Source organism: Corythoichthys intestinalis, chromosome 16 (assembly GCF_030265065.1).
Source record: "Corythoichthys intestinalis isolate RoL2023-P3 chromosome 16, ASM3026506v1, whole genome shotgun sequence".
NCBI lineage: Eukaryota > Metazoa > Chordata > Actinopteri > Syngnathiformes > Syngnathidae > Corythoichthys > Corythoichthys intestinalis.
Window position 1 is genome coordinate 5,659,399 of NC_080410.1, and position 288,358 is coordinate 5,947,756.

At 40.1% G+C, this 288,358-nt stretch overlaps 5 protein-coding genes across 6 annotated transcripts; all 5 read right to left on the reverse strand.

Annotated features, from left to right (window-relative positions):
* Window positions 1-368: 368 nt before the first annotated feature.
* On the reverse strand, window positions 369-78,078 carry trip10a (thyroid hormone receptor interactor 10a). Its single transcript, XM_057860990.1, has 15 exons — window positions 77,723-78,078; window positions 46,821-46,936; window positions 42,385-42,441; window positions 39,511-39,658; window positions 37,641-37,703; window positions 35,284-35,388; window positions 34,920-35,048; window positions 32,570-32,716; window positions 32,300-32,488; window positions 23,853-24,017; window positions 16,511-16,620; window positions 16,248-16,380; window positions 7,605-7,690; window positions 7,393-7,529; window positions 369-5,676 (listed from the first exon to the last, which is right to left on the reverse strand). The coding sequence occupies exons 1-15, from the start codon at window positions 77,744-77,746 to the stop codon at window positions 5,525-5,527; spliced, it is 1,761 nt and encodes a 586-aa protein (XP_057716973.1). The 5' UTR covers window positions 77,747-78,078; the 3' UTR covers window positions 369-5,524.
* A 12,072-nt stretch (window positions 78,079-90,150) lies between these two features.
* Window positions 90,151-123,422, reverse strand: icam5 (intercellular adhesion molecule 5). Of its 2 annotated transcripts, XM_057817678.1 has the most exons (12): window positions 123,295-123,422; window positions 117,365-117,655; window positions 112,930-113,223; window positions 112,634-112,843; window positions 104,922-105,149; window positions 104,535-104,852; window positions 104,246-104,449; window positions 99,547-99,783; window positions 99,134-99,454; window positions 93,184-93,411; window positions 92,836-93,096; window positions 90,151-90,380 (listed from the first exon to the last, which is right to left on the reverse strand). In XM_057817678.1, exons 1-12 carry the CDS (start codon window positions 123,341-123,343, stop codon window positions 90,163-90,165), a joined length of 2,859 nt encoding a protein of 952 aa, XP_057673661.1. In that variant the 5' UTR covers window positions 123,344-123,422; the 3' UTR covers window positions 90,151-90,162. The 2 variants fall into 2 exon arrangements, with proteins under 2 accessions (XP_057673661.1, XP_057673662.1); XM_057817679.1 differs by lacking the exon at window positions 104,246-104,449 and having other exon boundaries at window positions 104,721-104,852.
* Window positions 123,423-155,386: 31,964 nt separating this feature from the next.
* Window positions 155,387-189,983, reverse strand: LOC130904364 (uncharacterized). Its single transcript, XM_057817085.1, has 12 exons — window positions 189,876-189,983; window positions 184,349-184,642; window positions 183,973-184,266; window positions 183,687-183,896; window positions 174,676-174,906; window positions 174,290-174,607; window positions 173,996-174,199; window positions 173,583-173,816; window positions 171,900-172,220; window positions 169,960-170,187; window positions 169,610-169,870; window positions 155,387-155,604 (listed from the first exon to the last, which is right to left on the reverse strand). The coding sequence occupies exons 1-12, from the start codon at window positions 189,922-189,924 to the stop codon at window positions 155,387-155,389; spliced, it is 2,862 nt and encodes a 953-aa protein (XP_057673068.1). The 5' UTR covers window positions 189,925-189,983.
* Window positions 178,309-179,731, reverse strand: LOC130904729 (uncharacterized). The gene is made up of 2 exons (XM_057817680.1): window positions 179,376-179,731; window positions 178,309-179,181 (listed from the first exon to the last, which is right to left on the reverse strand). The coding sequence occupies exon 2, from the start codon at window positions 179,143-179,145 to the stop codon at window positions 178,369-178,371; it is 777 nt and encodes a 258-aa protein (XP_057673663.1). The 5' UTR covers window positions 179,146-179,181; window positions 179,376-179,731; the 3' UTR covers window positions 178,309-178,368.
* Window positions 189,984-190,230: 247 nt separating the features above from the next.
* angptl6 (angiopoietin-like 6) lies at window positions 190,231-211,826 on the reverse strand. Its single transcript, XM_057817111.1, has 7 exons — window positions 211,655-211,826; window positions 204,441-204,902; window positions 200,766-200,903; window positions 200,481-200,673; window positions 194,000-194,193; window positions 191,181-191,451; window positions 190,231-190,512 (listed from the first exon to the last, which is right to left on the reverse strand). The coding sequence occupies exons 1-7, from the start codon at window positions 211,679-211,681 to the stop codon at window positions 190,328-190,330; spliced, it is 1,470 nt and encodes a 489-aa protein (XP_057673094.1). The 5' UTR covers window positions 211,682-211,826; the 3' UTR covers window positions 190,231-190,327.
* Between the last annotated feature and the right edge of the window lie 76,532 nt (window positions 211,827-288,358).

The window sequence follows — 288,358 nt, forward strand, 5'->3', positions numbered from 1 at the left end:
AAAAATTAAAGAACACACATGAAGGCTCGTCTTTTGCAGGATAAAATTATCTAAATCAATGGTGTTAAACTTACGGCCCGCGGGCCAGATCCAGCCCACGACGTCATTTTATCTGGCTCACAAAAGTAAATCACGTTCAACAACTTACGGTCTGTCTCTAAAATAAAGTTGAGACAATTTCTGTAGTCCTCAATGAATGATTGTCGACTACAGAAATCAGAGTACTTGAACTGCATATTTTCAACAAAAAGAACATTTTCTGAAAAAAAAAAAAAAAAAATACTTGACCATTTTAATATAATATACATATATATATATATATATATATATATATATACACACACACACATATAATATATCAGAGGTTGCGCTAGACTTTTTCGTTGTATGTCATTTTGACTGACAGGGTCATAAAAATCCGGTCATAATCTATTTTTACCCGTCACTTAAATTTTTAAAATGATAATGATGACATATTCAATAGTATTTAGTTTTCATTAATTTTGATTTAATATTGTAACGCTTGCTTGGCGGTGAAAAATTAGACACGAAAGTCGTGGTATTTTTCTCCCTCTTTTTACTCTGCTTACTTACTTAGTGTGTGGTTGAGGTTATTGCTGCCAAAGGGGGGGGGGCTACAAAATATTAAATGTGATGGTTCTCAAGACTTATTTTTGCCCCTTCTGTCATTGTTTGCATAATATCCTCATTAAAATATTAGGGTTTTTTTTTTTTTTTTTTTTATCTATGAGATTTTAACAAATATTTTTTCACATTCACATTTGAAGGTAACTTTATGCAGAAGTGGGAGAAATTCCAAAAGGTTCAGATACTTTTTCTACGATTTATTGAAACCGGAATTCTGTTCATTTCCAGAAAATGCATATAGCATAGGAATTAAAGCAGCAACAACTAATCGATTAAACCGATTAAAATCACTTTATAAATAAGTTGTCAACGAATTTGCTAATCGCTTTTTGCGGACAGGGACAGCTATGAGTTTGGGTCCTTATTCGTGTGCAATGCGAGGATACACGCGCTCGAGTGAGCAACAGAGAGTTCACTGCTACACTCAGGTCGGGTTGCTGAATCAATCATTGTACAAAGTGTCAAGAGTTAGATTGTCTTTTGTGTTGTTAGATCCAGTGTGCCTCCGTCAGAGGCAAGTTAATGAAGCCAATAGTATTGTCAGCATTCTTTGTTGATGAGACGTTACTATTTAGAATGATGCACTAAGCTAGTTAACGGTTTTGCTAATCAGTGTCTTAAGTGTGTTTGTGTTTTGGAGAAGCATATTAGCACTTGAGACTACTTTACTATCTAACAAACAATAACTCATTTTTAATATATAAAACACGTATAACATGCATAAATCCATTCATATACCAGCAGTGTTATTTTTTTCAACAATGTCGATTGCGAAAATATTTCATCAACGAACACTTTTTTTTATGACGAGACGATAACGAGCTAAAAACGTGATTTTGGAGATTAAAGCATAACTAGATGAATGCCAAATGCGCAATAGTTTCTGTCACAATGTGTGACATTTAATGTGTAGTTGGGTAAATGGGTTGAGGATAAGCCTGAGAATGATCGGTTTTCTCTCTGCTCTATACGAGCAATATTTGAACATTGCTAACACGGCCGAGAGTCGAGGCAAACTGCCCATATGTGTGTGTGACATGCATGGACAGTGCGTGCATGCTATCAATCCATATAAACTTTGAATATAAGCCTAAACGGGGATTATCGATGTCTGTTATTTGTGTCCTCTTTTTGAAAAGCAAAATATATCCCTGGAATGACAGATGACAGCCAGCATGTGTGGCCATTTGTTTGATGTTTCTGCGCATGCGGGTCTTCTTGCTCAGCGTGTGTCGGACTGCGAATTAGTGCGCATGAGTAATACTGGAATGGTCTCAATGGACAAAGGCAGTCTGAACAAGCACACCAAAAAAACATGACAAAAAATCGAATTTGTGCATTAAGACCTGTAGTATGAACCTAGCCTAATTGTAACTCGTAGCATTAGCATAGCATTCGCATTAGGCTAATGCTAACCGCAAGCGTCCTCTTAAACTCTGAAAACATTTTTTAACTGCAGCTCGTGTCATCCAGCTGGGTATACTTCATCAAAAATAATGTAATGCTGAGTGTGTATTATCACCAAGTTGGCGTTGTCTTGTAGATGCTACAATATGTGCTCGTCTGCCAATGTTCATTCAAAATAGCTGGAAACCTTTATTTATTTATGGAGTAAATTTATGTAGTTTTACAGACGAAAATATTTTTAGAAACGTCGACTAAAACTAGACTATTAAAAAGTTTTACAGATCTACACAGAAATGATTCACCAGACACAAAATCAAGCTTATGAAACATTATAGAAGATTAGGTGCTGTTTTGTTGGCAAAAGGGGGTTGTACAAAGTATTAACACCAGGGGTGCTAATAATTGTGACACACATTATTTGATGTCAAATAATTATTTCTTTATGTGGGATTTTTTTCCACTGAATAAATGCACTTGTATTGAAGGTTGGATTTTTCTCTTTTTTTCCATTAAGGTCCCATATTGTTTGAATTAAAAAAATATATTAGAAGCTAAAAAAAACACATCTTAACCAGGGGTGCCAATAATTATGGAGGGCACTGTATATACTTAGAACAGTTGTAGACTACAGTTAAGCCAGGATGCTGTAATAAAATATTTTTGACGGAAATGGTCATCCGTTTTGTCATCATTGTTACTTACAACATGCTTACAACAACTTCACGTTAAATTATGAAGGTAAAAGTGACATTTATCCAATTAATCGTTTAATTCCAATGCACTTATCTTGCCGCATCTTAATTATTGTTCGGAAATCTGGGGACACACACATAAGGTTCACCTCCATCCTCTTTTGATCTTTCAAAAGAAAGCAATTTGGATCATTCACAACGCACCGTTCAGAGCACACACAAATGAGCTCTACATCAAATTCAAGCTATTAAAATTTTATGACCCGATAAACTTCAAAACTGTTCAAATGATGAACAAGGCCCACTCAAACGGTCTCCCGTCTAACCTACAAGTTCGATTCCAACTGAGGGAATCCAATTACGACCTGATAGGAACCAGATTGTTTTCTTATCGGAAAGTCATAACAACCTTAAAATCATTTTTGGTTACAAACATTGGCGCTCGCCTATGGAATACCAGTGACCCAGCACTTACGAGCATATAATCATTTGGTTACTTCAAAAAGACTTGTAAGGAAAGCATTTTGAGTCGCTACTTGAACACCAGTTATAACACATAACACTACTGCCATACACACAGCCACAACAAAATGTTCCCACAACAAATAGATGATGGAATGTCAGGGACAGAGACAAAGTCACAACATTGTACGCCCGGAAAATATGCCCTGTAGCAAACTCAGATCGCTAATCTGCTCGTGTACGTGCCTGCCGTGTGATCTCAACAACCGTATATAATGGAGCTGCTTGACTGGACGCGGAGTTCACTGGACAGAATTTTTTCAACAATGCAACCACACCTAACCAACGGCCATGTCCGGCCAACACCTTCACGTCTGGATATGCGGAGGATGCCTGGGGGAAATGGAGGCCCATATGCTTGACGGCTCTCCAGATTGAGGACGTGGAGGACCTCTTTATCTTCGGCTCGCTGCTGGCACTCGCCCTCCCGCTGCTTATTGGTGCCCTCTGGATACACCGATTCTCGGTGAGAGTGATGCGGCACACAAAGAGGCAATGGAGATTGCTCGTAACATCGGCGACGCTGTCAACAAGGCCGGTGATGAATTGTCCCAGGTGAAGAAGGAACAAGCAGCGTTTAGTGATGCCGCAGCTCAATTGGTGACGAAAATCATTACGGAGATCTGGGATCAAGAAAGGCTCGCTCGCGGGAACCGGGCCAGGGCGGATGACGACTAACCCACCTGAGCGGATTGCAGCGGATGTGGGCCTCCATGACTCCCTCGGGTATCCCTCCCTATACAAACTTGATGATCACCCTAATCAATAAACTCACGCTAATCGACAACATTGCTAAAGTGCCATGGCAATTAATAACTTTTGGGAAGATAATTCATGTGAAAAATTTAAAAAATTAAAAAAATGTTTTAAAAAAGCTCATGTAATGTGATGTATGCAACTCTACCGTTTGATTGTGCGTCCTTGGCTGTAGGGGGACAGGTATTGATAAGCATATGCTTCTCCCGTCTGCCCTTGTCTTTCCTTGGTTCTTTCTTTCTTCGGGCTAATCATATCACATTTGTAATTGTCAATGATACCGATGATGATGACAATAAACATTTCATTTCATTTGTCAGATTAATAGATTATGAGAATAATTGTTAGTTGCAGCCCTAACAGAAAATGAAGCACGTGTCCAGTACTTGATTTATCTAGGCGTATAAATGACACTTAACTTTGAAATGTGCTCCAGATTTATTTAGTTTTGGACCAAGAAAAATATTTTAATGCAAAAATGGTGAATATTCACACACATACACACACACAAAGTTGAATCTAACCTTAAAGGCACCGAATGATTCCTGGGAAACGCAGCTTAAAATAAACTTCAGAATTAAGACAAAGTAAGAGCAACACAGTAAGATGAATTAGCGTTTTTTTACTTCTCTATCACACTGTAAAAATCCGAACTCAGTGCCAATGACGATGATAGAAGTCCGATCATCCTTCTGCTGCGAGTTTGTCACTAGTAGATGTCCAATTTGTTTGAAGTGGGAGGAATGACCATTCGCTGCCAGCCCCCTTCAAAAGGATCGGACACCTATTGCCGTCATTGGCAGCCAACGAGTTAATTTTAAAAGTTTAATAAGACAATAGTGGTCTGGTGGTGTCTAAAGCGTATCTTACATAAATACAATAGTCACTACTTGCACAATTGATGTGCATTCATCTGCTCCCTTTTGTGACTACATTGTCCGCTACGTGTGCAAGGTCATTTAAAAAAAAAAAAAAACTACTAAATTCATAGCGCGACATCTGACAAATAAAAAAAAAAGTACATACACATTTGTAATAAATTACATGGAGTAGAGAATGCAGCAAAAGTAACCACTATGTCCTTGCTTGAGTTAGGACAACAGCGATATGCCTACGATTGTCTGCTGTCGACCAACCGACGAAAACACACTCGAGGTGTCACTCTGTCACGTTCTCACACGATATTATGTTGCGCATTTTAACGCGGAAGCAAAATCGTCACTTTGTGTTCTTGTACCGTGACGGAAAATATTGCTGCGTGTTTTTCGTAAAGTGGGATTACAAGAAGAGCAAACCGTTGTTAGCACCGTGCTTTTGCTAATTTGGGACTACACTTGTATTAGCCAACCTTATCTTCTACTTCCTGGATGCATCTCTGGCCCCGCCCATAGGCACTGTAGCGTCTTCATGATGGCTCCCATAGGGTCGTACTGGATAATAGTTTTTGTTTTTTTTGTTTTGCTTTTTTAAGGGAGTCCTTTTTTGTTCTCGCGTGCATGTCATTTATGGAGCGAAATGGAGACATAGGATGTCGGGATGTAGCCTTCGTCCCCGTTGCTCCTACGGACACGTGTCCAACCGTCGCCTTTGTCTTCCTCCACCACGGCCAGGACTTCTCCTTCTTTCATGGCGATGGTGCCTTCGCTGGCGCCTGCAACATAACCAACAACGGTTTGAATCAGGGGCTGTCAATCTGCTGGCCCGGGGGCCAGACAGGGCGTGTGAAAGTAAATCACGTGTTTTCGCCGAGTTAAAATGTAGGCAGATTTTCCGTAGTCCAAATACCAGAGAATATTTACTGTTACTGGTACTCCCCGGGTCACGACGTACCCGAATTATGTGATTTCGACTTTACGACGCCGGAGTTTCGTCCACCATATTGTCTCCAATTGTTAATTTATAATGTTGATTTTTGTTTTGTGATGCACACTTTTATTTTGGCGCAGGAAGCGTAGAGCAGGTAGTACTTCTGTACGCGAGTAAGAGCTCATGTACACACGAAGAAGACCACACACGCACACACGAGGAAGAGCTCATTTACTCCCAAGAAGAAGTCGCGCAGGCGAGAGAGCGAGAGCATGGACTTCATAATGATATTGACGGGACACATTCCCCATACACAGCGCCACACCTTTAAGTAGGGGGCCGTCCCACACTCTGCTACAGTCAGTCGAAGTCTGTCGCAGCTATTCTCAAACACATGCAGCGATCCAACGCCGGATTTAGGTTGAAAAAATACGAAAGCTGTTCCGCATACAAACAGGAAGGATTGTCTCAGGAGTGATTTGTTCAAGGATTCCAGGTAGTAATTATATTTTTCTTACCTTGCATGCATTTTGAAACGTTGTGAAAAAAATTAAAGGGAGAAATTAGCCGCTACGGCATTGGCGTCATAGTTCGCCATATTAAGTAAAATAAATGGTGACAACACGCTTTTTTTTTTTTGCTTTTAACCAAGACTCGAGACTGTTTTACGTCCATATCTATAAAGAATTCAGGGATTTAAGCATTTATTCACCAGAATTTTCAACGGAAAAAGGTCTTTGTGATAAGGCGGCGCTACAGTGGCTCAAAGACTAGCAGCACATTTGACATATTTACGTAAAATAAATGCTAACTGCCCGTGTTTTGGTTTTTTTGCTTTTAACCAAAAATCGAGACTGTACGTCCATATCTATAAAAATACAAGGATTTAAGCATTTATTCACACAAATTTTCAACGTAAAAAGCTCTTTGTGGTGTAAGGCGGCGCCACAGTGGCTTAAAGACTTAACTCTTTCACTAGCAAACATTTCACAAGACATCGCCTTCTTTCAAGCACCACAGAATATTCTGCTCTATTGTTACATGAACACATATTAACGATTTAATTCCCATCTATCATCATTTAAAAAAAGTTTGTTTCTACTTTTTTTGGTTCTTTAGTTATGAGCAGTTGATCATAAACAACATTGTTTCAAAAGAAATAGATCACATATAGAAACTAAATAAATACATGACTAGATTAAACCTTAATTTTCTTTTCAATGGAAAATATTTTGTTTTTCTTTTACATTTTTTTATTTAAAATAAAAACGAGTGCAGTATATATTTTTTTACTTTTTTTAAATATATTTTTTAACAATCAAAATTATTATCTAAAATTTTTTAATTATCGGATTTCTTTTATGGAGGACAACATACATTTTACTTCAATTTCATTTTTGAGAGAAAGTTGATTTGTATTCGACTTTCGTGGGCAACGCAAAAATTATGTGAATATTGACTTGAGTTTCACACCTGCGGTCTACTGAGTCGAATGGCATGTTTACCTAATCCAAGCATTCACCAGCAATTTATGCAAAATTCTAGTGTGCCAGATGCGTACCGGGAAAGTTATACATGGCGGTGCAGTTCCCGATGGGAGCCGCCAACTCCTCATCCTCGAAGTCGTCGTCAAACTCTGCGTAGATGGCGTGGGAAGAGGTGTCGGGCGTGCCTCCGTCGGAGTGAGCGCCGTCCGGGCTGCGGTGAAAACACACGCAAGTGTGTGAGAAATCGCAATGGATGGAATTGAGGTGTAGCTGATGTGAGCATCACCTGAGCGGTTCGTGAGTGTCATTGTTGTTGAAGTGAGGTTTGTAACGTGGCGTGTCGCCTCGGCCTCCCGCTTCAGCCAGCCAAGTCTGGAAAATTAATGAAGAGCATTTACATACAATGATGATGATAGAGCTCCAATTAAAAACAATTTCAATGAATTTTTTACTAAGTGGGAGGGTAACAGCGCATGAACTTCAAATGGATTGGACATCAAGCGCTGTCAATGGCAGACAGTTAAAAGAAATCTAATTTGCTCTTCCTCTGACCAAGATGCAACCTCCCACGAAATAGTTTATCACTTGTAGACAACTCTAATCTCATAATAATATGTTTTTCTCGTAATATTCCAACTTTTTCCTCACAAGATTATGACTTTTTTTGTCATAAATTTACGACTTAGTCTCTTAAATTTAGCTTTGTCTCGTTATTTTACAACTTAAATCTCGTAATATTATGACATGTATTTTAAATCTCTTAATATTACGAGGATATTCTCATAATATTACGACTATATTCTTAGAATATTACGACTATATTGTCATAATATTATGACTTTATTCTGGTAATATTAAGACTATATACAAAGACTTCCGTTCCTACGCTGGCAAGGTAAGCCAAATTTCCGCGCAAGTCTAAATTAACCCTAAATTTTAAAATAACTATCCAAAAACATGTACTATACGTCATTGTACTGTCGTCGCCAAGACGTTAGACCTAAGTCTTAGCTAGACAACGAGCTAAGCTGTAATCTTTCCCCTCTCTTGCGTTCACTTTTCCGTGGGAGCAAATGTGCTCCTTCCTCGTGTGCGCAAATACCTTCTTCTTCGTGTGTACATGCGCTCTTACTCGCGTCCAGTAGTACTACCCGCTCTAAGCTTCCTGCGCCAAAATAAAAGCATGCATCACAAAACAAAAGTCAACATTATAATCAAATAAACATTTCACCAAAAGGCAGAACAGTCATACACTACCGTTCAAAAGTTTGGGGTCTAAGCGACCCCAAACTTTTGAACCGTAGTGTATCATATGGGTTGTTTCATTATTTACACTAATGTATTAATAAAATAAAATAAAGTAAAAATTACTGTGAGGATATTGTGAGGTACAATAAGGTACTGTTTACGCAAAAATATAAATAAACGACTGGAGACAAAATGGCGGACAAGACTACGGCGTCGGAAAGTCGAAATTAGGGAAGGCGGGTACTACCGGGGACTACCTGTATTTTCAATATACAGTGCCTTGCAAAAGTATTCGGCCCCCTTGAATCTTGCAACCTTTCGCCACATTTCAGGCTTCAAACATAAAGATATGAAATTTAATTTTTTTGTCAAGAATCAACAACAAGTGGGACACAATCGTGAAGTGGAACAACATTTATTGGATAATTTAAACTTTTTTAACAAATAAAAAACTGAAAAGTGGGGCGTGCAATATTATTCGGCCCCTTTACTTTCAGTGCAGCAAACTCACTCCAGAAGTTCAGTGAGGATCTCTGAATGATCCAATGTTGTCCTAAATGACCGATGATGATAAATAGAATCCACCTGTGTGTAATCAAGTCTCCGTATAAATGCACCTGCTCTGTGATAGTCTCAGGGTTCTGTTTAAAGTGCAGAGAGCATTATGAAAACCAAGGAACACACCAGGCAGGTCCGAGATACAGTTGTGGAGAAGTTTAAAGCCGGATTTGGATACAAAAAGATTTCCCAAGCTTTTAACATCTCAAGGAGCACTGTGCAAGCCATCATATTGAAATGGAAGGAGCATCAGACCACTGCAAATCTACCAAGACCCGGCCGTCCTTCCAAACTTTCTTCTCAAACAAGGAGAAAACTGATCAGAGATGCAGCCAAGAGGCCCATGATCACTCTGGATGAACTGCAGAGATCTACAGCTGAGGTGGGAGAGTCTGTCCATAGGACAACAATCAGTCGTACACTGCACAAATCTGGCCTTTATGGAAGAGTGGCAAGAAGAAAGCCATTTCTCAAAGATATCCATAAAAAGTCTCATTTAAAGTTTGCCACAAGCCACCTGGGAGACACACCAAACATGTGGAAGAAGGTGCTCTGGTCAGATGAAACCAAAATTGAACTTTTTGGCCACAATGCAAAACGATATGTTTGGCGTAAAAGCAACACAGCTCATCACCCTGAACACACCATCCCCACTGTCAAACATGGTGGTGGCAGCATCATGGTTTGGGCCTGCTTTTCTTCAGCAGGGACAGGGAAGATGGTTAAAATTGACGGGAAGATGGATGCAGCCAAATACAGGAACATTCTGGAAGAAAACCTGTTGGTATCTGCTCAAGACCTGAGACTGGGACGGAGATTTATCTTCCAACAGGACAATGATCCAAAACATAAAGCCAAATCTACAATGGAATGGTTCAAAAATAAACGTATCCAGGTGTTAGAATGGCCAAGTCAAAGTCCAGACCTGAATCCCATCGAGAATCTGCGGAAAGAGCTGAAGACTGCTGTTCACAAACACTCTCCATCCAACCTCACTGAGCTCGAGCTGTTTTGCAAGGAAGAATGGGCAAAAATGTCAGTCTCTCGATGTGCAAAACTGATAGAAACATACCCCAAGCGACTTGCAGCTGTAATTGGAGCAAAAGGTGGCGCTACAAAGTATTAACGCAAGGGGGCCGAATAATATTGCACGCCCCACTTTTCAGTTTTTTATTTGTTACAAAAGTTTAAAATTATCCAATAAATTTTGTTCCACTTCACGATTGTGTCCTACTTGTTGTTGATTCTTGACAAAAAATTAAAATTTTATATCTTTATGTTTGAAGCCTGAAATGTGGCGAAAGGTTGCAAGGTTCAAGGGGGCCGAATACTTTTGCAAGGCACTGTATTCCAACTATATTCCTGCAATACAGGTAGTCCCCGGGTTACGACGTACCTCACCTATGTGATTTCGGCTTTTCGACGGGGGCTCGTCAGCTGTTTTTCCTATATTATATCCTATATTTTTTTTAATTTAAAATGTCGCGTAACAGTGTCTCGTCCACCACCTCTCAGCATTGATGGTAAGTACAGTATATCATTTGTCATTTAATTTTATAATTTATTAGGTTTAATTAATCTAAATGGTTGATCTCTACAGTAATTGTATGCATATCTGGTATTTCATTATACTACAGTCATAAACTTCATAATTGTATTGACAGGTCACATCCATCAGCCACTGCGCAACGCCTTCAAGTAGGGGGCTGTCCTACAGTCCGCTTCAGATATTCGCAGACGGTCGCAATTAGTCAACACATACAGGGATCCAGCGCCAGATTTAGGTTGAAAAAGTATGAAAGCTGTACCGCATACAAACAGGAAGGATTGTCTCAGGAGTGATTTGTTCGAGGATTCAAGGTAACAATTATATTTTTCGTACAATGAATGCATGTTTTTTTTGTGCTTTTAACCAATAATCGAGACCATTTTACGTCCATATCTATAAAGAATTCAGGGAGTTAAGCATTTATTCACAAGAATTTTCAACGGAAATAGCTCTTTGTTTACATATGGCGGCCGCTAGTTTCCTTACTGATTAGCCTCATAGTTCACAATATTTATGTAAAATAAATGCTACCTGTGCATTTTTTGGGGCTTTTAACCAAGAACCGAGACTGTTTTACATCCATATCTATAAAGAATTCAGGGATTTAAGTATTATTCACAAGAATTTTTAACAGAAAAAGCTCTTTGTTTACATATGGCGGCACCAATTTCCTTACTGACTAGCCTCATAGTTCGCAACATTTATGTAAAATAAATGCTACCTGCAGTTTTTTGCTTTTAACCAAGAATCGAGACTGTTGTACAACCATATCTATAAAGAATTCAGGGATTTAAGCATTATTCACAAGAATTTTTAACAGAAAAAGCTCTTTGTTTACATATGGCGGCACCAATTTCCTTACTGACTAGCCTCATAGTTCGCAACATTTATGTAAAATAAATGCTACCTGCACAGTTTTTTGCTTTTAACCAAGAATCAAGACTGTTGTACATCCATATCTATAAAGAATTCAGGGATTTAAGCCTTTATTCACAAGAATTTTCAATGAAAAAAGCTCCTATATAAGTATAACCTCCTCCGTGAGTCATCACCTTATCGTGGTGGAGGGGTTTGCGTGTCTCAATGATCCTAGGAGCTAGGTTGTCTGGGGCTTTAAGCCCCTGGCAGGGTCACCCATGGCAAACAGGTCCTAGGTGAGGGGCCAGACTAAGCGTGGCTCAAAATGACTCCTTATGATGAAAAAAATACATGAACTCCAGTTTCCCTGTCCCGGACGCGGGTTACCGGGCCCCCCCTCTGGAGCCAGGCCTGGAGGTGGGGCTCGAAGGCAAGCGTCTGGTGGCCGGGCCTGTCCCCATGGGGCCCGGCCAGGCACAGCCCGAAAAGGCAACATGGGTTCCCCTTCCCATGGGCTCACCACCTGTGGGAGGGGCCAAAGGGGTCGGGTGCGCAGAGAGTTGGGCGGCAGCCAAAGGCGGGGGCCTTGGCGGTCCAACCCCCAGCTGCAGAAGCTAACTCTTGGGACATGGAATGTCACCTCTCTGGCAGGGAAGGAGCCTGAGCTGGTGGGTGAGGCAGAGAAATTCCGACTAGATATAGTCGGACTCTCCTCCACACACAGCTTGGGTTCTGGTACCAATCCTCTCGAGAGGGGTTGGACTCTCTTCCACTCTGGAGTTGCCCACGGTGAGAGGCGCCGAGCAGGTGTGGGCATTCTTATTGCCCCCCGGCTTGGTGCCTGTACGTTGGGGTTTACCCCGGTAGACGAGAGGGTAGCCTCCCTCCGCCTTCGGGTGGGGGGACGGGTTTTTACTGTTGTTTGCGCTTATGCACCGAACAGCAGCTCAGAATACCCACCCTTTTTGGAGTCGTTGGAGGGTGTGCTGGAGAGCGCCCCCTCTGGGGACTCCCTCGTTCTGCTGGGGGACTTCAACGCTCACGTGGGCAATGACAGTGAGACCTGGAGGGGCGTGATTGGGAGGAACGCCCCCCCCGATCAGAACCCGAGTGGTGTTCTGTTATTGGACTTCTGTGCTCGTCACGGTTTGTCCATAACGAACACCATGTTCAAACATAGGGGTGTCCATATGTGCACTTGGCACCAGGACACCCTAGGCCGCAGTTCAATGATCGACTTTGTAATCGTGTCATCGGACTTGCGGCCACATGTTTTGGACACTCGGGTGAAGAGAGGGGCGGAGCTGTCAACTGATCACCACCTGGTGGTGTGTTGGCTCCGATGGCGGGGGAAGTTGCTGGCCAGACCCGGCAGGCCCAAACGTATTGTGAGGGTCTGCTGGGAACGTCTGGCGGAATCCCCTGTCAGAAAGAGTTTCAACACCCACCTCCGGCAGAACTTCTCCCTTGTTCCGGGGGAGGTGGGGGACATTGAGTCCGAGTGGGCCATGTTCCGCACCTCCATTGTTGAGGCGGCCGATCAGAGCTGTGGCCGTAAGGTGGTTGGTGCCTGTCGTGGCGGCAATCCCCGAACCCGCTGGTGGACACCAGTGGTAAGGGATGCTGTCAAGCTGAAGAAGGAGGCCTATCAGGCCTTTTTGGCCTGTGGGACTCCGGAGGCAGCTGACAGGTACCGGCTGGCCAAGCGGACTGCGGCTTCGGCGGTCGCTGAGGCAAAAACTCGGACATGGGAGGAGTTCGGCGAGGCCATGGAAAACGACTTCCGGACGGCTTCGAGGAAATTCTGGTCCACCATCCGGCGTCTGAGGAGAGGAAAGCAGTGCACCATTAACACTGTGTATAGTGAAGATGGTGTACTGCTGACCTCGACTCGGGACGTCGTGAGTCGGTGGGGTGAATACTTCAAAGCCCTCCTCAATTCCACCGACACGCCTTCCTTTGAGGAAGCAGGGTCTGGGGACTCTGAGGTGGGCTCTTCCATCTCTGGGGTTGAAGTCACTGAGGCGGTTGGTAAGCTCCTCGGTGGCAAGGCCCCGGGGGTAGATGAGATCCGCCCGGAGTTCCTAAAGGCTCTGGATGTTGTAGGGCTGTCATGGCTGACACGCCTCTACAACATCGCGTGGACATCGGGGACAGTGCCTCTGGATTGGCAGACCGGGGTGGTGGTCCCTCTTTTCAAAAAGGGGGACCGGAGGGTGTGTTCCAATTATAGAGGGATCACACTCCTCAGCCTCCTCGGTAAAGTCTATTCAGGGGTTCTGGAGAGGAGCGTCCGTCGGGAAGTCTAATCTCGGATTCAGGAGGAGCAGTGTGGTTTTCGTCCCAGCCGTGGAACAGTGGACCAGCTCTACACCCTCGGCAGGGTCCTTGAGGGTGCATGGGAGTTCGCCCAACCAGTCTACATGTGTTTTGTGGATTTGGAGAAGGCGTTCGACCGTGTGCCTAGGGGAGTCCTGTGGAGGGTGCTCCGGGAGTACGGGGTACCGAGCCCCTTGGTAAGGGCTGTTCGGTCCCTGTACGACCGGTGTCAGAGTCTGGTCCGCATTGCCGGCAGTAAGTCGAATTCGTTCCCAGTGAGGATTGGACTCCGCCAAGGCTGCCCTTTGTCACCGATTCTGTTCATAATTTTTATGGACAGAATTTCTAGGCGCAGCCGAAGCGTTGAGGGTGTCCGGTTTGGTGGCCTCAGCATTTCATCTCTGCTTTTTGCAGATGATGTGGTGCTGTTGGCTTCATCAAGCCGTGACCTCCAACTCTCATTGGGGCGGTTCGCAGCCGAGTGTGAAGCGGTTGGGATGAAGATCAGCACCTCCAAATCCGAGATCATGGTCCTCAGCCGGAAAAGGGTGGCATGCCCTCTCCGGGTCGGGGAGGAGATCCTGCCCCAAGTGGAGGAGTTCAAGTATCTTGGGGTCTTGTTCACGAGTGAGGGTAGGAGGGAGCGGGAGATTGACAGGCGGATTGGTGCAGCGTCTGCAGTGATGCGGACTCTGCACCGTTGTGGTGAAGAAGGAGCTGAGCCAAAAGGCGAAGCTCTCGATTTACCGGTCGATCTACGTTCCTACCCTCACCTATGGTCACGAGCTGTGGGTCATGACCGAAAGAACAAGATCCCGGATACAAGCGGCCGAAATGAGTTTCCTCCGCGGGTTGTCCGGGCTCTCCCTTAGAGATAGGGTGAGAAGCTCGGTCATCCGGGAGGGGCTTGGTGTCGAGCCGCTACTCCTCCGCGTTGAGAGAAGCCAGTTGAGGTGGCTCGGGCATCTGGTTCGAATGCCTCCTGGACGCCTCCCTGGAGAGGTGTTCCGGGCATGTCCCACCGGCGGGAGGCCCCGGGGCCGACCCAGGACACGCTGGAGAGACTATGTCGCTCGGCTGGCCTGGGAACGCCTTGGAATCCCGCCGGAAGAGCTGGCTGAAGTGGCTTGGGAGAGGGAAGTCTGGGCTTCCCTGCTAAAGCTGCTGCCCCCGCGACCCGACCCCGGACTAAGCGGAAGATAATGGATGGATGGATGGATATAAGTATAACACCATTTACCATTTACCATTTGTGTTTCCACTCGGTCAGCTTTGATGGAAATAGGCCCCCTGTTAATCGGCGGCGCGCCCCTTGATCCATCAATACATTATGAAGTCTATTCTACAGTATATGTATGTGCGGTCTGCTTTCCTTTGTTGCACTAGGACTTCTTTGACTCCACACCAGTGCTATTTTCTGTTCATTTCGAGCGTTGTTTTCACGTTGGAAAACAGGTGTCTTTCAAGAAGGCAGCGAAACTAGAAATGGTAACCCCCCTGTTAGCTAGCTATTGGCCTGCTGGCTTATTGAACAGCACTAGACCGGTGCCACTCTTTAGCTGTCATTTTACTTGTTGAATTGCCCATGATTTGGACCTTATTTCCCTCTGAATTATTGTGCAGCCATTGAGTTTTTGTAAGTAAATATGTCTGTATTGATTTACTTTACGCATTGTTGTCCGCTCTTTGTCATTATTGTATTTTATTTTCTTATAGTGTGTTCATAGTTTGACGGTGACCAATTCATAAATGTCAGTTTTAATAAGAACTATGTTGTGATGAGTGTTACCAGAGGGAAGTAATATCTATCTATGGAATTTTTTACTATAATTTAACCATATGACTCATAATACATGTTACATGTATTTAGAGTTACTTAAGGGGTTCATTTCGACTTACGCAGAAATTCGGGTTACGTCGCCAGCGTGGGAACGGAATTTGCTCGTAAGAAGGGAACAACCTGTATTACGACTCTATTCTAGTAACATTACAACTTTATTCTCATAGGCATTTGCCATGGCCCTAATGCTCTGCCATAGGAAACAGATCACCAACCTATTGAAAACGTATGTCAGTTTCATTTCCTCAGCAAAAAATAAAGTGATCTTGTTAGTGAAAAACGAACCATCTTGAGGCCCTTTAACTAACAGAAGCAGTGGTGTTAAGTTGATTTGTAAGCTAACCATGAACATAGAAAGGTAGTGCTCCCAGGCTCCTGTGGGTGAACTTAATTCAGAGATTGTAATACCTTGTACCTGCTCCCATCAAACTAAAAGGCTTAATTGCCTCTCTCAGTAGGGTGCTCCCAATGCTTCATGTTCAAATTAATAATTCAGAGGGCAGCTAGTCTACCTATTACAGAGCAAGGTAAATAATAAACCCTGAAGTGCACATTACCTCATACTTGTTTTGCTCCCCCTTGAGGCGTTCTATGTTCAGATTCGTCTGATTGATTTGAGGTGCCAGACTGGCGGCGTCTCCCAGATCTGGATTTTTCTCGTAAACATCCTTCATCTTCCCCAGGGCCTCACTGACAGCCAGAAACACAGAGAAATTTAGGACTTTGTCTCACACACGCCGTTGTATCAATACTACCTGAATTGAATATACTACAGCCATCGGAGAGGCTCTAATGGAGATGAATGGACGCACAGACCAACCTCTGATCTATTTCCTTCTGCAACTTTCGACCAGTTTCCTCCAGTTTCTCTTGCAGCCTCTTCCTGCGCTGCTCCGGAGGGAGGTGGGTGAAGTCCTCGGTGACTGGGGGCTGCGAAAAGGTCAAAGGAAGTCAATTTCTACTCTGTGGAATTTACACAAAGAAACTAGCACACCTCCTTCAGGAAAAAGACCAAGGCTAAAGATATAGTTCCCATCCAGATATAAATCATATTGTTCACTTTCCTAAAAAGATCTTAATTTAGTCATAGTTGGTCACTCGATTAAAAAGGAGTATTGAGGCCCCACTGAACAGAGGAAAGAAACATCACGATATGAGATTTGACTGATACCCGACTTTACATTTAACACATAAACTTCAAAAAGCATTGGTGGAATACATTAAGTACATGAAAATAATCATAAAATTAAATTGAAAAAGGCAACAAAAAATTGGGAGGAACCTAGACAAAATTAAGATTCGAGAAATGAATAAGAAGGAATCAAGAAAATATAAAAAAATCAATTGAAAATACAAAACATTTTTTTAATAAAATAAAATATTTTGGGGGGGGGGGGGGAATATGAAAAAAATCAAATTAAAACAGGTTTGTTAACACATTTCCTCTTTTTGCAGGGGGGGGGGGATTTTATTTTGTTAGTATTTTTAAAATGAAATTGCTTTTTCTCTTAGCTGTATTTTTTCAATTTTCTTTATTATCAAGACTTTTTCTTATTGTACTTATGTGTCCCTCAAATGCTTTAAGTATATTTGTTAAATGTAAATTGAGGCAGCAAGGGGTTACAATAATAATTTCAAGATTAAGTTTTTGGCTGCCAACCCTCCTACTTCCAATGGATTTGAGATCTAGCGATAAACTCACAGCAAAAGGATGATTTGACGCCACATGATAGGATGTCTATCATCGTCAAGTTTTCCCATGTATATATATTTTTTAAGGAAAAACCTATTATATTGATGATAGACGTACAATCATGTGGCTCTTAAAAACTGAATCAAAATTCTTGAAATGACTTTTTCACAAGTAGAGTTAATCTTGAAAATATGAGATTTTCCCTCAAAAAATATTTTTTGATCTTTGGGGTGGGAAAAATTCTCACTGAAAAAGTCATAATTACAAAATTGAAATCTTAGTAAATTTTGATTCCATATGAAAAGTTAAAAAAATTATTTAATAATACTCATACTCTGTGTGGGCCTGACACTCCTTTGTTTCTTGATCATGTTAACGTGACCAATCATGTCTCTTCTTTTCCTCCACCAACAAGTTACCACCTTTTCAAAGCAAAACTCAAAACAGTTTTGCCCATTATCATTATAGTCAGATTTGCTTATTCTTTTTTCATCTTTTTAATCGTAATTAACTCCTTCGCTGCCTTTGACGGTGCTAGACGTCCAATCCAATTCGACTGGGGGGTCAGCCCTTCTAGTCAAAATGGATTAAATGTCTTTCACTGTTAATAGCGGTGACTAAGTTGAATAAACATTTGCATTGGAAAGGTGGCAGATTTATGAGTTCCAAACCCACGCCATTAATGCACTCCATATTACCGGAATCTTCTCTGGTGTGAACCTCTGAAGGGGAAAGAAGCAGAATATGCGTTGGAAGTTGGAAATGCATGCTTTGTATTGTTAAGAAGAAGTTATTTCTCATCGCAATAGTGTCACACAGTGATGAGCAGAAGTATTTGCACCTCTTGTGATTTTGCAAGTGCACCCACTTAGAAAATAGGTAGCAGTCTGAAATTTCAATAATAGATGCATTCTTACTTATAGAGACGCAATCTTAAAAAAGAAAAAAAAATCTAAAACTCAAATTGTACGATTTTTCAATAATTTATTTGTAATTTACTGGAGTTCATAAGTATTTGTACCCCTGAGAAAATCAGTGCTAATATTTAGTGCAGAAGCCTTTGTTTGCAATTACAGAGGTCAGACACTTTCTGTAGTTCTTCACCAGGTTTTCACATATGGAAACAGGGATATTGGCCCATTCCTCCACACAAATCTTTTCGAGATCTGTCAGGTTTCGGGGCTGTCGTTGAGAAATACAAAGCTTCACCTCCATCCAAAGATTTTCTATTGGATTGAGGTCTGGGGACTAGCTAGGCCACTCTAGAACCTGCATATGCTTTTTACGCAGCCACCACTTGGTCAGCTTGGCTGTGTGCATCGGATCATTGTCATGTTGGAAGATACAGCCACGACTCATCTTCAAGTCTCTGACTTAGAGAAGGTGGTTGTGGCTCAAAATCTGACGATACATTTAACCATTCATCCTCTGCTTTATACAGTACAGTCGTCCTGTGCCCTTTGCCGAAAAACAGCCCCAAAGCATGAGGTTTCCACCTCCACACTTCAGAGTGGGGATGGTGTTCTTGCGATTGTACTTATCCTTCATTTTCCTCAACGCACGAGGAAAAAAGTTTGCACCAAAAAGTTCTACTTTGGTTTCATCTGACCACATGACTGTCTCCCATAACCCCACTGCATCATTCAGATGGTCCCTGGCAAACTTCAGACGGGCCATCACATGCTTCAACAGGGGAACCTTCTGAGCAATGCATGATTTTAAACCATTGCACCGTAGTGTTCTACTGACTGTAGCCTTTGAAACTGTGCATACAGCTCTCTTCAGGTCATTGACCAGCTCCTGTCGCGTAGTTCTAGGCTGAGCCCTCACTTTTCTCATGATACAGTAAGTAATGCCCCACGAGGACAGATTTTACATGGAGCCCCAGTCCGAGGTAGATTATCAGTCATGTTGAGCCTTTTGCTTTTTCTAACAACTGCTGCAACTGTTGATGATTTATTAACAGCAAGTTGATTCCCAATTGTCCCATAGCCTTTTCCAGCCTTGTGGAGCGCAACAATTTTTGCTCTGGTGTCTTTTGAAAGCTCTCTGGTCTTGCCCATGGTAGCATTTGGATTATGACTGACTGTGGGGTGCACAGGTAAGAATAAAGACCTCAAACGGGTGGTGGATGGGTGGTTACTCATGGGGTAAAGGTGAACTTTTTTTAAGGTAGACTGACAACTCTTTCAGTGTCATAATATTGCCGATTCTCTGGGGTGCAAATGCTTATGAACCCCAGTAAATTACAAATACATTATTAAAAAATTATATGTGAGTTCAGGATTTTTTTTTTGATGAATATGTCTCTATCAGTTGAAATGCATGTATGATTGAAATTTCAGACCTCTACCTATTTACTAAGTGGGTGAACTTGCAAAATCACAAGGAGTGCAAATACGTCTGCTCATCACTGTATATATATTTTTTAATAGTGGCCATTTTATGTCACATTATTGATATAATTCATTTGTTTTGAATTATTTGGTGAAAAAGTTTGCAACAGTTAGGACAGCTTTTTGCCCACTCGACTTGAATTAACATTAAACCGATGTGCCACAAATGTTAAATGTATCAAGTCATGCTGCAACCTAAAACTTGTGTGAAGCACCACAGTTGAATACTATTGCTCAAATGTAACAATCTTATTGTAAGGGATGTACGGAAAGCAAAATTCTTGGCCGAAATCAAAAAAATATTGGAAACACTTGGCCGAAAAAAACGAGAAAAAAACACATGCATTTCGTTCATCATTTATTTTAAATGATTTTATTTCATTATTTTTTGATTAATGCCCGTTGCCTTGGCATTAGTTGTACAACCCCGGAGACTCAAAATATTTAATTTGAAAGGTGCCGATTCTGAAACTCTATGGGAAGGTGTGTTCCCGGCGGCAGTGAGCATTTTTTGGCAAACTCTAAATGCAACCTATAGCAGAGGTGCCGACATCGTCATAGCCTAGCAACGCATCGCGGCCAATGAAACAATGATAATAAATGAGCTTTCTTGGAAGTTTAGGACACTCGAAAAATGGCTCTCGCCTCCAATTGCTGAGATAAATGAGATCTCGATGCACAGTACTGTATATTTTTCTTATATTATGTATATACAGGATATACTGTATGTATATATTTTCCCCAAGTGGAAGCTTCCATGATACTAATAAATTTAATAATTAAAAAAAATATATACAGTACTGTGCAAAGGTTTTAGGCAGGTGTCCTGCCTAAAACTTTTGCACAGTACTGTACATTTGTGTGAAACTGTAGTTCTCAACAACGACAAAAAACTATTCCGTTCTCGCCAAAACTAGAGAAGCTCTTTACAAGGCTATTACAAACTCTCCTACTCTTTAAAATAAGACTGTTTTCTTGTGCAACAAGTGGAATCGATCAAGAGCCAGGCGAATGGGCAGAGTTCTAGCGGCGACGAAGCCGAGCGAAGTCGCTCTCGGACGGATAAAACAGCTACTGGCAGAGGGGGTGTGGAAGTCTCGGGAAAAAAATGTGACAAGAAGAGGAAGTGGTCGTGGTATAAACATATTGTACTAAATCACAGCAAATGCAAATGTATGCATTTAAATACTATTTGTATACTGTTAGGTCGATTAAACTCCAATGCTCAAATGCACTGTACTCGAAGTGGCGTGGGAAATCAGTGGAAAGCCACTTCAGAACATGCGTGTAACAACGATGAAGCAAATACATTATAGTTTCCTCCATTTAATCATTTATATATTTCTTTGATACCTCAAAATACTTCCAAAAGGACGAATGTTGGCTGTGAGCCAGTAGCTATGCTTCTCACTGTGTTTTGATGACGTCACCACTAAAGGACTATGGCTCTTTACACTATTTGGTGGTATACTTTCGGTCTTATAACCAACAACCGAAAATGCCATTTCGGCTATTTTTGGTTCCAAATTTTCGGTCACATCTCTACCAATACTTGTGACGAGTTGTTTTGCAAGACTGCTAAATGTTAAGTCAGCATAATATCGTAATATTGTAACAAATATGGATTACGTGTGTTGCTTTTTTTTTTTTTATTGTTGTGCATGTATTACTCGTGTATTTGGCGGGGGAGCCAATTGGCTAATTATTGAGTTGTGATAGGGACATCTTGTATGGAGGACCAGGAGTGCAAAAATGTAAATAAAGCCACAATTAAATAATGAAAAGTGTCATTAAAATTCTTCTATTTCATTATTTATTCATTTCAATTTAGATTTATTTATTTCAATGCTTATTTTGAATATTTATATTTTTCACTTATTCATATATTACATTTTTTTATTTAATTATTTCAATTTTTATTTCAATTTTTTTTCCATTTTTATTTATTTTAACATCTATTTATTTATTCCAATATATATTTCTATTTTTATTCATTTATTTTAACATTTATTTATTTCATTCTTGCACTCTTGTTCCCCATGTGGCTGCAAGAAATAATTTTATCTCTCATTGGCTCCTCAAACTCGGTGGGCGGGCGTGAACTAGGTGGGGTTTGAGTTGCACGAGTCTAGCTACTTGGCTCTGGAGTCAAGCTAGTGCTCCTTCGATGAGCTCTCGCTCACGATAAACCGCTGTGTTGTGTTAGCCATATGCTGTTCTTCTAGGTTTAACATGTCTGTTATTAAATCCGAGAAAGCTGATGCAGAACCTCAGCAATCGTTGCCATGTTGGGAAGGAGCCATGTAACTTGACTCATCAACTCAAACCCCGCCTAGTTCATGCATGCCCTCTGACTTTGATGAGCCAATGACATAAATTTGTTTCATGTGGCCACACAGGGAACAAGAGTGCAAGAATTAAATGAATAAAAAGTGAAATTAAAAAAATGTTGAAATAATGAAATAAATGAATAAAAAAATGAAATAAATATATAATGGAATAAATAAGTGTTGAAATAAAAATGGAAATAAAAATTGAAATAAATAATGTTGAAATAAATATTGAAATAAAAGCATTTTATCACTTTTAATTATTTATTTGTGTATTTATTTTAGGGCTGTCCCAAACGACTAATTTTCTCCCGATTAGTCAGCCGACTATTTTTACGATTAGTCGACTAATCTAATAATTTTAAAAAAAAAAAAAAAATTGTTTTTGTTTACTAATTTAGCAATGAAATTTTTGTTGACGCTTATCAATTCACAAAAAACATATTGGAACACTTAAATTATTTATTAAAGTACAAATAAACACATAAATAATAATAAATTACAAATAAACAATTAGTTCAAATGCTGATAGAATTTACTAGTGTAGCATCCCTGATTGAAAAGGTGGTCTCTTAAACTGATGGTTTACAACTTTTATTCCATCCTTGATGTAATCACACTGTAAGAGCTATGGTGCACACAAATAAAACAACACAATAAGAAATTAACAAAAACTTTTCACCTTTTTCCTTTTAAACCTTATTTATATATCAGTGAATTGCCTTTACCTTAATTTATTACCTTATCATTGACAATCTCTCCCTTGAGTGCAATCACTGTATATACTGTATATATTTATGACCTTTTAACCTTATATAATTTTCTATACCATAAAATAAACCATAACATGAAATAAACCTTTCAGTTAGCATTAAGGACAATACTAATAGCACTATGGGCCCATTGTCAATGAAACGTTATTATTCAGTAAGGCGACAGCACCCTCTGGTGTACAAAAAAAAGAAGAAAAAAAAAGAAAAAAATTACAAACGGTGACGGCGCTTGAGGTGTTTATTCACGGCTGACCTGCAGCCAAGCTTGGCATTTAACAGACAGGACAGAAGAGTGTACCCTCCGTTGTTTCTTTGAAATAAGTCAATTTTTTGGACACTCTGGTGCGCTTTTTTTGGGTTTGTGGCGCTTTCCCCGCTTGCATACAGAGCATCCGACATTCTGAACTTTCCACGCATGTATTTTTTTTTAACCCTTCATTAACCGTCGACGGGATGTTGTGCTCGTCGACGGATTTACGTCATCGATGACGTCGACTATGTCGACTAGTCGGGACAGCTCTAATTTATTTATTTCATTTTTGCACCCCTGGTCCTCCATAATCTTGAGGCCGATTGTTGTAATACCTTGGCATGTGGAATACCATCAATCTAGCAAGTCAGCGCAAAATAGGAGCCATTGCTGGCCAAAATGTGCATTGCGGTAACAGGTCTACTAATGGCGATAATGGCAATAGACGTGTATCAAATGTCAACAGAAAGTTTAACATTGTTTTGGTGAAATATATCGTTATATCGTATGGGACCAATTCAATATTGAATTATGCCACTATGATACAACAATTCAAAATCTTCAATACACACACAAAAAACACTGTGTATATATAGAAATGATCTGTTCAGCTTGTGGAAACAACAAGAAAAAAGTGGTGCTTAGGTTAAAAAAAAAAAAAAAAAAAAGGCTTTTGCAGACACCAGCGGGTGAGCGGCTCTCCTCGCGGGAAGGACTCACCGATCTCCTGAGTGTGCGGAAGGACGAGATTCTGGGTTTGACTGTCTTATTGATCTCCTTCAAACAGTACGACAGGGGGTCCCGGCCAAACTTGGGGGACGAGGGTCCGTTAACGGGCGAGGGGGCAGGAGGGGTCGAGAAAGGTGGGAGCGTGGACGGGGAGAGCTGGGAAAGGGCAAGATCGGGGAACAGCAGGAGACAGCCGGGTCGATGTATAACAGGGTGGGTGAGAGATGGAAGAGAAGGGGATGGAGTTGCGGGAAAATAAGGAGACAACACAAGGTGACAAGAGAAAGAAAAAGACACCGTCAACACCTTAAAGCACAACATGAAGCGAGACGACAACATTGACAGCGTGGCAGCAAAAGCATCCCTCTTCTTAGCAGCAACAGTAGCAGCAGCAGCCCAACACCTGCAGTCACACTCATCTACTACAGGAGGCTGGACATAACTGTTCTTGTATTATGTAAAAGGTTCAAATCAGAATTATGTCATACCAAAAACTTGAATGGATATTATAAACTTGCAATCAGCTTGAGGGAAGAAAGCTCTGGGATGTGAGCAACTACATCATTTTGAGTTCCAGAAATTTACTATTATAATCAGGTAAATCTGATCTAATGTTGAAACCAAATAAGTTCATATGTCAATTTGCAAGCACATAAAAAAGATATTGCATTTGACGTTTTAGTGCTTTTTTTTATTGTTTTTTATTCATATGCTTGTTTTCTTCCGATGTACAGATGTCTTAAAGTCTTTTTATATATATATATATTTTTTTTTTTATACCTCTTGCTTTTATGCTGATGTACAGCACTTTGTTTTGGATTGTTATTTCTAAACTACTTTATAGTCGAGCTGAGGTGTTAATTTATAAAGTTTCATGTCATGTAATTATCATTGTTGTGTCTTATTTATTTTCATATGCAAATTCATGATTGTGTAAAAAAAAAAAAAAAATCCATTATTTGCAATAAATTAGCAATAAATTCACTTCGATTCACCAGTTCTTTAGTTTGACATATAGTTCTCCCCTAGGTGGCAGCATTTCTAACATAAATTATCACATTCTGTGAGTGTAAAAAACGTCCTAATTGATACAAGTTTCCAAAACAAGAAATGTCTATTCATTCATTAAATTTAAGTGTGTGTGAGCGGCCTCGATGAGGAAAATCAAACACTCTATTTAACTCCTTGATGCCTGAATTTACATTTAACAAATATACAGAAAACGTCAGAATACTTAAGCTCAAAAATTGGAATTGAAAAGTACAGCTAAAACAATGAAAATCATTAATTAAAATAAATCAAAATAAGACAAAAAAAAAAAGGAAATTTGTTTGAAAAATATTAATTTTAAAAATATATAATAAAAAATGCTTTTATGTGTATAGATTTTTTTTCTCCAAAAACAATTAGATTTTTTTTTTTTTTTTATGAATTTCCTATAGTTTCTATTTATTTTATCCATTTTTTATATTTTTCGGATTTCCAATTTTTAGTTGTATTTTTTCAATTTAATTTTCTTTTCTTTTTTTTCTTCATGTACGTATGTATTTCCCCCAATGCTTTTGGATGTATATTTTTTACTCATTCACTGTCAGCCCAGGCACATATGGTTTGTAAAAGAAGAATTATAAATATATATAATATATATGTATATTAAAAGCATCCATCGACGGCTCTAGACTTCTAATTCATTTTGACTCAGAGGAGCGAATGAATGAATTCAATGTGAATTCAGGCATCAAGGTATTATGGTGAGAGTAACGGCACTCTAAATACAGGAGGGTAATTAAGGGTCCCGCATATTGAATATCTCTTATTATTAGCATAACATATTGTAGTTAGGCTGATCGAACACTCTAAATCAGTGGTCTCAAACCGGTCCTCAAAGGGCCGCAGGGGGGTACTGGATTTCATTCCAACCAAACGAGACAAATACCTTTTCACCAATCTGGTTTCTTACAAGTGTAATCAGTTGATTGCAATCAGGTGCTGCTTATGTTAGTAGAAACCTCATTGGTTGAACTGTTTGTGCTGGATCTGTTGGAACAAAAACCAGGACCCACTGCGGCCCTTTGTGGAGTCGGTTTGAGACCGCTGCTCTAAATTGTCCTGAGGTATGAGTGTGTGCGCGAATGGTTGTTCATCTCCTTGTGACCTGCGATTGGCTTGCTCGGTGTACCTCACCTCCTGCCCGCAGTTAGCTGGGATTGGCACCCCGTGACCCTCGTGAAGATAAGCGGCACGGAAAATGAATGAATGAATGAATGAACATATGATAGTTATATTTTATATAAAAGCACAGAAAGTCCGTGAGCTAGATTAAAATTCAGCTTGTCAGTTGTGTACTTACTTTGGTATGAAAAAAGTATCAACTTTTTGGAATTTCTCCCATTTGTGCATAAAATCACCATCAAATGTGATCTGATCTTTGTCAAAATCACACAGATGAAAATACAGTGCCTGCTTTAACTAAAACCACCCAAACATTTATAGGTTCTCATATTTCAATGAGGATAGCATGCAAACAATGACGGGGGGGGGGGGGATAATTCAGTGAACCCTCTGCCTAAGGAGACTTTAAGAGCAATTGAAATCAATTTTTACCAAACATTTTAAGTCAGGTGTGTGTCCAATCACTGATGAGTGGTTTAAAGCTGACCTGCCCACCATAAAACACACACCTGGTAAGATTTGTCTTGATGAGAAGCATTGTCTGATGTGCATCATGGCTCAGTCAATAGAGCTGTCCAAAGACCTGCGATCAATGATTGTTGATTTGTAAAAAGCTGGGAAAGGATAGAAGAAGAACATCTCGAAAAGTCTGGATGTTCATTAATCGACAGTCAGAGAAGTTGTCTACAAATGGAGAGAGTTTGGCACTCTTGCTTCTCTCCCAAAGAGTGGCCGTCCATCAAAGATGACGCCAAGAGTTCAGTGCAGAATACTCAGAGAGGTAAAAAAAAGTACCCTAGAGTGTCTGCTAAAGACTTACAGAAATCACTGGCACAGTCCAATATCTATGTGCACACATCAACTGTATGTAAAACAATGGCCAAGAAGGTGTTCATGAGAGGACTCCACGGAGGAAGCCACTGCAGTCTAAAAAAATACATTGTTGTTTCAATGTTTGCAAAAAGGCACTTGGACACTCCACAGAAGTTTTGGCAAAATATTTTGTGGACTGATGAAACCAAAGTTGAATTGTTTGGGTGTAACACACAACGAGGAAAAATAGAACAGCTCACCGACATCAACACCTCATCCCCACCGTGAAGCATGGTGGAGGGAGTACCATAATTTGGGGCTGTTTTGCTGCCTCAGGGCCTGGACAACTTGCAATCATTAATGGAATAATAAACTTTTGAATTTATCAGGATGTTTTGCAGGAAAACCTGAGGCCGTCTGTCAGACAGTTGAAGCTTAGAAGAGGATGGATGCTGCAACAAGACAATGATTCAAAACACAGATGTAAATCAACTTCAGAATGGTTTCAGAAGAACAAAATACACGTTCTGGAGTAGCCAAGTCAAATTCCAGATTTGAATCCCATTGAGATGCTGTGGCATGACCTAAAGACAGCGATTCATGCCAAAGATACCAGGAATCTGACTGAACTACAGCAGTTTTGTAGAGAAGAATGGGGCAAGATTAGTCCTGATGGATGTGCCAGACTGATCTGCAGCTGCAGGAGGCATCTGGTTGAAGTTATTGCTGCCAAAGGAGGGGAGGGCACACAAAATATTAAATGTGATGGTTCACTAACTTATTTCTGTCATTGGTTGCATACTATCCTCATTAAAATATGAAAACCTTGAATGTTTGGGTGGTTTTAGTTAAAGCAGACACTGTATTTTCATCTGTGTGATTTTGACAAAGATCAGACCACATTTGATGGTGATTTTATGCACAAATGGGAGAAATTCCAAAAGGTTCACATACTTTTTCATACCACTGTACATATTAAAATTACTGATTAAAAAATACTCAAAACCTACGAGTTACACAAATAAACAACTTAGTTACAGTCTGGAAAGTAAATGTAATGTTGCTACTTTCCACCCCTGCTTATGTATGTACTGTATTTACCACAGACGCTAAAATGTAGCATATAACTACAGTAAAGCTTATTTCTTGATTCAAATTCTGACATCTCACCCGCCCAATATTTTGGACTGACAAAGATCGCTTTGGATATTTCCATTACAAGTGATCTTATAAACACAATAAAAGGGCATTACAGAAAAAAAAAAAAAACTAAAAGAAAATTGGTGTGGCATGGAACCATTAAAGCCAAGGGGGTGAGGCTTATACCCAAAAAGTCCCTTTTGAGTGAGCCTGCTATTCATCGAGCTGCATGCCTAATTGGGAGAGCATGACTGATGACACGCAGCAGCACACACGCACTCAACTCGCGCTCAACACACGCACATGCACGGCCTAGCGCAGCCTGGGAAGACATGCTGAGAGGAGAGAGGCGTTGAATAAGCAAACAGGGAATACAGAGGGGATCTTTTAGTGGTGTGAAAAAAAATGGAGGGGGCGCATGTAGTGGTGACTACTCGTGACCAGCTTAAAAACCTCTTAGTGCGAGTGACTCTTCACGCCCTCATTGATTAATAACTCTTTCAGGGCCAGTGACGATGACCGACGTCCAATCATGTGGTGTCCAGTCATCCTTCTGCTCTGAATTGAAATGAGTGTCATTAGTAGAGATCCAATGCATTTTAAGTGGGAGGGTTAGCAGTGAATGAGCACTCCCACTTCAAATTGATTGGACTTCTACTGCCGCCAATGACTTATCATAAATTATGATTATATTTTTAGGATACTTTTTTTATGAATAATTATATTTGAATACAATGTTAATAAAAAACTAAATTAACTAGAAAATGCCATTTCTCGGGAGTAACTTTAAAACAATTTGAAAAGTAACGCCCACAAACACTTCAGTTTTAACTTGAATTGAATTGATTTAATGTAATCTGTGAAAACATGGGATTGAAACAGCGTAGTCCTAATGGCTAATCCATTGAATGTGTCTCAGAATATGGACCAGGTCAGCATAATGGCAAAGATGGCGTCACTGACTGATGAATGGGGAGGGCTGTACCCTTGCTTGAGCCATTGCATTGACAGTGCCCATCTCAACAGTGAACTGTAGGAGAGACTTCTCTGCAATGAACACTGTAAGACATTAGGTCAACATTTGGTCAACTGTACAATGTACAGAACTGTTCAATGTCAGTTAGAGATGCTTGTATGTCTTCATTTCCTACATCTCTCTCTTCTTTTTTTTCCCTGTGTAGGTAGAGAGAGACATGAGGAACCGGCTACAGGGGGACTGGAAGCATGCCTCACATTGTTTATAAATGTGACCACCGATTGCTGATTTCCCTTATGAGTGACTTCCTGGTTTATTTTGGTTACTTCTTGTTGATTTTGGTCACTTACTGCTGATTTTGAGTCCCTTCATGTAGATTTAAGTGTAATTCCAGGTCATTTCTGTTGATTTTGGGCCATTTATGAGTGACGTCTTGTTCATTAATGGTCACTTTCTGTTGATTTCAGATGATGTCTGGGTGACTTTCTGTTTTTTGGGGTCACTTCCCGTTGATTTCTGGGTCACTTCCTGATGGTTTTGGGGCATATCCATAAGAAATAAACTCTGGCTCCCAATACAACTCTAAAATTTATCCACCCCATCGTATTTAGCTCATTGGCTGCCATTGATACCAATATATGTCCACTCCATTTGAAGGAGGGTTGTCACCATACCTCTTCAAATGGATTGGAGGTCTACTAGTGATACTCATTTAATTTCTTAGGATGAAGAGTCACATGATTGTAAATCTATGCCCTTCCACTCCACTGCTGTAGACAGTGATGATGCATGGTAAACACAATGCAAACTTACTGGTAACAAATTAAAAAATATATATATATATATATATATATATATATATATGGCGGAAAACACAAAGCTGAAAAAGTAGTTTCTGCTCTTGCACCGCTCTTTAAAATAAACTGCTGTATTTTAAGCCAAAAGAACTGTGGTGTTTGAAAGAACAATATGTCTATATGCTGCCATAGCAGATTCATGGCGCATTAAGCCCCCAAATTATTTTTAATTTGTCCGTTTTACCCTGGAAACCCCCGTTTACAGACGTTGCGTAACTGCTTTTGTTTCAGCCTTGCCATAAAAAGAAGTAATTATATTTCTTGTTTGAAATATCTGTCATTTTTAGCTTAGAATCATTCATTGATGTCTAATATTTAGTTCAGAAAAACAAAAATGACTTAAAAATCATTCACTCGCATATTTTAAAATTTTAAACAAATTACGTCACAATGACAAAATTGGCGTCTGTAAATAAGTCACAATATAACTACAAGTCACCTGAGTGTTTTCCATCTATCTATATATATATATATATATATATATTTTTTTTTTTTTTTTAAATGTTATTGGCAGTCGCAAATTGAGTTCTCAAAGTCCCTGCTAAGGAACGCACCAAACACAGCCAAGCGCTTTTACACTTGGCAAAGGTAACCAAAAGCGCCAGTTGACCCGATTCCAGTTTTCCTGACCCGGCAAATAACATTGCGGCTTGTCCTCACAATGCTTGCGATTGTAGCGCCAAGTATAATGGAAGCAGTGTGTTTGGGGATGCCCGCCGAGGAAAAATTCAATGTTGTTCGGGTCCTGTGCCGCTGAAAGCACAAGCGCAGCACAACGCTTGACTGCCGGTTGACCTGTGCGCAAAGAGGGAGGGGTTAAGGGGGGGGGGGGGGGGGGGTCACTCATGCAAAGAGGGAGGGGGTTCTAGAAACAGTCCATTGGATGCAATAGGCCGTAATAATAAAAGAGATGCGTGCTGTGGCGCTTTAGAGGGCGTGAACGGGAGTCATGTCCGTCCTGGCTCGGCCTGCCATGCAAGGATTAACCCACTAGTTCACAGGTGTCAAACCGACAATTTGGTATGGCAGACCGAAGCTGTTAAAATTTTAAATGAATAAATAAAAGTGAAAATAAAATATAAAAATAAGAAGTAAGATTCAAAAATTAAAATATAAAAACAAATGGGGAAATACAAATTTTATATTATATTTATATTATACGATTTGACTTCCAGGTAGCGGAGCCTCGAATAGTTCCAAACCTCGCTTCAACAAGGTCAGACCCCAATAAGATAATCAAACAAGTACTTAGGCACTTAATTTGATCCATTTTTGACATAAATGCCGCAATTACCGCATTCAGTTCCATCAAAAACCATTACAAAGCTGCTTGTGCTTTGAACTATTCACGCCTACGTGAACCACGTGACCAACTGAAGTGAGATCAGAGAGTGTCGAAACTATTTCCACATGGTTCTGCATTGAACTATTCAATTATTTGCCATTCAAAATACAAGTGCAGTGATCGACTAGGAAATGCCTGCTTGTACATGACCAAGTAAAACAAAAAGTACAGATCGGTTGACTTAATATTATTGTCATCACAAAAACTAATGATAAACCAATGCCAGTTGTTGCAGACAACGTGTAACGTTGCCAGTTAGCATTTGCAGTTAATGTTCACTCGAATTCATAAGAAAATAGCATCCATGCTTGTGTCGTGCTAGCCGTTACCGTCTACATAGCATTAGCATAACACCATAACCAACCAACAGGCAAACAGTTCAACCCAAGGCACACATAGGACGGCGCCTTCATTTAAATAACATTTCTTTCTGAATGTTCACGCTGACAAAAATAAATACAGGAGCAAAGCGCTTTCATTCACTGATTGATATTTAATTCAATTGATATATTTATTTTTATATTTATTTCCAAATGTATTTTTGTATTCACTCATTCATCTTTGTACTTGTATTTATTTACATATTTGTAATGTTTGAATCTTTTTTTTTTTTTTATCTACAGTATTTTTTATTTTCACTTTATTGATTCATTCACTTATGTATTTATTTTGGCAGCTTTGGTCCTCCATAATTTTGAGGTCAACAACGTCTCTAAACAATTCATCGACTACTAAATACCTGTCGAATAATTAGACAGCCGGAGTTGGAACTCCAAATGAAACGGTAACTACCATGTGGCCCGCGACACAGATGTTTGACACCCCTGCACTAGTCGATTGCTTTGCTACTGCATTCATGTTTTATATATACAGGTGTATTTTAATAAATTGGAATATTGAAGAAAAGTTCATATATGACATTTGTTCAAATGAAAAAGTGAAAGAATAAATAATAAAAAGTATATAATCCCTATCCATTTTCTTTCAAACCCTTTATACACAAATTGGACTTACTCAGGTGTTCAATTGAAAGCTATAATTAAAATATGTCACATTATGTATGGTGTCAGAGGATATTCAAATTTATCAAGAGCCACCTGTTTGTAGTAATGAATGTTGACATGCAAAATCCTACCTTGGTCTTTTTGCTGAAAAGCCAAAAGTTTTTGCTTTTGTTCTTGCCCAAAAGGTCAATGGGGCCCTTGGGCGAGCCCAGACTGCTGTCCGAGGACGCCCTATTGATGCCCTGACTGTAGTCCTCAAACTCTACGTCGCCAGGACGTTCAAAGCCCGACTTGTTCTGCTCGATGACCACCAACGTGTCCTGAATGGCAAAGCGCGAGAGAAATACAGCAGTTACGGTCCCGCGCTTGTTTAAAACTGATACAACGCGCAAGTGACTCACATTTTTCTCGTTGACGTTCGTGCCAGCTTTGGTGATGCCCTCCAGGCACTTGCCAATGATGGGCATCACCTGCTTCTCTGTGTCTGAGAACAGGATGTAGCCCTGCGCCAACTTTCGCATTCGACGCTCGTCCAGCTCTTGCATTTTCTGATTCACAAATCAAAATCAGCTTTTACAACTTTTAAAATAATGTTTTTTGTGATGCGAGAATAGACGACTTATGAAAATAAAACAAAAATAACATAGCTTTGCCTTTATACGTTTTACCTTCGGTGGGTTGGCCAAACCCATGTTTATGTATGTATGTATATTACAGTGGTACCTCTATGTGGCGGAAAACACAGACAAGGCTGAAAGAGCAGTTTCTGCTCTCGCACCCCTCTTTAAAATAAACTGTTGTGTTTGATCGAACAATATGTCTATATGCTGCCATAGCAGTTTCATGGCAAATTAAGCCCCCAAACTATTTTTAATTTGTCAGTTTTACCCTGGAGTCCCCAGTTTACAGACACCGAGCAACCGCTTTTGTTTCAACCCAGCCATGAAAAGAAGTAATTATATTTATTATTCGAAATGTCTATCCTTTTTAGCTTAGAATCATTAATTGACGTCTTATTTTTAGTTTTAAAAAAACGACTTAAAAAAAATTATTTTGAACAAATTACGTCACAAAGAAAAAAATAGTGTGTGTAAAGAGGTCACAGATATCTACCTCTTAATTATCGCTTAATTGTATTTTTTTGTTACTGTCACATTTTCGCCAATATTTTAAATGATAATTAATTGATCCAAACAAAGAAAAATTGAAAAAAAAAAAGGTTTAAAAGGGTAAATATTTAAAAAAAGAAAATCACCACCAGTCTTCATGTTTGTGATTTGCGACCCTTGTTATACTACCGTGTTTCACCCATAAAATCCCCCAAAAGTACGGCTGTGGCCTTTCATAGCTGTGTCTTGACACTGTTATTCATGCTAACCGGAGTTTTTGGATCGAAACAAAAAGTACACAATCATATCTCTTTTTGGATCGAAACAAAAAGTACACAATTATATCTCGTTTAAATCATTTAATTATTCTCTCGCTCTCTCTCTCTCTAATTTGCTATGTGTAATTGTATCTCTCTCTCTCTCTCTCTCTCTGTATTTAATTTGCTATGTGTAATTGTACCAGCAGTAATTACAATTTAGTGTAGGTTTTTGTGGAACAAATTAATCAAATTGTGATGTATTCTTATGGGAAAATCCTGCTCGACATTCGACCAGGTCCTGGAACAAATTCGTATGTAGAGGTACTACTGAAATGGTATAGATTTTTTTAGGGAGATATGCTTACCCAGAAATAACCATTTCCATTTGAATTAATACTCATTTTCGCCTAAATTGCTTGGTCTTTAACATTTCGGCCTCATACAACAACTCAAAAACTAACTAATGACACTTTGCTTTTCTTTTTAGTGACCTAAATTTAATAAAGTCTCACTTCTGCTGATGTCTTCTTACGGGGAAAATCCTGCTCGACAAACGACCATTTCGACTTACAAACCAGGTCCTGGAACAAATTCGTATGCAGAGGTACTACTATACTTTAAAAACAGCATTTATGTCAAAGTCTTGCTTATACAATTATATTCTGAAATGGTAGACATTTTTGTCAGCGAGGTATGTTTACCCAGAATTAACCATTTCAATTTCAGTTAATACCCATTTTCGCCTAAATTGCTTGGATTTTCGCATTTCAGCCACATAGTGCAACTCAAAAACTAACCAATTGCCACACTGTCATGTACCAATGTACCAGCATATTGCATCACTCATGCATCACAAAGCTTTCGTCACAAGGACTGTGTACTCTTTAATATGTCACGAAGAACAACTGAGAAGAGTATATAAGGCACGAACACACAGCATTCAGTGTCAGGTCGTCAGCGATTCAGCATACGCATGCCAACTAGCCATTACCGCTTGACCTGATTCTTTTCTTTGCCTGTCAACATCAATAAAATCCTGTGTCTGCGATACGCAACTGCTTCCTCCGTCTTATACCTGACAACTCTGCTTTTCTTTTTAGAGACCCAAATTTAGTAAAGTTTCACTTCTATCCAGGAATCATTTTGCTTATAGATCAGTGTTTCTGTATTATAGCGATTGTATCTAACTTTTATTTTAGCAAAAAGCATGAAGCCGATGCTGATGTGTGCCATGCACATAAAATGATGCGATGGGCCTGATCCCACCCCTCTTCTATTGATATTAATGGTGCATTAAAATACCTCAAAACCGTACATTATCTTTCCTGACAGGTAGAATTATGGCTATGGCTCGCGTACTGGGCAGCAGTGATATAACTTACATTAAAGATGAGTGGCATATCGGTGAAATAAAACTGTTTCTGTTCCTTGTTGAACTTTTGGAGTTGAGCGGCGTAGTCATTTTTACACTCCTCCGCAACATGCGCTCGCATGTGAGCTTGTTGCTTCGCCTTAGAAATGAGAGCAAACAGAAGAGAATCATCAGGTGGTGCACGTTCAACCTCAAATTTCAAATTAACTCATTGAAGACGATACAAACGTCCGACCAATTTGAAGTGGGGGGGTTGGTTCATATGGATCGGACATTTACTAGTGAGAAACTCACTTCAATTCACAGCAGAAGGATGACTGGATGTCTATCAACGTCTTAAAGGGTTAAACAGATGATTTAAAAATAGATTTTACCTTTTCAACATCTGCCTTGGTTGCATTTATGTCCTGGTCCGTCTTATCCGCACTCTGGGCCGCACGTTCCGCTTCTCGCCACTCCCGCTCAAAGCGCTTTTTACTCTGGAAAGAGGACAAGAGAGAAAAAGAATATTTAGAAAACTGGTGACAAACTCGAGGAAAGGGGGGGGCAAACATGGCCCGCTCAATCATTTTTCGTGGCCATTGAAATTAATCTGTGTGTCGATGTCATGTTTCTTACCAAAATAACATTTTTGTAAAATTTCTATTGTCCGCGTAATGAAAGATCGATGACTGCAGAAGTAATATTTACACTTTCCTCCTTTTAAAAAAATAGAAGAAAATAAACATTTTATTTAAATTTTAAACAAGAAATTTTAAAAAATCCAAACTAAAAATGAACATACGAAAATAAAGACATTTACTGTGTTTTCTTTTGTAATCAAATAACAAAAAAAATTAAAAAGGTATTTTTTCCCCCCACTTTTTCAATTTTTTTATTAAAAAAATAAGATACATTTATATGAAAAAAATTGTGTAACAATATTTTTTTTAATCAAAATCAAAATGGAATAAATATACAAAAATAAACAATACTTACAATTTTCTTTTTTCATTGAAGAACTTAGACAATACAATAGATAATTGTTTTTAAAAATAAAAGAAAATTTACTGGTTTTTACACTGCTGGCCAAAAGTGTTGGCAACGCTGCAATTCTGTCAGATAATGCTCCATTTCTCCCAGAAAATGACTGCAATTACAAATACTTTGGGAGGAATATCTTCACTTATTTTTCTTGCAATGAAAAAATACAAACACGAATGGGAAAAAAATTAAATCATTATCATTTTACACAAAATTCCAAAAATGGGCCAGACAAAAGTATTGCCACCCTTTGAAAAACCATGAGATACTTCTGCACCTGTTACTTACTTGTGGCACATAACAGTTGGTGGCAATAACAAAATTGCACTTGCAGCCAGTTAAAATGGATTAAAGTTGACTCAACCTCTGTCCTGTGTACTTGTGTGTACCACATTGAGCATGGACAAAAGAAGACCAAAGAACTGTCTGAGGACTTGAGAAGCAAAATTGTGCGGAAGCATGGGCAATCTCAAGGCTACAAGTCCATCTCCAAAGACTTGAATGTTCCTGTGTCTCATCAATAAGTGTAAAGCCCATGGCACTGTGGCTAACCTCCATGAATGTGGATGGAGAAGAAAAATTGACGAGAGATTTCAACAAAAGATTGTGTGGCTGGTGGATAAAGAACCTTGACTAACATCCAAACAAGTTCAAGCTGTCCTGCAGTCCGAGGGTACAACAGTGTCAGCCCGTACTATCCGTCGGCATCTGAATGAAAAGGGACTTTATGGAAGGATACCCAGGAAGACCCCACTTCTGACCCAGAGACATAAAAAAGCCAGGCTGGAGTTTGCCAAAACTTACCTGAGTAAGCCAAAAATGTTTCGGAAGAATGTTCTCTGGTCAGAAGAGACAAAAGTCCAGCTTTTGGGAAAAGGCTTCAACAGAGTTTATCGGAAAAACAAACAAGGTCTTCAAAGAAAAGAACACTGTATCCACAGTCAAACATGGTGGAGGCTACCTGATGTTTTGGGGTTGCTTTGCTTCCTCTGGCACTGGACTGCTTGACCGTGTGCATGGCATTATGAAATCTGAAGACTGCCAAAAAATTTTGCAGTGATTTGTGTAAAACGATAATGATTTTTAAAAATTTTCATTCTCTTTTGTGTTTTTTCATTGCAAGCAAAATAAATGAATATATTATGAGCAAAGCATTTGTAATTGCAATCATTTTCTGAGAGAAATTGAGCATTATCTGACAGAGTTGCAGAGGTGCCAATACTTTTGGCCAGCACTGTACATATTTAATGTAAATTATTTTTAAATCAAAATAATAGTAAATAATATTACAAATAATGCAAAATTATTTCCCCTTTTTATTGACATTTTTTTACTCAAATGAAAAATAAATGAAAAAACTTTAATTTAAAAACAACTTTTAAAAAATATTTACTGTTTTTCAAATAAATTTTAAAAACGCATAAAATATAACAATATTTTCTATTAACTCGTTTGATGCCATTGACGATGATAGACTCCACATTACTCCTCCTCAGAATGTGGCTCTTATCATCCTTCTGCTGTGAACTGAAATTAGTTTGTCACTAGCAGATGTCCAATCCATTTGAAATGGAATGGTTGGCAGCAAACGAACAGCCGTTCATTTGCTGCCACCCCTCCCACTTCAAATGCATTGGACGTCTATCGCCGTCACTGGCAGCCAATTCATTAAAACCATGTCTAACGTGAAGAACACGGCCACACTTACACTTTCTAGCTGCTTGTTGGTACTCTCCAATGCCTGCTGGGCCTTCTTGGCTTCCATCAGATACTGCAGACATTTGTAAAAATAGAGTTAGCGAGGGGGAAAAGAAGGGTGGCTGCTGGAGGGGGTCATGTGACAGCGGGGGAAAACGTCTGTGTGTAAGCGCAGGGTAAATAGTGACAACACGATGGAACAAAATCAAAATGGAAAGGACAAATGCCAGCGTGTCTGCATGAGACGTCTCGTCTGCAGTCAGTCTGATAATCTAACGAGACGGAGCCAAGGAACGATTCCTCACCAAGAGACGGCACATCATTGCGCATCTAGTTTGGCTTCAATGAACAGAATCTGCACACTACCATAACAATTAGGAGTGGGAACCTCTTGTTACCTCACGATACGATACGATTTGCGATTCAAAGCTCACGATGATACAACGATTATCGATACATTGGTCAGGAAATAATTCTAGGATATTCTACAAACAACTAATAAACAGAAAAACAAGCTTCTGCTGCGAATTGGAATGAGTTTATCACTAGTAGACGTCCAATCCATTTGAACTGGGTGGAATGGCAGCGAATGAACGAATGTTCACCTGCCACCTGCTCTGTCGTTTTTAATGTGTATCATTGCACTATTTTTGACTTCACCCGATGATAACTTTATTTTTAATTGTATTTAGACCTCTTTAGTGTTCCAATTATTATTATTATTATTGTTGTTGATTCGATAGCGTATTAAAGCTTGATTCAGAGGCGACTGAACAGCTGTTGGAATGAAAATTTCCAACTGAGAGACAAGATGGCGAGCTATCTACAGACGACCCGTTGAACTGTGCCTCACTGCAGGAGCGAGACGCACGCGCAACTTCTATTTGGCATCCTTCAACCTGGTAGGATCCACCATATTTTTTGTTACCCAGCGGAGGATTTTTTTTGTTTGTTTCTCTGAACCACCAGAAAACAGTCAGAAAGACTGTAAATAAGGAATTGATACAGCGACCAGATATACTCCTTTCTATTGGAGCCGTTCAGCCTTTTGCTGACTTTGTTTTGAGTTTATACTTCTTGTCATTTTTATTTTTACGCATCTGTCGTTAATACATTGATATTGACTTAAAAAAAAATTTGATCACCAAAAGAAAAGCATTCGATGGGAAAAATTGAACATTAAAACTCAAAATAGAAGCCAAACGTTTTCTATATAATTGGGGAAATTAAAGAGAAACAATTAATTAAAAACAAAAATTTGAAACCTTAAAAAAAATAAACAACCAGGGTCGATAAATAGATCCTTAAAAAAAAAAAAAAAAAAAAAAAAAAACTGATTAAAAGGTTTTAGGATTATTTTTTTTAGGTCAGTTTTGTTTATATATAAAAAAATAGTTTAGGTATTTGTCTGCGATGGATTTGTGTGCAATCAATACGCACGTGTGCCGAGTGCAAGCAGCACACGCTAACACACGAACGTACAGGCACGCACAAATATATGCACGCACGCGGCGATAAATCGCAGCTGGGAAAATTACTACCTAATTTTTATTTACCGAGTGAATAATTGACTTATTGCATACTGCGACAGGCTTCATCGTGAGTTACCCGTACAGTCCCACCCCTATTCTTTGTCATTGTTGATGAAAACAACACTGGTTTAGTAATACGCCAGCTGGAGGGAATAGTGGAGTTGTAGCTAGCCGCAAACCACCAGCGAAACTACATTTTTTATAGCGATGGAGAGGTTTTCGCAAAGGAAAGATGCTCTGGACATAATTCTGACCCAGATGAAGGCCCAAGTATGAGTGGCAGGCACAGGAAAACAAAGACATCCAAATGTGCTTTAACTTAGATTCTGGGGGATCTTGGTAGCTCACCGACTTTCGCTCCTGTTTGAGCTCCTGCAGATACTTGGTGAGATCGGCGCAAATGTTCATAAGCATGTTCTCGGCCACCAGCTCCCTCTGGCCCGCGTAGTCGTTCAACTCATTCAGGATTTCTATAAACGACTGGTAGCTGGTCAGCCTAACCGTTTTGGGGAGGAAAGGAAAAAAGGGCAATATCAGCAATATTGTAATAGAGGATAACAGTCAGAACTTTTGTGCTTTAATTACTCCAGCTTCTTTAGGAGACATTTAAACCAGTTAAAACTTAATAGGGCAAGTGAATATTTTTGGTAAATAATAAAGCTTTCACATACAGTGAAGAAAATAAGTATTTGAACAACCTGCTATTTTGCAAGTTCTCCCACTTAGAAATCATGGCGGGGTCTGAAATTTTCATCGTAGGTGCATGTCCACTGTGAGAGATATTCTAAAAAGAAAAAATCCAGAAATCACAATGTACAATTTTTTAACGATTTATTAGTGTGACAGAGCTGCAAATAAGTATTTGAACACCTGAGAACACAAATGTTAATATTTGGAACAGTAGCCTTTGTTTGCAATTACAGAGGTCAAACGTGTTCTGTTGTTTTTCACCAGGTTTGCACACACTGCAGGAGGGATCTTGGCCCAACCACCAGAGTTTGAGCTCCCTCCAAGGGTTTTCTATTGGGTTTAGGTCTGGAGACCGGCGAGGCCATGCTAGAACCTTGTTATGCTTCTTCCGGAGCCACTGCGTTTTCTTGGCTGTGTGCTTTGGGTCATTGTCATGTTGGAAGACTCAGGCATAACATGTCTTCAATGCTCTGACTTAAGGAAGGATGTTGTTCCCCAAAATCTCAAAATACAATCATCAATACAATACAGTCATCCTCTCTATAATACAGTGCAGTCGTCCTGTCCCATGCGCAGAAAAATACCCCCCAAGGCATGATACTATCACCCCTGCGCTGAACAGTAGGGATGGTGTTCTGGGGATAGTACTCATCATTCTTCTTCCTCCAAACACAGTTACTGGAATTATAACCAAAAAGTTCTATTTCACTCTAATCTGACCACAAAACTCGCTCCCATGACTCTTCTGCATCATCCAAATGGTCATAGGCAAACTTAAGACGGGCCCTTGACATGTGCTGGTTTAAGCAGGGGAACCTTCAGTGCCATGCATGATTTCAAACCATATCGTCTATTGTATTACCAACAGTAACCTTCGAAACGCTGGTTCCAGCTCTTTTCAGGTCATTGATCAACTACTGTCGTGTAGTTCTGGGCTGATTCCTCACCTTTCTTAGGATCATTGAGACCCCACAAGGTGATATTTTACATGGGGTTCCACTCCGATTGAGATTAACCACCAATGTTTTGCTTCTTCCATTTTCTAATGATTATTCCAACAGTCGACGTTTTTTTTTTTTTTTTACCAAGCTGCTTGGCAATTGCTCCGTGGTCCTTTCAAGCCTTGTGGAGGTGAACTATTTTGTCTCTGTTGTCTTTGGACAGCACTTTGGTCTTGACCATGTTAGAAGTTTGAGTTTTACTGATTGAATGGGGTGGGGACAGGTGTCTTTATGCTGCCATCGACCTCAAACAAGTGCATCTGATTCCGGATAATACATTGAGTGGAGGTGGACTTTTAATAGGCGGACTAACAGGTCTTTCGGGGCCAGGATTCTAGCTGATAGACAGGTGTTCAAATACTTATTTAGAGCTGCATAACACAAATTGTTTTAAAAAATCGTGCATTGTGATTTCTGGATTTTTCTTTTTAGATTATCTCTCTCACAGTGGACATGCATCTACAATAAAAATTTCAGACTCCTCCATGATTTCTAAGTAGAAGAACTTGCAAAATAGCAGGGATACTTATTTTCTTCACTGTATGTGGATATCATATTTTGGGTCATGTAAATATTGTGGCCTTAATTTGATGTCCATATATATGGGCAAAATGTCTCAAATTATAATTAGAAAACACTGTATTATTATTATTCGTTATTGTATCTTTTAAATAATATGTTTCATGAATAAATAAAATTACAAATTGATTAAATTGATTGTGAATAAATACAGAAATACATTCTGGTTATGGCCCCTACTTACATGCCTAAAGCTTTTTTTTTTCATTGTATTTAACCCAACAATTATTTAGATCTTAACCCTTTAAATACCCCAAATAAGTACACAAAAAGTCCAAAAGTATTGTATTTTGTTGTAAGTTGTTTCAGCTAATATATGTTTGTGTATACATTTGTAATTAAGTTTACAGCAACAGTTTGTTGAGCTGCGTGTGAGCAACTTGCTATGAGAATCGTAAAAATGTTAGCATTCATAGCATTTAAGCTGGCGGACTTTTGTTCGGCAAACTAGGCTAATTTAATCCTCTAAATTTAAATATTGATCCGACTAGATGGACGTTTGAACAGCAATTGTTTTGTGTCAAGTGTTTTATTGTAATCCGTGTCGTTTTGAACATAACTGCACATAAGGGTGTTCCAGCTTTATAAATTTTCAAAAGTGAAAAGCTTCAAAAAGCACAATTGTTTGATGTCTGTAAAGCTGAACAACTTAACATTTAATGAGGACAGAACACGTCATATTAATAAAGTAAAAAATAAGATACTGTAAGGTGCAATTTTGTACCATATATGCGAATACATTAAAAGAATAAATAGAAAACGACTGGAGAAAATGGCGGACGAGACTCCGTAAAGTTGAAATCGCACAAGTCGAGTACGTCGTAACCCGGGGATGACCTATATTTACTTTATATAATCCGCTCACCGGTATACAATATGAGTATTGTTCCAAACTAGGATTTGGGGAGTTTGGCAACCATGCGGCATGCAAATTGACTGCATCTTTGCTTACCTGCTATCTGGTTCATCTTTGCCCATCCGTTTTATATTAAATTTCTTTGACAGGTTCCTGAGAAAAGACAAAAGTGCATCAAAAACCGAGTGTGTTTTAGTCTTAGAAATAGTGATTGTTTGATTAAATAACTAGCTGACACTGTAGAATCTGTCTTGTTCAGCAGAGCACTAAGCTAGTTCCGTGATGTTACGATGTTGCCACGACAGTCAATGGGTAAATTTTATTATTTTTGAAAAGTAGATTAATGTTATTTTGGAAGACTTTTGAAAATTGGATTAAGACATTTTAATATCAATTCACTCAATGGCTTGCATAGACGATGATAGAGTGAGGTCTAATCGTGTTGCTCTGAAAAACGCAATTAACACTTTAAATGAGGTAATCACTAGGAGACATCCAATTGAACTAGGAGTTCATTTGAACTGGGAGGTTGGCAGCAAAAGGGATTGGACGTCTAGCGGCATCAATGGCCGGCAATGAGTTCAAGTGTAATTTTTAAAATAATGAATTCAATGTCTTTCAAGATTTTTCAAGGATCTGCAGGAACCCTGTTTTTACGCTGATGTTGTTGGAGTGATGCAAACATAATTCCACAATTAATAAAATGCTTCCAATTAACACAAAAATAAATTTACGGATTTTTCATGTATATATGTGTGTATATATATATTACACTCACCGGCCACTTTATTAGGTACACCATGCTAGTAACGGGTTGGACCCCATTTTGCCTTCAGAACTGCCTCAATTCTTCGTGGCATACATTCAACAAGGTGCTGAAAGCATTCCTCAGAGAGTTTGGTCCATATTGACCATCAGTATGGGGAAGAAAGGTGATTTGAGTGACTTTGATCGTGGCATGGTTGTTGGTGCCACAAGGGCTGGTCTGAGTATTTCAGAAACTGCTGATCTACTGGGATTTTCACGCACAACCATCTCTAGGGTTTACGGCGATTGGTCCGAAAAAGAAAAAATATCCAGTGAGCGGCAGTTCTGTGGGCTGAAATGCCTTGTTGATGCCAGAGGTCAGAGGAGAATGGCCAGGCTGGTTCGAGCTGATAGAAAGGCAACAGTGACTCAAATAACCACCCGTTACAACCAAGGTAGGCAGAAGAGCATCTCTGAACGCACAGTACGTCGAACTTTGAGGCATATGGGCTACAGCAGAAGAAGACCACGCCGGGTGCCACTCCTTTCAGCTAAGAACAGGAAACTGAGGGTACAATTTGCATAAGCTCATCGAAATTGGACAATAGAAGATTGGGAAAACATTGCCTGGTCTGATGAGTCTCGATTTCTGCTGCGACATTCGGGTGGTAGGGTCAGAATTTGGCATCAACAACAGGAAAGCATGGATCCATCCTGCCTTGTATCAACGGTTCAGGCTGGTGGTGGTTGTGTAATGGTGTGGGGGATATTTTCTTGGCACTCTTTGGGCCCCTTGGTACCAATTGAGCATCGTTGGAACGCCACAGCCTATCTGAGTATTGTTGCTGATCATGTCCATCCCTTTATGACCACAATGTACCCAACTTCTGATGGATACTTTCAGCAGGATAATGCGCCATGTCATAAAGCTGGAATCATCTCAGACTGGTTTCTTGAACATGACATTGAGTTCACTGCACTCAAATGGCCTCCACAGTCACCAGATCTCAATCCAATAGAGCATCTTTGGGATGTGGTGGAACGGGAGATTCGCATCATGGGTGTGCAGCAGACAAATCTGCACCAACTGTGTGATGCCATCATGTCAATATGGACCAAACTCACTGAGGAATGCTTCCAGCACCTTGTTGAATCTATGCCACGAAGAATTGAGGCAGTTCTGAAGGCAAATTGGGGTCCAACTCGTTACTAGCATGGTGTACCTAATAAAGTGGCCGGTGAGTGTGATATATATATATATATATATATATATATATATATATATATATATATATATTATATATAATATATATCAGAGGTTGCGCTAGACTTTTTCATTGTCTGTCATTTTGCTGACAGGGTCATAAAAATCCGGTCATAATCTATTTTTACCCGTCACTTAAAATTTTAAAATGATGATAATGACATTGTGGTGACCCTTTGTTTGGCATAATTCACCTTACGTACTTGTGTGTCCATTTGGCCGAGCGCATTAGCGGCTACGACACAGTCACGTGACTGACACTTAAGAGCCGCGCGCGTTCCGGCTTGAATAGAGAGTTCACAGAGAGCAGCAGAGCTACAGCGGCTGGACACAGCAATTCGAGCTAACAAGACTCTTAACATTGCATACCGCTTCAACATATTCAATAGTATTTAGTTTTCATTCATTTTAAATTAATATTCTGTCCGAACAAGCTTAACAGAGAATCCACACCGTGCCATCACACATCAACCAGATGAATATGTAACTTTTTCTCCGCAGTGAAAAAAACAGCTGACTGTGGCCCCAGTAGGTAGGCTACATTATGGAACAATGAAATTAACAGTTCACCTGCTGTGGCCTGATCGGAGTCTTACACCTTCCTCCTGGTGCGCATGGACTTGAATTGCGTGCCCGCTTGTGCAGTCCCTGTTTTTTCACCTCTTTTATCAACACCATCGTCGTTTTGGGGCTTTTTGAAGAAACTTCGGACACTCAGTTGCCTTGACATTTTTCAGAGTAAGGCCTCTCTTGACGTCATACATCAAGAGAGACAATAGCTAATTAATATGCTCACTCGCCACCCTGTGGTCTGGGGTGTGAATTGCAACCTGTCAAAATGACAGGTGGACTTCTGTTCTTTCCGTCACCGTTTTAAAAAATCGGTCAACGACGGAAAATATTCGGTTAACGCGACCCCTGATATATATACAGTACTGTGCAAAAGTTTTAGGCAGGACACCTGCCTAAAACTTTTGCACGATACTGTATATATTTATTTTAATTATTAAATTTATTAGGATCATGGAAGCTTCCACTTGGGGAAAATATATACATACAGTACATCCTGTATATACATAATATAATAAAAATATACAGTACTGTGCAAAAGTTTTAGGCAGGTGCTGCCTAAAACTTTTGCACAGTACTGTATATATAAATTATATATCAGGGGTGTCAAACTGGCAGCCCGGAGACGACTTCCATTTTTTTTTTTTTTTTTTGTAGCAGAAATAACATTTACTACAAGTAAAATTTCCATAATCCAGAAAGCGGACATTATGGAGTGGGGATTTTCCCTTTTTTAACAACATTTAAAAATTCAAAATGAAATGTAGAAAAGAATGAAATATTCACTGTTTTTACTTTTGTTGTTTTTTTTAAATTTTATCAAAAAATAAAATAAAGGGATGGGTTTTTTTTGTGTGTGTCTTTATAAGCTAAACAGTTTAATGTGCCACATGGGAGTTTTGTGTAGTTTTTTTCCTTTGTTTTTTTTTTTTTTAATCTATAAATAAGATAAAAATAAAAGAAATAATATATGTATGATTTTCATAATGAAAAAAAATCATTTAACGAATAAGTGAAATAAAACAAGGATGTGTTTTTTTATTGAAAAAAAAAATGTTTGCCGATTTTCCATTTTTTGTTTATTAAAATGGTAAATAAGTAAAAAATAAAAAGTCAAAGCAAACGAATAAATACATATAGAAAAAGAATATTTTGTAAGGTTTTTTAATCAATTTAAAAAAAACAATATTTACCATTTCCATTGTCCCTTTTTCGGAAAACAAATTTTATGCAAAACAAATTTAAATTGACAATTTCAACAATGTCGCTGAATATAAAATATGCAACGATTCATTTAGTAAACATTTAGTGGATTAATCGTGACAGTTCTACTTTCCCTGCCATTGACGGCGCTAGACGTCCAAGCCATTTGGAATGGTAGGGGTGCCATGACGTCATCAATGGTGGCCAAAAGAGTAAAAGATTTATGTGGGTTGGCCAAGATAATAGCCCTTCAGAAGAAACCTTATCTTATGTGGCCCACGACTAACATGACTTTAACACCCCTAATTTATATGAAAACCGAACAGGTCAGTGTAAAACAATCACACCAAAGCTAGAGTATCCAAAATCCAAGGTTTGGTTAAAACATAACCGACTGTTTTCAACTCAGGTTTGTGTCGATGAAAGTAAAAGATGAATGACATCATGCAGAAACTCATAAGCGGTCCACCGCAACCACAGTATCACCCCAACTTCACCCCCCAAAAAGAGCCCCTCCTCTTCCTGAATCTTGTCTTCTTCCTCCGAACATATCCTGTGTGTCATGTGCCCGTCTGCTCCCACTTCCTCAGCGCATGCTCAGCGAGTGGGAGCAAAGGGACTGCAGCTGGAGAATGAGGCCAGTGTGTTCCGATAGAGTCATGAGACTAGACAAACATGCCATAAACAGCCCTTTCAAATACACTCGCACACTTAGCAAAAGACCATGCGGGAGAAGGACAAGGCCCACCTCAGCTGCTTTGCATAGTTCTGCTCGATCTCAGTCCTCTCCTTCACAAATTTCACATACTTCTCCACCAGGTCGATCCCAGAATGCGTGTGCTTCTCGATGACGTCACATCGGTCCTTAAAAAGGAAATATGAAGAATTAAAACGAGCATTATGGACAAATTAGGGCAAAGAGACGCTGCAGGAAGTGAATCATGTTGAGATAATTTTCCACCGGCTGGAACTCGGTCAAGAATGTTTCATCGCAGAAATAAATGAACACTGCATGTTGCAAAGTAGTAACATCTAACATACGTATAAATGTATGTTTTTCCATGAACTGCCTGTTTGATATCTCATTCATAAAATGTGCCTCGTTGTTACAGAGCCTGTTGCAATTATAGGTTCACACCCATGTGTTAAAACTATGCCGGAAACGCAACCCCAACATTTCCTCATGCCTATTTCAACTCCAGCATTCCAAATGTTACAATAGTAAACATTTAAAGAACAAGTAACCATATTTGGTAACTTGAAACTTTCACATGGATACCACACAAGTCGCTATGAAACACTCAGAACCATGTGAAGAAAGTAAGTACACTTCGTTATTTAACTCACTGACTGCCACTGATGGCTATATACACACAATCCATTTGAAAAACAGTAAATACTCTCTTTGTGTAATTTTTATTTATTTATTTTTTTAAATCAAACAAGTAAATATTTTTGTTATTATTATGAATTTTTTGTTTTTTTAAAGCTACTACATCAGGGTTTCTACTGTATCAGCAAATCTGATTTAATGCTATTAGATGCCACTTTAAACTAATTTAATGCCCATGCACAACTACAGAGTTTCACACAAACATAAATTGTAAGTGGAGTTGTCCGATTAAATCTTTTTAACAGATGTCCCAATATTTATTGTCCAACTCCAAAAATCTGATACATACAGTACTGTGCAAAAGTTTTAGGCAGGACACCTGTACTGTGCAAAAGTTTTAGGCAGATGTCCTGCCTAAAACTTTTGCTCAGTGTATATATATACATATATATATATATATATATATATATTTACAGTACTGTGCAAAAGTTTTAGGCAGGTGTCCTGCCTAAAACTTTTGCACAGTACTGTATATCAAACCAATACAGTGGTATGAAAAAGTATCTGAACCTTTTGGAATTTCTCCCATTTCTGCATAAAATCAACATCAAATGTGATCTGATATTTGTCAAAATCACACAGATGAAAAAACAGTGTCTTTCTTAACTAAAACCACCCAAACATTTATATGTTTATATATCTTAATGAGGATAGTATGCAAACAATGACAGAAGGGGGGAAAATAAGTAAGTAAACCATCAAATTTTTGTGGCCCCCCGTTTTGGCCGCAATAACTTCCAACCAGACTATTCCTGTAGCTGCAGATATGTCTGGCACATCGATTAGGACTAATCTTGCTCCATTTCTTTCTACAAAACTGCTGTAAATCAGTTAAATTCCTGGGATGTCTGGCATGAATCGCTGTCTATAGGACATGCCACAGCATCTCAATGGGGTTCAAGTCTGGACTTTGACTTGGCCACTCCAGAACGTGTATTTTGTTCTTCTGAAACCATTCTGAAGTTGATTTGCTTCTGTGTTTTGGATCATTGTCTTGTTGCTGCATCCATCCTCTTTTTGGCTTTAACTGTCTGAAGGCATCAGGTTTTCCTGTAAAATATCCTGATAATCCTTCGAATTCATTCTTAAGTTGTCCAGGCCCTGAGGCAGCAAAACAGCCCCAAATCATAATGCTCCCTCCACCATGCTTCACAGTGGGGTTGACCTGTTGATGTTAGTGAGCTGTTCCATTTTTCCTCCACACATGATGTTTTGTGTTACTCTCAAACAATTCAACTTTGGTTTCATCAGTCCACAAAATATTTTGCTTAAATTTCTGTGGCGTGTCCAAGTGCCTTTTTCCGAGCATTAAACGATCAACAATGTTTTGTTTTAGACAGCAGTGGCTTCCTCCGGGGAGTCCTCCCATGAACACCATTCTTGGCCATAGTTTTCCATATCGTTGATGTGTGCACAGAGATATTGGACTGTGCCAGTGATTTCTGTAACTCTTTAGCAGAGACTAAGGTTTTTTTTACCTCTCTCAGTATTCTGCGCTGAACTCTTGGCGTCATCTTTGGTGGGCGGCCACTCCTTGGTCGAGAAGCAATAGTGCTAAACTCTCTCCATTTGTAGACAGCTTCTCTGACTGTCGATTGATGAACATCCAGACTTTAAGAGATGGTTTTCTAGCCTTTCCCAGCTTTATACAAGTCAACAATCCTTGATCGCAGGTCTTCAGACAGCTCTTTTGACCGAGCCATGATGCACATCAGACAATGCTTCTCATCAAGACAATTCTTACCAGGTGTGTGTTTTATCGTGGACAGGACAGCTTTAAACTGCTCAGTGATTGGGAACACACCTTACCTAAATTGTTGAGTAAAAATTGGTTTCAATTGCTCTTTAAGTCTCCTTAGGCAGAGGGTTTACTTATTTATTTTCCCCCTTCTGTCATTGTTTGCATGCTATCTTCATTAAAATATGAAAACCTATAAATGATTGAGTGGTTTTAGTTTAATCAGACATCTGCGTGATTTTGACAAATATCAGATCACATTTGATTGTGGTTTTATGCAGAAATGTTAGAAATTCCAAAAGGCTCAGATATTTTTTTCATACCCCTGTATAGGCGGTCGTGGACTTAACATATTATGGCTAATTGTATTGAGATGCCCCACTGGATACTTTAATAATGATAAATGTAACAACTTCAAGGTTTTCCAATAAACATTTTGTGAAAAATTAGAGAAAAACTTCAACAGAAGTAATGGAAAAAGTGCCATTGTTGCACCACTAAATTATTTGTTAAAATCAAAACAATTCAAACATCAGGTATTTTTTTAATCAAGTCAAGTGCCATTGCAAAGTGCCAATAAAGCACTGCCATATCACATATGGCTCACACAGTGCTTCTGGCTCAAAATAATAACAAAAACAACAAAGGCACACAGCTTCAGTACAGTGAATGAGGTACAGTGAGGAGTAGAAGTATTTGCACCCCTTGTGATTTTTTGTAAGTTTATCCACTTAGAAAATAGGTGGAGGTCTGAAATTTCAATCATAGATGCTTTTCCACTCAAAAAGACAATCTAAAAAAATCCAAAAATCACATTGCATGATTTTTCAATCATTTATTTGTAATTTACTGGGGTTCATAAGTATTTGTACCCCTGAGAATAAGCAATAATTATGACACTCAAAACAGTTGTCTACTTTAAAAAAAAGTCCACCTCAACCCAATGAATAACCACCCACCCACCACCCGTTTCAGCTCTTTATTGTCCCCTGTGAACCCCACAGTCAGTCATAATATAGTATCTGCTACCTGATATTCGACAACGCTAACAATTATGTTAAAAAAAAAAAGCAAAAAAAGGTTTTTAACCATCAAGTTTGCATAATTGTTGATGCCTCGAACATTTAGTTTAATGCTTTTTAATGCTTTTATAGGCTTGAATTTTGACATGATCCATTTAATGAGTTTTAATGCTTTTTAATGACCTGCATAAACCCTGTATATGGAGTCACTTTTATAACTTCCACGTCCGCCCGAAAGTGTAAATGCCTCCTATGCCTCCTTTGTGAAGCTCGTGCATGGCACGCATGCTTGTACAAGCATGAACATAAAGCAACAAGCGTATGGCCCATAAAATCAGCACAAGAAACAAAAAACCTCAAAGGTGATAGTTTACTATTGGTAGCAAGTCTTAATTCGGTTAGAAAAGTGTTTTTGCCCAGCGTAGACTAGGCAGAGGCTCGGTTAAACAGCGATGCTGCCATGCGGGCGCCCACAGGTATGGTTTCGCCCAAAGTGTGTGACCCGACCACTCCCTGTTGAAGGGAAAAAGAAGGGCTTTTTAGGGCAGTGTCATTTAAAATGTCAGGGCTCTGTGTACTTTTCATGGATTGATGGAGCATACATGCTGTAGAAAAGTTATTTTGATTAACACTAAAAATGACCTATGGTGAATTTAACGAAAAATGGAAAACCATGTTTGTTTTCATCAACGTTGACGATAATAAAAATATTTCATTGACTAACAATTTTTTTCTGTCATGACCATGACGTGACGAGGTAAAAACAAGTCACTGGATGAAACGAAACATACAATACATAACGTACAAAATGATTGCCAGTTTTTGTCTGATGAAAGGACAAAGAGTCGTAAATAAGACATTATTTCAGTCATATGATCACCAAGCGTGACATTTGCTTTTTGTACGTGTAGCAACGTAGCAGAGTTTGGGTCATGCCACTCATGTTGCATATGCTGTGCCTCTCCCTCACTGCTATTTATGTTGTCCTTCAACCTAGGCTACACTCCAGGCTTGTTCGTTTTGAAACACATGGTAAGATTTGAGAGAATATTCAATATTGCTTTACCCTTTAAAAGGTCTGTGCTGAGTGATCAGCACACACTACTGTAACTCGTAGCTTTAACATAGCAATTGCGTTCACATTAGCATTACCATTACCTTTAGCATAGCAAGCATCCTCTTAAGCGATTATTGTGTTTTTGTTTTGTTGACATCGGCTATTGACGGCGATATAGACGCAGGCTAACATATTTTTAAATGAGTTAAATTTGACTAAGCCTAGATTTATACCCGTTAAGACTGCCTTTTTCCATTGAGCCTGTATGTAGCACACATGCGCACTAACTCGCAGGCTGCGCAAACTGACCCACATGTGCAGCAGCATCAAAACAAATGACTTCAGATGCTGGCTCTACATCATTTTAGGGTGATCACATTTTGATTTCCAAAATGAAGACACAAATAACAGACATAAATCCCTGGTTAGTATTTTATTCAAAGCTTATGTGGATTGATAGAACGCATGCATGCACTGTGCATGCATGACGCACACACATACGGGCAGTTTGCCCCGAATCTCGGCCATGTAGGCAACACTAAAATATTGCTCAAATAGGGCACAGAAAGGCTTATCCTTTTATCCCCGCCATTTTTTAATGACTGTCGTCAAGCCCACCTCTTACCTAATAGCAGAGTTCAAGCTAGGCGCTAATGCTAATGCACAGTTCCATCACTTCCGTAGCTCCCTGTCTCTCTTGTTCTTTGCTATTTGTTGCATGAATTCCGATTTGGAAGACTTGAAAGTTCAGACCGCAGCCACATTCCGGGAAAATGTGGCCCAGATTGGATTTTAACCACGTACAAAACTGGCCCAGATCGAATTTGAAATGGTCCACTTTTATGCGCCCTGTCCCAATCAGACCGTCAAGTTAATGCCTCACTCGAGTAGGAAAAACATAAAAAAATCAGATTTGTGCATTAAGACCTGTGGCCTATACTACGAAGCCGGTTTTCTGGCTTAGCAGGGTAACTTCGAGAGTAACTTCATCACGTGCGACCTAAGTTCGCAGCTAAGCGAGACTACGAAAGGTGGATATGTTAGAACTGAGAAGTGTTGCCATGGCAACACACGCCACACGCCAAACCTGGTCGTCTCAGAGTTAGAGCTTGCTTAACCCCAGAATTCTAATTAACCACGCTATATTTAAACAGCACTCCTCCGCGGACGTGTCCTCCTGACAATGACAGCATACCTGGACGACCCAAACGACATTGGCGCGCGGATTGTGAGGGGCTCTCTTCGGAGGGCATGGGTTTTTGGAGACCGCCAGAATCCGCTGGCGTACCCGGAAGATGTTCTCCATGAAAGATATAGATTTTCAGCTTAGGGAATTCTTTACCTGTGACAAATGATCGAGGCGGACGTCACTAATGTAACCCGCCGAGTCAGGCCCTCACAACCGCGCAGCTTGTGTGCCTGTCCGTGCGCTCTTTTGCTAGGGACAATATATGTATTCCATCTGTGATGCTGAATACCTGCGTAAGAACACTGTATGCCGTGCGATTCGGAGTGGGGTATGGAAACGCTTCAAATTGATTGTTAAAATCGCTGAATGTAAACGAATGCGGAGCATTGCTCTCATACAAGAAATATATTTAACGAACTTTCCAGCGTTATTTCGCTGTGTAAATGCAGTTATAATAATCATAGAAAAATGTAGACTATTTAAACATTGAGAAAACTTGCTTTTTTTTCTGCCAACTCGAAGAGATTAAATTGTCAAATCCACTGATAGGACAGACGCACAAATATAAAAGACATAAATGTTTATTGAATATGCATCTTACAGTCTTGTTTAACTGTGAAAATTCGTTATAAAAGACGGGCTTTAATTTACGCAACAACGCATGGCATCCCGCATTTCCTTCTTCTCCTTGAGTCCTCACAAATATAACATTTTTTTTTTTTTTTTTGGGTCGGGCTTGGGCCTGCAAATCAAGTTGATTGATCGGACTCGGGTCGGGCTGGATTTTTTAGCCCCAAACTAAAAAAAGAACATACGTATTCATACAGTCAAGGGGACTAAACATACAATCATCCTGCTTCATGTGGTGATGCGCGATAAATTATTTCTTACTGTTAACGTACCAAATCTTCTTTTATTGTCCTAACAGCAGGCTTTATTTCTTTTGATGGACATAAGTGAACTGGCATATTGACGCATTCACAAATCACACGATCTGTAAATTCGCTGTCAATAGACCCGTCGAACTCTACTCGCCGAATCGGTGTTGGATTTCGCGGTGAGGGTGGATTTTAATCATCGCGCATTCCTCCTCCGTGAAGTAAGGTGCCCGTGCCATCGTCACAAGTAGTGTTTGACTCTGGTCTCCGCCCCCTTTTATGTGAACGCGCAGTAACTCTGACTGGGTTGACACAGGTTCGACTAATCAACCTCATAATCAGCGTCGTAGCACCGATTGACCACAAACTAGACAACCAGGTTTTGTCAACTCCGGTTACCCGCTAGTAAACTGGATTACTTCTGGGGAGGTTGAACTCCGTTCGTAGTATAGGCCACTGCGGTGTGAACCTAGCCTAAGACTAACGTGTATTTGTCCAAAAGACAAATATTAAACGGGCTGTAAAAACAACACTGTAGAAAACGATGTTTTTCTTGTTGAGTCTTTATTTTTAATGTTGTGTTTATTTACTTTAAAAATAAATAAACAAACAAATAAATAAATAAATACTAATAAAAACAGTAAATATTCTCTTTATATTTTTTATTCTTCTTTCTCCTTTTGTCCACTTTCCAGGGTAAAAAAAAAAAAAACGCTGCAAGCCCTTCCAGGACTTCTACCACTGACAAACTCATTTCAATTCGAATGGCATTGAGAGAATTCAGTGTGTATTTATGTATACAATAATGGCACTAATATACTCAACATGGCTTACTCTTTGCGTTCATATCCATGTAATGAGGCTGGTTCTGGGACGCAATGTTATGATGCATGACAACAGCAAATTGACAACAAATGTAGTGTAAAATTATACTTGGAAGATATGGAACATTCTTAGCTTTATTTGCAGTGTGAGTGTGGTTATTGGGTCAGCTGACTGGTTTGCCCCGAAGACATCAGCATGAAACATCAACACGTGCTCTTATTCATACATGATTCAAGTAATTATGTTGTCTGGGACATTTTTGGACAACAGGTCATATGGTTGTCCAATCATCTTTTTGTTGTGAATTTAAATGAGTTTATGACTAGTAGACGTCCAATTTATTTGAAGTGGGAGGGTGGCAGTTGTTCGATGCCAATGAGTTAAAAAATAAAATTTGTTCTTCCCAGAGTTGTTTTCGTCAACAATGACGACAACAAAAATATTTCAAATTTTTCATGACAATGACGTACCGATGACGACCTAAAAACGTGGCTTTGGAGACTAGAAAATAACGAGACAAATGCCAGTTTTCAAGTGTTGAGATGACAACGAGTCTAAAATGCGACATCGTTCCCGTCATATGTTCACAATGGGTGACATTTCCATATTGTACATGGAGTAAGTCGTATTGTAGCAATGTTTGGGTCGTGTCACTCATGTGAGATGTGCTGCGCCTCTCACTCACTCTCCTCAACGGATTTAGGATGTATTTCGCGCTAGGCTGTGCTCCATCTTCTTTGTTTAGAAACCCGGTAAGATTTGTTTTGTTATCTTGACAAGAAAGAATATGCAATGTGGCTTTAGCCTTTAAAGGTCTGTGCTGAGTGATAAATGTAACTCCTAGCGTTAGCGTAGCATTCGCGTTGGCATTAGCGCAAGACTGGCGAGCATCCTCTTAAAACACTGGCCAATCTAAAGCAGAGCCACTTGGCTTTCCTGGTCAGTAAAGAGTAAGCCTGTCGCAATATGCAATAATCGCACGATAAATAAAAATGAAGGCGGTAATTTTCCCGCTGCGATTTATCGCCTCGCGTGCACGTGCGGCAGCCGTGCTGTTAAAAGTTCGGATTCCTTGTTAGCAACTGCGCAAAATGCATCTTCGTTCCAGGTTCGGCAAAAAATAGCCAATCGCTCCCATTATATCCTATTGTTCAACGTATACCAGCCGCGTCAGTGCTCCGGATTGATTTTTGAATTTAAGAGTAAATATTTCTCACGTTTAAATGGGTGTACTTGATCTTTAAATATATACTGTATTCTCACTGTTATTGTAAATTGTTTTTTTTTAAAAATGGGGGGGGGGGGGGGGGGGCGCACAGAAATTATCGCACAGTAAAATTTGTTATCGCGACAGGCCTAGTAAAGACGATGTTAAACGCTCGGACATACAGTTTTACATACAGTTCGTGGCTTCTAGGGAGGTTGAATTGAAAGTTATGTACTGCTTTTCCTGCTGCGCGTATTATCATCACAAAGTTGGCGTTGTCATTGTAGATGCTACAATAAGTGCTCATCTGTCTATGTTCACCTGAAATTGTTGCAAACCTTGATTTATTTTTGGACTAAAACTTTTGAATTTTACAGACGAAAATATTTTGAGTAACTGTCGACTAAAACTAGACGAAATGTGAGATTTCGTTGACTAAAACTAGAGGAAGATGAAAACATTTTGAAATGACTAAAATATGACTAAGACTAATAAGTATTTTTGTCAAGACAAAGACAAGACAAAAACTAAAAGGGCTGCAAAAAACTACACTGGTTGTTCCTCTGGTCAAGATTCACCCTCCCTCCAATTAGTTCATCATTATTAGGTGTCCAATCCATTTGAAGGGGAACGGTTGGCAGCAAATGATAAAGAAAAAAAAAAAAAAAAAAAAAAAGGTTCATTAACTGCCAACCCTCCCACTTCAAATGGATTGAACGTCTCAGGACACCAATGGGTAAGCTGGCACGCCTGAGTGACTGTTCCATATAACCGGTAAGAATATATTCCACATATCAATCTTGAAAAGATCCAATCAAGACCTGTTTCACTGTCAAAAAATTTACGGCTGCTGATTGGACGATGGATCTTCTCGTCACACTCACGTAAACATTGTTGCCTTTCAAAAAAGAAATAAATAAAAAGCTTTTAGTGACGTTCTCTGCTCCTCTTTTGATGAAGAAATTAAGTGTATTTCAGTCTTCAGACCAAAATTGACCTATCTACAAAAACCGCTTTGCATTCCTCTATAGCATTCAAGCAAGGAGGAGACCAATCCACATTAAGCCACAGTATGACGTATTGGTTCGCGGAAAAGCAAAAACATTGTTTCCTATGAAGAAAAGCCGACGTTCTGTCCTCTTCTTTTAATGAGGAAATTAATTGTATTTCCTACAAAACTTCAGAAACCGAAAAACCTACAAGAAGGGCTTTGCACTCAAACATTGTATTCAATCAATCAAATTTATATATATAGCCCTTTACAAAACCCGAAAGGTCATCAAAGTGCTTTACAACAAAGTCAAACATGGCTCATGATAAATAAAAGGCAGGAAAGTATTATAGAAGGACATAAAGAAATGAAACAAAAACAGCGGATCACAATAAAAGTCACACAGCAAATAAAAAAATAAAACAGATAAAATCCGAAAACATTAAAAACCCTTAAGAAATAAAACCAGGCTACCCTAATCTGGGGAAAAGGCGAGTCTAAAAACGTCTTTAACAGAGACTTGCAAATGCCTAGATTCGTAGTGGTATGAATTTCAGGGGGAAGGATATTCCACAACCTGGGGGCAGCAACCGCAAAAGATCGGTCTCCCCACTGTTTAAGTTTCGACCTCGGAACTTGCAAAAGAAGTTGGCCGGTAGAACGAAGAGTCTTGCCAGAGGTACGGAGGGTTAAAATTTCCGATAAATAAGGAGGAGCGTGGCAATTAATAGAATTAAAAACAAACAGTAAAAGTTTGAAAACAATTCTAAAATGGACTGGAAGCCAGTGGAGCGATGATAACATGGGGGTAATATGTTCACGTCTAGGTGTACCTGTTAAAAATCCAGCAGCAGCATTTTGAACAAGTTGCAGATGAGTAATTGAGGACTTGGGAAGACCAATATAAAGTGCATTGCAGTAGTCCTGCCTTGAGCTTATAAAAGCATGAATTGCCTTCTCAAGGTTGTGGCAACAAAGAAAAGGCTTCACTTTGGCCAAGAGACAGAGCTGGAAAAAAACTTGCTCTTACAACAGAACTAATCTGCTTTTCAAAGTTGAGCCTGCTATGGAATATCACTCCGACATTTTTAACGTGTGTCTTAAAAAAGGGAGCCAGTGCACCAGAGTTGGGCTCAAGGGCACTCATCATAGAAGGCGTGCCAAAAGTAATAGATTGTTTAGCTCTGGTTAAGATGTAAGAAGTTTTGTGCTAGCCACTGCTTCACATCGGATATGCACTCCATCAATTTAGTGACAGCAGTTTGTTCATTGTGTCTCAGGGGCAAATACAGGTGCAGGTCATCAGCAGAAAAATGAAAAGAGAGATGTTTTTTTTATAGGTACACGATAATAGGAATTATGACATCATACTAATAATCCAATAACATTATTAACTCATTTGCTCCCGGAACCGTATAAATATGTTTTATTTTTAAATGCTCAACTGTCCCACAACCGTATTTATATGTCTTTTGCGTTTTTTTTATCTTTTTTTATAAGAAGCATATATAGCTTCCGCTGTATCTGAGAAACAAAGAAAAACGCTCCAAACCAATTTTAAAGCAATAAAACTGGCCACTGGAGGGCAGTAGCGCATTTTGGAAGACTAGACAAGCCCATTCAACAGCAGTGAACGGCCGGCCAGCATTGTCAAAGCGCTGGCGGATTGAGCCCAGGCGGCGCTCCGACCGGACAAAACAACGAGAGGACGCCTGGGACACCAGGCGCTGGACGATCGTGCAAAACGAGTGAAACCCCCCGTGGAGCGGCTCGCCTAGCAGACCCCGCAGAAATGCAAAAATAATCCATCTTTGTGAGACAGACAACGATGAGGGAAAAGTTTACACAGCTGACGTGGCGACAACGGCGTCATCTCGGCGACAAACCGTCATCTCTCAGTCGTTGTGTGTGAATAAATTGTTACTATTCTATCTAAAGCTCTATTTGTCTGGTTGTTCATAGTATTTTGTAAAAGGAAAACATTATTCAGATGTTTGGGATGTAACTAATGCAAAAAATAGCTTTGTTAAAGTCAAAGTTATGTTTGAAATATATGCGTTTACAAAAAGCTCATTTTCTCCGTTTTTTCATCAGAAATTGGAAAATTGCTCAAACTAAGCTATTTTCTAATGCTGATTTCTAAAGAATGGAAATAGATACGAACTTACTTTTTTTTCTGCTGAAAGAAGAGAGTACAATCTTTCTTTTGGTGGGTTCAAAGTTTATATAGCAATAGAACAGAATTTTCTGTGGGCCTTGCAAAATCAGCCAAAATCCAGAAAAAACGGCCGGGAGCGAAGGGCCTTGCTCTGGTGAAAATGGCTGGGAGTGAAAGAGTTAATAGGACAGATAATTTACGTATAATATTTATGGCACGGTGTTGGCGGACTGGGATGTGTGCATTTGTTCCCACTCCTGTGTTGCTAGTACAACGTATCAGTAGCCACGTTTACATGCTGACTTTTATTCATACCGATTCAAATCATTCCGAATGGAAATTTCAGATCAGCTGTTTACATGTCACTTCATCTATTCCGATCCAGCGTTTACATGTGTCTGCCTTTATTCCGAAAGGACGTTTGACAACTGCCGTCTGACATGCGCAGATTAATCAAAACAAAGTGTCACGTTGCAAAACATGGAGATCGATCGTCAGAGTGCTGCTGTTTTAACTTTAACCCACTTGTTGTGTTTGTGGGGTCGTATCAGCTTCTGTTGTTTTGCTCTTTTGCCTTGTAGTAGCCGATTGTCAGCGTTTTCCACCGGTTTCTAATCTGGTCAACGCTCCGGTCTATTCCGGCTTCGTGTAACCTCTCGTGAACTTTTTTGAATAGGTCACTGTTCCTCGTTTTACGCCCGTCTAAGCGAGCAATTATATTCAATTCTTTTAAAGTTTGAATTAAATACAATCTTTCCGCCGGACTCCAATTAGGTGCGCTGTGCTTGGAAGCCATGTTGCAAGTGACGTTACTTACCTCACCAAGTGACGTCACCACGTCAGTACGGAGCATACGCAGAAAGAACGCAACCAGACACCATTCCGCTTCCCTGTTTACATGATATAATTTTACTTCTTATCGGTTTGGGAAAAGGAATATTCCACCCCTGTGAATCGGAATGAAATTCCATTCGGTTTGGGCCTGTTCATTCCGAATGAGGTGTTTATATGGAACACATTTATTCGGTTTGAACATCTAAACCGATTGTAATTGGAATATTTGGCTCCATGTAAACGTGGCAAGTGACTGTTTGTGGTTTGGGAAGAGGGAGTTTTACAACAAATCGAGCGCTCCCTTTTTGTGACGTAACGCTTATGTGACGGCAGTGTGCAGCACGGCTGGCTAGTAGACAACAAGCATGGCGTCGGTTGTGTGTTTTTTTTTTTTTTTTGATGGTCGGTGGAGAACGCTTCACTTGCAATTTGTAACACATGCAAAGCCTAAGTTCCACGAGGAGGGGAAAAGTTGTCGAGCTACAACGAATCTTAATAAGCCACTTAAAATATCACAATCGCTTCGATGGTGTTTTAAAAGAGTACAAGGACGTGCGAGCTGCGAATGAAGCTGCCCATCCCAGGTTCATCATTCCAAGCTGCCGCCACTTTTCAGATGAATGTTTACCGGCAAATTATAATGAGATTGCCACAGTCGTCCAACTCTGCAACCATGCACGGCACATAAGTTTCACTACGGACATATGGACGTGGAAATTTAGTTCTGTCAGCTTGCACGGTCTGACGTCGCAGTGGCTGGATAAGGATTTCGTACTGTACAAAGACGAAATCTCATGCTTCATTGAAAATGGGTTCACTCACTGCGGTTTTCATATGGATTATTATAAGGCAAGCCATTAATACTTTTTGTTCTACCATATCTGATAATGAGGAATTTGCTTTCATTAAATTTATAACTTGTTTCAGTGTCATAGTTATTTACTTTTGGATAGTGTGAAGAGTCTTATGCGCTTTTTGTTTCAGTTAAATTTATCAACATTTACCTGTAAGTATTTCTTAACTTGAATCCTAGCCTTGGCTTATGCAAAGTTTTGTTACTGTTCTAGAGGCCTTATTTTTCTATCATTGAGTGATGAACCTTACTACGGCAATTTGCATTTTAAAGTGTTATTTTTACAAGTTATTGAGAGGCCTTTTGATTATTGATAGGCTTGCGGTCCCATAATTGCAAAGTTAAGTTGTTTAATGGACCAAGACCACAAGTTTCCTCTCCTCTAGCGCCAAATGTTTTTATCTGATGACAAAGCTCAGTACCTGTTGGGTTTATGTTTTAGTTCAGTGCTCATTGTTCAGGGAACACCTCTTCAATGACATAGACTCAAATTATATTTATTTGAAAAAATAAATGTTGGCACTTTATTTGAAGTCGCGACTGTTCTTGTCTTTGTTTTGTTCATTATAATAATGCTCATGTCATCATGAAAAATCTGGTTAGGTCAAAGGCAAATCTATGTTGAATCCACCACTAGTTTTTTTTAACCTCCAGGGGTTCAAAAACTGGATTTACATTTAAAAATTATATATTCATTATCGGTTATCGATATCGGCTTTGAGGAGCAGGAAGTTATCGATATCTGTTGTTTCAAAAAATGGATAGCGTGCACCCCTAGTTTTTTTTATAATTGATCCTAATGGTAGAAGATAAAATGCAAAGAGAATAGGCCCTAAAATAAGCCTTGTAGCAACCCACAAGACAGAGAAGTTTGTAAGGAGGAAAATTCCCCAATCATTACGATTATTATTCAACCAGATAGTTGCTTCCTCGTCACGTCTGAATCTTCCGCCTCTTTCTCTTGATTGGCTCGTACATCAGGTGACCAGAGAAGTGGTTGGACAGTTGAGGTTTGCAAGACGGTACTGCATGATGAATCGCGAAGTACTGTCTTGCTTGCAGAGGTAATCTATTGCACCTTCCCATTGAAAGCATTTTTCTATATTTACATTTTTTCTCAGAGATTGTTCAAGATCTACATTTTGTTGTGCTTCAAGCCCAATGAAAATAAAGGAATTATGATTCATATTAAGATTAGGATCTTTCATCTAAAGGGTTCCTCACTCCAGACTTGTTTCTTCCTGTGTTTAGATGACTTGAGCGTGTTTGTTTTATTCAAGTTAGTGTTACTGGTCTTACAAGTTTTGCATTTTTTTTCCCGTATTAAACATTACTCATCCACTTATCTTGTCATGTCATATATTGTTTTTGTCTTTTTTGTCAGTAATTTTTACACCTGGTTTGGGCGCGCATTCTATTGTAGGTCTGGTTTTATTGCATTGCATTGTACGATCAATGTTGTGGCTACAGCACTGGCAAACTGCCCAGAAGAAATTTGTCCCTCTGGAGACAATTAATGTTGAAACACAGAAAAAGCGAACACAATACAGGACTGGATGTAATGTATTGTACTACCTGAGTCTTCTGGTGTTTAGCGAACCTTTTAAAGGCGCACTACCAACAATGGGTTTGCTAACCAGACTTTCACTGCATCATCTTTGGAACTGGGTCCCTGTAGGTTTCAACAAGCCAATTTGCGTCTTTTAAAGACTTTTTTTTAGACCATAATGAATACAATTTAAGACCTCTCACATCAACACTGGAAAAAGTACAAAATACAAAGGAAAATTGGAGTGTGGAGAATTAATTGCAAAGTACATAGATTTAGTGTTAGCTCTTTTACATTGCAACACAAAATGCTTAATCTGACTGAAAACACCAGGAATTTCTCTGCTGTGAATCAAGACTTTCAAATTCTACAGCCAATGGCGATTGGCCACTTAACCATGGATGCAAGTACTGTAATTCGGATCTGTTTAACATTTTCTCCACTGCTATGCTAACGAAGTGCGCTTTCACACGAGACCAAGAGGACCAGGGTCTAGTTGTAGAGCTACCTCGCACAAACTCTCGCAAATGAGTTGTTGAAAAGGTTCAGCATTCACACTGCGACAACTGAGCTTTCCTAGTGTCACGTCGACGAAACGCACACTCATTGATTGGACAAATAGAAGAAGACGTACTGTACCTTCCTCCTGGGAGGGAAGGGAGCATGGAGCCTCACAGCATGGTGCTGTGGCACTGCAAGTAATGTAACATAACATAGCAAGTCGCCGTTCGGCCAGTGGCGAGGTCGCTCCCTCCCGACTAAATGCCGAGTGAACTGGAGTATATAAAAAATGCATAGGGGAAAATTAAACCACGAAAGGGAACTGGTGGTACCCCAAGTTAGAGAGGTGCGCTTTCGCTCACTTTCGCGACATTTTGGACTTTCAAATTGTCGCCACTTCCAGGAGAGCGAGGCGAAACGGCCGCCCCGAGACGCTCCGCCAGTCTATGCCAGTGTCACTCTGACAAGATACGTTCAGCAACACCATGCAAAACACAACTGCAACAAATGCAATTGCTTAGCGAAGCACAGTAACATTTGGCCATGGCTAATCGTCTGTCATCTTGCCATTGTTGATTTTGAATAGCGTGCACGTTGTACTTACGCTTCCAAGGATACCCTGCGTGTATCACAACAGCCCTAATCGAGCACCATAGCATAAAGGGTGACAAAAGGGACAGAGTCGCACTATTTTTGAGCGAACCAGAGTTCGTTTGTTTGGTCCAGATAGAATTCGGATGAACATTCACAGTGGTAGTGTGAAAGTGCCCTAAGCTGTCAACACACAACTGCACATGCACAGCAACAGCTGGTGGTGTTCGATAAATTCTGACCGGGCAGCAGAGGTAGTTCCGCTTTGTAGTTACGTTATAGCGTCCTCATAAATCAAAACATTTAAAGGCGAGACTGAAGTTCATGCATATTCTAATTAAAAGTCAATATTTTTTTAAAGACCTTTCACAATTGTATTTAAGACCTTTTATGATGATTTTAGACATTTTCAGGCTTTAAATTCAAATTATTGGATTTCAGACTTTTTTTCTTTTAAGACTTTTAGGACACCATGGATACCCTGTGGAAGTAAACTAATGGGACATGATTGTGGCCGAAGGGTTTGAGGTTCCCTCGTCTCTGAAGTGTATTTATCTTTCAAATTTCACCAAAAAAGCAGCAGCATTTAGCGCAAAATTGTGAATAATGAGACAACCAGAAAACTATAATACTAATCTTAGTGACAAATTATTCCCATAGGTGGATAGAGTAGCCAAAATTTTTACTCAAGATTAGCGTTACTTCAAAATAATATTACACAAGTAAAAGTAGTCATCCACAAAATGTACACAGGTACGAGTAAAAAAGTATTTGGTGAAAAGAATACTTAAGTAATGAGTAACTTCTCACATTTTTGTTTGATTTTTTTTTTTTTTATTGTATTTTTTTTTTCTCAACACAAAGTTATCTATTCAAACTGTTGTTATAGTGATACTGTACAATAACCCATTACATAACCACATTAAGCCAAAGAAATTGAAAAAAAAAAATCTGAATTCCGCCAAGAGAATACAAAATGACAGAAATTAAGCATTCTTTGTCCAAAGAGCATGAGTGCCCTCTACTTGAGAAAATAGTTCTTAGTTTGAATAATGAATAGTTCTTTCATAGTTACTATTATGAAATTAAAAGGATTTTCCGGTGGTCAATCAGCACCAAATAAAAACTGGAAGAGAGGTTTAAATCCGCACTTTCAAGTCATGTTGAGGACAGCATTCTATGTCAAATATTTCATTTTTACAGTGCTTTAAAGATGCCACGCTACCGTCAGATTGGTATAATGGAGTCATGTGATTATTGTCATTATTGATGTCTCTTTGGTGAAATTGGTATAGCTATTCTTGGCATCGCTAGCAAAATATATATATATATATATGTAGAATAAAGAGGAAAAATGTAATGACACTTGTGTAGCACAAAGTTGCGGAGTAAGAGTCGTGTTTTTTCTTCACAAATCTATTCAAGTTAAACAGTATGGCTTAGTAAAACTACTCTGAGAAGTATATTCTTGTCAAAAAGTTACTCAAGTGAATGCAATGGAGTACATGTAACACGTTACGACCCACCTCTGATTATTTCTGGCTGAGTGCACAAAGTGCAAGAGGTGCCTGTTAAACCTTGACTACATGACTGAAATGGTCCTGTTAGCGCTAACTAAGATGTTAGACGAGCCGACACACTGATCTTTCAACCAGCGACCAGCGATCTCCTTAAAATAGCAGCAGGATTAAACCCCATCAGTGGACAGGAGGGAGAGAAGTGACTGTCGAGGTAACCATTATAAGAGCGAGTGAGAGGGGAACCTCCAATTTGAAACAATTCCCATCATGTTGATTGAATACCTTGTTGTTGTGATTACAAACCATTGTTCAACTCTTCTTCTACCTATTTATTGTGACTAACAGTTGTACTTTCCAAACTAAAAGTAAAACAAAAGATTACACATAGTCTATATGTAACAACCATGCAACTTTTCTTTGGGAATCACAGTTATTTTAACGTTAATACATAATGCAAAACACCAAAGGGTGTTTTTGTATGCGATATTGCTCAAAAAATTAGATTAGATATTTTGAAAAACTTTGCAATAGCAGTATTTTTGACAATTTGGTAGTAAAAAACTGATGAAAACTTTGTCATTTCTGCCTGAGATTAAATTGTACACACTATTTTCGACAACCTCACAGAAAGAACGAGAACTATAACAAGAACATGAGGGGTGACCTCACAGTCTTTCAGCCTGTAATAAAAATTAGCCAAGTAGTGTTTAACCTAAAAGTCAAATATAACATAGCAATTTAATACTTTAACCTTAATTTTTAGATTTCGGCATCGAACAGCAACAGGAAGGAAGAAAGTTGCAGCTTATGAGACATCTGATGTCATCATATCACTGCAGCCTGACTACCGCAATATTTCAAAATACAAATCACCACCAAAAATACACCGGTAATATCGGCAACTGTATGATATGGCACAGCCTTTCACCAAAACTAAGCTAAAGTAATAACTGAGCAACAGATCTTTGAGCAAAGTGAAGCAACATGTAGGAGTCGGGTTGCCTATTGAATTATAGATATGTAAATACTTGATTGCAACAGCATCCATTCTCAGTCATTAAAAAAACTATAAATGTGTTTTCATGATGTAAGTATTAATTTGCATTAGTCCTGAATTAGAGGTGTGACAAAATATCGATATGGGTATATATCGCGATGGTTTGTATCCCAATAGGTTATCGATATGTTCCCACCAAGAATCGATATGTATTGTTTTAAAAAGATGTTGCTGTTTAATAAAGGAAACAAAAAGTTGCTACCGACATTTTCCAAAATACTGTCTATGTTAACTCACTGGCTGTTATTGATGGGGCTAGACACCCAATCAGTTTTGACTGGAAATATTCATTCACCTCTCTCAATGAAAATAATTGGTTGCCTAGCACAGTCAATAGCACTTAAACATTAGCATTCAAAGCCAGCAGTCCCATTTTAAACAAATTGTCAATGGCAGACGATGAGTTAAAAAAAAAAAAAAAAACACTCGTTTGTTGCAATAATGTTGCTGTTTTTACTTAGCGAAATGTTGTACTTGAAATATTCTTATACTTTGTGAGGAAGTTTTTGACAGGATGTCTACAACAGTGCAAAAAATAAATATTTTTCCACCTAGAAATAACTTATTTTCCTCTTTAATAGTATAGTAGATTGATTTCCTGACCCGTGTATCGATAATTGTCGTATCGCCAGATTGTGAGAATCGTTATCCTGAGCATTGTATCGCAAATCGTATCGTATCGGGAGATAGCCAGAGGTTGTTAACTGATTGGCTGCCGTTGATGGTGCTATAGATGTCCAATCCAGGTGAGGGCTGACAGCGAATGACTGGATGTCTATTAGTGATAAACTCTTTTAAATTCACAGCAGAAGTATGACTGGACGCCACACAGGGATAGATATTAGGGGAAATTAGCCACTGGCCCTTAAGTTTACTGGCCCCACTATCAAAACCACTGGCCCAGGTCAACGTGTCAGTTATTGATCCAAATAATCATGAAAAAGAACAATTTGCTTGAATAATTTTTTATTTAGGTAGATTTGACGAAAAGTCCAGCAAAACGGTGCAAAAACATGAATCTAGAGCAAATATTTATACTCCAATTCCATAATCACATCCATAATCACTCCAGTATAGCCAACATTTTTTCTTGGGAGCTCCAGGGGAGGCGGGCTCATAGGAGAGCCCCGTGCCGGGGCAAAGTTTCCTGTCCTCCCCTTGCCGCTCTTTGGAAGTGTCCTCCAGCTAGTCAAAGAGATGACTAAGGCAATTATGGAAAACGTTATGGCCTTAAGTCCATATTACAGTAAATTGAGTAGATTTACCTCGATAATGATAAATGACGATAAATTCGCCCAAACGGACTGTTATATAATTTATAATATAATTATAATTTAATGACTTACTGCTTGAACAGTTCATTTAAGACAACTTACTGTTAATGGCTGCTATGACATAATTACTCAACACAAGTGTTTACTTCAAGGTTTCAGGTTATTTTCTCCAGAGCATTTTCTAATACACGCTCGCACACATGCACCCCCCCACACACACAGACACATTAAAGCACATTTAAGATTTTATGATGGCAGGTAATGACACAGAATAAAGCAAACACATACAGAAAAACGGCTGTGGCTATTAAACGGTCATATTATAGGCTTCACTGTTGGATTATACTTTGCTGAATATACGTCCGGGCCATTTATATTGTCGACCCCTACCACATGATTGGACGTCTATCATCGTCAATGGCACTAAAAGAGGTAGCAAATATTCTCTCATATTTTTCTCAATCTATTGAAAAAAAAAAATCACAAAAAACAGTACATAATTCCTTGATTTTTTTGTTTTGTTTTTATAATAAAATAGAAAACTCAATATTGTCTTCATTTTTTGTTTTTTGATATACATTTGTATATTTTATATATTCTCTTCCTGTTAATTATGGGGCAATTTGAGGCTTTTTTTTTTGTTAAAAAAAAAAAAAAACTATGACCACCAATGGAGCAACTGAAAGAGTTAACATTTAATTTTGGTTTTTTTTATTTTATCAAAAATCATATGGTGTAATTTTTCATTTTTTGATTATAGAGTTGATAATTTTAGTATCGTGACAACAGAAGCACAAATTTTCACCATTTGAGATTTGAGTGTGTTAACAGAACGGGTTTAAACTCTTAAATTAAGGTGCTACTGTATTTACTTTTAAATGGACTAGCATACTTTAACATAACAATCCTGAATCACAATCTCGGTTTCAAACTGGTGTTACCGCGGTCCAATCAAAGTAGGGCAAAACTAATTAGGTGGTTGCATAAGCACACAGAAAGGGACTGGAAACGTGGCCCGAGGGAGGAACGCTATAATGAGCTCCCAGTCTTTATCTCAGCAATGCACTTCTACTTGTCAGAAAAAAGTGCATTCATTACATTGCATACTATCCTCTTAACTCTTTCAGTGCCATTGAGGATGGTAGACATCCAATCATGTGGCTCTTATCATGCTTCTGCTGTAAACTTCAAAGAGTTTATCACTAGTAGAAATCCAATCCATTTGAAGTGTAAGGTTGGCAGCGCTACCAACCCTCCCACTTCAAATAGATTGGACAGCTATCACTGTCAGTGACAACTATAGTTAAATAGGGCTGCAGTTATGGATTATGTAAGTAATCGATTAATCTTTCAATTAGTTTGAATAATCGAGTAATCGGATGGTGGCCTCGTACAACAGAGTAGTCACATGGTGCGTCAATCTGTATAGGATCCACTGCAGAGAAAATAAACATTTAATCATGAAGGCTAATTATGTATTTGTAGCTAACGTAGTCATTTTGACAGTGGGCTAATATAGCTGATATTGATACACACAGTCGATGTTGCTTTCAACATCGCTTATACAAGGCTTTTAATTTTTGCGGCTCCAGACAAACTGTATATGTTTGTTTTTGTCAAATATGGCTCTTTCAACATTTTGGGTTCCCGACCCCTGGGTCACTACGAGATGTACGTTGTACTATTGCTATGAGAAAAAAAATAAAAAAAGAGTTGTATTATTAGATAGGGTAACGTAGCTGTAATCAGCTACGCATTTTACATATATGTACCGTAGCTGGGAGCCACGACATTCGCCTGGCTAATGAAATATTTCAAAATGTATCTGTTATGGTTCTTGGGGGGGGGGGGGGGGGGGGGACAAAAAAAACATTCACCGTGGAACGACATGGTGAGGCTGTCCGACTCCACTGCAGCCACCACAGCTTCAAAAAATTCTAGGGGAAACCCTGACATATTTGTGACTTCGATGGTAGAGCTACCGAAGCTTCTCAGGCCAGATCAAAGTACAAACCTGTCAATCATCGTTAACGTTACAAACAGTTTGGTCACACTGCCTAGCAGGAGGAAGAGGGTGTGGCGCTGTTCAAGCATGAACCAGAAAAACATGATTTTGTTAATTAAAAACCCGATCCTTTGCTACCGATTCTGATCCACTGAAAAATGGTGCGATCGGCCCGATTTCAGATCACGTGATCGGATCGGGGACATCCTTAATTTATATAATGCCGTTTAATCCAGCTTGTTGTATATAAAACAGATCCAAGATCTGCACACTTGCTGCTTTTATCATGTAAAAGAAGAGTTAAAAAAAAAAAAAAAAAAAGTGCACGTCCAGCGATCATAGGCGGAGTTTGACTTTTTGGGCAGGGGGCGCACAACATGTTGATGACCCCGAAACGCAGTGTCAGCAATAAAATTAGCTTACAAGAATATTTATAATAATAAGTTGACAATGATGTTTTTTTGTTTCCCATCATTCTTTAGGGGAATTCTAAATCAGGCTGCTTAGGCAATACTTTTCGCCAAGAACGTCAACCATTGAATTTGGTACGCCCGCCGGTGTCGTGCCAATGTAGTTACCCCAGTCAAAAATTAAATCCCCTAGGCCAGGGGTGTCCAAACTTTTTGCAAAGGGGGCCAGATTTGGTGTGGTAAAAAGGTGGAGGGCCGACCTTGGCCTTTACGTAGAACAATATATTTAAGCAAATTTTAGCAAGCCATTGTGTGTGTCACATTTGCTTTATTTTTTTTTTTTTTTAATTAATTTAGGGCTGTCAAAATTATCGCGTTAACGGGTGGTAATTAATTCTTTTAATCAATCACGTTAAAATATTTGACGCAATTAACACACATGCCCCGCTCAAACAGATTAAAATGACAGCACAGTGTCATGTCCACTTGTTACTTGCGTTTTTATGTGTTTTGTCGCACTCTGCTGGCGCTTGGATGCGACTGATTTTATGGGTTTCAGCACCATGAGCATTGTGTAATTATTGACATCAACAATGGCAAGCTACGAGTTTATTTTTTGATTGAAAATTTTACAAATTTTATTAAAACGAAGACATTAAGAGGGGTTTTAATATAAAATTTCTATAACTTGTACTAACATTTACCTTTTAAGAACTACAGGTCTTTCTATCCATGGATCGCTTTAACATAATGTTAATGTTAATGCCATTTTGTTGATTTATTGTTATAATAAACAAAACAAATACAGTACTTATGTACAGTATGTTGAATGTATACAGTGGGGAGAACAAGTATTTGATACACTGCCAATGGGTTTTCCCATTGACTGTGTATCAAATACTTCTCCCCACTGTATATCCGTCTTGTGTCTTATCTTTCCATTCCAACAATAATTTACAGAAAAATATGGCATATTTTATAGATGGTTTGAATTGCGATTAATTACGATTAATTAATTTTTCAGCTGTGATTAACTCGATCAAAAATTTTAATCGTTTGACAGCCCTAAATTAATTATTTCAACAATCTCTCAACTAGCCTTTGTGGCGTTCTCTTTCCACTCTCAGGCTCTTGCGAAATACTGCTGCTGTAAAATTAAACTAGCTTCAAGTTGCTTCAATTTCTTGCTACATATCTTCCCTGTAATCTTGTCGTACATGTCAACGTGTCTTGTTTGTTAATATCGCCTCACATTGAACTCTTTAAAAACAACGACTGTCTCTTTGCAAATGATGCAGACACAGTTGTTGCATATTTTAGAGAAGAAATACAGTAGTCCAATTTCCACCTATCCTTGAAGCGTCGGCCGTCACAGTCAACTTTTTTTTTTGTTGATGGTCGTCATTTTAGAAATGGGGAATAAAGGGTAAGGTGGGGTAATGTTGCTTAGAGTACTGCTGCCTTTTAGTGGGTCAATGAGGAGCAGCATTTAGTGTGTAAGCCAATTAATATGCTGGTAGCAGTACTGCTGACCAATTTATTAAGTCTGAGTGCGGGCCAGACGTTATTGATTTTATGACGGAGGCTGGGGGCCGGATGAAATTTGACCACGGGCCGCATTTGGCCCCCGGACCGGACTTTGGACATGTCGGCCCTAGGCGGAGCCATATGAAGGTAGATTTGTGTCTTTATTATTCAATCAAAAAAAAAAAAGTTGCTTCAATAAAAAAAAATTTGCTTCAATCAAAATATATATTTTCAACAAAAAAAAAGTCGCTTCAATTAAAATAAAAATTTAAAAAGTGTTTTAATGCAAAAATACATTTGAAACTCAAAAGTGCATGTGAAAGGTATTTTTCTTTGAATTTTTGGGGGGGATTGAAGCAACGTTTTTGATTGAAGTGATGTTGATTTCTGTTTGGGCCACATCTTGGCGAGGACATTTTTGTCTTATTCAATGAAAAAATAAGTTGCTTCAAAATATATATTTTTTCAAAAAGAAAAATCACTTCAATCAAAAAAAGAAAAATTCCAATCATAAAAAACATTTTTGAATGCAAAAAAAATATTTAAGATTGAAAAATTTGGCATTTGAACACTTAATTTTTCATTGAAAAAGTTTTATTTGATTGAAGCAATCCTTTTTGTATTTGGGCCATATTTGGGGGAGGACATTTGTGTCTAAATCATTCAATCCCAAAAAAGTTGCTTCAATCAAAAAAATATATTTTCAATCAAAAATTTATCTATAAATAAATGTATCTGTATTTGTTTTTTTTTCATTTAAAAAATAAAATTGCCCTCCCCTAATTTTTTTTTTTTTGTTGTTGTTGTTGAAAATGACCGCCTAAGGTGCTTTTCCCATAATCTGCTGAAAAAATCATTTTGACGGCATTATAAATTTTTTTTTTTTTTGTTCATTTCATTCATTTTTGTTGCAGTTTTATTGCTTTACAACTTTTATATATTTAGGAAAGTCAATTTCATGCAATGATACTTTTCGGCCACCGGGGGCCTGACCCCCCCTTGCCCCCCCCTGAAAATCCGCTTATGCCTGCGATGTGTCTATTGCGCATGCACACATTGCAATGGCAAAGCTCAAATGATATATTGTGCAGGCCTACAACAAAGGCTTGCTAAGATTGCACTTTCAAAAGACCATTAAATGCGAATATAAAATTCCTGAGTGTTTTTTTAAACCATGCAGAATTTACTTTTATTTCACAAGAGCAATAAATGCATTTAAAACTAAAAATACCTGAGCTTAGCCTCAAACGGTATGAAAAATAAATGAGGATCCAAGTACAACAAAATTACAATTGGCTAACTGACATAGCAAACGTCCGCTATCTTAAATGCTATAAATTGCTAGGTTTTTTTTTTTTTTTTTACAATGCTCCTAACAAATCATTCAAACGCATATTCCCACAAACCTGCAAAATAAAACCCTCAACTAAATTGCAAATGCATAAACAATCATTTTAGCTCAAACATAAAACTTACAACCTCATGTTGGCCTTAACAGCAGCTGCATCCAGCTATGTTAGATATGTCATATTCACTGTTGCCACTAGAGTGCAGTGTTTCCCTCCAAATCAATAAACTAAATGCAAAAACTTTAAAAACAAACCATTACAACGTTAGTCGAATCAAACAAATCGTCAAAGCAGCAAAATTGCATTCGAAACTTTTTTCTAACCGAATGACTCGAGTGAATCGTTGCAGCAATAAAATTAAAAGGAGCCATATGTAAGAATTGCACTTCAAGTATTCGTTAAATGTCCCTAATATTTCAACAGAAATTAAACACTTTTTTTGGAAATACTTCGAACATACTTGTCAAAGGCTAAGTCAAGATTTTCCCATTTTAAAAGTCAATACTCAGCCCGTTTTGTTATTGATTTGATTTTGTGTTTACAACTGATGTCCCTCCTTACACCAATCAGCCAATTACGAATTCAGGGTGCCTATATGTTGTTAAAAATGTACTGTAGTTCCCCCTCCATTATGGCGTTAGAAACCTGTGCTTGCAAATTATGGTTTTATTTTTTGAGAACTTGGCCCTTTGTGTCAACCTACCTTGCTAAAAATGATTATTTATTCATGCACCAACCTAATCCCGGTGCAATTTGAAACCCTTACATTTGAAGACTGTAGCGTGTACTCATTTTAGTTTTAGTATGTAATAGACATCTGTTCTACAGTGTTTGGGATCATTGTCATGCTGAGAGACCCAGCCACGTCTCATCTTCAATGCCCTTGCTGATGGAAGAACATTTTCACTCAAAACCTCTCGATACATGGCCCCATTCATTCTTTCCTTTACACAGATCAGTCGTCCTGGTCTCTTTGCAGAAAAACAGCCCCAAAGCATGATGTTTCCACCCCTATGCTTCACAGTGTACATGGTGTTCTTCGGATGCAATTCAGTATTTTTTCTCCTCCAAACACGAGAACCTGTGTTTCTACCAAAAAGTTCAATTTTGGTTTCATCTGACGGTAACACATTCTCCCAGTCCTCTTCTGGATCATCCAAATGCTCTCTAGCGAACCGCAGACGGGCCTGGACGTGTACTTTCTTCAGCAGGGGGACACGTCAGGCAGTGCAGGATTTGAGTCCCTGGCGGCGCATTTTGTTACTGATAGTAGCCTTTAGGGGTGTCACGGTACACAAAAATCTCGGTTCGGTACGTACCTCGGTTTTGAGGTCACGGTTCGGTTCATTTTCGGTACAGTAAGAAAACAAAATGCAAAATATAAATGCGCTAGTTGTTTATTACACATCTTTCAACAATAGGAACATTAGCCTATACAAAGCTAGAATTCTGCTCAAAAAGTAGCGGGTATTTAAAGATAATCCAACAACAATTTGCCTTTCAGACCCTGCGTATTGGTCAGCTTTCTTTCTGAAAGAAAGAAGAAAAAAGTCCTGTGCTAAAGAGAAAAGCAATCCCAATGACAAAGATTTTAACATGTATTTTACAAATGAAAATGCCTGAATAATTTTTTCTTATGAACGGTTTTCAAAAGCTTTATTGGTGGATTTCCTCAAGTTGAAGCACCACACAAAAATTAATAAATTTCATTGTGTAAACAGGATCTGTGTATTATTCTTATTATTTAATTACAGGAGTTCTGGTTCATTTCAATTTATTTCATTTAAATGGGCTATTATTTATTTTATTATGTGTTTATATTTTACAAATGTGATGTAGCATTCATTTATATTGTATATTTTATGTTGTATAACTTTAGTTCCGATGTGAATATTAGTTCCTACTTGTTTTGTTGAGGTAGGAGGGTTTTGTATTGAACACGGGGCCGTGTTGGTTATTATTATAGCAGAGAAGACAGCAGTAAATCAACAAAGACAAGTCAACTGTGCCCTGATCTACCACTCAAGAGATCTGATGGACTCAAAAAGTGGGTTACGATTGCATATTAGTTTGAAAATCGACCGGATCCACCTTATTTTTACACGACTGACTTCCAGTCTGCCCGATACTAGCTAGTAGTATTGACGCAGGAGGGCCACGTCTCGCGTCAAATAATAAACTCTGCCGTTCTTTTCGCATGCGTCGTGTTGAGCCGCTTCTGGGACGCGTCTAACACACGGCTGCACTGCGACTGGTGTGCATTGGCTGATTGACTTTAATGCCCGCGTTTCACTGCGTTCTCGCGGCGGCCACCTTGTCGCGCCGTTGACGTTTCTGGGTTTTACTGTCCTACCGTGTTGGTCCTCATTATAGTAGAGAAGACGGAGTAAATATAATCTACACAAAGAAACTGTAACCCGATCGACTCACAGCCTCAAAAAGTAAGGGTTACATTACGTCAGAAACTCGTTCGGTACGCCTCCGTTCCGAACTGAGCACCACGTACCGAAACGTTTCAATACAAATACATGTACAGTTACACCAGGGGTGGGCAAACTGGTCCTCAAGGGCCGCAGTGGGTCCTGGTCTTTGTTACAACTGATCAAGCACAGGCAGTTTAACCAATAATAGGTCCGGGGAAACAAGATGCACCTGATTGCAATCAAATGATTGCACTTGTATGACACCAGATTGGTGAAAAGGTTTCCTCTTGATAGGTTATAATGAACACCCGCACCCACTGCGGCCCTTTGTGGAATAGTTTGCCCACTCCTGCGTTACACCCTTAGTAGCTTTTGTTACTGTGGTCCCAGCTCTCTGTAGGTCATTCACTAGGTCCCCCCGTGTGGTTCTGGGATTTTTGCTCACCATTCTTGTTATCATTTTGACGCCACGGGGTGACATCTTGCATGGAGCCCCAGATCGAGGGAGATTATCAGTGGTCTTGTATGTCTTCCATTTTCTAATAATTGCTCCCACAGTTGATTTCTTTACACCAAGCGTTTTACCTATTGCAGATTCAGTCTTCCCAGCCTGGTGCAGGTCTACAATTTTGTCTCTGGTGTCCTACGACAGCTCTTTGGTCTTGGCCATAGTGGAGTTTGGAGTGTGACTGACTGAGTTTGTGGACAGGTGTCTTTTATACCGATAATGAGTTAAAACAGGTGCCCTTAATACAGGTAACGAGTGGAGCCTCGTTAGACCTCGTTAGAAGACGTTAGACCTCTTTGACAGCAAGAAATCTTGCTTGTTTGTAGGTGACCAAAAACTTACTTTCCACTCTAATTTGGAAATAAATCCTTTAAAAATCAAACAATGTGATTTTCTGTTTTTTTCCCCCCACATTCTGTCACTCATGGTTGAGGTTTACCCATGTTCACAATTACAGGCCTCTGTAATCTTTCCAAGTAGGAGAACTTGCACAATTGGTGGTTGACTAAATACTTATTTGCCCCACTGTATTAGCATTTTTTTTTATGTCCCAAAAATGCTTGGAGAAATCCCTCGCTTGCAGCTGTAAGGCTAAACCCTCCCTCACCGGTTGGTGCTTAGTGTCAGTTAGTCAGCTGTGCTACACGATGGCTGGAGGAGGTGAAACTCCTGAACTTTTCCCCATCGAGAAACCGAAATCGCTGGTATGGGAAGACTTTGGCTACAAAAAAGTTACAGACGGCCGCAGCTTAGAGGAGGAAGGCCAACCAACATGTAAAACATGTTTGCGGAGGTCAATGCCTCCAATATGCCTCCGCTTTTAATGTTTTGAATGTTTTGTTTCCAAAATTATTCAAAATGCTCTCAGGCTAAACCATACTACTATTTCAGTATCAAGTTAAATTTAATGTTGTGAATCAACCGATAAAGCTGTTAAAATTGCCGTTATTCAATAATTTCCCTTGTGTCTACTTTCGACATGTCAAAGTTTTTAAACTTTCATTATTTAAAGATAGATTCAAATCAAGATTTTGCCGATTTAGGAGTATTTTAGATAAAAAGTTAATTAGGATCACTACAACAGAGCTTTCTAAAGAAGTCTACTGCTTGAAGATGGCGGCTGTTTACTAACGAAAGCAACATTTTTTTTTTTGTTCTGATGGTCATAATTTGGAGTTTTGGCTGTGGGTTTAAACTCACCTATAGGCCTGCAATTGTTTTAATTTTATTTAGAATATTTTGTTTGCTTTTTTTATTTTTATTTTAACTTAACATAATAATTATGTTCCAATTTGCTAATATATTTTGAAAATATCCTGGTCTATGGAAAGTTTTTTGTTTTGTTTTTTTTTTAACCCAGATATCTCCAAATAACACATTTTAGAGATTTAATTGGATATTTTGTCTTCAAGTTATCATACCGTAAGAATATCATACCGGCCCGCGACTAGTCACGATACTGAATATTGTTGAACTTTCAAAAAAATACAATTTTGACAATACTATTTTTTAAAATAAATTAACTATGTCAGCGTTTCTCCATTATTTTTGACAAAGAAAAAAAAAAAAACTTTACCCAAAGATTAAAGCGTACCCCCGAAAAAACCCCAAAATCAACAGGAAGTGACCCATCAATGTCCTATAATCAACAGGAAGTAACTCAAGTACTGTAAGCGACCCAAAATCCAATCATTTCCTGCACTTAATAGCGATTGACCTTTTATGTTTCTTTGCTCCTCCCAGGCAAAACAAATTGGACGCCTATCACCGTCAATGGCAGCCAACAAGTACACGAGAAAAATCCAAAAATATCCTCTATTAGCATAACGAACCTCCATGAAGTTGGGCATCCCAACAGACAAATTTATAGTAAAATTATTTAATTGTTTTGTGCTTGGTTTGTGCTGCAAAAATGTTCTTGTGTGCTGCTATCATTTTGGAGATATTGAGATATTAATTTCAAGTGAAGGTGACTGTCCCAACAACTAGCACAAACGTAGCACAAACAAATGGCACCTCTTCAGGTCCATTTTGCAGTAAAGGGGGGGGGGCTTGAGATATTAATTTCAAGTAATGACGTGACTCAGCACAGCACAACCCAAGCACAAACGAATGACACAATTTTTCTATAAATTTGCATCTGATGGGGGGGCAACTTCACAGAGGTTCATTACGATCAAGAGGACTGCAACATCAAATTTAACCTGTGAAAACACATATTCGTTGACCTGTGGTCGTGCATAAACAACTAATGTATCGAAAATTTTTACAATCAAATATCGTACACAGATACATTTCAGGGTCGATACTTTTATCTATTCGTGAGGTACGCAGAGGTTCCCACCCCTAGTGTGTGGTGTCATCTCTATGGAAGCCAAGCGTCAACAAGGAAATGCACAGTATTCTCAGACGAGCCATCTATAAATTATAGGAATCAACGGAATGTCCTTTAAATGCAAGAACATAAAAGAGCTGACGTGACAACTTTGATGTTCTTGATTACCATGGTTTTAACGTTCGGACATTGTTATGCACAACTTGTGACGAGCTCTTAACAAAATGGACACAGATTTTTTTTTTTTTTTTTGCATCACGTGTACCTAATGAAGTGACCGGCGAGTGAGTGGATCTGTATGTGTCATTGTGCAAACGTGGACTAACTTTCCAAAACTCGTAGTGACCGTGAACGTAGCATGCCAAGTAATTATAACGTAATTAGCAGCTAGCCAAACGTAACCAAAAAGCTAACACGAGTCCTCCGAACCGCGTTGGTTATTCGGCAGTAACTCACCCAAAGCTCGGTGCCCCAGTCCATGTTCAGCCCGCTGGCCAAGCCCACTCGACCGCCCCGAATACAAAGAACTTCTCCAAAGTTATCCGAGTATAATCCCTGAAAGGCGGGCGGTGGAACACTTTCCACCCGTCGTGGCACAACGCAGCGTCGCTCGCGTCCTTCAACAAGTCGAGTAAACCGGCAACATAATTGTGTAATTAACGCCGTCAGGCAGCTGTTAATCTAGTTTGTCCAAATAGTTTTCATAGCGAAGGAAAGGATAAACTAACTGGGTTTCATATCCGCGTCACTCCCAAATCCTTAAAATCTTAAAGGGCCAGCGCACTCAAATTTGACTGCAAGGCCACGTCCCGCCTGTAACGGCGTGCGCGTCCTCGTACGTGCTGTGCGTTGACGCGCACGTCGTCGGTCACGTGATACCTGCCACGCACGGGTCACACCATTAGGTACACGTCAGTTATGTCAAACATTGCATAGAGTGTATGTTAATTTATTCGCTGCCATTGACAGTGATAGACGTCAAATCGTTTAAACTCGCTTGTCTGGCATTTAATGATCGTGTTTAAGTGCCCGTTGACGGCGATAGACGTCCCATTCATTCGGACTAAAGTGGTCGTAGCGATAGGACGATCGCTGTCAGTCCCTGCCTGTGATGGATGAAGTATTCTTTTTATTGTATAAGTAAAAGTTGTAGGTGTAAGGTAAGGTAAGGTAAGGTGTAAAAATTACTTAAGTAGAAACATGCAAGTATCTAAGAAAAAAATACTCATGTACAAAAGTAAACAGAATATATACACTCACCGGCCACTTTATTAGGCCAATCACATGGCGGAACCTCAGTGCATTTAGGCATGTAGACAAGGTTTAAGACAATCTCCTGCAGTTCAAACCGAGCATCAGTTTGGGGAAGGAAGGTGATTTGAGTGACTTCGAACGTGGCATGGTTGTTGGTACCAGAAGGGCTGGTCTGAGTATTTCAAAAACTGCTGATCTACTGGGATTTTCACGCACAACCATGCCTAGGGTTTACAGAGAATGGTCCAAAAAAGAAAAAATATCCAGTGAGCGGCAGTGCTGTGGGCGGAAATGCCTTGTTGATGCCAGAGGTCAGAGGAGAATGGCCAGAGTGGTTCGAGCTGATAGACAGGCAACAGTAACTCAAATAACCACCCGTTACAACCAAGATAGGCAGAAGAGCATCTCTGAACGTACAGTACGTCGAACTTTGAGGCAGATGGGCTACAGCAGCAGAAGACCACGCTGGGTGCCACTCCTTTCAGCTAAGAACAAGAAACTGAGGCTACAATTTGCACAAGCTCATCGAAATTGGACAATAGAAGGTTGGAAAAACGTTGCCTGGTTTGATGACTCTCGATTTCTGCTGCGACGTTCGGATGATGGGGTCAGAATTTGTCGTCAACAACATGAAACCATGGATCCATTCTGCCTTGGATCAACGGTTCAGGCTGGTGGTGGTGGTGTAATGGTGTGGGGAATGTTTTCTTGGCACTCTTTGTGCCCCTTGGTACCAATTAAGCATCGTTGGAACGCCACAGCCTACCTGGGTATTGTTGCTGACCATGTCCATCCCTTGGTGCTGCGTCACCAGTAGGTGAATAGTGAGATAGTGTAAAGCGCTTTGAGCGCCTTGAAAGGTGGAAAAGCGCTATATAAGTATAACACCATTTACCATTTACCATTTATGACCACAATGTACCCAACTTCTGATGGCTACTTTCAGAAGGATAATGCACCATGTCATAAAGCTGGAATCATCTCAGACTGGTTTCTTGAACATGACAATGAGTTCACTGTACTCAAATGGCCTCCACAGTCACCAGATCTCAATCCAATAGAGCATATTTGGGATGTGGTGGAACGGGAGATTCTCATCATTGATGTGCAGCCGACAAATCTGCACCAACTGTGTGAAGCCATCATGTCAATATGGACCAAACTCTCTGAGGAATATCTATATCTATATAATATATCTATATCTATGCCACGAAGAATAGAGGAAGTTCTGAAGAAGGCAAAAGGAGAGAGACAGAGAGAGTCCTAGGAACAGCGAAGATCAATGACAGTAAAAGAAAACAAAGGAGGTGTGTTTTTTTTAATATGAACATTCTTAGATATTTTGTTTGTTTCAGTGAGACGGTCTTTAACCAACCAGATTATGTCACATGTTACAGCACATTAGCCCTTTTATGCCTTGATCCTTTCTTGAGCTAGTGACTATTTTTGGTTATTTAACAAAATGAACATTACTATTATTTATCATGATAACATAATTACTTTTTACAGTTATTATCAGGGCATTTTTTTGATTGGTAAATACATTTACAAATTAACCCTTTCATTCGGGAATATTTTTATTCCTTAAACATTTTTATTACATTGATATACAGTAGGAGAGTGGACTCAAACCGGCAACCAGGACAAACTTTTGTGGCCCCAATTTAACATCCAATTGTTGTATCAGTGTTGCCCTGCTTTAAGTAATAATATATAATTTTAAATAAAATGAATGAAATGAAGGATCCATTCGGGGGGGAAAAAAACATTTATTGAAATAATAGTCAATTTTAAAAAATAGATTTTAAAAAATGCTAATTTTCAAAAAATGGGTATTAAAATATATAAGAAATAATAAATTAAAGAAAATTGATGATAAAAAATAAAACTTCAAAAAGAGATTGAAACTGGAAATTGTTGTTATTTATTTATTTGGTTTGATTTTATAAATCTCTTGTGAACACAGATAGCTTAAACTCTTTGGCTGCTATTGACACCAATAGACACCTAATCTACTTTAATTGGGCGGGTTTGGAAGTGATCGAATTCCCTCTTATTTGAAATGGTTTGGGGTCTGGGCGTCTATTGCCGTCAATAGTTGTTTTCAATATCAATATCCTACTGTCAAACACATACACGGTGACCTGGACTGGCAGTGAATGAACTAAGCTAATGCATAGACTTCATAATGTATTGACATGACAAATTCCCCAAATAGCTGTGTCACGCCTTCCTGAAGGGGGCCGTCCTACACTCTGCTTCATTTATTAGCAGTCTGTCACAGCGATCTAACGCCGGATTTAGGTTGAAAAAGTACAAAAGCTGTACTGCATACAAACAGGAAGGATTGTATCAGGAGTGATTTGTTCGAGGATTCAATGTAATCATTATATTTCTCGTACCACTCGTGCATTTTGAAACTTGAAAAAAATCAATGGGAGAAATTAGCAGCTACAGCATTGGCATTATACTTCGCAATATTTCCGTAAAATAACTGCTAACTGCCCATTTTTTTGCTTTTAATCAAGAATTGAGAGTGTTTTACATCCATATCAATAAAGAATTTGGGGATTTAAGCATTTATTCACAAGAATTTTCAATGCAAAAAGCTCTTTGCTAAGGGGGCAGCGACAGTGATTTATAGACTCACAGGACATTCGACATATTTACGTCAAATAATTGCTAACTGCCCTTTTTTTTTTTTTGCTTCTGACCAAAAATCGAGACTGTTTTCAGTCCATATCTATAAAGAATTCAGGGATTTAAGCATTTATTCAAGAGAATTTTCAACAGAAAAAGCTCTGTTTACATATGGCAGCTGCCAAATTGCTTACTAACTAGCATCTTAGTTCGCAATATTTACGTAAAATAAATGCTAACTGCACATTTTTTGTTGCTTTTAACCAAAAATCGAGACTGTTTTCCATCAATATCTATAAAGAATTCAGGGATTTAAGCATTTAGTCACAAGAATTTTCAACTGAAAAAAAACTCTTTGTCTGTGATATGGCGGCCGCTAATTTGCTTACTGACTAGCAGCATAGTTCGCAATATTTACGTAAAATAAATGCTAACTGCACGGTTTTTGGCTTTTAACCAAGAATTGAGACTGTTTTACGTCCGTATCTCAAGGTTTGGTCTCAACTTTGGTCGGGACGATATAACAGCATAAACTGCATTTACACTTTTTACTGGGGACGGGACATTATTAAGACCAAACAGATTGGGTGAACGGGGCAAAGGGCTACATTTATCATTAATATGAACCTAATTAATTGATAGGCTAAATGACCAATGCAAAATAAATCCGTATCGACTGATAATAACTTTTACGTGCATTGGTTCAGGTGATACACTGTTCGATTCAAACCTTTGTTCTCAAAAACTCCTTGAGAAACATTTCGAAAACTTCCAGAATAAATGTATGGTTTTTATTAGCAGACATAAACATAATGAAAATAATTCACTTAATAATGGTAGAGTCAATTCTATCCTTACAACATGGGAAGACAATCTAATTTCCCTATATAACTAAACTCGTTATATAATGCAAATAAGCTTGCTTAAAAGTTGGTGGGGACAATTTTAGCATCCTGAAAAGTTGGTAGTGTTATGTCCCTAAAGTCTCTATGCAAACCTACACCCTTGCCATATCTATAAAGAATTTAGGGATTTAAGCATTATACACAAGAATTTTCAATGGAAAAAGCTCTTTGTGTTTCTACTCGGTCAGCTTTGACGCAGATAGGCCCCCTATGAATCCCCCCCGCGTCCCATGTCTCATCAATACATTATGAAGTCTATGGCTAATGATAACTTTTAAATAGATGTCCACGGTAGTGACCACTGTCTCTGATAGGGTTGATAAAATATGAATAAAACTCAAGGTACATGACACTACCAACTTTCCAGGTTGATCAAATTGTCCCCACCTACTTTAAGTAACCTTATTTGCATTATATAATAAGTTCAATTATATAGGTAATTTAGATTGTCTTCCCATATGTTGTAAGCAGGGCAGTAACCGGCCCAGCCTATACGCAGACTATGCAGCTGCTTAGGGCCTCTAACCACTAGGGGGCCCCCAATCTGGCAATTGTTTAATTTATATTGTATTTTGTTTACTGCAGTTTGCTTTATTTGACTTTTGTGAGTTTTGATACTTAATTTCAAGCTTAAAAAAAATAAAAGTTCTTCCTTAACTTCTATCTTTTCCCTCTTTTAGAAAAAGGTTTGGCGCTATCTACTGTAAGTACTGAAAATCATTTGGGGTGAGAAGTTTGAAGTATGCAGTGCAACAAAATCTGATTAATATACAAAATATGGACGTATGGGTTGGATTGCATGTATGGGTTTCACAGTACACTGTGACGAAATGGTGTGCCAAAAATATGGGCCCCTTGGCATTATTTTGCTTAGGGCCCCCAAATGGCCTGGGCCGGCCGTGGTTGTAAGGATAGAATAGACACTACCATTATGAGGTGAATTGTTTTTATGATGTTCAAACTTACATTTATCCCATTTTAACTTGCTGGATGTGCCGGTCCATTTTTTTTTTTCCTGAAACGCACGTTTGATTAGCTGATGACTTCAAGAATCGGGTTCTAATGTGGCAATTGTGTTTTGCATGGTGTTGCTGAACGTACCGTGTGAGAGTGACTGGCTGAGACAGGTGGAGCCTCTCGGGGCGGCCGTTCGTGAGTCTCACTCTCCTGGAAGTGGCGACGATTTGACAGTCCAAAAAGTCACAAAAGTGAGATCGATCGCGCCTGTGTTACTTCGGATACCACCAGGTTCTTTTTCGTGGTTTAATTTTCCCCTATACAGTTTTTAATACTCCAGTTTGTTCAACGTTGAGTCAGGGGGGAGCGACCCCGCCACTGGCTGAACAGCGACTTGCTGTGCTATACTACATTATGTTGTTTTTTTTTTTTCATTATTATTATCCGAACTTACGTGCATACAAACTTATGTTTCACAAACGGTCAGTTGACAAAAAAATGACGCACATACAGATGCATGGTTATATTATCATTGCAAAATAAAAGACAGTAATCAAGCAAAAAGCGCCCTTATTTGAAATGGTTCGGAGTCTGGACATCTATAGACCCTACCCACGTGACGTCACAACTCCTTCCTCCTGACTGGTGCCGCCCAATTGTCCGTCAACACATCATGTTTACCTGTTACGGCTACGTACATTCCTCCTATTTACGACGTGTTTTTCTGCTCGTTAACATTAATAATCAAAATGGTGAAGGCGTGTGTGGCGGTCGGTTGCAATAACAGAGAAGATAGACGGAGAAGACGGAGAGACTTGAAATTCTACCGGATTCCGAGAGACCCGGAGAGAAGAGAGCAAGATGGGCTGCTGCAATTCGACGAGAAAACTGGGCTCCAAACGATTACCACAGATTATGTAGTAGTCATTTTATATCTGGTAAGATGCATTTAATATATATTTAGAGGGTTTTGGGCTGACAACCACAATTAAGATCATTGCTAGGCTAATCGCCAACAACATACACGTATGTATGTAGTGAAAGTGCTATCGCTAAACCATATAAACATTAAAAGCCCTAACTCCATTGACATGAAATACATTAGACTTGACGTTGTTATTGATGTTAGCAATAACAAAAGATTTTGAATTGAAAATTTCGTAACTCACCTTTCCAAGCACAAGATAGATTCCTGCCGAATTTTCGTGGACGAGGACCTGTTTCACCCAACCAGCAACGAAGTATTTATAAGCCTCCAAGCTCTTAAAGTTTTTCAAACTTTCGTGAGAATAGGCTGATTTTGTGTGGACAAGATAGTTGTACATATCAGGGTAGCTAGCAGATGTCAGGCAAATACGGCGGAGACAGCGGGTCGAAAAACATCGATTTAGGCATCAAATATGGATCTGGCGAATGGATAAACTGAAGCTTTTCCACATAACGCCTTTTATGCAACGCATCAAGTGAGTTTACGGCATCCGAAAGCACCGGGTCTTCCATGAAATGCATTATAAATTGCTCGATCAATTGAGACCATTGATAATACAGACACAAAATGACGGACAAGGGGGCGGAACCATACAGCGAGCACGTGATTTTGTGACGTCGGTGGGTAGGGTCTATTGCCGTCAATAGTTGTTTTTTTTTTAATTCCAATATCCTACTGCCAAACACATACCCTGTGACCTGGGTTGTCAGTGAATGAGCTAAAGTAATGATAACTTTTGAATAGATGTCATCGTTCGTGACCACTGTCTCTGAAAGGGTTGATGAAATATTAATAAAACTAAACTAGAAAAAGCAATTTCTTGTGAAATTGCATGGAGACGCTTTGCACTGCTGGTCGGCAAACTATTCAAAATATTTTCCTCGATATATTATAATCTAAATATGACTGTTGCGGACAACAAATGCTTCTTTACTGGTCTGCTTCAGCCTCAAAAATCAGGACACAGGAACGTGTCTTCGCTGCGTTTTATGAGTTACATTAACTTACGACAGTATTTCTCAAATAGTGGGGCGTGCCCCGCCAGGCACATGTGACCTCGGGAAACATACTTTTTTGGCGTACTAGAACGAAGTGTAATTGCATATCCACTCAGTGGGTTGCAGTGGTTCTCCCATTTTCAGAGTGCGCAGTATTTTTTAACCAAACAAGAGCACACAGCAAAGAGCAACGGAGATACGAAGCTCTAAGACAAGGAAATATGACGAAGCGTATGTAGCGTTTGGCTTTGAATTTTAATACAGTGAGAGACAAGGAAAGACCATTCCGTTTACTGTGTGTAAAACGTTTGCAGTGGACAGCAGGAAGCCAAATCAATTAAGACATCACTTAAAGACATTAGACCCATAAGCCACCTGATTTTGTTTTCAGCGAAAATGGGCCAAATATTGCCAACAATCAGGCTAATCGGGACACTTCCCGGTGGGCCGGGCTGACTTTTGGGCTGGTCGTAATATATTTTTTAAATGAAGCTGTCAGTTAAACTCGTTAATAACGGCATTTACGCAACCCCCTTTGCGCGATAAATTATCACAGATATTCGAACTGTGCTTTGGGAGATAGTAATTTTATGTTATACATAATATGAAAACACTGATAACCAATCATATACAGTATTACATTAAAGTATATACAGTGGGGCAAATGAGTAGTTAGTCAATCCCCAATTGTGCAAGTTCTCCTACTTGAAAAGATGGCCAGTAATTGTCAACATGGGTAAACCTCAACCATGAGAGACAAAATGTGGGGATAAAAACCGAAAATCAAATTGTTTGATTTTTAAAGAATTTATTTGCAAATTAGAGTGGAAAATAAGTATTTGGTCACCTACAAAGAAGCAAGATTTCTGGCTGTCAAAGAGGTCTAACTTCTTCTAACGAGGTCTAACGAGGCTTCATTCGTTACCTGTATTAATGGCACCTGTTTTAACTCATTATCAGTATAAAAGACACCTGTCAACAACTTCAGTCAGTCACACTCCAAACTCCACTATGCCCAAGACCAGACATCTCCAAAGTCTGGCCCGGGGGCCAAATGCGGCCAATGGTCAAATTTCATCCGGCCCCCAGGCTCTGTCATAAAATCAATAACACACAGACTTAATAAATTGGTCAGCAGTACTGCTACCAGCATATGAAGTAGCTTGCACACTAAATGCTGCTTCTCATTTACCCACTAAAAGGCAGCAGCACTCTATGCAACATTACACCGTGTGACCCTTTACTTCCAATTTTCTAAAATGGCGACAATCAACAAAAAAATAGTTGACTGCAACGGCCGACGCCTCAAGGATAGGTGGAAATTGGACTATTTCTTCACTAAAATACGCAACAACTGTCTCTGCCTCATTTACAAAGAGACAGTCGCTGTTTTTAAAGAGTTCAATGTGAGGCGATATTACCAAACAAGACACGCTAACATGTACGACAAACCCAGCGAGAAATTGAAGCAACTTGAAGCTAGTTTAATTTCACAGCAGCAGTATTTCGCAAGAGCCCGAGAGTCGAAAAAGCCACAAAGGCTAGTTGCGAGATTGTTGGAATTATTCATTTTTAAAAAATAATAACGCAAATGTGACACATAGAATGGCTTGCTAAAATTTGCTTAAATATATTGTTGTACAACATAATAGACGTCAGCCAAGGGGCCCCCCACATTTTTACCACGCCAAATCTGGCCCCCTTTGCAAAAAGTTTGGACACCCCTGCCGAAGACCAAAGAGCTGTCCAAGGAAACCAGAGACAAAATTGTAGACCTGGGAAGATTGAATCTGCAATAGGTAAAACGCTTGGTGTAAAGAAATCAGCTGTGGGAGCAATTATTAAAAAATGGAAGACATACAAGACCACTGATAATCTGCCTCGATCTGGGGCTCCATGCGAGATCTCACCCCGTGGCATCAAAATGATAACAAGAACGGTGAGCAAAAATCCCAGAACCACACGGGGGGACCTAGTGAATGACCTACAGAGAGCTGGAACCACAGTAACAAAGGCTACTATCAGTAACACAATGCGCTGCCAGGGACTCAAATCCTGCACTGCCAGACGTGTCCCCCGCTGAAGAAAGTACAAGTCCAGGCCCGTCTGCGGTTCGCTAGAGAGCATTTGGATGATCCAGAAGAGGACTGATGTGTTATGGTCAGATGAAACCAAAATAGAACCTTTTGGTAGAAACACAAGTTCTCGTGTTTTGAGAGAGGAGAAAGAATACTGAATTGCATCCGAAGAACACCATACCCACTATCAATCAATCAATCAATCAATCAATCAACTTTATTTGTATAGCACATTTAAAAATCCGCCAAGGAGACCAAAGTGCTTTACATAGCAAAACACAGCAAAATAAGTCAACTTTGAAAGATAAAACAAACACATAAAATAAAATAAATAAAAGACGAGGTCATAAACTGTCATTGCACATTAAAAGCTGAAGAAAAATAAAATGTTTTAAGACATGATTTAAAATCCGTAAGTGAGGGGGCCTGTCTAATAGTAAGTGGTAATTGGTTCCACAACCTGGGCGCCATCACCGCAAATGCACGGTCACCCCTAAGCTTCAGCCTTGATCTTGGGACTACTAGAAGCAGGTGGTCAGCTGATCTGAGGGTTCTGGTTGGACTGTAAGGCTGAAGCAGTTCTGACAAATATGGCGGCGCAAGATTATTCAAACATTTAAAAACAAATAATAATATCTTAAAATGTATTCGGTAATGTACCGGGAGCCAGTGAAGAGATGCCAAAATTGGGGTGATATGTTCACGCCTGCGGGTTCTAGTTAGGAGTCGAGCAGCAGAGTTTTGTACAAGTTGCAGACGGGCCAGTGCCGCCTGACCGACACCTGCATACAAAGAATTACCGTAATCCAGCCGAGTTGTGACAAAAGCACTATGAATATGAAGCAATCGGGTGGAAACATCATGCTTTGGGGCTGTTTTTCTGCAAAGGGACCAGGACGACTGATCTTTGTAAAGGAAAGAATGAATGGGGCCATGTATCCAGAGATTTTGAGTGAAAATCTCCTTCCATCAGCAAGGGCATTGAAGATGAGACGTGGCTGGGTCTTTCAGCATGACAGTGATCCCTAACACACAGCCAGGACAACAAAGGAGTGGCTTCGTAAGAAGCATTTCAAGGTCCTGGAGTGGCTTAGCCAGTCTACAGATCCCATCCCCATAGAAAATCTGTGGAGGGAGTTGAAAGTCCGTGTTGCCCAACGACATTGCCAAAACATCACTGCTCTAGAGGAGATCTGCATGGAGGAATGGGCCAAAATACCAGCAAAAGTGTGTGAAAAGCTTGTGAAGAGTTACAGAAAACGTTTGGCCTCCGGTATTGCCAACAAAGGGTACATAACAAAGTATTGAGATGAACTTTTGGTATTGACCAAATACTTATTTTCCACCATGATTTACAAATAAATTCTTTAAAAATCAAACAATGTGATTTTCTGTCTTTTTTTCCCACATTCTGTCTCTCATGGTTGAGGTTTACCCATGTTGACAATTACAGGCCTCGCTAATATTTTCAAGAGGGAGAACTTGCACAATTAGTGTTGGACTAAATACTGATTTCCCCCACTGTATAGTACTCCCCGAAAAATTGTAAGATCAAGTAAAAAGTGTTTTATTTTGGCAATTTAACATAAAAGATTAAACCAACAAATCTGAATAAGTCAATTTGCATGTAATAGCTCATCTCAAGCAGTTCCTCGTAACTATTCTGATGATGAAGATTTTTCTGCTCATTATAACCACTAACAAAAAAATTGAATAGGATGAAAAGCTTCCGTTTTGTACCAACTTGCCACATGTGTGATTCAAAACAACTGCAAAAGGTTCCTGAGCCTTTAAAAAGTCCGTCTAATATATAAGATAAAATTAAAGATCGCACAATTAAAATTAAGATAGTGCCCAAAAAATAAAATGGTAACTCCACACAGAACCCGTGCATGAGCCCTTGATATCAGAACTGTCAGCGGACATGCTAACCACTCTTCCTCCGTGCCTCCCTTTTTACAAGTTATTTGGGGGAAATTCTTGTTAATTCATCTTTGCAAGTGTAAAGGCAAGGCAAGGCAAGGCAAATTTATTTAAATAGCACAATTCAACACAAGGCAATTCAAAGTGCTTTACATCACATGAAGATCATAAAAATCACATTTAAATCAAGTAAAACTCTTTTCTTGTTTCTAATGAGGCTTAAATTTCATGTAAGGTAAGCACATTGATCAACTTCTGTGCTAATAAGTGTATTTAAAAAATAAATATATTATTTATGCATTTGAAAAAAGAAATGCCACTAATTGCAAGTTTACTATCGACAGCATGCGATTAATCCCGATTAAAAATTTTAATCGCTTGACAGCATGATTATTATTACAATATTTCAATACAGTAGGTCACGATATAAAGTGGGCCGGTCTGTGGCATGAAACTCCCTGCCTGAAAATGAGTCCGACTCCGGCCCTGCAAACAATCATCATTTGGTGTGTATGTCAGTAAGCCAGTGAGCAATGTTCGCATCATATAAGGTGGTATACCAAGTTGTTCAGTGCAAAATAACCCCACACCGTAGCAAAGGAGCTGATGCTGCCTGCAGCAAAAATAAAAACGGTCCTTCTGTCCAATGACACTGTCGTTTTTGTTCTATTAATTTTTGTTTTTTCGGTCAAATTGTTTGGCATATTGTCCTTGTGAGTTCATGTTGGTAATCAATTTGAATTTATTATTATTTATTGAATTCATGAAATTTAATTTTTCTGTATCAAATGGTCAAAAATCTACCTTGAGTGTATTTTTACAGTTTGGATGTGACCTTATTTTTTTTTTAATTCAGGCAAATTGATGCGCTTTGTCCTTTCTGTCACAAACAAAACAATGTTGGTATAGTCATACTTTATTGTAAGTTGTCTCTATATTACTTTTTCACTTTAATATGAAAAGACACATTTTTATGCAGAGGTGTACTTATAATAATTTTATAGACAAATGATACTATTTACAGTGGTGGCAGATAGTTGGGGGGGGCGATTTATGAAGCACTGACCTACGAGATGATCTTGCGTGACATGATAGCCGCCCAAAATAAAGAAAAATGCATAATGATTATTAATTCCTTTATTTAATGAGTGAGTCAAGTGGGTGTATCATCTATGTTGCAATACTGCTCCCTTTCAGACGCGTTGGTTACCAAGGGAATATTGTAGCTCAGGCCCTGGAAGCTGTACCGGCCGTGTTTCTTCCTGTTCAAGCAGGTACAGATCAGGGCAAGAACCACGAGCAGCACAAACGCACACACTAAAATGACTGCCACAGGAACTGTACTGCTTTCGGGGTCTGCACTGCTTTCACCTGCAAAAGAAACACGTTTGTGGTTTTTTGTTTTTTTTTGTGTTTTTTTTTCAAAGACACCAATATAGTGTAAAGTTAGAACTAAGAAACGACAACAACTAAGAACACTAAACGGTCGCTTAGAAATGTGCAACTCAGTCTTTATGTGTTGCTTTTTCTTTTTCTGAGTCTACTTTGACAATAAACACTTCTGCAAGTACAAGGGTTGTCAAAAGAATTGAACTATTGATACTAAAATGTTGTGTTGCAATACTCAGTTATTTGTTTTTGGACTACAGCAGAAATTCACTGTTACAGAGTCAATTTGATTTTGCAGTGCTCTGGATACTACTGGAGGATATTTTTGCATTTTCCTTGTTGGCTGCCATTGAGTGTGCTAGACGTCCATTTTATATTGAATGGAAGGGGCGAATTGGCAGGTAATTATAAGTAGTCCCCAGGTTACGACGTATCCGACTTTTTTTTAACATTGTTGACCTGTGATGCATGCTTTCATTTTGGCGCAGGAAGCGCAGAGCTATTAGAACGCATGTACGCATGAAGAAGAACGTGGACACGTGGCATGAGGAAGAGCGCATTTACTCCCACAGAAGAAGTCAGAGTGGAACGATTACAGCTGCCAGCCTGCGTGCACATTTGTTGATTGTTAAGCATCCACAGAAGTAACACATGTACTGTACATACAGTACATCACAAAAGTGAGTACACCCCTCGCATTTCTACAGATATTTAAGTATATCTTTTCATGGGACAACAGTGACAAAATGACACTTTGACACAATGAAAAGTAGTCTGTGTGCAGCTTATATAATAGAGATAATTTATTTTCCCCTCAAAATAACTCAAAATATAGCCATTAATATCTTAAGCCCTGGCAACAAAAGTGAGTAGACCCCTTTGAAAAAACGTACATCCCTAAATGTCCAAATTGAGCACTGCTTGTCATTGTCCCTCCCAAAATGTCATGTGACTCATTACAGGAGTGCTGTCAGCATTGCTGCAGTGATTAGAGTAATGAAGTAATTATATTTATTATTCAAAATGTTTGTCATTTTTAGCTTAGAATCATTAATTGATGTCTAGTATTTAGTTTAAAAAAAAAAAAAAAAACTTAAAAAATTATTCACTCGCATATTTTAAAATTTTAAACAAATGAAAATTTGGCGTCTGTCAAAAAGTCACAGATATCTACCTCATAACTATCGCTTGATTGTATTTTTTTTGTTACTGTCACATTTTCCCCGATATGTTAGATGATAAATACTGTAATTGATCCAAACAAAGAAAAATTGAAAAATAACATTTAAAAGGGTAACTATATTAAAAAGAAAATCTCAACCACTCCTTGTTGTGTGCGATTTCTGCATCGCGACGCTTGTTATATCCACCTGGTTCACCCATAAAATTAAAAAAAAATCTGGCTGTGGCCATTCACAGCTGTGTCTTGACACTCGGTGATACATGCAACATGGATAATATCTCATCAAAATCGTGGGTCTTTAATTCTGCTCTCGCGTGCTTTCACCTCCAGTTAGGGTTTTGCTGTTTAAAAAAATGTTTTTTTTTAAAAAATGCCCTCCTGTTCATAATTTTTCTCACCCCAGAAAATTTAGATTTTAAGCTTTCCAATGATGTATCACACGTGCATATCGGACAATTTTGAAATCTGGCCAAATTGGGGGTCTGCGAGCGGACCTTCAAGTCACCTGAGGGTTTTCCACCATATACTTTTTACTTGTAAATTTTAAAGCAAGTACTTTCGTACTTTTACGTATTTTTTTTCTTAGATACTTTTGCTTTTACTTACGTATTTCTTGCACCTATACCTGTAATTTACCTCAGTAAACAAGTAAGTATTGGCCCGAATATAAGACAGTGTTTTTTGCATTGAAATGAGACTGAAAAAGAGGGGGTCGTCTTACATTCGCGGTCTAGACATTATACCTACTCACGATGCTAGATGGCGCCAGATATCATTGAAGCGATGTTCTGTCATGACAGATCTCAGCTACTCTGAAGTTTAACCAGTTTGCATTATTTTATTGCAATGTTTTTCCTTATTCAGATTTGTTTCAAGACTACAGTTACAGTTAGACTTCACTTTGATGGTTAATGCAGCTATTGCAATTTTGTTGTTTTATCACAATAGATTGGTTTATTTACATTTCAAAAACCAGAAGCCATTCATTTACGAATGTGATTGCACTTTAGTTTACATATTTAAATGTTCAGATAAGAAGATTTGAATGAGGCAAAATAACATGCTTTTTCTCTCAAATATATTGTTATAATCATTTGTTTCGGATGTACTGTAATTATTTTCTGTATAAAAATTAATTTGGTGTTCAAAAAGTCTTTTTTCAAACTTGAGTCTTGAAAAAGAGGGGGTCGTCTTATAATCAGGGCCGTCTTATATACGGGCCAATACGGTACTTCATCCACCACTGCTTGTTACCTTTCATAATCAGCGTAATAGACTTGGAAACGATCCCTAGCATGTTGGTGGCAGTGCAGTTGTAAACACCAGCGTTGGTTGGCACGGCCTCAATGATCTGAAGAAGTTCTTGGCGCCTTCCGGTGGTTCTCACGTTTGTTGGGCTGACGTAATTCCACAAAATGTTTGGAGCAGGGTTGCCATCACAACTGCATTCTACAGTTAGATTGTCACCAGGGCCAAACTCAAGGGATAATTTGTCCTCCAGCATGGTCGGTGCATCTGAGAAAAAATAGCACATTTGGGAAAACATGGAAATGAATGTGGAATGTATTTTTCTATGTTCAAACTTGAAAAACAATGACTTACAATAAGCATCCAGGTAAAGCATGTGTGTAGCTGTCCCATGTCTGTTAGTGGCTCTAATAATATATTCCCCAGTGCTGTTTCTTGTCAAGAAATGAGGAGCAACCACTTCTTTTCCATCCTTGAACCAGGTGGTGACAGGTGGAGGCTTACCCTCAACCACACATGGATGTTTCAATTCAGTATCCACTAGTGCTCCGACTTTACTGGCACAGGAAAATGAAGGCTCATCTACAGACAACAATAAGAAACAGCACCCTAAGTCCTTTAAATCTCACTGTTGTTAGAAGTCAGTAACGGATGAACTGAATGTACTCACTTTTTTTTTTTCACATAAGTTAAAGCAACACTGGGTAACTTTTCAATCTTTATGAAAAAAAAAAAAAAAAATCATAACATTTCTGATTATACATCAACTGATAACTAGTTGAATGACACCTCTTTTATATCTTAAAGGGGGTCTGTATCGCTTTTGCCGGCACTAATGAACTTTGAGGAGGGTGGCAGGAACACTGCCACACAAAAAAAACTACAAATGTTCTGACTGCTTTACGGCATATGTCACTTGCCCCTTTCCCAATTCATTATAGGCTGAAGTTGATGCGAGCGCTTTCGCGTGAATTCTGCAAAGATGGCAGAGCGACAAAAGAGACAAAAAGTTTTGTTCGAGGAGGGAAAAAAGGCTACAAGGATAAAACGATACTCAAGGATCAACATTGGCCCGGCTTTCACTCGCTGGCTAGTCAATCCTCTCCCCAAACGAACTTGTCAGCGCTGATGAGTCGGGTGGGGGGGTTGGCACACTAAGGCACACGGTTGCTAACCATCATATGCTATTGTTTAGCCACGACTGGATTCATTACCTCATTACTATTCATCCTTCACACAGCTGCTAGAAACAGTAATGTCATTTAATCCATCTGCAGGCTACCAAGAGATCACAATTTCACGACACTGTGTGGGTGTGCGCTGGTCCTCAATGGAAATGCAGTCTTCTTTAAGGCAAAACACGGCCACTTTTGTCCACTGGCGCCACTAAAGTCAACCAAAACTGAAAACTTACCTAGTGTTGCTTTAAAGTACAAATATCTAAGAAAAAATGACTCAAGTACAAAAGTACTTCCTTTAAATTAACTTTAAAAGTAAAAAATAAGTATTTTCTCCCGATGCAAAAATATGATTGATATATTTTATACTTTAAATATCAATATAAAATATAACTGTGGAGAATGGGGAAAAAAAGTCATAAAATTGTCAGCACTGTAAACAGAGGCTTAACAAGCTCTAAAAACTCCAAAACTTATCTATCACTGTGTGCAGCACTCATTTGAGGGCGCGCTGCTCTTACTGTTGATTTTTATTGGTCAATACAGGTAGTCCCTGGGTTACGACGTAACCGATTTACGTGATTTCGACTTTATGATGCCGGAGTTTTGTTCATTTATTTACTTATTCTAAGTCAAGTAACAGTGTCTCGTCCACCACTTCTAAGCATTGTTGGCAAGTACAGAATATTATTTGTCATTTCATTTAGCTATTGATCTAATCTAAATGGTTGATCTCTGAGTGCTATTCATTATACTATACAGGCGGGCAAATAAGTATTTAGTCAACCACCAATAGTGCATGTTCTCCTACTTGAAAGATTAGAGAGGCCAGTAATTGTCAACATAGGTAAACCTCAACCATGAGTGACAGAATGTGGGAAAAAACAGAAAATCACATTGTTTGATTGTTAAAGAATTTATTTCCAAATTACAGTGACAAATAAGTATTTGGTCACCTACAAACAAGCAAGATTTCTGGCTGTCAAAGAGGTCTAACTTCTTCTAACGAGGTCTAACGAGGCTCCACTCATTACCTGTATTAATGGCACCTGTTTTAACTCATTATCGGTATAAAAAACACCTGTCCACAATCTCAGTCAGTCACACTCCAAACTCCACAATGGCCGAGACAAAATTGTAGACCTGCACCAGGCTGGGAAGACTGAATCTGCAATAGGTAAAAAGCTTGGTTCAAAGAACTCAACTGTGGGAGCAATTGTTAGAAAATGGAATGACATACAAGACCACTGATAATCTGCCTCAATCTGGGGCCCTATGCAAGATCTCACCCCGTGGCTTCAAAATGATAACAAGAACGGTGAGCAAAAATCACAGAACCACACGGGGGGAGCTCGTGAATGACCTACAGAAAGCTGGGACCACAGTAACAAAGGCTACTATAAGTAACACAATGCGTCGCCAGGGACTCAATACCTGCACTGCCAGACGTGTCCCCCTGCTGAAGAAAGTACAAGTCCAGGCCCGTCTGCGGTTCACTAGAGAGCATTTGGATGATCCAGAAGAGGACTGCGAGAATGTGTTATGGTCAGATGAAACCAAAAAAGAACCTTTTGGTAGAAACACAGGTTCTCGTGTTTGGAGGAGAAAGAATACTGAATTGCAGCCGAAGAATACCATACCCACTGTGAAGCATGGGGGTGGAAACATCATGCTGTGGGGCTTTTTTTCTGCAAAGGGACCAGGACGACTGATCTGTGTAAAGGAAAGAATGAATGGGGCCATGTATGGAGAGATTTTGAGTGAAAATCTCCTTCCATCAGCAAGGGCATTGAAGATGAGACGTGGCTGGGTCTTTCAGTATGACAATGATCCCAAGCGCACAGCCAGGGCAACAGAGGAGTGGCTTCGTAAGAAGCATTTCAAGGTCCTGGAGTGGCCTAGCCAGTCTCCAGATCTCAACCCCATAGAAAATCTGTGGAGGGAGTTGAAAGTCCGTGTTGCCCAACGACAGCCCCAAAACGTCACTGCTCTCAAGGAGATCTACATGGAGGAATGGGCCAAAATACCAGCAACAGTGTGTGAAAAGCTTGTGAAAAGTTACAGAAAATGTTTGGCCGTTATTGCCAACAAAGGGTACATAACAAAGTATTGAGATGAACTTTTGGTATTTACAATTGACCAAATATATTTCCACCATGATTTACAAATAATTTTTTTAAAAATCAAACAATGTGATTTTCTGGGTTTTTTTCCACATTCTGTCTCTCATGGTTGAGGTTTACCAATGTTAACAATTACAGGCCTCTCTAATATTTTCAAGTAGGAGAACTTGCACAATTAGTGGTTGCCTAAATACTTATTTGCCCCACTGTATGTGCGGTCCGCTTTTTTTTGTTGCACTTGGACTTGTTTGATGTCACGCCAGCACTACCTTCTGTTACTAGTTTCGAGTGTTGATTCCACGTTGGGAAGCAGGGGTGAACGCCAGGTAACATTTCAAGAAGGCAGAGAAATGGTAAACGGCGCAGGATCTGCAATGTTAGCTCGCTTTTAGCCCGCTAGCTTATTGAGCAGCGTTCGTTTTCACCGCTGGACCGGCGCCACTAATAGCTGCGGTTTTTCTTGTTGTATTGCCCCAAAATTAAGGCCTTATTTCGATCTGTATTTCTGTGCAGCCACCGAGGTAAAACGGTATAAAAAAGTATCTGAACCTTTTGGAGTTTCTCACATTTCTGTATAAATTTTATCACCATCAAATGTGATCTGATCTTTGTCAAAAGCACACAGATGAAAAAACAGTGTCTGTTTTAACTGAAACCACCCAAGCATTTATCGGTTTTCATATTTTAATGAGCATAGTATGCAAACAATGACAGAAGTGGGGAAAATAAGTAAGTGAACCATCACATTTAATATTTTGTGGCCCCACCCTTTGGCAGCAATAACTTCAACCAGACGCTTCCTTTAGCTGCAGACATATCTGGCACATCGATCAGGATTAATCTTGGCCCATTCTTCTCTACAAAACTGCTGTAGTTCAGTCAGATACCTGGGATGTCTGGATTCCTGAATCACTGTCTTTAGGTCATGCCACAGCATCTCAAAGGGGTTCAAGTCTGGACTTTGACTTGGCCACTCCAGAACGTGTATTTTGTTCTTCTGAAACCATTCTGAAGTTCATTTACGACTGTGTTTCGGATCACTGTCTTGTTGCAGCATCCATCTTCTTTTTAGCTTCAACTGTCTGACAGACGGCCTCAGGTTTTCCTGCAAAAGATCCTGATAAACCTTTGAATTGATTCTTCCATTAATGATTGCAAGTTGTCCAGGCCCTGAGATAGCAAAACAACACCAAATCATGTTGGTCCTTCCACCATGCATCACGATGGGGTTGGGGATGTTGGTGTGCCGTTCCATTTTCCTCCACACATGACGTTGTATGTTACTCCCAAACAATTGAACTTTGGTTTCAACAGTCCACAAAATATTTTGTCAAAAATTCTGTGGAATGTCCAAGTGCCTTTTAGCGAACATTAAAGGAGCAAGAATGTTTTTTTTTTTGTTTTTTTTAAACAGCAGTGGCTTCCTCCGTGGAGTCCTCCCATGAACACCATTCTTGGTCATAGTTTTACATATAGTTGATGTGTGCACAGAGATATTGGACTGTGCCAGTGATTTCTGTAGGTCTTTAGCAGACACGCTAGGGTTTTTTTTTACTTCTCTGAGTATTCTGTGCTGAACTCTTGGTGTCATCTTTGGTGGACGGCCACTCCTTGGGAGAGAAGAAACAGTGCCAAACTCTCTCCATTTGTAAACAACTTCTCTGACTGTCGATTGATGAACATCCAGACTTTTAGAGATGGTTTTGTATCCATTCCCAGCTTTATACAAATCAACAACACTTGATCACAGGTCTTCAGACAGCTCCTTTGACCAACCCATGATGCACATCAGACAATGCCTCTCATAAATACAATTCTTACCAGGTGTGTGTTTTATAGTGGGCAGGGCAGCTTTAAACCACTAGTCAGTGATTGGGCACACACCTGACTGAAATTGTTTGGTAGAAATTGGTTTCAATTACTCTTTAAGTCTCCTTAACCAGAGGGTTCACTTTTTTTTCCGCCTTCTGTCATTGTTAGCATAATATCCTCAAACCTATAAATGTTTGGGTGGTTTTAGTTAAAGAAGACACTGTTTTTACATCTGTGTGAGTTTGACAAAGATCAGATCACATTTGATGGTGGATTTTATGCAGAAATGTGAGAAATTCCAAAAGGTTCAGATACTTTTTCATACCACTGCATGTTTTTGTATGCTCTTTGTCATTATTGTATTTCATTTTCTATTTGCGTGTTCATAATTTGGCAATGACAAATTAATAAATGCCAATTGCAAGAAGAACTATGGTGTGATCATGTTACCAGCGGGAAGTAATATCTATCCATCTGTTTATTTTACTTTTGACTTGATTTTATTAATATGACGTATAATACATGTTTTTGGATAGTTATTTTGAGATTTAGGGGTACTTAAAGGGCTAATTCCAATTTACGCGGAAACTTGGGTTGCGTCGCCAGAGTAGGAACGGAACTCGTTCGTAAACTACCTGTATCTTGTTCACCTGCCTAATCTTATTTGTACTCGTGTTGCTCCCACTAGTGCTCAGTAATGGTATACAGTAGTTGCTTATTGATTGCGCTGGAGGTATGAAAACGAAATTATCAATTCACAATGGCAGAAAAACAAACAAAATTAACGTTTTAACGTAGGCGACAATTTGAAAAGTAGTAAAGTAAAAAGTACAGATACGTGCTATAAAATGTAGTGAAGTAAAAAGCACCACTTCATATTTGTACTCAACGAAAGATACACATACAGTTACACAAAAATGTACTTCAGTACAGTAACGAAGTACTTTCACGTCATTCAGTACTTTTATTTCGTTACATTCCACCACTTTTAAAAGTCCACGTGCGACCATTCATATGGTCATAGTCCTGCCTTGGATGATGTAGAATCAGCACATCAAATACCATTATTATTTTTACCAAAATACCATTTTGGATACTACATAAATTTTCAAAAATATAAAAATTAAATATTAACTCTTTCAGCGTTTTTCTATTGGTGGGCATTATTATTGACAAAAAAAAAAAACTTACAATCAACTGTGATGTTGAGGTCAGATCTGCTCACGCTGTCAAGAAAAAAAATAGTGTCGTCCATTTCAGTCAGGCAAGTGTAAGTTTGTCCGTTTTCTTCTCTGTCCACTTGAATGGTCAAGGGATAGGATATGTTCTGTGGGATGATTGTGGTATCTGCAAGGACTGTCTTATTTACAATCGTGTCGCCTCGCAGCCACATGATAGTCACTTTTTGGGGTGGGGTCACGTTGATGATGTCACAATTAAGTCTGTAAGTGTTTCCGGCAAGCATGGGGCCAGAATCAGGGTCCACATAGGCCCTCACATCATCTGGTCCCTCTGCAAATTCACCAAAATATTAATGCATACAGTACATGCATTAATGCATGGTATGGTACAGTACAATATGATGTGGTTGATGTTCTACTTACTGAAAAAAACAACGGGTGGCAGCACATAGCATTTCTTCAAGTTCTTTTCATCACTGTAACATTGATGCTTTGTGCTCCACTTATCCAGAGGCTCATTGATCACAGTCACCAGACCTTCCGTAAAAGAGTCTTCATAGAGTGCATCCCAAAACCGGCTAATGTTTCGTTCGCAGCTTATGGAGGCGGGGTCCAAAGATTCCTCCAAGATTTTAGAGTGCGAATGTGCTACAGGGCAAACTACATGAAAGAAAAAACAGTGATTACCAATGCAAGGGTAAAGGAAATAGTATCATGTATTTAGCGAACGACTGTTCGTATTACTCCAACACACATAATATCATCAATCAAGGAATAGTATCGTTTCTCGTACTTACTGGTTGACTGTTTGTATTGCTCCAACACACCCAATATAAAATAAATAGCACTTATACCATAGTTTAAGGAAAACAAGCAGACTCTAGGGCATAGGAGATACATGACGCCTTCTTATCACGGAACATGTGCATCATGCAACTGACTGAGCAAGATTGACGCTGATGAGGCAAAACATCTACAAGACTACGTTTGCACCACCAACTCACACAATCAGTTTTTCCGGAAAATCCAGAACGGATGGCGGGACATCTTGTCTTGAAAAGGAACATCCAATAAGGAGGAACTTTGTAACCGAAAAGTGAACTTTCAGCACTCATGTTGCGCTGAGGTGGCAAAATCAACAACCCTCGTTGCCCTGACAACAGTGACTCCCGCATCCTCCTGTCTAATCAACAAACAGACAATAATCCTAAACAATGCCTAAAAACACCCTTCTTCTGCCCACAGACCGCTCCGTGAGAACGTTTCCATTCACTGTGGATATTGGCTAAAACAAGCCCTACTACTGTGGGACCATTGGGCTTACGAGGAAGAAAGTAAACATTGTATTTTGTATTATATCAAATACTGGGATCATGACACACGTTTTAATATGGAGGTGGCTTGCATTTTGTAGCTGATTGTCCACTGAGAATGCCACTCGGCCGACGACCGGCGGCTTGTTTGCACACACCCCTCTATACTCGGCTTACTGCCCTCTTCGTCTGCCCGGTGTTCTGTCAAAATTTAAGCCCCATCAGAAATTGCAAATTTGTGTTAAAAATGGCCGCGAATACAGAGATTACAAAGTAAACACTACAAAAGTTCTTTAAATAAAGGACTATTTACTTATGTTTGATCATGGACGGACATGTAGAAAAGCTCTCCTCAGACACATCCTGCCATTACAGCTGCGCAACAACTGCACGCCAATCTCTCACTGTTTAGGTCTTTACCGTGCAGTAGAGCATTATTTTACGTCAGATTCGTGTTGACCATGTGGCAGCTACGTGCTCCTCCGATGTCGGCTGGTTTGTCTGGCGGTACTCTCCAGCTGTTTCCCTGGCGAGCTTTCCTGTCCGCAGCAGGGGAACGAGCTATAACTTGCTCGGCGCCGGGCGGGTTGCCGATCAGCGAAGACAATCGACAATCCCGCCGTCTCAAAGTCTTATTTATGCTTCAAAAAGCGAAAATAAGACTTTAAGACGTCACTCGGTTCTGGTTAGCATTTCGGCTAGCTGTCACGCCTCTTGGTTTGTTTACATTCTCCAAAGCCGGGGCAGGTGGCATTAAATATCGTTGGGAGGTGCAACAGTAAAGGTGAAGTCCACAGTTTAGACCGTTACGGAGTAATTTTGCCATGTCATTCTGAATAAATGCATTTTTATTATTTCATATTCCATTTAGCACAAGACTGTTATTTCTCCCGACCATACCATTTAAAAATTTGAGCATCCTTTGGCGTCAAAGTTGCCAGTGTTATGTCCCTACCGTCCCTACCTAAACCTACGCCCCTGTGTTTCATAGTGAATGAGTCAACTACCCCTGTAAATGTAGTACAAGTGCACAACGTATATGCATTTTCTTGTCTTATGTCTGCGACCTTCGTTTACGAAGCCTACAGCACTCTGGCAACCTGGACAAAGACAAAAAAAAAAACTTATCTAAGAGATAAGTTGTTTGGCTGATTGCTGGAGGGTGGGACATCCCTTGTGAATACAGAATCAAAACAACTTTTATGGGATGAGAACTGACTTTTAAAACATTTTTCAGTCTTGGCTTAATCACTGAGAAACGTATATCCAAAAATCACGTTAATGAATAATTGAACATAATGCTTTTTCAAGGAGCCATTTTTTCATCACCACTGAAAGAAGTCCAACAATAAAGGTAACCGCAAAGCAAATACAGTGGTACCTCTACATACAAAGTTAATTCGCTCCAGGACCTTGTTTGTGAGTCAAAATGGTCGTATGTCGGGCATGATTTTCCCATAAGAATACATTATAATTTCATTCATTCGTTCCACACCCCGAAAACCTACACTAAATCTTGAATAAATGCTGCTGGTACTATTGCAAATAGTAGTTACATAGAGCAAAACAAATAAATTATGACTAAAAATTGTAATAATAATAATAATACCTGTACTAATGTAACAAATCGAGTTCTAATGTGGCAGATGGTTTTTGCGTCGTGTACCTGACTGACTTGATAGATAGAGAAGATTTTTTACTTTCACTTTTCATGTTCAGCTGCGGCGACAATCGTCATATTGTGTTGCACAAGTTCTGAAATAAATGATTAATCACCTGACAAAGCTGGTGATTTTTGGCCATGTTACCACAATAATAATCACCTTAACTTATAAAGACGGAGGTCGGAGGAGGACCGCCGAGATCGTAAACATTCTACGGCCGTATTGTCGAGCCAGTTCACGGACGCGCACATCAAGCTCATATTTTTCTATCATTTCCATCTTCGTTTCAATGGTAAGCCTCACTTTTTTCCTATTTTCACCACCTGCACTAACTTTCTTGGAACCCATGTTGATTTCTCTCACAAAAAAATCCGCCGTGCATCCGTCTTGCGGGGAAAAAAAAGAATATCCGGTCGGCGCTGTCCTAAATTGTTGTATTTTGAGCATGTCGTCGCATGTAGAAACAAATGGCGTCTTAAATTTTTACGTCGAATGTCGAAAATATTGTGTGTTGAAGCGATCGTACAGTGCTGGCCAAAAGTATTGGGACCCCTGCAATTCTGTCAGATAATGCTGAAATTCTCCCAGAAAATGATTTGCAATTACAAATGCTTTGGTATTAATATCTCCATTTATTTTGCTTGCAATGAAAAAGCACAAAAGTGAATGAAAAAAATTTAAATCGTTATCATTTTACACAAAACTCCAAAAATGAGCAAGACAAAAGTATTGGCCCCCTTTAAAAAATCATGTGATACTTCTCTAATTTGTGCAATTAAAGGCCCCTGTTACTGATAACAGGTGGTGGCAATAACAAAATCACACTTGCATTGAGTTAAAATGGATTAAAGTTGACTCAACCTCTGTCCTGTGTCCTTGTGTGTACCACATTAAGCATGGAGAAAATAAAGAAGACCAAAGAAGCGTCTGGGGACTTGAGAAGCAAAATTGTGAGGAAGTATGGGCAATCTCAAGGCTACAAGTCCATCTCCAAAGACCTGAATGTTCCTGTGTCTACCATGTGCACTTTCATCAATAAAGGGTAAATGGTGTTAAGTGTAAAGCCCATGGCACTGTGGCTAACCTCCCTAGATTGGATGAAAAAAAAGAAAAATTGACGAGAGATTTCAACGCAAGATTAAGGTGCGGATGGTGGATAAAGAACCTCGGCTAACATCCAAACAAGTCAAAGCTGTCCCGCAGTCCGAGGGTACAACAGTGTCAACCCGTACTATCCGTCGGCGTCTGAATGAAAAGGGACTCTGTGGTAGGATACCCAGGAAGACCCCACTTGTGTGTCAGATGAGACAAAAGTAGAGCTTTTTGGGAAAAGGCATCAACATAGAGTTTACAGGGGGGACAAACGAGGCCTTCAAAGAAAAGAACATGGTCCCCACAGTCAAACATGGCGGAGGTTTCCTGATGTTTTGGGGTTGCTTTGTTACCTCTGGCACTGGACTGCTTGACCGTGTGCATGGCATTATGAAGTCTGAAGACTACCAACAAATTTTGCAGCATAATGTAGGGCCTTGTGTGAAAAAGCTCGGTCTCCTTCAGAGGTCATGGGTCCTCCAGCAGGTCAGTGACCCAAAAAGACCCTTAAAAAAGCACTAGAAAATGGTTTTAGAGAAATCACTGGTGACTTCTTAAGTGGCCAGCAATGAGTCCAGACCTGAATTCCATAGAACACCTGTGGAGAGATCTGAAAATGACACTTTGGAGAAGGTACCCTTCAAATCTCTGAGACCTGGAGCAGTTGGCCAAAGAAGAATGCTCCGCTGGAATTTTAGACCATCGGAAGTAACTCATTGATGGATACCGGAAGCGGTTGTTTGCAGTTATTTTGTCGAAAAGTTGTGTTACCAAGTATTAGGCTGAGGGTGCCAATAAATTTGTCTGGCCCATTTTTGGAGTTTTGTCTAAAATGATAATAATTTTTTTTCATTCTCTTTTGTGTTTTTTCATTGCAAGCAAAATAAATGAAGCTATTACTACCAAAGCATTTGTAATTGCAATCATTTTCTGGGGGAAACTGAGCATTATCTGACAGAATTGCAGGGGTGCCAATACTTTTGGCCGGCACTGTGTGTCGAGGTACCACTGTTCTTTGTTTGGTGTAGTGCATGAATTCTGTACTGTATTTACCTGGTAACTGACCCACGCGCTTGGAAGTGGCTTGCATATTGCGAAGGGAGAATAATACAGATTCATTAGAAATGTAACTGGTGAAAGCGCATAAATAGCTTTCAATATAGTTCACACGGTCCTCGTCAGAAGACATGAACACTTGCGTGTCCATATCACAGAAAAAGCTGAAATAGGAACCTTGTTGCTCCAAATCTCGAACAGCTGTAGAGGCAAATGGCCAATGTAAATAAATACAAATGATTATGTTTAAGCCATCGGCTACAACTGACAGATTGAATGCACTTACGTTCAACTGTGATGTTAAGGGGTGAGCTGCCTGATTTTAAGGTACGTACTTTGATGCCAATCTCAACTTGGCAGGTGTAAATTTGTCCCTTTTCTTCTCTGCTCACCCAAATGTCCAAGGGAAAGGAGAAATTCTGCGGGCTAATTGTGGTATCAACAATAACGGTCTTGTTTACGATTGTGTCACCTCGTAGCCACGTGATGGTCAAGTTTTCCGGGGCGATCACGTTGATGATGTCACAATTAAGCCTGTAAATGTTTCCCGCTATTATAGGACCAGAATCAGGGTCCACATAGGCTCTCACCTGATCTGGAAACCCTGCAAATTCAACAAGATGTTATTGCCATCACACGTTCCTATTTTAGATCATATCAACGCAATACTCACTGAAAAAACTGATGGGAGGCAGCACAAAACACATCTGCGAGTCTGACACAAGTGTGTGACATTGATGTTTTGTGCTCCACTTCTCCAGAGGCTCACTAATTGCGGTCAGAAAATTCAACCCGTCTTTCCAGTACGCATCCAGATGACTAATGTTTCTGTTGCAGCGTTTGGATGCTGGATCCAAAGACTTCTTCAAGATTTTGGGGTACGAATGTGCTAGAGGGCAAACTGACAAACAGCATGTTAATCAGTATGGTGAAGAGAAGCAACAGATAAATAGCCAATACTACTCGTTCACTAGTTGACAGAAAAAAATAAACTGTTGCCAATCATACAAACGGATAATGGCGTAATTCTCTCTTGTACTTAATCCTGAAAAGATAGAAGTCCTTATAATAGGCCTGAAAAGTGTGAGAGGCTCTTTAGCTGCCCAGATAGTCACTCCGGACAATGTAAGTGTAGCCTCCAGCACCACAGTTAAAAACCTAGGAGTTTTATTCGACCCTGACTTATCGTTTAAAGCTCACATTAAACAAACCTGCAGAACGGCCTTCTTTCACCTGCGCAACATAGCCAAAATTAGAAATATTTTACCTAAAAGCGATGCAGAAAAATTAATTCACGCGTTCGTTACATCGAGATTGGATTACTGTAACTCCCTACTTGCAGCTTGTCCTAAAAGTTCTCTAAAAGGTCTTCAGCTTGTCCAAAACGCAGCAGCAAGACTTTTAACAGGAACCAATAGAAGAGAGCACATCACCCCTGTGCTCCAGGCCCTTCACCGGCTTCCAGTCGAGTTTAGAATTAAATTTAAAATCCTCCTTCTTACATTTAAGACCATTAATGGGTTGGGGCCATCTTATCTCACCGATGCTCTGGTTCCATACCGCCCCAACAGAACACTCCGCTCTCAGAATGCAGGTCTACTGGTAGTTCCCAGGGTTTCTAAAAGTACTGTCAAAGCTAGAGCTTTAAGCCACCAAGCCCCTGTTTTATGGAATCAGCTTCCAGCTAATATTAAAGAAGCCGAGACAGTCTGCACATTTAAGATTAGATTAAAAACGTTCCTATTCAACAAAGCTTATGGTCGGGCTAGTTGAAGTCAGAGTAGACTCAAAGTTTAGTCTAAGCTGCACTAGAAGCTATAATGCTGGGGGAAGTACAGCCACTGAGTTCTATCTCCTTTTTCTCACTCTACCTACCACTTATCTTACTTTATTTCTATTTTCCAATGTTAATATCTAGTTTTCTAGTCTCTTCATCACTACTACTCTGGGGAGGGGCTATTTTTCAGCTGCAGCCTCCTGACTGTCCGGACCCCAAGCTGGATGGACATCCTACCCCCGTCTCATCTGGCTAGATGGACCTCTTCTTGCTCCTTTACTCCACTGCATCTTTACGGACTGTAACTTCGCCTGCTAATTCCCATTAGCGGTCCCGGGGCTTCCTGTCTATCCGTCCTGGGAGTGGATCTCTCCTGACTGTGGTACTCCCCAAGGTTTCTCATTTTCTCCCGAAGACTCTGTAGTTTTTGGAGTTTTTCCTTGCCGACATGGAGGGTCTAAGGATGGGGGATACCCAGGACTTGAATTTATTTATTCATCTTTGTTGCTTCATTTGCTGTTTCCGATTGTGTATCATATTGCCTCTGCAAAGCCCTTTGAGTCAACGTTGTTGTGATCCAGGGCTATCCAAATAAAATTGAATTGAATTGAATTAATTATTAAACTTGTTCACAACTGTTAAGTATATTCGCCTAGTTTATTTAGCCTGTCATGCAGTTTTGTTTTTGTCCGCCCTTTAAATTTTCATCTTAGCCTATTGGACGATAACACTTATTAGACTTAGTCATATTTTCGTCATCTCAAAAATGTGGATTCGTCTAGTTTTTGCTGACAAAAACTCAAGACTAATTTTGTCTTGTTTTAGTCGACATTTAATAAGAATGTTTTCGTATGTAAAATTAAAAAATTAAAAATAGGGCATAGACTTCATAATGATATTGACGGGAAACAATCCTCAGACACTGCGCCACGCCTGAGGGGGGCCGTTGTCCCACACTCCACTTCAGTCAGTCACAGTTATTCTTTCACACATGCAGCGATCAAACGCCGGATATAGGTGGAAAAAGTACAAAAGCTGTACCGTATACAGACAGAAAGGATTGTTTCAGGAGCGATTTGTTCGACGATTCAAGGTAATTATTACATTTTTTGTACCATGCATGCATTTTAAAACGTTGTGGAAAAAAATCAATGGGAGAAATTTACCGCTACGTCATTGGCGTCATTATTCGCAATATTTAGGTAGAATAAATGCTGACTGCCGGTTCTTTGCTCTTTTGACAAAGAATAGAGACTTTTTTACATCCATATTCATAAAGAATTCAGGCATTTAAGCATTTATTCACAAGAATTTCCAACGTAAAAAGCTCTTTGTGTTGATAAGGCGGCGCTACACTGGCTTAAAGTCTAGCAGCACATTCGACATATTTACGTAAAATAAATTCTATCTGCCCGGTTCTTTGCTCTTTTAACAAAGAATCGAGACTGTTTTACGTCCATATCTACCGTAAGTTCCGGACTACAAGCCGCTACTTTTTTCCCTCATTTTGGATCCTGCAGCGTGTGCAATGATGTGTCCAATTCGTGCATTTTTCTGACGGCCGCCAGGGGCGCTCGAGCATGGAATGTGGGAGTGAGAAACGTGGAATATAAGTGTTGAGGAAGACGCTAGTTTGCACTATTGCCGGTGGTTTAACGTTGTACGTTGTGCATGAATAGAGGGGGCGGACCCTTGTCTATGTGCTTGAGTAGAATTGGCAGACCTGCATCATGGAAAACGCTAGAAGAAATTAAATTGGCCGAGTTGTATGGGAAGTTTTGATGACTCGCGGCGAGAGATCGTTTGCAAAAACTCGCCTCATGCGAAGAGCAGCTATTGCACAGGTATGTCGGGGGAGCCTGGAAGCGTGAAGCAGTGTGAAAGGAGTCCGCCATCACCAATAGATTTCGAGGGCCAGTCTGCTGCGTGACGAGGAGGACGGCACGGGCTCAGGAGTGAATTTGCCTCATTATGGGAGACTTTGAAGGCGACAGCGAAGGAGAGACTGAGTAGGTGCGTGGCGAAGTGTATCTGAGCGTCCTCGTATCCGACACTGAGGGTGAAGACTTCCATGGTTTGAGTGCACAGGAGGAGACTTTTATGTTTTTACTAGCCCAGTTAGTGCTGTACCACCGTGCTGATGCTATGTAACTTCCATGCCGCTGCTATATAATAACTGCTGTGTTTGCTGGTGCTGTTTGGAACGAAAAGTTAAGGTGTGTTATTACAATTTTGAAAACTCTACTTTGTCAATATCTCATGTTACTAAGTGGGCACACACGGCTTATAGGCAGGAGAAGCTTATATATGTACAAAATGGTTTTTCCTTTAAAAATGTACTGGGTGTAGTCTGGTACACCAGACTCACCGCTGTTCCAGCTATTGAGTCTGGCCACTATTCAGCGGATAAAATGTCCAGGGCGGAGCAAGCCACATCAAACAGACAGCGGATTAGACCAATCAGCGATGGGTGGACGTAACGTTAGTGAAGCGACGAGGGACTTGCACGCGGAAGTAAACATACGAGGAGAGCGGAGTTTATTCAACATGCCTAGCGCGAGACAGACTGCTGTCAATGACTTGTGTCAATGTGTTTTTGGTAAATTAAAACTGATTTTACGGTGAATTGGAACATATTCTTGGCTCTCCTGTCCGCCATCTATGTTGTTGTGGAGACGACTTCTGATACGGAAGAGTGACGTTGCTCGTTAAGAACACATCACGCAAATAAACAAATCTGATTGGACGGTTGCTTTTTTTCTTGCTCAAGAGGCCGTTAATGGGCTGGGTCCCAGACTATTCTCACTCAATTATATTAATTTAATTAATTATTTTTTTAAATGAATCATGTTAAAATATTTGACGCAATTAACGCACATGCTCGCTCAAACAGATTGAAATGACAGCACAGTGCAATGTCCATTTGTTACTTGTGTTTTTTTGAGTTTTGTCGCCCTCTGCTGGCGCTTGGGTGCTACTGATTTTATGGGCTTCAGCACCCATGAGCATTGTGTAATTATTGACATCAACAATGGCGGGCTACAAGTTTATTTTTTGATTGAAAATTTTACAAATTTTATTAAAACGAAAACATTTAGAGGGATTTTCATATAAGATTTCTATAACTTGTACTAACATTTATCTTTTAAGAACTACAAGTCTTTCTATCCATGGATCGCTTTAACATAATGTTAATGATGTTAATGCCATCTTGTTGATTTATTGTTATAATAAACCAATACAGTACTTATGTACCGTATGTTAAATGTATATGTCCATCTTGTGTCTTATCTTTCCATTCCAACAATTTACAGAAAAATATGGTATATTTTATAGATGGTTTGAATTGCGATTAATTAGGATTAATTAATTTTTAAACTGTAATTAACTGGATTAAAAATTGAAATTGTTTGACAGCCCTAACTATAATATATAAATAGATTATAGATTCTTGGTTAAAAGCAAAAGAAACCGTGCAGGTAGTATTTATTTTGCGTAAATAATGGCGAATGTGCGGCTCGTGTTTAAGTTCACTGTGGTGCTGCCTTACTACAGCAGAGCTTTTTACGTTGAAATTCTTGTGAATAAATGCTTAAATCCCTGAATTCTTTATAGATATGGACGTAAAATAGTCTCGATTCTTGGTTATAAGCAAAACAAAAAAACAAAAAAAACGGGCAGTTTGAATTTACTTAAATCTGTCGAAGAATGATGCTAGTCTGTTAGCTCTTTGTTATGATAAGGGGGCTGCTACAATGGTTTTTTCCGTTCAAACTTTTTGTGAATAAATGCTTAAATCACTGAATTCTTTAAAGATATGGACGTAAATCTGTCTCAATTCTTAGAGCAAAAAAACGGGCAGTTACGCATCTATTTTAAGTTTATAAGTCGAAGAATGACGCCAATGCCGTAACGGTTCCCATTTTCCCATTGATTTTTTTCACGTTTCAAAATGGATGCATGGTGCGAATAATAAAATATTTACCTTGAATCCTCGAACAAATCACTCCTTAGACAATCGTTCCTGTTTGTATGTGGTAAAGCTTTCGTGGTTCTTCAAAAATCCAAGCTTAAATCCGGCTGGGAAAGAGCGTGTGCCGTCTTCGGCTGACTATTACTAAATGAAGCTCGGCGGCTCGGCGGCTCGGCAGCTCGGCGCCCTATGGTAATGCATGACCCAAAAAATGACGAAGTGTCAGGTCAATAGGTTATGAAGACTATGGTACCTCGGAGTCACGGTTTGGTGTGGGTTCAGTACGACAGGAAAACCAAAAAGGCTTTTTTTCTCACAGGATTTGAAAGTTAAAGTTTGTATACCATTACATTCTTACAGTGTATCACAAAAGTGAGTACGCCACTGGCATTTCTGCACATATATGAGTATATCTTTCTATGGGACAACACTGACAAAATAACACTTTGACACAATTAAAATTAGTCTGTGTGCAGCTTAGATAATAGAGCTAATTTATTTTCACCTCAAAATAACTCAAAATATACCCATAAATATCTAAACCCCTGGCAATAAAAGTGAGTACACCCTTTAGAAACTACATCCCTAAATGTCCAAATTGAGTACTGCTTGTCATTTCCCCTCCAAAACGTCATTTGACTCGTGACAGGAGTGCTGTCAGCATTGCTGCAGAGACTGAATAGGTGGGGGGTCAGCCTGTTAGTCCTCAGACCATACGCCACACTCTACATCAAATTGGTGTACATGGCTGTCACCCCAGGAGGAAGCCTCTTCTGAAGACGGTACACAAGAAAGCCAGCAAACAGTTTGCTGAAGACAGGTCAACAAAGCACATAGATTACTGGAACCATGTCCTATGGTCTGATGAAACGAAGATTAATTTGTTTGGTTCCGATGGTCTCAACCATGTGTGGCAGCGACCAGGTGAGGAGTACAAAGATAAGTGTGTCATGCCTACAGTCAACCATGGTGGTGGGAATGTCATGGTCTGGGGCTGCATGAGTGCTGCAGGTGTTGTAGAGTTACATTACATTGAGGGAAACATAAACACCAACATATACTGTGAAATACTGCAGCAGAGCATGATCCCCTCCCTCCAGAAACTGGGTCGCAGGGCAGTGTTCCAGAATGACAATGACCCCAAACAAACCTCCAATATTACCACTGTTTTACTGAAGAGGCTGAGGGTAAAGGTGATGGACTGGCCAAGCATGTCTCTAGACTTGAACCCAATAGAACATATTTGGGGATCCTCAAGCGGAAGGTGGAGGTGCGCAAAGTCTCAAATATCCGGCAGCTCCGCAACGTCGTCATGGAGGAATGGAAGAGCATTCCAGTGGCAACCTGTAAAGCTCTGGTCAACTCCATGCCCAGGAGAGTAAAGGCAGTTCTGGATAACAGTGGTGGCCACACAAAATGTTGACAGTTGACATGTTGCACGTATGTTAATATTGACAAATTTCACTAAGGGGTGTACCTTCTTTTGTTGCCAGGGGTTTAGATCCTAATGGCTATATTTTGAGTAATTTTGAGGGGAAAATAAATTAACTCTTTTATATAAGCTGCACACAGACTACTTTTAATTGTGTCAAAGTGTCATTTTGTCAGTGTTGTCCCATGAAAAGATATACTTAAATATCTGCAGAAATGCGAGGGGTGTACTCACTTTTGTGATACACTGTCTATAGGTGAAATTTTAAAAATATATATATAAAAAGGGTGACCTATGCTTTTTTTTTTTTTTTTTATGAATAAGACAGTCGGTTCAATCAGTTAATATAAACATATTTGATGTGAAATGTTATTTTTGTTGTTGGACACTAAATTTGAAGTCCTACTCCTCCGTCATTTGAGAGCCAATCGTCTTGAAACTTGTTAGCCATTAAGCACGGGCTATTATCAATCAATTTTCACAGTCCAATGTTTTATTTTTATGGTGTATATCAGGGCTGATTAATTAATTGCTGAAATATAGTTAGAAATTGGCCAGTAGAGGAACTCTTTCTGTAGGTTAGGAATTTGCCACTCAAGGGCAGTGCAGAATTATTGTTGCCTGGAGGTTATGAGTTGCTTGTAGGAGACAGCTTAGTCGGGAGAGGGCAGCCTTCAACCTGTAATAGCACACACATGCTCAGGTAAGGCCAGTTTCAGTACCATTTACAATGACATACGTCCAATCATGTGGCTCATTAATGAGTTTGTTACTAATAGTATTCAAATGAATTAGGAGGCTGACATGACGGAAAATGAACATTCATTCAGCCAATGAGCTCAAAAATAAAATTTGTTTCTCTTCTGGCCAAGACGCACCCTCCCACCAACAAGTTCACTCGCTGCAGGTATTGTCACTTCAAATGGATTTGACATCTATTGCAGCCAATGAGTTAAAAATAATAATAAAAATTTGTTCATCGCCTGGGCGAGATGAACTTTCCCACCCTTCAGTTTATCAATTGTAGACGTCCAATCAAATTGAAATGGGAAGATTTGCTTTCCCTGCCAACCTTACAACTTCAAATGGATTGGACATTTAGCGCCGCTAATGGCTTTTTGTAATTCGCTGCCAGCTTGCAATTTAGGTGCATTGCAGAAAACCAATATTTTGTTCCATGTAGAGAAGAAATTGCATATTCACCTGGTAATCGTGCCACTTGTGCAGGCGTGGCTTCAATAGCAAAAAGCGCCCACTCAACCATTTTTTCAGAGCCCTCACGACCAGCAAAGCAGAAGTGGGATGCTTTGAGCTTTCCTACACTTTCCTTCCAGCCAACGGGTTGAATACGAACATTTCTTATATTACAGGAGAGCCACAAATTGTAATTCTGGTGTTCCAAATCTGTAAAAGCTGGAGAAGCAAAAGTAAACTTTAATCCAATATATGTACTACTGAAACAGTCATGTCATGATATGCTGAAACATCTGAAAACTCACATGGCCCAGCAACAGTTAAGTCGTCGTATGTGTCAAATATAGAGTGCAAATTTAGTTGGTAACTACACGTAATGTTACACCCAGTCAGCTCTTCGCCAACTGTAATACTATTAGACAGGTTCATCGGTGTCTTGGTTTGGTCGTCAGTGATGTCACCGGATTTAAAAAACAAATTGTCCACGAACCAAGTGACCGTGACTTCCTTAGCAGGAGCCACATCGATGATGTCGCATTGTATTTTCTTTTGGCCGTTCTTAAAGAGGCTTTGATGCAGACGAACCTCCTTCGCATACTCTGTTGGGACAAAATGAAGTGAATTATGTTCTCTCGTTCAACAGTGTCGTAGACATTCTATGTACAACCCCTAGCAAAAAGTATTGAATCACCAGTCTCGGACGAGCACTCACTCAGACATTTTATAATGTAGAACAAACTCAGATAAACAGCTTGGAAAAAAATAATGATCTTGGCCTTTTGGCTAAGATCAAGTGTAGTGAATTAGTTCAAAGTGCAACTCTTTAGCATGCAATAACACTAAAAGAAATTAGGAAAAAAACATTGTGGTGGTCAGTAAATGTTACTTTTATAGAGCAAGTGCAGGGAAATATATATGGAATCACTCCATTCTGAGGAAAAAAATAAGGAATCATGAGAAACAAACAAAGAGGTAACAATCAAAACTAGGGCTGTCAAACGATTAAAATTTTTAATCGAGTGAATTACAGCTTAAAAATTAATTAATCGTAATTAATCGCAATTAATCGCAATTCAAACCATCTCTAAAATATGCCATATTTTTCTGTAAATTATTGTTGGAATGGAAAGATAAGACACACGACGGATATATACATACAACATACTGTACATACTGTAAGTACTGTATTTGTTTATTGTAACAATAAATCCACAAATGGCATTATTAACATTCTTTCTGTTAAAGTGATCTACGGATAGAAAGACTTGTAGTTCTTACAAGATAATTGTTATAGTTACAAGTTATAGTAATATTATATTAAAACTAGGGCTGTCAAAATTATCGCGTTAACGGGCGTTAATTAATTTTTTAAATTAATCACGTTAAAATATTTGACGCAATTAACGCAGATGTCACGCTCAGACAGATTTAAATGACAGTACACAAAAACGCTCACTTGTTGTTATGGAGTTCTGCCACCCTCTGCTGGCGCTTGGGTGAATGACCATCTCGCATATTGCCTCAAAAAGATTACAATGAGGCCGTTTATGGACATTAAGAGTGAAGAGAATGCAACCGGCCGCTTGGGGGCAGCGCCGTTCCATACTCATGTTATTTCTTCTGAACGTGGGAGAATTAGTAGTTGTGAGACGTTTATGCTGTGTTCACAATGCAATGCAAATTGCTATTTGTGCTCCACACATATTTCGGTAAGTTTTCTTTCTTTTAGTGGCAATTATGTGTCTCTTGTTGTATTTTGGGTAAGATATGCACAGATATATGTTATACAGTAGAGGCGAATGGACACAGGCGTTCTTTGGACCGCGCCGTTTATTGGAAACTCCTTCACAACAAACATACAGTGGGAAGAACAAGTATTCGATACACTGCCAGTGGGTTTTCCCATTGGCAGTGTATCAAATACTTGTTCTCCCCACTGTAAGTATCGTTTAGTGAAAGCACAACAAAAATAATATTCCTATCTCTCCCAAAAAAAATAATGTTCCCAAAAAGAAAAGCACTTCAGTCTATGGTAATGAGGCCCTATTCTGACACACAGTTAAACAACAATGCAAAATGAACTGGCATTCCATACCAAAATAGCTATGCAAAATACACATAAAACTTAGACTTTGGTCACTCTATTTTTATTATTGTTATTTTTCTTATTATTATTATATTAACTCTACTTTTGATTGAAAATTTTACAAATTTTATTAAAACAAAAACATGAAGAGGGGTTTTAATATAAAATTACTATAACTTGTAACTATAACATTTATCGTTTAAGAACTACAAGTCTTTCTATCCTTGGATAACTTTAACAGAAAGAATGTTAATGCCATTTGTGGATTTATTGTTACAATAAACAAATACAGTACTTATGTACAGTATGTTGATTGTATATATCCGTCGTGTGTCTTATCTTTCCATTCCAACAATAATTTACATAAAAATATGGCATATTTTAGAGATGGTTTGAATTGCGATTAATTGCGATTAATTACGATTAATTAATTTTTTAGCTGTAATTAACTCGATTAAAAATTTTAATCGTTTGACAGCCCTAATTAAAACCCCTCTTCATGTTTTCGTTTTAATATGATTTGTAAAATTTTCAATCAAAAGTGGAGTTAATATAATAATAAGAAGAATAAAAATAACAATAATAAAAATAGAGTGACCAAAGTCTAAGTTTTATGTGTATTTTGCATAGCTATTTTGATATGGAATGCCAGTTCATTTTGCATTGTTGTCTAACTGTGTGTCAGAATAGGGCCTCATTACGATAGACTGAAGTGCTTTTCTTTTTGTGAACATTATTTTTTTTTTTGGAGAGATTGGAATATTATTTTTGTTGTGCTTTCACTAAACGATACTTATGTTTGTTGTGAAGGAGAAACTTATGCCAATAAACGGCGCGGTCCAAAGAACGCCAGTGTCCACTCGCCTTTACTGTATAACATGTATCTGTACATATCTTACCCAAAATACAACAAGAGACACATAATTGCCACTAAAAGAAAGAAACTTACCGAAATATGTGTGGCGCACAAATAGCAATTTGCATTGCATTGTGAATACAGCATAAACGTCTCACAACTACTAATTCTCCCACGTTTAGAAGAAATAACATGAGTATGGAACGGCGCTGCCCCCAAGCGGCCGGTGGCATTCTCTTCACTCTTAATGTCCAAAAACGGCCTCATTGTAATCTGAGGCAATGTGTGAGCGGGTCATTTAGTGCATGCGTTAATTGCATCAAATATTTTAACGTGATTAATTTAAAAAATTAATTTACGCCCGTTAACGCGACAATTTTGACAGCCCTAATCAAAACACATCTCTTGTATTTAGTAGCACCACCTCTGGCTTTTATGACAGCATGCAGTCTCTGAGGCATGGACTTGATGAGTATTCTTCATCAATTTGGTGCCAACTCTCTTCGATTGCAGTTACCAGATCATCCTTGTAGGTTGGAGCCTTGCTGTGGGCCATTTTTTTCTATTTCCACCACAGGTTTTCAATAGGGTTTAGATATGGGCTATGTGCTGGCCATGACATTGACTGGATGAGTCTTTCTCCAAGGAATGCTTTAACTGTTTTAGCTCTGTGGCATCATGCATTGTCATCTTGGAAAATGACAAATATATTTTCAATTAAAGGGATAAGAAAGCTGTCTAAAATTTCAATGTAAACGTGTGCATTTATTGAAGATTTAACCACAGCTATCTCCCCAGTGCCTTTGCTTGACATGCAGCCCCATATCATCAAGGAGTGAAGGAATTTTGATGTTTTCTTGAGGCAGTCATATTTGTAAATCTCACTGGAAAAGCACCAAACCAAAGTTCCAGCATCATCACCTTGTCCAATGCAGATTCTTGACTCTTGACACCTTGTCCAATACAGATTCTTGACACCTTGTCCAATGCAGATTCTTGACTCTTGACAAGGTGATGATGCTGGAACTTTGGTTTGGTGCTGTTCCAGTGAGATTTACAAATATGACTGCTTTAAGAAAACATCAAAATTCCCTCAGTCCTTGATGATATGTGGCTGCATGTCAGGCAAAGGCACTGGAGAGATGGCTGTGGTTAAATCTTCAATAAATGCACAAGTTTACATTGAAATTTTAGACAGCTTTCTCATCCCTTCAATTGAAAATATGTTTGTCATTTTCCAAGATGACAATGCATCATGCCACAGAGCTAAAACTGTTAAAGCATTCCTTGGAGAAATACTCATCCATTCAATGTCATGGCCCGCAAATAGCCCTGAAAAAAAAAATAATGGTTCCGACCTGCAAGGATGATCTGACTGCAATCAAAGAGAGTTGGCACCAAACTGATGAAGAATACTCATCAAGTCCATGGCACAGTCCATGGCAAGCTGTCACAAAAGCTAGAGGTGGTGCTACTAAATACTAGAGATGTGTTTTGATTGTCATTTCTTTGTTTGTTTCTCATGATTCCATATTTTTTTCCTCAGAATGGAGTGATTACATATATATTTCCCTGCACTTGCTCTATAAAAGTAACATTTACTGACCACCACAATGTTTTTTATTCATTTCTTTCAGTCTTTCTGAATGCAAAAGAGTTGCACTTTTGAACTAATTAATTATTTTTTCAAGCTTTTTATCTGAGTTTGTTCTACATGATAAAACGTCTGAGTGAGTGCTCGACCGAGACTGGTGATTCCATACTTTTTGCTAGGGGTCCTAATAGCAGCTCAACTCACTGTACACAGTTAACTCAAGACTTCTATCGCATTCGTATGACGCATCATGCTGTTTCAGCTTGATTTTGCAGTGGATTTGAATGTCCCAGTCTGAAACTTGAAACATCAATGTTGAATTATTTCGCCAGTCCCTCTTCAAAATGTTTCCATTTGCATCAAGAAAGTATATTCCATCATGGTCCTCAACACTGCTGGCACATGAAACAGTGACATTTTCTCCATAATGTACTTCCGAAGGGGACACAGTCATGTTGAGAGGGTTATGTCCAACTGGACATTCACTTTCAGCATCTGGTGACAAATAGAAATTAATTAATTTAATTACAGTGTAAAATATGGCTGGATGCATTTCGCGCAAGTGTAATGACACCAAACTGTCACTACTTTTTTTTTTTTTTTTTAAACATTTTTTTTTTACTCAGAAACAACGTCATCGATATGAACTGTTGTTATTATACTGTACTACGAACTATTACATGTCCATATTAGGCCCAAGCAAATGCACAAAAGATTGAATTCGGACTAGAAAAACCCAAAGAAACATCACCCATCCAAAAAAACACATTCCTATAACCCATAAAAAAACTAAGGCTGTCAAAATTATCGCGTTAACTGGTGGTAATTAATTTTTTTTAATTAATAACGTTAAAATATTTGACGCAATTAACGCACATGCCCCGCTCAAACAGATTAAAATGACAGCATAGTGTAATGTCTGCTTGTTACTTGTTGCTTGTTACTTGTTGTCATCAACAATGGTGAGCTACTAGTTTATTTTTGGATTGAAATTTTTACAAATCTTAATAAAACGAAAACATTAAGAGGGGTTTTAATACAAAATTTCTATAACTTGTAGTAACATTTATCTTTTAAGAACTACAAGTCTTTCTATCCATGGATCGCTTTAAGAGAATGTTAATAATGTTAATGCCATCTTGTTGATTTATTGTTATAATAAACAAATACAGTACTTATGTACCGTATGGCATATTTTATAGATGGTTTGAATTGCGATTAATTACGATTAATGAATTTTTGAGCTGTAATTAAATCGATTAAAAATTTTAATCGTTTGACAGCCCTAAAAACAACTGATTTTCATTAAAAACTGTATGTTTTCAACGATCTGCAAAATAAAAGCAGAAACCCCAGCCTCCATCTCCTAATTTTTATTTCCCCTCATTACCTCACATCTAAATGCAAAATCTAAATTTTAACTACTAAACAACATAGGATGTACATTAAAATTGAAGTTACAGTGCATACGACAGGATTAAAAAAAAGTCTTGAATAGCATTATTATGTGAGTTAGAATCATATTTTGTGACGATTCGACTGCATACAACAATTTGGCAAAGCGCAGAGGACGAGAAATTAGTCTTTTTATCTGCCGTTTAGCCACGCCTACCATTATAGGGCTCTAGCGTCCCCAACAGGAGGATGACGTCGGCAGGGTCATGGTTTCATCTGGTGTACAATTCAGCCCATTGAGGGGGAATGATTGAGCGACGAAGAGATCCGCAAAATGTCATTGTTTCAATCTCTCTACTGCAATATTTTTACAGGATATTATTTTTACCGAAGTATTTTTTTTCCCCAATTGCTAAATAAATCATAAGTCATGACAAATAACAGTCTTGTGCTAAATAGAATATGAAATATTAAAAATGCATTTATACAGTATGACATGCCAAAATTACTCCATAATGGTCAAAGCTGTCCATCTCTGCACCTCCCAAACTATATTCTATGCCACCGAAGTTAGTCCGGCTTTTGTCATTTCCTTGCCCCGGCTTCGGAGAGTGTAATAAAACCAGAAGGCATGACACCTAGCCGACATGTGAACCCAAACCGAGTGATGTTTCAAAGTCTTTTTCTCAGCTTTTGAAGCAAAAAATCACACAAAACTACCCAAGATCATGTCACATGGTAGCGGGGTTTTCGATTGTCTTCGATCAGCAACCTGCCCGGCGGTGAGCAAGTTACAGCTCGTCGGACTCGTTCCCCTGCTGCGGGCAGGAGAGCCGGGGAAGCAGCTGGACAAACCGACCGATGTCGGAGGAGTGCGTAGCTGCCACATGGTCAACACGAAAATGGCGTAAAATAATCCTTTTCTACACGGCGAAGATGTAAACAGTGAGACAGAGAGCGGCGTCCAGTTGTTATGCAGCTAACATGGCAGGATGTGTCTGAGGAGAACTTTTCTACATGTCCGTCCATATCAAATATAAGTAAATAGTCCTTTATTTAAAGAAAGTTTGTAGTGTTTACTTTGTAATCGCTGTATTTGCGGCCATTTTTAACACAAAGTTGCAACTTCTGATGGAGTTCAAAATGTGACAGAACACCGGGCACACGAAGAGGGCAATAAGCCGAGCATAGTGCTCTCCCGGCGGTCAGTAGCATTCTCGGTGGACAATCAGCCACAAAATGCAAGCCACCTCCGTATTAGAACGTGTGCCATGATTCCAGTATTTGACATAATCTAAAACACGATGTTTGCTCACTTCCTCGTAAGTACAATGGTCCCGCAGTAGTAGGGCTTGTTTTAGCCAATATCCGCGGTGAATGGGAACCTTTTGAAACCCAAAAAGGCTCACACACCATTCGCTGGTGCAGCAACAATTTTCTGCAGCCGTTTGGCTGGCGTGATGTGAAAAATAAACGAATTAATCCGCAAAATCAGCTTAATCCGCAGTCCATCTGCATGCTATAAAGCAATGGTGTATTGTGAGATGCTGACCTGGGTGACGTCACATTTGCATTCGTCCTAAACCCAGAGACTGGAGCCGAAAGTTACTCATTTTCATGGCGTGAGATTCAAAAATTGAATATTTAAAACGATCGCTTCCACACACATCTAAGCGGTCCATTTCATTCAGGAGCATAAAACACCCCGTGAAATATGAAATAAACATGCTTTTTGGTGTCATACGCACTTTTTAATTTATATGTATACTTTTTCTTTTTTAAATAACAAAGATATAAGTATCATACATTCACAAAAATAAGTACAAATGACTTATATTATGCATAGTGAAATGGAATATATTTTGAAGATTATGCAAACATTGACTTTTTTAAACTATAGGGAAATGAATAACTGGCCTAACATAAATGAACAAAAATAGGTCAAAGGTGCACACTGACGGGTAAGTTTTCTGAACCTCCCCATCAGAGCAAATAAAATAAATTAAATGTGCCTCTTCAACTCTTTCCTTGCTCTTAAAGATTTGATCCATTTTCTGTTGCATTGCCCTTTGTTTTTCGCATCAATTTAACAAGGTTGTTCTTTTTTTTTCTTTTTAAAAATGGGCATTTGAACCAGTCAGAGCTAACTATCTCTGCTGACCACATGTCTATATGTCAGCCAAATGAACGGACAACTGAGTCCAGGGCAGTTTGCTTTGCTCCGTGCATGTGCACGTTAACATAACTCGTCATCGTCAGACTCAGATAATTGCAGCAGCTGGGGAAACCTCCATGCCGTCCGTGGAATAAATAAATAATGAATATTGGTGGATAGGGATTAAGCTACACAGCACTTTATTATGTTTGTTGTTTAGAGCTGAAACGAACACTCGAGCAACTCGAGTAACTCGAGTTTAAAAACTGATCCGAGTAATTTTATTCACCTCGAGTAATCGTTTAATTTTGACAACTCTAAGCATCACGTTTCACCCGGAATACTTACAATGCTGGACAACGTGCTGATGTCACGTGCGTAGAGGAAGAAGCAATAAAAAAAAATTTTTTTAAACTTACTGCAGCCGACAGCCGCTACAAACGACGCCGACGTTGCTAAAAACTAGTCCGCATGATGCTACGGTGGAAGCAGGTAGCGTCTGATGCGTCTCATAGAGCTCATATGTATGTTGAACTAGATGCCAAATGACAGAGTCAGCGGCGTTAGTAAACAGCCGCCATCTTAAAACAGAAGACTTCTAAGCGCTATTAAATAAGATTAACGTTACTGTCACTCGCTCACGTAACGTTAGGCCTGCGGAGGGCTAGGTTTCTATTAATTATGACCACTGTCGATGCGTGGCCAACGTGTCTTACATACAGGCTTTATTTAATCTGTGAAAACAGAGCTGTAGAGTGATGAAGGTGTAAAATTAAAACTTAATAATGCTAACTGTCAACTTTAGCTCAGTAGTCATCGCTGGACAAAACACCAAGTAGAATTGGTCCCTATTGTGCTCCTCTATCTCGGCTTGGCTTCGCGAACGAAGATTTCATGAAGGAGGTTTCCCACGTCGACTGCAGGCACGCTCGTGGCTGACAAGGCCAATGCGAGATAGGCAGGTGCGGCCGCAGCGGCTGCAGTCAAAGGACACGTCAGGAACGACTGCTGAGGCTTCTCGAGTTTTCCTCCTGCTGCGTTTATCTCTCAGGTTGTTTTTGCGGGAATCCTCGAAGGAGGAGGCAGCCTGGTGGACGATGTGGCACCAGGAGTCGCGGTCAGCAGCCAGATTAGACCACTGGCTATGGTATGGTAATGTGCTCCAATACAGCAGGTATCATACATTTATTTTGAACACTGCAAAAATTCAAAATCCTACCAGAACTTACAATTTAGACTAACTTAAAACTTAACTAGAACTTAAAAATAGCTTGACACAAATAGAAATTCAATTGAAACACGTGGGAAAAACACCTAACTTTTAAGTGATTTGTGTTCTCAAGCGTAATGGCATTTTTAGGTAAGAAATATTTATATTTATATTTATATATATATATATATATATATATATATATATATATATATATATATATATATATATATATATATATATATATATATATATATATATATATATTTTTTTTTTTTTCTATATAAGATCTAAAAGTTTTTTGAGTGAAAGCAGTGAATTAGTCTTTTTTTTTTTATTCTAGTTACATCTGAGATGCAATTGTTGGCAGTTTTCAACAATGTACATCGAAAATAAAGACACTGATTGACTGAAAATGGTTCAATATTAAGATGAAATGTCTTGTTTTCTCATGTATATTCATAATTGCTCTTCACCTAAAAATATGTTTTATCCAATTACTCGATTAATCGATAGAATTTTCAGTCAATAACTCGATTACTAAAATATTCGATAGCTGCAGCCCTATTGTTGTTAACACTTGTGTATCTAATTCTAATGTTGGTAGATTGTTTTCTTCTTGGAGATGGGATGCGTGTGTGGCAGTTTTATCTACATAACGTTTTGACAGTTGCCGTCATATTTTCCGGATCAAAGCACCGTATAGCAGAACTGCGTTCCGGCCCTGAATCTTATACCGGAACTGCGTTCCGGGCAGTTCAGGCCCACTTCCACCCCTACTGATTGGTATACTAGAGTCACGTAATTATTGTTGTGATGTCTCATTGGCGAAAACTGGTAGAGCCTTTGTCAGCATCTCGGGCAAAAATAAAGTTAAATCTAACATGTAGAATAAAGAGAAAAAAAGTAACAGCTCTTGTGTTGCCTAAAGTAGCATTCCTTTGTCACAAATCTACTTAAATATTCTTAGAAGTACAGTACATTTTTCTGAAAAAGTTACTGGCGTAAATGCAAAGGAATAATGTAACGCGTTACTAACCACACCTGCCTGTAAGACCCGCCAAATTAACGTCCAATTCATTTAAACTGGAATGACTGGCTGTGAATGCTCATCTTTCACTGCCATTCAGTGTCATTTATTCGCCCCTCCCAGTTAAACTCAATTGGACGTTCTTCTTTAATGATAGAGCTAAAAAAGAAAATGCATAAAATATCCTCCATTACCAATAGGAAACCTGACATTTCTGATGAGCTGTGGTAGTGCAAAAAGAAAACTCAAACGTGGTACTTTTGCAATCAAATGTATCCGTATTCAACCTTTTACTACTGGTATTTCAATACTTTAGACAACCCTACTAAAGTCACAGTTCTCACCTTGTAACACAGCCCAAAAGATGAAAAGCATGAATATCCCAAGCGCCATGCTTCCAGGGGGAATCCAAAAAAATCAATAAATTAGTTCCACGATATTTTAGAGCACGTTTGTTGTTAGTAATACTAACTTCACCTCGATATTATCCAGCTCACAGGAGTTTTTGCTTATATACATTACTGCAGTTGCACAAGCCCATGCGTAGGGAGTCAAGGCCTCTTAATCATGAAACCTAAAAACAGATAGACATGAAGCAATGTTCCATGATTCACTGGCACTTTTCAAAACAAAGCACGATTTTTGGGCATTTCAAGCGATTTTAACAGGAAACATGAACTATTCTGTAAAGATACAAGGCTGGGTCAGAGGCAACCGTATGCAAACGCTTCCCCTTCTGCGACTGTGATGCAACACACTATAAGGGTTTGACCATCATGAGGAAATGCTTGAGTGAATAGGGGCCCCTGTGAAATTCCGCCCAGTAAACGCCCTCCTGGTACCGATGACGCTGCAGTACTAGCTTAACAGCAGTTGGTTCAGTACCAGTCGTTCACGAATTCAAGTGAGAATTCTGCAAATTAAGTCAGAATTCTGACTGTAAAGTGAGGCTTCTGAAAATGAAGTCAGAATTCTGACGTTATTCTCAAAATTTTAGCCCCCATTTCCCCCCCCCCCTTCTTCTTCCTTTGTAGCCCTAAACCTCTTCCGTTCAATTGTAACATAGTGTGAGTTCATAAATAAAACATAATAAACAAACACAATGGGAGCATATCAAACTCCCACATTAAAACTGTTCAGAAAATAAGGACACTCAAGAATCCTATTCTCCGTGCCTATGCAGCTATACAAGAGAGGCTTGGAAAAAAAAAAAAAAAATCTCACTCATTTTAGCGCTTTTTCTTCCATTTGCACATACGCGGACACCTGACAATCATTCCATCTAAAAAAAAAAAAAAAAACATTTATTTTGTACTTTGACTTGATGAGTGTAGTATCACTGATCTTTCCTTTCTCCATGACAAGGGGATAGAATTTGCGTTTCTTAAAATTCCGCTGCACTGTTGTTAGCTAGCTAACCTGCACGATGCGTTTGGCCAAAGAACATACAGTGGGGCAAATAAGTATTTAGTCAACCACCAATTGTGCAAGTTCCCCTACTTGAAAAGATTAGAGAGGCCTGTAATTGCCAACATGGGTAAACCTCAACCATGAGAGACAGAATGTGGAAAAAAACAGAAAATCACATTGTTTGATTTTTAAACAATTTATTTCCAAATTAGAGTGGAAAATAAGTATTTAGTCACCTACAAACAAGCAAAATTTCTGGCTGTCAAAGAGGTCTAACTTCTTCTAACGAGGTCTAACGAGGCTCCACTCGTTACCTGTATTAATGACACCTGTTTCAACTCATTATCGGTATAAAAGACACATGTCCAAACTCCACTATGGCCAAGACCAAAGAGCTGTCGAAGGACACCAGAGACAAAATTGTAGACCTGCACCAGGCTGGGAAGACTGAATCTGCAATAGGTATAACGCTTGTTGTAAAGAAATTAACTTTGGGAGCAATTATTAGAAAATGGAAGACATACAAGACCACTGATAATCTCCCGCGATCTGGGGCTCCATGCAAGATCTCACCCCCTGGCGTCAAAATGATAACAAGAACGCTGAGCAAAAATCCCAGAACCACACGGGGGGACCCAGTGAATGACCTACAGAAAGCTGGGACCACAGTAACAAAGGCTACTATCAGTAACACAATGCGCCGCCAGGGACTCAAATCCTGCACTGCCAGATGTGCCCCCCTGCTGAAGCCAGTACATGTCCAGGCCCGTCTGCGGTTCGCTAGAAAGCATTTGGATGATCCAGAAGAGGACTGGAAGAATGTGTTATGTTCAGATGAAACCAAAATAGAACTTTTTGGTACAAACACAGGTTTTCATGTTTGGAGGAAAAAGAATACTGAATTGCATCCGAAGAACACCATACCCACTGTGAAGCATGGGGGTGGACACATCATGCTTTGGGGCTGTTTTTCTGCAAAGGGACTGGGACGACTGATCTGTGTAAAGAAAAGGATGAATGGGGCCATGTATCGAGAGATTTTGAGTTCAAATCTCCTTCCATCAGCAAGGGCATTGAAGATGAGACATGGCTGGGTCTTTCAGCATGACAATGATCCCAAACACACAGCCAGGGCAACAAAGGAGTGGCTTCGTGAGAAGCATTTCAAGGTCCTAGAGTGGCCTAGCCAGTCTCCAGATCTCCATAGAAAATCTTTGGAGGGAGTTGAAAGTCTGTTTTGCCCAACGATAGCCCTAAAACATCACTGCTCTAGAGGAAATCTGCATGGAGGAATGGGCCAAAATACCAGCAACAATATGTGAAACACTTGTGAAGGGTTACAGAAAACGTTTGGCCTCCGTATAAAGTATTGAGATGAACTTTTGGTACTGACCAAATACTTATTTTCCAACATTATTTGCAAATAAATTCTTTAAAAATCAAACAATGTGATTTTTTTTTTTTTTTTTTTTTTCCACATTCTGTCTCCCATGGTTGAGGTTTACCCATGTTGACAATTACAGGCCTCTCTAATATTTTCAAGTGGGAGAACTTGCACAATTAGTGCTTGACTAAATACTTATTTGCCCCACTGTTTCCCCAACACTGTCACTGCTATGATTGGCTGCGTAGCCTAAGTGAAGTGAACTGTATCGTATTATTGGCTAGACATCTATTCATACCTGTCAACCCTGTCAACCAAGATTGGTGACTAATCTAACAACATGCGTGCAATATGAATAAAAAACAAAACTCAATTTTTAAAATAATATGAATTTATTGGTAATATTGTCACATATGACCTGATGCAATCAAAGAACAATCAATATCTTCAGCTACATCATGATTACTAAAATTTAACAGTGACTTTTGTTATAATTGTAAGTAGCACTTTTGACAATTTCTATCATGTCTTTTGATGGCTGCACTTCACGGCACTTCAGCTCGCAATTCAGTTTGACTTGAACGTAGTTTGTTAGTGCGTCCAATTATAAATTAAAAAGGTCAATTGATAAAATTACCTTATTGATGCAATCTTGGAGTCAGGGAAAATTTCCTTTACTAATTCTGACAAGTGATCAGCAATAGTTGCAGGCAAATTGTGTTCGGCAACAAATTGGCAGAATGAAATCTCCGCTTTGGTCACTTTTCATTCTGCACACTGCATTTTTATGACCAGTGTTGTTAATCTTACTTTAAAAAAGTAATTAATTAAAATTACAAATTACTTCTCCCAAAAAGTAATTGAGTTAGTAACTCAGTTACCTGAATGTAAGAGTAATTACGTAGTTACTTGGCAAAGTAACTGGTGTTACCTTTCATGTTTTTTTTTGTTTTTTTTCCATTTAAAAAAAAAAAACGGAGAAAAAAAAAAACATAGTAACGTTTGCTATGTTTGGAAGTCATTTAATATTGTGAATCAACCGTTAAAGTTGTTAAAATTGCTCCGACTTTGCATTAATTCCCTTCTGTCTACTTTCGACAAATGAAAGTTTTAAAACTGTTTCATCATTTAAAGATAGATTCAAGTCAAGATTTTGCCGATTTAGGAGTATTTTAGATTAAAGGTTACTTGGGTTCGCTAGGAAGGTTCACTACAACAGAGCCTCTCCGAGAAGTCTACTGCTTTAAGATGGCGGCTGTTTACCAACGCCGGCAAGTGTATCATTTCTCATCTAGTTCATATAAATGTGATAACTAGCGTAGCATCATGTGGGAATAGTTTGTAGGCTGTCGGCTACAGTCAGAGTCAGGCATTATTGGAGCCACCTAGCCTAGTATCGCGTTTGTAACTACGTCACAACTCCCCCTTTCCCACTCCCGCTCTTCTTTCTCCGTGTCTCTGACTTTTCTCGCGTCATTCAACCAACGTAGTAACGCACATTGTCTCGTTGCCGAAACGGTGACAAAATCCGAACAGAGAAAAAAAAACGTAATGCACGAAAAACGTACAGATTTTGAACGTATGGCGTACACATTTAAAAATCTGTGCTCACTTGTGCAAATTACGCCAAAACCATACAACTTCACAGGTATGCTTGTTGCTCATTGAGTTATGTTGCGAAATGGTACAGAAAACAATTTTGTTGGGCTAGTTAACTCGATCATAACAGTTATCATATTAGATATTCGTTAATACTGTAATCAGCAGAATGCAGGGGCGCTGAGAATCTTATTTAGATTATCCCATTCAAAAATAGCTGTTTCGGTCCAAATTTGTCATGCTTGCTCGTTTCTCCATACAAGGCATCCACAATGGCAGTACACACGAATGCTGGATAGTTTAGCACTCTTACTAGGCTACTACAAAGACAGTGCTCTATTGCACTTACAGTGTACAGTGTATGTATGTATGTACAATGCCTTGCAAAAGTATTCGGCCCCCTTGAACCTTGCAACCTTTCGCCACATTTCAGGCTTCAAACATAAAGATATAAAATTTTAATTTTTTGTCAAGAATCAACAACAAGTGGGACACAATCGTGAAGTTGAACAAAATTTATTGGATAATTTAAACTTTTTTAACAAATAAAAAACTGAAAAGTGGGGCGTGCAATATTATTCGGCCCCCTTGCGTTAATACTTTGTAGCACCACCTTTGGCTCCAATTACAGCTGCAAGTCGCTTGGGGTATGTTTCTATCAGTTTTGCACATCGAGAGACTGACATTCTTGCCCGTTCTTCCTTGCAAAACAGCTCGAGCTCAGTGAGGTTGGATGGAGAGTGTTTGTGAACAGCAGTCTTCAGCTCTTTCCACAGATTCTCGATTGGATTCAGGTCTGGACTTTGACTTGGCAAGTCTAACACCTGGATACGTTTATTTTTGAACCATTCCATTGTAGATTTGGCTTTATGTTTTGGATCATTGTCCTGTTGGAAGATAAATCTCCGTCCCAGTCTCAGGTCTTGTGCAGATACCAACAGGTTTTCTTCCAGAATGTTCCTGTATTTGGCTGCATCCATCTTCCCGTCAATTTTAACCATCTTCCCTGCCCCTGCTGAAAAAAAGCAGGCCCAAACCATGATGCTGCCACCACCATGTTTGACAGTGGGGATGGTGTGTTCAGGGTGATGAGCTGTGTTGCTTTTACGCCAAACATATCGTTTTGCATTGTGGCCAAAAAGTTCAATTTTGGTTTCATCTGACCAGAGCACCTTCTTCCACATGTTTGGTGTGTCTCCCAGGGGGCTTGTGGCAAACTTTAAATGAGACTTTTCATGGATATCTTTGAGAAATGGCTTTCTTCTTGCCACTCTTCCATAAAGGCCAGATTTGTGCAGTGTACGACTGATTGTTGTCCTATGGACAGACTCTCCCACCTCAGCTGTAGATCTCTGCAGTTCATCCAGAGTGATCATGGGCCTCTTGGCTGCATCTCTGATCAGTTTTCTCCTTGTTTGAGAAGAAAGTTTGGAAGGACGGCCGGGTCTTCGTAGATTTGCAGTGGTCTGATGCTCCTACCATTTCAATATGATGGCTTGCACAGTGCTCCTTGAGATGTTTAAAGCTTGGGAAATCTTTTTGTATCCAAATCCGGCTTTAAACTTCTCCACAACAGTATCTCGGACCTGCCTGGTGTGTTCCTTGGTTTTCATAATGCTCTCTGCACTTTAAACAGAACCCTGAGACCATCACAGAGTAGGTGCATTTATACGGAGACTTGATTACACACAGGTGGATTCTATTTATCATCATCGGTCTTTTAGGACAACATTGGATCATTCAGAGATCCTCACTGAACTTCTGGAGTGAGTTTGCTGCACTGAAAGTAAAGGGGCCGAATAATATTGCACGCCCCACTTTTCAGTTTTTTATTTGTTAAAAAAGTTTAAATTATCCAATAAATGTTGTTCCACTTCACGATTGTGTCCCACTCGTTGTTGATTCTTGACAAAAAAATTAAATTTCATATCTTTATGTTTGAAGCCTGAAATGTGGCGAAAGGTTGCAAGATTCAAGGGGGCCGAATACTTTTGCAAGGCACTGTATGTATGTATGTATGTATGTATGTATGTATGTATGTGTATGAGGTTTTTTTTTTATTGGAAATAAAGTGCCCGTGTATTTATCATAATGCAAATTCCCGCAGTTAGACGGCATAATGACACATAAACACATTTGAAAACTAAACGTTCCAATAAGCCTTGGTTTAACACCCCTTTTCAAACACTAAAATAAATTATACACGAATAACCAACAGCGCTCTGCACGGCCAAGCTCAACCCAGCAACAACAAATAATAATATGGCGACAATGCTAGCATGTCTTACCTATTTGAAGACACCAAAGATAGACTTTCTGGACAGTCTAAATCTGGAGCTAACTTTTCCTTGTTGGGCACGATTTTAGAACTATCATCATAATCATTTTTTACCTCATATTGAATTTGAGTAAATTTCACTGTTTTTTGTATAGACACGTTTCCTGAAGCGAAACATAGGCGGTGCCCTCTTTGAAATTTTCTGCTAAGGACTTCCGATTTAGACGGAACAAAATGAAGTGCTTTAGTCGAATTTTTCTTTTATCCCAGACAATAATTAATGCTGGTTTAAATACCTGACATGTTTCGGCGGACACTTCCGCCTTCATCAGAGTCACCGGTGTTAGTGTGACGCGTCTTCTTATCAGCTGATGGATGAAGACGTGACTCTACTACTTGGACCAGAATCTTGGAAGAGTGAATGGTCAGCTGGGGGCATGACTCGCCTGTCAATCTGACAGGTGAGTCACGCCTTCATACCGGAGAGGAGAGGTGGCAGGTAGTACTGCCCAGATCCCTCAGAAATGCAGTGCTGGGAGCATGTCATGGGGGCACTGGCTCTAAACATTTGGAAATACCAAGACCCTGCGACGACTGCGCTAAGGATTCTACAGGGGACAGCATCGACGGGACATGGAGGACTTCTGTCGGTGTTATGATGAATGTGTAGCGTTCAAAGGACCCCTGGATCTGTCACATGCTCCTCTTCAGAAGCAAGGGGCTAGGGCACCCATAGAGCCAGTGGCTGTAGATGTAATGGGGTCCTTTCCTGTGATGGAGAGCAGGAATAAGTATGTGCTGTGCGGCATGGACTACTTCACGAAATGGCCGGAAGCCTATGTGTTGCCAGATCAGGAGGCGGAGACAGTGGCGGATGCTCTGCTGGAGGGAATGTTCGCCGGTTCGGGGCTGCAGACACCCTGCAGGGCAGAAAGTTTGAGTCCAAAGTTTTTGCTTCCCTGTGCAAATTACTGAACATGCAAAAGACACAGAGCACACCTTTGAACCCTCAGAGCGATGGATTAGTTAAAAGATTTAACCGCACCATGCAGCAGCAGCTAGCCATCCTCACCGCCAACCACCAGCGTGATTGGGATCGTCATATTCCTCTGGTTTTGATGGCCTGCTGATCAGCGGTGCAGAGTTCAACAAACTGCACCCCTGCACTGCTAATGCTGGACCGGGAGATCCGGACTCCTGCAGAGTTGGCATTTGGCAGACCACCAGACAGCTTGGGGAACCCACCGCGACCGGAATATGCCCGAATGCTTCAAGACCCGTTGGAAGCGGCGTACGAGTTTGCAAGAGACCAGCTGAAGAAGGCTGGTGTGAGACATAAAAGGAACTATGATGTACGGGGCAACAGGTGTGACTTCAAGTCTGGAGACCTGGTTTGGATTTATGCACTGAAGAGGAAGAAAGGACGTTGCCCATTCATTGGGATGGACCGTGTAGGGTGCTAGAATGAGTTGGGGAGGTTGTTTACAGGGTTGCGGTTCCCCCTAGGGGCAGGAAAGTTGTCCTGCATCGCGACCGTTTCGCACCGTACAAGGGCAATGGTATTCCCCCTTTTGAGTCGTGACTTAATGCTCCAGCGGTTCAGGAACGTGTTGAAGTTCCAAGTTCTATGGACACCCTCTGTTGTTCCTGTTCCACCACAAGTGCCACCGGACGAAGGACAAGTTGCTGTTCAAAATTGGCCACGGCAGCAGATAAGAACACCGTCGCGGTTCGTGGACTTTGTTGTTAACCCCTCGGGACGAGGGGCTTTCTAAAGAATGGGGTCAATGTAATGTCCGTAACTATGCACAGTCCCTTTAAGAGATGCTGGGACTGGAGAGTGTGACGTACGAGGAAGCGAGGGGGAGAACGGCAAAGTTAGCGGTCGCATGTTGCGGCAGCACGCTGTTATTTTGTTATTTGTTTATTTTATTGTTGCCACAATAAAGTGGGTAAAGCCATCATCACTCCTTTCCATCTTCCCCCATCTGGGGCTATTACATAACTGAAGAAATGATTAGCAAAGAACATGAATTTTGATTATTATTTACATCTGTAGCGCCGCAATGCATGCTAGTAGGCATGTTGGATGACAACAGTGTTGACAGCAGGCGGCAGCAGAGGTTGACTGTCTCCCCCAAGGGAGCAGTGATGGCCAAATGAAGATTCAATGAAGCTTTGCAGCCAATTGGTTCAAAGCTTCATAGTGGTTCATTTGTTCTAATGACAGTCGTATAATGCTGCTGTCAAATGAAGTGTTGTTGGTTAATATCTTTTGGTGTAAATATCCCATAATACAGTGAGGACAACTGCAGCTGCAGTGCGGCTCATATTTGAACAAATGCCGTTTTCGTGTCAAATTTGATGGGTGGCCGCTTATGTTCAGGTGCGCCTTATAGTCCGAAAAGTACGGTATTTAATACTCAAATTTAAATATGCTATTGTTTCAATGTGGTTTTTTTTTCACAAACACGATCAACCAAAATTTTTTCTCCTCAACACCAGGAGGTGCTGCAGCACCCTGAGCTTCCCACTTCCCGCGCCACAGGCGGAATGTTGCTTCAGTAAATTAGCACAGGAGTCTAGCTGACTTTTCACTCTCTTTTTTCCTCCACACCCACCCCGGTCATGCACCTTATATATATACCGATGCAGTACCGAACACACCAATACGTGTGTCATGCACACGGAATAATCAATCCTAGTCACGCTACAGTACTTTTCTGTTGAATTGTATTTTATGTGCTGCATAGATTTTTATGTGTCCAGAGCATGTGCGCGAGGGAACATTGATCCCAAATAATGATGATCAGTCTTTCATTGTTTTCTCAAGATTTATTTCAATTACAACTCATTAAAGCTGAGCATGATCTCACTCAGTATGCTGGGTGCTTTGGCTCCCTCAGTCAAAAAGGTTCCCGACCCTGTGTTAAAGACAGGAAATGAGTGAACATGACGACCGTAATTTTTGGACTATAAGCTGCTACTTTTTTCCCCTCGTTTTGAATCCTACGGCTGAAAATCCAGTGCGACTTTTTTGTTGATTTATTTTGGTTAATAGGTAACGCTTTATTTGTTTGGCGTCATAAGACCATAATAATAATGACATGACACTATCATGGTCATTACCGAATGCTTATGACAGATGTCATTAAGTGTAATCCGGCAAATTATGTCACTAATTCCATTTATGTCCAGCTCAGATCTTTTATATCCATTCAAAAGTGAGATAATTGGCCGGATGACACTAAATGACATGTTATAAGCTTTCATTAATGCTCATGACAGTGCCATGTCATAATTATGATTGTCCTATGACAGTTTTATGGTGCTACTGTCAAATAAAGTGTTACTAAATACCATAACTAGCAATTAATCAAACAACTGGAACAGTAACTGAAGAAAAATTTAGAATAGAACATTAATTTTGATTTTTATTTACATTTGTCGCGCTGCAATGCATGCTAGGAGGCATGTTGGACAACAGTGTTGACAGCACGTGGCAGCAGAGGTTGACTGTTTCCCCCAAGAAAGCAGTGATGGCCAAATGAAGCTTCTTGAAGCAATGAGTCTTTGCAGCCCATTGGTTCAAAGCTTCATGGTGGTTCATTTGGTCCTACGACAGTCTTATATTGCTGCTTTCAAATAAATTGTTACCGGTTAATATATTTTGGTGTAAATATCCCACAATACAGTGAGGACACCTCCGGATTATAGTCCAGTGTGGCTTATCTATGAACAGATGTCGCTTTCGGGACAAATTTAGTGGGTAGCGGCTTATGGTGAGGTGCGCCTTATAGTATGAAAAATATTGTAAACGAGGCTACAATGTTTTACAGTGTTGCGGTAAAACATGGCCTTCAAAACACCGGATTCTTCTTTATTGGTCCGCTCCAGTCTCTAAAATCAGCATACAGGAACGTGTATTCGCTACATTCATGGGTTATGTTAGGTGAGCCTACGAGGTTACCTTGCGTGAGATGATACTGTAGGTGCCCAAAATGTAGAAAATGAATTATGATTATAAATTATTTTATTTAATGATTGAGTCAAGTGTGTGCATCATCTAGGTTACAAGACCGTTCCCATACAGACGCGCTTGTTGCCAAGGGGATATTGTTGGTCTCGCCCTTGAGACTGCTGGCCGTGTTTCTTCCTGTACAAGCAGATAAAGATCAGGGCAAGGCCTATTAGCAACAAAAACACACACGCCAAAATGACTGCCACAGGAACTGTACTGCTCTCGTGGTCTGCACAGCTTTCACTATCAAAATAAAACCTAAAACTAAATATATGCTCTTTGGCAAAAAAGGACGGAAAGAACATCTAGACCAGGGGTGGGCAAACCGGTCCTCGAGGGCCGCAGTGGGTCCTGGTCTTTGTTCAAACTTATTCAGCACAGCCAGTTTAGCCAATGAGGTATCAGTGGAAACAAGAAGCACCTGACTGAAATCTACTGATTGCACTTGTAAGAAACCGGATTGGTGAAAGGCTGTCCTCATGATGGGTATAAACAAAAACCCGCACCCACTGCGGCCCTTTGTGGAATAGTTTGCCCACCCCTGATCTAGACATTCAAGTAAACCAGGTGGCTATTGAACGTGTTAAGAACACAAGGCATAATGGGATGGCGTGGCTCAGTGGTAGAGTAGTTGTCCCACAACCCAGAGGTTGTGGGTTCAGTTCTCTGCCCTGAGGAATTCGCCTAAGTATCCTTGAGCAAGATACTGAACCCCACATTGCTCCTGGTGCTGCGTCACCAGTAGGTAGATGGCGATGTAGTGTAAAGCGCTTTGAGCGCCTGGAAAGGTGGAAAAGCGCTATATAAGTATAACACCATTTGTTAGGTATAATACTTGATGATTCATTAGCATGGAGTGCACATATAAGACAGCTAAAAAATAAATTAGCTAGGAGCATCTCCCTTCTTTACAGAGCACAAAATGTACTAGATCACAGGGCCCTCCAAATAATTTATAGTGCACTGTTTGTGCCCTATTGGACTTACTGCGCCGAAATTTGGGGCAACACCTACAAATCTCGATTACACCCTCTGTTGGTCATCCAGAAAAAAGCAATACGGATTATTCATAAGGCGAATACGCAGCACATACACACGAGTTATTTATCAAATCCAATTTAATGAAGCTGTATGATTTAATATATTTCAAAACGGGACATATGATGTACAAAGCCTCAACTAATAGCCTTCGGTATAACCTGCAAAGTCGTTTCCAGGCTAGGGAATCGAAATACGATTTGAGGGGAGAAAATGTGTTTAAACTTAACTATGCTAGAACAACACTAAAATCATTTTCCGTCATCATTCTGGTGTAAAGCTTTGGAACAAACTAGATTCTGCAGTGACCAGCTCAGGGTCATTGGCTGTTTTTAAGAGGAGGTATAAACAAACTTTATTAAATAATTATGTAGCTGACTCAAGCTAACTCCTCGACATAAAAAGAACTGTACAAAAGGTAAATAATGTCTGGGTGGCAACTCAAACCTGTAAACAAAACCGAGAGTACCCAAAACAAAGGAGGGTGAAAATAAAAGGGGAAAAAAACAAACAAAACAAAGGTGACTCAAAGCCAATGCAAACAGAACTCACAAGGACAGATCAGCGGTTGGCTGTAAATGCACAGACAACTGACTTCAAATTCTTTAACGACACGGAACTGGTCGATTGGCCACTGTGTGCCCTGGCCAAAATCTTTACGATGCGGTCAGAACCTAAACAACGCACCTGCCCGGAAAACACCTTCAAGTCTGGATATGTGGAGGATGGCTGGGGTAGATGGCGGCCGCTGTGTCTGACCACACTCGAAGTGGAACGATATCGAGGATGTTTTCTTTTTGGTGCGCTGCTGGCTTCTGCAGGGGATTGGAGATTGTGCCAGGTGGGACAGTGAACGCTGGGACGGTCCTTATGAGGTGGTCAGAAGGACCTAGCGACGCCAGTACCCCAGGCGCTGAGACCAAAACCGGAATGGCGATGCAACTTACTAAGAAGCTGCGCAACCTTGAGATGAATGTTCGTCGGGAGGCAATAAGGAATGAAAACCGCGACGAGGATTAAGTCGACGAAAGTGGGGTGGCAGACACGGCCTGCCATCGGTCCGCAGCTATTCCCTATCTTCTGGATCGAATCAACTGAATAAACTAAACACTGAATTATGAACTAATGTACTGGATCTAATCAACATAACGAGCACATTGCCACGATCGACAATGGACTATTGGGAAAATGAACAATCAGAGGGGATGGTAAAAAAAATAAAAAATAAAAACTTGTGATCACTACGAAATCTGAGTGTCAAAAATTGTTATTCGATATTTTCTGCATCCTATATGGTATACTGGGGGCGGGTTTCAATAAGCTTCGGCTTCTCCCCTCTGCCCTTTTCTTTTCGGGTTGAATTAATTGTAAACACATATAAATGCTGTATGTTTGTTCAGATTTGTCATGCCTGAAGGGGAAATAAATAAATAAATAAATAAATAAATAAATAAACCACTTTTTAAAAACACCAATATTGTCTAAAGTTACAATTAAGAAAACTTCAAGTACAAAATAGTTACTTAGAAAATATTGTGAGGCTCTGTTTTTATGTGTCACTTTTTCTTAGTCTTTTACACAACAATAAACACTTCTCCAAGTACTAGGGTTGTCAAAAGTATCAGAGTATTGATGCTGAAGTGTTGTATTTGGATATGGTATTTGATTGTAAAAGTATTGATACTCAGTTATTTGTTTCTGCACTAAATCGCTCGTCATGGGGTGAATTTGAATTTGCACTACTCTTGATAGTAATGGAGGGTTTATTTGCATTTTTCTTGTTAACTCATTGGCCACCATTGATCTGCCAATTCATTTCGACTGGAAGAGGGGCAACTGCTCCTTTAACGCAAAATGAATTGGACTTCTAGTGCTGTCAATGGCACTGAAATATGAGCACTAACAGCCAGTCTTCCTTGGTTAAATGTGTTGGATTGGCAAGCAATGAGTTAATTTTCGGTCAGTTTCTTGTGAATTTTTGGGCAACCTGGAGTTACTTCCTTTACAATTTGGGATAATGTCCTGTTGATTTTAGAGCATTTCTGGGTCACGTCCTGTTTCGTGGCATTTTATTCTTTTGGTTTTTAGTGCTCTCTCTGATGATTTTGAGGCATTCCATATTCGATTTCTGTACAATTTGGGTCACATCCTGTTCTTGCTATTTTTAGACTGCAAGGCTGCATGACGTCACCATCGTAAACCGGAAGGTGGTCGCATGCAAATACTGCTTGTTTTCTGCACGTAGTCTTTCAAAAAAAGAACATGCCGAGTAAACACAGCTGCTATGGAACTTGTAGAAAACGACTCTAGACATTACGACCGTCTACATATGAAGGATGTTTTCGTTACACGTTTCCTGAAGCCAAAAAATATGTGAACAATGGATCAACTTGTTCGGACCTCCAAAAGACCAGTTGACCGCCAGCTAGGTGAAGCCATTCACCTTCATATGTCAGTGATGATGATGAAACTTTTTTTATTTCGAGCATGCACACACAAAAGAAACAAAAAACATACAATATAATTCAACAAAAATAATTGCACTCGAAAGGAAGTGGGAAGAAGAAAAAACTTATTTTATCCCACCCCTGTTCTCATTGTCCAGCATCCTTAGTCGTGGGATACTCGTGTCCACACAATGAAAAAGAAGAAAAAAGGAAAAACAGACAAAAACAACTAAACCAACAGACAACCAACTAATGTTGGCTCATTCACAATAATTTCAATATTTACACCAATTGACAAAAACAGCAACACACATTGTCAGCAAATGTCATTATATTGTGACCAGACCATATTTTTATACAACGATTTAAATTTTTGAATATTCTGACACTGCTTGAAATGATTGTCTAAAGTGTTCCAGAGTTTCCACATACAGACACACGAAAACGTTTGCAAGTAGTTCGAAATCTTGGCAACAAAAAATCTCCAGAGCCTCGCAGACTATGGATATTCTCACGAACCTTAAATAGGTTTTGTAAATTATGTGGCAGAAATTCATTTTTTGCTTTAAATAGCATTATAGCTGTATGATAGTTTACAAGATTTTTGACTTTTAATAGTTTTGAGTGAGCAAATAAACGGTGGGTGTGATCGAGAAATCCGACCTTATGTATGATTCGTACCGCACGTTTCTGCAATGTGACTAATGAATTGATGGTAGATTTGTAAGTGTTTCCCCACACTTCAATACAATACGTGAAATATGGGAGCACTAGCGAACAGTACAAAGTGCAGTAAACATTTTGTTGGGGGCCATGGTCCTATAGATGACAATCCCGAAGAGGTAAGCCATTTTGATAGTTTTACTTATTTTATAGCGTGGCGTTTTGCCGTGCTACTTCTGTCTGACAATGAATGACCTGAAAGAAATTAAGCCATCTATTCAACCAAACATTTGTATGTTCTTCCACATCTTTACCAGTGAATTTGGCACCAAGGACATCATTTTCAAACAGAATTGGTAGGTTTAGCTCAGTAAACATCTCATTCGTACACTATTTACATGCATCTAGCATGAGGGACAAACGCGAGTTTGACCACCCCTAGCCACAGTTGCTAACATCATGAGCAAAGGTGACGTGTTACATGCAGTATGCTATTACTGTTGATTTTGTGACATTTTCAGGTCACGTCCTATGTGTTTAGTGTCACTTTCTGTTGATTTTGATTCACTCTTTGATGGTTTTCCAGTCACTTCCTGTACATTTTGTGTCACCTCCTGTTAATTCTGGGGTAAGTCAAGTTGTTGTTTGTTTGTTTGTTTGTTTGTTTGTTTGTTTGTTTGTTTGTTTGTTTGTTTGTTTGTTTGTTTTTTGCAAAAAACAATGACCACTAATGGAGAAACATTGAAAGCATTAACATTTCATTTAGCTTATTATCAGAAATGATATTGAATATTTTTTGGAGGATGGATATTGAATTGAGAATTTTAATATCTGGTAACATCATAAAGTACTCAACTACATAATTATTCTGTCTCTTATGTTATCCTTCATAATGAGCGTGATAGACTTGGAAACGCTCCCTAAGTCCCTAACTTGTTGGTGGCAGTGCAGTTGTAAACGCCAGCATTGGTTGATGCCGCCTCAATGATCTTTAGAAGTTCTTGGCGCTCTCTGGTGGTTCTCACGTTTGTTGCGTGGATGTGGTGCCACAAAATGTTTGGAGCAGGGGTGCCATCACAACTGCATTCTATAGTTACATTCTACCCAAGGCCAAACTGAAGGGATAATTTGTCCTCCAGCACAGATGGTGGATCTGAAAAAGAAAGTAGCACATTTGGGAAAACACTGAAAAGAATGTGGCATGTATTTTTCATCTTTTCAAACTTGGATAATAATAGCTTACAATAAAATCCAAATAGAGCATGTGCATAGCTGTCCCATGGCTGTTAGTGGCTCTAATCAAATATTCCCCAGTGTTGTTCCTTTTCAAGACATGAGGAACGATCACTTCTTTTTCATTCTTGAACCATGTGATGACAGGAGGAGGCTTACCTTCAACCACACATGGATGTTTCAATTCAGTATCCACGAGTGTGGTGACTTGATTGGCACAGGCTCAACTACAGACAACAACAAGCAACATCACCCAAAGTGTCTTAAAATGTCGTTGTTAAAAATCCACGCTCCTCCATATTCCTGCCCAGAGATGTTACATTTAGCCCGTTACATTTATTTGAATAGCTTTATGAGAAGAATGTACTTCTGAGAGTAGTTTCACGAAGCCATACCTTCTACTTTTACTAGAGTACATTTGTGAAGAAGAAACGCTACTGTTACGCCGCTACTTTGGGCTACACTAGTTGTTACATTTGCCCTCGGCCAACCGAGGAATTCCCTTATATCCCCGTATGCCAGTCCGCTCTTGACTCATACATTTTTTAAATTTTCACTCACAACATTCACAGAATGACATCAAAATAGCCCTTACAATCAACTGTGATGTTGAGGTCAGATCTTCTCACAGTGTTGACAAAAAAACAGTAGCGCTGTAGTGTGAATTTGTCCGTTTTCTTCTCTGTGTACCCAAATAGTCAAGAGGTAGGAGATGTTCTGCGGGATCATTGTGGTATCAACAATGGCTGACTTTTTTACAATCGTGTAAACTCGCAGCCACTTGACAGTCAAGTTTATTTTGGGGATCACGTTGATGATGTCACAATTCTGTCAGTCTGTAAGTGTAACATGGCTAACATGGGGGCAGAATCAGAGTCCACATACAGGCCCTCACCTCATCTGGTTCCTCTGCAAATTCACCAAAACATTACTGCCATCGCATCTTCAAATTTCAGATTATGTCTATGCATGGTATGGTGTGGTCCAGGCCCGGAGTGTCTAATCGGGAGCTTCTGGACGATTCCTGATGGGCCAGCCGGCCAGATGGGCCGGTCTGGGTTTTCTAAAAAAAAAATTTCTAAAAAAAAAAAATTACAGTTATAATTTTTTTGTTTGGTATTTATTTATGACAGTGTCAGTGAGTATAACTTACATTTTGTTACCGCTGTCCCTGTGGGCCATCTTAAAAAAAGTTAAAAAAAAAAATTTAAAAAAATAATATATATATATATTTTTTTTTTTTTCTTTTTCTTTTTCCAGACGCATCCTCACGTGTGCAGACGAAAAATACAGCATGCAGCTCTGCCCCCTAATTGTAGTCTGTATTGAGCCAAATTAGCTGCTATCTCGGTGCTCGGGTGGATAAAAAGAGCAAGGGTGGCGCTGAAAAAATAAGAATTAAAAAGAAAAGCACTCATGAAAGAATCGGCAAAATGCACAAAATTTGCAATTTTTTTTTTCATGCAACGACCTCGCTGCCTCAAACGACAGAGGATTACAACGAAAGTGGTAAGGCCAGATGGCGAATAAAATGCAACTTGCACCGTGTGATACGACAATATGTACCGGTAATTGTGGAAACTTTGGCTTCTTGTAGCACCTCACAAGGGATATGTAGCAGCAAGCATTAGCTTAATGAACACACCCCAGGTGCAGAGCTGGAAGGTAGGATTGCCATGTTGTTCAGTGAGTGAAAATTAGAATTAATATAATCAATTACGTGGCGTTTTTAATGTGCCATAAAGCTGACTTGAATTGATCAGAATGCATTGTTATGTTCAAAATTGACCTTTTCTTTAATATGTGATTTAATGTCAGTGGCAGAAACAGGGGGAAGTGGTGAGGATGGTATTGCTGCCATTGATGCTGTCAGTGTTGAAAAAACAGGTGAGGTGTTGTAACAGTGTGAACAAGCAAGCTTCAATTCTAGTATGGTCACATTTTATGCCCAAATGATAATAGTGGCTCATTTATTAATCAAAAGTTAGATTGCAATCAAACTACACATTTGAAAGTGATAAATGTTAGATGCAATTGACCTGCATAGTTTACATATGCATACACATTTATATTACATATTATACACATTTTATAAACACAGAATTACAGTACACGGCTTTAGAGAACACTGAACTTAACACATGTATGCATAATGACATTATTTTAAATGAGTGGGCTGGTCTGAGCCATGAAATTCCAGGGCCGAAAATGAGTGGATTATTAAATGAAAAAAACAACTTGAGGCAGCAAATAGCATTCCTTTGTCCGTTGTTTAAGTCACTCTAACATTGATTTTTTTTTTGTTTTGTTTTTTGTGCTCCACTTCTCCTGAGGCTCATTGATCACAATCACTTGTTGTTTCAAATATGCGCTTGTCTCTTCCTAAAGACGGCTAAAATTTCTCTCGCAGCTTTTGGAGGCTGGGTCCCATAGGCGGAGTTTGACTTTTGGGGAAGGGGGGGGCACAGCATGTTGATGACCCCGAAACGCAGTGTGAACTATAAGATTAACTTTCAAGAATATTTACAAGTTGAAAATGAGCAGGTTTTTTTTTGTTTCCCATCATTCTTGAGGGGAATTCTAAATCAGGCTGCTCAGGACAGTTATACTTTTCGCCAAGATTGTCATCCATTGAATATGGTACGTCTGCGGGTGTCGTGCTAATGTATTTATCAAAAATTGTATCCCCTGGGCGGAGCCACTGCGCTGCACTGATTTGCTTGATTTCTGTGTTTTGGTGACGTAGTTATCTACGAGGTTTTAAAACATGGCCCATCCATCAAAAAAAAATTTTTTTTTTTTTTTGTCGTATAACGTAACATATGTACTGAACTTAAAAAAGGCAATGTTTCACTGTTACTCGTAGGATGACCTATAACTGTAATTACTCTAATTCAAGTCCTGTATGGATTTTCTCCAGTTTAATAAACGTCTATGTCCAAAATATGTAACTGTGGTTCTTTTCTGGCTTCAATTAATTGTTTAAGTCGATATAACTCATAACTTATGTGTGTGTGTGCGCTCCCGCAGCCAGGGGACACAAATTTTGTCAGGGGTAACTACATTGGCAAGACACCGGTGGTGGTTCTGTTGTATAATTAGCGTCTTTAGTGGGGCTTGGTTTAATCCTTGGTTCTTGCTCAGTAGTTGATGTCGCTTTTGAAAGCTTGGGTTTAAAAAAAAATACGTACATCTATCTTGCCTTTTTGGTCCTCGGGTGGTTTTGGCTAAGCAAAGCAAATGACTGCCTAAGGTACTAGTCATATGATCTGTTTGAATATCTTTTTTTGTAAATTTCATTCATTTTTTTGGTTGTTTGTTTTTTTGCTTTAAAACTTTTATAGACAAAATTTTCCCAGAAAATTCTTAATTTTTAAAATCAATATAGGAAAGTCAATTACATGCAATGACACTTTTCGGCCACCAGGGGGAGCCTGGCCCCCCAGGCCCCCCTTAAACACCGCTTATGCTGGGTCCAATGACTCGTCCGAGATTTCAGAGTACGGATGTGTTACAGGGCAAACTGACATTGAAAAACAGTGTGTCTGTCAGTACAAGGTGAGGAGACTAGCAACAGGTGATGCTGCAGATGCATAAACCAGTACCTCTACCACTTAACACTAAGGGGAATCCACATAACAATAGCGGTAACCACACACCAAATACTTTGGTCCATGTTTTCCATGAAATGTGTACTGTATTTACCTATTTGCCATGCGCTCAGGAGTGGCTTCCATATTGTTAAGGAAGAATAACAAATTTTCGTCAGAACTGTTACTGATGATTGTGCTTAAATAGCTTTTACTATCGTCCTCAGGGTCCTTGTGAAAATATATTGACAGTTTAGTGTGTATGTCACAAAAAAAAAAAAAAAAAAAAATGCCAAAATGGGAATCTTGTTGCTCCATAGCCTGAACAGCTGTAGAAGCAAATAGCCAATGTAAATACAGTGGTATGAAAAAGTAACTGAATCTTTTGGAATTTCTCACATTACTTCATAAAATCTCAAAAGAGCTGATCTTTGTCAAAATCACACCAAAGAAAAAACTGTCTGGTTTAACTAAAACTGCCCGAACATTTTCATATTTTAATGAGGGATAGTATGTAAACGATGACAGAAGGGGGGGAAATAAGTAAGTGAACCATCACATATAATATTTTTTAATAATATTTTAAACTGCTGTAGTTCAGTCAGATTCCTGGGATGTCTGGCATGAATCGCTGTCTATAGGTCATGCCACAGTATCTCAATGGGGTTCGAGTCTGGACTTTGACTTGGCCACTCCAGAACGTGTATTTTGTTCTTCTGAAACCATTCTGAAGTTGATTTACTTATGTGTTTTGGATCACTGTCTTGTCGTAGCATCCATCTTCGTTCTAGCTTCAACTGTCTGACAGACGGCCTCAGGTTTTTCTGCAAAACATCCTGAAAACATCTGCTGTAGTGGCAAGTTCTTTAATTGCCTTCCATTGGGCCTGCCCTCTGATCCCTACTTCCTTCGGAAGCTTTGCGGTGGACCTGGCTACAAAGCCTCTACAACCGACCTCCACTGGACACACCTTCAGATTCCAGCCCTTCCTTTCTGCTTCATCTGCTAGATCAGAATATCGCAATCTCTTCTGTTCAAAAGCTTCATCGATGGCATCTTCACATTGGCAGGTCAGTTCAACGATGAAGACAAGCCGGCAAGACTTGGACCAGAGGACTAGGTCCGGGCGCAGGTTGGTCGCTGCAATTTCAGATGGTAATGTGAGCCTCTGGCTGAGGTCCATCAGCATGTCCCAGTCCCGGGCTACGTCCAGTGGGCCTGAATCCAGAGCAGATGACTTGGTCCCTCTTTTCTCCTTTTCCCGAATGAAATATGTTTTACATGGGAGGGTAGGTTGGGGATTGAGAGGCATGGCATTAGTGGTTACCCCTCTGCTCTCAAGTTCGGCAGCCAGGCACTTCAACACTTGGTTGTGGTGCCAGGTGGATCTCCCCTGCGTTAGACTGGTCTTGCAACCCACTAAGATGTGTTTGAGGGTTGCCGGGCTGCACACTGGGGACAGGCTGGGTCTTCACCATACCAGACATGTAAGTTGGTTGGAGAGAGCAGGACATCATACGTAGCTCTAATGATGAAGCTTAGTCTATTAGACTCCATGCTCCACTGATCGCTCCACGTGATTTTCCTTCCCTCCACACCCTCCCACTTCATCCAGCGGCCTTGTTGAGCTTGGGAGACGGCTGTGGCACACCTGGCTGCCGCCTCCTGTTGGTGCACTTCCTCCACCACCATGTGCCACTGTTCAGCCGGAGTGGCCTTTTGCCAGGTGGGTGTTCTTGATCCCAACCCAAAGCCATCCCTACCGTGTTGGACATTCCCCACTACCAAACAACTCTATGCTGCTAAGGCATTTTGGCAGTCCAAGCCACGTCCTTACTTGCGCACATGAGACAAACAGCAGCCCAAACTGAAAGCACCACAGCTTCAGCTTTCCAGGCAGAGCTGTGCTGTTGATCTGCTTACGGCTATTGATAGTATCTTGCATGAGTTGCTCCAGCTGCTTCGAGTCCTTGAGCTCTGCGCTGTACCAGCAACCAAAGCTTTTGACCGGCTTCTCCAGAGCTGTTGGTATTGGCTCGTTGTTTACGTGGAACCTCTCATTGGTGAGCTGGCCTTTGACCATGGAGATACTGCGGAATTTGCTGGGTTTAATCTCCATTCATGCCCATTTGATGTTTTCATGAAGTTCATCCAGCAGACGTTTAGTGCATGCGCTTGTTGTTGTTATTGTCGTCAGTCACCCGTATACGCCCTGATTGGAGGAAGACGCTGTCCGCTCTTTAATCATTCACCTCCAACCACCCACCGGGATGCTTGAATAATGACCTCCATTGCCATGGTAAATGCCAGCGGTGATATAGTGCAACCCGCCATTATTCCAATCTCGAGATGCTGCCAGGCAATTGTACTAGCCTGTACTGTAGTTCTTTGTTTGAGTAGTGAATACTGTTGTTCCTTCATAGTTACTATTATGAAATTAAAAGGATCATGTCTCAGGTTTTCCATGGTCAATCGTTCCCAAATAAAAACTGGGAGTTTTAAATCCGCAATTTCGATTTATTTTAAGGGCAGCGCTCTATGTCAAATACTTCATTTGTTACGGTCCTTTAAAGACGCATGGGTGAACAGGCTTGCGTGATCATAGAATGGCAAGCTTGCGTCTGATTGGTGTAATGAAGTCATGTGATTATTGTTGCGACGTCTCATTGGTAAAATTAGTAGCGCTACTCTTGGCAATAGCATCGCTAGCAATAAATAAATAAATAAATAAATCTAATATATAAAATAAAGTGGAAAAATGTAACGAGTCTTGTGTAACCCAAAGTACCAGAGTCAGAGTAGTGTTTTTTTCTTCACAGATTCTTCACAAATCTACTCAAGTAAACGTAAAAGGTACGTCTTAGTAAAACTACTCTTAATAAAAGTAAAGTTTTCTCAAAAGGTTCCTCAAGTAAATGTAACGGAGTACATGTAATGTGTTATTACCAACCTCTGATTATGCATACCTGTCAAGTTGGACGGTTTCGGTGTAATTTGTACAAGTGAGCACTGATTTTTAAATGTGTATGCCGTACGTTAAAAAATCTGGATGTTTTTCGTGCATTAAGGTTTTTTTTCTCCGTTCGGATTTTGTCACCGTTTCGGCATCGAGACAATGTACGTTACTACGTTGGTTGGATGATGCGAGAAAAGTCAGAGACACGGAGAAAGAAGAGCGTGAGTGGGAAGCAGTAGACGTCTCTGTTGTAGTGAACCTTCCTAGCGAACCTAAGTAACTTCATAGACATCATTATTACCTTGACAACAACTTCGCTGTCACTCCGCGCAACGCCTGACGGTAGGGGGCTGTCCCATCCCACACCAGCCTGGGCCACTGGCATGGAGAGCAATTCTCATACTCTGCGCTCGGATTTAGGTTTAAACAGGACGAAATTTAAGCCTACGAGCAGGCAGGGAAGTCTCAAGAGTGATTTAGTCGAGGATTAAAGGTAATTATTAATTTTTCGCACCATACATGCATTTTGAAACGTGAACTGGCCGTTTAAAAAGTGCGAAGCTCGCTAGCGCTCTCCTCCTTAACAACAGTGTAGCTCTTCCCCAAGCTACCATCATTTTTACTTACCATCCGAAAGTTGTGTGTAAATGGGAGAAGTAAGTATAGTGTTGAAGTGTGCCTTAACAATGTATAGGCTAAACACGTTTTGCTGATGACAGTTCCTCAGCTAATAATCTGTTGCATTAGCTAGCAGCCGCGAGCTAACCGCTAGCCGCCCTGTGCTAATTGCTAACGCAAATTTGACTACATTGATGATGCTTACAGTATGTTATGTTTCCAATTCATTTGTCAATCTAGGTCAGAGGTCGCGGAACCGCGGACCTTTGTCCGGTTCCGGACCCCCAAGCCGTCTGGACAGGATCCCAAGCTGTCCTGACTAATACACGTTGCAACACCAAAAATCATTTTTTTCTGTGGGTTTGCAGAACCCTTAGCGGTTACGCGCGTGAGCCAGCCAATGGGAGTGAAGCATTTGAAAGTTATTTTTAGAACAGCATGTCTCACACTCGCTTTCCAGACTCCGCGGAGTGACAGCCAAAAACTGAGCCGAATGAAGTTGGAGGAAGAGACGAAAAGGTACGGCAAATGGCGTGCTCAAATTTATGCAAGATTGATGCAGAAAACAGAGTGTTTAAGAGGAGTGGACCAACACATTTTTGTTCATTTTACCTGAGAGCAGCACAAGACCGCTATGCCGAGGGTGACCAAACGTCCTCTTTTGCCCAGACATGTCCTCTTATTACGTGCCCTCCGGAGCGTCCGGCTGGGTTTCATAAATTCATGAAAATGTCCGGTTTTTATTATTTTACACGGAACCAATTTGAAGAGAATCCGTCCGGCCGCTAGGGGGCAACGCATGCCTGTGTTGACGTGGCTCCTACTCAGAGGTTGCGCTAGACATTTTCGTTGTCTGTCATTTTGACTGACAGGGTCATAAAAATTTGGTCATAATCTATTTTTACCCGTCACTTAAATTTTTAAAAGGATAATGATGACATATTCAATAGTATTTAGTTTTCATTCATTTTTAATTAATATTATAACGCTTGCTTGGCGGCGAAAAATTAGACACGGAAGTCGTGGTATTTTTCTCCCTCTTTTTACTCTGCTTACCGCCAACAACACCAACAAAACAACAACTCCGCCCCCAAAGAAAAAGAGGCCACTATATAGACCCCAATCACCAACGTCACACAATGATCTTAATTGTGGTTGTCAGCCCAAAATCTTCTAAATATATATTAAATGCATCTTACCAGATATAAAATGACTACTACATAGTCTGTGGTGATCGTTTGGTGCCCAGATTTCTTGTCGAATTACAGCAGTCCATCTCGCTCTCCTCTTCGGGTCTCTCAGAATACGGTAGAACTTCAAGTCTCTCCGTCTATCTTCTCTGTTACTGCAACCAACCGCCACACACGCCTTCACCATTTTGATTATTAATGTTAACGAGCAGAAAAACACGCCATAATAGGAGGCATGTACGTAGCGGTAATGTGTAAACGCGACGAGCTGACACACAATATGGCAGCTCCAGTCAGGGGGGCGGAGTTGTGACGTCATGTGATTGGGGTCTATACACAGGCGGCAATCTAGTCCACCAATTGGATGACGCGCTGGCACACCGGGTGCACCAATAAGAACCTCGCGTTGATGTGTCAATCACGGTGCCGCCGCCAGACCCCGGTGACGCTACAATATTCTGACAGAATAGCCAACGACGTCATGCATTAAGAGAGACAATAGCTAATTAACATGCTCACTCGCCACCCTGTGGTCTGGGGTGTGAATTGCAACCTGTCAAAATGACGGACGGACTTCAGTTTTTTCCGTCACCGTTTTAAAAAACCGGTCAACGACGGAAAATATTCGGTTAACGCGACCCCTGCTCCTACTAGTAGGGCGGGAGAAGGAATAGATCTTGTTTTTTGTTGGCAGTTCACCCTTTGTTTCATGGGGAATTACCACCATTTACTGCCGGTTTGGCGAGAGATCAGACTACAGTAAGGAGTTCAATAAGGATTTCTAAAAGACGTGGCTCCATACACCTTTCTGTAAGTTTATCTCCTGTTAATGACGATCACGTGTCTTCTGTTGTACATAGGGTTATGTGTGTACACAGAGATGCAGTATATTGTATGAGTCTTGTAATTGTTCTGCGTTAATTAGTGGTTGAATGCTAGTATAGCTAAATAGCTGTGTTTCCTATGAGTTTTTTTTTTTAATGATAAATACGTATATAATGGCAACTGTTGACTTCTGTCGGAGATTTGTACTGGTGTAATCTGTAAAATCCCGTTTGTTGTCGCATCTTTGCGCTGCCGATGATAGCAGACTTTTATAGCAAAGGCCAATTTTGCCTCGGCTCCCGTACTCGCTAATAGGGTAGCAATTCCTGGTTGACATAACATCTCACTTAAATCAGCTGAATTTAAAGCTACAAGGCAAGGACAATTCAGTTTGTGACCTGATGAGGGATGTGCAGGCTGGAAATATTCAAAGGACTGCACCCACTTCCCAGCTGTAAAAGAACAAGTGAAGGGTGACAAATCTTGTTTTGTGAGATTTATAAACAAGCTGATCACCAATTTTACCAACCGATTTGACAGTTTTAAACTTGGAGAGCAGCTTCAGCTATTCATTCAAAACCCATTCCTTAGCACCGACACCAGGAGGTTTTCCAGGGAGGCCAGTGGCATCTTACAATGGACAAAGGAGGGATCTCTTCAGCTCGAACTTGCAGATCTTCAGGCCAATGGTGTCCTTAAAGGGCAAGTTGGAAACGGTGACACTGCATCCTTTTGGATCCAAATGGTTTCAAAGACTACTTTCCCAACTTTAAGAAATGTTGCTTTGCACATTTTGGTTATGTTTGGCTCTTCCTATTTCTGTGAAGCAGCATTCTCCACTATGAACATAATAAAAAACAAACATTGCAACGGACTCACCAATGAGCACCTTGACATGTGCTTGAGAATGGCTTTGTCCCCCTTCAAACCTAGGTTTAAAATCTTTGCAGGGCAGCCACATGCACATTTTTCTCACTAACTTGAACAAACAAACAAGCATTTCAGTTGTTCAGTCATTTGTATTTTTTTCCTGCATTGCCAATAGGACATGTTGGTTTTATAGGCCTACTTGAATAAAAGCACCGGTAGGTTAGTTTACTAAAGTTGAAACACATAAAAATGTGAATTATGTCAAATGTTCTAATTGTTCTTGAACATGCTCTTATGTTGCTATTTAATGATTCAATTAAATCACTTTTTTAGTCTTATGTATCTTTTATATTTTATTTAAATTTTTGAATGTTGTAATTATCACCATGGCCACGTAAAGATAAGTTTTTATTTTTTGGGAAAAAAAGTAGCATTAAAAATATTTCCGGACCCGAGATTGTTGTACTTTTTTAATTTCGGACACAGAGGATTTTTAACTCATGACCCCTGATATAGGTTGTTATTTTAATTTCCTGCTTAATGTGTTTGCTGGTTATTGTCCAGGATGAGCAATCCTATGCATTATGTGAGCGGTATATTTCATTTATATTTAATGTTGATTGTGTTAATCTTAGGGCTGTCAAATGATTAAAATGTTTAATCCGGCAGCTCCGCAACGTCGTCATGGAGGAGTGGAAGAGCATTCCATTGGCAACCTGTGAAGCTCTGGTCAACTCCATGCCCAGGAGAGTAAAGGCTGTTCTGGATAATAGTGGTGGCCACACAAAATATTGACAGTTGACATGTTGTACATATGTTAATATTGACAACACTCACTAAGGGGTGTACTCACTTTTGTTGCCAGGGGTTTAGATATTAATGGCTATATTTTGAGTCATTTTGAGGGGAAAATAAATGAACTCTATTATATAAGCTGCACACAGACTACTTTTCATTGTGCCAAAGTGTAATTTTGTCAGTGTTGTCCCATGAAAAGACACACTTAAATATCTGCAGAAATGTGAGGGGTGTGCTCATTTTTGTGATACACTGTAAATCAGTCATGTCCAAAGTCCGGCCGGGGGGCCAAATGCGGCCCGGGGTCAAATTTCATCCGGCCCCCAGCCTCTGTCATAAAATCAATAACATCTGGCCCACACACAGACTTAATAAATTTCAGCAGTACTGCAACCAGCATATGAAGTAGCTTACACACGAAATGCTGCTCCTCATTTACCCACTAAAAGGCAGCAGCACTTTAACCCTTCATTGCCAAATGTATCACATGTGATACACCTAAAATTACATGATTTTCAGACTTTCTTTTTGAAAAAAAAAAATCATGGATGCAAGTCAACACATGCATCTGCAGGTTCCATAGGAAAAAAACTAGGGCTGTCAAAATGATCGCGTTAACGGGCGGTAAGTAATTTTTTAAAAATTAATCACGTTAAAATATTTGACGCAATTAACGCACATGCCCCGCTCAGACAGATTTAAATGACAGTACAGTGAACTGCTTACTTGTTAATTGTGTTTTATGGAGTTTTGCTGCCCTCTGCTGGCGCTTGGGTGCGACTGATTTTATAGGCTTCAGCACCCATGAGCATTGTGTAAGTAATTACTGACATCAACAATGGCGGGCCACTAGTTTATTTTTTGATTGAAAATTTTACAAATTTTATTAAAACGAAAACATTAAAAGGGGTTTTAATATAAAATTTCTATAACTTGTACTAACATTTATCTTTTAAGAACTACAAGTCTTTCTATCCATGGATCGCTTTAACAGAATGTTAATAATGTTAATGCCATCTTGTCAATTTATTGTTATAATAAACAAATACAGTCCTTCTGTACCACATGTTGAATGTATATATCCATCTTGTGTCTTATCTTTCCTTTCCAACAATAATTTGTAGAAAAATATGGCATATTTTATAGACGGTTTGAATTGCGATTAATTGCGATGAATTACGATTAATTAATTTTTAAGCTGTAATTAACTCGATCAAAAATTTTAATCGTTTGACAGCCCTAAAAAAACATTATTTAGCATGGGTTATAGATATTAGAGCGCTTATTACATATATTCATTTTGACTTTTCTTTTCACAAATTTGAAAAAAAGGTTTCATTAGGACCTTATTTTTCAAATTTTGGGATTCTCTGATAATTGCTTCATGTTGCAGGCATTTAAGGTCTAACCAACATTACTCCGGGTGACCCTCTACTTCCAATTTTCTAAAATGGCGACAATCAAAAAAAAGGTGACTGTGACGGCCGACGCTTCAAGGATAGGTGGAGATTGGACTAATTTCTTCACTAAAATACGCAACAACTGTATCTTGCCTCATTTGCAAAGAGACAGTCGCTGTTTTTAAAGATTTCAATGTGAGGCTATATTACCAAACAAGACACGCTGACATGTGCGACAAGATTACAGGGAAGATAAGAAGCGAGAAATTGAACCAATTTGAAGCTAGTTTAATTTCACAGCAGTAGTATTTCGCAAGAGCCCAAGAGTAGAAAGCGAATGCCGCAAAGGTTAGTTGCGAGATTGTTGAAATTATTCATTAAAAAAATAATAAAGCAAATGTGACACACTAAATGGCTTGTTAAATTTTGCTTAAAGAGCATACGACATGAGGAAAAAAAGTCTCAAATGGCATTATTATGTGAATTAGAATCATATTTTGAGACGATTCGACTATATACAACAATTTAGCAAAGCGCAGATGATGAGAAATTAGTCTTTTAATCTGCTGATTAGCCACGCCTACCATTATAGGGCTTTAGCGTCCCCAACAGGTGGATGATGTCAGCGGTAGACTGGGCTCATCGGTTTTACTATTCAGCCCATTGAGGGGGAATTATTCAGAACGAGGAAAACGCAACAAAGAGAGCCGCAAAACGTTATTGTTTCAGTCTCTGTACTCCAATATTTTTACAGGATATTCTTTTTATCCAAGTATTTATCCCCAATAGCTGTATAAATGGCTTGAGAAGGACCAGTCAGTCCGTCGAGGGTTAACTATTCACAACGAGGAAAACGCGACGAAGAGAGCTGCAAAATGTCATTGTTTCTGTCTCTTTACTTCAATATTTTTACAAGATATTCTTTTTATCCAAGTATTTTCTCCAATTGCTAAATAAACGGCATGGTCATGACAAATAACAGTCTTGTGCTAAATGGAATATGAAATAATAAAAATGCATTTATTCAGGACGACATGGCAAAATTACTCCATAACTGTCAAAACTGTCGACTTCACCTTTACTGTCGCACCTCCCGAACGATATTTTATGACACGTAAATCGGACATACTGTATGTCATTTCCCTTCCCCGGCTTCGGAGAATGTAAACAAACCAAAAGGCGTGACAGCTAGCCGACATGCTAACCCGAACCGAGTGATGTTTCAAAGTCTTCGAAGCGGAAAATCACACATAACTAGCCTGGATTATTTGACATGACGACTGAGTTGTCGATTGTTTTTGCGGCTCGGCAAACCGCCCCGCGGAGAGCAATTTACAGTTCGTTCCCCGGAGGAGGGCGGCTGCAGTTGTTGTGGTGCTAACGTGCTAATGTGCATGAGGAGAGCTTTTTACATACCTATCAATAATCAAACGTAAGTAGTCCTTTATTTAAAGAAAGTTTGTAGTGTTTACTTTGTAATAGCTGTATTTGACATAATACTAAACAAGATGTTTACTCACTTCCTCGTAAGTCCAATGCTCCCACTGTAGTCGGGCTTGTTTTGGCCAATATCCACGGTGAATGGGAACCTTTTGAAACTCCAAAAAGGCACATACGCCTCTCCCTCATACAGAATGATTTTTCTGCAGCCGTTGGGCTGGCGTGATGCGAAAAATAAACGTATTAATCCGCAAAATCAGCTGAATCCTTCGTCCTCATACACAACAGTACGCTGTATAGTGAAGAGGACGTCTTCTACCGTACACGTCACAGCGCCCTCCTCCTCAATGCAAGACCGAAGCCGGAAGTCACTCATTTTCATGGCGCGGGATTCAAAAAACTAAATAAATATAGCGGTCGCTTCCACACACATCCAAGTGGTCCATATCATTCAGAAGCATAAAATACCGCGTGTATTATGAAATAAACATGCTTTTTCATGTCACATGCACTTTAAATATATTTTTCTACGTAAAGGACATCAGCCAAGGTCTGCCCCCCACACTTGTAACATGCCAAATCTGGCCCCCTTTGCAAAAAGTTTGGACACCCCTGCTGTAAGTCAACACAGGAGTCTGGGTGACTTTTCACTCTTTATTTTTCTCCACACCCACCCCAGTCATGCACTTTACATCTATATACAATTGTAGAGTCATAACCCACCAATGGGAGCATCGCGTTGCCGTATCAAACTTACCAATAGAGCCTACCCACGTACCACGTGCTCGCTGTATGGTTCCGCCCACTTGTCCGTCATTTTGACTCTGTATTAGCATTGTTTTCAATTGATGGCGTAATTTAAAATGCATTTCATGGAAGACCCGGTGCTTTCTGATGCCGCAAACTCACTGGATCTGTTGCATAAAAGGCGTTATGAGGAAACGCTTCGTTCTATACAGTCGCCAGATCCATATTTGATGCCCAAATCGATGTTTTTCCACTGTCTTCGCCCTGTCTGCCTGACATCTGCTACGCAGATATTTACAATTATCTTGTCCACACTAAATCAGCCTATTCTCACGAAAATATGAAAAACTTCAAGAGCTTGGAGGCTTATAAATACTTCGTTGCTGGTTGGGTGAAACAGGTCCTCGTCCATGAAAATTCGGCAGGAATCTATCTTGTGCTTGGAAAGGTGAGTTACGAAATTTTCAATTCAAAATCTTTTGTTATTGCTAACATCCACTGTCAAGTCTAATGTATTTCATGTCGTTTGTCAATGGAGTTAAGGCTTTTAATGTTTATATGGTTTAGCGATAGCACTCTCACTACATACATACGTGTATGTTGTCGGCGATTAGCCTAGCAATGATCTTAATTGTGGTTATTTGTCAGTCCCGTAGACGAGGCCAGTTTCTTTCACTTGGTACCAGCTAAATATTATTCAAAAAATAACGATGGTGGAAGAAAGGGAAGTCACAAACATCTTGAATTTGAAACTATGTCGTACTACGTCGTATGTTGTCGGCGATTAGCCTCGCAATGATCTTAATTGTGGTTATTTGTCAGCCCCGTAGACGAGGCCAGTTTCTTTCACTTGGTACCAGCTAAATATTATTCAAAAAATAACGATGGTGGAAGAAAGGGAAGTCACAAACATCTTGAATTTGAAACTATGTCGTACTACGTCGTATGTTGTCGGCGATTAGCCTAGCAATGATCTTAATTGTGGTTGTCAGGCCAAAACCCTCTAAATATATATTAAATGCATCTTACCGGATATAAAATGACTACTACATAGTCTGTGGTGATTTTTTGGTGTCCAGTTTTCACGTCGAATTGCAGCCTTCCATTTCGCTCTCCTCTTTGGATCCCTCGGAATACGGTAAAACTTCAAGTCTCTCCTTCCATCTTCTCTGTTAGTGCAACCAACAGCCACACACGCCTTCACCATTTTGATTATTAATGTTAAGGAGCAGAAAAACACGCCGTAAATAGGAGAAATGTACGTAGCCGTAACAGGTTAACACTATGTTTTGACGGACAAGTGGGCGGAACCATACAGCGAGCACGTGGTACGTGGGTAGGCTCTATAGGAGCGTCGCATTGCCGTTTCGAACGCACCAATACGAGTGTCGTGCACACATCACCGTGGCGCCAAAAGTCATCGTAGTCATGCTACAGTACGTTTCTGTTTAATCTTATTTTGTACGCGGCATAGATTTTCATGTGTGCGGAGTATGTGCGCGAGGGAACATTGATCCCAAATGATAATGATAAGTCTTTCGTTGTTTTCTCAAGATTATATTATTATTATTATTAAAGCTGAGCATGACCTCACTCTTGCTCCCACACATACTGTATGAAATATGTTGGGTGTTTTGGCTCCCTCTGTCAAAAAGGTTCCCAACTCCTGTGTTAAAGAGAGGAAGTGAGTGGACTTGACTAAATGAGGCTAAAATGTTTTGCAGTGCAGCGGCAAAACATGGCTTTCAAAACATTGGATGCGTCTTTATCGGTCTGCTACAGTCCCTAAAATCAGGATACAGGAACATGTATTTGCTACATTCATGAGTTACGTTAGGTGAACCTACAATGTGACCTTGCGTGACATGATAGGTGCCCAAATTTTTAGAAACAAATTATGATTATAAATTCTTTTATTCAATGAGTGAGTCAAGTGTGTGCATCATCGAAGTTACAAGACTGTTCCCTTACAGACGCGCTGGCTGCCAAGGGGATATTGTTGGTCTTGCCCTTGAAACTGTACTGGCCGTGTGTCTTCCTGAACAAGCAGATAAAGATCAGGACAAGGACCATGACCAACAAAAACACACACGCCGAAATGACTGCCACAGGAACTGTACTGCTCTTGTGGTCTGCACTGCTTTCACCTGCAAAAGAAAAAAGTTTTTAAAAACACCAATACTGTATTGTATTGTCTAAAGTTAGTTATTATCGGTCTTGTTAATCTTACTTTTAAAATGTAATTCATTACAATTACAAATTTCTTCTCCCAAAAAATAATTGCGTTAGTAACTCAGTTACCTCAACGTAAGAGCAATAACCAGGACTCAGTTATTTGTGTTTGCACTACTGAAGAAATTGAAGTTGAATTTCACTTTGCACTACCAGTGCTTAATTTGTAAATCATAAGGTGCCGGAACGCAAAGTACATATGACAGCGCAGGGATGATGGCACGGGGACAGGTCCCGGAACATATGCTGAAAACAAAATGCAAATGCCCACTTGCCATGCCATTTTTTTCTTTCTTTTCCATGTGCTTTTCCTGACTCGTTTTGAACCACCTTCCTTCTTTTTGAAAAAAGACAGTAAATGCAACTGTGTTTTTGGCATGGTGAAATACCGTTTGATCCTGGCTGCTTGCTCCCCAGATGCTGCAAATTGCAAGTTTTTTTGTTTTGTTTTGTTTGTTTTTTAATGTCAGGGGCGTGATTTGTTAGTCCAGCTTTTCAGTGCATCAACAAATCTCAGACTCTTTCAAATGACGTAAAATTTTTATAAACAACATGCAATTATTGGGATTTGTTGCGTAAATGAATTTATGCATATTATTATTTTATTTATTACTGTAATGTCCGTAGCTATGTGTAATATTCTGATCTAATGTTTTCCGAGGCACCCTGAAGTGCACGCAACGTTGCTGTTGTTTTGGTCACGTGACGCGCGAGTGCGATAGAGAAGCACAGCCTGCCGAGAGCCCCAAGCTGTGTTCGTACTGTTAGCTCCATGTGTTAATAAAGAAACAAAGTTGTCAGCACGTAGTGTGTTCGATACCTTTGTCCAGAAAAAGCTCAAAACAAGACACTATGCACGATCCGTTTAAGAGATGCTGGGACTGGTGAGCTGTGAGTAGTAGGAAGCGAGGGGGAGACGAGCGAGAAGCAAAAGTTCACGGTCGAATATTGCGGCAGTCCGCTATTATTTTGTTTATTGTTTTCTTATTGTTGCCACAATAAAGTGGAGAAAGCCATCAACGACTTCTCTCCTTCTTTCCCCCCAACGTTTTTATATTATTGTTATTTTATATGCACGTGAGGTGCCGGTTCTGCCCAAATAAGTCCCGGAACACAGGGAGGCCAAAATCAAGAGGTGCCGGATCTTGTTCCGGTAAGTTCTGGCTCAAATTAACCCCTGTGCACTCCTCTTGACAGTAATGGAGGATATATTTGCATTTTTCTTGTTAACACATTGGCTATTGATCTGCCAATTCATTTCGACTGGAAGAGGGGCGACTGCCCATTTCACTCCAAATGAATTGGACTTCTAGTGCTGTCAATGGCACTGAAATATGAATACTTGCAGTTAAATGAACTGGATTGACAGACAAGTGAATTTTGGGTCCAATCCTTGTTAATTCAGGAAATTCTGGGTTCACTTCCTTTACATTTTGGATCATTTTGTGTTGATTTCAGGGCATTTCTAGGTTACGTTCTGTTCATTGGTCATTTCCTGTTGATTTTGGGCCATTTGCTTCTGTTTTTTTTTTTTGGTGCACTCTCTGATGATTCTGAAGCATTCCTTCTGCAGAATTTGAGTCAATTTGGGTTCATTGGTTAATTCCTGTTAATTTTGTGACATTTCCGGGTCACTTTCTACGTATCTAGGGTCACTTTCTATTGATTTTGGTTCACTCTCTGATGATTTTGGGGGATTTCCAGTAACTTCCCGTACATTTTCTCTCACTTTTTGTTAATCTTGGGGTAATTTAAGTTTTTTTTATTTTATTTTTTTGTCAAAAATAATGACCGACCATGAAAAAAACCACTGAAAGCGTTAATATTTAATATTGCTCATTATGTAGTATCCAGGCACGTACAGAGAGGGGTGGGGGTGCTTGAGCACTCACCCCTTTGCCCCTACATGCCCAAAGTGCCCCTTTTGACTGTTTTGTTACGTGCGTATGTCATAACTGTCAAGTTGTATGGTTTTGGCGTAATTTGTACATGTGAGCACTGATTTTTAAATGTGTACCCCGTACGTTCAAAATCTGTAGGTTTTTCGTGCATTGCGTTTTTTTTTCTCCGTTCGGATTTTGTCACCGTTGCGTTACTATGCGTTACTACGTTGGTTGAATGACTTGAGAAAAGTCAGAGACACGGAGAGGGAAGAGTGTTTGTTGTGACGCTGTAGCAAACGCGATGCTAGGCTAGGTGGTTCCAATATTTCCTGACTGTAGCTGACAGCCTACAATCTACGCCTAGATATCACACGCATATATAACTAGATGCGAAATGACAGACTCGGCGGCGCTAGTAAAGAGCCACCATCTTAAAGCAGACTTCTCAGAAAGGCTCTGTTGTAGTGAACCTTCCTAGCGAACCTAAGTAAATTTTAACCTAAAATACTCCTAAATCAGCAAAATCTTGACTTGAATCCATCTTTAAATGATGAAATAGTTTTAAAACTTTCACATGTCGAAAGTAGACAGAAGGGAACTAATGCAAAAACGGGAGCAATTTTAACAACTTTAACAGCTGATTCACAACATTAAATGACTTCCAAACTTAGCAAAGGTTACTATGTTTTTTTGTTGTTGTTGAAAAAATGGGGGGAAAAACATGAAAGGTAGCACCAGTTACTTTGCCAAGTAACTAATTACTTTCACATTCAGGTAACTAAGTTACTAACTCAATTACTTTTTGGTTCAAGTAATTTGTACCTGTAATTAATTACTTTTAAAAAGTAAGATTCACAACACTGGTCATAAAGATGAAGTCTGCAGAATGAAAAGTGATAAAAGCGGAGATTTTATTCTGCCAATTTGTTGCCGAACACAATTTGCCTGCAACCATTGCTGATCACTTCTCAGAATTAGCAAAAGAAATGTGCACTGACTCAGAGATTGCATCGGTAAGTTAATCTTATCAATTGACCTTTTTAATTTATAATTGGACACACTACCTTCAAGTCAAACTGAATTGCGAGCTGAAATGCCATGAAGTGCAGCTATCAAAAAGACAAAATAGAAATTGCCAAAAGGGCTTCTTCATACAATTATAACAAAAGTCACTGTCACTCATGATCTAGCTGAAGATATTGATTGCTCTTTGATTGCACCAGGTTATATGTTACAATATTACCAATAAATTCATATTATTTTAAAAATTGAGTTTTATTTTTGTTTCATATTGCACGCTATGTACAACGTTGTAAGATTAGTCACCAATTTGTAAGGGTATGCAAATGAGATTTTTTTTTTTTTTTTAAGGCCATTTCAAACTAGCAGCAGCCGAGTGTGAAGGGTTCAGCAGCAACCTATTCATTGTGTATTGTAATGTCCGTTAACTATTCGCGGCCCCCTTAAGAGACGATCGGACCGGGGAGCTGTGACGCAGGGGGAAGCGAGTAGGTAGAATGGGAGAACGGGGGAGATAGTGAGAGATAGTGGTCGCATGTCGCTGGAGCCCGCTGTTATTTTTTTTTTGTTATTTTTTTTTTTGTAATTGTTTTTCTTTATTATTGTTACCACTGTACTGACTAGGCCCTATTCCAAGTCAAGTACTGGGTGATTGTTAGGAGTTTTTATTGATGATGTGCACTCAGTGCAACACAGCGAGACCATTTCTCAGTTCAAATAGTTTAATTTGCTGGCGTTTAATAACATAACTCAAATGCTCTTCATCCAAACAAAAGTAACAAACCAAAAGACACAACCACACCACCAACGTATTCACAACCAAACAAACAAAATCAGTACCGGTGCTTTCCTTTCCTGCATGCTACACTAAGCCACAGTCAAAAACTGTTTACCCTCCTAACTGCCAACACCTGTGACATGATTAGCTGTCATTTTAAGCGTACCTGTGCTGATTCCAGGTCAGTGGACAGACGCGATTGATGGCCTCTAGTGGCGAGGAGTAAAATTACATATAATAAGACAAATCAGGAATATGGCTCTCACTACCTCAATAAAATGGGTAAGCCAATACCGAGTCCTCTCCTTCTTCCCCATATCCGGGTTGAAAACGTGTGTTTGGGTGGAAATGTAGTTCATGAACAACGACAAAAAAATATTCACTTTCTCACTGAAACAAGTAAAACTCTTTACACGGCTATTAAAATCTCCCCCACTCCTTGAAATGGGTCCGTTAACAGAAGGACTATTATTTTTGTGGTAATATAGTACTTGTTAGAGGCAAATAAAAGGAAAAATATAGACTATGACGGGGGTCTGCAACCCGTGGCTCGCGGCTCTTTAGCGTTGCCCTAGCACTAGAACTACCAGGGGTTTTGGAACTTCCTAAAATTACCAAGGGTGTCCCATTTTGGGACACCCTGGGATCCGCCCCCAAGCCGAGCCCATCTCATTTCTACCCCTTGGCCCACCTCCTGGCCCACCCCTTGGCCCACCCCTTGGCCCACCCCTTGGCCCACCCCTCGGCCCACCCACCCCTCGGCCCACCCCTCGGCCCACCCCTCTGCCCACCCCTCTGCCCACCCCTCGGCCCACCCCTTGGCCCTTCAAACGAAGCAATAAGGAGGGCTTGAAACCATCAGCCCTAAGAATTGGGACACCTCTTTTGCAAGTAAAGAGAAAGCAGCCTACTCAAGAAAGTTTTCCCCCAACCACCTCCTCTGCTAATGGCTCAATTTACGAGCAAAGACAAGGCAGCAAAGCAGCAAATAAAACTCCATACAAAGCAGCCTCACTCTGGAAGGATTTGCCCTTACTTTTGCATTCAAACAGATTTTGCTTTCGCTCAAGTGACTTTTGTTTTTGATTGAAAATATATATTTTGATTGAAGGAACTTTTTGGGGGGGACTGACTAAGAAATAAACAAATCTACCAACAAATTTATCATTCAACAGTAGGCTTTGAAAGCTGTGATTGATTTTAACAAAATATAAAAACATATCAAAAGCCAAACAAATACAACAATTTCTTTGGCAGTCTTTATTTTGAGGCAACTTTTGCATTCAAACATTTTGCTTTCCTTCAAGTGACTTTTGTCACGCAAATGTTGCACTGTGTGAAAGGCTGCTATTGTGTGTAAAAAAAAAAGAGAGAAAGCCCTGGTGTCATTCAAAGCACTAACTCAGGGGTCCCCCAAACTACGGCCCACGGGCCACATTTGGTCCAGCCCCCTGAACAAAAATAAAAAAATAAATAAAAAATTTGTAAAAAAAAAAAAATATATATATATATATATATATTTTTTTTTTTTTTTTTTTCCCAATAGTATTATTTATTTCCTGGCTTTTTTTCTGTGAAGAACCCAGAGAGGGTTATTTGGTTATTATCTATTATATTATATTATATTATATTATATTATATTATATTATATTATATTATATTATATTATATTATATTATATTATATTATATTAAGCAAAGCAAAGCAAGGCAAAGCAAACAAAACAAACACTTGTAACAAACGTAAGGGTCCACAACACATGCACATAGATGTGGAGCACTAGTTCAGTTTAATTTAGTTTGGTTTCAAATTCAATGTAATATTTACACCATTGTATGAAACCTGAATGATAGTTAGTTTCTGAACCAAGAGTGGTATTTACTAGTCCTGCATATTTTATCCAGCCATTTCATGTGATGTGCTTTTCTTGTTACCACTGTTGCTTGGTGTGCTTTGTTGTAGTATTTCTGAATATCTATGGATATAAATGTATATCCACAGCAAATTGTTAACTGATCTTTTCAAAAATGTTTTTTAACATGTAGAGGGTATTCAAACAAATACATCCGAATGAATTAGAATTATTATACTACTGTTAAAAAATCCTCAGAACTTTAGCAGTTTATTGTCAAGTAAGAAGTAACAGTGTTTGAAATAGAGCCTAGTTCGGGCCTAAAAAATCCAGCCCGACCCGACCCGACACGGCCCGCTGGTATTGAGGCCCGACCCGGCCCGAGCTCGATCACTTAACTAGATTTGCAGGCCCGAGCCCGAAAAACCCGACTTTTTTTTTTTTTTTTTTTTTTTTTTTTTTTTTTGAGTGACGCGGAAAAAACGCAGCAGCAGCAATTTATTTTCATTTCTTCGAGTTGGCAGAAAAAAACGCAAGTTTTCTTAATGTTTAAATAATCTACATATTTTTTTTAGAATTATCAAAGCATTCACACAACGAAATAACGCTGGGAAAGTTTGTTAAACATATTTCTGAGTGTGTGGGATATTGTTCTCACATGGACGCGCCTCTCTGACAAGGAAATGAAAATGAGGGCGGCGGCTCGGCCATGCACAAACGGTACAGCGTGAGGACAAGAATAAAAAGCGGCCGGCGCCACGGCGTTCATGCACACGCACAAGCAGAAGCGCAATACAGAGATCCTGCTCTCCATTTTTTTTTTTTTTTTAAATAATTTATTAGTCCGGCATGGCGGCCCGACCCGAACTGACCCGAACGTGAATGCTTAAAATGTGGGCCCGACCCGACCCGACATGGGTTCGGGCACAAAATCTAACCTCTAGTTTGAAAGTAGCATGGCGCCCATCCCCCATTCACTGATAATGGCCGAACATTTCCCTCCCACCCCCTTCCACAGCGAACGGCTGAATTGCTAGTAAAGAAAAAGTAGCCTGACTTGGAAAGGTTTTGCCCTAACTTTTGCATTCAAACACATTTTGCTTTGGTTTCAAGTGACTTTTTCTCGATTGAAAATATATATTTTGATTGAAGGAATTTTTTGGGGGGCGCTTGACCAAGAAATAAACAAATCTAGCTACTAATTTATCAACCTCAAAGCTGTGAGTGATTCTAAAAAAATATAAAAACATATCAAAAGCAAAATAAAGATTCCAACACAAGAATATTTTTGTCTGTCTTTATTTTGGGGCAACGTTTGCATTCAAACCAATTTTGCTTTAACTACTGTTAAAAAATCCTCAGAAGTTTAGCAGTTTATTGTCAAGTAAGAAGTAACAGTGTCTGAAAGTAGCATGACGCCCATCCCCAATTCACTGACAATGGCTGAACATTTCCCCCCAACCCCCATCCACAGCGAACGGCTGAATTGCAAGGTAAAGAAAAAGCAGCCTGACTTGCAAAGGTTTCACTCTTACTTTTGCATTCCAAAAACATTTTGCTTTGCTTTCAAGTGATTTTTTTTTCTCGATTGAAAATATATATTTTGATTGAAGGAACTTTTTTTTTGGCTTGACCAAGAAATAAACAAATCTAGCTACAAATGTATCAACCTCAAAGCTGTGAGTGATTCTAATAAAATATAAAAACATATCAAAAACAAAATAAAGATACCCACACAAGAATTTTTTTGTCTGTCTTTATTTTGAGGCAACGTTTGCATTCAAACCAATTTTGCTTTAACTACTGTTAAAAAATCCTCAGAAGTTTAGCAGTTTATTGTCAAGTAAGAAGTAACAGTGTTTGAAAGTAGCATGGCGCCCATCCCCCATTCACTGACAATGGCTGAACATTTCCCACCAACCCCCATCCACAGCGAACGGCTGAATTGCAAGTAAAGAAACAGCAGCCTGACTTGCAAAGGTTTCGCTCTTACTTTTGCATTCCAAAAACATTTTGCTTTGCTTTCAAGTGATTTTTTTTTTTCTCGATTGAAAATATATATTTTGATTGAAGGAACTTTTTTTTTTTTTTGATTGACCAAGAAATAAACAAATCTAGCTACAAATGTATCAACCTCAAAGAAATAAAAAAATCACTGGAATGTAAGCAAAATGAGTTTGAATGCTAGAGTTGCCTCAAAATAGAGATAGACCAAAAACTAAATTGTTGTGTTTGCTACATTTCTTTTGCTTTTGATAAGTCTTTCATGAGAATCATTCCCAGCTTTCAGAGCTTACTTTAGTTTGATAAAGTTGTATGAGGTTTTCATTCTTTTTTGTTCAATCCAGAAACAAATTGCTTCAAGCAAAATAAATATTTTCAATTGAAATAAAAAAGTCACTGGAATGTAAGCAAAATGAGTTTGAATGCTAGAGTTGCTTCAAAATAGGGATGGATAAAACTAAATTGTTGTGTTTGCTACATTTTTTTGCTTTTGATAAGTCTTTCATGATAATCAATCTCAGCTCTCAGAGCTTACTTTAGTTTGATAAAGTTGTATGAGGTTTTCATTCTTTTTTGTTCAATCCAGAAACAAATTGCTTCAAGCAAAATAAATATTTTCAATTGAAATAAAAAAGTCACTGGAATGTAAGCAAAATGAGTTTGAATGCTAGAGTTGCTTCAAAATAGGGATGGACAAAACTAAATTGTTGTGTTTGCTACATTTCTTTTGCTTTTGATAAGTCTTTCATGAGAATCATTCCCAGCTTTCAGAGCTTACTTTAGTTTGATAAAGTTGTATGAGGTTTTCAGTCTTTTTTGTTCAATCCAGAAACAAATTGCTTCAAGCAAAATAAATATTTTCAATTGAAATAAAAAAGTCACTGGAATGTAAGCAAAATGAGTTTGAATGCTAGAGTTGCCTCAAAATAGAGATAGACCAAAAACTAAATTGTTGTGTTTGCTACATTTCTTTTGCTTTTGATAAGTCTTTCATGAGAATCATGAGAAGCGCCGGGAGCCCCTCACGCCCAGTCCCAGCAAAAGAGCCAAGTGTCAAGTTAGAGCTGAATGCTCACGGAACTCTGCAACCAAGCAGATGTGTTCACTGCTACAGGTACACCTGTGGCAAATGCAAGAAGGAGACAGCAACGGAGTGCCAACCCTGTTATGACAGCCCAGACAGAATACGCCACCACCACCGCTGAGACACCATGTATTTTGCACGATGACTATAATGAAACAACAAAAGTCACTTGAATGAAAACAAAATTGGTTTGAATGCAAACGTTGCCTCAAAATACAGACAAAAAAATTCTCGTGTGGGTATCTTTGTTTTGCTTTTGATATGTTTTTATATTTTATTAGAATCACTCACAGCTTTGAGGTTGATACATTTGTAGCTAGATTTGTTTATTTCTTGGTCAATCCATAAAAAAAAGTTCCTTCAATCAAAATATATATTTTCAATCGAGAAAAAAAAAATCACTTGAAAGCAAAGCAAAATGTTTTTGGAATGCAAAAGTAAGAGCGAAACCTTTGCAAGTCAGGCTGCTGTTTCTTTACTTGCAATTCAGCCGTTCGCTGTGGATGGGGGTTGGTGGGAAATGTCCAGCCATTGTCAGTGAATGGGGGATGGGCGCCATGCTACTTTCAAACACTGTTACTTCTTACTTGACAATAAACTGCTAAACTTCTGAGGATTTTTTAACAGTAGTTAAAGCAAAATTGGTTTGAATGCAAACGTTGCCTCAAAATAAAGACAGACAAAAAAATTCTTGTGTGGGTATCTTTATTTTGCTTTTGATATGTTTTTATATTTTATTAGAATCACTCACAGCTTTGAGGTTGATACATTTGTAGCTAGATTTGTTTATTTCTTGGTCAATCCAAAAAAAAAAGTTCCTTCAATCAAAATATATATTTTCAATCGAGAAAAAAAAAAATCACTTGAAAGCAAAGCAAAATGTTTTTGGAATGCAAAAGTAAGAGCGAAACCTTTGCAAGTCAGGCTGCTGTTTCTTTACTTGCAATTCAGCCGTTCGCTGTGGATGGGGGTTGGTGGGAAATGTCCAGCCATTGTCAGTGAATGGGGGATGGGCGCCATGCTACTTTCAAACACTGTTACTTCTTACTTGACAATAAACTGCTAAACTTCTGAGGATTTTTTAACAGTAGTTAAAGCAAAATTGGTTTGAATGCAAACGTTGCCTCAAAATAAAGACAGACAAAAAAATTCTTGTGTGGGTATCTTTATTTTGTTTTTGATATGTTTTTATATTTTATTAGAATCACTCACAGCTTTGAGGTTGATACATTTGTAGCTAGATTTGTTTATTTCTTGGTCAATCAAAAAAAAAAAAAGTTCCTTCAATCAAAATATATATTTTCAATCGAGAAAAAAAAATCACTTGAAAGCAAAGCAAAATGTTTTTGGAATGCAAAAGTAAGAGCGAAACCTTTGCAAGTCAGGCTGCTTTTTCTTTACCTTGCAATTCAGCCGTTCGCTGTGGATGGGGGTTGGGGGGAAATGTTCAGCCATTGTCAGTGAATTGGGGATGGGCGTCATGCTACTTTCAGACACTGTTACTTCTTACTTGACAATAAACTGCTAAACTTCTGAGGATTTTTTAACAGTAGTTAAAGCAAAATTGGTTTGAATGCAAACGTTGCCCCAAAATAAAGACAGACAAAAATATTCTTGTGTTGGAATCTTTATTTTGCTTTTGATATGTTTTTATATTTTTTTAGAATCACTCACAGCTTTGAGGTTGATAAATTAGTAGCTAGATTTGTTTATTTCTTGGTCAAGCGCCCCCCAAAAAATTCCTTCAATCAAAATATATATTTTCAATCGAGAAAAAGTCACTTGAAAACAAAGCAAAATGTGTTTGAATGCAAAAGTAAGGGCAAAACCTTCCCAAGTCAGGCTACTTTTTCTTTACTAGCAATTCAGCCGTTCGCTGTGGAAGGGGGTGGGAGGGAAATGTTCGGCCATTATCAGTGAATGGGGGATGGGCGCCATGCTACTTTCAAACTAGAGGTTAGATTTTGTGCCCGAACCCGAACCCGACCCGAATGTCGGGTCGGGTCGGGCCCACATTTTAAGCATTCACGTTCGGGTCAGTTCGGGTCGGGCCGCCATGCCGGACTAATAAATTATTTAAAAAAAAAAAAAAAATGGAGAGCAGGATCTCTGTATTGCGCTTCTGCTTGTGCGTGTGCATGAACGCCGTGGCGCCGGCCGCTTTTTATTCTTGTCCTCCCGCTGTACCGTTTGTGCATGGCCGAGCCGCCGCCCTCATTTTCATTTCCTTGTCAGAGAGGCGCGTCCATGTGAGAACAATATCCCACACACTCAGAAATATGTTTAACAAACTTTCCCAGCGTTATTTCGTTGTGTGAATGCTTTGATAATTCTAAAAAAAATATGTAGATTATTTAAACATTAAGAAAACTTGCGTTTTTTTCTGCCAACTTGAAGAAATGAAAATAAATTGCTGCTGCTGCGTTTTTTTCCGCGTCACTCAAAAAAAAAAAAAAAAAAAAAAAATGGAGAGCAGGCTATCTGTATTGTGCTTTTGCTTGTGCGTGTGCACGAACGCCGTGGCGCCGGCCGCTCTTTATTCTTGTCCTCCCGCGGCCGTTTGCGCATGGCCGAGCCGCCGCCCTCATTTTCATTTCCTTGTCAGAGAGGCGCGTCCATGTGAAAACAATATCCCACACACTGAGAAATATGTTTAACAAACTTTCCCAGCGTTATTTCGTTGTGTGAATGCTTTGATAATTCTAAAAAAAATATGTAGATTATTTAAACATTAAGAAAACTTGCGTTTTTTTCTGCCAACTCGAAGAAATGAAAATAAATTGCTGCTGCTGCGTTTTTTTCCGCGTCACTCAAAAAAAAAAAAAAAAAAAAAAAAGTCGGGTTTTTCGGGCTCGGGCCTGCAAATCTAGTTAAGTGATCGAGCTCGGGCCGGGTCGGGCCTCAATACCAGCGGGCCGTGTCGGGTCGGGTCGGGCTGGATTTTTTAGGCCCGAACTAGGCTCTAGTCCCAATTCTTAGGGCTGATGGTTTCAAGCCCTCCTTATTGCTTCGTTTGAAGGGCCAAGGGGTGGGCAGAGGGGTGGGCCGAGGGGTGGGCCGAGGGGTGGGTGGGCCGAGGGGTGGGCCAAGGGGTGGGCCAAGGGGCGGGCCAAGGGGTGGGCCAGGAGGTGGGCCAAGGGGTAGAAATGAGATGGGCTTGGTGGAGGATCTCCTTATAAGGCTGTCCCAAAATGGGACACCCTTGGGGATGATCCTAGGTTGTCCCAAAATGGGACACCTATGGTAATTCTAGTGCTAGTGGCTCCCCGGAGCTTTTTCAAAGATTTTTAAAAATTAAAAAAGATGGAGGAGGGAAATATATTTTTGTATTAATATGGTTTCTGTAGGAGGACAAACATTAAACAAATAATCTTTCAATTCATTAATATTTTAATGAAGTTAAACTTGAGGTGGCATCGTACAACAGAGTAGTAACGTGCTGTGTCATTGTCTATAGGATCCACTGCAGAGAAAATAAACATTTAATCATGAAGGCGAATTGTGTATTTGTAGCCAACTTAGTCAATTTGATAGTAAGCTAATATAGCTAATATCGATACATACAGCTGGTGTTGCTTTCATTATAAGGCTTATTCAAGGCTTTTAATTTTTTGCGGCTCCAGAGATACTGTATCGTTTTTTTTTTTTTTTTTTTTTTGGGGTCAAGTGAGAGCTATGACATTAGCCTGGATAATGAAATATTTCAAATACTGTATATCTTTGTTATGGTTCTTGCTGGAAAAAAAAAAGTGAATTTTTTTTTTTTGCCGTGGCACGACATGGTGAGGCTGTCCGACTCAGATGCAGCCCGGCCCTACAGCTTCAAAATGACAAGGATCAGGGAACAAAGGAAAAGGCATACAGGCCTGCTGTAGGGCTCTAACACAAAAAAATCATTGGGGAAACTTTTACAGGAAAATTTTATGTCATTACTTTATTAATTATTAGGTGCTAGAGTTGTCAAATATGGATAATAATGAAATAATAGTTTTGAAAACTGTGCTGATGTTGCCTCAGTGAACATCTGATGTGGTTGAGGAAGGAAGTTTTGATATAGAAGTTGAAGGAAGAAAAAAAGGCAAAGACTGAGTCACAGCCAAAAAGTGTTGATGACAGTGTTGATTTCTATTCACTATTCTCCCCTGTCCCAATTAAAGTCTGTCACAGTCGCAGCCAATTATACCGTAAAGCTGGTTAAACTGGAAATTATGTTGCTGTCAGGTCTATTAACTTCTTATTCATATGCCCCTTTTGATCCATGAGCACCTGCCCCTCCATCAGTCTCTGCACGGCCTTGGTAGTATCCACAGACTTCATTTAGTTAGCATTTGTTTTATGTAAATATTGCGAAGCATGACGCCAATGCCGTAGCGTACTTTTTCAACCTAAATCCGACGTTAGATCGCTGGATGTGACTGCGAATAATTGAAGCGAAGTGTGGGGCGGCCCCCAACGGGAACGCGTGGTGCAGTGTCTGGGGAATGTGTCCCGTCAATATAATTATGAAATCTATGTAGTATCAAAATTAAGTATTTTTTGGAGTATCGACATTGAATTAAGAATTTTAATATCTGACAACATTATAAAGTACTCGACTATATAATTTTTCTGTCTCTTTTAGAGTTCGACCGATATATGGACTTGTTTTCAACCTAGGCCATTGACCGATGAACAAAAAAAGCATTTAAAAAAGGATTTTGATCAGTCATCTGTGTGGGCAACTGTAGCCGCCGCTGAATGATGGTAAAACCCTGCAGCAGCTTGGCAGGCTGCTACAGGAAGCTTCAGGCTTGCCTGTTTTGTAAATATTGTAAGGGTTTTTTTTTATCTTGCATGAGAGAATATGCAATATTTGTTTACTTTTTTAAGATTTTTATTGAGTGATCCTTACACTCTAAATGTAACTCGTAGCGGTAGCGTAGCATTCGTGTTCGCATTAGCTTTAGCATGGTGAGCATCCTCTTCAACTTTCATTTGTTTACATCTCGTCATGATGGGTTGAATTATTTGAAAATAATGTACCGTTCTTGCTAAGTGTGTATAATCATAAAAGAAGTGCTGCATTTGTTGGTTTAAGTCTCAGGTCATCATTGCAAATTTGAAGCTTTTGATGCATTTTTTATTTTTTTTTATTTTAACTCCCTTTCGTAATCTGTTGGTTTTAAAAACAAAAATATCGGCCTCAAATATCAGCTTACAAAATTGGCTTTGGGTATTGGCAAGCGGCAGAATATTTTTTAGATATCTGGATTGGCATTTGAAAATCCCATATCGGTTGACCTCTAGTCTCTTCTCTTACCTTTCATAATGAGCGTGATTGACTTGGAAACGCTCCCTAGCATGTTGGTGGCAGTGCAGTTGTAAACACCAACATTGGTTGACGCGGCCTCAATGATCTTTAGAAGTTCTTGGCGCCCTCCGGTGAGTCTCACGTTTGTTGCGTGCACGTGCTCCCACGATACGTTTGGAGCAGGGTTGCCATCGCAACTGCATTTTATGGTTAGATTGTCACCAGGGCTAAACTCAAAGGATGATTTGTCCTCCAGCACGTTCGGTGCATCTGAAAAAGAAAGTAGCGCATTTGCGAAAACATGGAGAAGAATGTGGAATGTATTTTTCTCTTTTCAAACTTGAATAATGATTACTTACAATGAACATCCAGGTAAAGCATGTGCGTAGCTGTCCCGTGTCTGTTAGTGGCTCTAATCATATATTCCCCAGTGCTGTTCCTTGTCAAGAAATGAGGAGCGGTCACTTCTATTCCATCCTTGAACCAGGTGGTGACAGGTGGAGGCTTACCCTCAACCACATATGGATGTTTCAATTCAGTATCCACAAGTCTGGTGACTTTACTGGCACAGGAAAATGAAGGCTCATCTACAGACAACAACAAGCAACAGCACACTAAAGTGTCTGGAAATCTCACTGCTGTTAACAGTCCACGCACCCCCATAGTCCTGCCTTTTTTGAGAAAAATGTACCTCTAAGACCAGTTTTACAAAGTTTTACTTGAGTAGATTTGTGAGGAAGAAACGCTACTCTTACTCCGCTACTTTGGCCTACAGTAGCTGTTAAATTTTCCCTCTTTATTCTAAATATTAGACCCATCCATCCATCATCTAACGCTCAATCTGGGGTCGGGTCGCGGGGGAAGCCGCTTTAGCAGGGAAGCAGACTTTCCTTTCCCCAGCCACTTCAACCAACTCCTCCGGTGGGATCCCAAGGCGTTCCCAGGCCAGCTGAGGGACAAAGTCTCTCCAGCATGTCCTGGGTCGTCCTCGGGGCCTCCTGTTGGTGGGACATGCTCGGAACACCTCTCCAGGGAGGCGTCCAGGAGGCATCCGAACCAGATGCCCAAGCCACCTTAACTGGTTCCTCTCAACGCGGAGGAGTAGCGGCTTGACATCGATAAATATTAAGATTTTTTTTCCAGAGACATCATCAGTGGTGCAACCACTTTCACCAGTGAGACATCGCAACAATAATCACATGACTCCATTATAACAATCAGATCAAGCTTACCGTTCTATGATCACGCTGGCCTGCTAAATTCCATGGTGTCTTTAAAGCACCGTAAAAAATTAAGTGCAGAATTTAACCTCGTTCTCAGTTTTTTTTTGGCACTGATTTCCCACGGAAAACCGGTGATATGATCTTTTTCATACGTAGATTTCATAATTATATTGACAGAACAGATTCCCCAGACACTGCGGCACGCCTTTTCGTAGGGGGCCGTCCCACAATCCGCTTCAGTTAGTCGCAGTCGGTTGCAGCGACACATGTAGTGATCCAAACCCGGATTTAGGTTGCAGAAGTACGAAAGCTGTACCGTATACAAACAGGAAGGATGGTCTCAGGAGTGATTTGTTCGAGGACTCAAGGTCACTATTATATTTTTCGTACCATGCATGCATTTTGAAACGTTGTGAAAAAAATTAATGGGAGAAATTAGCCGCTACAGCATTGGTGTTATACTTTGCAATATTTACATAGAATAAATGCTGCCCGTTTTTTTTTTGCTTTTAACCAACAATCGAGACTGGTTAACATCCATATCTATAAATAATTCAGGGATTTAAGTATTCATTCACAATAATTTCAACGTAAAAAGCTCTTTGTGGTGATGAAGCAGCGCCACAGTGGCTTAAAGACAAGCAGCACATTCGACACATTTACGTAAAATAAATGCTAACTGCCCGTTTTTTTTAATGCTTTTAACCAAGAATGGAGACTATTTAACGTCCACATCTACAAAGAATTCAGGGATTTAAGCATTTATTCACAATAATTTCAACGTAAAAAGCTTTTTGTGGTGATGAAGCAGTGCCACAGTGGCTTAAAGACTAGCAGCACATTAGACACGTTTACGTAAAATAAATGCTAACTGCCCGTTTTTTGTTGTTGTTTTGTTTGTTTTTGTTTTGGTTTTTTTTGCTTTTAACCAAGAATCGAGACTGTTTAACGTCTATATCTATAAAGAATTCAGGGGAATTCCCCGGTATCCCCATATGCCAGTCTGCCATTGACTCTTATACATTTATAAATGTTCACTCATAACATTTACAGAATTACATCAAAATAGCACTTACAATCAACTGTGATGTTGAGGTCAGATCTTCTCACGGTGTTGACAAAAAAAGTAGCGTCGCCCATTTCAGCTTGGCAAGTGTAAATTTGTCCGTTTTCTTCTCTGTCCACACGAATAGTCAAGGGAAAAGAGAGGTTCTGCGGGCTAATTGTGGTATCAACAATAACAGTATTGTTTATAATCACGTCACCTCTCAGCCACTTCACTGTCAAGTTTATTTGGGGGATTACGTTGATGATGTCACAATTAAGTCTGTAAGTGTTGCCAGCTAACATGGGGCTGGAATCAGGATCCTCATAGGCCCACACTTCATCTGGTTCCTCTGCAAATTCACCAAAATATTACTGCCATCGCATCTTCAAATTTCAGATTACAGTCCCTGACAAAAGTCTTGACACTTGTCCATTACGTAGAAACAATTGCTAATAACCTGACTTTTAATTATCCAGTTGGTTTCAGAAATGGCTCATATGAAAGCTAAGACCCTCCCAAATGATGTTGAATTTACAAAAATATATTTGTTTCACTGAAAAAAGATTTATCATTTAATGAAGACATAAATGTTAAATTTTGGCAAGACAAAAGTTTTGTCGCCTACAGAAAGTAGTGTGAAAATTGAACAAAAAATGTACTTCAAATACAAAAATATGTTACATAACTTAAGCGTATTAAGTAGTGGTGCTGTGAGATCCCAATTTAATATTTTGTATGACTTCCATGGGCTTGAAGGACGGCATCCATGTGGTTCGGCAAGGATTCATACAATATATTGATGAAGTCATCAGGAACATCAAAGAAAGCAGTCTTGCATGCCTCCCAGAGTTCATCAACATTCTTGGGTTTCGTCCCATACTGGATGTAAACCCAGAACATGATTTTGCCGCCACGGAACTTCACTGTTTTGTGGCAAAAGGTGGATTTTTCAGATGAATCTTCCATTGAATTACACCACAGTCGCCGCAAATATTGAAGGAGACCTACTGGACCCCATAAATAGTCTGAAATATCAAGAAGTCTTAGCTGCCTCTCACATTCTGCAGCAGGATGGTGACCATCGCATACTTCAACCTCTACCTCAAAGTTCCTCAAAGCAAAGAAGATCAGGATCCTCCAGGACTGGCCAGCCCAATCACCAGACATGAACAGGATAAAAGAGGAAGCATGGAAGATGAAACCCAAGAATGTTGATGAACTCTGGGAGGCATGCAAGACTGCTTTCTTTGATGTTCCTGATGACTTCATCAATAAATTGTATAAATCCTTGCCGAACAGCATGGATGCAGTCCTTCAAGCCCATGGAAGTCATACAAAATATTAAATTAGGATCTCACAGCACCGCTACTTAATTCGCTTATGTTATGTAACATATTTTTGTATTTGAATTACATTTTTTGTTCAATTTTCACAATACTTTCTGTAGGCGACAAAACTTTTGTCTTGCCAAAATTTGACCTTTATATCTTCATTAAATGATCAATCATTTTTCAGTGAAACAAATATATTTTTGTACATTCAACATAATTTGGGAGGGTCTTAGCTTTCATATGAGCCATTTCTTTAAACAATTGAATAATTAAAAGTCAGGTTATTAGCAATTGTTTCTACAAAATGGATAAGCGACAAGACTTTTGTCAGGAACTATGCATGGTATGGTACGGTACGATATGGTCGATGGATTACTCACTGAAAAATACAATGGGAGGCAGCACATAGCATTCCTGCAAGTTGTTTAAGTCACTGTAACATTGATGTTTTGTGCTGCTCCACTTCTCCCGAGGCTCATTGCTCACAATCACTAGTTGTTTCAAAGATGCGCTTGTGTGTTGCCAAAGACGGCTAATATTTCTCTCGCAGCTTTTGGAGGCTGGGTCCAAAGGCTCGTCCGAGATTTCAGAGTATGGATGTGCTACAGGGCAAACTGACATTGGAAAAACAGTGAGTATGTCAGTACAAGGTGAGGAGAGTAGCAACAGTTGATGCCGCAGATGCATAAACCAGTATCTCTACCACTTAACACTACAGGGAATCCACTTAATAATAGCGGTTACCACACACCAAATATTTCCATGTTTTGTATGAATTGTGTACTGTATTTACCTGGTAACTGTGCAACGCGCTCGGAAGTCGCTCCCATATTGTTAAGGAGGAATAACAAATTTTCGTCAGAACTGTAACTGATGATCTCGCATAAATATCTTTCACTATTGTCCTCAGAGTCCATCAGAAAATATATTAACAGTTCTGTGTTCATATCACAAAAAACGCCAAAATGGGAATCTTGTTGCTTCAAATCCCGAACAGCTGTATAAACAAATAGCCAAGTTACAGTATATAAGGACAAATGGTTATATTTAGGTCATCCGCTGCCATTGACAGATTGAATGCGCTTACGTTCAACTGTGATGTTAAGGGAAGAGCTTTCTGATTGTAAGGTAAGTACTTTGATTCCGATCTCAACTTGGCATGTGTAAATTTGTCCATTTTCTTCGCTGCTCACCCAAATGTCCAAGGGACAGGAGATATTCTGGGGGCTCATTGTGGTATCAACAACAACTGTCTTGTTTACGATCGTGTCGCCTCGAAGCCACGTGACGGTCAAGTTTTCCGGGGCGATCACGTTGATGATGTCACAATTAAGCCTGTAAATGTTGCCAGCTACCATAGGGCCAGAATCAGGGTCCACATAGGCCTTCACCTTATCTGGAAACCCTACAAAAGTCAACAATGTTATTGCCATCACATGTTCCAATTTTACATCATATCAATGCAATACTCACTGAAAAAACTGATGGGAGGCAGCACGAAACACGTCTGCAAGTCTGACACAAGTGTGTGACATTGATATTTTGTGCTCCACTTCTCCAGAGGCTCACTGATCGCAGTAATCAGAAAATTGGACCCGTCTTTCCAGTACGCATCCAAATGACTAATGTTTCTGTTGCAGCGTTTGGATGATGGATCCAAAGACTTGTCCAAGATTTTAGGGTACGAATGAGCTAGAGGGCAAACTGACAAACAGCGTGTTAATCAGTGCACATTGAGGAGAAGCAACAGATAAACGGCCAATATTGCTCATCCATCCTGTTGCCAATCATATAAATGAAAATTGTATCATTATTTGACTTTTTCCACAGCTGTTTGGTATACAGGTAGTCCCCGTTTTACGAACGAGTTCCGTTCCTACGCTGGCGTCATAACCAGAATTTCCGCGTAAGTCGTAATTAACCCTGTAAGTACCCCAAAATAACTATTGAAAAAGTCCAAAAGTATTGTATTTTGTTTAATGATGGAGGATACACTGCCCTCTAGTGGCAGTGTTCGGTCTGGCTAGGCTGCTGCCTTGTATGACAGACGCAGACTCAGACGTCTGACATTGATAAAGGACAGATCAGAGCCGCACTTTGGTTTGGCCCACAGAATGCTGTAAGTTGTTTCAGCTAATATATTTTTGTGTATGCATTTGTAATTAAGTTTACAGCTACAGTTTGTGGAGTTACATGCGAGCAATTTGTTATGAGAGTTAAATACATTAGCATTTGTAGCATTTAAGCTAGCGGACTTTTGTTAGGTTAATTATGCTAATTTTATCTACTAAATTTAGATTTTGATCAGACTAGATGGACGTTTGAACGCCAGTTGTTTTGTATCAAGTGTTTTATTGTTAAAATGTGTATCATTTTAACATAATTGTACATATGTGTGGTACAGCTTTACAAACTGCCAAAAGTGAAGGAAGGAAAAAGCTTCAAAAAGCACAAGTGCCTTATTTGCTGTCTGTAAAGCTGAACAATTTCACATTTAGTGAGGAGAGAACATGTCATATTAATTAATTAAAGTAAAAAAATAAAATACTGTGAGGTACAATATGCTACTGTTTATGCGACTAAGAAAAAAATGACTGGAGAAAAAATGGCGGTCGAGACTCCTGCGTCATAAAGTCGAAATCGCGTAAGTCGAGTACGTCGTAACCCATGGACTGTATTAGCCTAGTTTAATACTGGTTGAAGGTCTGTCACGTCCCCACTCAGGTTATTGTTGCTGTTCTTTTGGACACTAACTTGGGGTGCTTTCACACGAGCACTGTTTGGTCTGTTTTAAACGGACCAGAGTTCTTTTTGTCAGATAGTCCGCTTCATTTAGTAAATGTCAACGTGCGTCCAAACACTAGTTCAGACCATACAAACAAACTCTGGCCGGCTCAAAAATCGTGCGTCTTGGTTCACCATAAGCGAACCTTGCTTCGCTTGTAAATGCAACCGGAGCAGGGTGCGCTTTTGCTACTTTATGTGCATTGTGACGCTACACGCAGGGCAATCTTGGAAGCGGAAGAACAGTGCGCACGCTATTAAGAATCTACATTGGCAAAATAACAGACGATTAAAGTCAAATGTTGTTGTGCTGCACTAAGCAGTTGCATTTGATTCACAAAATCGGGTTCTACTGTGTCGGCTGTGTTTTGCATGCTGTCCCTAAACGGACCGTGTGAGAGTGACAGTGGCCGTGAGAGGCGGAGCCTCTCGGGGCGGCTGTTTTGTGTGTCTCGCTCTCCTGGAAGTGCCGACAATTTGACAGTTCAAAAAGTCACAAAAGACAGCAATTGCACGCCTTTGTGATTTGGGGTACCACCGGAGGTTGGTAGAGTAGCCAAAAATTTTACTCAAGAGTAGCTTACTTTAAAATAATATTATTCAAGTAAGAGTAAAAGTAGTCATCCAAAAAAGGTACCCAAGTACAAGTAAAAATGTATCCAGTACTCAAGTGATGAGTAACATTTTGAGTAGCTGTTACGTTCGTGAGCAGAGAACCCTAAAGCAGGCACATGAGATGGCGTGGTAAGCAGTGTTGTTAATCTTACTGAAAAAAAGTAATTAATTATAGTTACAAATTACTTCTCCCAAAAAGTAATTGCGTTAGTAACTCAATTACCTGAATGTAAGAGTAATTAGTTACTTGGCAAAGTAATTGGTGATAATTACTTTTTTTTTTTTTTTTCCCTCAAAAAAAAAAAAAAAAAAAAAAAAAAAAAACATTGGCCACACTATGTGAAGTTTTTGTGAAGGTTTTTGGTACAATTGGCCCGAGCCCAATTCTTTATCCTAATTTACCCTTTACCCTGAATCAACTGTTAAAAGTTGTTAAAATTGCTCCCATTATTGCATTTGTTCCCTTCTCTCTACTTTCGACATATGAAAGTTTTAAAACTGTTTCATCATTTAAAGATAGATTCAAGTCAAGATTTTGCCGATTTAGAAGTATTTTAGATAAAAAGTTACTTAGGTTTGCTAGGAAGGTTCTCTACAACAGAGCCGTCCTAAAAAGTCTACTGCTTTAAGATGGCGGCTGTCTACTAACGCATTTAGTGCCATGCAGTGTTGTTAATTTTACTTTAAAAAAGTAATTAATTACAGTTACAAATTACTTCTCCCAAAAAGTAATTGCGTTAGTAACTCAGTTACCTGAATGTAAGAGTAATTAGTTACTTGGCAAAGTAACTAGTGATATTTTTTTTTTCCTCAAAAAAAAAAAAAAAAAAAAAACACAGGTCACACAATGTGAAGCTTAAAGGGTTTGGGGGACAATTGGCCCTAGCCCAATTCTTTACCCTCCACTTAACTAGACACAAGGGTATTGCGATAACTAGCTAGTAACCTTTGCTATGTGTGGAAGTCATTTAAAGTTGTGAATCAATCGTTAAAGTTGTTAAAATTTCTCCCGTTATTGCATGAGTTCCCTTCTGTCTACTTTAAACATGTGTAAGTTTTAAAATTGTTTCATCATTTAAAGATAGATTTAAGTTAAGATTTTGTCGATTTAGGAGCATTTTAGATTAAAAAAAATTACTTAGGTTCGCTAGGAAGGATCTCTACATCAGGGCCTTCCTGAGAGGTTTACTGCTTTAAGATGGCGGCTGTTTACAAACGCATGTAGTCCTTAAAACATGTTGGCAATGCAGCAGTGTCTGCCATTTGCATCTAGTTCTATAATATGATATCTACCGTGTCATGTGGGTGTAGTTTGTCGGCTATGGCTGCAGTCGGGTATTATTTGAGCCACCTAGCATCGCGGTTGCAACGGCGTCTTCCCCACTCCTGCTCTGCTCTCGTCCCCGTGAGTCCGTTTCTCTCAGACTTTTTTTTATTCAACCAACTTAGTAACGCATAGTAACGCACGCCTTTCCCGCCTCAGTAACGGTAACGGCGTTGCCAAGATGAGAAAAGTAATTAATTAGATTACTCATTACTGAAAAAAATAACGCCGTTAGTAACGCCGTTATATTGTAACGCCGTTATTAACAACACTGGTGGTAAGGAGTCAAAAAGTTTATTTGTTCCCGAGTCGTGGTGTTCTTCGTTGAAGAGAGCCTGGGCGAAGGTAGCAAAAGACGTGAGGCGTTGGCGGGATCCTAGGACAAGGCAAAAGGTCGATGATCAGATAAGGTCAATCAAAAACTTTCAAAACGCGAGAAGGCACTAACAGTATACTGAAAGAGACGATCCAGCGACGTGGTGGAGCTCTGGCTGGCTTATATAGGCTGGTGATGGTGATTGCTGACAGCTGCCGTCGCTCCACCCGTCAGGTGCTGGGCCTGTAATTGGATGACACACACAGCCACACACCTGCCCAGCCCTGGGCCTGACAGTACCCCCCCCTCTACGTGCGTCTCCGGGCGCACGACGCAAAGAATCCGGGTGGGCCCGATGGAAATCCCGGATAAGGGAACGACAGAGGATCTGGCGCGCCGGGACCCAACTACGCTCCTCCGGGCCATAGCCCTCCCAATCCACCAAGTACTGCAGGCCGCGGCCCCGGCGGCGGACATCCAGGAGCCGCTCCACCCTGAAGGCCGGATGCCCGTCGATCGACAGAGGCGGCGGAGGGGGCGGAATAGGGGGGGACAAGGGACTCACCCCCACAGGTTTCACCTGGGACACGTGAAAGGTGGGATGGACCCGAAGGGCTGCTGGAAGCTTAAGGCGAACGGCGCATGGGTTGACCACCTTGACGATCTCGTAAGGGCCGACGACTCGAGGGGCCAACTTCCTTGATTCCGTCTTGAGCGGCAGATCCCTGGAGGACAGCCAGACCTTTTGGCCAACTTTGTAGGCAGGTGCTGGGGCACGGCGACAGTTGGCCTGTTCTTGGGTACGTGTAGACGACTGACTGAGTGCAGCACGGGCTTGATCCCAGATCTTGGCACACTCGGCAAGGTGTGCTTGTACCGAAGGGACGGCAATCTCAGCCTCCATAGATGGGAACAAGGGAGGTTGGTAGCCGAGTGAGCACTGGAAGGGGGACAGATTGGAAGATGCGTTAGGTAGCGAGTTATGTGCGTACTCAACCCAGGGCAGCTTATCACTCCAGGTAGTCGGCCGGGCCTGGGTGGTGCAACGGAGTGCTGCCTCTAGCTGCTGGTTCGCGCGTTCACACTGTCCATTGGTCTGGGGGTGAAAACCAGAGGAGAGACTTGTAGCAATACCAAGAGCGGAGCAGAAGGCTGACCAGACGTGGGAGGTGAACTGGGGCCCGCGGTCTGAGACTATGTCGGCTGGAATCCCGTGTAGGCGAAACACGTGCTCGACCAGTAAGTCTGCGGTCTCCTTGGCTGTGGGGAGTTTTCTGAGGGCGACAAAGTGAGCAGCTTTGGAGAAACGGTCAACAATGGTTAAAATGACAGTATGACCCCGAGATGGCGGGAGTCCAGTGACAAAGTCTATGGCAATGTGAGACCAAGGACGGCTTGGTATCGGCAACGGGAGGAGCAGGCCTGAGCTCGGCTTGGTGGATGACTTGCTACGGGCACACACGTGGCAGGCAGAGACAAAGGACCGGCAATCCTCCCTCATGGTGGGCCACCAGAAATGCTGGCGCAAAACAGCCAAGGTGCGGGTGATGCCAGGGTGGCAAGTCAGGCGGGAGGTGTGTGCCCACTCCAGCACCAGGGACAAACAGATCACTCTGTGTTCCCTGTCGGGGGTCCGGATACTGGCCCTGAGCCGCCAAAACCTCAGCCTCCAGGTCCGTCATTGCTGCAGCTACCACACAGGATGGTGGGAGGATATGTGCGGGTACCTCTTCGGAGTCGACGGGTTGGTAAAGGCGGGACAGGGCATCTGCCTTCCCATTCTTTGAGCCTGGGACATAGGACAAGGTGAAATCGAATCTGCTAAAAAACATGGCCCACCTGGCTTGACGGGGGTTCAGCCTGCGGGCTGACTTGAGATATTCTAGATTCTTGTGGTCTGTCCAAACCACAAAAGGATGTTGTGCACCTTCCAGCAGGTGGCGCCATTCCTCCAGGGCTAACTTTACAGCTAGCAGCTCACGATCCCCAATGGCGTAGTTACGTTCTGCGGGACTGAGCCTATGGGAGAAGTAGGCACAGGGGTGTACTTTCCCATCCCCCAGCCTACGCTGTGAGAGGACAGCACCCACCCCCAGCTCAGATGCATCCACCTCCACGATGTATTGCAGTGTGGGGTCCGGATGAGCGAGCACAGGGGCCGACGTGAAGCGGGCCTTAAGGTCGCAGAAGGCAGTCTCGGCGGCATCAGACCACCGGAACGGAGTGTTGGTGGAAGTGAGGGCCGTGAGAGGGGCTGCTATCTGGCTATAGTTGCGTATGAATCGCCGGTAAAAGTTCGCAAACCCCAGGAAGCGCTGCAGCTGTTTCCGGTCGCCCGGCCTGGGCCACTGGGAGACAGCGGTGACCTTTGCGGGATCCATCCGGAGTTCCCCGTCGGCCACGACGAACCCAAGAAAGGAAGTCTCATGGACATGGAAGGCACACTTCTCAGCCTTCACGTAGAGGCGATTCTCCAGGAGCCTTTGCAGCACCTGCCGCACGTGCCGCTCGTGCTCTGCCGGGGTACGAGAGTAGATCAGTATGTCATCCAGATAGACAAAAACGAACCTGTTCAACATGTCCCGAAGGACATCGTTGACGAGGGCCTGGAACACGGCAGGCGCGTTGCAGAGGCCAAATGGCATCACCAGATATTCGAAATGGCCCAGGGTGGTGATGAAGGCGGTCTTCCATTCATCCCCCTCTCTGATGCGAACCAGGTGGTAGGCATTTCGGAGATCCAGCTTGGTGAAAATGCGGGCGCCATGGAGCGGCGTGAAGGCAGAATCAATAAGTGGCAGAGGGTACCTGTTCTTGATGGTGATAGCGTTCAGACCACGGTAGTCAATGCAGGGCCGTAACGTGCCATCCTTTTTCCCAGTGAAAAAGAAGCCTGCACCAACCGGGGAAGAGGAGGGTCGGATGATGCCTGCAGCCAATGAGTCGGCGATGTATCTCTCCAGGGCCTCCTGCTCGGGCTGCGAGATGTTGTAAAGGCGTCCCGTAGGCAGAGTGGCACCCGGCCGGAGCTCAATGGCGCAATCATAGGGGCGATGAGGAGGAAGAGCGGCTGCGTGGTCCTTGCTGAAGACTAGTGCAAGGTCATGGTAACAGTTAGGAACGGCAGAGAGGTCAGGCGTGGGTGGCGTTGGAGCTGGTCTAGAGGGAACAAGAGCAGACTGCAAACAATTTGTGTGACACGTGGGACTCCATGCTATCAGCTTGGGGTGAGACCAGTCAATACTTGGGTTGTGCACTCTGAGCCAAGGAAGGCCCAGCACTAAGGGTGTGCGTGGGCAATCAAAAACATAAAAAGCGGTTACCTCACGATGATTCCCGGAGAGGCAGAGGTTAATGGGCTCTGTTTGGTCTGTCTGTTAAAGCACTCCTTGGAGAAAGACTCATACAGTCAATGTCATGGCCTGCAAATAGCTCAGATCTCAACCCTATTGATAACCTGTGGTGGAAATTGAAAAGAATAATGGTCCACGGCAAGGCTCCGACCTGCAAGGATGATCTGGCAACTGCAATCAAAGAGAGTTGGCACCAATTGATGAAGAATACTCATAAAGTCCATGCCTCAGAGACTGCAAGCTGTCATAAAAGCCAGATGTGGTGCTACTAAATACTAGGGATGTGTTTTGATTGTTATTTCTTTGTTTGTTTCTCATGATTCCATATTTTTTCCTCAGAATGGAGTGATTCCATATATATTTCCCTGCACTTGCTCTATAAAATTAACATTTACTGACCACAGCAATGTTTTTTATTCATTTCTTTTAGTGTTTCTGAATGATAAAGAGTTGCACTTTTGGACTAATTCATTATTTTTTCAAGCTTTTTAACTGAGTTTGTTCTACATGATAAAATGTTTGAGTGAGTGCTCGTCCGAGACTGGTGATTCCATACTTTTTGCTAGGGTTTGTATATACTCCAGTTCCCTCGGCATAGAGTCGTCAGGGAGCGACACCGCCGCGGCCCGGTCGAGCGGTGAAGTAATTTATGCTACATTACTTGCAGCGTCACAGTACCACACTGTGTCAATACAAGCTCCCACCCTCCCAGGGAAATATTTCCTCTTCTATTTGTCCAATCGGTGAGTGTGTCTTCCGTCCATGTGATGCTACTCAGAAAGTTCGGTTGGCGCAGTGTGAATGCTGAACCTTTTTAACAGGTCATTATCAAGGGGTGTAGTGAGGCAGCTCTCCAACCGGACCCTGGTCCTCTTGGCCTATTGTGAAAGCGCTCTTACCACTCTGTCATTCGTGAACCGATCATCTAGAAACTCTGTAGCTATAAAGCATATCGATCTTCGCAGCCCAATTTATTTATTTTAGGGCTGTCAAAATTATCGCGTTAACAGGCGGTAATTAATTTTTGTAATTAATCACATTAAAATGTTTGACGCAATTAACGCACATGCCCCGCTCAAACAGATTAAAATGACAGCACAGTGTAATGTCCACTTGTTATTTGTGTTTTTTTAGTTTTGGCGCCCTCTGCTGGCACTTGGTGCGACTGATTTTATAGGATTCAGCACCCATGAGCATTGTGTAATTATTGACATCAACAATGGCAAGCTACTAATTTATTTATTGATTGAAAATTTTACAAATTTTATTAAAACGAAAACATTAAGAGGGGTTTTAATATAACATTTCTATAACTTGTACTAACATTTATTTTTTAAGAACTACAAGTCTTTCTATCCATGGATCGCTTTAACAGAATGTTAATAATGTTAATGCCATCTTGTTAATTTATTGTTATAATAAACAAATACAGTACTTATGTACCGTATGTTGAATGTATATATCCATCTTGTGTCTTATCTTTCCATTCCAACAATAATTAACAGAAAAATATGGCATATTTTATAGATGGTTTGAATTGCGATTAATTACGATTAATTAATTTTTAAGCTGTAATTAACGCGATTAAAAATTTTAATCATTTGACAGCCCTAATTTATTTATTTTTTATTTTTGTATCAGGGCTGTCTAATTAATTGCAGAATTATAGTTGGATGGAGGGGAGAGGGAGTGCTTCTCTAGGTTAGGTATTTGCCATTTGAGCGCATTGCGTAATTATTGTTGCCTGTAGGTTACGAGTTGCTTGGTGTAGATGATTTAGCCAGGAGAGGGCAGCCTTCAGCCTGTAATATCACACATGTGCTAAGGGGTAATCCTTTATCAGTGCCATTGACGATGATATACGTCCAATCATGTGGCTCGTAAATGAGTTTGTCACTCGTAGATGTCCACTTCATTTCAATTTGGAGGATTTGCATTTGCTGCCAAGTGCCAACCCCTCCGCTTTAAATGGCGCCGTCAAAGATTGAATGGCTCTTTGTAATCAGCTGCCACCTTGCAATTTGGAGTTGCTGCAAGTACATCGTAGAAGACCAATATTTCATTGCATGTAGAGTAGAAATTGCATATTCACCTGGTAATCGTGCAACTTGTGTGGGCGTGGCTTCAATAGTAAATAGCATCATTACAAATATTTTCTCAGAACTTTTTTGATGGGCAACACATATGTAGGATGCGTTGATCTCTGCTACACTTTGGTTCCAGCCAAGGGGACGAGCAACTTGGCTTCTTATATCACAGGAGAGCAAGAAATGAGAATCCGGGTGTTTTAAGTCCGTAAAAGCTGGAGAAGAAAAAGTCAAGTTTAATGTCATGTCCGTACCACTGAAACGGTCATATGTTGAACTAACTAAACTCACATGGCCCAGCAACAGTTAGGTTGTCGTATGTGGGAAATATAGAGTGAAATTTTAGTCGGTAGCTACATGTAATGTTACATCCAGTCAGTTCTTCGCCAACTGTAATGCTATTAGACAGGTTCATTGGCGTCTTGGTTTGGTCATCAGTGACGTGACCGGATTTGAAAAACAAATCATCCACGGACCAAGTTACTATGACTTCCTTAGCGGGAGCCACATCGAAGATGTCGCACTGTATTGTCTTTTGGCCGTTCTTAAAGGGGCTTTGATGCAGACGAACCTTCTTCGCATATCCTGTAAAATGAAATGAATTATGTTCACTCGTTCAACAGTGTCTTTCACATGTAACATTCTATGTAATGGCAGCTCAACTCACTGAACACAGTTAACTCAAGAGTTCTGTTGCATTCGTATGACGCATCATGCTGTTTCAGTTTGATTTTGCAGTGGATTCTCATGTCCCAGTCTGAGACTTGAAAGATCAAGGTTGAAGAGCTTTTTTGCTTGTCTTCCTTCAAAGTGTTTCCATTTGCATCAAGCAAGTACATTCCATCATGGTCCTCAACACTACTGGCACATGACACAGTGACATTTTCTCCATAATGTACTTCCGAAGGAGACACAGTCATGGTGAGAGGGTTATGTCCTACTGGACATTCACTTTCAGCATCTGGTGATAAATAGAAACAGTTTAATTCCAGACTTTAGATTTAGACAAAATATGAGAGTGCACAAGGCGTGTTCAAACTACGGCCTGCTGCTCAGTTTGTTTTGGCCCACTGCAAATTATGAAAATATCATTGAACATAGTCAGGACAAGAAGCGTTAATTCAGCTAACATTCTGTAGCACCTCCAAGATTTAACACTAGAATCTAATCCAATAGCAACTGACTCCAGCTTCAGCTCACCATATCCGCATCGCAGTCACACCCGCTGAACGTCAGTGCGCCAGATGCGGCCCGTATTGTCAATCTGACAGTCCAAATTATAGGTTACGTTTTGGGGCGGACCGTGCAGACCGGACACGCTAAAAACCCTGAAATGAAACGTTCGGTGTGTAACGTCACAACAGCGCGCACCCTGAAGTCGGGCATTCGCTGCGACTCAGTTCATTGATAGCAATGGCAACGAAGATGGAATGTGAGTATTTGCATTTAATGAATATTGAACAAACCAATTTTGTTAATTCCAATGTTGAAGCGTAGGCGACACAGAAGACGTTTGGAAATGTTTGAAAACAGCAGTGTTGTTGCGCTGAGCCGGAAACATTCTGACCAGACCAATTACAGTCCTTCGACATCACACGCGTTGACGTGACGCGTTGACAGGAATTTTTTGGGGAGGTGTACGTCAGAATCAGACTTAAAGTGCCTATGACAGGATAAAAAAAAAAGTCTTAAATAGCATTATAATGTGAATTAGAATCATATTTTGAGACAATTCGACTACATACAACAATTTGGCAAAGCGCAGATGACGAGAAATTAGTCTTTTAATCTGCGGTTTAGCCACGCCTACCATTATAGGGCTCTAGCGTCCCCAACAGGAGGATGACATCAGCAGGGTCATGCTTTCATCCGATTTAGAATTCAGCCCACTGAGGGGGAATTTTCAGAACGAGGAAAATGCGATGAAAAGAGCCACAAAATGTTATTTTGTAAATTTTTATGGTAAGTGCTTTATTCAGTCATAATTTCATTTTGAAGTCACTTCTGGGCTTCTACACAATTTATTCAATCGAGCGCTAATAAAATGGTCAGTGTATTACAGTTTTTCTCGATTACTAAAGCACAAGTTCTAGATCTCCGAGCACAATGACCAGTTGCCTAAACACATTTAATAAATCAGGCCCCTAGTTGGCTTAACTATAAACACATTTCACCTCAATCTCCGATTTCACAAAACTCTAAACACATTCACATTTAGGCTAAACACTTTCGCACTTGCTAAAACATACTTTGCGCAATCATATGAACACATTCTCATTCACTGAACACATTTTCCTAACACTATGCAAAATGGTAGACTCAGAAATCAAAAGTTGAACACAATGAAAGCACAGGCGTCATTGCTTAACCCTTGAGAGTCGAAGGACGCGCCGGCGCGTCCTCAGCGCACGTTGTCTTTGAAGCGCCCTCACGTTTTAATTACGTCACCCACATGCCGTTGGTTGGTCTCGTTTTAAAGTGCGGAAGTTGCGGTTTACTCTCGTTATTATTTGAAGTCAATCGACCAACTAAAACGTGAGATATTGTCATTTAAGTTTTATAGTTTTATTTTCCTCTCAAAAAAACATTAAAACGCTGCATGGATCATTTGTTTATGTCTATATTTCCATCATTTCTTGTCCTTTTTCAAAACGGAAGCTCCATGAAAAAAACACAAATCAAACGAACCCTTTCGAAGTCACAGTGGAAGCACAAAAGTTTTTTTTTTTTTTTTATAAATATAACTGCCGTGCGAGGTTCCACAGAACGAGAGGGAGGAGTTTTCTGAAGCTGCGAGGTGGCGAGCGATGGCCATTTGGATCGAGCAGCGACTTTGTGTGACTTTGAGAATGAACGGAAAACTAAATTTGGCGCAAGCAATTGTGCTTTTTGATCAACTTGAGGAAGAGGATGGTCCAAATTCGTCATCATCGTCTTCTTCGGAAGAGTCCTCGAGTTAAGATAGTGACGGATTTGAACACGTGGGTGACGCCATCGACGAGCAGAGGTAAGCCAACTCACTTTTTTTTTTTTTTTTTATGCTGAAAAAGTTTCTTTTGAAAGTTTCTTTTGATATTGCAAGACAAAGTTAATTTTGATGCAATATAAGTGTGTGTTTGTGTATATAATAATGTGCATATCAGATCAAAGTCGTACGTGCACTGTGTGTATCCCAGGCAGGAATTTATAATTTGTGGTGTTCTTCTTTGTATATGAAGATTAGGGATGTAGCACATATTCAGCTATGGTATTCTTTCTATTGTCATACATATAGATTTCCATTATTATTTATTGCTGTATATATTTTTATTTTATACTTTATAATTTTCATAAATACTGACTTTTTTTTCATGTACATTTATAGTGACAATGAAAGTAAAGTGAAATGAAAATGGAAGGGGGAAAGAGGACCGACACCCCATGGAAGTGTGGGCAGTGTGATGTAGCCCTGTGTCTAATTCCAGGACGAAACTGCTTTTTGGAGTGGCATGCCTGAAAAAAATGTAACTAGTTTATTGTAAATATTTTTGAAAATACTTTTTTTCCCAATGTTTTATATATATATATATATATTCCCACAATCACTATTCTCAATTTCTGTATATAAATGTGTGTTCAAGAAGCTTGATTGTGTGTACATAGTTTTCATCAGGTGATGGGCCGCAATACCTAAGCTCATAAAGAGATGGCCTCTAAACACTTTTTGTGTTAGATGGTATATATTTTTTCACTGTTCTTCACTGTTTGGTCTGCTGTATATAACCTGTTTTGACTAGAGCATGTATAAAGGCAAAAAACGCCTATGGCTATACCTGTTGTTTATGTTGAATTGTCAAATATAAGACTATTTATTCTAAATTTTTTTGGTTGAATGTTCATCCTAACATGTTGAATAAATATTGCAAAGTTTCAAAACGGTTCGTTACGCATGTTTGGTTGTCAATTGGACATCAATATTAAAAATTTTGACAAAACAATTTTGGAATTTTTGGTCTTTTTGGGCCCAAAATGATGATTTATAATTGGTCAGTGAAGGAAACAACAGTTTGGACACGAAGTTCAAGGTGTCACAAAAAAAGGGACCAAACCAGGCCATCGTAAACAATTCTTTCTTTGAAATATAAAGGCAACTTCAAAGACATGCAAAATCAGACAAAATAGGCCCAGACCTTAAAGGGTTAAACGCGGTGACTTTTGAAGACACGTGACACCAATTTTGTAGGCATTGACAGAGTCAGCGTGGCCACCATAGACAGAGTCCTCCATCGCCAGAAGCTACTCATGAAGCAAGCGTATAGCCTAGAGTTCCCTTTGAGCGTAACTTGGACAGAATCAACGAGCTACGTTTCCAGTATGTGCAAGTATACATACGGGTACACATTGTTGATTGTTCACAGTACAGTGGGTCTACAAGCTCACTGTACTGCACAGGGTGAAAGTGGGCCAGAACGGGCAGGAACGCAGTTCCAGTATAAGATTCAGACAATACCACACAAAATATTTAATGTGATGGTTCATTTACTTATTTTTCCACCTTCTGTCATTGTTTCCATACTATCCTCATTATTATACAGTGTATCACAAAAGTGAGTACACCCCTCGCATTTCTGCAGATTTAAATATATCTTTTCATGGGAAAACACTGACAAAATGACACTTTTGGTACACAAGAAACCCCGCCCGTCTCAGAAGAGGCTTCCTCATGGGGTGACAGCCATGCACACCAATTTGATGTCGAGTGTGGCATATGGTCTGAGCACTAATAGGCTGCCCCCCCACCTCTTCAATCTCTGCAGCAATGCTGACAGCACTCCTGTTACGAGTCAATTTGGACATTTAGGGATGTTTGTATTTACTAAGGGGTGTACTCACTTTTGTTTCCAGGGGTTTAGATATTAATGGCTATATTTTGAGTTATTTTGAGGGGGAAATAAGTTAACTATTATATAAGCTGCACACAGACTACTTTTCATTGTGTCAAAGGCTAGGTTATTACTACAGGTCTTAATGCACGAATCCGATTTTTTCGTGTTTTCCCAACTCGAGTCACGCTTTAACTTGACGGTCTGAACGGGACACATTGCATAGAAGTGGACCATTTCAAATCCGATCTGAGTCACTTTCATATGTGGTTCAAATCCGATCTGGGCCACATTTTTTCAGTACGTGACTGGCGGTCTGAACTGTCAAGACTCCCAAATCGGAATTCATTCAGCAATTACGTCAGCAAAGAGCAAGAGGCACGGAGGACAGCAGCCATATAGGCATTAGCGCCTAGCTTGAACTCTGCTTTTAAGCACGAAGCGGGCTTGACCACAGTCATAAAAAGCGGGCTTGACCACAGTCATAAAAAATATCAAAGAATAAGCCTTACAATTTCCGATTTTCATTCTGTGTGCCGAATGAGCAATATTTCATTATTGCACGCATGGCCGAGTTGGGGCAAACTGACACACCCACATCATTTCACGCACACACGTCAAGGCTCATGTGTGTGCCCTTTATCAGTCCATCTAAACTTTGAATATAAGACTAAACGGGGATTATTGTCTGTTATTCGTGTCCTCTTTTTGGTAATCAAAATATGATCATTCTGGAATGACATACAGCTAGCATGTGTAACTTGTTTTGATGCTTCTGCACATGCGGGTCTCTTTGCTGAGCATATCTCTGACTGCGAATTAGTGCGCATGCGTGATACTTGAACGGTCTCAATGGACAAAGGCAGTCTGAACGGGCACGCCATAAAAACAGATATGGCAAAAAATCGGATTTCTGCATTCAGACCTGCAGTATGAACCTAACCAAAGTGTCATTTTGTCAGTGTTGTCCCATGAAAAGATATACTTAAATATCCGCAGAAATGCGAGGGGTGTACCCACTTTTGTGATACATTGTATGAAAACCCATAAATGTTTGGGTAGTTTTAGTTAAAGCAGTTTTTTTATCTGTGAGATTTTGACAAAGATCAGATCACATTTGATTATTTTATGCAGAAAAGTGAGAAATTCCAAAAGGTCCAGATACTTTTTCATAACACTGTACCTTATGAGATCAAATTTCTGATAAACTGGGGTAGTGCAAAAGAAAATAACTACGTAGCGATACTTTTGCAATCAAATATATCTATATTCAGCCTTTCACTATTGCTTTTTCAACAACACAATACAACCCTGCTACGTCACACCACTCACCGTGTAATACAGCCCAAAAGACGAGAAGCACGAAAATCCCAAGCGCCATCCTTCTAAGCAGTAACAAAAAAGCAACATAAATGAGTCCCACGACACTTTAGAGTACAGAGTCAGTACTACTAGCTTCAGCTCGATATAATCCACAGCCCCCTGAAGTTCTTACCTTTATAAATTACTGCAGTTGCACAAGCCCACACGTAGGGAGCCGACGCCTTTTTAACAAGAAACCTAAAAACAGATTGACATGAAGCAACCTGCCATGAGTCATACCATTTTTTCAAAATAAAGCAAGATTTTGTAACGTTTCAAACAATTTTATTGAGCTTTACATAACAGGAAATATGAAGTACTCTGTAAAGATACAAGGCTGGGCCATGACATTGAGTCATTGGCAAATGTCAGTGGAAACCGTATGCGCAACGCTTCCCCTTCTGCGGCTGTGATGCAACACACTATACTGGCTTGACCATCATGAGGACACGCTTGAGTGAGTAGGAGCCTCCGTGAAATTCCGCCCAGTATACACCGTCCTGGTATCGGCTACGATAGTGGCCGCCCCGATACCACACGCCGTTAAGGTTGGAGTGGGCACACATGTGGTACCACCAGCCTCCTTTCTGGTAGTGGGCGCAGTTACCTGCAGACACAGCAAAAACACTGTGGAACCAAATTCGCAATGGTGCAGAATATTGGAGCAGTACTTCTCAAATAGCAGGGGGCATTAGACCCTGATCACATTGATAAGCCGGTTGATCGTTTTTCAGCGAAAAGGTGCCGAATATTGCCAGCAATCGTCCCTCTTTGTCACTGTTACAGCAGTAAACCAGCATGCACTGTTAGCATGCTCAGTGCAAAATAACCCCTCACCATAGCAAAGGAGCTGATACTGCCTGCAGCAAAAATAAAAACCGTCCATCTGTCCAATGACACTGTCGCTTAATTTGAATTATTATTAAATTATTTTATTAAGTTTTATTTTTCAGTATGAAATGGTCAAAAAAGGTACGCTTAGTGTATTTTTACAGTTTGGATGTGACTTTTTATTCAGGCAAATTGATGCGCCTCAACTCTTTTCTGTTACAGAGTATACAGACAAAACAATGTTAATAAAGTTATAAGTTGATGTATATTTTTTTCATTTAATATAAAAAAGGACAATGTTCTACAGAAGTGTACTTATATTTAGACAAATGGTACTATTTACAGTGGTGGCAGAGAGTGAGGGGGCGCAGAATGTTAACGTCTTTGTGAGGGGGTTGCGTAACAGAAAATAATTGAGAAGTACTGCATTGGAGGAACGAGAACCTGTGTAGCCGTCTTTGTCCCGATCTAGAGTGGTGAAGGCTTTGTTGTTGTGCCATGACAGCGAGTCCCCGGCGTTGCCGCGGTACTGGCCTAAGCGCAGTCGGTACCAGTCGCTCTCTGACTCCAGACGGAAGCTGTCGTACTCTGCAAACACCTGACGGCCCTGCCAGTCGTTCAGAACCACACGCAGCTTGTATTTGCCCTGTTTGGCCAGCCAGTACAGGTGCTCCAGGCCAAGCCAGTACTCTCCATCTAAGTTCCCAAAACCTTGCTGGAAAACAGTCATGTTGTTAAGTCGCTACAGTATGTGTTCACTGCAAAAAATAAACATTTCAAAAGTAAGTTTTAAAAAATTCTGGTAACACTATTTACAGTAAATGCTTCTTTTGAAAGTGAAATGAACCTCTGGGTACATTCTGATACGATACGATATGTTTTGCAATTCAAGGCTCATGATAACGAGTATCTCTTAAACACTTAGAGCCCATGTGTGGTTGTTTGAACGATGTGCTAATGCTAGCGAACGCATGCTAACCGTTTGTGTCATTACTGTAATAGCACCTAATTATCATTTATCTGCGTTGATGCGAACCTGTTTGGTATTGAGGACTAAATTGATTCAGCAAATTATACCGACGTCCAGCATCGTCATTTGGGAGTTTAGCTCGCTGTATAGCCAGGACTGAGCTGTAGCGTCCTGGTGAGGACATTATATTCGCATTTCGTTGTTCATGCATCATGTATCATCATATTGTACACTTATTCAGCATGTTGTTCTCTATTGTATTTTAATATTAAATTGCCTCTCAAGATGACATATCTGTTCTATGTGTTGGATTTTATCTAGTAAATTTCCCCCCAAAATGAGACTTATACTCCAGTGCAATTTATGTTTTTTTTCCTCTTCGTTGGGCATTTTATGGCTGGTGTGACTTATACTCAGGTGCGACTTATAGTCCAAAAAATATGGTAAATGCAAAAACATGTACTTATAGTAAAAGCACATACTAGTACACATACTTGTAGTACAAGTAACCGTAGTTGAGCACAATTAAGTACACGTAGTATAAGTAGACTTACTACTTATACTACGTGCAACCTTTTTTCTGCAACCTTACTTTAAGAAGCTTACACACCACTAGCAACTTGGACGTAGACATAAAAGAAAGGTGAAAAAGCGCTGTACAAGTATAACACCATAACACCATAACTTATCTCGTGATTGGGCACGACATCCATTGTAGACACTAAACACAGAATCAAAACAATAACAATGACACTCAAATATGAGTATTTAAAGCCAATGCTCTCAGTTTAAATCGATTGGACTTCTATTTTTGTTACAGCTCAAATGTAGCGTAAACAAATGGCACCATTTCGGGTCAATTTTGCAATAAATGGGGGCTGGGTGATGTCATCACTCGAAATTAATATCTCATCTCGAGCACAAACGTAGCACAAATCTTGACACCATTTTTAATCAAAATGGGGGACTGGTGGATCTCAGATTGATAAGAGATTTATTAATGTCTCAATAACGATAGCAACACAAACAACTTTTTTCAGCACAAACGAATGACATAAATTTTCTATACATTTGCGTCTGATGGGGGGCCAACTTTATGGGGAGCAATAAAACAATTATCGATACACAGATCAGGAAATCAATCGATATTCTACAATACAACAATTCCAATATGGAAAAATAAACAATGTTTATTGTTTGCATTGCTTCGGACAATCTGTCAAAAACTTGTCCTGCAAACGTCACAGTCTATTAGAATATTGCTGTGCAAAATTTCTGTAATTCTTGTAAACAAATTATTTATTAATAAATTGCCATCTGTTGACAAAGATGGATGTCCAATTAATTTAAACTGGGAGGATTGCATATGAGTGCTCATGTTTGAGTGGCATTGACATGATTGTTTAGATTTCATGTTTACAACACCATTCAGCCAGTTATGAGATATTCTTTGTTTTCTTCCAGGTTGCCAGAGCTCTGCAGGCTTAATTAACTTAAAGTTGCACAAATAAGACTAGGATACGCTTATACTTCATGCACTTTTTCTAAAAGTATGTTTTCGTATACAACAACGTGTATTTAATTGTACTCAATTATGGTTACCTGCACTACAAGTACGTGACCTTATACCACAAGTATGCGCACATGTACTATGTAACGTGTACTTGCGTATACTTGTACCACAAGTACGTGCACTTGTACCACAAGTACGTGCACTTGTACCACAAGTACGTGCAATTGTACAACAGGTACGTGCACTTGTACCACAGGTACGTGCACTTGTACCACAGGTACGTGTACTTGTACAAGTATACCAACCAGCACAGCAAAGCTACACACTCAATCTCTCCATAAATTGCATTTTCTAGTTTTTGACTGAAATGTAACATTTGTATGATACAGCTTTATTTTCCATTGCTAAGAACTTATCTGGCAGCCCATAGGGGAAGAAAGGGGATGTTGTGTGCTTTAACAGTTTGATCCTGGTTGCAGTACCATTTTTTGCCACGAATCTTCTTCTCTCACGAAGAGCTGTTGAAGAATATTTCTTCCAGGATATCGGCTTTGTGTTCATCTAACCAGGCTCAAGTTTCACACTGATTAAGTATAAATACTGAGAAATTATTTAGAATTAAATTAAATTAAATTAAATTAAATACAGTGTACTGTACGGAAAGTAATTTTGGAACATTTTTGGTCCGTGGTGTGCCGTGAGATTTTTTCCAATGTAAAAATGTGCCATGACACAGAAAAGGTTGAAAAACACTGCTTTAAAACTTGTCTGTCACGTCACCTTATACAGTTCCCAGGTCCTGAAGAAGTTAACTGAGCCGTCCTGCCTCCTCTGGATAACCGTCCAACCTCCCTGAGCGTAATTCTGTTCACACCAGGCCTGCAGAAGTCGGTTGGCGCTCTGCAAGCGAAGCAGGTAGATACCGCTGGTCGTCTCGCCAGATTCCAGCACGTGTTGGCAGTCCCGCCACGGCCCTGAGTTGCAAGGAACTAGTAAGCCAGCTCGGATTTTTGTTTTTCAATGTCAGAATCTGCTTTTCCATGAAGATTGAGTAACAAGCGATAAAGAATTTGGTATGTGGGAATGCACATAGACATAAAGCAACAACTCATGCCAAGGTGAATTCCAGGCCAATGTGTTAATAGGTGTGCTTCTTCTGCTTTATTTAAAACCTTTAGATAAGAAGCTCGCTCTGCTTTTTGACATTGTTTTGGCATTCCCAGACAGATAAGACTGCCAAGCACGGAGGTCGCTGACTCCATAGGCATTTGTGGCTTGATGGTATTCAGACCAAACCATTAAGACAATCAATTATAAGTGGAACTCATTGACGGCGATGGACGTCCATTCCATTTCGTCTGGCAGGGCGAATGAGCACAATGTTCATTTGCCCTTCCGAGTCAAAATGAATTGGACATCTAGCGCCGTCAATAGTACTGAAACGTGAGAGTTCACAGCCAGTTCTCCCGCTTTAAATGAATTGGACACTTATCGCAATCAATGGGTGGCAATTAGTTAATCGTATATATTCTGTTATATGTTCATTTTTAAAATACAGTGGTACCTCTACTTAGGAACGTCTCTACATAATTTTCAGGTTAAGACACACCTCAACGGGAAAATAGTGCCTCTCGTAACAGAAGAAATTGCAGGATACGAAAGGCAAAAATATAGTATGCCTCCCAGAGTTGACTGAACGTTGAAACTGAAGATTCTTATAGCTGCTCTGCCATTAGCTATTGCCTAGCGTTCCTGGCATCCAATTGACTCAGAGGGACCTCTACTGAATGAGTTTGTGTGTATCCGTCCTCTTCATTTGGCTCCCCTGTTCCGACAGCTTTACATGAGTGTAATAACTTTTCTTTATTCTAGTTTTCTTTACATTATGCATAACTCTAAATTTATGTTGATTGTGGAATAATGTAATTGTAACATGTATTTACATGTTTTGATGCATTTTTATGCCTTATAAAAGATTTAGGTCTGAATTTTGAGGGGCTCGGGACAGATTAGGGCATTTACATGGAAAACTTCAAGTTACGAAACTACTTCCAGAACCAATTCAATTCCTAAGTAGCGGTACCACTGGATTGATTATCTTTTTTTTTTTTTTTTATAAATAAAAATACAAATATTCAGTTATTTATTTATTTATTTAAATAGCTGAACAACAAAAGTATAAAACTGCAAATACTGTCTTTATTCATTTGTTCAAAAATAACTTCAACCTCCTGCCATTCCATTTAGCTGGGATAGGCTCCAACACCCCGCAACCCTTGTGCCGTAAAAAAATTAATGATTTTTTTTCTAATCTGAATTATTTTATTAAACTAAATAAAGGGATTATTTTTAAAATATACATATATTATTATGTTATAAATGTTATTTTGTGTATCAATTATCAACCACAACCATAGAGTATTTCTTTTTTTTAATTTATTTTAATTGTGTGTTTATTCATATTAATGTTTAATTATCCATAAAAAAAATAGATTAAAAAAAAAAAATCACAATTAAAGATGATATATAAATATAACTTTAAATTGATAATTGAAACCCCACGTGCGTATATGTTGACATCAAATTTTGGGTCAAATAGAGCACACATGTATACCAATTAATGTTGTGTCTAGACATGTGCCGATTACCAGTTTCAAGGTATACCGTGGTCAAAAACGCAAAATTTTTCCATTATACCGTCCCTGAGGTATTAGCTACTTTTTATGTCCCAAAAATGCAGGGAGAAATCCTCTCTTGCAGCTGTAAGGCTCAACCCTCCCCCAACGGTTGTTGCCCAGTGTCAGTGAGTAAGCTGTGCTACACTGGACGAGGTGAAGCTTCTGAACTTTTTCCCCCATTGAAGAAAACAAAATCGCTGGTATGGGAATACTTCGGCTACAGAAAGGTTACGGACGGCCGCGGCTTAGAGGAGGAGGGCAAACCGACAGGTAAAACATGTTTGCGAAGGGTGGCTGCCAAGTCAGAAATTCATACCGGTACATGCCTATAATGGCCTACATGACACAAAATGTGATGTCCACGTATGAAGCTAATTTCAAAATGATAAACTATACATTACTAATCAACGATCATGTTACTGGCACGTTTTGCATGATTGTAGAGTTCTAACTGTAACTAACTTTTCAGTTCCTTGTTGGAATTGACAAACCAGTGGCGCCATCACTAGGAATTCCCCCTTTGATCATGCCCGGTCACAGTCGAAATACTACTACTTTTTTTTTTTTTTTTTTTTAAACTTGCACCTTTAAATTCTGCATTAGGAAAGTCAATGGATTGTTGTCAACTGTTCTGCACTTCCTTTATCTAAGTACATGTAAGGCCGAGACTTGAGTTGAACAACACTTCTTTATTCAGTGTGCTTATCATATGTGCACACAACTGATCACTTTGATGTCTTTATATTGTCATACCACACACACAGGGAGAGCATGCCACACCTACAGGGAGTGCACAACTATGGCAACAAATTCGTTGGTGTGACATTTATGTTACACCAACGAATGTAACATAACGAGACTGCTGGTTTGGGTCCTTGTTTGTGTGTAAAGTGAGGTTGCGCGAGCAGCAGTGAATACTAGAGCTAGAGAGAGAGAGTTCAGTGCTACACTCAGGTTTGATTTCTGAATCAATAATACAGTATTACGAAGTGTTGGGAGTTCAGTGTGCCTCTGTCAGATTAGAGTAAATCAGGCCAATTGTATTGTTTGTATTCTTTGTTGATGAGATGTTACTACTAAGCACAGAGCGCTAAACTAGTTAGCAATTATGCTAATCAGTGTCTTGAGTGTCTGTTTGTATTGTGTTTTAGAGAAGCATATTAGCATTTGAGTTATTGTTAGATAGTAAAGTTGTCTCATTTCTTTTTATAAAGAAACCACAAAAACCCATTCATATAGCAGTCTCCTTTCAACACAAACTTCCATTCACACTGTAAATTGTCATACGAGAGTGTGCTTTGAAATTGGATTTGGATTGTATTTATGTCATGTTTATGTGCCTTCTCAGTTCTTTTCTTTCCTTTCCAGCACATTATGCAGCTGGATGGGCGGGGCTGTGCTGCACACCTGTGGCACATTTGGAGCGCTCATTATTTAAGGACTCCTGTCACCGTCTGCGAGTGTCGGACTATTGCATTTGCTTGTTACCTGCTTTGCTTACCGCTGTGTGCTCATCGTCACCCTTGGTGCTTCCCGACATTCTTCGATCGTGTTCTGGTTTGATCTCATTTACTTTTGTGTTTTATTGGGATTTTGTAATTGAAATTTTGTACTGTTATATTCACGCCATTTTGGCGTGCTCTCTCAGTTGTATTTTCTTACTCGCGTTTTCTAGCGTGCTCTCTCAGTTGTATTTTCTGACCCGCGTTTTCTAGCGTGCTCTCTCAGTTGTATTTTCTTACCCGCGTTACTTAGCGTACTCTCTCAGTTGTATTTTCTTACTCGCGTTACTTTGGCGTGCTCCCTTTGTTCTCGTTTTTGTAATAAATACTTCTAATTTCAAAGTCTGTGTTTGGATCCATATTGTAACATAACAATTTATGAACAACCGTTTGAACGTGAAAACTGATTTATTACTCCTTATTCGATGTTGTTGTTCAGTTTGTTTAAAGAAAATAAATGCGTCAATGACACTATCAGCGCTTTTCCCACAAGAAAAAAAAAAGTCAATCAGCAGCACTTTTTTTAATTTAAATGAACAGGACTTTTGTCTGATTAGTGTACTGACAATTTTTATGTTTTATACTCAGAACCTTCATTAAAAACTTAAAGTGCTATGTACTTAAAAGAGCACAGTTGTAGACTACTTTTAGGTCAGTTTTTAAAGGAAACAGCCATCCATTTTATCTTCATTGTTACTTACAACATGCCTAAAACAAGTTCAAGTTAAATTATGAAGGTAATTGAAAAAAGTGACGGTCATCAGATTGTTTAATCAATCGTCCGATTAATCGATTATAACATGTAATCGTTAGTTGCAGTCCTATCACTAACATACTAAAAATGCAGTAAAGATGCCACCCAAAAAAAGAAAAAAGTGTGCGTTTACGTGTGTGTGTCTGCAGGGTTAGGTCCGAGTGGGGCGTTGGGGATTGAAGGGGCGCCATTTTACATTTCGCATACCCTAACAAGAATGGATAGTTGCGCCCCTGTGACAAACACACAAAGTCTTCGCAGAAGAGAAGAAGCAATAAGACTACAACATGAGAGCCCTACAGCGTATAGTAAACACAGCAAGCAAAATCATCAATGCTCCACTTCCTTCCCTGCAGGACATCTACACCACCTGCCTCACTCACAAGGCTGTCACCGTTGTGAGAGATGTGACACACCCAGCGCACAACTTTTTCAGCTTGCTGCCCTCTGGAAGGACATATACAGTGGGGCAAATAAGTATTTAATCAACCACCAATTGTGCAAGTTCTCCTACTTGAAAAGATTAGAGAGGCCTGTAATTGTCAACATGGGTAAACCTCAACCATGAGAGACAGAATGTGGGGGGAAAAAAACAGAAAATCACATTATTTGATTTTTAAAGAATTTATTTCCAAATTAGAGTGGAAAATAAGTATTTGGTCACCCACAAACAAGCAAGATTTCTGGCTGTCAAAGAGGTGTAACGAGGCTCCACTCGTTACCTGTATTAATGGCACCTGTTTTAACTCATTATCGATATAAAAAAACACCTGTCCACAACTTCAGTCAGTCACACTACAAACTCCACTATGGCCAAGAGCAAAGAGCTGTCGAAGGACACCAGAGACAAAATTGTAGACCTGCACCAAGCTAGGAAGATTGAATCTGCAATAGGTAAAATGCTTGGTGTAAAGAAATCAACTGTGGGAGCAATTATTGGAAAATGGAAGACATACAAGACCACTGATAATCTCCCTCGATCTGGGACTCCATGCAAGATCTCACCCCGTGGTGTCAAAATGATAACAAGAACGGTGAGCAAAAATCCCAATACCAAACGGGGGGACCTGGTGAATGACCTACAAAGAGCTGGGACCACAGTAACAAAGGCTACTATCAGTAACACAATGCGCCGTCAGGGACTTAAATCCTGCACTGCCAGACGTGTCCCCCTGCTGAAGCCAGTACACAACTAGGCTCGTCTGCGGTTCGCTAGAGAGGATTTGGATGATCCAGAAGAGGACTGGGAGAATGTGTTATGGTCAGATGAAACCAAAACAGAACTTTTTGGTAGAAGCACAGGTTCTCGTGTTTAGAGGAGAAACAATACTGCATCCGAAGAACACCATACCCACTGTGAAGCATGGGGGTGGAAACATCATGCTTTCGGGCTGTTTTTCTGCAAAGGGACCAGGACGACTGATCTATGTAAAGGAAAGAATGAATGGGGCCATGTATCGAGAGATTTTGAGTGAAAATCTCCATCAGCAAGGGCATTGAAGATGGCTGAAGACGTGGCTGGGTCTTTCAGCATGACAATGATCCCAAACACAAGCCAGGGCAACAAAGGAGTGACTTTGTAAGAAGCATTTCAAGGTCCTGGAGTGGCCTAGCCAGTCTCCAGATCTCAACCCCATAGAAAATCTGTGGAGGGAGTTGAAAGTTCGTGTTGCCCAACGACAGCCCCAAAACATCACTGCTCTAGAGGAGATCTGCATGGACGAATGGGCCAAAATACCAGCAACAGTGTGTAAAAAGCTTGTGAAGAGTTACAGAAAATGTTTGGCCTCCGTTATTGCCAACAAAGGGTACATAACAAAGTATTGAGATGAACTTCTGGTACTGACCAAATAATTATTTTCCACCATGATTTGGAAATAAATTCTTTAAAAATCAAACAATGTGATTTTCTGGGTTTTTTTCCACATTCTGTCTCTCATGGTTGAGGTTTACCCATGTTGACAATTACAGGCCTCTCTAATATTTTCAAGTGGGAGAACTTGCACAATTAGTGGTTGACTAAATACTTATTTGCCCCACTGTATGTTAGTCCTACGTTATGTGTCTTTTATAGGGATAAACGCAATTTTGTTTTCTTTGTATGTATGTGCATATGAAGATGACAATAAAGCCGACTTATGAAGATAAACTTACCACCTGCTATTGACGGCGATAAGGCACCCAATCCATCTAAAGTGGGGTGTTCGTTCGTTGGCACCCTTCCCACTTTGAATAGATTGGGCGTCTGTCACCGTCAACATCCATTCATTCATTCGTTGACTTGTAATATGGCAGAAAATTATGAAACAGTGTAAAAATGTACATACCTGGTGTCTTAGTAACAGGGAAGCTAATGACAGGCTGGACTGTTGGAGGACTAGCGGGGGTGCTGGGAGTACGAAACTCTTCCAAGGGGTTGTCTTGCTGCACTGCACTTTGATCCCTTTGAAGATGGTTCATGATTCCAGAGCTGTCATTAACCAGCGGGCCAGATTGAATTTCGAGCGGCTGCGTCGGTACCTGTTGCGGGGAAATAAATGGAAACATGAAACGATGACTGTGTAAAAAAATGTTACTTTTATGGTCTACCTGAGAACAAACTACTTTCTTACCATATCAGATTGAGAGTCATCCTTACATTGGCACTGATTTTCCAGGCGGGCAATCAGTTGGCTTTGGGAGCTCATCATGGAGGTGAGAGTGCCATACTTTTTCTCCAGTTCTCTGAAGTTGCTGGAAACCTGCAGTGCCTGATGGGATTCCATATAAAATGTAGGTGAGATTTTCATGACGAAATGGGAAAAAAATGGTAGAAGGAAGTGCTCTGGGGGTGGGGGGGGTGGACATACCAGTTCCTGTAAGCTAAGTTAATAAAGATTTTAAGTAGCAGAACTCAAATTCTCTTAGGTAACTTGTTATTTGGAGTGTTACCAACTCATTTTATCAAGTTACCCTTTCTTTATAAAGCAAGTGACAATTTAATAAAAACTTGGGCTGTCAAACGATTAAAATTTTTAATCGAGTTAATTACAGCTTAAAAATTAATTAATCATAATTAATCGCAATTCAAACCATCTATAAAATATGCCATATTTTTCTGTAAATTATTGTTGGAATGGAAAGATAAGACACAAGACGGATATATACATTGAACATACCGTACATAAGTACTGTATTTGTTTATTATAACAATAAATCAACAAGATGGCATTAACATTATTAACATTCTCTTAAAGCGATCCATGGATAGAAAGACTTGTAGTTCTTAAAAGATAAATGTTAGTACAAGTTTTAGAAATTTTATATTAAAACCCCTCTTAATGTTTTCGTTTTATTAAAATTTGTAAACTTTTCAATCAAAAAATAAACGAGGAACTCGCCATTGTTGATGTCAATAGTTACATCATGCTCACTCATTGTGCTTAAACCCATAAAATCATTTGGACCCAAGCGCCAGCAGAGGGAGCCAAACACCGAAAAACAAGTAACTAGCGGACATTACACTGCTGTCATTTTAATCTGTTTGAGTGGGGCATGTGCGTTAATTGCGTCAAATATTTTAACGTGATTAATTTTAAAAATTAATTAACGCCCGTTAACGCGATAATTTTGACAGCCCTAATACAAACAGATTTATTTTTTTATTTAATGACTTTTTATATATTTTTTTTAATTAAAAAGGACATTGATAAATCAGTGAAATGTTGAAACTAAAAATACTAGACAATGTAATATTTCTGGAGAAATTGCATGGGGATGCTTTGCCCTGCAGGTTGGTAAACTCATTTCCTGTTTATTTTTGGGGCCTTTACAGTTCACTTCCTGTTCATTTTTGGTCACTTCCTGTTGTTTTAAGTTGAACTCCAGGTCATGTTCTCTTGAATTTTAGGGTGACATTCTGTTTATATTTGTCCCTTTCTGTTGATTTAGCATCATTTCTAGGTGACTCTCCATTTATTTTGTACACTTCCTGTTGATAGGGTGGAAGAAATTCTTGTGTGACTTCCACTTTATTTTTGGTAACTTCTTATTGATTTTAGGGCATTTTTGGGTCACTCCCTGGGACTTTTGGGTGTTTCTGAGGTACTTAAGAGTCTGAATCTTAAAATTATGGAATCTAAGGGGCCGTTCACATAGCGACGCACCGAGAATACGACACATTTCATTTACATGGTTCGTCTTGGTTCCGTCTCCATTCGAACTGTCGCAATTCTGTGTGAAAACGATGTAGTATTCATGCCAGGCCCAAGAGGGAGCGCAGTTTTACAAGGCGACAGCCAATGATGCACTTCCTTGACAACAACCTCCTCAGCCCGGAAGGTAACATACCCACCCACTCGAAGCAAAGACGTACAAATGTTTTTTGCTTTTGCTTCAAAAGGCACAAAAACGGAAACATAAAACTTGTTTAAATTGAAAATACTATAAATAACAGTAAACTAAAGCAGATGTTCCACCATGTTTGGTGTTTTGAATGTTTTTTAGTAGCGACTGCGCATGCCCAAAGTGACGCGTGCGAGTGCTGACGTCATATGAGCAAGAGCATCCATACATGCGGAGCAATCGCCGCAATCGAATCGTTCCGCTTTGGAAGCCAGGATCAGAAGTTTTCATCTTCGCCTTCCGTTTTCTCTGTCACCAGGTAAAGGTGAGACAATTCCGCAACACAATTGTTGCTTCTTGATGTCGCAGCGTCACCATGTAAACAGCCCCTTCGAGTCAAGACTGAGGCAAGACCAAAACCTTCAAATGTCAGGATGCATGAAAGAGGTGGACCCAAATACAGGGAAACGTGGAGGCGATTCAATGTGGCGGTCAACCCAAAAATGTTTTAATAATCGTAACAAAAATACAAGGTTCAAACAAAAGTCCAGGGGATCCAAAATAGCAAGGCAAAACAAAACTCAAGGTATGAACAAAAGGGTATCAAAACTTATCGTATTGTCCCGAATATAAGACAGACCTTATTATAAGATGACCCCCTCTTTTTCAAGACTCAAGTTTGAAAAAAGACTTTTTGAATACCAAATTAATTTTTATACAGAAAATAATTACAGTACATCCGAAACAAATGATTATACCAATGTATTTGAGAGAAAAAACGTCTTATTTTGCCTCATTCAAATCTTAATATCTGAACATTTAAATATGTAAACTAAAGTGCAATCACATTCGTAAATGAATGGCTTCTGGTTTTTGAAATGTAAATAAACCAATCTATTGTGACAAAACAACAAAATTGCAATAACTGCATTAACCATCAAAGTGAAGTTTAACTAACTGTAGCCTTGAAACAAATCTGAATAAGGAAAAACATTGCAATAAAATAAACTAAACTAAAAAGAGTAGCTGAGATATATCATGACAGAACATCGCTTCAATGATATCTGGCGCCATCTAGCGTCGTGAATGGGTATAATGTCTAAACCGCAAATATAAGACGACCCCCTCTTTTTCAGTGTTATTTCAATGCAAAAAACACCGTCATATATTCGGGCCAATACGGTACTTGATATGGAACGAGGGCTTGGACGGAGATATAGACACTGGGATAGACGTGAAACCGACAAAGATGCAACAAGGAGTGAACAGAAACTGGGAGCTTAAATACACAGATAAAGGGCAACGAGACAATGAAGCACAGGTGTGTGATACAAGAAGCAGCGGATAAACCACACATGCACACTAGGGCACAAACGTAACAGAACTGAAGTCAAGGCATGACGTCAAAATCTGGTCATTAAAACAAGACCGGTCTCAAGTGGAACACTACCAGCCAGTGATGTCCCGATTCGATACTCCGTATCGGTATCGGCTCCCGATATTTTCGGATTTGGTCTGAAGATCGGATGCGATCCAGTTTTCACATGTTTTCAACACCATCATGATTTTCCGCTGCTGTAAACTACACGTAAACTTATTCGCTGAGTGGGACTCCTTATCTTTAGAAACTAATGATAGTAACATAGCATTGTGTAATATTTGTAAACAGTTTTTCTTGAGGATGTACCAGCAGGAACCACTTTAATACAAAAAAATGTTTTTCGCATTATTTTTACTGGTCTAAAAATATTGGTATCCAATCGGTAACAGCGAAACATGTCTTGAAAAAATCGGATCAGATCAAGTAAAAAATCAGCATCAGGACATCCCGACTACCAACTGCTACTTCCCTATGAAACGATGCTCTGGTGTCACTTTGGAGCATTTTAGGATTTTACAGTTGACAGAAGAAAGAACAAATCGTGAATGAAGAATTACAAATAAGTGGGGCTGACTGTACTCACATGCGCTGTGGCATTAAGCAGGAGGTTCTCCACCCTGCGCTGCTCCAAGGTCTGGTCCTTCTTGTGGATGATCTCCTGCAGGAGCTGGCTGTAGAGCTGAGCGATCCTGGAGTTCATGCTGCTACTCTCCTTGCGCAGGATTCTCATTTCGGTGACAAAACTGCCCTCGTGCTCCAGCAGTTTCTGCAGGCTCTCCAGCTGATCCTGCTGCCGCTTCAACTCGGCCCGCAGCGCGACTACCTCCGACTGGTTGGCGGCGGTTTTCATGTCTAAGCACAACGCTCCGGATAACTTTTGCTGGGGGACGATGAACGTGTAGGAGCAACGGCCAGCATTGATGTCTGAGGAAGTCGGTGGATGTATTTCTGTGGCTTCCCGATTAGATCCCAGGCCATTGACCTGTAGCAGGTCCAGACTTAATGCCAGGAAAAGAACCAGTCCTATTGCTGGTGTGTGCTCCATCTTTGAATGAGGAGACAGAACACGATTATGACTTCTATAATTGACTGTATTATAATTGTTTTTAAAAATGATAATAAAAAATGATTAAAATGATTCCCAGCAAATCTCCAAGAGTTAAAATCTGAATGTTACTGTTTTCTCAAGTAGTCTGGCAATAAGTGACACTCATAGGCGGAGTTTGACTTTTGAGGGAGGGTGTGCAAAACATGTTGATGACCCCAAAAAGCAGTGTCAGCAATATGTAAACTGTATGCATATACAGTGGGGCAAATAAGTATTTAGTCAACCACTAATTGTGCAAGTTCTTCTACTTGAAAAGATTAGCGAGGCCTGTAATTGTCGACATGGGTAAACCTCAATCATGAGAGAGAGAATGTGGAAATAAAAACAGCAGAAAATCACATTGTTTGATTTTTAAAGAATTTATTTCCAAATTACAGTGGAAAATAAGTATTTGGTCACCTACAAACAAGCAAGATTTCTGGCTGTCAAAGAGGTCTAACTTCTAACGAGGTCTAACGAGGCTCCACTCGTTACCTGTATTAATGGCACCTGTTTTAACTCATTATCGGTATAAAAGACACCTGTCCACAACCTATAGTAAACACAGCAAGCAAAATCATCAATGCTCCACTTCCTTCCCTGCAGGATATCTACACCACCCGCCTCACTTGCAAGACTGTCACCATTGTGAGAAATGTGACACACCTAGCGCACAAATTTTTCAGCTTGCTGCCGTCTGGAAGGACGTATACAGTGGGGCAAATACTGTAAGTATTTAGTCAACCACCAATTGGTTGAGGTTTACCCATGTTGACAATTACAGGCCTCTCTAATATTTTCAAGTGGGAGAACTTGCACAATTAGTGGTTGACTAAATACTTATTTGCCCCACTGTACATCTTCACACTGTTCGTGTTCAATCCTCGGCTCAAGCTCCGTTGTTGTTGAAGCTTTTGAAAGCTTGGGTTTATAGAAATTCTAAATATCCATCTTGCCTCCTCAGATGTAGTTTTGGCTAAGCAAAGCAAAGGACCGTCTCTAATGTGCTAGTCACATGATCTGTTTGAAAAATAATTTTGACCCATTATGAAATACTTTGAAGGATTCTTGTTCATTTAATCCATTTTGTTGTTTGTTTTATTGCTTTACAACTTTTATAGACAACATTTTAACGGCTAGGTCTTTATTTTAAAGGGGAAGTTCAAAATTTTTTGACATTAGGCTTAATCTTCGAGTTAGCAGGGGTTTAATTAGTCGGCTGAGTTCATTTTAACAAATTGCTTGTGTTTCACACTTGCTGCTTTTGAGCCTCATATACCGCACGAGTCCAAGACAGTGCCTGTTTTGAGCAGAAAACACCAGAAGCTAACAACTCAACCACCACTCTCAGTCATGGGTGCCACAACTACCCATGAACCATTTCGGGCTTTACACATAATAAGAGTTGCTACAGTATTAATATCCAGCTGAAATTAATCCCTTCATAATAATCCTGAAGATTTTACTTTTTTTTTTTTTTTTTTTTTTTTTTTTTTAAATCCAGTCTTCCTGTGGAGTACTCAAAGTCACAATGTATCATTACAGCACATTTAAATTTGTACATAAAACTATAAAATTTGAAAGCCAACTGCGACATTGCGTAGCAAGAGACGCATCTTTTGCCCACAATCGAGGATTTTCTATACAAATTTTTGGAGTTTTGTTCGTTCGAGTTTAGTTTTCCGCACTAAATGGAGGCCAACAGAGATCAAACTCATCGAAGAAGATTCCCAGAAATATAAAAGTACTACTGTGTAAAATTTCGTGAAGCTCCGCCCAGCCGTTTCGGGGTCCATTGGTAACAAACACACACGCACACACAGACAAAGTTCTACTTATATATTAAAGAATGTAATTTTAAAAAATCATTTGTGCTGTTATCGTTTTATAGATACTGAGATATTAATTCCAAGTGATGACGTCAATCGCAGCTGCCAGACAACGGCAGCGCCACTGACTAGATTGATGACAACTTTGACGGGACAGAGCGGGCATGTTGGACACTTCAAGACACGGAGAGATAAGAGCGGGAGTGGGAAAGAGGGAGTTGTGACGTCATTGAAAACGCGATGCCAGGCTAGGTGGCTCTAATAATACCTGACTTTAGCCGATAGCCTACAAACCACGCCCACATGATGCTAAGCTAGAAATTACATGTACTGTATATGAACTAGATGTGTAATGACAGACTCGGCGGCGTTCACAAATGTATTGAGAAGTAGATCCAAAATGATACACTTGCCGGTGTTAGTAAACAGCCGCCATCTTAAAGCAGTAGACTTCTCAGAAAGGCTGTTGTGGAGAACCTTCCTAGCGAACCTCAGTAACTTTTTGTCTAAAATACTCCTAAATCGGCAAAATCTGGACTTGAATAATTCTTTAAATGATGAAACAGTTTTAAAACTTTCATGTGTAGAAAGTAGACAGAAGGCAATTAATGCAATAGCGGGAGCAATTTTAACAACTTCAAAGGTTGATTCACAACATTAAATGACTTCCAAACATAGCAAAGGTTACTATCTAGTAATCGCAGTATCCACAATACCCCGGTGTTTAGTTAAGCTTAGGGTAAAATATTGAACTTGAAGTGTGGCCAATGTTTTGTTTTTTTTTAATTGGAAAAAAAAGAAAAACCCAGTTACTTTGCCAAGTCACTAATTCCTCTTACATTCAAGTAACTGAGTTACTAACTCAATTACTTTTTGGGAGAAGTAATTTGTAACTGTAATAAATTACTTTTTTAAAGTAAGATTAACAACACTGGAACAGCCGCTAACACTGAACGTTTACATTCGCGATCACTGTGACCAAGGCCCGATTTGAGTCTGTTGCCGGCCGCTTGTAGCCTATTGAGCTGTAGTATGACAAGACATGCTGCTCGTGTTGAGCCAATGAGAGAGAGGGTGATGGAAGATCAGGGATATACAGTATGTTAGTCTGTGGGGAGCAGGTGCGCGAGGCTGAACAGACTCGGGTCCGGCAGCAGGATTTATCTTGGGTTTACAACCCACTGTGTATTATAGCAAACGGTATGTGTGGTTTAGTTATATTGCTTTGTTGCTTAGCAGGCTGACATAGCCCTCTCAGTTGTATTGTATTGTAGCCTACATAGGACAATGGATAGAAATTGTTTGTTTATATTGTGTCACATCACATCACGGTCTGTTATATTTAACTGTCCATCTCAAATTAAATCATTTGAAAATTTACACTGTCATTGCTTGCAAAGCGTTAAAAGTACTGCGTATGTTGTCGTAACAAGCCGGTGGCAGGGGTGGGCAGGGGTGGTGGGCCCTATAATGGTCTCTTGTCCCCTGGCCCCTGCAAGTCTGTTGACAGCCCTGCTTATATTTGAACATTTTTTTAAAGAGGCCATTCATTGAAGGGGCGCCTTCTACTTGTGTGGAAAATACGGTATCTTAGTTATTGTTTCACACCGCAAACACCTAGTGGCTCAAATTAACGCCACAGAACTTGTTCTAACACTGCTGATTTTGCTGTGTCGCAACACTGTGTGACACCAGCATTAGCAGGAAAGAATGTGAGCAATTGTGGCAATTTACTGTGCTACGTTTTGTTTTGTTTATTAAACTAAAAAGATTTGAGTATTCAACACTTTCGCATGGCTTCTGCTGACCACATGTTCCCTTTAAAAGTGACAACAAACAACAGTGGCAGAGATTTACCAGCCAGTAAACAAAGCAAGACAACACATTGTTTACAGAATCAACAGCTCCATGTTGCAGTCAGCTGGATATTTGTAAAAACAAGCACGGTCAACGTCGTAAACCTGACAGTCACACATTGTTGACATGTGAAAAGTGCACTTTAGAGGTGTTCACATGCGAATACCAAGTATTATTTGCACTCATTGGCTGCCATTGACATCCAATCAATTTGAAGTGGGAGGGCTGGCTGCAGGGTTCCTAACTGTCCCTTGAAAAACGGAATTGTCCTGTATTCAGACACAAAAGTACGGGTCCCGTATTGAGCTTTCAAGGAATACGCTTTGTCCCGTATTATCATGAAACTCGAAAATATCTTATTTATTGTACGAACGAAGACGTGTATGGTGCACAACATATTGACTGATAAAAACCTACACTGAGAGCAGCGCGCCCGCAGATGGGTGCTACACACTCCTAAACAGTAGATGGGGGTATGCATCTGATAGTCGGTTGCAATCTACCATTAAGCTAAGTTTTGGAGTTTTGCTTGTTAAGCTTCTATTTACAGTCCAGACAATTTTATTGTTGTTTTTTTTAATTCTACACACTTTTAAATAAATTTGAGTATTCAATGAATTGAATATTTGCTCAGATATCTACAGTGTATCACAAAAGTGAGTACACCCCTCGCATCTCTGCAGATATTTAAGTATATCTTTTCATGGGACAACACTGACAAAATGACACTTTGACACAATGAAAAGTAGTCTGTGTGCAGCTTATACAATAGAGTTGATTTATTTTCCCCTCAAAACAACTCAAAATACAGCCATTAATATCTAAACACCTGGCAACAAAAGTGAGTACGCCCCTTAGAAACTACGCACAATTAACTATGTTAGTGCTCAGACCATATGCCGCTCTCTACATCAAATTGGTGTGCATGGCTGTCACCCCAGGAGGAAGCCTCTTCTGAAGACGGCACACAAGAAAGCCCGCAAACAGTTTGCTGAAGACATGTCAACAAAGCACATGGATTACTGGAACAATGTCCTATGGTATGATGAGACGGGCGGGCTTTCTTGTGTCTTCAGAAGACTTCCTCCTGGGGTGACAGCCATGCACACCAATTTGATGTAGAGTGCAGCGTATGGTCTGAGCACTAACAGGCTGACCCCCCACCTTTTCAATCTCTGCAGCAATGCTGACAGCATTCCTGTAATGAGTCACATGACATTTTGGAGGGAAAATGACATGCAGTACTGAATTTGGTCATTTAGGGATGTACGCAGTTTCTAAGGGGTGTACTCACTTTTGTTGCCTAGGGTTTAGATATTAATGGCTATATTTTGAGTTATTTTGAGGGAAAAATAAATTATTTCTATTATATAAGCTGCACACAGACTACTTTTCATTGTGTCAAAGTGTCATTTTGTCAGTGCTGTCCCATGAAAAGATATACTTAAATATCTGCAGAAATGCGAGGGGTGTACTCACTTTTGTGATACACTTATATACTGTGTGTAACTCACATTTATGCTTCGGGAGAAAATACTTTTTTGTGTAATTTTTTCCTGAGATAGTTGTACTTTTACTTGAGTATTTTTGCCCCTGTATCTGTACTTTTACTTAAGTAAAAAAAAAAAAAGTGAGTACTTAATCCACTACTATGTTTTACATTTACAAGAACATGCAAGGAATGCATTCCCCCGTCTCTTCTGCTTTTTGACCAATGAGCTGACAGAACAATGACAATTCCATTCATCTCATTGGTCAAGGTACTGTCGCTAGCCATGAAGAAAACTGAAGGTAACGTAAGAGAGTGGGAGATAAGATATTTGAGTGAAGTTTGGGTAAAAATCATGTTCAAAATGATGGGAATTTGTTTTCATTTTCACTATTTGACAGAACACAAATTATACAATTCCATTTCTATTTGCACATTATATTTGGAGTGGTCATTTGCGAAATTGTTATCGTTAAAAGAAAAAGTTTACCTCAGAGTTTATGTTCGCATTTCATAAAATAAACAAACGCCCAAAAACGCACACACAAATGCTTTAGACCTTAAGGGTTAAATTATACAGTTTTAAATTTAGCAGGACAGATGTTAATTTTATTCCAGTATTTTTGTATTAAAAATACTTTGCTGATAATTTGTTTTTCCATGCGCTCATATCACTCAAATTTTTACCTAATTCAGTTTTGAGTAAAATTATTATTATAACAATAATAAAAAAAGTCACTTTAAAAAAATAATAATAATAATTAAAGGGTTATCGGACCAGCAGGCTCTATCAATGAAGTGTCCTTTTTATTTTTTTTATTTTTTAATCAGTTAGTTGGCAACCCTAGCTGGCAGTGAATGAACATACATCATTCAGCCCTCCTATTTTAAATAGATTGGGCATCTACTAGTGATAAACTCATTGGAATAAAAAAATATATACATTTCATTGTGTACGATATTCAATGATTATTTATTTTAATTATGAGATTGTGATTTGTCGCATTTTTTATAATCATGGATTTAGAATGCGTAATTAGCACACATATTTTAAATCTAACGCCATATTAGGGAAACAAAGTTTCATAACTCATTGGCTGCCATTGACGGCGATAGACATCCAAGCCAGATAATGAGTAAATGCGCAGTTAAAATTATCAACTGTGAGGTTAACTGGGATTAATCGAATTTTGTATAGTAATAAATTCAAATGTAGGATTTAGCGGTTCAATTTTAAGTGGAATGTCATATAAATTGAACGAATCTGTGTGATTTGATGAATGTGCAGTTATGCTGTTATTTGATATGTGCATTAACAGTGAATTAACTTGCCCAGCCTTAATCATAAGAAATTAAATACATGTCATTAAGTATTTTTTTTAAACGACGATAATTTCTATAAACTTCAAATTAATTATGTGTTTAATATTTTTTATTTTCAGTTCTATACTAAAAAAAATTTTTGCAGCATAAATACTTTCTGCCTTGCGTTGAACGTTATTGAACATATGGTATTTATTGAGTTTAATACTTACTTGGTGATGTTTTGGTTGTTGTTGCATCTCCAGAATTCCACAGAATCCCCCTCAAATTCCCTGACGCTCTATGTGAATTCAGACAAAGGGAAAATGGATATACACAGGGAGAGGGAGAAGAATGACGCTCGGCAGCTCCTACTGCAGCCCCTCGTTTGCGCGCTGAGGTCACGGCCTGTACAGGATGTTTGAATGAGGGAGAAGGCTAATTACAAAGTATCTATGTGAGCAAAATGACACCTCCTCCCTCCTGCATTCACATTGGAAGAGTTTTGGGATGAGTCTCTTTCTTCAAGGCTGACAGACAGTTCCAATGATCTGCAGTCTGAACATATTTGGTCAATATTGTGCTGTACTGTATTTGTGAGAAATTTAGTATAAACACACAAAAAAAGTAATTAATAAATAAATATACAGTATTACTACTAAAAGTGGCGTTGCTGAAGGCGAACGGCGCTCCGAGCAAGATATCCCCGGAGCCCCCTCTCTACCCCTGTGCGCCACATAATTGTGTTTTTTGTACGCATGAATGTACAATAAATAAGTACAAGAAGGTATAAGGCCACATTAAACGAAATATAATGTTGGCTGATAAAACATTTTATCAGAAAAACATTTTAAAAACATACCTGGTTAATAACGCGTTACATGTACTTCATTACATTTACTTGAGTAACTTTTAAAACTCTCTCCGAGTTTTTATTCGGCACCGAATGACCACGGAAAACCGGAGATAAGATCCTTTTAATTTCATAATACTAACTATGAAGCAACTGAAGTATTCACTATTCAAACTATGAACTATTTTCTCCACTAGAGGGCAGGGCACTCATGCGCATTGGATGAATATTGCTTCATTATTGTTTTTTTCCTCTCTCTTGAGTTTAATGATATATTCTTTTATTTATTTGGCTTAATGTGGTGATGTAATGGGTAATTGTACAGTATCATTTTAACATCAGTTCATATAGATAAGTTTGTGCTGAGAGAAAAAAAAATACCATTGTTTAATACAAATAAAAAATAAGCAGTTACTCAAAATCATACCCATTTCTTGAGTATTCAAGATATTTCTTTACTTGTAGTTGAGTACATTCTTTGGATGACTACTTTTACTTGAGTAGTATTATTTGGAAGTAACGCTACTCTTACTTGAGTAAAATTTTTGGCTACTCTACCCACCTCTGCTGAAATTACACCTAAATTTCACTTCTCACGAAATCTAATGATAGAGTCAAGTGCAAGTTGCTCAAGCAGATAGGGTGGAGCCCCAGAAGAGGTGTTTGCTATGTTGGCGTCATTGCAAATGGCCAGTTCTAGTCGTTTCTGTGGAGTACATTTTGGGTGACCTCTTAGGCCCTTTAATTGCCCGGGGCCCCAAGCAACTGCCAAGCTTGCCTGCCCGTTAGCCACGCCTCTGACTGCTGGAATCGTTGTAGGAGTAGTAATAACAATGATAAGATTAGGTTAAATATGTAAAAGGAAGAGTGAACAAATTGACTGCAAAGCCCTTAATGTATACATATTTATGTATTATCATATAGTGGTATGAAAAAGTATCTGAACCTTTTAGAATTTCTCACATTTCTGCATAAAACCAACATCAAATGTGATCTGATCTTGGTCAAAATCAGACAGATGAAAAAACAGTGTCTGCTTTAACTAAAAACACTCAAACATTTATAGGTTTTCATATTTTAATGAAGATAGTATGCAAACAATGACAGAAGGGAGAAAAATAAGTAAGTGAACCATCGCATTTAATATTTTGTGCCCCCTCCCCCTTTGGCAGCAATAACTTCAACCAGACGCTTCCTGTAGCTGCAGATCAGTCTGGCACATCGATCAGGACTAGTCTTGGCCCATTCTTCTCTACAAAATTGCTGCATTCAGTCGGATTGAATCATCAATCACTGTATTCAGGTCATGCCACAGCATCTCAATAGGGTTTAAGTCTGGCTTTTGACTTAGCCACTCCAGAACATGTGTTTTGTTCTTCCGAAACCATTCTGAAGTTGATTTAGCTCTGTGTTTTGGATCATTGTCTTGTTGCAGCAACCATTTTTTTTTTTTTTTTTAGCTTCAACTGTCTGACAGAAGGCCTCAGGTTTTCCTGCAAAACATCCTGATAAACTTTAGAATTCATCCATCCACCATGCTTCTGTCATATTTGTGTGTGTTCTCAGTTCTTTTTTCTTTATGCAGCACCTGATTGCGCCAGATTGGCGGGGTAATGCAACACACCTGTGCTTGATTAGGGAAGCTCAGTATTTAAGGAAGCCTTTCACCATCTGCAAGTGTCGGACTATTGCTTGCTATTTGCCTTGCTTACCGCCTGTGCTTTCATCGTCATCCTTCGAGTTTCCCGACGTTCTACGGTCGTATTTCTGGTTTGGTCATCTTTACTTTAGTGCTCTTTTGGGCTTTGTAGTTAGATTCTTGTACTCTGTTATATTCATGCATTCTAGCGTGTTCTCTTAGTTGTACTTTGTTAAACTCGCATTTTTCGCGTGCTCCCTTTGTTGTATTTTACTATACTCGCGTTTATTGGCGTGCTCCCTTTATTGTACTTTTTTATACTCGCGTTTATTGGCGTGCTCTCTCAGTTATACTTTTGTACTCGCATTTTTGGCGTGCTCTCTCAGTTATACTTTTGTACTCGCATTTTTGGCGTGCTCCTTTTGTTGTACTTATTAAATACAAACATTAGCTCTACCTGGTCTGTTTTTGGGATCCACATCAACGGCTTGCCGTTCATAACAGAATAGTCCGACCACATGGATCCCACGGACTCGGAGGGTCTTTGCCGTGCTCTTGTTGGTCACGACCATATGCTCAGTCAACACGAGCAATCGATACGCAAATTAGTGGATGTGATCGGCTCGCTCACCACAAGAGTTGCGAATATGGCTTCGCCTGTAATGCCCGGTGGTATAATTGACGCTGCCGCGGCGCACGATCTACCCGCCCCGCCTCCGATGGGCCCGATGTTGCCACACCCTCATCGTTATGAGGGAGAGCCAGGTGCTTGCCGACAGTTTTTGCATCAGTGCTCCCTTATTTTTGACCAGCAGCCTTGTACGTTTGCGAGTGACAGATCCCGTGTAGCTTATGTAATGAGTCTCCTCGCCGGTAAAGCGGCTACATGGGCCATGGCGGTAAGCAACACAAGGCCCGCGATCCGTAATTCTTTTGAAACTTTTGAGACTGAGTTTGTAAGAGTTTTTGATCATCCAGTTAGAGGCAAGGAGGCAGCCAGCCGCCTGTTGGATTTTTTTCAGGGCGATCTGACTGTAGCAGACTACTCTATTCAGTTTCGCATTTTGGCCGCCGAGTGCGGTTTTGGGGAAGCGGCGCTGTGTGGGATTTTTCGGCGTGGGCTGTCTTCCGCGGTGAAGGACGAGTTGGCGGTCCGGGATGATTCGTCGAATCTGGAGGACCTGATTTCCTTGTCCGTACTTTTGGACAATCGCCTGAAGGGGCGTGAGAGGGAACGTGCCATGGAGCCTCGGGGACGTCGTTGGTCACTGCCGCGGCGCGGCCCGACTGCGGTCCGTGCAGACGGCTTCGTCAAGCCGCCGTTCGTTTCCACGCCGACGCGGAGTCCGGTCGCAATGGGAGGGGAGCCTACGCAACTCGGCGGCGGGCGCCTTTCTGCTGCGGAGCGACGGAGGCGTTTGGAGGCAGGCTTGTGTCTTTATTGTGGCTCGCCGGGGCACCATATCGCCGCTGTCCCTTCGCGTCGATCTGGATCTTCTGTCCCAGGGGTTCCCCTTGCCCAAGGGGGGGCCGAGGTTCGTACATGACAGCAATCCGTCAAGTGAGCTGACCGGCGACGAAATAAAGGAACCCAGAGACCCCCAAGGTGTTCTGAGACTGCAACTGCCGGGTGAATTGTCACATGGTGGGGTTAATATTAAGTTTTCTGCTCTAGTCGATTCGGGGGCTGATGATTGTTTTGTTGACCAGAGTGTTGTGGACGCTCTTAAATGTACATTAATAAGACTTGCTAGGCCCAGACGGGTTTTGGATCTCGATGGGCGACCCCTGGCGGACGTGAGGTTTATTACGCCTCCGCTCAAAACAAAACTGTCCGGGAATCATTTTGAGGTCCGTAGCTTTTTGGTAATGCCGTGTAAATCTGCTCCAGTAGTGCTGGGGCTCCCCTGGTTGAAAGTACATAACCCCAATATTGACTGGGCTAAAACGCAAATAGTAACTTGGAGTACTTTCTGTTATGCACATTGTTTACGGTCGGCGTGTCTGCTTCCCAGTCAAGCACACACGGCTACAGAGCCAGTTAATTTGGAAAATGTTCCTTCTGATTATCATGATCTCAAGAGCGTTTTTAGTGAAGAGCATGCTAAGACCTTACCGCCGCACCGGCCCTAAGACTGTGCCATTAACTTGCTACCCAATGCCACGCTGCCCAACTCAAGGTTATATCAGGTCTCTAAACCGGAGCAGGAGGCAATGAGGGAATACATCTCCTCTTCCTTGACTGCTGGCCTTATTCGCCCTTCAACTTCTCCGTTGGGGGCGGGGTTTTTCTTTGTTGGCAAAAAAGATGGAGGTCTTAGGCCGTGCATTGACTACCGCGGTTTCAATGACATTAATATTAAAAACAAATACCCGTACCGTTGTTAGATTCAGCTTTCGCCCCATTGAAATCAGCCACCATTTTCACAAAATTAGATTTGTGCAGTGCTTACCACTTGGTCAGGATTCGCGAGGGAGATGAGTGGAAAACCGCTTGTAAAACCCCGCTCGGGCATTTTGATTATCTTGTTATGCCTTTCGGTCTCACAAACGCACCTGCCGTGTTCCAGAGTCTCATAAACGATGTACTGCATGACATGTTGAACATATTCTGTTTTGTATATCTGGATGATATTTTAATATTCTCAAGAAGCCTGCAAGAACATCGGCAACATGTCCGCCTTGTTCTCCAAAGACTTCTGGAAAACCGATTGTTTGTCAAGGCGGAGAAGTGCAAGTTTCACCGGGGTTCAATATAGTTTCTGGGGTTCATTGTGGAAAAGGGACAGCTCAGGCCTGATCCCGCTAAAATCCAGGCAGTGGCCGAGTGGCCAACTCCGACATCGCGAAAGCAATTACAAAGATTTCTCGGGTTCGCCAACTTTTATAGGCGATTCATTCGTAATTATAGCATGAGGGCCGAGCCTCTTACTAGGCTGACCTCTAACAAACGGCCATTTACGTGGTCCTCGGTGGCAGAGGCCGCATTTGTAGGCCTAAAACGAGCGTTTACGAGTTCACCTGTCCTGGTCCATGCTGATGCTAATCTTCCTTTTGTGGTCGAGGTTGACACATCGAGTTCCGGAGTGGGGGCCATCCTGTCCCAGAGGTCTTCGGTCGACCAGAAACTGCACCCCTGCGCTTTCTACTCCCGCCGCCTCAGCCCGGCGGAAGCGAACTATGATGTCGGCAACAGGGAGCTGCTCGCCATTGTGCAGGCTTTGCAAGAATGGAGGCACTGGTTGGAGGGGACAGAAGAGCCGTTGCAGATACTCACGGACCACAAAAACTTGGAATACCTTCGGGCAGCCAGGCGCCTCAACTCTCGTCAGGCCCGTTGGTCATTGTTCCTGACCCGCTTTAACTATGTAATTACTTACCATCCAGGGTCAAGGAATGGAAAGCCCGATGCACTGTCGAGGATTCATGAGCCAGTGGAGGAAGGGCCTTCCGAGGAGCCGGTCGCTCCTGACAACCTGATTGTAGGGGCACTACGGTGGGAGATTGAACGTCTGGTGGAGGAGGCCCTGCGGGGTGTAACTGTGCCTGGAGGCTGCCCCACGGACAAGGTATTCATTCCAGATGCTCAACGTGCAGGAGTGCTGAAGTGGGGTCACGTTTCCAAGTTCGCCTGCCACCCGGGGGTGTCCCGCACGTTCTTCCTTGTTTCCCAGAGGTTTTGGTGGCCAGGTATGCGTAAGGACGTCATGGACTATGTTGCTGATTGTACCATCTGCGCTCGAGGCAAGGCGGTTCACCGCCCTCCAGCTGGATTGCTGCATCCACTGCCTGTCCCATCTCGCCCTTGGTCCCATTTGGCACTGGACTTCGTCACTGGACTCCCGCGATCCAAGGGTCGTTCTGTCATCTTGACCGTGGTGGACAGGTTCTCCAATATGGCACATTCGTCACACTCCCCAAGTTGCCCTCTGCTTTGGAGACTGCTGACCTGTTGGTGGTGCACGTATTCCGGAGTCATGGCATTCCAAGTGACCTCGTCTCCGATAGGGGGCCACAATTCGTCTCGAAAGTTTGGGGAGCGTTCTGCAAGGCCTTGGGGGCCACGTCGAGCCGTTCTTCCGGTTACCACCCACAGTCGAATGGGCAGACAGAACGGGTCAACCAGGAGCTGGAGGCTGCCCTTCGCTGCGTTTGTCAACTGCATCCGGCCTCCTGGTCATCACACCTCCCATGGGTGGAGTATGCCCACAACACCCTCGTTTGCTCAGCCACTGGGAGGTCACCATTCATGACCGCGTACGGGTTCCAACCCCCGTTGTTTCCGTCGCAAGAAGCGGAGATAGTTGTGCCGTCTGTCCAGGTCCACCTGCGTAGGGCCCATAGAGTCTAGAGGAACGCAAGGGCTGCACTAGTCCGCACGGCGGCCCGCAACCGTCAGATTGCTGACCGCCACAGAAGGCCTGCTCCGGTCTATCGTCCAGGCCAGATGGTCTGGCTGTCGTCACGAGATTTGCACCTCGCTGGGACTTCTAAGAAGCTGGGCCCGAGATACGTCGGTCCGTTCGCTGTGGATGCTGTGGTGAATCCGGTCTCTGTCAGGCTGAAGATTCCGAGCTCCATGAAGGTCCACCCTGTTTTCCATGTCTCCCTGCTCAAACCGGTCTCCGCCAGTCCCTTGAACCCCCCGCCTGTGCCTCCTCCTGCTCCTCGTGTGGTCGACGGTGGGCCGGTGTATACGGTGCGTTCCATTCTCGATTCTAGGCGGTGGGGTAGGGGGGTGCAGTACCTGGTCGACTGGGAAGGTTATGGCCCAGAGGAACGCCAATGGGTCCCCGCTCCTGGATCCTCGATCCGTCACTGCTGCGGGATTTCCACTCCCTTCATCCCACAAAACCAGGTGGTCCGCCAGGGGGCGTCCATTGAGGGGGGGGTTCTGTCATATTTGTGTGTGTTCTCAGTTCTTTTTTCTTTATGCAGCACCTGATTGAGCCAGATTGGCGGGGTAATGCGACACACCTGTACTTGATTAGGGAAGCTCAGTATTTAAGGAAGCCTGTCACCATCTGCAAGTGTCGGACTATTGCTTGCTATTTGCCTTGCTTACCGCCTGTGCGTTCATCGTCATCCTTCGAGTTTCCCGACGTTCTACGGTCGTATTTCTGGTTTGGTCATCTTTACTTTAGTGCTCTTTTGGGCTTTGTAGTTGGATTCTTGTACTCTGTTATATTCATGCATTCTAGCGTGCTCTCTTAGTTGTACTTTGTTAAACTCGCATTTTTCGCGTGCTCCCTTTGTTGTATTTTGTTAAACTCGCATTATTCGCGTGCTCCCTTTGTTGTATTTTATTATACTCGCGTTTATTGGCGTGCTCCCTTTGTTGTACTTTATTATACTCGCGTTTATTGGCGTGCTCTCTCAGTTATACTTTTGTACTCGCATTTTTGGCGTGCTCCTTTTGTTGTACTTATTAAATACAAACATTCGCTCTACCTGGTCTGTTTTTGGGATCCACATCAACGGCTTGCTGTTCATAACAGCTTCGCGGTGGGGATGAGGTGTTGCTGTTGGTGAGCTGTTCCATTTTTCCTCCACACATGACGTTGTGTGTTCCTCCCAAACAATTCAACTTTGGTTTCATCAGTCCATAAAATATCTTGTCAAAATGTCAGTGGAGTGTCCAAGTGCCTTTTTGCAAATGTTAAACGAGCAACAATGTTTTTCTTTTTAGACAGCAGTGGCTTCCTCTGTGGAGTCCTCCCATGAACACATAGAGATATGTGCCAGTGATTTTTGTAAGTCTTGAGCAGACACTCTAGGGTTCATTTTTACCTCTCTGAGTATTCTGCGCTGAACTCTTGGCATCATCTTTGGTGGACGGGCACTCCTTGGAGAGAAGCAACAATACCAAACTCTCTCCATTTGTAGACAACTTCTCTGACTCTTGATTGACGGACATCCAGACTTTTAGAGATGATTTTGTATCCTTTCCCAGCTTTATACAAATCAGCAATCCTTGATCGCAGGTTTTCAGACAGCGCTTTTGACCGCGCCTTGATGCACATCAGACAATACTTGTCATTAAGACCATTTTTACCAGGTGTGTGTTTTATAGTGGGCAGGGCAGCTTTAAACCACTCATCAGTGATTGGGCACACACCTGACTTAAATTGTTTAGTAAAAATTGGTTTCGATTACTCTCTAAGTGCCCAAGTACACCGCATGCGTGATCGTTGCGTTTCCGGTCCGACTCCGGTAAATAGCGCCGGAGCCAATCCGTTCCCATTATATCCTATTGTTCAACGTATACCGGCCGCGTCAGTGCTCCGGCTTGACTGCGAACCACCTCCGGCGTGCCGCATGCCCGCCGGATGGTATAGGCTATTTTCTATTTTTGCCGGACACGCATCCGGCAAAATGGGCGGAGCTGGGCCTGACGTCAAAAGCCCAGGTGCCTAATCACGGTTTAAACACGAGCGAAAATGGATGATGAGCGCTTCATCATTGAGGTGGAAAGCCACAAAGTGATATACATGCAGCAGATATTACTATAAGGACACCATTAAAAGCGAAACTGCAAAAAAAAAAAGTGCTCTCTCTCTCTGCTTCTCTGATGAGTACATACTACAGACTCTGTGTGTTTGTCGTTGATTTAAATGGCACATTATCGCGTGCGATCACGCGAGAGCTCACGAGGGGACGGAGTTGGCGGACCGCAGCCGTGCAGCAGCCGGTATGATTTGCCTGTTTTTGACTGACTGCGTGGCACGCAGGCAACACTGAACCGGACCGGAACCGCAACGATCACGCATGCAGTGTACTTGGGCCTTAAGTCTCCTTTGGCAGAGGGTTCACTTACTCATTTTCCCCCTTCTGTCATTGTTTGCATACTATCGTCATTAAAATATGAAAAACTATAAATGTTTGGGTGGTTTTAGTTAACGCAGATGCAGTTTTTTTTTTTTTCACCTGTGTGATTTTGACAAAGATCAGATCAAATTTGATGGTGACTTTATGCAGAAATGTGAGAAAAAGGAAAAAGGTTCAGATACTTTTTCATACCAGTGTAGGCACAGTAACAAAGTACTTTTACTTCGTTACATTCCGCCCAGGGGCGGACTGGTAATCTGTGGGTTCTGGAGGATCACAGAACGGCCGGTGCCCTGGACGGCCGGCGGCCGCAATTCATTATTATTCATCACTGTTTCTATCCCCCCTAGCCTCTGATTATCTACAGTTCGCATCCAATCCGACAGGTGGCAGCAATGCGCCTGGCTGTTAGAAGAAAGAAGAAAGCACTGAGTAGCCTTCATTGGTTCCTTGTGCAAGCAAAATAGCGACGAGCGTTAATGCACAATATGGATGGTGGTGGCAAAAAAAGAAAAAGAGAAGGGTGGCGCGGAGAAGGTTAGGGAGAAAAAAATTAAAGAAACTGGAGAGCGAAGCATTAAAATGTCATAAGTTGACAAATATTTTCGCAAGCAGCAGTCTGGCTGCAACGGCCAGGTCGGGTAAAAGCAGCCCAACCCCCGGCGATGGTGAGAGGGGGAGCGGGAGCCGCTCTGTGACGTGCAACCGGTACAGGGAGAGAGAAAAGAAGAGGAAGGGGGCAATGACAAGCTGTTGGAAGTTCCTCAGTCAAGCGCAGGGCAAGTAAAAAGGGATGAAGAGGCTCACTTGCTCGGTGTACTGGCAATTGTTATCCACCAGGTAGCTACATTTTAAATGAAATAAATGACAATTAAAGGATTAGTGCCAGTGAGTCCATGTACCCGTTTGCAATCATGTCAAGTTAGCTAGTCCTACTATCATTCTCCTCAGAAAAAATATTTTAGATGTAAAACAACGTATGCACACGCAGCAGCAATATTAATTCAGAAGAAATATAACAAAATATTAATAAAATGAATGGTTTCACTTTAAAGTTTAGGTAGTTAAATTGATATGATATATATTTTTAATCATTTATATATCGTTTTGTTTTCTGGTTAATACTTTCCAATAAAGGTTATGTATACAGGATTTGTCTTGAAATGTTTATTGTATTTTCATTGAACTTTATTATTTGTATGGCAAGATTAACTAGAAACTGCAATTTCGGGAGAAATTACAAACCTTGGTCTTTCCTCTGTGGAGATACAGATCTTAGCCCCACTCAGGTCTATCAATAGAATGGATGATAATGCCAGTCATTGGCACAAAACAAAAAGCCATTAGAAATGAACTGGAGAATTGGACGTCCATGGACGTCAATGGCGGCACCCTTCATAATTGTTAATGCAATCGGAGACATTTGGGGGACACGTCCTATTGATATCTAGTCATTTTCTGTTGATTTGTGGAAAAAAAAAAAATTCCCATTGAAAATGAATGGGAAAAATTTTGGACGTCCATGGACGTCAATGGTATCAACTTACATAAGCGTCAATGGAATCCAAGTACATTGGCATCAATAGAATGAACAAACATGAAGAAATGCCATTGGAAATGAATGGGAAGTTTGGACGTCCGTGGACGTCAATGGCATCACCCTCCATAAGCAGCAATGCAATCGGGGACATTTGGGGGACACGTCCTAATGATATCTAGTCATTTTCTGTTGATTTGGGGAAAAAAAAAAAAATTCCCATTGAAAATGAATGGGAAAATTTTTGGACGTCCATGGACGTCAATGGTATCAACTTACATAGGCGTCAATGGAATCCAAGTACATTGGCATCAATAGAATGAACAAACATGAAGAAATGCCATTGGGATTTAATGGGAAGTTTGGACGTCCATGAACGTCAATGGCATCACCCTCCATAAGCGGCAATGCAATCGGGGACATTTGGGGGACACGTCATAATGATATCTAGTCATTTTCTGTTGATTTGGGGAAAAAAAAAAAATCCCATTGAAAATGAATGGGAAAAATTTTGGACGTCCATGGACGTCAATGGTATCAACTTACATAAGCGTCAATGGAATCCAAGTACATTGGCATCAATAGAATGAACAAACATGAAGAAATGCCATTGGAAATAAATGGGAAGTTTGGACGTCCATGGACGTCAATGGCATCACCCTCCATAAGCGGCAATCCAATCGGGGACATTTGGGGGACACGTCCTAATGATATCTAGTCATTTTCTGTTGATTTGGGGAAAAAAAAAAATTCCCATTGAAAATGAATGGGAAAAATTTTGGACGTCCATGGACGTCAATGGTATCAATTTACATAAGCGTCAATGGAATCCAAGTACATTGGCATCAATAGAATGAACAAACATGAAGAAATGCCATTGGAAATGAATGGGAAGTTTGGACGTCCATGAACGTCAATGGCATCACCTTCCATAAGAGGCAATGCAATCGGGGACATTTGGGCGACACGTCCTATTGATATCTAGTCATTTTCTGTTGATTTGGGGAAAAAAAAAAAATTCCCATTGAAAATGAATGGGAAAATTTTTGGACGTCCATGGACATCAATGGTATCAACTTACATAAGCGTCAATGGAATCCAAGTACATTGGCATCAATAGAATGAACAAACATGAAGAAATGCCATTGGAAATGAATGGGAAGTTTGGACGTCCATGGACATCAATGGAATCACCCTCCATAAGCGGCAATGCAATCGGGGACATTTGGGGGACACGTCCTAATGATATCTAGTCATTTTCTGTTGATTTCGGGAAAAAAAAAATTTCCCATTGAAAATGAATGGGAAAATTTTTGGACGTCCATGGACATCAATGGCAGCACCCCCCATAAGCATCAATGGAGTTGGGGACGTTTGGGGTATACGTCCTATTAATATCTGGTCATTTTCTGTTGATTTGGGGAAATTTAGTTTTTTCCCCATTGAAAATGAATGGGAAAAATTTTGGACGTCCATGGACGACAATGGCAGCACCCCCTATAAGCCTCAATGGAGTTGGGGACGTTTGGGGGACACGTCCTATTGATATCTGGTCATTTTCTGTTGATTTGGGGAAATGTAGTTTTTTCCCCATTGAAAATGAATGGGAAAAATTTTGGACGTCCATGGCCGTCAATGGCATCGACATCCATATAGTCAATTGAATCCAAGTACATTGGCATCAATAGATTCGACATGCATGGCAGTCAATGGCATCAATGTAATGTAAATTCCATTGGAATCCCATTGAAATGAATGGGAAATTTTCCCATTAGAAATGAATGGGATAGTTTTTGGCAAATATCCAGGGAACCGTAAATTTTTTCCAAATTCTGTATACAATCTTTATGCCCCCCACCGTCCCGGAATTTTTGATGTCCAAATTATGTGATTTGGTCAAAAATTGTAGGACAAGTAGCGTTTTGAAAATTTTTTTAAAAATCGGAAAATCGCCGTTTACGGGTGAACGGAAAAATTTTCGGGGTCGTTTGAAAAATTCCCATCGTCGCGCGAAAATTCCGGTCGTGTCGATACTTGAACAGTGCCGATCGGTGGTACGGTTCGGGCTGCGCGGCGCGCCGAAAAAACGCGGAGAAACCATTGCATAATAATAATAATAACTAGAAACTGCAATTTCGGGAGAAATTACACCTTGGTCTTTCCTCTGTGGAGATACAAATCTTAGCCCCACTCAGGTCTATCAATAGAATGGACCATAATGCCAGTCAATGGCACTAAACAAAGTAAAAGCCATTAGAAAAGATTGGGAGAATTGGACGTCCATGGCCGTCAATGGCGGCACCCTTCATAAGCGTCAATGGAATTGGAGAAGTTTGGGGGACACGTCCTATTGATATCTGGTCATTTTTTGTTGATTTGGGGGGGAAAAAAATTCCCATTGAAAATGAATGGGAAAAATTTTGGAGGTCCATGGACGTCAATGGTATCAACTTACATAAGCGTCAATGGAATCCAAGTACATTGGCATCAATCGAATGAAAAAACATGAAGAAATGCCATTGGAAATGAATGGGAAGTTTGGACGTCCGTGGACGTCAATGGCATCACCCTCCATAAGAGGCAATGCAATCGGGGACATTTGGGGGACACGTCCTATTGATATCTAGTCATTTTCTGTTGATTTGGGGAAAAAAAAAAATTCCCATTGAGCATGAATGGGAAAATTTTTGGACGTCCATGGACGTCAATGGTATCAACTTACATAAGCGTCAATGGAATCCAAGTACATTGGCATCAATAGAATGAACAAACATGAAGAAATGCCATTGGGATTTAATGGAAAGTTTGGACGTCCATGAACGTCAATGGCATCACCCTCCATAAGCGGCAATGCAATCGGGGACATTTGGGGGACACGTCCTAATGATATCCAGTCATTTTCTGTTGATTTGGGGGAAAAAAAAAAAATTCCCATTGAAAATGAATGGGAAAAATTTTGGACGTCCATGGACGTCAGTGGTATCAACTTACATAAGCGTCAATGGAATCCAAGTACATTGGCATCAATAGAATGAACAAACATGAAGAAATGCCATTGGAAATGAATGGAAATTTTGGACGTCCATGGACGTCAGTGGCATCACCCTCCATAAGCGGCAATGCAATCGGGGACATTTGGGGGACACGTGCTAATGATATCTAGTCATTTTTTGTTGATTTGGGGAAAAAAAAAAAAATTCCCATTGAAAATGAATGGGAAAAATTTTGGACGTCCATGGACGTCAATGGTATCAACTTACATAGGCGTCAATGGAATCCAAGTACATTGGCATCAATAGAATGAACAAACATGAAGAAATGCCATTGGAAATGAATGGGAAGTTTGGACGTCCATGAACGTCAATGGCATCACCCTCCATAAGCGTAAATGGAATTAGGGACGTTTGGGGTATACGTCCTATTAATATCTGGTCATTTTCTGTTGATTTGGGGAAATTTAGTTTTTTCCCCATTGAAAATGAATGGGAAAATTTTTGGACGTCCATGGACGTCAATGGCAGCACCCCCTATAAGCGTCAATGGAGTTCGGAACGTTTGGGGGAGACGTACTATTGAGAACTGGTCATTTTCTGATGATTTGGGGAAATTTAGTTTTTTCCCCATTGAAAATGAATGGGAAAATTTTGGACGTCCATGGACGTCAATGGCAGCACCCCCCATAAGCGTCAATGGAGTTGGGGACGTTTGGGGTATACGTCCTATTAATATCTGGTCATTTTCTGTTGATTTGGGGAAATTTAGTTTTTTCCCCATTGAAAATGAATGGGAAAAATTTTGGACGTCCATGGCCGTCAATGGCATCGACATCCATATAGTCAAATGAATCCAAGTACATTGGCATCAATAGATTCGACATGCATGGCCGTCAATGGCATCAATGCAATGTAAAGTCCATTGGAAATACTATTGAAAGTGAATGGGAACTTTTCCCATTGGAAATGAATGGGATAGTTTTTGGCAAATATCCGGAGAACCGTAAATTTTTTCCAAATTCTGTATACAATCCTTATGCCCCCCACCGTCCCGGAATTTTTGATGTCCAAATTATGTGATTTGGTCAAAAATTGTAGGACAAGTAGCGTTTTGAAAAAGTTGTAAAAAATCGGAAAATCGCCGTTTACGGGCGAACGAAAAATTTTTCGGGGTCGATTGAAAAATTCCCATCGTCGCGCGAAAATTCCGGTCGTGTCGATACTTGAACGGTGCCGATCGGTGGTACGGTTCGGGCTGCGCGGCGCGCCGAAAAAACGCGGAGAAACCATTGCATAATAATAACTAGAAACTGCAATTTCGGGAGAAATTACACCTTGGTCTTTCCTCTGTGGAGATACAAATCTTAGCCCCACTCAGGTCTATCAATAGAATGGACCATAATGCCAGTCAATGGCACTAAACAAAGTAAAAGCCATTAGAAATCAATGGGAGAATTGGACGTCCATGGACGTCAATGGCATCACCCTCCATAAGCCTAAATGGAATTGGGGACGTTTAGGGGGAAACGTCCTATTGATATCTAGTCATTTTCTTTTGATTATGGAAAAAAAAAAAATTCCCATTGAAAATGAATGGGAAAAATTTTGCACGTCCATGGACGTCAATGGTATCAACTTACATAAGCGTCAATGGAATCCAAGTACATTGGCATCAATAGAATGAACAAACATGAAGAAATGACATTGGAAATGAATGGGAAGTTTGGACGTCCATGGACGTCAATGGCATCACCCTGCATAAGCGGCAATGCAATCGGGGACATTTGGGGGACACGTCCTAATGATATCTAGTCATTTTCTGTTGATTTGGGGGAAAAAAAAAAAAATTCCCATTGAAAATGAATGGGAAAAATTTTGGACGTCCATGGACGTCAATGGTATCAACTTACATAAGCGTCAATGGAATCCAAGTACATTGGCATCAATAGAATGAACAAACATGAAGAAATGACATTGGAAATGAATGGGAAGTTTGGACGTCCATGGACGTCAATGGCATCATCCTCCATAAGCCTAAATGGAATTGGGGACGTTTGGGGGAAACGTCCTATTGATATCTAGTCATTTTCTGTTGATTTAGGGAAAAAAAAAAAATTCCCATTGAAAATGAATAGGAAAAATTTTGCACGTCCATGGACGTCAATGGTATCATCTTACATAAGCGTCAATGGAATCCAAGTACACTGGCATCAATAGAATGAACAAACATGAAGAAATGACATTGGAAATGAATGGGAAGTTTGGACGTCCATGGACGTCAATGGCATCACCCTGCATAAGCGGCAATGCAATCAGGGACATTTGGGGTACACGTCCTAATGATATCTAGTCATTTTCTGTTGATTTGGGGAAAAAAAAATAAATTCCCATTGAAAATGAATGGGAAACATTTTGGACGTCTATGGACGTCAATAGTATCAACTTACAAAAGCGTCAATGGAATCCAAGTACATTGGCATCAATAGAATGAACAAACATGAAGAAATGTCATTGGAAATGAATGGGAAGTTTGGACGTCCATGGACGTCAATGGCATCACCCTCCATAAGCGGCAATGCAATCGGGGACATTGGGGGGAAACGTCCTAACGACATCTAGTCATTTTCTGTTTATTTGGGGGGAAAAAAAATTCCCATTGAAAATGAATGGGAAAAATATTGGACGTCCATGGACGTCAATGGTATCAACTTACATAAGCGTCAATGGAATCCAAGTACATTGGCATCAATAGAATGAACAAACATGAAGAAATGCCATTGGAAATGAATGGGAAGTTTGGACGTCCATGAACGTCAATGGCTTCACCCTCCATAAGCCTAAATGGAATTGGGGACATTTGGAGGAAACGTCCTATTGATATCTAGTCATTTTCTGTTGATTTGGGGGAAAAAAAAAAATTCCCATTGAAAATGAATGGGAAAAATTTTGGACGTCCATGGACGTCAATGGTATCAACTTACATAAGCGTCAATGGAATCCAAGTACATTTGCATCAATAGAATGAACAAACATGAAGAAATGCCATTGGAAATGAATGGGAAGTTTGGACGTCCCTGGACGTCAATGGCATCACCCTCCATAAGCGGCAATGCAATCGGGGACATTTGGGGGACACGTCCTAATGATATCTAGTCATTTTTTGTTGATTTGGGGAAAAAAAAAAAATTCCCATTGAAAATGAATGGGAAAAATTTTGGACGTCCATGGCCGTCAATGGCATCGACATCCATATAGTCAAATGAATCCAAGTACATTGGCATCAATAGATTCGACATGCATGGCCGTCAATGGCATCAATGCAATGTAAAGTCCATTGGAAATACTATTGAAAGTGAATGGGAACTTTTCCCATTGGAAATGAATGGGATAGTTTTTGGCAAATATCCGGAGAACCGTAGATTTTTTCCAAATTCTGTATACAATCTTTATGCCCCCCACCGTCCCGGAATTTTTGATGTCCAAATTATGTGATTTGGTCAAAAATTGTAGGACAAGTAGCGTTTTGAAAAGTTTTTAAAAATCGGAAAATCGCCGTTTACGGGCGAACGAAAAATTTTTCGGGGTCGTTTGAAAAATTCCCATCGTCGCGCGAAAATTCCGGTCGTGTCGATACTTGAACGGTGCCGATCAGTGGCATGGTTCGGGCTGCGCGGCGCGCCGAAAAAACGCGGAGAAACCATTGCATAATAATAATAATAAAGTTGTAGAATAACATAACCTTGTTCTTTCCTTCAGAAAGACCAAGGTAATAAAGTTGTAGAATAACATAACCTTGTTCTTTCCTTCAGAAAGACCAAGGTAATAATAATAATAATAAGGCGAATAAAGTTGCAGAATAACAATACCTTGTTCTTTCCATAGGAAAGACCAAGGTAATAATAATAATAATAAAAAGTACAATAAAGTTGTACAACAACATAACCTTGTTCTTTCCCTTGGAAAGACCAAGGTAACTAGAAACTGCAATTTCGGGAGAAATTACACCTTGGTCTTTCCTCTGTGGAGATACAGATCTTAGCCCCACTCAGGTCTATCAACAGAATGGACAATAATGCCAGTCAATGGCACGAAACAAAGTAAAAGCCATTAGAAACTAGAAACTGCAATTTCGGGAGAAATTACACACCTTGGTCTTTCCTCTGTGGAGATACAAATCTTAGCCCCACTCAGGTCTATCAATAGAATGGACCATAATGCCAGTCATTGGCACTAAACAAAGTTAAAGCCATTAGAAAAGATTGGGAGAATTGGACGTCCATGTCCGTCAATGGCAGCACCCTCCATAATTGTTAATGGAATCGGGGAAGTTTGGGGGACACGTCCTATTGATATCTAGTCATTTTCTGTTGATTTGGGAAAAAAAAAAAAATTCCCATTGAAAATGAATGGGAAAAATTTTGGACGTCCATGGACGTCAATGGTATCAACTTACATAAGCGTCAATGGAATCCAAGTACATTGGCATCAATAGAATGAACAAACATGAAGAAATGCCTTTGGAAATGAATGGGAAGTTTGGACGTCCATGGACGTCAATGGCATCACCCCCCATAAGCGGCAATGCAATCGGGGACATTTGGGGGACACGTCCTAATGATATCTAGTCATTTTCTGTTGATTTGGGGAAAAAAAAAAAATTCCCATTGAAAATGAATGGGAAAAATTTTGGACGTCCATGGACGTCAATGGTATCAACTTACATAGGCGTCAATGGAATCCAAGTACATTGGCATCAATAGAATGAACAAACATGAAGAAATGCCATTGGAAATGAATGGGAAGTTTGGACGTCCATGAACGTCAATGGCATCACCCTCCATAAGCGTAAATGGAATTGGGGACGTTTGGGGTATACGTCCTATTAATATCTGGTCATTTTCTGTTGATTTGGGGAAATTTAGTTTTTTCCCCATTGAAAATGAATGGGAAAATTTTTGGACGTCCATGGACGTCAATGGCAGCACCCCCTATAAGCGTCAATGGAGTTCGGAACGTTTGGGGGAGACGTACTATTGATAACTGGTCATTTTCTGATGATTTGGGGAAATTTAGTTTTTTCCCCATTGAAAATGAATGGGAAAAATTTTGGACGTCCATGGACGTCAATGGCAGCACCCCCCATATGCGTCAATGGAGTTGGGGACGTTTGGGGTATACGTCCTATTAATATCTGGTCATTTTCTGTTGATTTGGGGAAATTTAGTTTTTTCCCCATTGAAAATGAATGGGAAAAATTTTGGACGTCCATGGCCGTCAATGGCATCGACATCCATATAGTCAAATGAATCCAAGTACATTGGCATCAATAGATTCGACATGCATGGCCGTCAATGGCATCAATGCAATGTAAAGTCCATTGGAAATACTATTGAAAGTGAATGGGAACTTTTCCCATTGGAAATGAATGGGATAGTTTTTGGCAAATATCCGGAGAACCGTAAATTTTTTCCAAATTCTGTATACAATCTTTATGCCCCCCACCGTCCCGGAATTTTTGATGTCCAAATTATGTGATTTGGTCAAAAATTGTAGGACAAGTAGCGTTTTGAAAAAGTTGTAAAAAATCGGAAAATCGCCGTTTACGGGCGAACGAAAAATTTTTCGGGGTCGTTTGAAAAATTCCCATCGTCGCGCGAAAATTCCGGTCGTGTCGATACTTGAACGGTGCCGATCGGTGGTACGGTTCGGGCTGCGCGGCGCGCCGAAAAAACGCGGAGAAACCATTGCATAATAATAACTAGAAACTGCAATTTCGGGAGAAATTACACACCTTGGTCTTTCCTCTGTGGAGATACAAATCTTAGCCCCACTCAGGTCTATCAATAGAATGGACCATAATGCCAGTCATTGGCACTAAACAAAGTTAAAGGCATTAGAAAAGATTGGGAGAATTGGACGTCCATGTCCGTCAATGGCAGCACCCTCCATAATTGTTAATGGAATCGGGGAAGTTTGGGGGACACGTCCTATTGATATCTAGTCATTTTCTGTTGATTTGGGGAAAAAAAAAAATTTCCCATTGAAAATGAATGGGAAAAATTTTGGACGTCCATGGACGTCAATGGTATCAACTTACATAAGCGTCAATGGAATCCAAGTACATTGGCATCAATAAAATGAACAAACATGAAGAAATGCCATTGGAAATGAATGGGAAGTTTGGACGTCCATGAACGTCAATGGCATCACCCTCTATAAGCGGCAATGCAATCGGGGACATTTGGGGGACACGTCCTAATGATATCTAGTCATTTTCTGTTGATTTGGGAAAAAAAAAAATCCCATTGAAAATGAATGGGAAAAATTTTGGACGTCCATGGACGTCAATGGTATGAACTTACATAAGCGTCAATGGAATCCAAGTACATTGGCATCAATAGAATGAACAAACATGAAGAAATGCCATTGGAAATGAATGGGAAGTTTGGACGTCCGTGGACGTCAATGGCATCACCCTCCATAAGAGGCAATGCAATCGGGGACATTTGGGGGACACGTCCTATTGATATCTAGTCATTTTCTGTTGATTTGGGGAAAAAAAAAAAATTCCCATTGGAAATGAATGGGAAAATTTTTGGACGTCCATGGACGTCAATTGTATCAACTTACATAGGCGTCAATGGAATCCAAGTACATTGGCATCAATAGAATGAACAAACATGAAGAAATGCCATTGGGATTTAATGGGAAGTTTGGACGTCCATGAACGTCAATGGCATCACCCTCCATAAGCGGCAATGCAATCGGGGACATTTGGGGGACACGTCATAATGATATCTAGTCATTTTCTGTTGATTTGGGGAAAAAAAAAATTCCCATTGAAAATGAATGGGAAAAATTTTGGACGTCCATGGACGTCAATGGTATCAACTTACATAAGCGTCAATGGAATCCAAGTACATTGGCATCAATAGAATGAACAAACATGAAGAAATGCCATTGAAAATAAATGGGAAGTTTGGACGTCCATGGACGTCAATGGCATCACCCTCCATAAGCGGCAATCCAATCGGGGACATTTGGGGGACACGTCCTAATGATATCTAGTCATATTCTGTTGATTTGGGGGAAAAAAAAAATTCCCATTGAAAATGAATGGGAAAAATTTTGGACGTCCATGGACGTCAATGGTATCAATTTACATAAGCGTCAATGGAATCCAAGTACATTGGCATCAATAGAATGAACAAACATGAAGAAATGCCATTGGAAATGAATGGGAAGTTTGGACGTCCATGAACGTCAATGGCATCACCCTCCATAAGAGGCAATGCAATCGGGGACATTTGGGCGACACGTCCTATTGATATCTAGTCATTTTCTGTTGATTTGGGGGAAAAAAAAAATTCCCATTGAAAATGAATGGGAAAAATTTTGGACGTCCATGGACGTCAATGGTATCAATTTACATAAGCGTCAATGGAATCCAAGTACATTGGCATCAATAGAATGAACAAACATGAAGAAATGCCATTGGAAATGAATGGGAAGTTTGGACGTCCATGAACGTCAATGGCATCACCTTCCATAAGAGGCAATGCAATCGGGGACATTTGGGCGACACGTCCTATTGATATCTAGTCATTTTCTGTTGATTTGGGGAAAAAAAAAAAAATTCCCATTGAAAATGAATGGGAAAAATTTTGGACGTCCATGGACGTCAATGGTATCAACTTACATAAGCGTCAATGGAATCCAAGTACATTGGCATCAATAGAATGAACAAACATGAAGAAATGCCATTGGAAATGAATGGGAAGTTTGGACGTCCATGGACGTCAATGGAATCACCCTCCATAAGCGGCAATGCAATCGGGGACATTTGGGGGACACGTCCTAATGATATCTAGTCATTTTCTGTTGATTTGGGGAAAAAAAAAATTTCCCATTGAAAATGAATGGGAAAATTTTTAGACGTCCATGGACGTCAATGGCAGCACCCCCCATAAACGTCAATGGAGTTGGGGACGTTTGGGGTATACGTCCTATTAATATCTGGTCATTTTCTGTTGATTTGGGGAAATTTCGTTTTTTCCCCATTGAAAATGAATGGGAAAAATTTTGGACGTCCATGGACGACAATGGCAGCACCCTCCATAAGCGGCAATGCAATCGGGGACATTTGGGGGACACGTCCTAATGATATCTAGTCATTTTCTGTTGATTTGGGGAAAAAAAAAAATTCCCATTGAAAATGAATGGGAAAATTTTTGGACGTCCATGGATGTCAATGGCAGCACCCCCCATAAGCGTCAATGGAGTTGGGGACGTTTGGGGGACACGTCCTATTGATATCTGGTCATTTTCTGTTGATTTGGGGAAATGTAGTTTTTTCCCCATTGAAAATGAATGGGAAAAATTTTGGACGTCCATGGCCGTCAATGGCATCGACATCCATATAGTCAATTGAATCCAAGTACATTGGCATCAATAGATTCGACATGCATGGCAGTCAATGGCATCAATGTAATGTAAATTCCATTGGAATCCCTTTGAAATGAATGGGAAATTTTCCCATTAGAAATGAATGGGATAGTTTTTGGCAAATATCCGGGGAACCGTAAATTTTTTCCAAATTCTGTATACAATCTTTATGCCCCCCACCGTCCCGGAATTTTTGATGTCCAAATTATGTGATTTGGTCAAAAATTGTAGGACAAGTAGCGTTTTGAAAATTTTTTAAAAAATCGGAAAATCGCCGTTTACGGGTGAACGGAAAAATTTTCGGGGTCGTTTGAAAAATTCCCATCGTCGCGCGAAAATTCCGGTCGTGTCGATACTTGAACGGTGCCGATCGGTGGTACGGTTCGGGCTGCGCGGCGCGCCGAAAAAACGCGGAGAAACCATTGCATAATAATAATAATAATAATAATAACTAGAAACTGCAATTTCGGGAGAAATTACACACCTTGGTCTTTCCTCTGTGGAGATACAGATCTTAGCCCCACTCAGGTCTATCAATAGAATGGATCATAATGCCAGTCATTGGCAAAAAACAAAGTAAAAGCCGTTAGAAATGAATGGGAGAATTGGACGTCCATGGACGTCAATGGCGGCACCTTTCATAATTGTTAATGGAATCGGGGAAGTTTGGGGGACACGTCCTAATGATATCTAGTCATTTTCTGTTGATTTTGGGAAAAAAAAAAAATCCCATTGAAAATGAATGGGAAAATTTTTGGACGTCCATGGACGTCAATGGTATCAACTTACATAAGCGTCAATGGAATCCAAGTACATTGGCATCAATAGAATGAACAAACATGAAGAAATGCCATTGGAAATGAATGGGAAGTTTGGACGTCCATGGACGTCAATGGCATCACCCCCCATAAGCGGCAATGCAATCGGGGACATTTGGGGGACACGTCCTAATGATATCTAGTCATTTTCTGTTGATTTGGGGGAAAAAAAAAATTTCCCATTGAAAATGAATGGGAAAAATTTTGGACGTCCATGGACGTCAATGGTATCAACTTACATAAGCGTCAATGGAATCCAAGTACATTGGCATCAAAAGAATGAACAAACATGAAGAAATGCCATTGGAAATGAATGGGAAGTTTGGACGTCCATGAACGTCAATGGCATCACCCTCCATAAGCGGCAATGCAATCGGGGACATTTGGGGGACACGTCCTAATGATATCTAGTCATTTTCTGTTGATTTGGGGGAAAAAAAAAATTTCCCATTGAAAATGAATGGGAAAAAGTTTGGACGTCCCTGGACGTCAATGGCATCACCCTCCAAAAGCAGCAATGCAATCGGGGACATTTGGGGGACAGGTCCTATTGATATGTAGTCATTTTCTGTTGATTTGGGGGAAAAAAAAAAATTCCCATTGAAAATGAATGGGAAAAATTTTGGACGTCCATGGACGTCAATGGTATCAACTTACATAAGCGTCAATGGAATCCAAGTACATTGGCATCAATAGAATGAACAAACATGAAGAAATGCCATTGGGATTTAATGGGAAGTTTGGACGTCCCTGGATGTCAATGGCATCACCCTCCATAAGCAGCAATGCAATTAGGGACATTTGGGGGACACGTCCTATTGATATCTAGTCATTTTCTGTTGATTTGGGGAAAAAAAAAAATTTCCCATTGAAAATGAATGGGTAAAATTTTGGACGTCCATGGACGTCAATGGCAGCACCCCCCATAAGCGTCAATGGAGTTGGGGACGTTTGGGGTATACGTCCTATTGATATCTGGTCATTTTCTGTTGATTTGGAGAAATGTAGTTTTTTCCCCATTGAAAATGAATGGGAAAAATTTTGGACGTCCATGTAAGTCAATGGCGGCACTCTTCATAAGCGTCAATGGAATTGGGGAAGTTTGGGGGACACGTCCTATTGATATCTGGTCATTTTCTGTTGATTTGGGGTAATTTTGTTTTTTCCCCATTGAAAATGAATGGGAAAAATTTTGGACGTCCATGGCAGTCAATGGCATCGACATCCATATAATCAATTGAATCCAAGTACATTGGCATCAGTAGATTCGACATGCATGGCCGTCAATGGCATCAATGCAATGTAAATTCCATTGGAAATCCCATTGGAAGTGAATGGGACTTTTCCCATTCGAAATGAATGGGATAGTTTTTGGCAAATTTCCGAGGAAGCGTAATTTTTTTCCAAATTCTGTATACAACTTTTATGCCCCTCACCGTCCCGGAATTTTTGATGCCCAAATTATGTGATTTGGTCAAAAATTGTAGGACTAGATACATTTTGAAACTTTTTTTTTTTTCACGGAAAATTTCCGTTTACGGACGAACGGAAAAATTTTCGGGGCCATTTGTAAAGTTTCCTGTGTCACGCGAAAATTCCGGTCGTGCCGATACTTGAACGGTGCCGATCGGTCTAACGGTTCGGGCTGTGAAGCGCGCGTTTTTTTTCCATTCAAAATGAATAGGAAAGTTTTTGGCAAATTTCCGGGGAACCGTAAATTTTTGCCAAATTCTGTATACAACTTTTATGCCCCTCACCGTCCCGGAATTTTTGATGCCCAAATTATGTGATTTGGTCAAAAATTGTAGGACTAGATACATTTTGAAACTTTTTTTTTTTTTCGGAAAATTGCCGTTTACGGGCGAACGGAAAATTTTTCGTGGCCGTTTGAAAAATTCCCATCGTCGCGCGAAAATTCCGGTCGTGCCGATACTTGAACGGTACCGATCGGAGGTACGGTTCGGGCTGTGCGGCGCGCCGAAAAAAACGTCAACAATTTTTGACCTATAATAATAATAAAAAAAAAGTACAATAAAGTTGTACAACAACATAACCTTGTTCTTTCCTTCAGAAAGACCAAGGTAACTAGAAACTGCAATTTCGGGAGAAATTACACACCTTGGTCTTTCCTCTGTGGAGATACAGATCTTAGCCCCACTCAGGTCTATCAATAGAATGGATGATAATGCCAGTCATTGGCACAAAACAAAAAGCCATTAGAAATGAACTGGAGAATTGGACGTCCATGGACGTCAATGGCGGCACCCTTCATAATTGTTAATGCAATCGGAGACATTTGGGGGACACGTCCTATTGATATCTAGTCATTTTCTGTTGATTTGTGGAAAAAAAAAAAATTCCCATTGAAAATGAATGGGAAAAATTTTGGACGTCCATGGACGTCAATGGTATCAACTTACATAAGCGTCAATGGAATCCAAGTACATTGGCATCAATAGAATGAACAAACATGAAGAAATGCCATTGGAAATTAATGGGAAGTTTGGACGTCCATGGACGTCAATGGCATCACCCTCCATAAGCGGCAATGCAATCGGGGACATTTGGGGGACATGTCCTATTGATATCTAGTCATTTTCTGTTGATTTGGGGAAAAAAAAAAAATTCCCATTGAAAATGAATGGGAAAAATTTTGGACGTCCATGGACGTCAATGGTATCAACTTACATAAGCGTCAATGGAATCCAAGTACATTGGCATCAATAGAATGAACAAACATGAAGAAATGCCATTGGAAATGAATGGGAAGTTTGGACGTCCGTGGACGTCAATGGCATCACCCTCCATAAGCAGCAATGCAATCGGGCACATTTGGGGGAAACGTCCTATTGATATCTAGTCATTTTCTGTTGATTTTGGGAAAAAAAAAAAAATTCCCATTGAAAATGAATGGGAAAAATTTTGGACGTCCATGGACGTCAATGGTATAAACTTACATAAGCGTCAATGGAATCCAAGTACATTGGCATCAAAAGAATGAACAAACATGAAGAAATGCCATTGGAAATGAATGGGAAGTTTGGACGTCCCTGGACGTCAATGGCATCACCCTCCATAAGCAGCAATGCAATCGGGGACATTTGGGGGACAGGTCCTATTGATATCTAGTCATTTTCTGTTGATTTGGGGAAAAAAAAAAATTTGCCATTGAAAATGAATGGGTAAAATTTTGGACGTCCATGGACGTCAATGGCAGCACCCCCCATAAGCGTCAATGGAATTGGGGACGTTTGGGATATACGTCCTATTGATATCTGGTCATTTTCTGTTGATTTGGAGAAATGTAGTTTTTTCCCCATTGAAAATGAATGGGAAAAATTTTGGACGTCCATGTAAGTCAATGGCGGCACCCTTCATAAGCGTCAATGGAATTGGGGAAGTTTGGGGGACACGTCCTATTGATATCTGGTCATTTTCTGTTGATTTGGGGTAATTTTGTTTTTTCCCCATTGAAAATGAATGGGAAAAATTTTGGACGTCCATGGCAGTCAATGGCATCGACATCCATATAGTCAATTGAATCCAAGTACATTGGCATCAGTAGATTCGACATGCATGGCCGTCAATGGCATCAATGCAATGTAAATTCCATTGGAAATCCCATTGGAAGTGAATGGGACTTTTCCCATTCGAAATGAATGGGATAGTTTTTGGCAAATTTCCGAGGAAGCGTAATTTTTTTCCAAATTCTGTATACAACTTTTATGCCCCTCACCGTCCCGGAATTTTTGATGCCCAAATTGTGTGATTTGGTCAAAAATTGTAGGACTAGATACATTTTGAAACGTTTTTTTTTTTTCCGGAAAATTGCCGTTTACGAGCGAAGGGAAAATTTTTCGGGTCCGTTTGAAAAATTCCCATCGTCGCGCGAAAATTCCGGTCGTGCCGATATTTGAACGGTGCCGATCGGTCAAACGGTTCGGGCTGTGCAGCGTGCGTTTTTTTTTCATTCAAAATGAATTGGAAAGTTTTTGGCAAATTTCCGGGGAACCGTAAATTTTTGCCAAATTCTGTATACAACTTTTATGCCCCTCACCGTCCCGGAATTTTTGATACCCAAATTACGTGATTTGGTCAAAAATTGTAGGACTAGATACATTTTTAAACTTTTTTTTTTTTTCGGAAAATTGCCGTTTACGGGCGAACGGAAAATTTTTCGGGGCCGTTTGAAAAATTCCCATCGTCGCGCGAAAATTCCGGTCGTGCCGATACTTGAACGGTACCGATCGGAGCTACGGTTTGGGCTGTGCGGCGCGCCGAAAAAAACGTCAACAATTATTGAATAATAATAATAAAGAACTACAAACTGCAATTTCGGGAGAAATTACACACCTTGGTCTTTCCTCTGTGGAGATACAGATCTTAGCCCCACTCAGGTCTATCAATAGAATGGATCATAATGCCAGTCATTGGCAAAAAACAAAGTAAAAGCCGTTAGAAATGAATGGGAGAATTGGACGTCCATGGACGTCAATGGCGGCACCTTTCATAATTGTTAATGGAATCGGGGAAGTTTGGGGGACACGTCCTAATGATATCTAGTCATTTTCTGTTGATTTGGGGAAAAAAAAAATTTTCCCATTGAAAATGAATGGGAAAAATTTTGGACGTCCATGGACGTCAATGGTATCAACTTACATAAGCGTCAATGGAATCCTAGTACATTGGCATCAATAAAATGAACAAACATGAAGAAATGCCATTGGAAATGAATGGGAAGTTTGGACGTCCATGAACGTCAATGACATCACCCTCCATAAGCGGCAATGCAATCGGGGACATTTGGGGGACACGTCCTAATGATATCTAGTCATTTTCTGTTGATTTGGGGAAAAAAAAAAAAATCCCATTGAAAATGAATGGGAAAAATTTTGGACGTCCATGGACGTCAATGGTATCAACTTACATAACCGTCAATGGAATCCAAGTACATTGGCATCAATAGAATGAACAAACATGAAGAAATGCCTTTGGAAATGATTGGGAAGTTTGGACGTCCATGGACGTCAATGGCATCACCCCCCATAAGCGGCAATGCAATCGGGGACATTTTGGGGACACGTCCTAATGATATCTAGTCATTTTCTGTTGATTTGGGGAAAAAAAAAAAATTCCCATTGAAAATGAATGGGAAAAATTTTGGACGTCCATGGACGTCAATGGTATCAACTTACATAAGCGTCAATGGAATCCAAGTACATTGGCATCAAAAGAATGAACAAACATGAAGAAATGCCATTGGAAATGAATGGGAAGTTTGGACGTCCATGAACGTCAATGGCATCACCCTCCAAAAGCAGCAATGCAATCGGGGACATTTGGGGGACAGGTCCTATTGATATGTAGTCATTTTCTGTTGATTTGGGGGAAAAAAAAAAATTCCCATTGAAAATGAATGGGAAAAATTTTGGACGTCCATGGACGTTAATGGTATCAACTTACATAAGCGTCAATGGAATCCAAGTACATTGGCATCAATAGAATGAACAAACATGAAGAAATGCCATTGGGATTTAATGGGAAGTTTGGACGTCCCTGGATGTCAATGGCATCACCCTCCATAAGCAGCAATGCAATTAGGGACATTTGGGGGACACGTCCTATTGATATCTAGTCATTTTCTGTTGATTTGGGGAAAAAAAAAAATTTCCCATTGAAAATGAATGGGTAAAATTTTGGACGTCCATGGACGTCAATGGCAGCACCCCCCATAAGCGTCAATGGAGTTGGGGACGTTTGGGGTATACGTCCTATTGATATCTGGTCATTTTCTGTTGATTTGGAGAAATGTAGTTTTTTCCCCATTGAAAATGAATGGGAAAAATTTTGGACGTCCATGTAAGTCAATGGCGGCACTCTTCATAAGCGTCAATGGAATTGGGGAAGTTTGGGGGACACGTCCTATTGATATCTGGTCATTTTCTGTTGATTTGGGGTAATTTTGTTTTTTCCCCATTGAAAATGAATGGGAAAAATTTTGGACGTCCATGGCAGTCAATGGCATCGACATCCATATAATCAATTGAATCCAAGTACATTGGCATCAGTAGATTCGACATGCATGGCCGTCAATGGCATCAATGCAATGTAAATTCCATTGGAAATCCCATTGGAAGTGAATGGGACTTTTCCCATTCGAAATGAATGGGATAGTTTTTGGCAAATTTCCGAGGAAGCGTAATTTTTTTCCAAATTCTGTATACAACTTTTATGCCCCTCACCGTCCCGGAATTTTTGATGCCCAAATTATGTGATTTGGTCAAAAATTGTAGGACTAGATACATTTTGAAACTTTTTTTTTTTTCACGGAAAATTTCCGTTTACGGACGAACGGAAAAATTTTCGGGGCCATTTGTAAAGTTTCCTGTGTCACGCGAAAATTCCGGTCGTGCCGATACTTGAACGGTGCCGATCGGTCTAACGGTTCGGGCTGTGAAGCGCGCGTTTTTTTTCCATTCAAAATGAATAGGAAAGTTTTTGGCAAATTTCCGGGGAACCGTAAATTTTTGCCAAATTCTGTATACAACTTTTATGCCCCTCACCGTCCCGGAATTTTTGATGCCCAAATTATGTGATTTGGTCAAAAATTGTAGGACTAGATACATTTTGAAACTTTTTTTTTTTTTCGGAAAATTGCCGTTTACGGGCGAACGGAAAATTTTTCGTGGCCGTTTGAAAAATTCCCATCGTCGCGCGAAAATTCCGGTCGTGCCGATACTTGAACGGTACCGATCGGAGGTACGGTTCGGGCTGTGCGGCGCGCCGAAAAAAACGTCAACAATTTTTGACCTATAATAATAATAAAAAAAAAGTACAATAAAGTTGTACAACAACATAACCTTGTTCTTTCCTTCAGAAAGACCAAGGTAACTAGAAACTGCAATTTCGGGAGAAATTACACACCTTGGTCTTTCCTCTGTGGAGATACAGATCTTAGCCCCACTCAGGTCTATCAATAGAATGGATGATAATGCCAGTCATTGGCACAAAACAAAAAGCCATTAGAAATGAACTGGAGAATTGGACGTCCATGGACGTCAATGGCGGCACCCTTCATAATTGTTAATGCAATCGGAGACATTTGGGGGACACGTCCTATTGATATCTAGTCATTTTCTGTTGATTTGTGGAAAAAAAAAAAATTCCCATTGAAAATGAATGGGAAAAATTTTGGACGTCCATGGACGTCAATGGTATCAACTTACATAAGCGTCAATGGAATCCAAGTACATTGGCATCAATAGAATGAACAAACATGAAGAAATGCCATTGGAAATTAATGGGAAGTTTGGACGTCCATGGACGTCAATGGCATCACCCTCCATAAGCGGCAATGCAATCGGGGACATTTGGGGGACATGTCCTATTGATATCTAGTCATTTTCTGTTGATTTGGGGAAAAAAAAAAAATTCCCATTGAAAATGAATGGGAAAAATTTTGGACGTCCATGGACGTCAATGGTATCAACTTACATAAGCGTCAATGGAATCCAAGTACATTGGCATCAATAGAATGAACAAACATGAAGAAATGCCATTGGAAATGAATGGGAAGTTTGGACGTCCGTGGACGTCAATGGCATCACCCTCCATAAGCAGCAATGCAATCGGGCACATTTGGGGGAAACGTCCTATTGATATCTAGTCATTTTCTGTTGATTTTGGGAAAAAAAAAAAAATTCCCATTGAAAATGAATGGGAAAAATTTTGGACGTCCATGGACGTCAATGGTATAAACTTACATAAGCGTCAATGGAATCCAAGTACATTGGCATCAAAAGAATGAACAAACATGAAGAAATGCCATTGGAAATGAATGGGAAGTTTGGACGTCCCTGGACGTCAATGGCATCACCCTCCATAAGCAGCAATGCAATCGGGGACATTTGGGGGACAGGTCCTATTGATATCTAGTCATTTTCTGTTGATTTGGGGAAAAAAAAAAATTTGCCATTGAAAATGAATGGGTAAAATTTTGGACGTCCATGGACGTCAATGGCAGCACCCCCCATAAGCGTCAATGGAATTGGGGACGTTTGGGATATACGTCCTATTGATATCTGGTCATTTTCTGTTGATTTGGAGAAATGTAGTTTTTTCCCCATTGAAAATGAATGGGAAAAATTTTGGACGTCCATGTAAGTCAATGGCGGCACCCTTCATAAGCGTCAATGGAATTGGGGAAGTTTGGGGGACACGTCCTATTGATATCTGGTCATTTTCTGTTGATTTGGGGTAATTTTGTTTTTTCCCCATTGAAAATGAATGGGAAAAATTTTGGACGTCCATGGCAGTCAATGGCATCGACATCCATATAGTCAATTGAATCCAAGTACATTGGCATCAGTAGATTCGACATGCATGGCCGTCAATGGCATCAATGCAATGTAAATTCCATTGGAAATCCCATTGGAAGTGAATGGGACTTTTCCCATTCGAAATGAATGGGATAGTTTTTGGCAAATTTCCGAGGAAGCGTAATTTTTTTCCAAATTCTGTATACAACTTTTATGCCCCTCACCGTCCCGGAATTTTTGATGCCCAAATTGTGTGATTTGGTCAAAAATTGTAGGACTAGATACATTTTGAAACGTTTTTTTTTTTTCCGGAAAATTGCCGTTTACGAGCGAAGGGAAAATTTTTCGGGTCCGTTTGAAAAATTCCCATCGTCGCGCGAAAATTCCGGTCGTGCCGATATTTGAACGGTGCCGATCGGTCAAACGGTTCGGGCTGTGCAGCGTGCGTTTTTTTTTCATTCAAAATGAATTGGAAAGTTTTTGGCAAATTTCCGGGGAACCGTAAATTTTTGCCAAATTCTGTATACAACTTTTATGCCCCTCACCGTCCCGGAATTTTTGATACCCAAATTACGTGATTTGGTCAAAAATTGTAGGACTAGATACATTTTTAAACTTTTTTTTTTTTTCGGAAAATTGCCGTTTACGGGCGAACGGAAAATTTTTCGGGGCCGTTTGAAAAATTCCCATCGTCGCGCGAAAATTCCGGTCGTGCCGATACTTGAACGGTACCGATCGGAGCTACGGTTTGGGCTGCGCGGCGCGCCGAAAAAAACGTCAACAATTATTGAATAATAATAATAAAGAACTACAAACTGCAATTTCGGGAGAAATTACACACCTTGGTCTTTCCTCTGTGGAGATACAGATCTTAGCCCCACTCAGGTCTATCAATAGAATGGATCATAATGCCAGTCATTGGCAAAAAACAAAGTAAAAGCCGTTAGAAATGAATGGGAGAATTGGACGTCCATGGACGTCAATGGCGGCACCTTTCATAATTGTTAATGGAATCGGGGAAGTTTGGGGGACACGTCCTAATGATATCTAGTCATTTTCTGTTGATTTGGGGAAAAAAAAAATTTTCCCATTGAAAATGAATGGGAAAAATTTTGGACGTCCATGGACGTCAATGGTATCAACTTACATAAGCGTCAATGGAATCCTAGTACATTGGCATCAATAAAATGAACAAACATGAAGAAATGCCATTGGAAATGAATGGGAAGTTTGGACGTCCATGAACGTCAATGACATCACCCTCCATAAGCGGCAATGCAATCGGGGACATTTGGGGGACACGTCCTAATGATATCTAGTCATTTTCTGTTGATTTGGGGAAAAAAAAAAAAATCCCATTGAAAATGAATGGGAAAAATTTTGGACGTCCATGGACGTCAATGGTATCAACTTACATAAACGTCAATGGAATCCAAGTACATTGGCATCAATAGAATGAACAAACATGAAGAAATGCCTTTGGAAATGATTGGGAAGTTTGGACGTCCATGGACGTCAATGGCATCACCCCCCATAAGCGGCAATGCAATCGGGGACATTTTGGGGACACGTCCTAATGATATCTAGTCATTTTCTGTTGATTTGGGGAAAAAAAAAAAATTCCCATTGAAAATGAATGGGAAAAATTTTGGACGTCCATGGACGTCAATGGTATCAACTTACATAAGCGTCAATGGAATCCAAGTACATTGGCATCAAAAGAATGAACAAACATGAAGAAATGCCATTGAAAATGAATGGGAAGTTTGGACGTCCCTGGACGTCAATGGCATCACCCTCCATAAGCCTAAATGGAATTGGGGACATTTGGGGGAAACGTCCTGTTGATATCTAGTCATTTTCTGTTGATTTGGGGGAAAAAAAAAAAATTCCCATTGAAAATGAATGGGTAAAATTTTGGACGTCCATGGACGTCAATGGCAGCACCCCCCATAAGCGTCAATGGAGTTGGGGACGTTTGGGGTATAAGTCCTATTGATATCTGGTCATTTTCTGTTGATTTGGAGAAATGTAGTTTTTTCCCCATTGAAAATGAATGGGAAAATTTTTGGACGTCCATGTAAGTCAATGGCGGCACCCCTCATAAGCGTCAATGGAATTGGGGAAGTTTGGGGGACACGTCCTATTGATATCTGGTCATTTTCTGTTGATTTGGGGAAATTTTGTTTTTTCCCCATTGAAAATGAATGGGAAAAATTTTGGACGTCCATGGCCGTCAATGGCATCGACATCCATATAGTCAATTGAATCCAAGTACATTGGCATCAGTAGATTCGACATGCATGGCCGTCAATGGCATCAATGCAATGTAAATTCCATTGGAAATCCCATTGGAAGTGAATGGGAACTTTTCCCATTCGAAATGAATGGGATAGTTTTTGGCAAATTTCCGAGGAAGCGTAATTTTTTTCCAAATTCTGTATACAACTTTTATGCCCCTCACCGTCCCGGAATTTTTGATGCCCAAATTATGTGATTTGGTCAAAAATTGTAGGACTAGATACATTTTGAAACTTTTTTTTTTTTCCGGAAAATTGCCGTTTACGGGCGAACGGAAAATTTTTCAAGGCCGTTTGAAAAATTCCCATCGTCGCGCGAAAATTCCGGTCGTGCCGATACTTGAACGGTACCGATCGGAGGTACGGTTCGGGCTGTGCGGCGCGCCGAAAAAAACGTCAACAATTATTGAATAATAATAATAATAATAAATAATAACTAGAAACTGCAATTTCGGGAGAAATTACACCTTGGTCTTTCCTCTGTGGAGATACAAATCTTAGCCCCACTCAGGTCTATCAATAGAATGGACCATAATGCCAGTCAATGGCACTAAACAAAGTAAAAGCCATTAGAAAAGATTGGGAGAATTGGACGTCCATGGCCGTCAATGGCGGCACCCTTCATAAGCGTCAATGGAATTGGAGAAGTTTGGGGGACACGTCCTATTGATATCTGGTCATTTTTTGTTGATTTGGGGAAAAAAAAAAAATTCCCATTAAAAATGAATGGGAAAAATTTTGGACGTCCATGGACGTCAATGGTATCAACTTACATAAGCGTCAATGGAATCCAAGTACATTGGCATCAATAGAATGAACAAACATGAAGAAATGCCATTGGAAATGAATGGGAAGTTTGGACGTCCATGGACGTCAATGGCATCACCCTCCATAAGCGCCAATCCAATCGGGGACATTTGGGGGACACGTCCTATTGATATCTGGTCATTTTTTGTTGATTTGGGGAAAAAAAAAAAATTCCCATTGAAAATGAATGGGAAAAATTTTGGACGTCCATGGACGTCAATGGTATCAACTTACATAAGCGTCAATGGAATCCAAGTACATTGGCATCAATAGAATGAACAAACATGAAGAAATGCCATTGGAAATGAATGGGAAGTTTGGACGTCCATGAACGTCAATGGCATCACCCTCCATAAGCAGCAATGCAATCGGGGACATTTGGGGGACACGTCCTAATGATGTCTAGTCATTTTCTGTTGATTTGGGGGAAAAAAAAAAAAATTCCCATTGAAAATGAATGGGAAAATTTTTGGACGTCCATGGACGTCAATGGCAGCACCCCCCATAAGCGTCAATGGAGTTGGGGACGTTTGGGGTATACGTCCTATTAATATCTGGTCATTTTCTGTTGATTTGGGGAAATTTAGTTTTTTCCCCATTGAAAATGAATGGGAAAATTTTTGGACGTCCATGGACGTCAATGGCAGCACCCCCTATAAGTGTCAATGGAGTTCGGAACGTTTGGGGGAGACGTACTATTGATAACTGGTCATTTTCTGATGATTTGGGGAAATGTAGTTTTTTCCCCATTGAAAATGAATGGGAAAAATTTTGGACGTCCATGGACGTCAATGGCAGCACCCCCCATAAGCGTCAATGGAGTTGGGGACGTTTGGGGTATACGTCCTATTAATATCTGGTCATTTTCTGTTGATTTGGGGAAATTTAGTTTTTTCCCCATTGAAAATGAATGGGAAAAATTTTGGACGTCCATGGCCGTCAATGGCATCGACATCCATATAGTCAAATGAATCCAAGTACATTGGCATCAATAGATTCGACATGCATGGCCGTCAATGGCATCAATGCAATGTAAAGTCCATTGGAAATACTATTGAAAGTGAAAGGGAACTTTTCCCATTGGAAATGAATGGGATAGTTTTTGGCAAATATCCGGAGAACCGTAAATTTTTTCTAAATTCTGTATACAATCTTTATGCCCCCCACCGTCCCGGAATTTTTGATGTCCAAATTATGTGATTTGGTCAAAAATTGTAGGACAAGTAGCGTTTTGAAAAAGTTGTAAAAAATCGGAAAATCGCCGTTTACGGGCGAACGAAAAATTTTTCGGGGTCGTTTGAAAAATTCCCATCGTCGCGCGAAAATTCCGGTCGTGTCGATACTTGAACGGTGCCGATCGGTGGTACGGTTCGGGCTGCGCGGCGCGCCGAAAAAACGCGGAGAAACCATTGCATAATAATAATAATAATAAAGTTGTAGAATAACATAACCTTGTTCTTTCTTTCAGAAAGACCAAGGTAATAAAAAAAAGTACAATAAAGTTGTACAACAACATAACCTTGTTCTTTCCCTTGGAAAGACCAAGGTAATAATAATAATTATTATAATAATAAAGTTGCACAATAACAATACCTTGTTCTTTCCCTTGGAAAGACCAAGGTAATAAAGTTGCACAATAACAATACCTTGTTCTTTCTTTCAGAAAGACCAAGGTAATAATAATAAGTACAATGAAGTTGTAGAATATCATTACCTTGTTCTTTCCTTTGGAAAGACCAAGGTAACTAGAAACTGCAATTTCGGGAGAAATTACACACCTTGGTCTTTCCTCTGTGGAGATACAGATCTTAGCCCCACTCAGGTCTATCAATAGAATGGACCATAATGCCAGTCAATGGCACTAAACAAAGTAAAAGCCATTAGAAAAGATTGGGAGAATTGGACGTCCATGAACGTCAATGGCATCACCCTCCATAAGCGTAAATGGAATTGGGGACGTTTGGGGTATACGTCCTATTAATATCTGTCATTTTCTGTTGATTTGGGGAAATTTAGTTTTTTCCCCATTGAAAATGAATGGGAAAATTTTTGGACGTCCATGGACGTCAATGGCAGCACCCCCTATAAGCATCAATGGAGTTCGGAACGTTTGGGGGAGACGTACTATTGATAACTGGTCATTTTCTGATGATTTGGGGAAATTTAGTTTTTTCCCCATTGAAAATGAATGGGAAAAATTTTGGACTTCCAGGGACGTCAATGGCAGCACCCCCCATAAGCGTCAAGGGAGTTGGGGACGTTTGGGGTATACGTCCTATTGATATCTGGTCATTTTCTGTTGATTTGGGGAAATTTAGTTTTTTCCCCATTGAAAATGAATGGGAAAATTTTTGGACGTCCATGGACGTCAATGGCAGCATCCCCTATAAGCGTCAATGGAGTTGGGGACGTTTGGGGGACACGCCCTATTGATATCTGGTCATTTTCTGTTGATTTGGGGAAATGTAGTTTTTTCCCCATTGAAAATGAATGGGAAAAATTTTGGACGTCCATGGCCGTCAATGGCATCGACATCCATATAGTCAATAGAATCCAAGTACATTGGCATCAGTAGATTCGACATGCATGGCCGTCAATGGCATCAATGCAATGTAAATTCCATAGAAATCCCATTGAAATGAATGGGAAATTTTCCCATTAGAAATGAATGGGATAGTTTTTGGCAAATTACCGGGGAACCGTAAATTTTTACCAAATTCTGTATACAACTTTTATGCCCCTCACCGTCCCGGAATTTTTGATACCCAAATTATGTGATTTGGTCAAAAATTGTAGGACTAGATACATTTTGAAAAAAAAAAAAAAATCTGGAAAATTGCCGTTTGCGGGAAAACGGAAAATTTTTCGGGGCCCTTTTTAAAAAAGCCATCGTCGCGCAAAAATTCCGGACGTTTCGATATCCGAACGGTGCCGATCGGTGCAGCGGTTCGGGCTGTGCGGCGCGCCGAAAAAACGCGGAGAATAAGATGAATAATAATAATAATAAAAATAAGTACGATAAAGTTGCAGAACAGCATTACCTTGTTCTTTCCCTTGGAAAGACCAAGGTAACTAGAAACTGCAATTTCGGGAGAAATTACACACCTTGGTCTTTCCTCTGTGGAGATACAGATCTTAGCCCCACTCAGGTCTATCAATAGAATGGATCATAATGCCAGTCATTGGCAAAAAACAAAGTAAAAGCCGTTAGGAATGAATGGGAGAATTGGACGACCATGGACGTCAATGGCGGCACCTTTCATAATTGTTAATGGAATCGGGGAAGTTTGGGGGACACGTCCTAATGATATCTAGTCATTTTCTGTTGATTTGGGAAAAAAAAAAAATTCCCATTGAAAATGAATGGGAAAAATTTTGGACGTCCATGGACGTCAATGGTATCAACTTACATAAGCGTCAATGGAATCCAAGTACATTGGCATCAATAAAATGAACATGAAGAAATGCTATTGGAAATGAATGGGAAGTTTGGACGTCCATGAACGTCAATGGCATCACCCTCCATAAGCGGCAATGCAATCGGGGACATTTGGGGGACACGTCCTAATGATATCTAGTCATTTTCTGTTGATTTGGGAAAAAAAAAAAATTCCCATTGAAAATGAATGGGAAAAATTTTGGACGTCCATGGACGTCAATGGTATCAACTTACATAAGCGTCAATGGAATCCAAGTACATTGGCATCAATAGAATGAACAAACATGAAGAAATGCCTTTGGAAATGAATGGGAAGTTTGGACGTCCATGGACGTCAATGGCATCACCCCCCATAAGCGGCAATGCAATCGGGGACATTTGGGGGACACGTCCTAATGATATCTAGTCATTTTCTGTTGATTTGGGGAAAAAAAAAAAATTCCCATTGAAAATGAATGGGAAAAATTTTGGACGTCCATGGACGTCAATGGTATCAACTTACATAAGCGTCAATGGAATCCAAGTACATTGGCATCAATAGAATGAACAAACATGAAGAAATGCCATTGGAAATGAATGGGAAGTTTGGACGTCCCTGGACGTCAATGGCATCACCCTCCATAAGCAGCAATGCAATTGGGGACATTTGGGGGACACGTCCTATTGATATCTAGTCATTTTCTGTTGATTTGGGGAAAAAAAAAAATTTCCCATTGAAAATGAATGGGTAAAATTTTGCACGTCCATGGACGTCAATGGCAGCACCCCCCATAAGCGTCAATGGAGTTGGGGACGTTTGGGGTATACGTCCTATTGATATCTGGTCATTTTCTGTTGATTTGGAGAAATGTAGTTTTTTCCCCATTGAAAATGAATGGGAAAAATTTTGGACGTCCATGTAAGTCAATGGCGGCACCCTTCATAAGCGTCAATGGAATTGGGGAAGTTTGGGGGACACGTCCTATTGATATCTGGTCATTTTCTGTTGATTTGGGGTAATTTTGTTTTTTCCCCATTGAAAATGAATGGGAAAAATTTTGGACGTCCATGGCAGACAATGGCATCGACATCCATATAGTCAATTGAATCCAAGTACATTGGCATCAGTAGATTCGACATGAACTGCCGTCAATGGCATCAATGCAATGTAAAAAATTCCATTGGAAATCCCATTGGAAGTGAATGGGACTTTTCCCATTCGAAATGAATGGGATAGTTTTTGGCAAATTTCCGAGGAAGCGTAATTTTTTTCCAAATTCTGTATACAACATTTATGCCCCTCACCGTCCCGGAATTTTTGATGCCCAAATTATGTGATTTGGTCAAAAATTGTAGGACTAGATACATTTTGAAACTTTTTTTTTTTTCATGGAAAATTGCCGTTTACGGACGAACGGAAAAATTTTCGGGGCCATTTGTAAAGTTTCCTGTGTCACGCGAAAATTCCGGTCGTGCCGATACTTGAACGGTGCCGATCGGTCTAACGGTTCGGGCTGTGAAGCGCGCGTTTTTTTTCCATTCAAAATGAATAGGAAAGTTTTTGGCAAATTTCCGGGGAACCGTAAATTTTTGCCAAATTCTGTATACAACTTTTATGCCCCTCACCGTCCCGGAATTTTTGATGCCCAAATTATGTGATTTGGTCAAAAATTGTAGGACTAGATACATTTTGAAACTTTTTGTATTTTTCGGAAAATTGCCGTTTACGGGCGAACGGAAAATTTTTCGTGGCGGTTTGAAAAATTCCCATCGTCACGCGAAAAATCCGGTCATGCCGATACTTCAACGGTGCCGATCGGTGCTACGGTTTGGGCTGTGCGTTGGCTCAAAAAAACGCGGAGAATTATTGAATAATAATAATAATAACTAGAAACTGCAATTTCGGGAGAAATTACACACCTTGGTCTTTCCTCTGTGGAGATACAGATCTTAGCCCCACTCAGGTCTATCAATAGAATGGATCATAATGCCAGTCATTGGCAAAAAACAAAGTAAAAGCCGTTAGAAATGAATGGGAGAATTGGACGTCGATGGACGTCAATGGCGGCACCTTTCATAATTGTTAATGGAATCGGGGAAGTTTGGGGGACACGTCCTAATGATATCTAGTCATTTTCTGTTGATTTGGGAAAAAAAAAAAAAATTCCCATTGAAAATGAATGGGAAAAATTTTGGACGTCCATGGACGTCAATGGTATCAACTTACATAAGCGTCAATGGAATCCAAGTACATTGGCATCAATAAAATGAACAAACATGAAGAAATGCCATTGGAAATTAATGGGAAGTTTGGACGTCCATGAACGTCAATGGCATCACCCTCCATAAGCGGCAATGCAATCGGGGACATTTGGGGGACACGTCCTAATGATATCTAGTCATTTTCTGTTGATTTGGGAAAAAAAAAAAAATCCCATTGAAAATGAATGGGAAAAATTGTGGACGTCCATGGACGTCAATGGTATCAACTTACATAAGCGTCAATGGAATCCAAGTACATTGGCATCAATAGAATGAACAAACATGAAGAAATGGCTTTGGAAATGATTGGGAAGTTTGGACGTCCATGGACGTCAATGGCATCACCCCCCATAAGCGGCAATGCAATCGGGGACATTTGGGGGACAAGTCCTAATGATATCTAGTCATTTTCTGTTGATTTGGGGAAAAAAAAAAAATTCCCATTGAAAATGAATGGGAAAAATTTTGGACGTCCATGGACGTCAATGGTATCAATTTACATAAGCGTCAATGGAATCCAAGTACATTGGCATCAATAGAATGAACAAACATGAAGAAATGCCATTGGAAATGAATGGGAAGTTTGGACGACCGTGGCTGTCAATGGCATCACCCTCCATAAGAGGCAATGCAATCGGGGACATTTGGGGGACACGTCCTATTGATATCTAGTCATTTTCTGTTGATTTGGGGAAAAAAAAAAAATTCCCATTGAAAATGAATGGGAAAAATTTTGGACGTCCATGGACGTCAATGGTATCAACTTACATAAGCGTCAATGGAATCCAAGTACATTGGCATCAATAGAATGAACAAACATGAAGAAATGCCATTGGGATTTAATGGGAAGTTTGGACGTCCATGAACGTCAATGGCATCACCCTCCATAAGCGGCAATGCAATCGGGGACATTTGGGGGACACGTCCTAATAATATCTAGTCATTTTCTGTTGATTTGGGGAAAAAAAAAAATTTCCCATTGAAAATGAATGGGAAAAATTTTGGACCTCTATGGACGTCAATGGTATCAACTTACATAAGCGTCAATGGAATCCAAGTACATTGGCATCAATAGAATGAACAAACATGAAGAAATGCCATTGGAAATGAATGGGAAGTTTGGACGTCCCTGGACGTCAATGGCATCACCCTCCATAAGCAGCAATGCAATCGGGGACATTTGGGGGCCACGTCCTATTGATATCTAGTCATTTTCTGTTGATTTGGGGAAAAAAAAAAAAATCCCATTGAAAATGAATGGGTAAAATTTTGGACGTCCATGGACGTCAATGGTATCAACTTACATAAGCGTCAATGGAATCCAAGTACATTAGCATCAAAAGAATGAACAAACATGAAGAAATGCCATTGGTAATGAATGGGAAGTTTGGACGTCCCTGGACGTCAATGGCATCACCCTCCATAAGCAGCAATGCAATCGGGGACATTTGGGGGACAGGTCCTATTGATATCTAGTCATTTTCTGTTGATTTGGGGAAAAAAAAAAAATTCCCATTGAAAATGAATGGGTAAAATTTTGGACGTCCATGGACGTCAATGGCAGCACCCCCCATAAGCGTCAATATAATTGGGGACGTTTGGGATATACGTCCTATTGATATCTGGTCATTTTCTGTTGATTTGGAGAAATTTAGTTTTTTCCCCATTGAAAATGAATGGGAAAAATTTTGGACGTCCATGGAAGTCAATGGCGGCACCCTTCATAAGCGTCAATGGAATTGGGGAAGTTTGGGGGACACGTCCTATTGATATCTGGTCATTTTCTGTTGATTTGGGGTAATTTTGTTTTTTCCCCATTGAAAATGAATGGGAAAAATTTTGGACGTCCATGGCAGTCAATGGCATCGACATCTATATAGTCAATTGAATCCAAGTACATTGGCATCAGTAGATTCGACATGCATGGCCGTCAATGGCATCAATGCAATGTAAATTCCATTGGAAATCCCATTGGAAGTGAATGGGACTTTTCCCATTCGAAATGAATGGGATAGTTTTTGGCAAATTTCCGAGGAAGCATAATTTTTTTCAAAATTCTGTATACAACTTTTATGCCCCTCACCGTCCCGGAATTTTTGATGCCCAAATTATTTGATTTGGTCAAAAATTGTAGGACTAGATACATTTTGAAACTTTTTTTTTTTTCACGGAAAATTGCCGTTTACGGACGAACGGAAAAATTTTCGGGGCCATTTGTAAAGTTTCCTGTGTCACGCGAAAATTCCGGTCGTGCCGATACTTGAACGGTGCCGATCGGTCTAACGGTTCGGGCTGTGAAGCGCGCGTTTTTTTTCCATTCAAAATGAATAGGAAAGTTTTTGGCAAATTTCCGGGGAACCGTAAATTTTTGCCAAATTCTGTATACAACTTTTATGCCCCTCACCGTCCCGGAATTTTTGATGCCCAAATTATGTGATTTGGTCAAAAATTGTAGGACTAGATACATTTTTAAACTTTTTTTATTTTTCGGAAAATTGCCGTTTACGGGCGAACGGAAAATTTTTCGTGGCGGTTTGAAAAATTCCCATCGTCACGCGAAAAATCCGGTCGTGCCGATACTTCAACGGTGCCGATCGGTGCTACGGTTTGGGCTGTGCGTTGGCTCAAAAAAACGCGGAGAATTATTGAATAATAATAATAAACTAGAAACTGCAATTTCGGGAGAAATTACACACCTTGGTCTTTCCTCTGTGGAGATACAGATCTTAGCCCCACTCAGGTCTATCAATAGAATGGATCATAATGCCAGTCATTGGCAAAAAACAAAGTAAAAGCCGTTAGAAATGAATGGGAAGTTTGGACTTCCATGGACGTCAATGGCATCACCCCCCATAAGCGGTAATGCAATCGGGGACATTTGGGGGACACGTCCTAATTTTATCTAGTCATTTTCTGTTGATTTGGGGAAAAAAAAAATTTCCCATTGAAAATGAATGGGAAAAATTTTGGACGTCCATGGACGTCAATGGTATCAACTTACATAAGGGTCAATGGAATCCAAGTACATTGGCATCAATAGAATGAACAAACATGAAGAAATGCCATTGGAAATGAATGGGAAGTTTGGACGTCCGTGGACCTCAATGGCATCACCCCCCATAAGCAGCAATGCAATCGGGCACATTTGGGGGAAACGTCCTATTGATATCTAGTCATTTTCTGTTGATTTGGGGAAAAAAAAAAAATTCCCATTGAAAATGAATGGGAAAAATTTTGGACGTCCATGGACGTCAATGGTATCAACTTACATAAGCGTCAATGGAATCCAAGTACATTGGCATCAAAAGAATGAACAAACGTGAAGAAATGCCATTGGAAATGAATGGGAAGTTTGGACGTCCCTGGACGTCAATGGCATCACCCTCCATAAGCAGCAATGCAATCGGGGACATTTGGGGGACAGGTCCTATTGATATCTAGTCATTTTCTGTTGATTTGGGGAAAAAAAAAAAAATTCCCATTGAAAATGAATGGGTAAAATTTTGGACGTCCATGGACGTCAATGGCAGCACCCCCCATAAGCGTCAATGGAATTGGGGACGTTTGGGATATACGTCCTATTGATATCTGGTCATTTTCTGTTGATTTGGAGAAATTTAGTTTTTTCCTCATTGAAAATGAATGGGAAAAATTTTGGACGTCCATGTAAGTCAATGGCGGCACCCCTCATAAGCGTCAATGGAATTGGGGAAGTTTGGGGGACACGTCCTATTGATATCTGGTCATTTTCTGTTGATTTGGGGTAATTTTGTTTTTTCCCCATTGAAAATGAATGGGAAAAATTTTGGACGTCCATGGACGTCAATGGCATCGACATCTATATAGTCAATCGAATCCAAGTACATTGGCATCAGTAGATTCGACATGCATGGCCGTCAATGGCATCAATGCAATGTAAATTCTGTTGGAAATCCCATTGGAAGTGAATGGGAACTTTTCCCATTCGAAATGAATGGGATAGTTTTTGGCAAATTTCCGAGGAAGCGTAATTTTTTTCCAAATTCTGTATACAACTTTTATGCCCCTCACCGTCCCGGAATTTTTGATTCCCAAATTATGTGATTTGGTCAAAAATTGTAGGACTAGATACATTTTGAAACTTTTTTTTTTTTCACGGAAAATTGCCGTTTACGGACGAACGGAAAAATTTTCGGGGCCATTTGTAAAGTTTCCTGTGTCACGCGAAAATTCCGGTCGTGCCGATACTTGAACGGTGCCGATCGGTCTAACGGTTCGGGCTGTGAAGCGCGCGTTTTTTTTCCATTCAAAATGAATAGGAAAGTTTTTGGCAAATTTCCGGGGAACCGTAAATTTTTGCCAAATTCTGTATACAACTTTTATGCCCCTCACAGTCCCGGAATTTTTGATGCCCAAATTATGTGATTTGGTCAAAAATTGTAGGACTAGATACATTTTGAAACTTTTTTTATTTTTCGGAAAATTGCCGTTTACGGGCGAACGGAAAATTTTTCGTGGCGGTTTGAAAAATTCCCATCGTCACGCGAAAAATCCGGTCGTGCCGATACTTCAACGGTGCCGATCGGTGCTAAGGTTTGGGCTGTGCGTTGGCTCAAAAAAACGCGGAGAATTATTGAATAATAATAATAAATAACTAGAAACTGCAATTTCGGGAGAAATTACACCTGGGTCTTTCCTCAGTGGAGATACAGATCTTAGCCCCACTCAGGTGTAGCAATAGAATGGACAATAATACCAGTCATTTGCATTAAACAAATTAATGCCATTAGAAATGATTGGGAGAATTGGACGTCCATGGCCGTCAATAGCGGCACCCTTCATAAGCGTCAATGGAATTGGGGACGTTTGGGGGAGACGTCCTATTGATATCAGGTCATTTTTTGTAGATTTGGGACAAAAAAAAAAATTCCCATTGAAAATGAATGGGAAAAATTTTGGACGTCCATGGACGTCAATGGTATCAACTTACATAGGCGTCAATGGAATCCAAGTACATTGGCATCAATAGAATGAAAAAACAATTAAATGCCATTAGAAATGAATGGGAAATTTGGACGTCCATGGCCGTCAATGGCGGCGCCCTTCATAAGCGTCAATGGAATTGGAGAAGTTTGGGGGACACGTCCTATTGATATCTGGTCTTTTTTTGTTGATTTGGGGAAAAAAAAAAAATTCCCATTGAAAATGAATGGGAAAAATTTTGGACGTCCATGGACGTCAATGGTATCAACTTACATAGGCGTCAATGGAATCCAAGTACATTGGCATCAATAGAATGAAAAAACATAATTAGATGCCATTAGAAATGAATGGGAAATTTGGACGTCCATGGCCGTCAATGGCGGCGCCCTCAATAAGCGTCAATGCAGTTGGGGACATTTGGGGTAAAGGTCCTATTGATATCTGGTGATTTCCTACTGATTTGGAGACATTTTGTTTTTTCCCCATTGAAAATGAATGGGAAAAATTTGGACGTCCATGGACGTCAATGGCATCACCCTCCATAAGCATCAATGCTATCGGGGACATTTGAGGTAAAGGTCCTATTGATATCTGTTGATTTCCTACTGATTTGGGGACATTTTGTCTTTTCCCCATAGAAAATGAATGGGAAAAATTTTGGACGTCCATGGCCGTCAATGGCATCGACATCCATATAGTCAATAGAATCCAAGTACATTGGCATCAGTAAATTCGACATGCATGGCCGTCAATGGCATCAATGCAATGTAAAGTCCATAGGAAATCCCATTGGAAGTGAATGGGAACTTTTCCCATTACAAATGAATGGGAGAGTTTTTGGCCAATTTCCGGGGAACCGTAATTTTTTGCCAAATTCTGTATACAACTTTTATGCCCCTCAACGTCCCGGAATTTTTGATGCCCAAATTATGTGATTTGGTCAAAAACTGTAGGACTAGATACATTTTTAAACTTTTTTTTTTTTCCGGAAAATTGCCGTTTACGGGCGAACGGAAAATTTTTCGGGGGATTTTGAAAAATTCCCATCGTCGCGCGAAAAATCCGGTCGTGTCAATACTTGAACGGTGCCGATCGGTGCTATGGTTCGGGCTGCGCGGCGCGCCGAAAAAACGCGGAGAATAAGATGATGATATAATAAATAATAATAATAACTAGAAACTGCAATTTCGGGAGAAATTACACCTGGGTCTTTCCTCAGTGGAGATACAGATCTTAGCCCCACTCAGGTGTAGCAATAGAATGGACAATAATACCAGTCATTTGCATTAAACAAATTAATGCCATTAGAAATGATTGGGAGAATTGGACGTCCATGGCCGTCAATAGCGGCACCCTTCATGAGCGTCAATGGAATTGGGGACGTTTGGGGGAGACGTCCTATTGATATCAGGTCATTTTTTGTAGATTTGGGAAAAAAAAAAAAAATCCCATTGAAAATGAATGGGAAAAATTTTGGACGTCCATGGACGTCAATGGTATCAACTTACATAGGCGTCAATGGAATCCAAGTACATTGGCATCAATAGAATGAAAAAATATAATTAAATGCCATTAGAAATGAATGGGAAATTTGGACGTCCATGGCCGTCAATGGCGGCGCCCTTCATAAGCGTCAATGGAATTGGAGAAGTTTGGGGGACACGTCCTATTGATATCTGGTCTTTTTTTGTTGATTTGGGGAAAAAAAAAAAATTCCCATTGAAAATGAATGGGAAAAATTTTGGACGTCCATGGACGTCAATGGTATCAACTTACATAGGCGTCAATGGAATCCAAGTACATTGGCATCAATAGAATGAAAAAACATAATTAGATGCCATTAGAAATGAATGGGAAATTTGGACGTCCATGGCCGTCAATGGCGGAGCCCTCAATAAGCGTCAATGCAGTTGGGGACATTTGGGGTAAAGGTCCTATTGATATCTGGTGATTTCCTACTGATTTGGAGACATTTTGTTTTTTCCCCATTGAAAATGAATGGGAAAAATTTGGACGTCCATGGACGTCAATGGCATCACCCTCCATAAGCATCAATGCTATCGGGGACATTTGAGGTAAAGGTCCTATTGATATCTGTTGATTTCCTACTGATTTGGGGACATTTTGTCTTTTCCCCATAGAAAATGAATGGGAAAAATTTTGGACGTCCATGGCCGTCAATGGCATCGACATCCATATAGTCAATAGAATCCAAGTACATTGGCATCAGTAAATTCGACATGCATGGCCGTCAATGGCATCAATGCAATGTAAAGTCCATAGGAAATCCCATTGGAAGTGAATGGGAACTTTTCCCATTACAAATGAATGGGAGAGTTTTTGGCCAATTTCCGGGGAACCGTAATTTTTTGCCAAATTCTGTATACAACTTTTATGCCCCTCAACGTCCCGGAATTTTTGATGCCCAAATTATGTGATTTGGTCAAAAACTGTAGGACTAGATACATTTTTAAACTTTTTTTTTTTTCCGGAAAATTGCCGTTTACGGGCGAACGGAAAATTTTTCGGGGGATTTTGAAAAATTCCCATCGTCGCGCGAAAAATCCGGTCGTGTCAATACTTGAACGGTGCCGATCGGTGCTATGGTTCGGGCTGCGCGGCGCGCCGAAAAAACGCGGAGAATAAGATGATGATATAATAAATAATAATAATAATAACTAGAAACTGCAATTTCGGGAGAAATTACACACCTTGGTCTTTCCTCTGTGGAGATACAAATCTTAGCCCCACTCAGGCCTATCAATAGAATGGACCATAATGCCAGTCATTGGCACTAAACAAAGTTAAAGCCATTAGAAAAGATTGGGAGAATTGGACGTCCATGTCCGTCAATGGCAGCACCCTCCATAATTGTTAATGGAATCGGGGAAGTTTGGGGGACACGTCCTATTGATATCTAGTCATTTTCTGTTGATTTGGAAAAAAAAAAAAAATTCCCATTGAAAATGAATGGGAAAAATTTTGGACGTCCATGGACGTCAATGGTATCAACTTACATAAGCGTCAATGGAATCCAAGTACATTGGCATCAATAAAATGAACAAACATGAAGAAATGCCATTGGAAATGAATGGGAAGTTTGGACGTCCATGAACGTCAATGGCATCACCCTCCATAAGCGGCAATGCAATCGGGGACATTTGGGGGACACGTCCTAATGATATCTAGTCATTTTCTGTTGATTTGGGAAAAAAAAAAAAATCCCATTGAAAATGAATGGGAAAAATTTTGGACGTACATGGACGTCAATGGTATCAACTTACATAAGCGTCAATGGAATCCAAGTACATTGGCATCAATAGAATGAACAAACATGAAGAAATGCCTTTGGAAATGAATGGGAAGTTTGGACGTCCATGGACGTCAATGGCATCACCCCCCATAAGCGGCAATGCAATCGGGGACATTTGGGGGACACGTCCTAATGATATCTAGTCATTTTCTGTTGATTTGGGGAAAAAAAAAAATTTCCCATTGAAAATGAATGGGTAAAATTTTGGACGTCCATGGACGTCCATGGCAGCACCCCCCATAAGCGTCAATGGAATTGGGGACGTTTGGGATATACGTCCTATTGATATCTGGTCATTTTCTGTTGATTTGGAGAAATTTCGTTTTTTCCCCATTGAAAATGAATGGGAAAAATTTTGGACGTCCATGTAAGTCAATGGCGGTACCCTTCATAAGCGTCAATGGAATTGGGGAAGTTTGGGGGACACGTCCTATTGATATCTGGTCATTTTCTGTTGATTTGGGGTAATTTTGTTTTTTCCCCATTGAAAATGAATGGGAAAAATTTTGGACGTCCATGGCAGTCAATGGCATCGACATCCATATAATCAATTGAATCCAAGTACATTGGCATCAGTAGATTCGACATGCATGGCCGTCAATGGCATCAATGCAATGTAAATTCCATTGGAAATCCCATTGGAAGTGAATGGGACTTTTCCCATTCGAAATGAATGGGATAGTTTTTGGCAAATTTCCGAGGAAGCGTAATTTTTTTCCAAATTCTGTATACAACTTTTATGCCCCTCACCGTCCCGGAATTTTTGATGCCCAAATTATGTGATTTGGTCAAAAATTGTAGGACTAGATACATTTTGAAACTTTTTATTTTTTCACGGAAAATTGCCGTTTACGGACGAACGGAAAAATTTTCGGGGCCATTTGTAAAGTTTCCTGTGTCACGCGAAAATTCCGGTCGTGCCGATACTTGAACGGTGCCGATCGGTCTAACGGTTCGGGCTGTGAAGCGCGCGTTATTTTTCCATTCAAAATGAATAGGAAAGTTTTTGGCAAATTTCCGGGGAACCGTAAATTTTTGCCAAATTCTGTATACAACTTTTATGCCCCTCACCGTCCCGGAATTTTTGATGCCCAAATTATGTGATTTGGTCAAAAATTGTAGGACTAGATACATTTTGAAACTTTTTTTATTTTTCGGAAAATTGCCGTTTACGGGCGAACGGAAAATTTTTCGTGGCGGTTTGAAAAATTCCCATCGTCACGCGAAAAATCCGGTCGTGCCGATACTTCAACGGTGCCGATCGGTGCTACGGTTTGGGCTGTGCGTTGGCTCAAAAAAACGCGGAGATTTATTGAATAATAATAATAAAAAACTAGAAACTGCAATTTCGGGAGAAATTACACACCTTGGTCTTTCCTCTGTGGAGATACAAATCTTAGCCCCACTCAGGTCTATCAGTAGAATGGACCATAATGCCAGTCATTGGCACTAAACAAAGTTAAAGCCATTAGAAAAGTTTGGGAGAATTGGACGTCCATGTCCGTCAATGGCAGCACCCTCCATAATTGTTAATGGAATCGGGGAAGTTTGGGGGACACGTCCTATTGATATCTAGTCATTTTCTGTTGATTTGGGGAAAAAAAAAAAATTCCCATTGAAAATGAATGGGAAAAATTTTGGACGTCCATGGACGTCAATGGTATCAACTTACATAAGCGTCAATGGAATCCAAGTACATTGGCATCAATAAAATGAACAAACATGAAGAAATGCCATTGGAAATGAATGGGAAGTTTGGACGTCCATGAACGTCAATGGCATCACCCTCCATAAGCGGCAATGCAATCGGGGACATTTGGGGGACACGTCCTAATGATATCTAGTCATTTTCTGTTGATTTGGGGAAAAAAAAAAAATTCCCATTGAAAATGAATGGGAAAAATTTTGGACGTCCATGGACGTCAATGGTATCAACTTACATAAGCGTCAATGGAATCCAAGTACATTGGCATCAATAGAATGAACAAACATGAAGAAATGCCTTTGGAAATGAATGGGAAGTTTGGACGTCCATGGACGTCAATGGCATCACCCCCCATAAGCGGCAATGCAATCGGGGACATTTGGGGGACACGTCCTAATGATATCTAGTCATTTTCTGTTGATTTGGGGAAAAAAAAAAATTTCCCATTGAAAATGAATGGGAAAATTTTTGGACGTCCATGGACGTCAATGGTATCAACTTAGATAAGCATGAATGGAATCCAAGTACACTGGCATCAATAGAATGAACAAACATGAAGAAATGCCATTGGAAATTAATGGGAAGTTTGGACGTCCGTGGACGTCAATGCCATCACCCTCCATAAGCAGCAATGCAATCGGGCACATTTGGGGGAAACGTCCTATTGATATCTAGTCATTTTCTGTTGATTTGGGGAAAAAAAAAAAAATTCCCATTGAAAATGAATGGGAAAAATTTTGGACGTCCATGGACGTCAATGGTATCAACTTACATAAGCGTCAATGGAATCCAAGTACATTGGCATCAAAAGAATGAACAAACATGAAGAAATGCCATTGGAAATGAATGGGAAGTTTGGACGTCCCTGGACGTCAATGGCATCACCCTCCATAAGCAGCAATGCAATCGGGGACATTTGGGGGACAGGTCCTATTGATATCTAGTCATTTTCTGTTGATTTTGGGAAAAAAAAAAAATTCCCATTGAAAATGAATGGGTAAAATTTTGGACGTCCATGGACGTCAATGGCAGCACCCCCCATAAGCGTCAATGGAATTGGGGACGTTTGGGATATACGTCCTATTGATATCTGGTCATTTTCTGTTGATTTGGAGAAATGTAGTTTTTTCCCCATTGAAAATGAATGGGAAAAATTTTGGACGTCCATGTAAGTCAATGGCGGCACCCTTCATAAGCGTCAATGGAATTGGGGAAGTTTGGGGGACACGTCCTATTGATATCTGGTCATTTTCTGTTGATTTGGGGTAATTTTGTTTTTTCCCCATTGAAAATGAATGGGAAAAATTTTGGACGTCCATGGCAGTCAATGGCATCGACATCCATATAGTCAATTGAATCCAAGTACATTGGCATCAGTAGATTCGACATGCATGGCCGTCAATGGCATCAATGCAATGTAAATTCCATTGGAAATCCCATTAGAAGTGAATGGGACTTTTCCCATTCGAAATGAATGGGATAGTTTTTGGCAAATTTCCGAGGAAGCGTAATTTTTTTCCAAATTCTGTATACAACTTTTATGCCCCTCACCGTCCCGGAATTTTTGATGCCCAAATTGTGTGATTTGGTCAAAAATTGTAGGACTAGATACATTTTGAAACTTTTTTTTTTTTTCCGGAAAATTGCCGTTTACGGGCGAAGGGAAATATTTTCGGGTCCGTTTGAAAAATTCCCATCGTTGCGCGAAAATTCCGGTCGTGCCGATATTTGAACGGTGCCGATCGGTCAAACGGTTCGGGCTGTGCAGCGTGCGTTTTTTTTTCATTCAAAATGAATAGGAAAGTTTTTGGCAAATTTCCGGGGAACCGTAAATTTTTGCCAAATTCTGTATACAACTTTTATGCCCCTCATCGTCCCGGAATTTTTGATACCCAAATTATGTGATTTGGTCAAAAATTGTAGGACTAGATACATTTTTTACCTTTTTTTTTTTTTCGGAAAATTGCCGTTTACGGGCGAACGGAAAATTTTTCGGGGCCGTTTGAAAAATTCCCATCGTCGCGCGAAAATTCCGGTCGTGCCGATACTTGAACGGTACCGATCGGAGCTACGGTTTGGGCTGCGCGGCGCGCCGAAAAAAACGTCAACAATTATTGAATAATAATAAATAAAAAAGAAAGAAAGAAAGAAGTACAATAAAGTTGTACAATAACATAACCTTGTTCTTTCCCTTGGAAAGACCAAGGTAATAAGACGAATAAAGTTGCAGAACAGCACTACCTGGACTTTCCATAGGAAAGACCCAGGTAATAAAAAATAAAGAAGTACAATAAAGTTGTACAACAACATAACCTTGTTCTTTCCCTTGGAAAGACCAAGGTAATAATAAATAATAACTAGAAACTGCAATTTCGGGAGAAATTACACCTGGGTCTTTCCTCAGTGGAGATACAGATCTTAGCCCCACTCAGGTGTAGCAATAGAATGGACAATAATACCAGTCATTTGCATTAAACAAATTAATGCCATTAGAAATGATTGGGAGAATTGGACGTCCATGGCCGTCAATAGCGGCACCCTTCATAAGCGTCAATGGAATTGGGGACGTTTGGGGGAGACGTCCTATTGATATCAGGTCATTTTTTGTAGATTTGGGGAAAAAAAAAAAATTCCCATTGAAAATGAATGGGAAAAATTTTGGACGTCCATGGACGTCAATGGTATCAACTTACATAGGCGTCAATGGAATCCAAGTACATTGGCATCAATAGAATGAAAAAACATAATTAAATGCCATTAGAAATGAATGGGAAATTTGGACGTCCATGGCTATCAATGGCGGCGCCCTTCATAAGCGTCAATGGAATTGGAGAAGTTTGGGGGACACGTCCTATTGATATCTGGTCTTTTTTTGTTGATTTGGGGAAAAAAAAAAAATTCCCATTGAAAATGAATGGGAAAAATTTTGGACGTCCATGGACGTCAATGGTATCAACTTACATAGGCGTCAATGGAATCCAAGTACATTGGCATCAATAGAATGAAAAAACATAATTAGATGCCATTAGAAATGAATGGGAAATTTGGACGTCCATGGCCGTCAATGGCGGAGCCCTCAATAAGCGTCAATGCAGTTGGGGACATTTGGGGTAAAGGTCCTATTGATAACTATGATTTCCTACTGATTTGGAGACATTTTGTTTTTTCCCCATTGAAAATGAATGGGAAAAATTTGGACGTCCATGGACGTCAATGGCATCACCCTCCATAAGCATCAATGCTATCGGGGACATTTGAGGTAAAGGTCCTATTGATATCTGTTGATTTCCTACTGATTTGGGGACATTTTGTCTTTTCCCCATAGAAAATGAATGGGAAAAATTTTGGACGTCCATGGCCGTCAATGGCATCGACATCCATATAGTCAATAGAATCCAAGTACATTGGCATCAGTAAATTCGACATGCATGGCCGTCAATGGCATCAATGCAATGTAAAGTCCATAGGAAATCCCATTGGAAGTGAATGGGAACTTTTCCCATTACAAATGAATGGGAGAGTTTTTGGCCAATTTCCGGGGAACCGTAATTTTTTGCCAAATTCTGTATACAACTTTTATGCCCCTCAACGTCCCGGAATTTTTGATGCCCAAATTATGTGATTTGGTCAAAAACTGTAGGACTAGATACATTTTTAAACTTTTTTTTTTTTCCGGAAAATTGCCGTTTACGGGCGAACGGAAAATTTTTCGGGGGATTTTGAAAAATTCCCATCGTCGCGCGAAAAATCCGGTCGTGTCAATACTTGAACGGTGCCGATCGGTGCTATGGTTCGGGCTGCGCGGCGCGCCGAAAAAACGCGGAGAATAAGATGATGATATAATAAATAATAATAATAATAACTAGAAACTGCAATTTCGGGAGAAATTACACACCTTGGTCTTTCCTCTGTGGAGATACAAATCTTAGCCCCACTCAGGCCTATCAATAGAATGGACCATAATGCCAGTCATTGGCACTAAACAAAGTTAAAGCCATTAGAAAAGATTGGGAGAATTGGACGTCCATGTCCGTCAATGGCAGCACCCTCCATAATTGTTAATGGAATCGGGGAAGTTTGGGGGACACGTCCTATTGATATCTAGTCATTTTCTGTTGATTTGGAAAAAAAAAAAAAATTCCCATTGAAAATGAATGGGAAAAATTTTGGACGTCCATGGACGTCAATGGTATCAACTTACATAAGCGTCAATGGAATCCAAGTACATTGGCATCAATAAAATGAACAAACATGAAGAAATGCCATTGGAAATGAATGGGAAGTTTGGACGTCCATGAACGTCAATGGCATCACCCTCCATAAGCGGCAATGCAATCGGGGACATTTGGGGGACACGTCCTAATGATATCTAGTCATTTTCTGTTGATTTGGGAAAAAAAAAAAAATCCCATTGAAAATGAATGGGAAAAATTTTGGACGTACATGGACGTCAATGGTATCAACTTACATAAGCGTCAATGGAATCCAAGTACATTGGCATCAATAGAATGAACAAACATGAAGAAATGCCTTTGGAAATGAATGGGAAGTTTGGACGTCCATGGACGTCAATGGCATCACCCCCCATAAGCGGCAATGCAATCGGGGACATTTGGGGGACACGTCCTAATGATATCTAGTCATTTTCTGTTGATTTGGGGAAAAAAAAAAATTTCCCATTGAAAATGAATGGGTAAAATTTTGGACGTCCATGGACGTCCATGGCAGCACCCCCCATAAGCGTCAATGGAATTGGGGACGTTTGGGATATACGTCCTATTGATATCTGGTCATTTTCTGTTGATTTGGAGAAATTTCGTTTTTTCCCCATTGAAAATGAATGGGAAAAATTTTGGACGTCCATGTAAGTCAATGGCGGTACCCTTCATAAGCGTCAATGGAATTGGGGAAGTTTGGGGGACACGTCCTATTGATATCTGGTCATTTTCTGTTGATTTGGGGTAATTTTGTTTTTTCCCCATTGAAAATGAATGGGAAAAATTTTGGACGTCCATGGCAGTCAATGGCATCGACATCCATATAATCAATTGAATCCAAGTACATTGGCATCAGTAGATTCGACATGCATGGCCGTCAATGGCATCAATGCAATGTAAATTCCATTGGAAATCCCATTGGAAGTGAATGGGACTTTTCCCATTCGAAATGAATGGGATAGTTTTTGGCAAATTTCCGAGGAAGCGTAATTTTTTTCCAAATTCTGTATACAACTTTTATGCCCCTCACCGTCCCGGAATTTTTGATGCCCAAATTATGTGATTTGGTCAAAAATTGTAGGACTAGATACATTTTGAAACTTTTTATTTTTTCACGGAAAATTGCCGTTTACGGACGAACGGAAAAATTTTCGGGGCCATTTGTAAAGTTTCCTGTGTCACGCGAAAATTCCGGTCGTGCCGATACTTGAACGGTGCCGATCGGTCTAACGGTTCGGGCTGTGAAGCGCGCGTTATTTTTCCATTCAAAATGAATAGGAAAGTTTTTGGCAAATTTCCGGGGAACCGTAAATTTTTGCCAAATTCTGTATACAACTTTTATGCCCCTCACCGTCCCGGAATTTTTGATGCCCAAATTATGTGATTTGGTCAAAAATTGTAGGACTAGATACATTTTGAAACTTTTTTTATTTTTCGGAAAATTGCCGTTTACGGGCGAACGGAAAATTTTTCGTGGCGGTTTGAAAAATTCCCATCGTCACGCGAAAAATCCGGTCGTGCCGATACTTCAACGGTGCCGATCGGTGCTACGGTTTGGGCTGTGCGTTGGCTCAAAAAAACGCGGAGATTTATTGAATAATAATAATAAAAAACTAGAAACTGCAATTTCGGGAGAAATTACACACCTTGGTCTTTCCTCTGTGGAGATACAAATCTTAGCCCCACTCAGGTCTATCAGTAGAATGGACCATAATGCCAGTCATTGGCACTAAACAAAGTTAAAGCCATTAGAAAAGTTTGGGAGAATTGGACGTCCATGTCCGTCAATGGCAGCACCCTCCATAATTGTTAATGGAATCGGGGAAGTTTGGGGGACACGTCCTATTGATATCTAGTCATTTTCTGTTGATTTGGGGAAAAAAAAAAAATTCCCATTGAAAATGAATGGGAAAAATTTTGGACGTCCATGGACGTCAATGGTATCAACTTACATAAGCGTCAATGGAATCCAAGTACATTGGCATCAATAAAATGAACAAACATGAAGAAATGCCATTGGAAATGAATGGGAAGTTTGGACGTCCATGAACGTCAATGGCATCACCCTCCATAAGCGGCAATGCAATCGGGGACATTTGGGGGACACGTCCTAATGATATCTAGTCATTTTCTGTTGATTTGGGGAAAAAAAAAAAATTCCCATTGAAAATGAATGGGAAAAATTTTGGACGTCCATGGACGTCAATGGTATCAACTTACATAAGCGTCAATGGAATCCAAGTACATTGGCATCAATAGAATGAACAAACATGAAGAAATGCCTTTGGAAATGAATGGGAAGTTTGGACGTCCATGGACGTCAATGGCATCACCCCCCATAAGCGGCAATGCAATCGGGGACATTTGGGGGACACGTCCTAATGATATCTAGTCATTTTCTGTTGATTTGGGGAAAAAAAAAAATTTCCCATTGAAAATGAATGGGAAAATTTTTGGACGTCCATGGACGTCAATGGTATCAACTTAGATAAGCATGAATGGAATCCAAGTACACTGGCATCAATAGAATGAACAAACATGAAGAAATGCCATTGGAAATTAATGGGAAGTTTGGACGTCCGTGGACGTCAATGCCATCACCCTCCATAAGCAGCAATGCAATCGGGCACATTTGGGGGAAACGTCCTATTGATATCTAGTCATTTTCTGTTGATTTGGGGAAAAAAAAAAAAATTCCCATTGAAAATGAATGGGAAAAATTTTGGACGTCCATGGACGTCAATGGTATCAACTTACATAAGCGTCAATGGAATCCAAGTACATTGGCATCAAAAGAATGAACAAACATGAAGAAATGCCATTGGAAATGAATGGGAAGTTTGGACGTCCCTGGACGTCAATGGCATCACCCTCCATAAGCAGCAATGCAATCGGGGACATTTGGGGGACAGGTCCTATTGATATCTAGTCATTTTCTGTTGATTTTGGGAAAAAAAAAAAATTCCCATTGAAAATGAATGGGTAAAATTTTGGACGTCCATGGACGTCAATGGCAGCACCCCCCATAAGCGTCAATGGAATTGGGGACGTTTGGGATATACGTCCTATTGATATCTGGTCATTTTCTGTTGATTTGGAGAAATGTAGTTTTTTCCCCATTGAAAATGAATGGGAAAAATTTTGGACGTCCATGTAAGTCAATGGCGGCACCCTTCATAAGCGTCAATGGAATTGGGGAAGTTTGGGGGACACGTCCTATTGATATCTGGTCATTTTCTGTTGATTTGGGGTAATTTTGTTTTTTCCCCATTGAAAATGAATGGGAAAAATTTTGGACGTCCATGGCAGTCAATGGCATCGACATCCATATAGTCAATTGAATCCAAGTACATTGGCATCAGTAGATTCGACATGCATGGCCGTCAATGGCATCAATGCAATGTAAATTCCATTGGAAATCCCATTAGAAGTGAATGGGACTTTTCCCATTCGAAATGAATGGGATAGTTTTTGGCAAATTTCCGAGGAAGCGTAATTTTTTTCCAAATTCTGTATACAACTTTTATGCCCCTCACCGTCCCGGAATTTTTGATGCCCAAATTGTGTGATTTGGTCAAAAATTGTAGGACTAGATACATTTTGAAACTTTTTTTTTTTTTCCGGAAAATTGCCGTTTACGGGCGAAGGGAAATATTTTCGGGTCCGTTTGAAAAATTCCCATCGTTGCGCGAAAATTCCGGTCGTGCCGATATTTGAACGGTGCCGATCGGTCAAACGGTTCGGGCTGTGCAGCGTGCGTTTTTTTTTCATTCAAAATGAATAGGAAAGTTTTTGGCAAATTTCCGGGGAACCGTAAATTTTTGCCAAATTCTGTATACAACTTTTATGCCCCTCATCGTCCCGGAATTTTTGATACCCAAATTATGTGATTTGGTCAAAAATTGTAGGACTAGATACATTTTTTACCTTTTTTTTTTTTTCGGAAAATTGCCGTTTACGGGCGAACGGAAAATTTTTCGGGGCCGTTTGAAAAATTCCCATCGTCGCGCGAAAATTCCGGTCGTGCCGATACTTGAACGGTACCGATCGGAGCTACGGTTTGGGCTGCGCGGCGCGCCGAAAAAAACGTCAACAATTATTGAATAATAATAAATAAAAAAGAAAGAAAGAAAGAAGTACAATAAAGTTGTACAATAACATAACCTTGTTCTTTCCCTTGGAAAGACCAAGGTAATAAGACGAATAAAGTTGCAGAACAGCACTACCTGGACTTTCCATAGGAAAGACCCAGGTAATAAAAAATAAAGAAGTACAATAAAGTTGTACAACAACATAACCTTGTTCTTTCCCTTGGAAAGACCAAGGTAATAATAAATAATAACTAGAAACTGCAATTTCGGGAGAAATTACACCTGGGTCTTTCCTCAGTGGAGATACAGATCTTAGCCCCACTCAGGTGTAGCAATAGAATGGACAATAATACCAGTCATTTGCATTAAACAAATTAATGCCATTAGAAATGATTGGGAGAATTGGACGTCCATGGCCGTCAATAGCGGCACCCTTCATAAGCGTCAATGGAATTGGGGACGTTTGGGGGAGACGTCCTATTGATATCAGGTCATTTTTTGTAGATTTGGGGAAAAAAAAAAAATTCCCATTGAAAATGAATGGGAAAAATTTTGGACGTCCATGGACGTCAATGGTATCAACTTACATAGGCGTCAATGGAATCCAAGTACATTGGCATCAATAGAATGAAAAAACATAATTAAATGCCATTAGAAATGAATGGGAAATTTGGACGTCCATGGCTATCAATGGCGGCGCCCTTCATAAGCGTCAATGGAATTGGAGAAGTTTGGGGGACACGTCCTATTGATATCTGGTCTTTTTTTGTTGATTTGGGGAAAAAAAAAAAATTCCCATTGAAAATGAATGGGAAAAATTTTGGACGTCCATGGACGTCAATGGTATCAACTTACATAGGCGTCAATGGAATCCAAGTACATTGGCATCAATAGAATGAAAAAACATAATTAGATGCCATTAGAAATGAATGGGAAATTTGGACGTCCATGGCCGTCAATGGCGGAGCCCTCAATAAGCGTCAATGCAGTTGGGGACATTTGGGGTAAAGGTCCTATTGATAACTATGATTTCCTACTGATTTGGAGACATTTTGTTTTTTCCCCATTGAAAATGAATGGGAAAAATTTGGACGTCCATGGACGTCAATGGCATCACCCTCCATAAGCATCAATGCTATCGGGGACATTTGAGGTAAAGGTCCTATTGATATCTGTTGATTTCCTACTGATTTGGGGACATTTTGTCTTTTCCCCATAGAAAATGAATGGGAAAAATTTTGGACGTCCATGGCCGTCAATGGCATCGACATCCATATAGTCAATAGAATCCAAGTACATTGGCATCAGTAAATTCGACATGCATGGCCGTCAATGGCATCAATGCAATGTAAAGTCCATAGGAAATCCCATTGGAAGTGAATGGGAACTTTTCCCATTACAAATGAATGGGAGAGTTTTTGGCCAATTTCCGGGGAACCGTAATTTTTTGCCAAATTCTGTATACAACTTTTATGCCCCTCAACGTCCCGGAATTTTTGATGCCCAAATTATGTGATTTGGTCAAAAACTGTAGGACTAGATACATTTTTAAACTTTTTTTTTTTTCCGGAAAATTGCCGTTTACGGGCGAACGGAAAATTTTTCGGGGGATTTTGAAAAATTCCCATCGTCGCGCGAAAAATCCGGTCGTGTCAATACTTGAACGGTGCCGATCGGTGCTATGGTTCGGGCTGCACGGCGCGCCGAAAAAACGCGGAGAATAAGATGATGATATAACTAGAAACTGCAATTTCGGGAGAAATTACACACCTTGGTCTTTCCTCTGTGGAGATACAGATCTTAGCCCCACTCAGGTCTATCAATAGAATGGACCATAATGCCAGTCAATGGCACTAAACAAAGTAAAAGCCATTAGAAAAGATTGGGAGAATTGGACGTCCATGAACGTCAATGGCATCACCCTCCATAAGCGTAAATGGAATTGGGGACGTTTGGGGTATACGTCCTATTAATATCTGTCATTTTCTGTTGATTTGGGGAAATTTAGTTTTTTCCCCATTGAAAATGAATGGGAAAATTTTTGGACGTCCATGGACGTCAATGGCAGCACCCCCTATAAGCATCAATGGAGTTCGGAACGTTTGGGGGAGACGTACTATTGATAACTGGTCATTTTCTGATGATTTGGGGAAATTTAGTTTTTTCCCCATTGAAAATGAATGGGAAAAATTTTGGACTTCCAGGGACGTCAATGGCAGCACCCCCCATAAGCGTCAAGGGAGTTGGGGACGTTTGGGGTATACGTCCTATTGATATCTGGTCATTTTCTGTTGATTTGGGGAAATTTAGTTTTTTCCCCATTGAAAATGAATGGGAAAATTTTTGGACGTCCATGGACGTCAATGGCAGCATCCCCTATAAGCGTCAATGGAGTTGGGGACGTTTGGGGGACACGCCCTATTGATATCTGGTCATTTTCTGTTGATTTGGGGAAATGTAGTTTTTTCCCCATTGAAAATGAATGGGAAAAATTTTGGACGTCCATGGCCGTCAATGGCATCGACATCCATATAGTCAATAGAATCCAAGTACATTGGCATCAGTAGATTCGACATGCATGGCCGTCAATGGCATCAGTGCAATGTAAATTCCATTGGAAATCCCATTGGAAGTGAATGGGACTTTTCCCATTTGAAATGAATGGGATAGTTTTTGGCAAATTTCCAAGGAAGCGTAATTTTTTTCCAAATTCTGTATACAACTTTTATGCCCCTCACCGTCCCGGAATTTTTGATGCCCAAATTATGTGATTTGGTCAAAAATTGTAGGACTAGATACATTTTGAAACTTTTTTTTTTTTCACGGAAAATTGCCGTTTACGGACGAACGGAAAAATTTTCGGGGCCATTTGTACAGTTTCCTGTGTCACGCGAAAATTCCGGTCGTGCCGATACTTGAACGGTGCCGATCGGTCTAACGGTTCGGGCTGTGAAGCGCGCGTTTTTTTTCCATTCAAAATGAATAGGAAAGTTTTTGGCAAATTTCCGGGGAATCGTAAATTTTTGCCAAATTCTGTATACAACTTTTATGCCCCTCACCGTCCCGGAATTTTTGATGCCCAAATTATGTGATTTGGTCAAAAATTGTAGGACTAGATACATTTTGAAACTTTTTTTATTTTTCGGAAAATTGCCGTTTACGGGCGAACGGAAAATTTTTCGTGGCGGTTTGAAAAATTCCCATCGTCGCGCGAAAATTCCGGTCGTGCCGATACTTGAACGGTGCCGATCGGTGGTATGGTTCGGCCTGTGCGGCGCGCCGAAAAAAACGTCAACAATTATTGAATAATAATAATAACTAGAAACTGCAATTTCGGGAGAAATTACACACCTTGGTCTTTCCTCTGTGGAGATACAAATCTTAGCCCCACTCAGGTCTATCAATAGAATGGACCATAATGCCAGTCATTGGCACTAAACAAAGTTAAAGCCATTAGAAAAGATTGGGAGAATTGGACGTCCATGTCCGTCAATGGCAGCACCCTCCATAATTGTTAATGGAATCGGGGAAGTTTGGGGGACACGTCCTATTGATATCTAGTCATTTTCTGTTGATTTGGGAAAAAAAAAAAATTCCCATTGAAAATGAATGGGAAAAATTTTGGACGTCCATGGACGTCAATGGTATCAACTTACATAAGCGTCAATGGAATCCAAGTACATTGGCATCAATAAAATGAACTAACATGAAGAAATGCCATTGGAAATGAATGGGAAGTTTGGACGTCCATGAACGTCAATGGCATCACCCTCCATAAGCGGCAATGCAATCGGGGACATTTGGGGGACACGTCCTAATGATATCTAGTCATTTTCTGTTGATTTGGGAAAAAAAAAAAAATCCCATTGAAAATGAATGGGAAAAATTTTGGACGTCCATGGACGTCAATGGTATCAACTTACATAAGCGTCAATGGAATCCAAGTACATTGGCATCAATAAAATGAACAAACATGAAGAAATGCCATTGGAAATGAATGGGAAGTTTGGACGTCCATGAACGTCAATGGCATCACCCTCCATAAGCGGCAATGCAATCGGGGACATTTGGGGGAAACGTCCTGTTGATATCTAGTCATTTTCTGTTGATTTGGGGAAAAAAAAAAAAATTCCCATTGAAAATGAATGGGAAAAATTTTGGACGTCCATGGACGTCAATGGTATCAACGTACATAAGCGTCAATGGAATCCAAGTACATTGGCATCAAAAGAATGAACAAACATGAAGAAATGCCATTGGAAATGAATGGGAAGTTTGGACGTCCCTGGACGTCAATGGCATCACCCTCCATAAGCAGCAATGCAATCGGGGACATTTGGGGGACAGGTCCTATTGATATCTAGTCATTTTCTGTTGATTTGGGGAAAAAAAAAAAAATTCCCATTGAAAATGAATGGGTAAAATTTTGGACGTCTATGGACGTCAATGGCAGCACCCCCCATAAGCGTCAATGGAATTGGGGACGTTTGGGATATACGTCCTATTGATATCTGGTCATTTTCTGTTGATTTGGAGAAATTTAGTTTTTTCCCCATTGAAAATGAATGGGAAAAATTTTGGACGTCCATGTAAGTCAATGGCGGCACCCTTCATAAGCGTCAATGGAATTGGGGAAGTTTGGGGGACACGTCCTATGGATATCTGGTTATTTTCTGTTGATTTGGGGTAATTTTGTTTTTTCCCCATTGAAAATGAATGGGAAAAATTTTGGACGTCCATGGCCGTCAATGGCATCGACATCCATATAGTCAATTGAATCCAAGTACATTGGCATCAGTAGATTCGACATGCATGGCCGTCAATGGCATCAATGCAATGTAAATTCCATTGGAAATCCCATTGGAAGTGAATGGGACTTTTCCCATTTGAAATGAATGGGATAGTTTTTGGCAAATTTCCGAGGAAGCGTAATTTTTTTCCAAATTCTGTATACAACTTTTATGCCCCTCACCGTCCCGGAATTTTTGATGCCCAAATTGTGTGATTTGGTCAAAAATTGTAGGACTAGATACATTTTGAAACTTTTTTTTTTTTCCGGAAAATTGCCGTTTACGGGCGAAGGGAAAAGTTTTCGGGTCCGTTTGAAAAATTCCCATCGTTGCGCGAAAATTCCGGTCGTGCCGATATTTGAACGGTGCCGATCGGTCAAACGGTTCGGGCTGTGCAGCGTGCGTTTTTTTTTCATTCAAAATGAATAGGAAAGTTTTTGGCAAATTTCCGGGGAGCCGTAAATTTTTGCCAAATTCTGTATACAACTTTTATGCTCCTCATCGTCCCGGAATTTTTGATACCCAAATTATGTGATTTGGTCAAAAATTGTAGGACTAGATACATTTTTTAACTTTTTTTTTTTTCCGGAAAATTGCCGTTTACGGGCGAACGGAAAATTTTTCGGGGGATTTTGAAAAAGTCCCTGCGTCGCGCAAAAAATCCGGTCGTGCCGATACTTCAACGGTGCCGATCGGTGGTATGGTTCGGGCTGCGCGGCGCGCCGAAAAAACGCGGAGAATAAGATGAAGATATAACTAGAAACTGCAATTTCGGGAGAAATTACACCTTGGTCTTTCCTCTGTGGAGATACAAATCTTAGCCCCACTCAGGTCTATCAATAGAATGGACCATAATGCCAGTCAATGGCACTAAACAAAGTAAAAGCCATTAGAAAAGATTGGGAGAATTGGACGTCCATGGCCGTCAATGGCGGCACCCTTCATAAGCGTCAATGGAATTGGAGAAGTTTGGGGGACACGTCCTATTGATATCTGGTCATTTTTTGTTGATTTGGGGAAGAAAAAAAAAATTCCCATTGAAAATGAATGGGAAAAATTTTGGACGTCCATGGACGTCAATGGTATCAACTTACATAAGCGTCAATGGAATCCAAGTACATTGGCATCAATAGAATGAACAAACATGAAGAAATGCCATTGGAAATGAATGGGAAGTTTGGACGTCCATGGACGTCAATGGCATCACCCTCCATAAGCGCCAATCCAATCGGGGACATTTGGGGGACACGTCCTATTGATATCTGGTCATTTTTTGTTGATTTGGGGAAAAAAAAAAAATTCCCATTGAAAATGAATGGGAAAAATTTTGGACGTCCATGGACGTCAATGGTATCAACTTACATAAGCGTCAATGGAATCCAAGTACATTGGCATCAATAGAATGAACAAACATGAAGAAATGCCATTGGAAATGAATGGGAAGTTTGGACGTCCATGAACGTCAATGGCATCACCCTCCATAAGCAGCAGTGCAATCGGGGACATTTGGGGGACACGTCCTAATGATGTCTAGTCATTTTCTGTTGATTTGGGGAAAAAAAAAAATTTCCCATTGAAAATGAATGGGAAAAATTTTGGACGTCCATGGACGTCAATGGTATCAACTTACATAAGCGTCAATGGAATCCAAGTACATTGGCATCAATAGAATGAACAAACATGAAGAAATGCCATTGGGATTTAATGGGAAGTTTGGACGTCCATGAACGTCAATGGCATCACCCTCCATAAGCGGCAATGCAATCGGGGACATTTGGGGGACACGTCCTAATGATATCTAGTCATTTTCTGTTGATTTGGGGAAAAAAAAAAAATTCCCATTGAAAATGAATGGGAAAATTTTTGGACGTCCATGGACGTCAATGGCAGCACCCCCCCATAAGCGTCAATGGAGTTGGGGACGTTTGGGGTATACGTCCTATTAATATCTGGTCATTTTCTGTTGATTTGGGGAAATTTAGTTTTTTCCCCATTGAAAATGAATGGGAAAATTTTTGGACGTCCATGGAAGTCAATGGCAGCACCCCCTATAAGCGTCAATGGAGTTCGGAACGTTTGGGGGAGACGTACTATTGATAACTGGTCATTTTCTGATGATTTGGGGAAATTTAGTTTTTTCCCCATTGAAAATGAATGGGAAAAATTTTGGACGTCCATGGACGTCAATGGCAGCACCCCCCATAAGCGTCAATGGAGTTGGGGACGTTTGGGGTATACGTCCTATTAATATCTGGTCATTTTCTGTTGATTTGGGGAAATTTAGTTTTTTCCCCATTGAAAATGAATGGGAAAAATTTTGGACGTCCATGGCCGTCAATGGCATCGACATCCATATAGTCAAATGAATCCAAGTACATTGGCATCAATAGATTCGACATGCATGGCTGTCAATGGCATCAATGCAATGTAAAGTCCATTGGAAATACTATTGAAAGTGAATGGGAACTTTTCCCATTGGAAATGAATGGGATAGTTTTTGGCAAATATCCGGAGAACCGTAAATTTTTTCCAAATTCTGTATACAATCTTTATGCCCCCCACCGTCCCGGAATTTTTGATGTCCAAATTATGTGATTTGGTCAAAAATTGTAGGACAAGTAGCGTTTTGAAAAAGTTGTAAAAAATCGGAAAATCGCCGTTTACGGGCGAACGAAAAATTTTTCGGGGTCGTTTGAAAAATTCCCATCGTCGCGCGAAAATTCCGGTCGTGTCGATACTTGAACGGTGCCGATTGGTGGTACGGTTCGGGCTGCGCGGCGCGCCGAAAAAACGCGGAGAAACCATTGCATAATAATAATAATAAAGTTGTAGAATAACATAACCTTGTTCTTTCTTTCAGAAAGACCAAGGTAATAAATAAAGAAGTACAATAAAGTTGTACAACAACATAACCTTGTTCTTTCCCTTGGAAAGACCAAGGTAATAAATAATAACTAGAAACTGCAATTTCGGGAGAAATTACACACCTTGGTCTTTCCTCTGTGGAGATACAGATCTTAGCCCCACTCAGGTCTATCAATAGAATGGACCATAATGCCAGTCAATGGCACTAAACAATGTAAAAGCCATTAGAAAAAGATTGGGAGAATTGGACTTCCATGTCCGTCAATGGCAGCACCCTCCATAAGCGTCAATGCAATCGGGGACATTTGGGGGACACGTCCTAATGATATGTAGTCATTTTCTGTTTATTGGGGGGAATTCCCATTGAAAATGAATGGGAAAAATTTTGGACGTCCATGGACGTCAATGGTATCAACTTACATAAGCGTCAATGGAATCCAAGTACATTGGCATCAATAGAATGAACAAACATGAAGAAATGCCAATGGAAATGAATGGGAAGTTTGGACGTCCATGAACGTCAATGGCATCACCCTCCATAAGCGTAAATGGAATTGGGGAAGTTTGGGGGACACGTCCTAATGATATCTAGTCATTTTCTCTTGATTTGGGGGAGAAAAAAAAAATCCCATTGAAAATGAATGGGAAAAATTTTGGACTTCCAGGGACGTCAATGGCAGCACCCCCCATAAGTGTCAAGGGAGTTGGGGACGTTTGGGGTATACGTCCTATTGATATCTGGTCATTTTCTGTTGATTTGGGGAAATTTAGTTTTTTCCCCATTGAAAATGAATGGGAAAAATTTTGGACGTCCATGGACGTCAATGGCAGCACCCCCTATAAGCGTCAATGGAGTTGGGGACGTTTGGGGGACACGCCCTATTGATATCTGGTCATTTTCTGTTGATTTGGGGAAATGTAGTTTTTTCCCCATTGAAAATGAATGGGAAAAATTTTGGACGTCCATGGCCGTCAATGGCATCGACATCCATATAGTCAATAGAATCCAAGTACATTGGCATCAGTAGATTCGACATGCATGGCCGTCAATGGCATCAATGCAATGTAAATTCCATAGAAATCCCATTGAAATGAATGGGAAATTTTCCCATTAGAAATGAATGGGATAGTTTTTGGCAAATTACCGGGGAACCGTAAATTTTTACCAAATTCTGTATACAACTTTTATGCCCCTCACCGTCCCGGAATTTTTGATACCCAAATTATGTGATTTGGTCAAAAATTGTAGGACTAGATACATTTTGAAAAAAAAAAAAAAATCTGGAAAATTGCCGTTTGCGGGAAAACGGAAAATTTTTCGGGGCCCTTTTTAAAAAAGCCATCGTCGCGCAAAAATTCCGGACGTTTCGATATCTGAACGGTGCCGATCGGTGCAGCGGTTCGGGCTGTGCGGCGCGCCGAAAAAACGCGGAGAATAAGATGAATAATAACTAGAAACTGCAATTTCGGGAGAAATTACACACCTTGGTCTTTCCTCTGTGGAGATACAGATCTTAGCCCCACTCAGGTCTATCAATAGAATGGATCATAATGCCAGTCATTGGCAAAAAACAAAGTAAAAGCCGTTAGAAATGAATGGGAGAATTGGACGTCCATGGACGTCAATGGCGGCACCTTTCATAATTGTTAATGGAATCGGGGAAGGTTGGGGGACACATCCTAATGATATCTAGTCATTTTCTGTTGATTTGGGAAAAAAAAAAAATATCCCATTGAAAATGAATGGGAAAAATTTTGGACGTCCATGGACGTCAATGGTATCAACTTACATAAGCGTCAATGGAATCCAAGTACATTGGCATCAATAGAATGAAAAAACATGAAGAAATGCCATTGGAAATTAATGGGAAGTTTGGACGTCCGTGGACGTCAATGGCATCACCCTCCATAAGTAGCAATGCAATCGGGGACATTTGGGGGACACGTCCTAATGATATCTACTCATTTTCTGTTGATTTGGGGAAAAAAAATAAATTTCCATTGAAAATGAATGGGAAAAATTTTGGACGTCCATGGACGTCAATGGTATCAACTGACATAAGCGTCAATGGAATCCAAGTACATTGGCATCAATAAAATGAACAAACATGAAGAAATGCCATTGGAAATGAATGGGAAGTTTGGACGTCCATGGACGTCAATGGCATCACCCTCCATAAGCGGCAATGCAATCGGGGACATTTGGGGGACACATCCTAATGATATCTAGTCATTTTCTGTTGATTTGGGAAAAAAAAAAAAATCCCATTGAAAATGAATGGGAAAAATTTTGGACGTCCATGGACGTCAATGGTATCAACTTACATAAGCGTCAATGGAATCCAAGTACATTGGCATCAATAGAATGAACAAACATGAAGAAATGCCTTTGGAAATGAATGGGAAGTTTGGACGTCCATGGACGTCAATGGCATCACCCCCCATAAGCGGCAATGCAATCGGGGACATTTGGGGGACACGTCCTAATGATATCTAGTCATTTTCTGTTGATTTGGGGAAAAAAAAAATTTCCCATTGAAAATGAATGGGAAAAATTTTGGACGTCCATGGACGTCAATGGTATCAACTTACATAAGCGTCAATGGAATCCAAGTACATTGGCATCAATAGAATGAACAAACATGAAGAAATGCCATTGGAAATGAATGGGAAGTTTGGACGTCCATGAACGTCAATGGCATCACCCTCCATAAGCAGCAATGCAATCGGGCACATTTGGGGGAAACGTCCTATTGATATCTAGTCATTTTCTGTTGATTTGGGGAAAAAAAAAAAATTCCCATTGAAAATGAATGGGAAAAATTTTGGACGTCCATGGACGTCAATGGCATCAACTTACATAAGCGTCAATGGAATCCAAGTACATTGGCATCAATAGAATGAACAAACATGAAGAAATGCCATTGGAAATGAATGGGAAGTTTGAACGTCCCAGGACGTCAATGGCATCACCCTCCATAAGCAGCAATGCAATTGGGGACATTTGGGGGACACGTCCTATTGATATCTAGTCATTTTCTGTTGATTTGGGGGAAAAAAAAAATTTCCCATTGAAAATGAATGGGTAAAATTTTGGACGTCCATGGAAGTCAATGGCAGCACCCCCCATAAGCGTCAATGGAGTTGGGGACGTTTGGGGTATACGTCCTATTGATATCTGGTCATTTTCTGTTGATTTGGAGAAATGTAGTTTTTTCCCCATTGAAAATGAATGGGAAAAATTTTGGACGTCCATGTAAGTCAATGGCAGCACCCCCTATAAGCGTCAATGGAGTTGGGGACGTTTGGGGGACACGTCCTATTGATATCTGGTCATTTTCTGTTGATTTGGGGAAATGTAGTTTTTTCCCCATTGAAAATGAATGGGAAAAATTTTGGACGTCCATGGCCGTCAATGGCATCGACATCCATATAGTCAATTGAATCCAAGAACATTGGCATCAATAGATTCGACATGCATGGCCGTCAATGGCAATGCAATGTAAAGTCCATTGGAAATCCTATTGAAAGTGAATGGGAACTTTTCCCATTAGAAATGAATGGGATAGTTTTTGGCAAATATCCGGGGAACCGTAAATTTTTTCCAAATTCTGTATACAACTTTTATGCCCCTCACCGTCCCGGAATTTTTGATGCCCAAATTATGTGATTTGGTCAAAAATTGTAGGACTAGATACATTTTGAAACTTTTTTTTTTTTCACGGAAAATTTCCGTTTACGGACGAACGAAAAAATTTTCGGGGCCATTTGTAAAGTTTCCTGTGTCACGCGAAAATTCCGGTCGTGCCGATACTTGAACGGTGCCGATCAGTCTAACGGTTCGGGCTGTGAAGCGCGCGTTTTTTTTCCATTCAAAATGAATAGGAAAGTTTTTGGCAAATTTCCGGGGAACCGTAAATTTTTGCCAAATTCTGTATACAACTTTTATGCCCCTCACCGTCCCGGAATTTTTGATGCCCAAATTATGTGATTTGGTCAAAAATTGTAGGACTAGATACATTTTGAAACTTTTTTTTTTTTTTCGGAAAATTGCCGTTTACGGGCGAACGGAAAATTTTTCGGGGCCGTTTGAAAAATTCCCATCGTTGCGCGAAAATTCCGGTCGTGCCGATACTTGAACGGTACCGATCGGAGGTACGGTTCGGGCTGTGCGGCGCGCCGAAAAAAACGTCAACAATTATTGACCTATAATAATAATAAATTTAAAAAAGTACAATAAAGTTGTACAACAACATAACCTTGTTCTTTCCTTCAGAAAGACCAAGGTAATAATAATAAAAATAAGTACGATAAAGTTGCAGAACAGCATTACCTTGTTCTTTCCCTTGGAAAGACCAAGGTAATAAGACGAATAAAGTTGCAGAACAGCACTACCTGGACTTTCCATAGGAAAGACCCAGGTAACTAGAAACTGCAATTTCGGGAGAAATTACACACCTTGGTCTTTCCTCTGTGGAGATACAGATCTTAGCCCCACTCAGGTCTATCAATAGAATGGATCATAATGCCAGTCATTGGCAAAAAACAAAGTAAAAGCCGTTAGAAATGAATGGGAGAATTGGATGTCCATGGACGTCAATGGCGGCACCTTTCATAATTGTTAATGGAATCGGGGAAGTTTGGGGGACACGTCCTAATGATATCTAGTCATTTTCTGTTGATTTGGGAAAAAAAAAAAAATTCCCATTGAAAATGAATGGGAAAAATTTTGGACGTCCATGGACGTCAATGGTATCAACTTACATAAGCGTCAATGGAATCCAAGTACATTGGCATCAATAAAATGAACAAACATGAAGAAATGCCATTGGAAATGAATGGGAAGTGTGGACGTCCATGGACGTCAATGGCATCACCCTCCATAAGGGGCAATGCAATCGGGGACATTTGGGGGACACGTCCTAATGATATCTAGTCATTTTCTGTTGATTTGGGAAAAAAAAAAAAATTCCCATTGAAAATGAATGGGGAAAATTTTGGACGTCCATGGAAGTCAATGGCAGCACCCCCCATAAGCGTCAATGGAATTGGGGAAGTTTGGGGGACACGTCCTATTGATATCTGGCCATTTTCTGTTTATTTGGGGAAATTTTGTTTTTTCCCCATTGAAAATGAATGGGAAAAATTTTGGACGTCCGTGGCAGTCAATGGCATCGACATCCATATAGTCAATTGAATCCAAGTACATTGGCATCAATAGAATGAACAAACATAAAGAAATGCCATTGGTAATGAATGGGAAGTTTGGACGTCCATGGACGTCAATGGCATCACCCTCCATAAGAGGCAATGCAATCGGGGACATTTGGGCGACACGTCCTATTGATATCTAGTCATTTTCTGTTGATTTGGGGAAAAAAAAAATTTCCCATTGAAAATGAATGGGAAAAATTTTGGACGTCCATGGACGTCAATGGTATCAACTTACATAAGCGTCAATGGAATCCAGGTACATTGGCATCAATAGAATGAACAAACATGAAGAAATGCCATTGGAAATGAATGGGAAGTTTGGACGTCCATGGACGTCAATGGAATCACCCTCCATAAGCGGCAATGCAATCGGGGACATTTGGGGGACACGTCCTAATGATATCTAGTCATTTTCTGTTGATTTGGGGAAAAAAAAAAAATTCCCATTGAAAATGAATGGGAAAAATGTTGGACGTCCATGGACGTCAATGGTATCAACTTACATAAGCGTCAATGCAATCCAAGTACATTGGCATCAATAGAATGAACAAACATGAAGAAATGCCATTGGAAATGAATAGGAAGTTTGGACGTCCCTGGACGTTAATGGCATCACCCTCCATAAGCAGCAATGCAATCGGGGACATTTGGGGGCCACGTCCTATTGATATCTAGTCATTTTCTGTTGATTTGGGAAAAAAAAAAAAAAATCCCATTGAAAATGAATGGGAAAAATTTTGGACGTCCATGGCCGTCAATGGCATCGACATCCATATAGTCAATTGAATCCAATTACATTGGCATCAGGAGATTCGACATGCATGGCCGTCAATGGCATCAATGCAATGTAAATTCCATTGGAAATCCCATTGGAAGTGAATGGGAACTTTTCCCATTCGAAATGAATGGGATAGTTTTTGGCAAATTTCCGAGGAAGCGTAATTTTTTTCCAAATTCTGTATACAACTTTTATGCCCCTCACCGTCCCGGAATTTTTGATGCCCAAATTATGTGATTTGGTCAAAAATTGTAGGACTAGATACATTTTGAAAAAAATTTTTTTTTCACAGAAAATTGCCGTTTACGGACGAATGGAAAAATTTTTGGGGCCATTTGTAAAGTTTCCTGTGTCACGCAAAAATTCCGGTCGTGCCGATACTTGAACGGTGCCGATCGGTCTAACGGTTCGGGCTGTGAAGCGCGTGTTTTTTTTTCCATTCAAAATGAATAGGAAAGTTTTTGGCAAATTTCCGGGGAACCGTAAATTTTTGCCAAATTCTGTATACAACTTTTATGCCCCTCACCGTCCCGGAATTTTTGATGCCCAAATTATGTGATTTGGTCAAAAATTGTAGGACTAGATACATTTTGAATCTTTTTTTATTTTTCGGAAAATTGCCGTTTACGGGCGAACGGAAAATTTTTCGTGGCGGTTTGAAAAATTCCCATCGTCGCGCGAAAATTCCGGTCGTGCCGATACTTGAACGGTGCCGATCGGTGGTACGGTTCGGGCTGTGCGGCGCGCCGAAAAAAACGTCAACAATTATTGAATAATGATAATAAAAAACTAGAAACTGCAATTTCGGGAGAAATTACACACCTTGGTCTTTCCTCTGTGGAGATACAGATCTTAGCCCCACTCAGGTCTATCAATAGAATGGATCATAATGCCAGTCATTGGCAAAAAACAAAGTAAAAGCCGTTAGAAATGAATGGGAGAATTGGACGTCCATGGACGTCAATGGCGGCACCTTTCATAATTGTTAATGGAATCGGGGAAGTTTGGGGGACACGTCCTAATGATATCTAGTCATTTTCTGTTGATTTGGGAAAAAAAAAAAAATTCCCATTGAAAATGAATGGGAAAAATTTTGGACGTCAATGGTATCAACTTACATAAGCGTCAATGGAATCCAAGTACATTGGCATCAATAAAATGAACAAACATGAAGAAATGCCATTGGAAATGAATGGGAAGTTTGGACGTCCATGAACGTCAATGGTATTACCCTCCATAAGCGGCAATGCAATCGGGGACATTTGGGGGACACGTCCTAATGATATCTAGTCATTTTCTGTTGATTTGGGAAAAAAAAAAAAAATCCCATTGAAAATGAATGGGAAAATTTTTGGACGTCCATGGACGTCAATGGTATCAACTTACATAAGCGTCAATGGAATCCAAGTACATTGGCATCACTAGAATGAACAAACATGAAGAAATGCCTTTGGAAATGAATGGGAAGTTTGGACGTCCATGGACGTCAATGGCATCACCCCCCATAAGCGGCAATGCAATCGGGGACATTTGGGGGACACGTCCTAATGATATCTAGTCATTTTCTGTTGATTTGGGGAAAAAAAAAAAATTCCCATTGAAAATGAATGGGAAAAATTTTGGACGTCCATGGACGTCAATGGTATCAACTTACATAAGCGTCAATGGAATCCAAGTACATTGGCATCAATAAAATGAACAAACATGAAGAAATGCCATTGGAAATGAATGGGAAGTTTGGACGTCCATGAACGTCAATGGCATCACCCTCCATAAGCGGCAATGCAATCGGGGACATTTGGGGGAAACGTCCTAATGATATCTAGTCATTTTCTGTTGATTTGGGAAAAAAAAAAAAAAATCCCATTGAAAATGAATGGGAAAAATTTTGGACGTCCATGGACGTCAATGGTATCAACTTACATAAGCGTCAATGGAATCCAAGTACATTGGCATCAATAGAATGAACAAACATGAAGAAATGGCTTTGGAAATGATTGGGAAGTTTGGACGTCCATGGACGTCAATGGCATCACCCCCCATAAGCGGTAATGCAATCGGGGACATTTGGGGGACACGTCCTATTGATATCTAGTCATTTTCTGTTGATTTTGGGAAAAAAAAAAAATTCCCATTGAAAATGAATGGGAAAAATTTTGGACGTCCATGGACGTCAATGGTATCAACTTACATAACCGTCAATGGAATCCAAGTACATTGGCATCAAAAGAATGAACAAACATGAAGAAATGCCATTGGAAATGAATGGGAAGTTTGGACGTCCCTGGACGTCAATGGCATCACCCTCCATAAGTAGCAATGCAATCGGGGACATTTGGGGGACAGGTCCTATTGATATCTAGTCATTTTCTGTTGATTTGGGGAAAAAAAAAAAATTCCCATTGAAAATGAATGGGTAAAATTTTGGACGTCCATGGACGTCAATGGCAGCACCCCCCATAAGCGTCAATGGAATTGGGGACATTTGGGATATACGTCCTATTGATATCTGGTCATTTTCTGTTGATTTGGAGAAATGTAGTTTTTTCCCCATTGAAAATGAATGGGAAAAATTTTGGACGTCCATGTAAGTCAATGGCGGCACCCTTCATAAGCGTCAATGGAATTGGGGAAGTTTGGGGGACACGTCCTATTGATATCTGGTCATTTTCTGTTGATTTGGGGTAATTTTGTTTTTTCCCCATTGAAAATGAATGGGAAAAATTTTGGACGTCCATGGCAGTCAATGGCATCGACATCTATATAGTCAGTTGAATCCAAGTACATTGGCATCAGTAGATTCGACATGCATGGCCGTCAATGGCATCAATGCAATGTAAATTCCATTGGAAATCCCATTGGAAGTGAATGGGACTTTTCCCATTCGAAATGAATGGGATAGTTTTTGGCAAATTTCCGAGGAAGCGTAATTTTTTTCCAAATTCTGTATACAACTTTTATGCCCCTCACCGTCCCGGAATTTTTGATGCCCAAATTATTTGATTTGATCAAAAATTGTAGGACTAGATACATTTTGAAACTTTTTTTTTTTTCACGGAAAATTGCCGTTTACGGACGAACGGAAAAATTTTCGGGGCCATTTGTAAAGTTTCCTGTGTCACGCAAAAATTCCGGTCGTGCCGATACTTGAACGGTGCCGATCGGTCTAACGGTTCGGGCTGTGAAGCGCGCGTTTTTTTTCCATTCAAAATGAATAGGAAAGTTTTTGGCAAATTTCCGGGGAACCGTAAATTTTTGCCAAATTCTGTATACAACTTTTATGCCCCTCACCGTCCCGGAATTTTTGATGCCCAAATTATGTGATTTGGTCAAAAATTGTAGGACTAGATACATTTTGAAACTTTTTTTATTTTTCGGAAAATTGCCGTTTACGGGCGAACGGAAAATTTTTCGTGGCGGTTTGAAAAATTCCCATCGTCGCGCGAAAATTCCGGTCGTGCCGATACTTGAACGGTGCCGATCGGTGGTACGGTTCGGCCTGTGCGGCGCGCCGAAAAAAACGTCAACAATTATTGAATAATAATAATAACTAGAAACTGCAATTTCGGGAGAAATTACACACCTTGGTCTTTCCTCTGTGGAGACACAGATCTTAGCCCCACTCAGGTCTATCAATAGAATGGATCATAATGCCAGTCATTGGCAAAAAACAAAGTAAAAGCCGTTAGAAATGAATGGGAGAATTGGACGTCCATGGACGTCAATGGCGGCACCTTTCATAATTGTTAATGGAATCGGGGAAGTTTGGGGGACACGTCCTAATGATATCTAGTCATTTTCTGTTGATTTGGGGAAAAAAAAAAAATTCCCATTGAAAATGAATGGGAAAAATTTTGGACGTCCATGGACGTCAATGGTATCAACTTACATAAGCGTCAATGGAATCCAAGTACATTGGCATCAATAAAATGAACAAACATGAAGAAATGCCATTGGAAATGAATGGGAAGTTTAGACGTCCATGAACGTCAATGGCATCACCCTCCATAAGCGGCAATGCAATCGGGGACATTTGGGGGAAACGTCCTAATGATATCTAGTCATTTTCTGTTGATTTGGGAAAAAAAAAAAAAAATCCCATTGAAAATGAATGGGAAAAATTTTGGACGTCCATGGACGTCAATGGTATCAACTTACATAAGCGTCAATGGAATCCAAGTACATTGGCATCAATAAAATGAACAAACATGAAGAAATGGCTTTGGAAATGATTGGGAAGTTTGGACGTCCATGGACGTCAATGGCATCACCCCCCATAAGCGGTAATGCAATCGGGGACATTTGGGGGACACGTCCTAATGATATCTAGTCATTTTCTGTTGATTTGGGAAAAAAAAAAAAAAATCCCATTGAAAATGAATGGGAAAAATTTTGGACGTCCATGGACGTCAATGGTATCAACTTACATAAGCGTCAATGGAATCCAAGTACATTGGCATCAATAAAATGAACAAACATGAAGAAATGCCATTGGAAATGAATGGGAAGTTTAGACGTCCATGAACGTCAATGGCATCACCCTCCATAAGCGGCAATGCAATCGGGGACATTTGGGGGAAACGTCCTAATGATATCTAGTCATTTTCTGTTGATTTGGGAAAAAAAAAAAAAAATCCCATTGAAAATGAATGGGAAAAATTTTGGACGTCCATGGACGTCAATGGTATCAACTTACATAAGCGTCAATGGAATCCAAGTACATTGGCATCAATAAAATGAACAAACATGAAGAAATGGCTTTGGAAATGATTGGGAAGTTTGGA

Excerpts from the sequence above, each read along its gene's own strand:
- LOC130904364 (XM_057817085.1), bottom strand. The coding sequence starts at position 189,924 with ATGGCGCTTGGGATTTTCGTGCTTCTCGTCTTTTGGGCTGTATTACAC. Across the intron at positions 174,907-183,686 it reads ACAAGTTGCACGATTACCAG|TTTGCCCTCTAGCTCATTCG; the intron begins GTGAATATGCAA and ends GCTGTTTGTCAG. Across the intron at positions 169,871-169,959 it reads GCTTTACCTGGATGTTCATT|ATGCACCGAACGTGCTGGAG; the intron begins GTAAGTAATCAT and ends TTTCTTTTTCAG.
- trip10a (XM_057860990.1), bottom strand. The coding sequence starts at position 77,746 with ATGGACTGGGGCACCGAGCTTTGG. Across the intron at positions 32,489-32,569 it reads CGAACGTCAACGAGAAAAAT|GACACGTTGGTGGTCATCGA; the intron begins GTGAGTCACTTG and ends TTTGCCATTCAG. Across the intron at positions 7,691-16,247 it reads GGGAGCAAAACAAGTATGAG|ACTTGGCTGGCTGAAGCGGG; the intron begins GTAATGTGCACT and ends TTAATTTTCCAG.
- LOC130904729 (XM_057817680.1), bottom strand. The coding sequence starts at position 179,145 with ATGGAGGCTGAGATTGCCGTCCCTTCGGTACAAGCACACCTTGCCGAG.
- icam5 (XM_057817678.1), bottom strand. The coding sequence starts at position 123,343 with ATGGCGCTTGGGATATTCATGCTTTTCATCTTTTGGGCTGTGTTACAA. Across the intron at positions 117,656-123,294 it reads CTTTTGGGCTGTGTTACAAG|ATGCTGAAAGTGAATGTCCA; the intron begins GTGAGAACTGTG and ends ATTTGTCACCAG. Across the intron at positions 93,412-99,133 it reads CCTCAACATCACAGTTGATT|ATGAGCCTTCATTTTCCTGT; the intron begins GTAAGTTTTTTT and ends TGTTGTCTGTAG.
- angptl6 (XM_057817111.1), bottom strand. The coding sequence starts at position 211,681 with ATGCAACAACAACCAAAACATCACCAA. Across the intron at positions 200,674-200,765 it reads ATGACTCTCAATCTGATATG|GTACCGACGCAGCCGCTCGA; the intron begins GTAAGAAAGTAG and ends TCCCCGCAACAG. Across the intron at positions 194,194-200,480 it reads CCCTGTTACTAAGACACCAG|GGCCGTGGCGGGACTGCCAA; the intron begins GTATGTACATTT and ends CTTGCAACTCAG.